General features: G+C 44.3%; 1 protein-coding gene and 1 long non-coding RNA gene across 2 annotated transcripts in view; both read right to left on the bottom strand.

The window, feature by feature from the left end:
* Positions 1 to 21,601, bottom strand: part of LOC123482293 — a 21,885-nt gene extending 284 nt beyond the window's left edge. The window contains exons 1-2 of the long non-coding RNA XR_006657655.1: positions 21,520 to 21,601; positions 1 to 600 (exon numbers count right to left, since the gene is read on the bottom strand). The exon at positions 1 to 600 is cut by the window's left edge and continues 284 nt beyond it. This is a non-coding gene — a long non-coding RNA (uncharacterized LOC123482293). The remainder of the gene's footprint in view (positions 601 to 21,519) is intronic.
* A 33,472-nt stretch (positions 21,602 to 55,073) lies between these two features.
* Positions 55,074 to 194,590, bottom strand: LOC121544773 (5-hydroxytryptamine receptor 4). Its single transcript, XM_041854912.2, has 6 exons — positions 194,353 to 194,590; positions 126,687 to 126,774; positions 102,987 to 103,100; positions 95,960 to 96,160; positions 71,340 to 71,493; positions 55,074 to 55,652 (listed from the first exon to the last, which is right to left on the bottom strand). The coding sequence occupies exons 2-6, from the start codon at positions 126,749 to 126,751 to the stop codon at positions 55,074 to 55,076; spliced, it is 1,113 nt and encodes a 370-aa protein (XP_041710846.2). The 5' UTR covers positions 126,752 to 126,774; positions 194,353 to 194,590.
* Between the last annotated feature and the right edge of the window lie 68,847 nt (positions 194,591 to 263,437).

Consider the following 263,437-nt stretch of genomic DNA (forward strand, 5'->3'; position numbering starts at 1 on the left):
GGGAGAGATAAGAAACCTGAATTTTAATAAAATGAGAACATTTCAAGTTCATACTTAATTCTAAATGAAGGGGTTATGAGCCCTCTGTGCCTGTGTAAAATTGCACCTCCTTAGATCAATACAGCTTATTGAAATGTTTATATTGGTGACAGATAACACTAAGCATTACTGGAACATCCGTTAACTAACGGAGCTAGCTATAGTGGATCAAAAAGATTTTGAGTGTATTTCTTCCTTTTCTAAGCAAAGGAAATATGGAAATACATATCTTAAAACAAAGTTAATATCAAATAGCTTTGGCAACATTCTTCACCTTTAAGTATTCCACAGTCCATAATCAGATCCCGCTACTAAGAATTAAGTCCAGAGATGTTGTCGGTTTGGCTGTCTCTCAGTGGGAGAGGCCGCTTTAGAATGACCCCCTCTAGGGCTGGTTCTGGTTCTGACCCAGTCCCTGTCTTAGACTGCACAGGGTAGTGTCTGTCTGTCTGACTGTGTCTGTCTGTGGTTGTCAGAAGCAGGACTCCGGCGACTGTGTCCTCTCTTTGCAACGACTGCTTTTCCTTTTCAATATGGTTTCCATTGTGCAGGGCAGCATACCTGAAATTATACAAACACAGAATGTAACATTAGGTTCAAAGTGACATTGGCTAATCATTCAATGTACTTCATTATCTGAGATGCATCAATACTCTTTGATGACTAACTCCTAAAACAGACAGTTCACAGAATACAGAATGAACAGAACAATAGATTTTACACAGGATTCACTGTTTTGTTGAACTTGTAGCCTACCCTGAAAATGAGAGAGGTATTGTTTAGTAACTTAAAACCACATGAAGCGAGCAGCACTCATGCCTGGTTCAAGCAGTATGGTTAATGTGAAGCTCTGGGATTACAGTACATTGGGTTTGGCACTGCGGAGGGGAGCCTGACCTTCTCTTTTCTGGGGTTGTTGGCTGCAATACAGGAGTGGAACTACAGTAAAACCTTAACTGGTTCACTCTAAGGGTCATGGTCAACCAGAATTAGTGATAAACCTCTAATGTTGTCAGAGTGCGTTAAATGACCATATTCAGATCCACTATAGAAATATAGAAATTTACCCCAGCAATCATCCAATCCAACATAGAAACGTGGGATAGAAAGCTGAGTCAAGCCAGAGCCAAGTCTACAAGAGTCCTACTACCCTCCTTTTCACCATCTGGCATCATGACAACCTGAAGATACATCATATAGGCAGACATTTTGCCTTTAATGGATGACTGAAATGGTGTCATGTTGATGATTTGAGATGATACAGAATGGTGAGTGAAAACCATTCAGCTGCACATTTTAGTCGCATGTCATAATTTTACTTTCACAAGTTTAGGGCCACAGATGTTTTCTTAATAGTTATTTTTCCTGACACAGTAAAACATTACTTTGTTAAGGCTCAGATGAGTAAGCAATATGATCAACTGTTTCTTCAATTTCTGTGATGCTTTGCACTGATCATCTCCCCACAAAGGACATACAATCAGAAGTTAGTATGAACTCCCAATAAAGTACAAAACAGTCACATTGACTGTAATGTGATCATTAATTCACTCCAAACATAAAACATACTTTAGAGGGAAATTGAGACATATGAATATGGTAAAAATCTTTGCATAAAATAATCATACTAACTAAATCCCACTTGTAAGAAAGCAATTAATCAAACAGGTGACAAAGAAATACCATTTGGAAACCGTATAATGAGTGATTTCTCTGGAGTAAATTGCTTACATTGAAGTGAATCAAACATTTCACTGTCATATTCATTGTCTCTGTGAGGTGCAAGCCATCCTAAAACCATTAAGATCTGTTTTCATAAACAACCAAACCAAAGGCAATTCCTGCTTAGAAATTGGCTGTGAAAAGAACTCAAAACTGTCTAATGTTCCGGGATTTAAGGTTTCCAATGGAGCAGAACCCCAAATTGCTACCACATTGCAGTGTTTAACCCAACAATGTCCTGCTTGTGTTGGTACAGCTGATATAGTGGTACCAACTACCCATAGAGAGGACCACAGACTGAAAGGAAGATGGTGACACTGCTCCTAATGGATAAAATGCTCTGGAAACACATGACTTAGGTATAGTGCACTATGTAATTACAGTGATCGAGGGGCAGATGAGTCCATCTCCTCTCTTTTTCTGTGTCCCTATATAAGTTCCTGAGCTCTGTACTAAGGGATGGCAGGAACACATAGGCCAGAGCCCCCTCTTGACTGGTATTTCCACCACCCACTCTCTGCTGCCCACTCTCTGACTCTCATCCTGACTTTATTAACGCTTAACCGCTGACATGTTAATGGGGGGTGGTGTTCCACTAAGTTTACATATGGAATTGTTTTAAGATGGTCATAACAAGGATTATATACCCCTTAAGGTATCAAAAAATATATAAAAACATTATTTGATTAAACATTGAATTTGGCATTACTGCTATTAGCCCATAGAAACGCAAGATTAACAGATTCACTAAATGGAACAACAGATAGTCCCCCAAAAAATCAATATAGTTTGTTCTGAAGTGTCTGTTCTATATCTGAGAGATATAAGAAAGATAGGAAACTATATATTTTTTTCTCCATATATACTTCCATAATTTTTTTTTACTGGTACATGGGACCTTGTGACAAGTCTTGTGAGGCTTGTGGGCGTCCTAGAGCAAACCAGCCGACATGTACTGTACATGTTCGTAACAGACTCACCTTTCATTGAGTGGTCATATTAGTCCCGTGACGCTTGTGGGCGTCGTAGAGCAAAAACGGGGAACACCATCATGTTCATGAGAGTCTTTTCTTTCCACAGAGGGGTTTGTAGGCCAAACCGCTTGGACGCTTTAGACGTTTTCGTGAGAAGACAGATTGTCGGGATGTCTCATGGTCTGACAAACACTGCTGTAGTTTGGCCACCTTTCACCGCAGATACGGAAGAGGGATATCGGCGGATGCAGTGGATTGAGATGCAGCCGGACTTCGATGGGGATTTTTTTATAATGTTAATTAGATTTCCGCGGGCCGTGGAAATTGTAGGAGAAAGTTTAAGCTAGAGATATCCTTTTTGTTGCATGGGCTGCATCTCAATCCACTGCATCCGCCGATATCACTCTTCCGTATCTGCGGTGAAAGGTGGCCGAACTACAGCAGTGTTTGTCAGACCATGAGACATCCCGACAATCGGTCTTCTCACGAAAACGTCTGTAGCATCTGAATGGCAGGCCAAACTGTTCAGTTCGAAAGGTTTGCCTACAAAACTAATATGACCACTCTGTGGAAAGATGAGACTCTCACGAACACGATGGTGTTCTCCGATTTGCTCTTTGACCCCCACGGGACTCGTCTGAAGTTGGTACCGTCGATGTGCCAACTTCTGTTTGTAGGAGGAAACCTGGCACCATCCCTACAGTGAAGCATGGTCATGGCAGCATCATGCTGTGGGGAGGTTTTTCAGTGGCAGGGACTGGGAGACTAGTCAGGATCGAGGCAAAGATAAACGGAGCAAAGTACAGAGAGATCCTTGATGAAAACCTGTTCCAGAGTGCTCAGGACCTCAGACTGGGGCGTAGGTTCACCTTTCAACAGGACAACGACCCTAAGTACACAGCCAAGACAACGCAGGAGTGGCTTCGGGACAAGTCTCTGAATGTCCTTAAGTGGCCCAGCCAGAGCCCGGACTTGAACCCGATCTAACATCTCTGTTGAGACCTGAAATAACTGTGCAGCAACGCTCCCCAACCAACCTGACAGAGCTTGAGAGGATCTGCAGAGAAGAATGGGAGAAACTCCCCAAATACAGGTGTGCCAAGCTTGTAGCGTCATACCCAAGAAGTCTCAATGCTGTAATTGCTGCCAAAGGTGCTTCAACAAAGTACTGAGTAAAGGGTCTGAATACTTATGTAAATGTGATTATTTTAGATTATTTTTAGTAATACATTTGTAAAAATTTATAAAAACCTATTATTGCTTTCTCATTATGGGGTATTGTGTGTAGATTGATGAAGGAAAAAAAACAATTTAATCAATTTTAGAATAGGCTGTAACGTAACAAAATATGGAAAAAGTCAAGGGGTCTGAATACTTTCCGAAGGCACTGTAAATACGGACTCGCGGGTCAAAGATTCTTTGCGATTGCATAGACTTGGGCTCTACGTTTTCGATTGACAGTGTATATTTGTTTGTTAGTTAGTTAGCTAGCTTTACAAACAAGTTAAAACTGTACACCTCTGAGAACAAGCCATCTCGACCAGTTTACATCTAATTATGCTAGTTAACTAGCTAAATCAAGGGCAAGGGGGTGTGAGGGAAACATCTGCGTGAGCTCAGCCATCCACACAGACACGTGTGCAATTATTGACTGGGAACATTTTCACGCTGTGAAAAAGTTTACAACATGACGTCACAATCACAACACAATCAGAATGATTAGGAACTATTTCACACTGGGAAAGGGATGGCATCAGGACACAGCAGGAGGGGCCTCCCTTCATTACACTGGGGCTCATGTTCCACCTGTCTTTCTCCAGAAGAGGGAGAGGCACGGCAGCAGGGGGGCCACGGGCAGGGGGCCCCAGATTTGACTTGAAGTCTTTATTTGAACGATGCCAGCCTGATTAAGTGAGCTATTGTCTCTCTGAGGATGTAGGCTGAATGAAGGGTACTGCTCCACATCCACTACACACTCTTGTTTCTAGTATTTATTTATGCAAAGTCGCATTAACATAAGAATCTCATTTACATAAGAATCTTATTAATATATACATTTATTTTTGAAGGGAGCCTTAAATGAGACATGGCACCATAGATAATGCTCATATGTTAGTCTGGATATAGACATGGAGCTCCATCATTCAGAATGCCCATATGCTAGTCTGGATATAGACATGGAGCTCCATCATTCAGAATGGCCATATGCTAGTCTGGATATAGACATGGAGCTCCATCATTCAGAATGGCCATATGTTAGTCTGGATATAGACATGGAGCTCCATCATTCAGAATGCCCATATGCTAGTCTGGATATAGACATGGAGCCCCATCATACAGAATGCCCATATGCTAGTCTGGATATAGACATGGAGCTCCAAACAGGGCTCAGTGCAAGTCTGGCAGGACCACAGAGAGGGGTCCAGAATACGGACAGTTTCCTGGCTGGCTAGACACACACACACACACACACACACACACACACACACACACACACACACCGCCTACAATCAGGGCAGGGGATAGACAGGCACCAAATTCCAGCAGGCAGCTGTGGGTGTCCAGGCTAGCTAACACACAGGGGAGCCAGCTGTGGTAGTTGGAGGAACGTTGTGTCTGTTTCAAGTTTGATAATAACATCAACATGCTGAAACTCCAAATGGAACAAAGATGGAACCATTGAGTGACGGTTGCCATTGCAGTGGTAGAGCATTCCTGACCTGATTGTTTCTTTGACTGGAATGAGGAGCCAACATGGAGAGAACAAAAATAAGAAAAGTACAGAGGAGAAGTCTGTGTTCACCTTACAATTCAGATGGCCTGTTTGTGTGTGTGTGTGTGTGTGTGTGTGCAGTATGTGTGTGTTTGACAGAGAGAGAGAGAGTGTTGAGGCATGAGAATAAGACAGAGTAAACATTTGTGTGTGAACATGTTTTTAAAAGTGTGTTGTGGAGGGGAGTGTGCTGTAAATGTACAAGTCTGATGCCTTTTTGCCTTCACATAAACCAGATAAAAATCTTGCTATACATTTTCAGAGGACGGCCCCAATGCCTGAAGTTCTATGGCCAAAGTTTAGGTGAAGACCGCACTAAAGGGGGTCCTATCCCCTCCTTCAAATGGGAGCATTTTCTTTGAGAACATCCCCATCATCACAGTCTGTGAGCCTCACAGCCAGAGCAGCCAGGGGAATACAGTAGGGTGAAGAGCATTGACTCAGGTGAGACCAGACTGCTGTCTCATGAATAATTGTAGCTAGCCGGTGGCAGACAACATCCCAAGATTACATTACATATTTCAATGGGCGGAAAAGTTAGGAAACACAACATGAAAAAATACCAGCTAGTGTTTACCTGCTCATCGCCAACAGGAGAGCATTAGCGTTTATGACTCAGGACAGAGCGCTGCACCACACAAGTGATGGTTAGAGGTGTGGTGTTTCATTGACTAATTCATACAAAAGTTACTTTTAAAACTCTACACATATCTTAGATATTGGTATAGAAACCCCATTCACATTTCATATTGAAGACACAATCGTTGCGTTTATGATAATGTAAACATTATACTACATTACTATGACAAAAGAGCGACACCACACAAATGGAAGGAGTAACTCTAAAATGAACGGACTCTCCAGGAAACCTGCAGCTGGACTGTGTCCAACATAGCCCAGAGTGCTATATTTTCTATCTAGACAAAAATGAATTTCTTACAGTCCATTTGAAGAGGAAAACCCTCATATTTATGTGATGTCCTGACAGTGTAAAACAAACATCTTTAAATCATATGTTCAGAGTTAATCAAAAAAATTCAACTCATATTTAAGGTGGAAGCACTGACACACACAGAGAGAGAGAGAGAGAGAAAGAGAGAGAGAGAGAGAGAGAGAGAGAGAGAGAGAGAGAGAGAGAGAGAGAGAGAGAGAGAGAGAGAGAGAGAGAGAGAGATCCCTTTCCTCTGAATTACGTGGTAGAGATTGTCCTCATCAGCTCTACAATGAGACCATCAGACAGGCTATTAACTGATTGGTTGGTGCTCTTTTCTGTAACTAGGGGAGCATGTGTTGAATGTCAACTTTTAAATTAAATGTCACAGGTGCATTCATGTTGCCTATACAGTGCATTCATAAAGTATTCAGACCTCTTCCCTTTTTCCACATTTTGTTACGTTACAGCCTTATTCTAAAATGTATTAAATAAAAACTATTCCTCATCAATCTACACACAATACCCCATGATGACAAAGCGAAAACAGGTTTTTAAAATGTTTGCAAATGTATTAAAAATAAAAAACTGAAATACCTTATTTACATAAATAAAATAAAATAAAATTGTATTTGCCACATGCGCCGAATACAACAGGTGTAGACATTACCGTGAAATGCTTACTTACAGCCCTTAACCAACAATGCATTTATTTTTTAATAAAAAAGTACAATAAAACAACAACAACAAAAAGTGTTGAGAAAAAAAGAGCAAAAGTAAAATAAAATAACAGTAGGGAGGCTATATATACAGGGGGGGTACCGGTGCAGAGTCAATGTGCGGGGGCACTGGCTAGTTGAGGTAGTTGAGGTAATATGTACATGTGGGTAGAGTTAAAGTGACTATGCATAAATAATTAACAGAGTAGCAGCAGCGTAAAAAGATGGTGGGGGTGGGGGTGGGGGGGCAGTGCAAGTAGTCCGGGTAGCCATGATTAGCTGTTCATGAGTCTTATGGCTTGGGGGTAGAAGCTGTTGAGAAGTCTTTTGGACCTAGACTTGGCGCTCCGGTACCGCTTGCCGTGCGGTAGCAGAGAGAACAGTCTATGACTAGGGTGGCTGGAGTCTTTGACAATTTCGAGGGCCTTCCTCTGACACCGCCTGGTATAGTGGTCCTGGATGGCAGGAAGCTTGGCCCCAGTGATGTACTGGGCCATACGCACTACCCTCTGTAGTGCCTTGCGATCGGAGGCCGAGAAGTTGCCATACCAGGCGGTGATGCAACCAGTCAGGATGCTCTCGATGGTGCAGCTGTATAACTTTTTGAGGATCTGAGGACCCATGCCAAATCTTTTCAGTCTCCTGAGGGAGAATAGGCTTTGTCGTGCCCTCTTCATGACTGTCTTGGTGTGTTTGGACCATGATAGTTTGTTAGTGATGTGGACACCAAGGAACTTGAAGCTCTCAACCTGTTCCACTACAGCCCCGTAGATGAGAATGGGGGCGTGCTCAGGCCTTTTTTTCGTGTAGTCCACAATCATCTCCTTTCTCTTGGTCACGTTGAGGGAGAGGTTGTTATCCTGGCACCACACGGCCAGGTCTCTGACCTCCTCCCAATAGGCTGTCTCATTGTTGTTGGGGATCAGGCCTACCACTGTTGTGTCTTCTGCAAACTTAATGATGGTGTTGGAGTTGTGCCTGGCCATGCAGTCATGGGTGAAAAGGGAGTACAGGAGGGGACTGAGCACGCACCCCTGAGGGGCCCCCGTGTTGAGGATCAGCGTGGCAGATGTGTTGTTACCTACCCTTACCACCTGGGGGTGGCCCGTCAGGAAGTCCAGGATCCAGTCTAGAGTTTCTGGGATAATGGTGTTGATGTGAGCCATGACCAGCCTTTCAAAGTACTTCATGGCTACAGACGTCAGTGCTACGGGTCGTAGTCATTTAGGCAGGTTATCTTAGTGTCCTTGGGCACAGGGACTATGGTGGTCTGCTTGAAACATGTTGGTATTACAGACTCAGTCAGGGACATGTTGACACTTGCCAGTTGGTCAGCACATGCTCGGAGTACACGTCCTGGTAATCCGTCTGGCCCTGCGGCCTTGTGAATGTTGACCTGCTTAAAAGTCTTACTCACATCGGCTACGGAGAGCGTGATCACATAGTCATCCGGAACAGCTGGTGCTCTCATGCATGCTTCAGTGTTGCTTGCCTCGAAGCGAGCATAGATGTGGTTTAGCTCGTCTGGTAGGCTTGTGTCACTGGGCAGCTCGCGGCTGTGCTTCCCTTTGTAGTCTGTAATAGTTTTCAAGCCCTGCCACATCCGACGAGCGTCTGAGCCGGTGTTGTACGATTCAATCTTAGTCCTGTATTGACTCTTTGCCTGTTTGATGGTTCGTCGGAGGGCATAGCGGGATTTCTTATAAACGTCCGGGTTAGAGTCCCGCTCCTTGAAAGCGGCAGCTCTACCCTTTAGCTCAGTGTTGATGTTGCCTGTAATCCATGGCTTCTGGTTGGGTTATGTACATACGGTCACTGTGGGGACGACGTCATCGATGCACTTATTGATGAAGCCAGTGACTGATGTGGCGTACTCCTCAATGCTATCTGAAGAATCCCGGAACTTGTTCCAGTCTGTGATAGCAAAACAGTCCTCTAGCTTAGCATCTGCATCATCTGACCACTTTTTTATTAACTGAGTCACTGGTGCTTCCTACTTTAGTTTTTGCTTATAATCAGGAATCAGGAGGATAGAGTTATGGTCAGATTTGCCAAATGGAGGGAGAGGGAGAGCTTCGTATGCGTCTCTGTGTGTGGAGTAAAGATGGTCTAGAGTTTTTTTTCTCCTCTGGTTGCACATTTAACATGCTGGTATAAATTAGGTAGAACGGATTTAATGCCAGCATTTGTTTGTGGTGGTAAATAGAGAGCTATGAAAAATATAGATGAATACTCTCTTGGTAAATAGTGTGGTCTACAGCTTATCATAAGATACTCTACCTCAGGCGAGCAAAACCTTGAGACTTCCTTAGTATTTGATTTTGTGCACCAGCTGTTGTTTACAAATATACACAGACCACCACCCCTTATCTTACCGGAGTCAGCCGTTCTATCCTGCCGATGTAGCGTATATCCCATCAGCTGTATGTTGTCCATGTCGTCGTTCAACCACAACTCGGTGAAACATAAGATATTACAGTTTTTAATGTCCCGTTGGTAGGATAACCGTAATATTAGGTCATCTAATTTATTTTCAAATGATTGAACATTGGCTAATAGGATTGATGGAAGAGGCAGTTTACTCGCTCGCCGTCGGATCCTTACAAGGCACCCCGACCTACGTCCACGATACCTCTGTCTCTTTCTCCTGCGAATGACAGGGATTTGGGCCTTGTCATAAGATACTCTACCTCAGGCGAGCAAAACCTTGAGATATCCTTCACGTCCGACTCGTTGAAGAAAAAATCTTTGTCCAATACGAGGTGAGTAATCGCTGTCCTGATATCCAGAAGCTCTTTTTGGTTATAAGAGACGATGGCAGAAACATTATGTACAGAATAAATTACAAATAACGCGAAAAAACACACATAATAGTACAATTGGTTAGAGGGCTGTAAAACGGCAGCCATCTTCTCCGGCACCATCATAGACCTATATCGACATAACCTGAAAGGCCGCCCAGCAGGGAAGATGCCACTGCTCCAAAACCGCCATAAAAAAGCCAGACTACGGTTTGCAACTGCACATGGGGACAAAGATCTTACTTTTTGGAGAAATGTCCTCTGGTCTGATGAAACAAAAATAGAACTGTTTGGCCATAATGACTATCATTATGTTTGGAGGAAAAAGGGGGACCCTTTGTTCAGACCCTTTGCTATGAGACCAGAAATTGAGCTCAGGTGCATACTGTTTCCATTGATTATCCTTGAGATGTTCCTACAACTTGATTGGAGTCCACCTGTGGTAAATTCAATTGATTGGACATGATTTGGAAAGGCACACACTTGTCTATATAAGGTCCCACAGTTGACAGTGCATGTCAGAGCAAAAACCAAGCCATGAGGTCGAAGGAATTGTCCGTAGAGCTCCGAGACAGGATTGTGTCGAGGCACAGATCTGGGGAAGGGTACCAAAACATTTCTGCAGCACTGAAGGACCCCAAGAACACAGTCGCCTCCATCATTCTTAAATGGAAGAAGTTTGGAACCACCAAGACGCAATCGGAGGAGAAGGGCCTTTGTCAGGGAGGTGACCAAGAACCCAAAGATCACTCTGAGCTCCAGAGTTCCTCTGTGGAGATGGGAGAACCTTCCAGAAGGACAACCATCTCTGATGCACTCCACCAATCAGGTCTTTATGTTAGAGTGGCCAGACGGAAGCCACTCCTCAGTAAAAGACACATGACAGCCCGCTTGGAGTTTGCCAAAATGGACAACAACCTCTCCCTCAACGTGACCAAGACAAAGGAGATGATTGTGGACTACTGGAAAAAAAAGAGGACTGAGCACGTCCCCATTCTCATCGACGGGGCTGTAGTGGAACAGGTTGAGAGCTTCAAGTTCCTTGGTGTCCACATCACCAACGAACTATCATGGTCCAAACACACCAAGACAGTCGTGAAGAGGGCACGACAAAGCCTATTCCCCCTCAGGAGACTGAAAATATTTGGCATGGGTCCTCAGATCCTCAAAAAATTATACAGCTGCACCATCGAGAGCATCCTGACTGGTTGCATCACCGCCTGGTATGGCAACTGCTTGGCCTCCGACCGCAAGGCACTACAGAGGGTAGTGCGTACGGCCCAGTACATCACTGGGGCCAAGCTTCCTGCCATCCAGGACCTCTATACCAGGCGGTGTCAGAGGAAGGCCCTCAAAATGTTCAAAGACTCCAGCCACCCTAGTCATAGACTGTTCTCTCTGCTACCGCACGGCAAGCGGTACCGGAGTGCCAAGTCTAGGTCCAAAAGACTTCTCAACAGCTTCTACCCCCAAGCCATAAGACTCCTGAACAGCTAATCATGGCTACCCGGACTATTTGCACTGCCCCCCCACCCCATCCTTTTTACGCTGCTGCTACTCTGTTAATTAGTTATGCATAGTCACTTTAACTCTACCCACATGTACATACTACCTCAACTACCTCAACTAGCCGGTGCCCCCACACATTGACTCTGCAACGGTACCCCCCTGTATATATAGCCTCCCTACTGTTACTTTATTTTACTTCTGCTCTTTTTTTTCTCAACACTTTTTTTGTTGTTGTTTTATTTTTACTTTTTTTGTTAAAAATAAATGCACTGTTGGTTAAGGGCAGTAAGTAAGCATTTCACTGTAATGTCTGCACCTGTTGTATTCGGCGCATGTGACCAATAAAATTTGATTTGATTTGATTTGATTTGATTTGATAAAGGGTCTGAATTATTATTATTAATGAAATTATGTAAATGTGATATTTCAGATTTTTATTAGTAATACATTTGCAAACATTTCTAAAAACCTGTTTTTGCTTTGTCATTATGGAGTATTGTGTGTAGATTGATGAGGGGGAAAAACAGTGTAATCCATTTTAGAATAAGGCTGTAACGTAACAGTATGTGGAAAAAGTCAAGGGGTCTGAATACTTTCCGAATGCACTGTATGGTGCCTATATGGTCTTTCTTATAGTTCGTGTGGGTTGCCACAGGTGGGAGGATGGGTGATATTTTCCACATTTTGTCAAATACATTTTTTGTCATAATTCAGAATATAAAAGTGTGTACGTGGAAATGTACAGTCTAGCAAATATGACAAGTAGGCTAACGTACTTACTCTGCTGTGGACATAAGTGTCATCGTGCAGTGAAAAGGTGAAAGTAAATACAGTCATTTCATTCAATTATAAAATAACAGTTGAGAAGTGCTACTTAGAGTCCAGCACAAAGACAGGCACATCTTTCAGAACCCATATAATTGCAGACAGAGCAAAAGGAATGCTAAAGGTACTTTAGGTGAAATGTTGAAAACCAGCAGCACCTAGTACTTTAGTCCTCTTATGTAATAATTGCTCTTACATAACCCTAATACAGCTAATAATAGATATGGAATTCGCTTTCCATACTTTAAAACCTGATCTAAAAAAAAAATGAGACGTGCACGTCTCAATAAATCCACTCGTAAAATGTGTTTGTTTTGTATATCAGATTTTAACATTACCAACGTCTTGTAAACTATCTTGTAAACCTACAGTACAGCGAATTACAGTTAGTAACCTTGTATCTATGTGACTTTAAACATCAGATTACCTGTAACATGTGACCCAACGATAGCTATTAGGCTATTTTTCATGTGAAAGGCATTCATTTATCACTCTGGCTTAAAAGGGCACATGCTATTCATAAACTGACATAATTAACCACTTACCCTATTCACTACGACCTGAAAAACATACCAAAGGTCAAAGTGCAGACGTCTGCTTGCCTGCTTGCCTGCTTGCGTGAGTGGATCATGGAGCTGGTATTTCAGTACATATGGCAGTACCATTCAAAGAGCTATGACAACCATCATGCTTATAGCTCTGTAAATGGCGCTGCAATCTGCACCATGCAGTCTTCCTGTCTTTTGGCAGGCAAAAATCAGTCAAACAATGCCAAAAAAAGGTTAAGCAATCACATTATCATGATCAGTCAAGTATCACATTGCTGCTGTCAGTATGCAGAAAATTAACACACACAAAAATACATTTACATCATTTAGCAGACGCTCTTATCCAGAGCAACTTACAGTTAGTGAGTAAATACATTTGTAATTTTTTTTATACTGGCCCCCCGTGGGAATCAAACCCACAACCCTGGCGTTGCAAGCACCATGCTCTACCAACTGAGCTACACAGAAAAGTATTTCAAGCCAGTATCCAAGAAGAAGAAGAAGAAGAAACAAGTGAATGTGAGAACAGTTTAGTGGTGGGTGGAAAAAGTCTGCAGATACTCTTCTTGTAAGTTGTCTGTCCCTCCCTTTTTTTAAACTGTCCCTATAGTACAGTGCCTTGCAAAAGTATTCATCCCCCTTGGCGTTTTTCCTATTTTGTTGCATTACAACCTATAATTTAAATTGATTTTTAATTGGATTTCATGTAATATACATACACAAAATAGTCAAAATTGTTGAAGTGAAATGAAAAAAATTACTTGTTTCAAAAAATTCTAACAAATAAATGAGGAAAAGTGGTGCGTGCATATGTATTCACCCCCTTTGCTATGAAGACCCTAAATAAGATCTGGTGCAACCAATTACCTTCAGAAGTCACATGATTAGTTAAATAAAATCCACCTGTGTGCAATCTAAGTGTCACATGATCTGTCATATGATCTCAGTATATATACACCTGCTCTGAAAGGCCCCAGAGTCTGCAACACCACTAAGCAAGGGGCACCACCAAGCAAGCGGCACCATGAAGACCAAGGAGCTCTCCAAACAGGCCAGGGACAAAGTTGTGGAGAAGTACAGATCAGGGTTGGGTTATAAAAAAATATCAGAAACTTTGAACATCCCACGGAGGACCATTAAATCCATTATTTAAAAATGGAAAGAATATGGCACCACAACAAACCTGCCAAGAGAGGGCCGCCCACCAAAACTCCTGGACCAGGCAAGGAGGGCAATTACTTGCATAATACCACAATCACTGATCTTATGCTTATTTCAGAAGAAGTCCTGTAATTACATGCATGAATTTTCAAAAGTCAAAAGTGAACTTGAGTGTAACAAAGTGAGAAAGTAATAAAAACTAATTCTCCATGGTCTTTTTCAGGGTCATATTAGTGTATTAGGATGTGGATATGTGTGGTTGTAAGGTATTTTTGATGTATTTCTGGATTGAATGGCATCCTATGGGAAAGTGGCATAACATTATATGCCTATAAAGTATCTAAATATGTGAAATATGGACCAAAAACTGTCTTGGGATATCAAACAACAGTATAGGTACAGTGAGGGAAAAAAGTATTTGATTCCCTGCTGATTTTGTACGTTTGCCCACGGATGGTGGTAGGTTTATTTGAACAGTGAGAGACAGAATAACAACAACAAAATCCAGAAAAACGCATGTCAAAAATGTTATAAATTGATTTCCATTTTAATGAGGGAAATAAGTATTTGACCCCACTGCAAAACATGACTTAGTACTTGGTGGCAAAACCCTTGTTGGCAATCACAGAGGTCAGACATTTATTGTAATTGGCCACCAGGTTTCCATACATCTCAGGAGGGATTTTGTCCCACTCCAAGTCATTAAGGTTTCGAGACTGACGTTTGGCAACTTGAACCTTCAGCTCCGTCCACCGATTTTCTATGGGATTAAGGTCTGGAGACTGGCTAGGCCACTCCAGGACCTTAATGTGCTTCTTCTTGAGCCACTCCTTTGTTGCTTTGACTGTGTGTTTTGGGTCATTGTCATGCTGGAATACCCATCCACAAACCATTTTCATTGCCCTGGCTAAGGGAAGGAGGTTCTCACCCAAGATTTGACGGTACATGGCCCCGTCCATCGTCCCTTTGATGCGGTGAAGTTGTCCTGTCCCCTTAGCAGAAAAACACCCCCAAAGCATAATGTTTCCACCTCCATGTTTGACGGTGGGGATGGTGTTCTTGGGGTCATAGGCAGCATTCCTCCTCCACCAAACACGGCGAGTTGAGTTCATGCCAAAGAGCTCCATTTTGGTCTAATCTGACCACAACACTTTCACCCAGATCTCCTCTGAATCATTCAGATGTTCATTGGCAAACTTCAGACGGCCCTGTATATGTGCTTTCTTGAGCAGGGGGACCTTGCGGGCGCTGCAGGATTTCAGTCCTTCACAGCGTACTGTGTTACCAATTGTTTTCTTGGTGACTATGGTCCCAGCTGCCTTGAGATCATTGACAAGATCCTCCCGTGTAGTTCTGGGCTGATTCCTCACCGTTCTCATGATCATTGCAACTCCACGAGGTGAGATCTTGCATGGAGCCCCAGGCCGAGGGAGATAGACAGTTATTTTGTGTTTCTTCCATTTGCGAATAATCGCACCAACTGTTGTCACCTTCTCACCAAACTGCTTGCCGATGGTCTTGTAGCCCATTCCAGCAATGTGTAGGTCTACAATCTTGTCCCTGACATCCTTGGAGAGCTCTTTGGTCTTGGCCATGGTGGAGAGTTTGGAATCTGATTGATTGATTGCTTCTGTGGACAGGTGTGTTTTATACAGGTAACAAACTGAGATTAGGAGCACTCCCTTTAAGAGTGTGCTCCTAATCTCAGCTCGTTACCTGTATAAAAGACATCTGGGAGCCAGAAATCTTTCTGATTGAGAGGGGGTCAAATACTTATTTCCCTCATTAAAATGGAAATCAATTTATAACATTTTTGACATGCGTTTTTCTGGATTTTGTTGTTGTTATTCTGTCTCTCAATGTTCAAATAAACCTACCATTAAAATTATAGACTGATCATTTCTTTGTCAGTGGGCAAACGTACAAAATCAGCAGGGGATCAAATACTTTTTTCCCTCACTGTAAGTGTGAAAATCGGGGATATCCTAATTTAAGTCGTGGGGATGCTCCTTGCTGAAACACAAACTCCAGATTGTGGTTTTAAGTAAATTAAATGGGGTTTATGCACCCAATATTTCTTGACAAACCCTACTTAATCAAATAACTGTTTTCCAAAAATCTATACAGTAGGTGTATAGTAATAAATGGTCCTAGTAATAAATTAAAGTCACCAGCACAGCACGCCCATTGACAATACATTACAATTAGCTTATTATCATTACCGAAATTAAGGTTCACATTCCCAAAAAAAAACTGCAAATGAAGTGGTAATGATACATTTATGTTTTGGTAATGAGAGGTTAGTTCAATCTGCAAATAATAGGAGACAGCCATTATGAATCAGCAAACATTACCCTATGCTGCCCTATATACATAGACATGGAATCACTGGTCACTTTAATAATGTTCACATACTGGTTTACTCATTTCATATGTATATACAGTGGGGGAAAAAGTATTTAGTCAGCCACCAATTGTGCAAGTTCTCCCACTTAAAAAGATGAGAGAGGCCTGTAATTTTCATCATAGGTACACGTCAACTATGACAGACAAATTTAGATTTTTTTTCTCCAGATTTTTTAAGAATTTATTTGCAAATTATGGTGGAAAATAAGTATTTGGTCACCTACATTCAAGCAAGATTTCTGGCTCTCACAGACCTGTAACTTCTTCTTTAAGAGGCTCCTCTGTCCTCCACTCGTTACCTGTATTAATGGCACCTGTTTGAACTTGTTATCAGTATAAAAGACACCTGTCCACAACCTCAAACAGTCACACTCCAAACTCCACTATGGCCAAGACCAAAGAGCTGTCAAAGGACACCAGAAACAAAATTGTAGACCTGCACCAGGCTGGGAAGACTGAATCTGCAATAGGTAAGCAGCTTGGTTTGAAGAAATCCAGGCTCTGTCGTAGCCGGCCGCGACCGGGAGACCCATGGGGCGGCGCACAATTGGCCCAGCGTCGTCCAGGGTAGGGGAGGGAATGGCCGGCAGGGGATGTAGCTCAGTTGGTAGAGCATGGCGTTTGCAACGCCAGGGTTGTGGGTTCGATAAAATAATGTATGCGCTAACTGTAAGTCGCTCTGGATAAGAGCGTCTGCTAAATGACTAAAATGTAAATGTAATGTAAATGAAAAAATCAACCGTGGGAGCAATTACAAGGAAATGGAAGACATACAAGACCACTGATAATCTCCCTTGATCTGGGGCTCCACGCAAGATCTCACCCCGTGGGGTCAAAATGATCACAAGAACGGTGAGCAAAAATCCCAGAACCACACGGGGGGACCTAGTGAATTACCTGCAGAGAGCTGGGACCAAAGTAACAAAGCCTACCATCAGTAACACACTACGCCGCCAGGGACTCAAATCCTGCAGTGCCAGACGTATCCCCCTGCTTAAGCCAGTACATGTCCAGGCCCATCTGAAGTTTGCTAGAGTGCATTTGGATGATCCAGAAGAGGATTGGGAGAATGTCAGATGAAACCAAAATAGAACTTTTTGGTAAAAACTCAACTCGTCGTGTTTGGAGGACAAAGAATGCTGAGTTGCATCCAAAGAACACCATACCTACTGTGAAGCATGGGGGTGGAAACATCATGCTTTGGGGCTGTTTTTCTGCAAAGGGACCAGGACGACTGATCCGTGTAAAGGAAAGAATGAATGGGGCCATGTATCGTGATATTTTGAGTGAAAACCTCCTTCCATCAGCAAGGGCATTGAAGATTAAACGTGGCTGGGTCTTTCAGCATGACAATGATCCCAAACACACCGCCCGGGCAACGAAGGAGTGGCTTCGTAAGAAGCATTTCAAGGTCCTGAAGTGGCCTAGCCAGTCTCCAGATCTCAACCCCATAGAAAATCTTTGGAGGGAGTTGAAAGTCCGTGTTGCCCAGCGACAACCCCAAAACATCACTGCTTTGTGTTTTGGTAAAGAGGAGATCTGTATGGAGGAATGGGCCAAAATACCAACAACAGTGTGTGAAAACCTTGTGAAGACTTACAGAAAACGTTTGACCTGTGCCATTGCCAACAAAGGGTATATAACAAAGTATTGAGAAACTTTTGTTATTGACCAAATACTTATTTTCCACCATAATTTGCAAATAAATTCATAAAAAATCCTACAATGTGATTTTCTGGATTTTCTTTTCTCATTTTGTCTGTCATAGTTGACGTGTACCTATGATGAACATTACAGGCCTCTCTCATCTTTTTAAGTGGGAGAACTTGCACAATTGGTGGCTGACTAAATACTTTTTTCCCCCACTGTACCACAGGAGGTTGGTGGAACCTTAATTGGGGAGAACAGGCTCGTGGTAATGGCTGGAGCGGAATCGGTGGAATGGTATCAAATACATCAAACACATGGTTTCCATGTGTTTGATGCCATTCCGTTTGCGCCGTTCCAGCTATTATTATGAGCAATCCTCCCCTCAGCAGCATCCACTGGTATATACCGTATTCTACTGTATTTTAGTCAATGCCACTCCGACATTGCTCGTCCTAATATTTATATATTTCTTAATTCCATTATTTTACTTTTAGATTGGTGTGTATTGTTGTGAATTGTTAGATACTGCACTGTTGGAGCTAGGAACACAAGCATTTCGCTACACCCGCAATAACATCTGCTAAATATGTGTATGTGACCAATAAAATTTGATTTTATTTGAAAAATTGACCACATCACTAAAGCCCATTCATGCCTCCATGTTGGTAAGGTATTTGGTATGTTGGTCAGCTTTTTAGCCATTTCGGTAATGAGAAGGTAAAGGGGGTGTTTGAGAATAAGAACCGCATTCTGAAGGCATATAAGCAAATAAATTAACTTAACTTGTGCTCATCTTTTGGGATACCCCTCTAGATTATGCATCATGGGTGAATAAAACTATTTAAAAACTGATCTGAGTTTTTTTATTGAAATAAGTTCGTTCTTCTAAAGTAAAATTGTATGAAATGACCAGAGAATTTAACTACAGACCCAGGTTCAATCCAAGGCTGTGTCACAGCCGGCCGTGACCGGGAGACCCATGAGGCGGTGCATAATTGGCCCAGCTTCGTCCGGGTTAGGGGAGGGTTTGGCCAACAAGGACAGCCGGCTGGGATGTCCTTGTCCAATCGTGCTCTAGCGACTCCTTGTGGGTGCCTGCAAGCTGACTTCAGTCGCCAGTTGTACGGTGTTTCCTCCGACACATTGGTGCGGCTGGCTTCCGGGTTAAGCAAGCAGTGCGGCTTGGCATTGTCGTGTTTCGGAGGACGCATGACTCTCGACCTTCGCCTCTCCCGAGTCCGTACGGGAGTTGCAGCGATGGGACAAGACACTAACTACCAATTGGATATCACGAAAAAGGGGTAAAAGTACAAAATATATATATATATTACTTTCCATGCAAAGTAATATGTTACTTTTGTTCAATGTAATATATTAATTAACTAATCCCAACACTGCTTGTACTGAGGGACCATTAATATATAGTTTATATTACAATCTAATCAAGCAGATAGCTCCCATTGGATATACAGTGGGGAAAAAAGGATTTAGTCAGCCACCAATTGTGCAAGTTCTCCCACTTAAAAAGATGAGAGGCCTGTAATATTCATCATAGGTACACGTCAACTATGACAGACAAATTGAGGAAAAAAAATCTAGAAAATCACATTGTAGGATTTTTTATGAATTTATTTGCAAATTATGGTGGAAAATAAGTATTTGGTCACCTACAAACAAGCAAGATTTCTGGCTCTCACCGACCTGCAACTTCTTCTTTAAGAGGCTCCTCTGTCCTCCACTCGTTACCTGTATTAATGGCACCTGTTTGAACTTGTTATCAGTATAAAAGACACCTGTCCACAACCTCAAACAGTCACACTCCAAACTCCACTATGGCCAAGACCAAAGAGCTGTCAAAGGACACCAGAAACAAAATTTTAGACCTGCACCAGGCTGGGAAGACTGAATCAGCAATAGGTAAGCAGCTTGGTTTGAAGAAATCAACTGTGGGAGCAATTATTAGGAAATGGAAGACATACAAGACCACTGATAATCTCCCTCGATCTGGGGCTCCACGCAAGATCACACCCCGTGGGGTCAAAATGATCACAAGAACGGTGAGCAAAAATCCCAGAACCACACGGGGGGACCTAGTGAATGACCTGCAGAGAGCTGGGACCAAAGTAACAAAGCCTACCATCAGTAACACACTACGCCGCCAGGGACTCAAATCCTGCAGTGCAAGACGTGTCCCCCTGCTTAAGCCAGTACATGTCCAGGCCCGTCTGAAGTTTGCTAGAGTGCATTTGGATGATCCAGAAGAGGATTGGGAGAATGTCATATGGTCAGATGAAACCAAAATATAACTTTTTTGGTAAAAAAATACTTGTCGTGTTTGGAGGACAAAGAATGCTGAGTTGCATCCAAAGAACACCATACCTACTGTGAAGCATGGGGGTGGAAACATCATGATTTGGGGCTGTTTTTCTGCAAAGGGACCAGGACGACTGATCCGTGTAAAGGAAAGAATGAATGGGGCCATGTATCGTGAGATTTTGAGTGAAAGCCTCCTTCCATCAGCAAGGGCATTGAAGATGAAACGTGGCTGGGTCTTTCAGCATGACAATGATCCCAAACACACCGCCCGGGCAACGAAGGAGTGGCTTCGTAAGAAGCATTTCAAGGTCATGGAGTGGCCTAGCCAGTCTCCAGATCTCAACCCCATAGAAAATCGTTGGAGGGAGTTGAAAGTCCGTGTTGCCCAGCGACAGCCCCAAAACATCACTGCTCTAGAGGAGATCTGCATGGAGGAATGGGCCAAAATACCAGCAACAGTGTGTGAAAACCTTGTGAAGACCTACAGAAAACTTTTGACCTGTGTCATTGCCAACAAAGGGTATATAACAAAGTATTGAGAAACTTTTGTTATTGACCAAATACTTATTTTCCACCATAATTTGTAAATAAATTCATAAAAAATCCTACAATGTGATTTTCAGGATTTTTTTTCTCATTTTGTCTGTCATAGTTGACGTGTACTTATGATGAAAATTACAGGCCTCTCTCATCTTTTTAAGTGGGATAACTTGCAGAATTGGTGGCTGACTAAATACTTTTTCCCCCCACTGTATCAGAGGCCAGAATTAGATTAACAGGCAAAAAGAGATTAGCAACAGTCAGGCCTATTCAGCTACTCAATAGGCTCAACAGACAATCTGGCTGACTGGCCGGTAATGGGAGATCTTTCAAGATCTCTCAAGATATGGAGAGGAGCACATGCATGCACACACACACACACACAGACACACACACACACAGAGAAAATACAGAATACAGAAAACGATAATTTCTTAGTATGTGCAATTGAACATAAAACCATGCAATTGAACATTAAATAGATGCACATCATCACACACTCTTCACATCAAACATCATGCATGTAACCTGAACTTGCGTGTCAGAGAGATTGACAGAGGACACAGAGCAGGTTGAGGGGGTAAGGGGGTGTGAAATAGACTCACTTGAGAGGTTGTCAAGCAGCACTAGACAGGAACAGGCCTAGTGTTGCAGAACCAGAGCAAGAGTTTGGAGGCAGAGGAGCAGCCACTGGAGGAGGCACAGGGTAGCAGGAGAAGGGGGCAGAAGAGGTCCAGACAGAGGGAGAGAGGCGAGAGGAAGAAAGAGCGGAGGGAGGGAGGGAGGGAGGGAGGGGAAAATAACATAAGGAAGAGGTGGAGAAAGGCAGAGGAGAAGAAAAGGGGAGAGAGAGAGAAAGAGAGAGAGAGTGGGGAAAAATCTGGTTAATCCACACCCAAGTGACTCATTCAGCAGTTACTAACACACAGCTAGTGTACATACAACCAGGTACTGTAGGAGACAGCTCTGCAAGCAGGTCACTAAGCTAACATATGGAATTGTTTTAAGATTGTCATACCATGGATCATTTAGCTATTTGATTTTGAATTTTAGGACCCCTGTAGGTATCCACATTTTTCTAAAATTAATTATTTGATCAAATATAGAATTTGGCTTTTACTACTATAGCCTATAGAAACACAATGAATAACACATCCATAAATGGCAACCGGTACCAGATTACCTTCAGACGAGTCCTGTGACACTTGTGGGGGTTGTAGAGCAAAACTGAGAAAAAATGTGTGTTTGTGAGAATCTCCCCTTTCCATTGTGGGGTCATAGTTTGTAGCCAAACCGTTTGGACGCTACAGATAGAAGTTGGCACATCGGAACTTGTGGACACCAAGGAACTTGAAACTCTCGACCCCTCCACTACAGCCCCGTCGATGTGAATGGGGGCGTGTTCGGCCCTCCCTGTCCTGTAGTCCACGATCATCTCCTTTGTCTTGCTCACGTTGAGGGAGAGGTTGTTGTCCTGGCACCACATTGCCAGGTCTCTGACCCCCTCCCTATAGGCTGTCTCATCGTTGTCGGTGATCAGGCCTACCACCGTTGTGTCGTCAGCAACTTAATGATGGTGTTGAAGTCATGCTTGGCCACACAGTCGTAGTCATAGATTGTTCTCTCTGCTACCGCACGGCAAGCGGTACCAGAGCGCCAAGTCTACGTCCAAAAGGCTTCTTAACAGCTTCTATCCCCAAGCCATAAGACTCCTTAACAGTTAATCATGGCTACTATTTGCATTGTCCCCCCCACCCCACCCCATATTTTATGCTGCTGCTACTCTGTTTATTATATATGCATAGTCACTTTAACTCTACCCACATGTACATATTACCTAAATTACCTCGACCCACCGGTGCCCCCGCACATTGTCTCTGTACCGGTACCCCCTGTATATAGCCTCCCTACTGTTATTTTATTTTCCTGCTGCTCTTTAATTATTTGCTATTTTCATTTTTTACTTATCTATTTTATACTTAACACTTTCTTTTTTTTCTTCTTAAAAACGGCATTGTTGTTTAAGGGCTTGTAAGCATTTCACTGTAAGATCTACACCTGTTGTATTCGGCGCATGTGGCAAATCCAATTTGATTTGATTCAATTCCAGCATGGTGGAAGTGTCGACCCACTGTTCACACGTCTTGGAATACCTGATGGTCAAATGCCGACCCTTCTACCTCCCGAGGGAGTTTTCAGCTGTTATCGTGACTGCTGTATACATACCACCTCAGGACAATAAAAATAACAAGCTGGCGCTTAACGAACTGTACAAGACTTTAAATAGGCAGGAAACCCTTCACCCAGAGGCTGGCTTTCTGGTTGCCGGCAATTTTATTTCGGCGCCACTAAGACACATGATGCCCAACATCCATCAAACATGTGTCCAACGCCAGTAGGGGCGATAAAGTCCTAAACCAATGCTATTCTACCCACAAGCAAGCATACAAGGCCCTCCCTCGTCCGCTATTTGACAAATCAGAAGCTGAAACAGGAAGTACCCGCGATTCACTCCGTTGAGAAATGGTCACCAGAATCAGAGGGTATGCTACAGGACTGCTTTGCTAACGCTGATTGGAATATGTTTTGAGACTCCGCCGATAACATTGACGAGCTAACCAGCTCCGTCACCGGCTTTATTAGAAGATGCATCGGCGACGTTGTGCCCACGGTGAGGGTTCACGGCTTCCCCAATCAAAAGCCCTGCATTAACACAGAGGTTGGCGCTAAACTACAGGGCTACCGCACACAGAGATATCGTAGACAACCCTGATGCTTTGGCCGAAGACAGGAATAAGTACAACGACATGGAGCCGGGTGTGAGGGCAGTCACCGACCCAGAGGACTGGGTGATATCGCTCTTAGAGGCCAACGTGAGAAGACATGTCCCAGTCTGTAATCCCCACGTTTTAAGATGACCACAATAATTCCTGTTCCTAAGAACTCTAATGCTTCATGCCACAATGATTACCGTTATGCAGCACTCACTTCTTTAATCATGAAGTGCTTTGAGAGGCTGGTTATGGCACACATGAAAGCCACCATCCCAGCCACCCTAGAACCACTCCAATTTGCATACCGCCCCAACAGATCCATAGACGATGCAATCTCAATTGCTCTCCACACTGCCCTCACCCATCTAGATAAGAGGAATACCTATGTGAGAATGCTGTTCATTGACGACAGCTCAGCGTTCAACACCATTATCCCCTCCAAGCTTGTCACCAAGCTTAGGACTCTAGGTCTGAACACATTTACATTTTAGTCATTTAGCAGACGCTCTTTTCCAGAGCGACTTACAGTTAGTGAATACATGTTTTTTTATTTTATTGTTTTTTTATACTGGCCCCCCGTGGGAATCGAACCCACAACCCTGGCGTTGCAAACGCCATGCTCTATCAACTGAGCTGCATCCCTGCCGGCCATTCCCTCCCCTACCCTGGACGACGCTGGGCCAATTGTGCGCCGCCCATGAGTCTCCCGGTCGCGGCCGGTTGCGACAGAGCCTGGATTCGAACCAGGATCTCTAGTGGCACAGTTAGCACTGGGATGCAGTGCCTTAGACCACTGCGCCACTGCAACTGGATCCTGGACTTCCTGACGGGCTGACTCCAGGTAGTGAGGGTAGGCAACATCACCTCCACCACGCTGACCCTTAACACAGGGGCCCCACAGGGGTGCGTGCTTAGTCACTGTGTGGCCAAGCATGACTCCAACACCATTATCAAGTTTGCTGATGACACGACGGCGGTAGGCCTGATCACCAGCGACGATCAGTCAGCCTACAGGGAGGAGAACAGTGACCTGGCAGTGTGGTGCTAGAGCAACAACCGCTCCCTCAACGTCAGCAAGACCAAGGAGCTGATTGTGGACTACAGGAAACGGGGGGGGCGAGCACACCCCAATCCACATGGACGGGGCGGCAGTGGAGAAGGTAGACAGCTTCAAGTTCCTCGGTGTCCAAATCACAAAAGACTTAAAATGGTCCAAACGCGCACAGTCACGAAGAAGGCGCGACAGTGCCTCTTCCCCCTCAGGAGGCTGAAAAAGTATGGCATGGGCCCTCAAATCCTGAAAAGGTTCTACAGCTGTACCATTGAGAGCATATTAACTGGCTGCATCACTGCCTGGTATGGAAATAGCACCGCCCTCGATCACATGGTGCTACAGAGGGTTGTGCGGACAGCCCAGTACATCACTGGGGCCGAGCTGTCTGCCATCTAGGACTTCTATATCAGGAGGTGTGAAAAGAAGGCCCGGAAAATCGTCAGACCCCAACCACCCAAGCCATAGACTATTTTCTCTGCTGCCACACGGCAATAAGTGCATCAAGTCTGACACCAACAGGCTCTTTAACAGCTTCAATCCCCAAGCAATACGACTGATAAATAGCTTTAAAAATTGCTACACGGACTGATTTTACCTTTACCTCTTTATTGACCTTTTATTTCAATATTTGCAGTCTCTATGCACACTCTACACACACTGTCACTCCAACACACACACAAACACTCACTCCATCATTTTCTCACTCACACATAATATGCACATACATTTATACTGACTTTACACACCCGCACACTCACTCACATGCAAGCTGCTGCTACTCTGTTTATCTTATATCCTGTTGCCTAGTCCCCTTATCCCTATACATACAGTATCTACCTCCATCACTGAGTTTAAATATTTATTGTATATAGTATGCTTACTTACTTAGTGTATTTGATGTTTCCTATTCTAATTTCTCGTGTGTTTTTTTCTAGTAATATATTGTTATTGATTATTGCATTGTTGGGTTTTGAGTTTGCAAGAAAGACATTTCACTGTACTTGTGTATGTGACATTAAAACTTGAAACTAACACCAGCCACACTACACAATAAAGGCTTAACATTTTGGAAACTGACATAACTTTGTCTGAGCCTACGACTGCACGTAGTGGTACTTAATCGGCAGACCGAGACCCTGTCACACTGAACGAGCCAAGACGTCCGACAATCGTTTACGACCTGGACATTTTTTCTGGGACAGCAACAACGTGGCATAAGACGGCTAAAATCGTACAGTCTGTGCGGGCCTTTAGCGGTATCGCGGTTGGTTCTGGCATGGATTTTGACAATGGAAGCGCAGCCTATCCAGTCTTGACGCGCAGTACCCATATGCACATGGAACAAGAGAGATGTGCTTTTTGTGCCAGTCAACCTTGTATATAGCAAAATTGTTTCATTTGATAAAAAATCAAGTCCATAGTAGGCTACCCTTACCATACTCTAACGAAAGCTGGTTCAACAGCAATGCATCTGGTGACTTTCCTATCCTGGCCATGCATTAGCCAAGTAGCCTATCCATAAAAGGCTTCTAAATGTTCTACTCTACTTTTGCCTTCATGCTTTTGCATTATTCACAATTCACATAGGCCCTGCAGTGCATACTCCATTAGGCTTGTATCCATCCCCATTTCCAAAGACTGCCTCTTGGCCTGTTACCAAAGTCGAGCCCCTCAAAACATATTTTAAAAATGCAGTCCTATAACGGTAGGCCTAGGCTATATCTTGCTTATTGAGAATGTGCCTCACATATATAATACAATTTAGTATTTTTTATTTGAGGATAAGTGTGATGCGAAAAGACCTATACTTGTTGGCATGTTGATGTTTATTGTCATGAGTCTTGTCCTGAAGGCAGAACTGAGCAATTTCCCCTTAGATAGGCCAGCTGCGAAGTCAAAATTGGCTATATTGTAAAAATTCATGAAAACAAATATTTGCTTTTTGGTCTTACTTTAAGGTTAGGCATTAGGGTTAGCTGTGTGGTAAAGGGTTAAGGTTAGGGTTAGGTTTAAAATCAGATTTTATGACTTTGTGGCTGTGCCAGCTAGTGACCACTCTGCAGAGCTGCATCCAGAACAAGATTCATGATGAAAAACGCTAACCTGCTACTCGTTAAAACCAATTACAACAATGTTGACTGTCAACACTCCAAACATATTGAGCAAACACTGGATGTTAATTTTTTTACTGTTGCTATCACACGTTACTGTAGCCTATACTATTTAATAAACTGTAGTATCAATCTACAATGGACTAGGATGAGAATATTCTGTGGTCTCAGCCAAATTGGAGTTGATGACAATGCAAAGACCGTCATTAACCTACAAAACTTGAGACAAACACATGCAGTATTAAGCCATGGAAGGCCTTGATTAACCAGTGGTCAAGCCCTCATCACACCTACAACTTGTTTATTAATCAAAACACAGGCCTTTCGCGCCACCGCCAGCTATTGTGCTCATAATTCCGTCTGTTAAAATAGCAAAGATATTTCTGACACACCCCCAGACCTATAGCACTACCACCAGCGCTTAGATTTACAATTGCGTTAGGTTTGTTAAAATAGAGCCTTACGGTCTAAAGAACATTACGAGCATGACCTCTTTCGATATGTGCCTTTCCCAGTCAATAACATGGCTGAGTCCTCAGATAACCTTACATACATTGATTAATGTGCCTCAATCATGATATGGTAATTGATGAAGGTCCCCGGATAAACGTACATACGTACAGTATTGATTGATGTTATGGTAAAAAGGAATGAGGTTTATTATAACTCTTGATGCAGAAATCGCACTGAGAAATCCAGATGCTTTAAACATTATCTTTAGCCCATAAATGCATTTACAAAATCAGAAAATGTGTAGAGTAGTATAGTTTGTGATCATTATGTAATGTCTTTCTATGCGGTTCTGGTGTCAGCTGACAATGTCATACTCCTGTCAAGGTATTTACCGCTGCCACGGCCACTTCCGGTTTCTTTCTGTTTATTTTCTGCAGACAAAACAAAGCAGACAGACTCCCCACGCTGTCCAGATACTGTCTGGTCCAGACCTGACACATACTGTACGTGTGGCATTGTTTCAAAGCCATTCTACCAGAACCAAACATCCAGGTCCAGAGTATAGGAAGTCCAGTGAGTGTCATGAGCACTCTCTCTCCCTGGTAGCAACATTAATTGCATTCAATTATCTTCCACTCTGCTCACCTCCCTCTCTCTACTCAGCCTAACTAGCTCCACCTGCCCTGCTCTGCTCTTGTTACCTGGCCAGCTGCACTGCATTTCCCACTCACCATCCTCACCTTGCCTCACTCTGTTCTAATTACTCTGCCAGCTGAACTGCATTTCCCCACTACCTCTCCCAGTATATCAAGCCCTGGTTTTCAGCCAAGCCCTGTCAGATCGTCTTCAAACCCGGACCAGTAACCTGCCTGTCTGCGCTCTGACTCCTGTTCGTGATACCGATCCTTTCTTGACTGCCTCCTTGTTCTACTGCCCCGTCTATCCCAACCTGCCTTCTGGACCTCGACTACTCTCCGATCTTCAGCCCCTCCGGTAACTCGTTTCTGCCTTCTGTCTCTCACCACGATATTTGCCCAGCCCTGATCTGTACTTCTGCCTGCCATTCATATTGCTGTTGTGTGTGTGTGTTCCCCCAGGTCTCCGACCACCAGATGAGCGTGCCCAGACGTTTCACCACCCTCAGCCCGATACGCCGCTCCATCACTGGGGAACACACACACTAAGCACTTGGACTGGACACCCCCGGACATTTGGTGACCCCCGGAGCACAGGTACCCACAGGAGGACCCTGAAAGACCCCTGACACCCCTGGGACTCCTCTTCCCGCCTGTAACCTTGAATAAAGAACTCTGAATTTGAACTTGCGCTCTTGGGTCCTCTTCTGTTCGTGACAGAACGATCTGACCATCATGGACCCAGCGCACTCCCTGACCACGATGGAGGAAGAGCCAGAGAGGACTGCCCTACAGCGACTGGAACGCTCTGAGGGGAGACATAAATCGGATGGCTGGCGACATCGCTTCCCTTCTCCAGCTATTCAACCAGCAGCAACAACAGTTCCAACTGCAGCAACAACAGCTAGCCCAAGCCCTGCAACTACTCTCAAGCCCGGCTACTCCACCTGCACCCCCTGGTCCTTTTGTTCCTGTACCACCGATACTCCTTCATCCCTCCGCTGGAGGTCCCAATGCTGCAGGCCCGGCAGTGCTGCCACCAGATCCCCACGCTCCTGAACCAAGGATTGGGAACCCGGAACGTTTTGATGGCAACCAGAAGCAAGTAAGACCATTCTTGAGCAGCTGCCGAATCCAGTTTGCACTACAGCCCAGGACTTTCTCAACAGAGGGAGCCAAGGTGGGGTATGTCATCACACATCTCACCGGTCGAGCTCGGTTGTGGGGAACGGCGAATTCGACCGGCAAACCCCCAGCCTGTGCCTCCTTCAGTGCCTTTGAGGAGGAGATGTTAAAGGTCTTTGACCTAGGCTCGCCAACAGCCGAAGCGCCACAAGCTCTGCTCACCATCCGTCAGGGCAATCGGACAGTGGCAGACTTCTCCATTGACTTTCGTACCCTGGCCAGTCAAAGCTCGTTTAACCCAGAGGCACTGGTGCAAGCCTTCCTCCATAGCCTGGCGGACTATATCAAGGACGAGCTTGTTTCCCATGACCCGCCCTCAACGCTTGATGCCGCCATTGACCTTGCCGTTCGCATTGACCGCCGTATACAGACCCGGAGGAGGGAGAAGGGCCGTCTCAGTCAACCTGCCATCCGTACTCGGGTCGATACCGCTTCTGTCCAGCCCCTGCCTGTCAAGTCCCATAGCCAACTCAATCAGCCTGAGCCCATGGAGATTGGCCGTGCCTCTCTGACTCCCGAGGAGCGTCGGCGCCGTCTAAGCTCCAACCTTTGCCTCTACTGTGGTGGCGAGAATCACCGTGTCGCTACTTGTCCGGCAAAAGCCGCAGCTCACCAGGTGTAGGGGAGATCCGGGTGAGCTCAACAAGCCTTCAGTCTCCCCTCCATCCGAAAGACCCTGCTTCATCTCCGCCTTCAGCTTTCTGACAAGACTCATACATTGGCCGCCCTTGTGGATTCCGGAGCCGAAGCAAACATCATGGACCCTGAGCTTGCACAGCAACTGGGCGTGAACCATCATCAACTGACACAACCCATTCCTGCACGAGCCCTGGATGGGCATCATCTTGGCACTGTCACTCATATCTCCGCCCCTGTGACAATCCTGCTGTCAGGAAACCACCAGGAGTCCATCCAGTTTCACCTCCTACACTCACCTGGCCAACCACTCATTCTTGGATACCCGTGGCTCCGTCAGCACAACCCCCACATCGACTGGGAGACAGGAACAGTCCGTGAGTGGGGAAGGAGTTGTCACCAGACCTGTTTAAGGGGGCCACCCTGCCCGTTCACCGGGAAGGATCTAGCGCTACCTCCGACATATCCAATGTTCCGGCCTGTTACCACAGCCTGAAAGAGGTGTTCAACAAGTCCAAGGCGACATCTCTACCCCCCACACAGACCCTATGACTGCGCGATTGATCTCCTGCCTGGCACAGCACCTCCCAAGGGTCGTCTGTATTCACTGTCAGCCCCGGAAAGAAAGGCCATGGAGGACTACATTAATGACTCTCTTGCCTCCGGGATAATTAGACCGTCGTCTTCCCCGCAGGAGCGGGGATTCTTCTTTGTCGGCAAGAAGGACGGTTCTCTTCGTCCATGCATAGATTACCGGGGTCTGAACGACATCACGGTTAAGAATCGCTACCCACTGCCCTTACTTTCGTCTGCCTTCGAACTGCTGCAGGGAGCCACTGTATTCACTAAGCTGGACCTTCGCAATGCCTACCATCTGGTGCGGATGAGGGAGGGAGACGAATGGAAGACAGCGTTCAACACACCAACCGGCCACTATGAATATCTCGTCATGCCCTTCGGCCTCACCAATGCCCCAGCAGTTTTTCAAGCCCTAGTGAATGATATCCTCAGGGACATGCTAAATACGTTCGTATTTGTGTACCTTGACGATATTTTAATATTCTCAAAGACTCTGTCAGAACACACGCACCACGTCCGGTTGGTCCTGCGCCGCCTGCTGGAGAACTCTCTTTTCGTGAAGGCAGAGAAGTGCGAGTTCCATGCCAAGACCGTTTCATTCCTGGGGTATGTGGTGACCGAGGGCAGCATTCAGATGGATCTCACGAAGGTGTCGGCTGTCACTTCCTGGCCAGTTCCTGAGTCTCGGAAGAAGTTGCAACAGTTCCTGGGCTTTGCCAACTTTTATAGGAGATTCATCAGAAACTATAGCACAGTGGCTGCACCCCTCACGGCGCTAACCAGCACTAAACAACCGTACCAATGGACATCAGCTGCTGATAAGGCCTTCAATATCCTCAAGACATGTTTCACTTCTGCTCCCATCCTCCAGATGCCAGATGCAGCAAGGCAGTTTGTGGTGGAGGTAGATGCTTCGGACGTGGGAGTGGGTGCAGTGCTTTCTCAAAGAGCAGCTGAGGATGGCAAGATGCACCCCTGTGCCTTCTACTCCCGTCGGCTAACCCCTGCCGAATGCAACTACGACATTGGGAACCGCGAGCTGTTGGCTGTCAAGCTCGCCCTTGAAGAATGGCGGCACTGGTTAGAGGGGTCAAAGGAACCATTCGTAGTGTGGACAGACCACAAGAACCTGGAGTATATCCAAACAGCCAGGAGGCTGAACTCCCCGTCAACAGCGGTGGTCTCTGTTCTTTACGCGCTTCAATTTCACGCTCTCCTACCGCCCGGGATCTCGCAACATCAAACCTGATGCTCTTTCCCGGATGTTTCAGAAGGACGAGACCACCGCCATGACAGCTCCCATTCTTCCCAGCCACTTGGTCGTAGCGGCCCTCACCTGGGAGATCGAGAAGCAGGTCATGGAGGCTCTTCGGGACCAGCCAGGTCCAAGCACCAGCGCCCCCAACCGTCTGTTTGTTCCAGCAAATCTCAGGTCACCTGTGATTCAGTGGGGGCACGAATCCCGTCTGGCCTGTCATCCCGGCATCACTCGCACCCTTCATCTGGTCCGCCAGCGGTTCTGGTGGCGGGGGATGAGACGGGATGTCCGAGAATTCATCCGAGCTTGTCCCACTTGTAACCGAAACAAGACTCCCAACCAGCCTCCTGCTGGGTTGCTGCAACCCCTACTCATACCCAAGAGGCCCTGGTCCCACGTTTCACTGGACTTTGTTACGGGCCTTCCGCCCTCTGACGGACACACAGTCATCCTTACCATTGTTGACCGCTTTAGTAAGATGACCCACTTCGTGCCCCCTTCCCAAACTACCCTCTGCTAAAGAGACCTCCCAGGTGGTCCTGGAACATGTGTTTCGTATCCATGGCCTACCCCAGGATATAGTGTCAGACCGGGGCCCGCAATTCTCAGCAACCTTTTGGAAGGAGTTCTGTCATCTCCTTGGGGCCACCGCCAGCCTATCGTCTGGATTCCACCCGCAGTCAAACGGCCAGACTGAACGCATGAACCAGGAGCTGGAGAAGGCACTGAGGTGTGTGGCTTCCCAAAATCCCCCGGGCCTGGGCTCAACACCTGCTCTGGGTGGAATATGCCCATAATTCACTCACCAGTTCCTCCACCGGGCTCTCCCCCTTTCAGTGTGTCTACGGGTATCAACCTCCACTGTTTGCCAGCCAGGAGGCGGATGCCACCTGTCCGTCTGCTCTTGCGTATGCCCGCCGCTGCCGCCGCACTCTGGGCCCAGGCTCGCACTGTGCTCCTGAAGTCTGGAACCAGCTACGCCGTCGGTGCCAACCGACGGAGGACCCCAGCACCTACTTACCGGGTTGGTCAGAAGGTCTGGCTGTCTGCCCGGGATCTGCCGCTGCGGGTTGTATCACGAAAGCTGGCCCCTCGCTTCATTGGTCCTTTTCCTGTGCAGAAAGTCATCAGTCCAACGGCGGTCCGACTTCAGTTGCCCGCTTCCATGCGGGTCCACCCCACCTTCCACGTCTCCAAGGTCAAGCCGGTCCATGAAAGTCCCCTGGTCCCTGCAGCTCCGGCGCCACCTCCTCCGCGCCTCGTAGATGGCGGTCCTGTCTTCACCGTCCGGCGGCTGCTCCGCTCTAGGCGAAGGGGTAGGGGTCTCCAGTACCTCGTTGATTGGGAGGGATATGGTCCAGAGGAGAGGACCTGGATCCCGGCCAGGAGGATAGTGGACCGGACCCTTATCACTGACTTCCACCGACTACATCCTGATCAGCCTGCAATCCGTAGGGGCCGTCCAAGAGGGGTTCCTAGCCGTCCGGCCCGCCCTGCTCCTGTCTCAGTGCCTGTCCTGTCTCCCCGACCGTGACCCTCCAGCTCCTTCTGAGGATGAGGAGATTCACTCGGACCGCTCGGAGGAGTTCTGACCCGCCGCCTGCTCCCCTCCACCCTCCCGGCATGATGTTGTTCTTGGGACTTCTGGGGCCGTCCCTTGGAGGGGGGTCCTGTCATGAGCACTCTCTCTCCCTGGTAGCAACATTAATTGCATTCAATTATCTTCCACTCTGCTCACCTCCCTCTCTCTACTCAGCCTAACTAGCTCCACCTGCCCTGCTCTGCTCTTGTTACCTGGCCAGCTGCACTGCATTTCCCACTCACCATCCTCACCTTGCCTCACTCTGTTCTAATTACTCTGCCAGCTGAACTGCATTTCCCCACTACCTCTCCCAGTATATCAAGCCCTGGTTTTCAGCCAAGCCCTGTCAGATCGTCTTCAAACCCGGACCAGTAACCTGCCTGTCTGCGCTCTGACTCCTGTTCGTGATACCGATCCTTTCTTGACTGCCTCCTTGTTCTACTGCCCCGTCTATCCCAACCTGCCTTCTGGACCTCGACTACTCTCCGATCTTCAGCCCCTCCGGTAACTCGTTTCTGCCTTCTGTCTCTCACCACGATATTTGCCCAGCCCTGATCTGTACTTCTGCCTGCCATTCATATTGCTGTTGTGTGTGTGTGTTCCCCCAGGTCTCCGACCACCAGATGAGCGTGCCCAGACGTTTCACCACCCTCAGCCCGATACGCCGCTCCATCACTGGGGAACACACACACTAAGCACTTGGACTGGACACCCCCGGACATTTGGTGACCCCCGGAGCACAGGTACCCACAGGAGGACCCTGAAAGACCCCTGACACCCCTGGGACTCCTCTTCCCGCCTGTAACCTTGAATAAAGAACTCTGAATTTGAACTTGCGCTCTTGGGTCCTCTTCTGTTCGTGACAGTGAGTATAGGAAGTGTATTACAAATTGCATACAATATGCTGCTCAGTGTCGTATGTGCTACCTGATTGAGCCGTTAAGCAATCTGTGAAATTGAGGTCAAATACCCGGGGGGGACACTGCATCTGGTAAAGACTTCTGACTTCTTATCCAGAGATATATTATATCCAATATACCGTAGCTTATACGTTGGGGGAAACAGTAGATCAAATATCTGTTTAAAATATGTCTATGTTATTTGATAGTCCAAGGGCATTTGATCATTCTGAACAGAGTGGGCTTAAAACCCCACCACAGTGAAACTGATCTGCAATGTCACACGGTGCTCACTAGCAGCGCCCGTGTCTGTGAGACTGTATATGTTTTCTTAGCATCGCTACACACTCCCCCTGCCAGAATAACGCTAAGCTCAGGGGTGAGCTTTCATCGCTGTAGCAGTGTAGATTGTGAAGAAGCTAGATGTAGGCCCAGACTGGGCTTTGCTGGCTTTGCTCTCTCAATTGCCCCATATAACCCTTCCCTATTAACCCTGGAGCTGATGCATAAAACTGCTGTTGGTTCAAGACGTGGCACACATATAAATAAAGGAGCAGGTCAAAGAGGAGGCCTTCTTGTTCGAGGTAAGACACCGTGTGTGAGTGTAGACTGAATAATGCAACAAAACTGTTGTTCCAGGTCTGAAAAACAGCAACCCTTTCGGTTGTATATATTTATAATAGCCTAAACGTGTGCAGATGTATATATATTTTTATATAATTATGTACCTACGTCCTTAGAGCTTTGAAGAATGTGTAGTGGTCAACAGTAAGAGGCAAGGGCAACTGACAGTATGTCAGTACATCTTTGAAACATATAGTCTTTTAAAGTGTGAAAAAAGTACAATTTTAATCTCTCAGAGCTGTCCCTGTGATGAATGTCTAATATGTTTACACAATCACAAAATCCCTCCGACAACTCTCTTTAGAAGTGGATTTTGTAATATTGTAATGGTGGAAATTGTAAGTAGCAAAACGTCATAAAATGATTGAGTTTCCCTATTAAGTCAAAGCTTAACTTAAAATATAAATCATAATAGATGTAATTTATGGCACACTGAGGGGAGCCAGGGAGTGTGAACCAACACAAACAGTGGCTGCTAGCGCCTCAGACATGATGACTGTCTGGCCTGGCCTCTGTCTCCACACTCACTTGACATAACTTAGAAATATGGCTCCTCGGAGAACAACATGACTACTAGGCCTACGAGGTGAGGACGTGGTAAGTTAAAGGCTCAGTAGACTGGAGAAAATCTTATGAATGTTATTAGTTGTGCTTGGGAAGTAATAAAATGACAATATATCACATACAACAGTCTGATACTATCAATGGCCTTAGGGTTCTGTATTTTCCCATTTAAACCATAACAGGCTATTATGCTCATACATTGTAGATTATCAGATTGCAGATATCAGCATTTATACTGAACAATTGTTTTCTTGCAATACAATGCATTTTGTAACGTAGTTTTATGATTTCATTGCCAGAAATCTAATACGCATGTAATGTTGCTGTAGATTTGAAATTGGGGTTAACACAATAGGTCAGCTGAATAACTGTGTGTGCGGGTGCAATTTCATCTGCTTTTACTCAGGAGTCAAAAAGGCATACGCGTGTCTCCACTACTCTGAAGGTCAAGGCTTCACATCCCTGTATTTCCCTATTTGCTTACATACAATTGGCAGGAACTACATCAGGTGTGACTGCTTGAATAGAAAGAAGGGAAGAATTAAAGGAAGCTGTGTGATCTTGTGGTTAGAGTTAGGAGTCAGGTGAGGTTGGAGCATGCTGAGAGAGAAAGACGACTGAGGAGAGATGTGCCCCGTTCGTTCTGTGATAGATAAGAATCTGACCCCTGCATCTGGGTACATGTCAGCTCCTGTGAGCATCTCACCAACCAGTGTTTAACCCCATGTGTCCCAGAAGAGAGAAACTGATGATTCTTGAACAGGTCATGAAAAATTTGACCATTTGGCATTTATTGCTGTCAAATAATTAACTTTTTCTCTAAATTACTCATAATTACTCCAATTTACTCTGCATAATTGGGTTATTCCGCGAAGAGTGTGTTTGCATCCCTTTGATATTTTAAGTACAAATTGTGCACCAATATTGAATTTTAAAAGCCTGTTATATTAAATGAAGTGCCCTTTAATTTAGACAAATGTACTGTAGAATTCAATCAATCAGATTTTTTAAATGAATAAAGTGCTTTCTAAAGAGCCAGAATTCTGTCCCTAGATCAACCCTGTTCCACATCTACAGTGGAAGTCGGAAGTTTACATACACCTTAGCTAAATACATTTAAACTCAGTTTTTCACAATTCCTGACATTTAATCCTAGTAAAAATTCCCTGTCTTAGGTCAGTTAGGATCACCACTTTATTTTAAGAATGTGAAATGTCAGAATAATAGTAGAGAGAATGATTTATTTCAGCTTTTATTTATTTAATCACATTCCCAGTGGGTCAAAAGTTTACATACACTCAATTAGTATTTGGTAGCATTGCCTTTAAATTGTTTAACTTCGGTCAAACGTTTCAGGCAGCCTTCCACAAGCTTCCCACAATAAATTGGGTGAATTTTGGCCCATTCCTCCTGACAGAGCTGGTGTAACTGAGTCAGGTTTGTAGGCCTCCTTGCTCGCACACGCTTTTTCAGTTCTGCCACAAATGTTCTATAGGATTGAGGTCAGGGCTTTGTGATGGCCACTGCAATACCTTGACTTTGTTTTCCTTAAACCATTTTGCCACAACTTTGGAAGTATGCTTGGGGTCATTCTCCATTTGGAAGACCCATTTGCGATCAAGCTTTAACGTCCTGACTGATGTCTTGAGATGTTGCTTCAATATATCCACATAATGTTCCTTCCTCATGATGCCATCTATTGTGTGAAGTGCACCAGTCTCTCCTGAAGCAAAGCACCCACACAGCATGATGCTGCCACCCCTGTGCTTCACGGTTGGGATGGTGTTCTTCGGCTTGCAAGCAACCCCCTTTTTCCTCACAACATAATGATAGTCATTATGGCCAAACAGTTCTATTTTTGTTTCATCAGACCAGAGGACATTTCTCCAAAAAGTACGATCTTTGTCCCCATGTGCAGTTGTAAACCGTAGTCTGGCTTTTTTATGGCGGTTTTGGAGCAGTGGCTTCTTCCTTGCTGAGCGGCCTTTCACGTTATGTCGATATAGGACTCGTTTTACTGTGGCTATAGATACTTTTGTACCTGTTTCCTCCAGCATCTTCACAAGGTCCTTTGCTGTTGTTCTGGGATTGAATTGCACTTCTCGCACCAAAGAACGTTCATCTCTAGGAGACAGAATGCGTCTCCTTCCTGAGCAGTATGACGGCTGCGTGGTCCCATGGTGTTTATACCTGTGTACTATTGTTTGTACAGATGAACGTGGTACCTTCAGGCATTTGGAAATTGCTCCCAAGGATGAACCAGACTTGTGGAGGTCTACCATTTTTTTTCTGATGACTCCAACCTAAGTGTATGTAAACTTCCGACTTCAACTGTAGGTACGGTTTCAAAATTCCAGGGGCCTCATTTATCAATCATGCGTAGGCACAAATCTGTGCGTAAACCATGTGTGGGATCATTTCCATGCAAAGTGTGAGATTTATCAACATGAACATTTGCTTGAGAGTGTGCCTAAATTTAACCACACAGTCATGAGCATGCATATGCACAGTGCCAAGTGGTGGAATATGGGAACTTATTGTCAAGCTTAGAATGGGGAAAATATATGTTGAAAATGTGTGAAATTGTGAGAGTAATAATTAAATCATTTTTCGATTTAATTGTATTTCCATTGTGAATTCATGCATATCTTGATAGCCTATGTATCATTTGACCACATCAATGCATTTGTTACGATAATAACCCATATAAAGTACAGTAATCTGTTAATTTAGAGGCACGTGTGAAATTGAAACTCTTGTAGAGATAATGGGAAATCGAATGAGAGATGGCTTATCTTGCTCTGTTGGAAGCTGCATTTCGCAGAGAGCGCATTTTTAGACACAGTTGGGACTTTTTTTGCAGAAAGTACAGATTGGCTCATCAGATATAAGTTCCCAAAAACAATCTTATAGGATCTTTGCGACAATTTAAGACCTACTTTAGAAAGGCAAAAACATGCCTTTCCGATGTGCTATACACCCTCTGGTTTTTGGGTACTTTTCAGTTGGAGCTTGCCGATCGGCATCTCACATCCCTCGATGAGCCAATGTTTTGGATGCAATCATCAGCAAAACGAACTGTAACATAAAATTTCCATACACCATTACACAACAGGTTGAAGTCAAGAAGGATTTATTTGCCGTCAATGGGTTCCCAAATACGAACGGAGCAATAGACGGCACCCACATCGCCATAAAAGCACCATCCCAAAACGACTTCAACTATGTGAACAGAAAACTCTTATTGTGCAGGTGATAGGTTGTGTGATGCGCAAAAAACGCTGCTGATTAAGGTGGCCAGGTGGCCAGGTGGAATGCACGACTCGTTCATTCTGCAGAACAGCAATATTGGCCTGTATGCCTACATGAAGGACCTGTTGAGGATGGACGGCGTATTAGTGAGTGTTGCCTACTCATTTGAAGTATTTTTGCCATTGCTAAAGCAACTTGAATTGTCCTAATGGTCATGTCTTTGTAGCTTTGTTTTTATTTTTACTGGTCAAATCACAACTGAGTGAGCCAAATAAAACCTTTTGGTTTTACTCAATCTCTGACACTAGCGCCTCTATTTCAGTCTCATAAACGTTTTCCGTTGTATTTCATTGTATGGCATGGTATATTTCCCACGGGCTTTAAATATATGATTTTGACCATATGTGGTTAAAAAGGGGCGTTTCGAAATGCTAGTTGCCAAGGTCGTGCATGAGCACTAAAGCTGAAAACAATGGAATTTATTGAAAGTTTCCGGAATTTTGCAACCCTACTTCTAGGAAGATTTCAACCCACTTAATCAAGAACATTTCCAAGTTTCACCAATATTGCAAAGCCCTAGTTATTTTGGTGCTTTGACAAAGTCATTTCTGAAGATTATTTATTTCATTTGGTTAGTGTTCATTTATGTCTGTCCCTCATTTTAAGGTCAACTCTGTTTCTGTATGTCAACTGAACTCTCGTTTTAAAATGGTGAAACTATTCCTTTTAAAATGTTTTTTTTTTTCTCAAAAGAAACGTTGAACATAGTTTAAAAGCAGGTGAGCTGGTTCTACTCTTATTGGCCATTTCCTGGTGTTTTGTGGTTGAAAACTGAGTGGGTCGAGCATAACACGTCAACCTTGTTACCCATAGATAGACAGGCTAGAAATGTTTCATCAATTTCTTATTTTTTTGTGAAGCTTGCGTTCAATTGCCACTCCCTATTGCACACAACAAGCTTGCATTCCCCCTGTCACGAGGGGATTTATGGTTGATTTAAGATGAAATCGTCAACCCTGTTACGGTCAACCCTGTTACTTTATTTGGCACTTAATAGGCACTTACTATAGTAATTTTTTGAGATGGCAAAACTTTTTGCTCTTTATGACAGAATGTAAAAATTTGGTGAAATCAAAAGTTACGTACTTCCAAGTTAAACTTCTCAAAAGGCACCGAATTGGTGGAACAACCCAATTACCTGCAAGAAGGTAATTATGAGTTAATGTGTTTATTTTTCAATTAGTTTGTTCCCATTTGGAATTCACCACTTAGTAATGTAATCTTTTTGTTGTGTTTACCGCTGAACTTCAGTTAAGTCTATAATTGTGGACTGTGCTGTGCTCACTCATGCTGTTATATTCCAGTTTACTGCATACAGTACCAGAGGTAATCATCTAGAACAAAATACTGAACTTGACCAACAATATGACCTTTCTTCCCATTAGGTGTGGTAATTAGTGTTATTACAGAAGCGGTGGCGGCGCAACCAGCAGCAAATTCAACCAATTTGTATAAATTGTGCAACAACGTTCAGTGTTCCTACAGTATCCCTACCTGGAACCCTGCCTAGTATACAACTAGAACCTGGATCTTGCCCCCTTGACATTACTTGATGAATTCCAAGCAAGACTTTAACATTGTTACCCATCTGTTTTATTTTTATTAACATCTGGGTGAAGGTGTTTGGGGAGTTATCAGGAATCAGTTGCAATGTGTCCAAACCTGGCTGCCAAGATGGATCAAAGTTATATAGTTGCCATGGCGCCCTAGTAGAAGCCTAAGCACAGAGCTCCTGTAAATGTGTACATATTTTTAGGTGTTTAAAAAAAAGAATCTCAGCTCTTTGTTTTTGATAACATAGAGTTTTTATTGCATATATCTGCTGTTTTTGAGACACTGATTTGCAGATTGACTGACAGGTTAACACTTATTGGCTTGGCTTGGCTAGCAAGCTTTTGTTTGAAAAATGCATCTGGACACAATACCATCTTCTTTGTTTCATCTGGCTGCCAATTCCTGATCTTTTGAGAACATCATTTGAGGAGTTGCCTGAAGTGTAAGAGGAATGGGAGATGGAGGAATACAGCAGTGCTGAAGCAGAGGGCTCATAGAGAGGACGACTGGCTACGATTCTGAATTTTGTGTGGTGAGCTTTCTGGCGCCCATAGCTGCTGAGGCATCACCCAAGAGGGTGATACACAGAGTGGAAGAGGAGAAGTCCAGTGGCTATAAGACTCAGGCTGGTTCCCAGACTTGCCCTATACAAGTTCATCAGCAGACTCCATCATCATCATCTACCATCCTCTGTCTAGCTCCCTTTGCTCAAGCCATGAATTGACCCTCTCCATTTTAGGAGGATGTAGCTTTCAAAGACTTGGCCTCTATTGGTTGACCTGTCATGATTTATTGCTTGTTTAGTTTTTTTTATCTTGAAGCGCTTTGAGATTCTATGAAAAGCACTATAGATTTAATAAATAATAATTATTATTATTATTATTCATTATTATTATTATTAACAATGCATCCTTCACTCTAGTCACAGATTAGTGTGAAGGATGCATTGATAGAGTCTGTCTGGGAGCAGGGCCCCACTGATTGAAGAATGAAGACAGGAGGAGATTATAAATAGGGCCTGTGTTTTAATCTCATTCTGCTGTGTTAGATAATCACTGATTAGCCTGGGTTCTTTCCACTTAACTCATTCTCCCAGGTCTATAGCTGACTCGCCACAGCTGCCCCGACCGACAGACATTCCAGCATAATTCACTCCTCTGTTTATCAACTAGATTAACATGCTGACAGCTCCACCATTTGGAAACAGTTCCAGAATTTATGTTCACCAAGAGTTTCCAAGTGCCGCAGGAGAAGACAAAGATTTTTTTGCGGGGACATTGTGTAGATTATTTCATGGTAATTTATACTTTTCAATCTGGAGATACTTTCAACATGTTCTGTTTACAGAACAGACTCCTGTGGTGAAGGAGAATGTTGTTAAACTACAAACGTATATGCTTTCAATTAAGGTCTGTTAGCACAGACAGCCTCTCAACCCTTTCAAAAAGAGCACTCTTTACTGCGGCCCCCAAGTTGGTAAAATATATATTAGCATTATAAAACATTAAACACTTAACTTAGAAATTCAATACTACTACTTGAATGTGACATTAACATACATGTAGCCATAACCAAGTTTTCTGAAATAACTGCATACAAAAACACACACATTTACACACTTTAGACCTTTCCACTCGTACCCGTATACAGGTTGAAAATGGCAGATTTGGGCACTGATAAACGCCTAAATTGGAACACAGTGGCTGTACAATAACATGCTATACATGACGTCAGACCTCTGGCTCTGCACTTCACAACACTGTATGGGTTTTGATTTACAGCCATTCTGAACTTGAGCACCTCGCGTAACAAGATGTTTCCCTCCCGCTAATTGGACAACTTTAGCAAATGTTTGTTGTCTGAGTGAGGGAAATACTGTAAATTAAGAAGACTCTTTCTATTTTGAAAGATGAGCCATTGAGGATTATAATAAATACCACTTTGATGTCATACAAGCAAGCCAAACACCCTTTAGTCCAAATGTGCACTTTACATTTCCATATCATAAAACTCATGTCATATACAGTGTCAACGTTTATGATCACTATGTTTGATTTACAGTTACAAGATGACATGGCGTCAAACCCTGGGTTGTTCTGAACAGAATGAGCCTGTTTGTCTATTTTGAAGAAGATTTGCTGCGGCACACACACCTGAATGCACTCATGACTCCTTTCTATGCGCGCCAAGATTAGTTTACCTGAATTGCATTGTGAAAGCCTTACACTGTAATATCGTATTTTATAACTTAGCTGGTCATGTTGGCAATAGAACAAGCTTTCAAATGAAGCCCACCTGACCCAGATTGCGATATATAATGGAGTGTTTTTGGATTGCATAAACAACAGTAATTGTTGCAGGGATGCAGGGTTGGGTTCCAAACAAAACAACTACAAGTGTGCTTGCTCTAGTTCCCAAGGGGCACAGACAGGAGAGCTAAAACAACACAACTTATAGTTGAAGACTCTTCTTTGAGTCATAAAAGTGCATTGATATTACTTAGGAACTGAGCACGCTTTAGAGAGGTGTGTGGCCACTTGGAGACACAAGTTAGTCCTCTCACTCAAACCCTTGTAATTTTTTTGTCTTATGTTGCACCTACCCCACATTTTCCAGGAATATTGTTATTACGTTGCTGAATTTATCCAGAGTGTTTTCAGATTACGTTATCAAAAATGCGGCAAAAGGTACCAGAGGTGGCACCACAGGTCCCAGAGTGGAGTGGCCCCCAAAAATATCTGGGGCCACTAGTTTTTCCTGATCTGGTAACCTAATTTGTTAAAACTCCGGACCTTATACAGTATGACGTCATTAATCTGATTCTCTTGTAAAAAGGTTTAATATGGGCTATGATTGGACCAGAGTGTTTCCAATCAGGTTACTTGATGTTAAAAAAGGGGGGTTTCATATACACAGACACAGAGAAAGCAACATGATTGGAAAATAAAACTCACAGGGCTGAGCTTACTTTATGCAGGTTTTCATCATATAGTCCTGCCCTATGCAACTGCAGGCCTAATAAAAAATGAACTCACAGTCTATGCCAGCTATTGTGCTTATTGAAAAAGTCTAGGTAGCCTAGTTAGCCCAAGTTTGAATATAAATATAATATTTTATCATACCACAAAAATTACCGAAATTACAGGCTAAGAATGGACAGAGAGATAGGCCTATGTGTTCATCTTATCGTATTTCTCCAATACCAAATCAGTGTGTCTTGTTTGCAATGAAACTGTCCCTGTTTGAAGTAATTAAATCAGAGATGTCATTAGGAATCTGAACATGGTACATTCAAAAGTTAGGCCTACCTTACCACCCCAGACAGAGTAGGCCTACTGACGCAGAAAAATGTAGGCTTTAATTTAAGAGTCTATTAACATAATAAAAAAAATCCCCATCAAAATCCTTCAGTTTAAGCTAGAGATAAAACCAATCCACCGCATCTGCCTACAGTGTCTTCAGAAAGTATTCACACCCCTTGACTTTTTCCACATTTTGTTATGTTACAGCCTGAATTTAAAATGGATTAAATTGAAATTTTTTGTTACTGGCTTACACACAATATCCAATAATGTCAAAGTGGAATTATGTTTTTCGAATTCTCTACAAATTAATAGAAAATTTAAAGTTGAAATGTCTTGAGTCAATAAGTATTTAACCCCTTTGTTATGGCAAGCCTAAATAGGTTCAGGAGTAAAGAATTGGCCTAACAAGTCACATAATAAGTTGCATGGACTAACTCTGTGTGCAATAATAGTTTTTAACACATTTTTTTTATGACTACCTCATCTCTGTACCCCACACATACAATTATATGTAATGTGGAGATTTTCCAACTCAGTTGCCGGAGAGGAGGGAAACCACTCAGGGATTTCACCATGAGGCCAATAATGACTTTAAAATAGTTATAGAGTTTAATGGTTATGATAGGAGAAAACTGAGGATGGATCAACAACATTGTAGTTACTCCACAATACTAATCTAAATGACAGAGTGAAAAGAAGGAAGCCTGTACAGAATATACAATTATCCAAAACATGCATCCTGTTTGCAACATGGCACTAAAGTAATGTAATACTACAAAAAATGTGGCAAAGCAATTCACTTTATGTGCTGAATACAAAGTGTTATGTTTGGGGCAAATCCAACACAACACATTACTGAGTACCATTCTCCATATTTCCAAGCATAGTGGTGGCTGCATTGTGTTATGGGTACGCTTGTAATTGTTAAGGACTGGGGAGTTTTTCAAGATAAAAAAGAAACAGAATGGAGCTAAGCACAGGCAAAATCCTAGAGGAAAACCTGGTTCAGTCTGATTTCCACCAGACACTGGGAGATGAATGCACCTTTCAGCAGGAAAATAACTTAAAATACAAGGCCAAATCTACATTGGAGTTGCTTACCAAGAAGGCAGTGAATGTTCCTGAGTGTCCGAGTTACAGTTTTGACTGATTTAAAATATATGGAAAGACATGAAAATAGTTGTCTAGCAATGATCAACAACCAACTGACCGAGCTTGAAGAATTCTAAAAATAATATATCGGCAAATATTTTACAATCCAGGTGTGCAAAGCTCTTAGATACTTACCCAGACAGACTCACAGCTGTAATCGCTGCCAAATGTGATTCTAACATGTGAATACTAGATATTGTTGTATATAATTTTCAATACATTTGCTACAATTTCTAAAAACATGTTTTCACTTTGACATTGACTGTTGGAAAAGCTGGTTGAGAGAATGCCAAGAGTGTGCAAAGCTGTCATCAAGGCAAAGGGTGGCTATTTGAATAATCTCAAATTTTAGTTTAACACTTTTTTGTTTACTACATGATTCCATATGTGTTATTTAATCGTTTTGATGTCTTCACAATTATTCTACAATGTAATAATTGTAAAAATAAAGAAAAGCACTTGAATGAGTAGGTGTGTCCAAAAGTTTGACCTGGTGCTGTATGTAATCCATTTTGAATTACGGCTGTAACAACAACATATGGAATAATTCAGGGGGTATGAATACTTTCTGAAGGCACTGTATGTCGGCCTTCCGCATCTGCGGGGGAAGGTGGCAGAGCTACAGCGGTGTTTGTCAGACCATGAGACATCCCAGAAATCGGTCTTCTCACGAAAACGTCTGTAGCATCCAAAATGAATACAACCACTCTATTGAAAGGGGGGACTCTTACGGACACGATGGTGTTGTCCGTTTTGCTCTATGACCCCCACAAGTGACACGTCCGAAGTCGGTAATGTTGATGTGCCAATGTCTGTCTGTAGCGTCCAAACCGTTTGGGCTACAAACTATTATGACCCCACTGTGGAAAGGGGAGACTCTCGCGAACATGATGGTGATCTCAGTTTTGCCCGTCTGAAGGTAACCCATACAAATGAATGGAAGTATGGAGGTAAAGTAGTTTTGTGCATACAAAAATACAGGGTTAAATAGTCCAAAAAACGACAATATTTTATGAGCATTCATATATCTCCTAGATATAGGACAGACACTTCATTACCTTATTGTAACGATCCCGGCAGTCTGAGTCAGGTCCTGTCTGTGGACTAGTTTTTTCTGCTCGGGATCTCCAGTTTCCCGAGGGTTCTGGAACGCTCCGGGGAGCTCTCTTGATTTCCGCACCTGCATCCCATCAGCAATCTGCACACCTGGTCCTGATCATCACCCTTCTTAGGCTCTGGCCTAACATCCATTCCCTGCCGGATCGTTAGCCATGAACAGTAGGTTTACCAGAGTATCAGTCTTAGAGCTTCTAGCGTTAGTTTTGTTGTTTTGCACCTTGTTGGTTTGTTGTTTACTTACCTCCGTTTTGTTCCATCTGCAGTCACTCGTCCGGAACCTTCATCCAACCTCTGCCTGGTGGTCGGCGGCTGCCGAGCCATGATTGGATCAACCACTGCACCCCCAACAACTAATCAACGCCGCCCGCTCTGTTCCCTGGATTATTCAGCATCACTCTTGAATTTGTAAATAAACACTCACCTTCGTTTCAACTTACCTTGTCCTGGTCTGCTTCTGGGTTCTGGCTTTGTAACTCGTGACAGAACGATCCGGCCAGTCATGAACCCAGCGGACCTGGACTCTGTTCGCCATGCCATTACCCATCAGGAGAAGATGTTGGGCCATCATAGCACGGAGCTACAGGAGATCGCGTTGGCAGTTCGGAACCTTTCTACCGGTCTGACGGAGGTCCAGAACCAGCGCAAGTTTCCGGTGGAGGATCCACTACCGGTTTCACCCATCTCGCCTGCCGCGTCTGAAGCGGTGTCCTTCCCGTGAGCCCAAGGTTCCGACGCCGGATAAATATGAGGGGGAGCTGGGAAGATGCCGTTCTTTCCTTATGCAGTGTGGGTTAGTGTTCGATCTACAGCCCTACTCTTATGCCACAGACAAGGCTAGGATAGCCTTTGTGATTGAGTTGCTGCGTGGTCGAGCGCTGGAGTGGGCTTCAGCCGTTTGGGAACGACAAGACCCCTGCATGGCTTCATACCAGGGGTTCACGGCCGAGATGAGGAAGCTCTTCGACCATTCCGTCCGAGGGAGGGACGCAGCTAGGCGCCTGTTTTCGCTCCACCAAGGAACTCGCAGCGTGGCCGACTTCGTGATCGAGTTCAAGACGTTGGCTGTGGAGAGTGGGTGGAATGAGGAGTCTCTGCAAGCGGCCTTTTACCAGGGTCTGTCGGAGCAGCTCAAGGATGAGCTGATCTCCTATCCGGAGCCTAGTGACCTGGACAGCTTGGTAGCCTTGTCTATTCGGGTGGATAATCGAGTCCGAGAGCGAAGGAGGGAGAAGCAATGGGGTCCGTCCAGTCGATCAGCTTCTCAGTTCCCAGTCGGGTCGGGTGGTGGACCAGAACACGTCGATCATTCTCCACCACAAAGGATTAGTGGAGAGGTCCTCTCTCCCGATTCTGAACCCATGCAAGTGGGGCGGCACGGGTTAACCAAGGAGGAGCGTCAACATAGACGTAAGACCAACTGCTGCCTCTACTGTGGTAGCTCGGGACATTACATCTCCACTTGTTCCCGGCGGTCGTCAAACTGCCCGGCTCGCTAAAGTTGGGAGGACTTTTAGCGAGCCAGTTTCAACCTCTCAGTACCTCTGTCAGACCCCGTTTCCCGGCTACCCTTGTGAACAGGAATCAGAGCTTAGCGATTAACGCTTTTATCGATTCAGGTGCCGATGGAAGCTTTCTTGATGCCGAGTTGGTGGAACAGCTGGGGCTTTCCAAGGAGCAATTGCCGGAAGCCATTGAAGCGACCACTCTGAACGGCAGTAGTCTGGCACGTATCACGATGAGGACTGAACCGGTTAAGATGCTGTTGTCGGGGAATCATTCGGAGATGATTTCATTCTTCATTCTGCCGTCTTCCCATGTTCCTCTGGTCCTTGGATACCCCTGGCTGAAGGAACACAATCCCACGTTCGATTGGGTGACGGGCAAGGTAACGAGTTGGAGCCTTGATTGTCATGCTAACTGTCTCAAGACTGCCTGTCCCCATTCGGTTCCCAGTCAGGTGATTGAGGCTAAACCCCCAGATTTGTCCCTGGTTCCCGAGACATATCACGATTTGGGGGAAGTGTTCAGTAAGCAGAAGGCTCTGTCACTCCCTCCCCACCGACCATATGATTGTGCCATCAACCTGTTCCCTGGAGCTGTCTACCCCAAGGGAAGGTTATACAGTATCTCCCGCCCTGAACGTGAGGCTTTGGAGACCTACATCAAGGAGTCCCTAGCTGCTGGTCTCGTTCGTCCTCGTCATCACCCCTGGGGGCAGGATTCTTCTTTGTGGGTAAGAAGGATGGCTCTCTTCGACCGTGTATTGATTATCGGGGGTTGAATGACATCACGGTCAAGAACAAGTATCCCCTGCCCTTGATGAGTTCTGCCTTCGACTCCTTACAGGGTGCTACGGTGTTCACCAAGCTAGACCTACGCAATGCGTATCACATGGTCCGGATCAGAGAGGGAGACGAGTGGTTGACGGGTTTCAATACACCGATGGGTCACTTCGAGTATCAGGTGATGCCGTTTGGACTGACCAATGCTCCAGCGGTATTCCAGAGTATGGTGAACGACGTCCTGAGAGATATGATCGGTCTCTTTGTGTTTGTTTACCTGGATGACATTCTGATCTTCTCGAAGGAACCTTCCGACCACGTCCAGCATGTCCGGCAGGTTCTGCAGCGATTGTTGGAGAATCGCCTGTTCGTGAAGGCCGAGAAGTGCGAGTTTCACGCCCACACGACATCCTTTCTCGGGTACATCATCTCCAGGGGAGAGATTAGGATGGACCAGGAGAAGGTTAGAGCGGTTCTGGAATGGGCCCAGCCCGGTACGAGATTGCAGCTCCAGAGATTTTTGGGGTTTGCGAATTTCTACCGCAGATTCATCCGGGATTACAGCCGTGTGGCCGCTCCGTTAACTGCCTTGACTTCCAGTATCAGGAGCTTCAAGTGGAATCCGGAGGCGGATCGAGCGTTTCTGGATTTGAAGAGGCGATTCACCAACGCACCGATTCTCTCTCAACCGGACACGGCCCGTCAGTTCGCTCGTTGAAGTGGACGCGTCTGATGTGGGAGTTGGCGCCATCCTGTCGCAGCGATGCTCCACGGACAGTAAACTCCATCCCTGCGCCTACTACTCCGTCGCCTTTCGCCTGCGGAGAGGAATTACGATGTGGGTAACCGGGAGCTTCTCGCGGTGAAACTTGCCTTGGAGGAGTGGCGCCACTGGTTGGAGGGGGCGGAGCAACCGTTTATTGTCTGGACTGACCACAAGAATCTTGCTTACGTGCAATCGGGTTAGACGTCTCAACTCCCGTCAGGCCAGGTGGTCGTTGTTTTTCGGACGATTCAATTTTTTCCCTGACGTTCCGACCTGGATCTAAGAACGGCAAGGCGGACGCCTTGTCTCGGATGTTCTCCAAGACGGAGGAGGGTGGGTCCAAGACCGAGACAATTCTCCCCGGAACTGCGTCGTGGGAGCTGTTAGGTGGAAGATTGAGGAGGAGGTGATGGCGGCTCTTCGGACGCAGCCCGGTCCCGGTAACGGTCCACCCGGGTCGGTTGTTTGTGCCTGAGTCGGTTCGCCCTGCGGTCCTCAAATGGTCCCACGCCAGCAAGATGGCTTGTCACCCTGGCGTGGCTCGGACGATGGCGTTTCTTCGCAGACGTTTTTGGTGGCCTGCCATGGCCGAGATACTCGGGGTTATGTTGCTGCCTGTCCAGTGTGTGCGCAGAATAAGGGTACCAATCGGCCCAGCTCTGGACTACTTCACCCCCTTCCTATTCCCCGGCGACCATGGTCGCATCTGGCCCTGGACTTTGTCACTGGGTTGCCCGCTTCTGAGGGGAACACGGTCGTTCTGACTATCGTGGACAGATTCAGCAAGTTCGCCCACTTTGTGCCAATTGCCAAGCTTCCCTCTGCCTCGGAGACGTCCGAGATCCTGGTTAGGGAGGTTTTCAGGGTCCACGGGTTGCCCAGTGATATCGTTTCCGACCGTGGCCCTCAGTTTACCTCTGCTGTCTGGAAGTCCTTCTGTTTGGCCATTGGAGCTACAGTCAGTCTCACATCTGGTTTTCACCCCCAAGCTAATGGTCAGGCGGAGAGAGCCAACCAGAAGATGGAATCCACGCTACGCTGCCTGGCCTCTTCCAACCCCACCTCCTGGGTCTCTCAGTTGCCTTGGGTTGAGTATGCCCACAATACTCTCCCTACATCTGCCACTGGGATGTCTCCCTTCCAGTGCCTGTATGGCTATCAACCTCCCTTGTTCCCTTCTCAGGAGAAGGAGCTCTCAGTGCCTTCTGTTCAGGCCCATATTCGTCGTTGCCACCGGACCTGGCATCGGGCCAGAAAGGCACTCCTTAGAGTTTCGGACCGGTATCAGCTCCAGGCGAATCGTCGCCGGATCCCCGCTCCCACCTACACCATCGGAGATAGGGTCTGGTTGGCCACATGGGATCTTCCTTTACGGACTGAGTCTAGGAAGTTGTTACCGAAGTTCATTGGTCCGTTTGTGGTGGAGAAGGTGATCAACCCGGTGGCAGTTCGACTCAAACTCCCGAGGACGCTCAGAGTCCATCCCACCTTTCATGTCTCCTGCCTCAAGCCTGTTTTCCTCAGTCCTCTGTTGCCTCCTCCGCCTCCTCCTCCTCCTCCTCGGATGATCGGAGGTGGTCCTGCCTACACGGTGCGACGCATCATGGATTCCAGACGGCGGGGCCGGGGTTTCCAGTATCTCGTGGACTGGGAGGGGTATGGTCCTGAAGAGAGGAGTTGGATTCCGCGGCGACAGATCCTAGATGCTGACCTCATCCGTGACTTCTACCGCCTCCATCCTGGCGCTCCGGGGAGTCCGCCCGGTGGCGTTCGGCCGGAGGGGGGTACTGTAACGATCCCGGCAGTCTGAGTCAGGTCCTGTCTGTGGACTAGTTTTTTCTGCTCGGGATCTCCAGTTTCCCGAGGGTTCTGGAAACGCTCCGGGGAGCTCTCTTGATTTCCGCACCTGCATCCCATCAGCAATCTGCACACCTGGTCCTGATCATCACCCTTCTTAGGCTCTGGCCTAACATCCATTCCCTGCCGGATCGTTAGCCATGAACAGTAGGTTTACCAGAGTATCAGTCTTAGAGCTTCTAGCGTTAGTTTTGTTGTTTTGCACCTTGTTGGTTTGTTGTTTACTTACCTCCGTTTTGTTCCATCTGCAGTCACTCGTCCGGAACCTTCATCCAACCTCTGCCTGGTGGTCGGCGGCTGCCGAGCCATGATTGGATCAACCACTGCACCCCCAACAACTAATCAACGCCGCCCGCTCTGTTCCCTGGATTATTCAGCATCACTCTTGAATTTGTAAATAAACACTCACCTTCGTTTCAACTTACCTTGTCCTGGTCTGCTTCTGGGTTCTGGCTTTGTAACTCGTGACACTTATTCCTTATGATTTATTTTTTGCCTGTCCTTTTTGCCATTTCTGAATGTGTTATTCAATGCGTTTCTATGGGCTATAGTAGGAAAGGACAAATTCAATATTATATCAAATAAGTTGTAAATATTTTTTTTTATACCTATATTATTCCAAATCAAATAGCTAAATGATCCATGGTATGACCATCTTAAACATGTTCCATATGTTAGCTTAGTTAGCTTAACCCCCATCTGGGTTTAAACATATTTTATTGTACAGAAAGTGAATAGCTTAATCAATTGATAGTGACAGAATTAGATTACTTCCCAAGCAAAGTACATTTTTTGTCTCCTCGGCTATAGAATGTCAAAGAAACGAAACAATAATATTCCCATATGCATCGGAGTCACGTCTTTCCCTGGGATTTTACAGCTTGTTTCTAACAAAGCATCACGGACCAAAGCATTGTTATAGATCACTTGATATAATCGGACCCATTTTATTTTCTTCTAAATCTTAAGCTAACAAGACCTGTGCTTTTTGCAAGTTTCTTTAATAAAAGGTAGGCCTATGGCATACCCTCTCATACCCCCTCATTTCCAGTCTTGGTTTTAACGTAACAGCCCTTCACTGACACGGAGGCAGGCTATTTAAAGAGTGCATGGTGGGTAGAGGAATTTACCTACAAATCTATGGATATAGCAGCCTATAGCCTAATTTCGTCTGTCAAACAGGTAGACCTACCTCTTATTTCTTAAATAGGAAGAAATAGGCTCCAACACAAAGCCCTATTGTTGTTAGTAAAGTCTAATTAAAATGAAGATGGTTGAAATGAATTATGCCAACTCGAATTTGCCTACTTTCAGCACCATGAGCTGTCCATTTCCGAATTATTGTGCCGCGGCTGCTGCTTGAAGTTTCAGCAACACAATGTAAGTTACTCGACTCGGGCTTATTGTGGGTTCCCGAGTGGCGCAGCGGTCTAAGGCACTGCATCGTCACTACAGACTCCCTGGTTCGATTCCAGGCTGTATCACAACCGGCTGTGATTGGGAGTCCCATAGGGCGGCGCACAATTGGCCCAGTGTCGTCCGGGTTTGGCCGGTGTAGGCCGTCCATTGTAAATAAGAATTTGTTCTTGCCTAGTTAAATAAAGGAAAAATAAAAAAGTTGTGAGGTCAATAACTCTAATAAATACATCATGGCCAAGAAATATATTGTTTTTAATCCAATCTCTTATAGTAGTAGCAAGCTATCAAAGTTGACCTCCGATCCTCCTTCTCGTCTTTGCGCTCTGCTTCTCAAACTGAACAGAACATAAGCTATAAGCTAGTTGGCGCGCAAGTGCATTTTTGTGAGATTTTCGTTCGGAAGAAGCCTTTGACTCTCCTCCTTAACTGCCACCGTAGGCCTACACAGCACAGCCATTGGTTAGGCAGCACACACAAACATTTTTGATCAGCAAGAGCAGAGCAGGCTGGGGCTCAGGGTTGGAATGTCCATTGCAATGTAATGCAGCCTAGTTGTATTTACACCATCCCAGAAGCTATCTTAGAAATATAACTTTGCTCTGTGCTTCTCCGAGCATGCACTTCATAGCCTATATGCTATGGATAATTTGATTGAGACCACACTAAATAGCCTATAGGCCCACTTAATATTGAGTGCCCAGCAGAGAATCAGAGATGAGGGGTGGCATCGGACACACATCGATGTATACCGTAGTCTTATAAGCAACTAATTCTAAAACACTGAGACATATTAACATTTCATCAATTACAAATTACATTACCCTCCCCTGGACTAGATTTAAAAATACTAAACCCTCCCCTTGACTGAAATTGAAAAAGCATGACCCTCCCCCATTTTCCTCCAGGTAACCATTCTGTAAATTTCGATCCATCCCTAAACTAAATCAAAAGTGGTTTGGCGCTGCCACACCTGATTGAAAAGTGCTGTGGCAAATGCCGCCTTGCCACACGTTTTCCGGTGACCCTGAAAAGTACAGTAAATGTAAAATGCACATAAAATCAACAGTGTAATATTTGGATTCAATTGTGTCATGTGAACTGTTGTGTCCTCACCTTTGGTCTAATAGTTTTCCCATAATCTCCAAACTGTTCCCTTTCAATTACTACAATGTTTATGCATATGAATGTCAGATTCCTTCTGTAAGAAACATTTCACTTTAGCCCTATCATATAAGCCAATTCCCACGAATGTAAAGGGTTAATACATGTCACAGATTTATGTTTTCTTATTTGTTAATGTTCAGCACTTTTGCTAATTCAAATAGTTGGTGTCACAGGGCCCAGTACTATGCTCTGTTTCTTAACATTTCTATTCTAGTGTTATTGCTATGGAAACTAAAGGGTTGTCAGTAGTGAATGTTTTTCAAACACGCAACCTTAAACACGCAACCTTCCTGTAGAAAAATACTTGGTATTTGTGTTTAGTCTAGATTCCAGTGTAAACTGTATTTTACAACAGGACAAAAGAGAACGATTTGAATTCTTAACTGACCACATCAGAGGTCCATTCGCCTGAGAGATGGAAGCTGCTACAGGATGACGACACAGACGTATTTGTATTTGAACTCTGCATCTGTGTCTCCTGTCACTAACAAACCATGCATAAAGCACAGTTATTACAAAACCATGCCATGCTAACTGGCTGCCACTATGAATAATTAAAACAATTAATCCCCCATCTATTAAACATAATTGTGATGCCTTTGTAGAATGCACAAAGTTTTATTATTTCATTTAGGGCCATGACAATGTAGTTGGAAATATTAAGGAAGCAGTTTTTCTTCATTATGCCAGTTAAAATATCTACTCTGTATCTTTTTCCTGTTGATGTAATACAAGCTTTCTCAGCTATGGTAATAACATTGATATAACTGTAGCAACAAAATAAACAAATCAAATGTGAAAAGTTGGGAACATTAGTTTGTATGCAGTAACGTCTGCATTGGTACATTGTGTAATTAGATTCTCTTGTTTTGTAAGATTTCTGTCTGGGAAAAGCAGTTATGGACTAAATGATCAAGTCAAAATTGATTTTGTCACATGCGTCGAATACAACAGGCGTAGACCTTACCATGAAATGCTTACTTACAAGGCCTTAACCAACAATGGCTATGGCTATGGTTATGGCCATCATTTACCTGTCTAATGACCTAGAGTAGAGTACTGATCTAGGAGAGGAGAGCTGGGCATCAGTGATTCATTGGTAGTAATATTATACACATGAATCATGATGCCTTATTTTCTTGACTCTCCCAATCATTCTTCACCAGCAACACAAGTAGATAGAGATTCCCTTAAGAGAGAGCGCTTCAATGGAGAGGTGGAATGTAGCCAACTTGACTGTATCCTCATAAGGACTAGCTGCTTGTCTGAGATATGGGCTAGCTGGCACTTAGCAGGGACTGCTGGTCATAGGGTAAAGGAAGTAATAAAATAGACATCCTGACATGCAATGGTTTAGTAGTGACCCTCTGCATTATCGCCATGTACTGCAACATCTATCAGGCCAAATCTCTAGAAGAAGCCAAGGGGATAAATAAAAATGTTTCCCATTATAGTCTGAGAATTCTGAAATTAGACAGTTGGGTGGATGAATGACTGAAATGTAATAACACAGGAGCTTGATGTCCTACTAAAGCAACATGACAGTGCCTGACTGTATGTCTCTAACTCACCAAGTCTCACGGGAAAGCAAACAGTCTATTGTAGAGTATAATCTGTGTAAAGTAATAAAGTCATATGTCACTCAGGTCCTGGAACATGGTGGGAATGTTATGGCAGCTGCATGGTGGTCATGTAGGCTACAGTTCATCCACATGGACTTGATCCATGTCTCCCCTGCCTAAGACCCCATTCCTTTCCATTGGAAACAATATATTAATAATAAAATCTCAAGCTGAGGCAAACATCATCTGAAGAGTATATGTGGGCTGTGGAGAGTTAGAGAGTGTCTCTCAGGTACGTAGGTAAGGAGGGCACTTACTTGAGCACATGCGTGGAGCCGTTGATCTGTGTGGCCGAGCAGGGGGGCCCCGGTCCCAGTATGGATTGCCGCCTGACGCTGTAACGCTTTCTCCCACAGCAGAGGATGATGAGGAAGGCACGGCGGAAGGACTTGTTCAAGAAGGCATAGAGAATGGGATTGAGCATGGAGTTAATGTAGCCCAGCCACAGGAACGCTGCCCACAGCTGGTCGGGCACTGTATAGCTTATGAAGGGGTCCACCACGTTTGTGATGAAGAAGGGGGCCCAGCACAGGCAGAAACAGCCCATGATGATGCACAGAGTCTTGGCCGCCTTGGTCTCCGTCCGCATGCGGTGGTTGCGCTGGTGGTCGGCGCTGTCTGCCGAGGCGGCCGCGCCCCCAGCCCGCTGCAGCACACTGATTTGGCGTGCGTGCGCCCGTGCAGTCACATAGATACGCTGGTAGGCCAGTACCATCAGAATCAGCGGGATGTAGAAGGCCACCACGGAACACGTCAGAGCGTAGGGCTTGTTGACCATGAAGACACACGATGTCGAGTTGGCTGCATCACCGCTGAACTTCCGTTCCTCTATCTACCAAGGGGTTGGGATATGGTAACACCACACATATACCATACACACATACATACATACATACATACATACATTAGTTAATGTGACAGTTCATGGAACTTTAGTTCCACGAACACAGTACAGTAATAATTCTGAGAATAGGTCTATTACATGACAAGTTGATATGGATGAGGACCTTTCCATGAAAAAAATTGGCAATTAATTACTTCCATGGTAAGAGGATGAGCTTGTCAGGGTAGTCCACCATTTACAATGGAGTCCTGTAGGCTACTGATGATTAAGTAGATTTTCTAAACAATGAAACTTAAGGAGGAGTGCAATGATGAACAGTGCACAAACCAAACTCCAATCAATGCTATTTCCTGAGCAGACTGACTAGGTCCAGACTGGGAAAGAAGAGGTTCTCTGAACTGATCATTCCTCACTGTCCTCTATTAGCACCCTGACAGAACCTCAGGCCACTTTCACATCACATCTGTGCCTACTGCCTACGTATCCAAAGCCTATTGAGCTCTGTCAGGAGAAAATAAATAACATTACGATCGATGGATATTCGTGATGCATATCTTTCTTTTTAATCAACAGGAACTACATTTTTTCATTGGGGAGGCAGCTTTGACTGGGCTAGCGTCCTACCCACTGGGCACACACTGGTTGAATCAACATTGTTTCCACATAATTTCAAAGACATTACGTTGAACCAACGTGGAATAGACGTTGAATTGACGTCTGTGCCCAGTGGTTAGCGTATTTGCTAGTCCTGGCTCAGGAGCCAATATTAAATTAATTAATATTGGTCTATCTGTTAAAACTTGTAATATTCATCAGTATGCAGACGCCACTGTTATGTATGTCATTGCTCCAACTGTTGACCAGCTGCAATCTGAACTTGTTGCCTTACATGAAGCCCTGGTTGGTTTAAAACTTGTACTTAGTGCGGGCAAGACTAAATACATGTTGTTCTCTAATTCTTGCAAAATGTTTCAGATGGACTACATATTTATTCATTGGATGGTTCTCCCATCAATTGGGTTCTCACCTATAAATATCTGGGCATTTGGATTGACAAAGATCTGATACACTGCATCCTGTATCAAAGGGTTGGCTGGCCCTCATTGAAGTCCTGTATTCCCTTTTTGTCTACAAAGCTCTACTACACAAGCTTCCAACTTACTTATCTTTGTTGCTAAAGTATAAAAGAAAAAGCTACCAAACCAGCTCGCAGGGTTGGTTAACTCTTGAGTTCCCTCTCGACCAATTTAGGTAAATCCTCCTTTAGATTAATGCCCCCCATTTAGTGCCCCAAAATGTTGGTAATCAGGGCACCATTTGCTTCGTGTCCTCAACTTCTTTAACAGCTTGTTGTTTATTTGTGGTTCAAAATAGACATGCATTAGTATATCTACTGGGCCCTCTCGTTGGATGAAGCTTTGGCAGAGTTACTAACGACTGAGCCTGAAGATGTGTTTCTGCTTGACCCACTGATTAGTTGAGTATCATTTCTAGGTATATAGTTGTGGTCACTTGCAATGTGTAGACCTATATACACTGTGTACAAAACATTAGGAACACCTTCCTAATATTGAGTTGCATCCCCTTTTGCCTTCAGAACAGCCTCAATCCGTCGGGGCATGGACTCTAAAAGGTGTCGGAAGCGTTCCACAGGGATGCTGGCCCATCTTGATGCCAATGCTTCTCACATTTGTGTGTCAAGTTGATTGGATGTCCTTTGGGTGGTGGACCATTCTTGATAAACACGGAAAACTGTTGAACGTGAAAAACCCAGCAGCGTTGCAGTTCTTGACACACTCAAACCGGTGCGCCTGGCACCTACTACCATATCCTGTTCAAAGGCACTTAAAGGGGAAGTTCACCCAAAAACACTTCTGGGCCCTTTATAACACTTTCCTAGTCGTTTGTCAGTACCCCAGACAGTTTTTTGGTCCATTGCGTGAGTATTTAGATGTAGGTAACAAGCTGATTCTACTCCCGCCTTCCCCATTGAAACCCCATGCAACGTCAAAGTCCATCATAAATACCTCCCAAACACACGGCTCTGGCCTCCCATGACCGCAATAGTCCTTGTAATGACTTTCTTGGCACAATTTTTCAGCGAACTTATTTCGGTAGGCACATTTTTACCAATGTATTTTATTATTTTCTTATTGAAATCCAGAAAGTAGATTAATGCGCCCCGCGAGTCGGAACCCGGGACTTCCGAGGTGGGCGTGGTTGAAGCATGTAAACAATAATTTTCTGTTCTCACTCCCTCCCAGTATTTGCTGCCCTCGTGAAATTTTATTAGAGTAAAGAATGTCAGATCGAGAACTAAGAGGAACTTGGAGACCTGCCTTATTTTCAGAATGGTACTGTTGTGCCATATCAATTTGTGTAGGAGTATACTGAGGCTGAGTTGTTCCATTTGCGGGCTGACCGAGAAAAAGGAGCTAGAAGAGACAGGAGCGAGCAAATGTCAAGGAATAACAGGCTCTTCCCAGAACGCACGTTGACTGATGTGGCAGTTGCGGGAGATGCCTACCTTTACCAACAGTCAGGGAATGTCTCGGCTGTCCAGAATGCGACCATCTTATTCCGATAACGGAGGAGATAGAACATCAGACTGAAGATGCAGCAGAAGATGCGTAACTAAACACTCCGATTTCTTGTCTATCATCAATAGTGTATTGGAGACTTTCTTCAGAATGCCCAGGATCGACTGGAAATGACGTGCCACACCTGTCCAAATGGCAAGCTCTCTGAAGCGTAAATGTTTTGGCTAATATTACTTACAGGATATTTATATTACTCTCTAAGATTAAAATAAATAGCCTACCTAATGACACCCTTCCAACGGTATTTTCGTTAATCCTGCCTATAATGTAACTGGCTACTGTAGTCCCCTTCAAGTTTGTCTGACAATGATGACATGCTGGCTAGGTAAACAGTGTCTAGAATGAGTGGATAAGTGCCATAGAAACAGAATGTATGTGACACGCACTTCACAATTTGGGTCTACATAAACAATAATTGATATTAACAAACAGTATAAGAAGTATAAAGTCAATTGTTGTAGTAGAGAAGAACATGTTGCTTGCAGCTGCCAGTTTATCTTTTATACCAATAATCTCCTAATTAGCCTGTAAACCCACACACAAGAGGAAGAAAAACAGCCTCACTTGACCACTAACACCGTTTGAACAATGAGTTGGCTATACAGTCTTCAAGTATACAAGACCAAGAGAGTCATCAAGTCAATAGTATTGCGGAAGGTAGCCTTTCGGTTAAAGTTTAAGGCCAGTAACCGAAACGTTGCTGGTTTGAATCCCCGAGCCGACAAGGTGAAAAATCTGTCTATGTGCCCATGAGCAAGGCACTTAATCCTAACTGCTCCTGTTAGTCGCTCTGGAATATGCTTAATGATCCCTGAGCCTGTTATATTTTATGTGGCCTAGGCCTATTTATTTTCTTGATTGTTGTATATAACATTGTCATGCATATATTTTCTGTCTCTCTTGACTATACAGACTGGTCTCTTATCGGATTACCCTGGAGTGGATGCTGAGGGGAGAACATCTAGGTGGAGGCCAACGACGGGTACTCCCAGCCTTTGTGGTGGCAACAATTACATCTAACTACTCTGACCCCAACAGCAGCTACATTAGATTCCAGGAAGTTAAGCATATAATAACATTTTCAAGAAATAATAGTGTAGTTAAAATCATTTTTAATAAACAATTTAATGTTATTATAAAACATATAAAACAACAATTACACAGTATGCAATTGAGATCGTTCCACAGAATCCTACTCATTACTCCATGTGCTGGCTCACGCCTGGGAGTCAGCCATTGTCTTGAATGGATCAAAAACTTCACCCTGTGCAAAACACACCTACCCGGGCACCCGGGACAGATCAATCGAATCCCCTCATTGAATAATAATAAATAACAATATGCCATTTAGCAGACACTTTTATCCAAAGCGACTTACAGTCATGCGTGCATACATTTTTTTGTGTATTGGTGGTGCCGGGTATCGAACCCACTACCTTGGCGTTACAAGCGCCGTGCTCTACCAGCTGAGCTACAGAGGACCACATAGAACGGGTGTTCCCATTCAAGACAATGATGGCATAACGGGTGGACTGCCGGCCATTGCGAGCGTACCCATAGGAGCAAAATAGTAAGTAAAAGTAAAAGCAGGAACTGTACCCTTCAATCTGTGCTGTGATTTGTTGAATCAACTCAACAAATTAATTACAAAAAATACATTCCATTGCATGAACACTCACTACAGAGTTCCAAACTGCCGCTAGAAGCAACGTCAGCACAAGAACTGTTCGTCGGGAGCTTTATGAAATGGTTTTCCATGGCCGAGCAGCCGCACACAAGCCTAAGATCACCATGCGCAATGCCAAGAGTCGGCTGGAGTGGTGTAAAGCTTGCCGCCATTGGACTCTGGAGCAGTGGAAACACGTTCTCTGGAGTGATGAATCACGCTTCACCATCTGGCAGTCCGACGGACAAATCTGGGTTTGGCAGCTGCCAGAAGAACGCTACCTGCCTCAATGCATAGTGCCAACTGTAAAGTTTGGTGGATGAGGAATAATGGTCTGGGGCAGTTTTTTATGGTTGGGGCTAAGCCCCTTAGTTCCAGTGAAGGGAAATCTTAATGCTACAGCATACAATGACATTCTAGACGATTCTGTGCTTCCAACTTTGTGGCATCAGTTTTGTGCAGGCCCTTTCCTGTTTCAGCATGACAATGCCCTGTGCACAAAACGAGGTCCATACATAAATGGTTTGTCGAAATCGGTGTAGAATAACTTGACTGGTCTGCACAGAGCCCTAAACTCAACCCCATCGAACACCTTTGGGATGAATTGGAATGCCGACTGCGAGCCAGGCCTAATCGCCAAACATCAGTGCCCGACCTCACTAATCCTCTTGTGGCTGAATGGAAGCAAGTCCCCGCAGCAATGTTCCAACATCTAGTGGAAAGTCTTCCCAGAAGAGTGGAGGCTGTTATAGCAGCAAAGGGGGGACCAACTCCATATAAATGCCTATGTTTTTTAAATGAGATGTTTGACGAGCAGGTGTCCACATACTTTTGGTCATGTAGTGTAGCAGTCACACTGCACGCAGCCACCAATGATTGCATGACATGTTATTGATGGCGTTCCACAACATCACACTGCCATCATTAGGCAAGCTAAAGTTAGTTGCAAAGTTAGGCTGAAAAGTTTTGCCACCAGCTCCTCCTTGGTTGGTTTTTCAACCGGGGCGATGTTAGGAGATAGGTCTGGTGTCAACTTTGAAGTCTTGGTCTTTTTACATGATCTGTTTATCTTCCCGCCGCTTGACAGTCTGCTGGACCAATCAGGTTCTAAAGTTGAATGTCAGACACTCTTCTCTACCCAGTCCTTGGCCTGTTTGGAATACTCCATACAGCTTCTCGGATCTCCTGAAAAATGTGTAACAGAATAACAAAACAAAAAAATTAAAATAGTCCTAATTAGTCTTACCTTGCGTCCTCCTGAAAAATGAGGAACATTTGCCCCCCCTTTGAAAAGGCTGTGAAAAGGATACAAAGATAGAAGATGTGAGAAAGTAAACAAAGATAAAATCCAAGACACTATGGTTCATTGTCCTATCCTCATGTCTGGTCCACCACCCCTCTCCTTCTTCCATTCCCTCCCAGGCAGGTATAAACAGAACAAGTGATTGATGATGTTGGCTGGTTTAAAACAGAATCAGTCATTACATGTCAATTCAGGGCATGAGCTGATATTCAAAATGTTTTAATTGAAATAATGTAAAGGCTGGGCTAGTTTGTTGTCATTACAACTCATGCACCAGCTAGGGCCATAGCCATATATTTATCTATATGGCTCTGGCTAGGGCTGTGTCCTACTCATGGACCTTAACTAGGGCAAGTGATTTTATGCAATCAATAACGTTAGCACTACAGAAAACTATGATTCCTAGTAGAGAAGAATATACAATTTCTTATCAGTAATGTTATAATGAAAAAGGAAATTGCATCACAAAGCAAAGCAAGCAAAACAGTCAGTAGGACAGGATAAGGTTAATGTTACAGTAGTAGCTAAGCTAAAAACACCATGAACTAGTTAAAGGAATGGCAAACAAATAATGTAATAAATTACTTTGTAGTGACTAGCTACAGGTGTTAGCAACTTAGCTAGCTAGCAACATACCTTGAATAGTTGGAGCTTTCCAGTCCATGGTGGAAAGATCGTGGGAACATAACCCGGTTTCAACCGGTCCCCATTGTAGTCAGTGACCACAAAGTGATCACTGTACACGGTCAACCGCAGCTGGTGAATGACTTTAGGCGTCGTATCGTCACCATAAGCAGGATGACAGATGGCCTGCAGCCATAACATGCCTGACACAAAACTCCATCGTGGTCAGGAAAAGAGTGGAAATGTGTAGTGTATTTGTATCGGACTGGAACATTACTGCACTTCATTTTGGCCAACATCGCTCAGCTACTCAACTACTAATGTTATTCGCCGTGCCTTACTTTATTTAAGCGATTACTAACCGCTAGCTCCAATCTCTTTGTTTACTTTCATTCATTCTGATTTCCTTTCTTGAAGACCAAGTAAAACGCTCATTCGTCCCGCGTCTTGTAGATATCCATCTTTGCGCACGAAGTATGTCTTTGTTTTTTTATATGTTTTACATTAAACAACACATGTAATTGGCAATTCAATGCTGACACCAATTGTTGTTTATGTAACAATAAATACAGTTTTTAATGCATTTCAGGTCATTTCGGGAATTCGCATTTCATATAAAAATACAGAAATCTAAATACTCAAACAATGGACCTAAAAACTGTCTGGGATACAGCCAGGCAAGTGTTATAACGGGCCCAGAAGTGTTTTTGGGTGAACTTCCCTTTAAATCTTTTGTCTTGCCCATCCACCCTCTGAATGGCACACATTCACAATCCATGTCTAAATTGTCTGAAGGCTTAAAAATCCTTCTTTAACCAGTCTCCTCCCCTTCATCTACATTGATTGAAGTGGATTTAACAGATGACATCAATAAGGGATCATAGCGTTCACCTGGATTCATCGCTTTCATGGAAAGAGCAGGTGTTCCTAATGTTTTGAACACTCAGTACATATACACTACCGTTCAAAATGTTGGGGTCACTTAGAAATGTCATTTTTTTCGAAAGAAATGCTTTTTTTTTACCATTAAAATAACATCAAATTGATCAGAAATACAGTGTAGACATTGTTAATATTGTAAATGGCTATTGTAGCTGGAAACGGCTGATTTGTAATGGAATATCTAAAGAAGCAATAAAACTGGCCTTCTTGAGACTAGTTGAGTATCTGGAGCATCAGCAATTGTGGGTTCGATTACAGGCTCAAAATGGCCAGAAACAAATAACTTTCTTCTGAAACTCATCAGTCTATTCTTGTTCTGAGAAATGAAGGCAATTCCATGCAAGAAATTGCCAAGAAGCTGAAGATCTCATACAACGCTGTATACTACTCCCTTCTCAGAACAGCACAAACTGGCTCTAACCAGAATAGCAAGAGGAGTGGGAGGCTCCGGTGCACAACTGAGTAAGAGGACAAATACATTAGAGTGTCTAGTTTGAGAAACCGACGCCTCACAGGTCCTCAACTGGCAGCTTCATTAAATAGTACCCGCAAAACTCCAGTCTCAACCTCAACAGTGAAGAGGCGACTCTGGGATGCTGACCTAGGCAGAGTTGCAAATAGAGATTTGGGATGAGTCGGACCACAGAGTGAAGGAAAAGCAGCCAACAAGTGCTCAGCCCATGTGGAAACTCCTTCAAGACTGTTGGAATAGCATTCCAGGTGAAGCTGGTTGAGAGAATGCCAAGAGTGAGCAAAGCTGTCAACCAAGGCAAAGGGTGGCTACTTTGAAGAATCTCAAATATAAAATATATTTTGATTTGTTGAACACTTTTTTGGTTACTACATGATTCCATATGTGTTATTTCATAGTTTTGATGTCTTCACTATTATTCAAAAATTTAGAAAATAGTACAAATTAAGAAAAACCCTTGAATGAGAAGGTGTTCTAAAACTTTTGAACGGTAGTTGTCACGGTTTCGGCCGAGGCTGCCTCTCTTCCTTGCTCGGGCAGGCTTCGGCGTTCGTCGTCTCCGGAATACTAGCTGCCACCGTTGCATGTTTCTATGTTCGTTTGCTTTTGTCTGATTGTTGTTACACCTGTTATCGTTTAGTGTAATTAGTGTCCTATAAGTTCTCGTTGTGTTTGTCAATTGTTGTGTGTGATTGTTTTCTCTGTCGTGCGTTGCTGGACGTAATTATTGTATTGCTCGGTTGAGCTGTTCTCCACTGTGTTGGAGCGTTTTGGCGCACCTGTGTAGTGCGCCCGTTTTGTTTCTCGCCTGCGTGCGGAGTTTCGCCTTCGGGCTAGTTGGTGCGTTTCCCTTGTGATTTTCACTAAAGTCTTTGGACTGTGCTTCTGCGTCCTGCGCCTGATTCCACCACCACACCCACCTACAGTCACACTGACAGAATCACACACCAGCTCGAATGGAATCAGCAGGAGCCGCATCAGCACAGGAGAATGACCAGATCCTGCGGATGGGGGCCGCCCTGCAGGAGGTGATCACCACCATCCGAGGCTGGGAGACCCGAGGGACACCTCCACCGCCATCTTCCCTGCCCTCACCATCGGCAAGTCAGCCCATTCCCGCTCCGGAACCCAGAGGAGTTCGACTCTCGCTCCCGAGGGCCTACGATGGGACCGCTGCCGGGTGTCAGGGATTCCTTCTCCAGGTGGAGCTTTACCTGGCCACCGTGCACCCGGCGCCCTCGGGACACGAGAGCGTGTCCGCCCTGATCTCCTGCCTTTCCAGCAAGGCGTTGGAATGGGCCAACGCGGAGTGGAGGAGAATAGACGCTAACACCATTACGTACGCGAGTTCTCCCGCCGCTTCAGGGCGGTGTTTGACCATCCCCCGAGGGAGCGGCGGGGAGCGTCTGTTCTGCCTTCGGCAGGGGAAGAGGAGTGCCCAGGAGTTCGCCTTAGAATTCCGTGACTCTAGCGGCGGATGCAGGGTGGAATGAGCGGGCCCTCACCGATCACTACCGATGTAGTCTCGTGAGGACGTCCGTAGGGAGCTGGCCTGTAGGGACACCAGTCTCTCGTTCGACCAGTTGGTCGACATGTCCATCAGGCTGGATACCCTGCTAGCTACCCGCGGACGTCCCCGAGGGGGTCCGTCCATTTCATCCTCCAGCGCCTCCGAGCCGTGCCCCATGGAGCTCGGGGGCGTTGGCGCTAGAGAGAGGAGGGGTCGGCTTACGAGGGGGTCCATCTCCTGCACCAACTGTGGTCGGGGAGGACACACCGCGGCTAGGGTGCTGGGGATGGCCTCCTAGGGGAGAAGACGACAGGTCCCGCACTGGGAGTCCTTCCAGGTGAGTAGGCGCCCCACTCACCCAGAGCTCTCTGTTGCACACTTCTGTATACCTGTGCGTTTTCCACAGGTAGCACCTCATTCCCAGCATAAGGCGCTGGTAGATTCAGGCGCGGCTGGGAATTTTGTTGATAAGAAATTTTGTTTAGCCTTAGGGATTCCCCTTCTCCCTGTTGACGTCCCTTCCCGTTCATGCCCTAGATAGCCGTCCGTTGGGTGCGGGCTTGATCAGGAGGTCACGGCGCCACTTAGGATGTGTGCGCAGGGGGGTCATCAGGAGATGATCCAGCTATTTCTGATTGACTCGCCTGCGTATCCGGTGGTGCTGGGCATGCCCTGGTTGAGTACCCATAACCCATCTATTTCGTGGCAGGAGAGGGCTCTGATGGAGTGGTCTGCCCAGTGTGTGAGTCGATGTTTAGGCGTTTCCGTAGGGGCTACCTCGGTGGAGAGTCCAAACCAGGTGCCCGCATTGCACGTTCCCCCTGAGTATGGGGATTTGGCTATTGTGTTCAGTAAGTCGAGGGCGACGCAGTTGCCTCCCCATAGGCAGGGAGATTGTGCGATAGACCTCCAGGCAGGAGCTGCGCTCCCACGGAGCCATGTGTATCCTCTGTCTCAGTAGGAGAAGAGAGCTATGGGGACTTACATAGACAAATCTCTGAGACAAGGATACATACGGCCCTCCACTTCCCCTGCGTCCTCGAGTTTCTTTTTTGTGAAGAAAAAGGATGGTGGGTTACGCCCGTGCATTGATTACCGTGGTCTCAATCAGATCACGGTGAAGTACAGTTATCCACTCCCGCTGATTGCGACCATGACGGAGTCATTGCACGGGGCGCGTTTCTTCACTAAATTAGATCTCAGGAGCGCGTACAATTTGGTGCGCATTAGGGAGGGCGATGAATGGAAGACAGCCTTTAGTACCACCTCGGGCCATTACGAGTATCTTGTCATGCCATACGGGTTGATGAACGCTCCTTCAGTTTTCCAATCATTCGTGGATGAGATCTTCAGGGACATGCAGGGGCAGGGGGTGGTCGTGTACATAGATGACATTCTCGTGTACTCGCCTACCCGAGTCGAGCATGTGGCCCTGGTGCGCCGAGTGTTGCGGAGGCTGTTGGAGCACGACCTGTATGTCAAGGCAGAGAAGTGTCTGTTTTTCCAGGAGTCAGTCTCCTTTTTGGGGGTATCAGTTGTCTGCGTCAGGGGTGAAGATGGAGGTAGACCGGGTGTCAGCCGTGCGTAATTGGCAAACGCCAACCACTGTGAAGGAGGTGCAGCAGTTTTTGGGGTTTGCGAATTACTACCGGAGGTTTATTCGGGGTTTTGGACAGGTGGCAGCTCCCATAACGTCTCTTTTGAAGGGGGGTCCGGTGTGTCTGCAGTGGTCAGCCGAGGCGGACATGGCGTTTGGGAGGCTGAAGGACCTGTTTACCTCGGCCCCGGTGCTGGCGCATCCGGATCCCTCTTTACCATTTCAGGTAGAGGTGGACGCGTCAGAGGCCGGTATAGGGGCCGTGCTTTCGCAACGGTCCGGTGCGCCACCTAAACTCCGCCCCTGTGCTTTTTATTCCAAGAAGCTCAGTCCGGCGGAGCGAAATTATGACGTAGGGGACAGGGAGCTGTTAGCCGTGGTACAGGCCCTAAAGGTGTGGAGGCACTGGCTTCAGGGGGCTCAACATCCTTTCCTCATTTTGACGGACCACCGTAACCTGGAGTACATCCGGGCAGCGAGGAGGCTGAACCCTCGCCAGGCGAGGTGGAATATGTTTTTGACCCGGTTCACATTTAAGATCACGTACATCCCTGGGTCACAGAACGGTAAGGCAGATGCACTGTCTCGGCGGTATGACACGGAGGAGAGGTCCGTGGAGCCCACGCCCATACTGCCGGAGTCGTGTCTGGTGGCACCGGTAGTGTGGGAGGTCGATGCTGAACTCGAGCGGGCGTTACGCACCGACCCTAGTCCACCTCAATGCCCGGAGGGTCGGAAGTACGTTCCGCTCGAGGTTCGGGATCGATTGATCTATTGGGCTCACATGTCACCCTCCTCTGGACACCCTGGTATCGGCCGGACAGTGCACTGTCTTAGTGCCAAGTACTGGTGGCCCACGTTGGCGAGGGATGTGAGGGTTTATGTTTCCTCCTGCTCGGTGTGCGCCCAGTGTAAGGCGCCTAGACATCTGCCTAGGGGTAAGTTACTACCCCTGCCCGTTCCACAACGACCATGGTCTCACCTCTCGGTGGATTTCCTCACTGACCTTCCTCCTTCACAGGGGAATACCACTATACTGGTCGTTGTGGACCGGTTTTCTAAGGCCTGTCGTTTGCTCCCTATGCCGGGCCTTCCTACTGCCCTGCAAACGGCCGAAGTACTATTCACCCATGTGTTCCGGCACTACAGGGTACCCGAGGATATCGTGTCTGATCGAGGTCCCCAATTTACCTCCAGAGTCTGGAGAGCTTTTATGGAGCGGTTGGGGGTCTCGGTGAGCCTCACCTCGGGTTACCACCCGGAGAGTAATGGGCAGGTGGAACGTGTGAACCAGGATGTGGGTAGGTTTCTCAGAACATACTGCCAGGACCGGCCGGAGGAGTGGGCAAGGTCGTTCCTGGGCCGAAATGGCCCAGAATTCCCTACGCCATTCCTCCACTAACCTAACCCCTTTTCAATGTGTGTTAGGTTACCAGCCGGTTCTGGCACCTTGGCAGCAGAGCCAGATCGAGGCTCCTGCGGTGGATGAGTGGGTGCGGCGCTCGGAGGAGACATGGAACGCTGCACACGTCCACCACGTTATTACGCCCTCCGTCGTAATAAGGCGAGCGCCGATCTCCACCGCAGTGAGGGACCGGTGTACGCACCTGGTGATCGAGTCTGGCTCTCTACCAGAAACCTACCCCTCCGCCTGCCCTGCCGGAAACTGGGTCGGCGGTTTGTAGGGCCATTTAAAGTCCTGAGAAGATTGAACGAGGTGTGTTACAAATTACAACTGCCTGTTGAGTATAAAAGTATTAACCCCTCGTTCCATGTGTCTCTTCTCAGGCCGGTGGTAGCTGGCCCACTCCAAGAAAGTGAGATCTTGGAGACTCCTCCGCCCCCATTGGACATCGAGGGGGCACCGGCGTACTCCGTGCGGTCCATCTTGGATTCGAGACGTCGGATGGGGGTCTCCAATATCTAGTGGAGTGGGAGGGGTACGGCCCGGAGGAACGGTGCTGGGTGCCGAGGAGAGACATTTTAGACCCGTCTCTCCTGACGGAATTCCATCGTGGGCACCCGACGCACCCTGCTCCGCGTCCTCCTGGTCGTCCCCGAGGCCGGAGTCGGCGCACGTCTGGAGCCGCGTCAAGGGGGTACTGTCACGGTTTCGGCCGAGGCTGCCTCTCTTCCTTGCTCGGGCAGGCTTCGGCGTTCGTCGTCTCCGAATACTAGCTGCCACCGTTGCATGTTTCTATGTTCGTTTGCTTTTGTCTGATTGTTGTTACACCTGTTATCGTTTAGTGTAATTAGTGTTCTATAAGTTCTCGTTGTGTTTGTCAATTGTTGTGTGTGATTGTTTTCTCTGTCGTGCGTTGCTGGACGTAATTATTGTATTGCTCGGTTGAGCTGTTCTCCACTGTGTTGGAGCGTTTTGGCGCACCTGTGTAGTGCGCCCGTTTTGTTTCTCGCCTGCGTGCGGAGTTTCGCCTTCGGGCTAGTTGGTGCGTTTCCCTTGTGATTTTCACTAAAGTCTTTGGACTGTGCTTCTGCGTCCTGCGCCTGATTCCACCACCACACCCACCTACAGCCACACTGACAGTAGTGTGTATATATATATATATATATATATATATACATACTCAACAATGGATCAAATAAGCTGATTAGTAAACAAAACTTTATGAGATAATATTACTACTGGAGTGAAATCTGAGTTCATGCCTGAATAGTTTTATTAGAACGAGAGATACATGTCCTCCGTTAAAACAAATCTAAAGTATTTCCAGAGAAACATATATAAGCATAGCACTCCCTAGGCCTGTTCATTAGGCCTGTTCATGACTATAATCAGTTACCGACTCTCTACCCATGCTTTTCATTACATCAGTCTTTCCCCCGGTCCATTTGTTTTGGGTTGGTACATGGTAGCATTGGGTCTGACATTTTAATGCAGACTACCTGCTGTTTCTTTGTAGCATTATTATCACACAGTATCATTCAGCCAATGTCTTTCATTGAGCTTTCACTTACAGCCATTGTTTTATTATGAGCAGCAGCGGGAGATTGGACGAGATCTGCGTTCAGATTGGACAACATGCTTATTACGTACTCAGTATCATATCGTAGACACAGACTAAGCCCGCTCTGGAGGGATGTGATAGCCTGAAACAACTTACACATATCCTACATCACATTGACCAGATATACACTAAAAGCCTTTTGGTTGTGTGGAGGTGTTTCTTTGTCTCATTGACATTATATGGAATTAGTTATGTTATACAGTGAGGGAAAAAAGTATTTGATCCCCTGCTGATTTTGTACGTTTGCCCACTGACAAAGACATGATCAGTCTATAATTGTAATGGTAGGTTTATTTGAACAGTGGGAGACAGAATAACAACAAAAAAATCCAGAAAAACGCATGTCAAAAATGTTATAAATTGATTTGCATTTTAATGAGGGAAATAAGTATTTGACCCCTCTGCAAAACATGACTTAGTACTTGGTGGCAAAACACTTGTTGGCAATCACAGAAGTCAGACGTTTCTTGTAGTTGGCCACCAGGTTTGCACACATCTCAGGAGGGATTTTGTCCCACTCCTCTTTGCAGATCTTCTCCAAGTCATTAAGGTTTCGAGGCTGACATTTGGCAACTCGAACCTTCAGCTCCCTCCACAGATTTACTATGGGATTAAGGTCTGGAGACTGGCTAGGCCACTCCAGGACCTTAATGTTCTCCTTCTTGAGCCACTCCTTTGTTGCCTTGGCCGTGTGTTTTGGGTCATTGTCATGCTGGAATAACCATCCACGACCCATTTTCAATGCCCTGGCTGAGGGAAGGAGGTTCTCACCCAAGATTTGACGGTACATGGCCCTGTCCATCGTCCCTTTGATGTGGTGAAGTTGTCCTGTTCCCTTAGCTTAAAAACACCCCAAAGCATAATGTTTCCACCTCCATGTTTGACGGTGGGGATGGTATTCTTGGGGTCATACGCAGAATTCCTCCTCCTCCAAACACGGTGAGTTGAGTTGATGCCAAAGAGCTCCATTTTGGTCTCATCTGACCACAACACTTTCACCCAGCTCTCCTCTGAATCATTCAGATGTTCATTGGCAAACTTCAGACGGCATGTATATGTGCTTTCTTGAGCAGGGGGACCTTGCGGGCGCTGCAGGATTTCAGTCCTTCACGGCGTAATGTGTTACCAATTGTTTTCTTGGTGACTATGGTCCCAGCTGCCTTGAGATCATTGACAAGATCCTCCCGTGTAGTTCTGGGCAGATTCCTCACCGTTCTCATGATCATTGCAACTCCACGAGGTGAGATCTTGCATGGAGCCCCAGGCTGAGGGAGATTGACAGTTATTTTGTGTTTCTTCCATTTGCGAATAATCGCACCAACTGTTGTCACCTTCTCACCAAGCTGCTTGGTGATGGTCTTGTAGCCCATTCCAGCCTTGTGTAGGTCTACAATCTTGTCCCTGACATCCTTGGAGAGCTCATTGGTCTTGACCATGGTGGAGAGTTTGGAATCTGATTGATTGATTGCTTCTGTGGACAGGTGTCTTTTATACAAGTAACAAACTGAGATTAGGAGCACTCCCTTTAAGAGTGTGCTCCTAATCTCAGCTCGTTACCTGTATAAAAGACACCTGGGAGCCAGAAATCTTTCTGATTGAGAGGGGGTCAAATACTTATTTCCCTCATTAAAATGCTAATCAATTTATAACATTTTTGACATGTGTTTTTCTGGATTTTTGTGTTGTTATTCTGTCTCTCACTGTTCAAATAAACCTACCATTAAATTTATAGACTGATCATTTCTTTGTCAGTGGGCAAACGTACAAAATCAGCAGGGGATCAAATACTTTTTTCCCTCACTGTAGCTAGCACATAAAAAAAAACACTTAATGTGGTTTCACATAAAGTTCCATTTGATCCTGTTTCACAGCATGGTTTATCAAAAATCTGCAGTGTATATACACATTGATACAGACACATTAGTTATTACTCACCAAATGGTCTATTCCGATACTGTTCCATCCTAGCATTATGGGTAGGAAGGATATAAAGGTGGGGATTACCCAGCATCCTCCTAACATAAGAGCCACTCTCAGTGGTGTCATCTTATTCCTGTAGACCAGCGGCTGGCAGCAGATGGCATAGTACCTGTTGTAAGAAAGATGGGATAGAGGGAACTACAGTATATATGATTACATTCAATTCAAGCTTTTATTTCATTAGACAAAATGCTGGTCAACAAGTGTACCTTGCATGTGAAATGACACCTTGTGGAAAAACACATTATCCTTGCGTTAAAGACAGATAAAATATATACTTGTGATCTCAAAAGTTTTGATGATGCTTTCTAAAGCTGTCTTTTTCTCATGTTAAGAGCATACTGTACCTGAGAGTTTTGCTATATCTCTGATATTTTAGACATCAATGCTCTCTACCTCTCTGCTGGGAAAGTGCTATTAGAGGGAAAGTGCTATGATCATTAAATTATTTGCAACAAGCAATTGGATTCTGAAATCCCTGAAATGTCTTCAGCCACAAATTGCTACTTGGCCTGGCTGAACCCACTGTCTGTAGAGTTTGAGAGGTTAACCCTACCTGATGTCCCAGAGACCTCAAATGTTGACTTCCTTTTTCTCTTTAAGGGACTTCAGGTTACAACATGACCACACAGCAACCAGGTCGAAGCTCTCAGATGTGATTGCTTTATGATTGGTTTTTAACTGATCGTTGACATTTGACAGTTCAATTCATTACTATTCCACTAAATAGAAAAAAACACAGAGATTGATCATTCCTTGCATATGTTGGCACTATTTCACTGTAATATTTTCCCCACTGGATGGGGTTTATCTCAAACATCACATTAATTCTCAACCGGGTCACAGGGGTGGCCACCTGGTGGGTAGGCTTGTGGATGAGCAGCTTGTCACGTAGACTTTGATGTAGGCTCCAGAGTGGTAAACCTCTCCCTCTCTGACTAGCTAGTCTGGGTACCAGTCTCTTTAGCTAATGTTCCACTCCTTGCCACTCCTGTCATTTGCCAAAGAGAATGATTTACGGTGCAGTTGCTGATTGGTAGTTGGAAACATGACAACGTAATGGAACATGGGGTGCACACAATATTATAATTTTAAGAATAACAACAAACAATACCATTACGACCTGGTGTGGTCATTCCTTTGTGAGAAGGTTCTCCCATCTCCACAGAGAAACTCTGGAGCTCTGTCAGAGTGACCATTGGGTTCTTGGTCACCTCCCTGACCAAGGCCATTCTCCCCCAATTGCTCAGTTTGGCCGGGCGGCCAGCTCTAGGAAGAGTCTTGGTGGTTTCAACCTTCTTCCATTTAAGAATGATGGAGGCCACTGTGTTCTTGGGGACCTTCAATGCTGCAGAAATGTTTTGGTTACTCTTTCCCAGATCTGTGACTCGACACAATTCTGTCTCGGAGCTCTATGGACAATTCCTTCAACCTCAAAGGTTGGTTTTGCTCTGACATGAACTGCCAACTGTGGGACCTTATATAGACAGGTGTGTGCCTTTCCAAATCATGTCCAATCAATTGAATTTACCACAGGTGGACTCCAATCAAGTTGTAGAAACATCTGAAGGATGATCAATGGAAACAGGATGCATCTGAGCTCAATTTCGAGTCTAATAGCAAAGGGTCTGAATACTTATGCAAATAAGGTATTTCTGTTTTTTATGTTTAATATATCTGCAGAAATATCTAAAAACTAGTTTTTGCCTTGTCATTGTGGGGTTTTGTGTGTAGATTGCTGAGGTTGATTAATTATTTAATCCATTTTAGAATAAGGCTGTAACGTAACAAAATGTGGAAAAAGTCAAGGGGTCTGAATATTTTCCGAAGGCACTTTAGCTAGGTGGGACAACCACATATCACAGTCATAGTAAGTACATTTCTCCTCAATAACGTAGCTATCAGCTAAGTCAGAGATAGTAAAAAATAAAATAAAAAGTGTCAGTGTTAGTTAATGAAAGGCATTCTATTTTTTCTTTTTCGGGGGGAGGGGAGGGTGAGAAGGTGGGGTGAGGGGGCGTGTTGTGGGATTATTTAAGATACTCTTTGAAGAGGTAGGGTTTCAGATGTTTTCAGAAGATGGGCAGGGAGTCTGCTGTCCTAACTTCAGGGGGAAGCTGGTTCCACCATTTGGGTGCAAGGGCAGAGAAGAGTTTGGACTGGGCTGAGCGGGAGCTGCCCTCCCATAGGGGTGGCAGGGCCAAAAGACCAGAGGTGGCAGAACAGAGTGCTCGGGTTGGGGTGTATGGTTTGAGCAAAGCCTGAACGTAGGGAGGGGCAGTTCGTAGGCAAGTACCATGGTCTTGTAGTGGAGGAGAGCTTCAATTGGAAGCCAGTGGAGTGTGCAGAGCATTCTGCATTCTGGATAAGTTGCATGGGTTTGATGGCAAAAGCGGGGAGCCCAGCCAACACCGAGTTGCAGTAGTACAGACGGGAGATGTGGATTAGGACCAGTGCCGCTACCTGTGTGAGGTAGGGTCGTACTCTACGGATGTTGTAGAGCATGAACCTGCAGGAGTGAGTCACTGCTTTGATGTTTGCAGAGAACGACAGGGTGTTGTCCAGGATCACGCCAATTTTCTTTGCACTCTGAGAGGGGGACACCGTGGAATTGTCAACCGTGATGGAGAGGTCTTTGAGCGGGCAGGCCTTCCCCGGGAGGAAGAACAGCTCTGTCATGTCGAGGTTGAGCTTGAGGTGGTGGGCTGACATCCAAGCTGAGATATCTGCCAGGCATGCAGAGATGCGTGTCGCCACCTGGGTGTCAGAAGGGGGGAAGGAGAAAAGTAGTTGAGTGTCATCTGCATAGCAATGATAGGACAGGCCATGTGAGGATATGACGGCGCTGAGTGACTTGGTGTATAGAGAGAAGTTGAGAGGGCCTAGAACTGAGCCCTGGTGGACACCAGTTGTGAGAGTACGTGGAGCAGACACAGATCCTCTCCACGTCACCTGGTAGGAGCGGCCTGCCAGGTAGGATGCAATCCAAGAGCGTGCAGAGCCTGAGACTCCCAGCCCTGAGAGGGTGGAGAGGAGGATCTGATGGTTCACAGTGTCAAAGGCAGTGGATAGATCTAGGAGGATGAGAACAGAGGATAGAGATTTAGCTTTGGCAGTGTGGAGAGCCTCCATGACACAGAGAAGAGCAGTCTCGGTTGAGTGACCCGTCTTGAAGCCTGACGGGTTAGGGTCAAGAAGATCATTCTGAGAGAGATAGCGAGAGAGTTGGTCAGAGACAGCACACTCAAGTGTTTTGGAAAGAAAAGAAAGAAGTGATACCAGTCTGTAGTCCCCTGTCTTCTGAGCTGAATATTCTGAGGCCACAGGCTCCCCACAGTCAATCAGTTCTTCCATCCCTGTGCAGTATTCAGTCTCTGGCCAAAAACCATCGCTGTAGTTGTTCACCCCTCGGCTTGGTGTGACATTCCTGGCATGTGTTCATCACATTTTGTCCTAGCAAAACTGGGGCCTACTGTAAGGGATCACAATACACAGGTCTTTCTGTCTCACTGTGCCACAGCACTGCCCGCTGCAGCCCATTGCAGCCTGACACATCTTCAAGGCACTACTATATTTACTCTCACTCTCACTGTTGATTTGACTCTGTCACCCTGAGGCTGTTTTCATGACTCAGAGGGATGTTAGTGAGGTCATTTCATATTTCATTGCAGGTGAACTGAACTGGAGTCACCAACTGTTAACAACATAAATGAGCAGACCACCTGATTAGTCGGTCCGATGCAAAAAGCTGACACATCTGAAAGAAAATAGTCCCAGGCCGGTTTTCCCGGAGTTCTATGCAGCAGTTTTGTACTCACAAACTAGGATGCTTTTTATGTGCCTGCCTGTGTCTCTTGAGTAATGAGTTCAATATGGCTCTGAAACAGCATGACTGTATTAATAAAATGTTTGTGAGTCTAGGTTAGATGCATGAGAGAGCATGGCTGTATGTGTGCACTGTGCTGCTTATCGTCTCAGCTAGCCAAAACCTGGCCTGTGTGTCAGAGTGCCAGTGGCACAGCAGCAGTGTGGATTGTTGACAGCAGGCCAGCCTTCTACATCTGTTCACCTGGCTTATTGAGCTCACTTTGGCAACCAATAGCTACTTATAGGACATATAATGGAAAACAGATGGGACCAACAAACCAGGCACTTACACTTTAATTACATGTGATCCATGTGATCAAGTTTGCTGCTGTAAGTAGTCAAGGTTGGAGTTTAATTTAAGAGACAGGAATGAACAGTAAAAAATGAAATAAAAAATCCTCACTCTTCGGATGGCTGCGTTTAATGACGGAGAAATGAAAAGTGTGACCAATCTGCATGTGAAATTAGGGAGCAAAACATCCTTCACTTCTCCCCTTCATCCTAAATGCATGTTTTCAATGTTTGAGTGATCCATCATTAATTTCAAATCTTCCTTCAGGTCTTATGCTTGGATGGAATAGGGCATTATAGGAAGTTGTGTAAAACAAAATTCCAAGCTCTGCTGGCACCGCACAAATGTATACTGAACAAAAACATAAACACAATATGCAACAATTTCAAAGATTTTACTGAGTTACAGTTCATATGAGGAAATCTGTCAATTTAAATAAATAAATTAGGCCCTAATCTATGGATTTCACATGACTGGGAATACAGATATGCATCTGTTGGTCACAGATACCTTAAAAAAATGGGCCTCACAATGAGCCTCAGGATCTCATCACTGTGTTTTTGTGCATTCAAATTGCCATCGATAAAATGCAATTGTGTTCATTGTCCGTAGCTTATACATTACCCCACCGCCACCTTGGGGCACTCTGTTCACAACGTTGACATCAGCAAAACGCTCGCCCACATGACGCCATACACATGGTCTGCGGTTGTGAGGCCGGTTGGACGTACTGCCAAATTCTCTAAAATGACATTGGAGGCGGCTTATGGTAGAGAAATGAACATTCAATTCTCTGGCAACAGCTCTGGTGGACATTCCTACAGTCAGCATGCCAATTGCACGCTCCGTCAAAACTTGAGACATCTGTGGCATTGTGTTGTAACAAAACTGCACATTTAGAGTGGCCTTTTATTGCTCCCAGCACAAGGTGCATCTGTGTAATGATCATGCTGTTTAATCAGCTTCTTGATATGTCACACCTGTCAGATGGATAACTTATCTTGGCAAAGGAGAAATGCTCACTAACAGGGATGTAAACAAATTTGTGCCAAAACATTTAGAGAAATACCCTTTTTGTGCGTATGGAAGATTTCTGGGATCTTTTATTTCAGCTCATGAAACATGGGACCAACACTTTACATGTTGTGTTTATATTTTTGTTCAGTATATGTTGTGGAGAAATTAACCTGAAGGCAAATGAAAAGCAGACATCTGTGCTGTACGAGCAGAGACCAAAGCGCTAGCTACGAACATTTTATTTCAACCCTCTTCTATGAAAGAGAAACAGATTGTCCATTCAGGCTCTCTTGCCTTTTTTAAATACACCACCCTTAGTAAAACATAATGTATCTCATGTAGCCTTTCTATTTTGCTGATCTGATATATATTTACTGCTTAGAAGACCGCTGCATTAAAAAACACAGCAGTCTTTCTAGTGTTCACTGTAGCAATTTTTTGTCCTTTTCATTTGTATTCACTCACTGACTGTCTACAAATGAATGGCTGTATATCCTGAAGCTTTTCAGTTTTTCTCTTTGTCAATATCAAGGACTTACTGTCACAGTGAACTGAAGATCTCTGGAAAAAATGTATGATACCAGAAAGACTACATAAAAAAATACTCAAATTCTTATTCTTCTCAAAGCAATTGTTCTATAAAGAGTATGGCTGTCTGAGCATGTGCAAACACGGATGACTACTAGTATACAGTGGAGCACAGAGAGTTGGGGTGCGTGACCTGATAACATTCATCCACTATTCATGTACTGTACTACAAGACCCTAAATAATTTGGTGTCTCATTGAAATTCCTATGAAGAAAAAAAAGGCAGAAAAAATTACTTGAAAAGGCCAATTAGAGAACAACAAAATGACTCTCGCCTACAGCGCATGTAAACACACTACGCTCTCTAAATCAGTTTAATCGAAGAATAGAATTTGAACATTTAAGGCTTGAGGGGCAGATTGGAAATATGAGAGGAGAGAGAGCCGTTTGGACTCAGGTCAGTCCATGTTTTACACCCTTTTAAAGGAAATGACATCGCTAATATTGTTTTATGCGATAACTAAGTGACTGCCCAAAGAACTGCCAGGCGAGAGACCATTTCTGTTGCATTTTTCTTACTCGTAAAGACTTACAATGGCAAATGGGTTGTGAAATGGCCAAAATGAGTCTGTTTCTCTTTTCCGGCAAGATTCATGATTGTCTGAACTGGCTGGTAGCAGTCCTAGCTTACTGGAACCTCCCCTGGAGCTTGCAGCTTGACGCACACTAGAGTTGTGCAATATAGAAGAGAGCTTACTTCACTTCACTGAGCATTGAGGGATGAAACGATGAATAAATGGAACCGCCATACGTCACATCATTCATTCTCAAATAATGAAATCCGCCGTTCACCTTAAACACATTTCCTTTTCGTGTACACTCTTCTCTCCATGGAAAGGTGTGTGTGCTCTCAATAAAACAACTATAGAATATAGCCAGCAAAATTCCATCTGCCATTAACATTAATTGAAGAGCTATCAGTGGGTTAAACTTAACAGCCATCTCTTCTCTGGGGAGAGGTGGAGAGAGAGAGAGAGAGAGAGAGAGAGAGAGAGAGAGAGAGAGAGAGAGAGAGAGAGAGAGAGAGAGAGAGAGAGAGAGAGAGAGAGAGAGAGAGAGAGATTTTTCATGCAAAATGCTTTCTCTATCTCTCTCTCTTTCTCTCTCACTCTCTCTTCTCTCTCTGTCCTACTGTCTGACCCTTTGACCCCGGTAAGATCCATCCTAGAAACCAGGAACATTACCAGAGTATCACCTAAGATTTCTATTAAGTTATAGTTAGGTTTTATATAACATTAGGATGAAACATCCCAAAAACATTCAAAGAACGTTTTTGATAACAAAATGCTTTATTATTTTCAGAATTTTTAATATTTAAATTTAAATATCCTTGGAATGTTCTCCTAATGTTCACTAAAATGTAGTGCACAACATCTGTAACAACCACCACAGAACATTTCCCAAAAATGTTCTCATTAGATTTCCAGGTAATATATTAACACAATGTACCAGTAATGTTCTTAGAACATATTGCTGTAAAAAAAAATGAGGGAGCCTTAGAAGTGGTTCTGAGGAAATATTACATGAACGTTCTGCTACTGTTGATGGATATGTTATTCAAAACACCCATAACAAACAGGAACAATTCCTACAATGGTCTCATAAAGTTAAAGTGTGACATTATGGCATGATGGTTCCAATAACGTTCCGTGAACATACTTCAGCAATAAAATATTGCCGCAATAGAAGTTGATCTAAAAAAACATTCCTGGCATATTCAGCTAATGTTGATTGCGATTTTACTACTAACACCTATAACAACAAACAAGAAACATTCCTGCGAGACTCTAAATATGAAGTAATTCTGTAAGGTATGATCCAGAATTGTTCTAAAAACATACTTCAACGATAATGAAAGTAGTTCCCAAAACATTGCTCCATGTTCTGCTAATATTAAGACGTGTAATACAGAGCATTAGCAAAGTATTCCCAAAACATTGCTCCAACGTCATGCTAATATTAACAGAGCATTTGCAAAGTAGTTCCCAAAACATTGCTCCCATGTTCTGCTAATATTGATGTGTAATACAGACCATTCGCAAAGTAGTCAGACCCCTTCACTTTTTGCGAATTTTTTACGTTACAGCCTTATTCTAACATTTATTAAATAAATGTTTTCCTCATCAATCTACACACAATACCCCAAATGACAAAGCGAAAACAGGTTTTTATAAGTTTTTGCAATTGTATTAAAAATAAAAAAACAGAAATACCTTATTTACATAAGTATTCAGACACTTTGCTATGAGACTCGAAATGGAGCTCAGGTGCATCCTGTTTCCATTGGTCATCCTTGAGATGTTTCTACAACTTGACTGGAGTCCACCTGTGGTAAATTCAATTGATTGGACATGATTTGGAAAGGCACACACCTGTCTATACAAGGTCCCATAGGTGGCAGTTCATGTCAGAGCAAAAACCAAGCCATGAGGTCGAAGGAATTGTCTGTAGAGCACAGAGACAGGATTGTGTCGAGGCACAGATCTGGAGAAGGGTACCAAAACATTTCTGCAGCATTGAAGGTCCCCAAAAATACAGTGGCCTCCGTTACTCTTAAATGTAAGAAGTTTGACACCACCTAGACTTTTCCTAGAGCTGGCCGCCCGGCAAAACTGAGCAATCAGGGGAGAAGGGCCTTGGTCAGGGAGGTGACCAAGAACCCGATGGTCACTCTGACAGAGCTCCAGAGTTCCTCTGTGGAGCTGGGAGAAACTTCCAGAAGAACAACCATCTCTGCAGCACTCCACCAATCAGGCCTTTATGGTAGAGTGGCCAGACGGAAGCCACTCCTCAGTAAAAGGCACATGACAGCCCGCTTGGAGTTTGCCAAAAGGCATGTAAAGGACTCTCAGACCATGAGAAACAATATTCTCTGGTCTGATGAAACCAAGATTGAACTCTTTGGCCTGAATGCCAAGCATCACGTCTGGAGGAAACCGGGCACCACTCATCACCTGGCCAATACCATCCCTACGGTGAAGCATGGTGGTGGCAGCATCATGCTGTGGGGATGTTTTTCAGTGGCAGGGTCTGGGAGACTAACGTGAATGGAGAAAAGTACAGAGAGATCATTGATGAAAACCTGCTCTAGAGCACTCAGGATCTCAGACTGGTGCAAAAGTTCACCTTCCAAAAGGACAATGACCCTAAGCACACAGTCCTTGATTGGCCCAGCCAGAGCCCGGACTTGAACCCAATTAAACATCTCTGGAGAGACCTGAAAATAGCTGTGCAGCGACGTTCCCCATCCAACCTGACAGAGCTTAAGAGGATCTGCAGAGAAGAATGGGAGAAACTCCCCAAATACACGTGTGCCAAGCTTGTAGCGTCATACCCAAGAAGACTCGAGGCTGTAATCACTGCCAAAGGTGCTTCAACAAAGTACTGAGAGATCCTTGATGAAAACCTGCTCCAGAGCACTCAGGATCTCAGACTGGGGAAACAGTTAACCTTCCAACAGGACAATGAATCTCAGCACACAGCCAAGACAACGCAGGAGTGGCTTTGGGACAAGTCTCTTAATGTCCTTGAGTGGCCCAGCCAGAGCCCGGACTTGAACCCGATTGAACATCTCTGGGGAGACCTGAAAATAGCTGTGCAACGACGCTCCCCATCCAACCTGACAGAGCTTGAGAGGATCTGCAGAGAAGAATGGGAGAAACTCCCCAAATACAGGTGTGCCAAGCTTGTAGCGTCATACCCAAGAAGACTCGAGGCTGTAATCGCTGCCAAAGGTGCTTCAACAAAGTACTGAGTAAAGGGTCTGAATACTTATGTAAATGTGATATTTCCGTTTTTTATATACATTTGCAAAAATTTCTAAAATCTGTTTTTCCTTTGTCATTATGGGGTATTTTGTGTAGATTGCTGAGGGGGGGACGGGGACGGGACAATTTAATCAATTTCAGAATCAGGCTGTAACGTAACAATATGTGGAAAAAGTTAAGGGCTCTCAATACTTTCCGAATGCACTATTATATGAAGTTGCAAAACTTTTAATTAAATGGCTACCAAACATAGCTATAACATTTTTAAAGAATGGTAATCAAGTAGATTTGAACCTGCGATCTGCCATCTTCAAGCCCTGTAGAGGATTTAGTCTGCTGCACCAACAGGATCCTAATGTTTCTAGTAGTTTTCCCTTTGTACTGCAATCCTTACATTTTTATCCAAACTATGGGTATGATATGTCTTAGTAAATATGCATATCTATGTACACCTCACCTCAATCTGCCAGGCAATCATTTAAATAAAATCAAAGTTTATTCGTCGTGTACACAGATTTGCAGGTACAGCAAAATGCTTGTGTTTCTAGCTCCAACATTGCAGTAACATCTAGCAATACAAAACAATACATACATAATCCAAAAGTGAAAAGAAATGAAGAAATATCAGAATGAGCAAAGTCAGAGTCCAGAATATAAATATATATTTATACAGTGCCTTCAGAAAGTATTCACACCCCTTGACTTTTTCCACATTTTGTTGTGTTACAGCCTGAATTGAAAATTGATTAGATTGAGATTTTTTGTCACTGGCCTACACACAATACCCCACAATGTCAAAGTGGAATAATGTTTTAGGACATTTTAACACATATATTAAAAATGAAAAGCTGAAATGTCTTGAGTCAATAATTTTTTAACTCCTGTCACGCCCTGGCTCTGGGACTCTGTTATGTTGAGCCAGGGTGTGTTGTTTCTATGTGTTTTGTGTGCTAGGGTTATTATCTAGTTCATTTGTTTCTATGTTGGCCGGTGTGGTTCTCAATCAGAGGCAACGTGTATCAGCTGTTGCTTGTTGTCTCTGATTGGGACCATACTTAGGCAGCCTGTTTTCCACAGTGTGTGGTGGGATCTTGTTCCGTATGGTTTGTATTGTAACCAAGGACTTCACGTTTCGTATCGTTTGTTGTTTTGTTTCGTGTGGTGAATTAATAAATAAAGTATGTTCACTTATCACGCTGCGCATTGGTCCACTTCCTCTGACGATCATGACAGAAGATCCCACCATAACTGGACCAAGCAGCGTGTCCAGGAGCCAACGCCAGAGGTGACTCTGATGAATATCAACCTCGACTGGGTCAAGCAGCGTGAGGAGGAGCGAGGCTGGACTTTGGAGCAGAGGAGCGAGAGTCTGGCGAGAGCCATGGAGGCCTGGCCCACGGGGAGGAGAGACGCCCAGAATTTTTTCAGGGGGGGCTCACGCCGTGGACGACGGGGCAGCAGGAGGCCGGGATAGAGTAGTTCAGCGGGTTGGCAAAGGAGGCCGCCAGGTTACGGGAGTCACTGGTCACCAGGGGGAAGGAGAATGTAGAGGCACGGCGAGAGGTACAGGGGTGTGTTGCCAGTCTGGTCCGGCCCGTTCCTGATCCCCGCGTAGGGGCCAGTGGTGTGTGTCCCCAGTACGGTCCGGCTTGTTCCTGTCCCTCGCACCGAGCCTGTGGTGCGCGTAGCAAGCCCGGTCCGGCATGTTCCTGCCCCTCGCACCAAGCCTGTGGTGCACGTCGTCAGCCCAGTCCGGCCTGTTCCTGCTCCCCGCACCAAGCCTGTGGTGCGCGTCGTCAGCCCGGTCCGGCCTGTTCCTGCTCCCCGCACCAAGCCAGTGGTGCGCTTCGTCAGCCCGGTTCGGCCCGTCCCTGCTCCCCGCACCAAGCCGATGGTGCGCGTCGTCAGCCCGGTTTGGCCCGTCCCTGCTCCCCGCACCAAGCCTGTGGTGCGCGTCGTCAGCCTGGTCCGGCCTGTTCCTGCTCCCCGCACCAAGACAGTGGTGCGCTTCGTCAGCCCGGGTTCGGCCCGTCCCTGCTCCCCGCACCAAGCCAATGGTGCGGCGTCGTCAGTCCAGCACAGCCCGTGCCTGTTCCACCGGCACCGGTCAGCTGCTCCACTCCGAGCTAGAGCAATCCGCTCCACCAGTGTTCAGTCCAGCTCCGGCCAGCAGGGCCAGACCGGACCAGGGCGCTTTGGGGGGTTTGTGGGAGGGTGGGGGTCAAGCCCGGAGCCGGAACTGCCTCCGGGGAGGAATGCCCACCCGGCCCTCCCCTGTTCGGTTTATGTTTGGCGCGGTCGCAGTCCGCGCCTTTGGGGGTACTGTCACGCCCTGGCTCTGGGACTCTGTTATGTTGAGCCAGGGTGTGTTGTTTCTATGTGTTTTGTGTGCTAGGGTTATTATCTAGTTCATTTGTTTCTATGTTGGCCGGTGTGGTTCTCAATCAGAGGCAACGTGTATCAGCTGTTGCTTGTTGTCTCTGATTGGGACCATACTTAGGCAGCCTGTTTTCCACAGTGTGTGGTGGGATCTTGTTCCGTATGGTTTGTATTGTAACCAAGGACTTCACGTTTCGTATCGTTTGTTGTTTTGTTTCGTGTGGTGAATTAATAAATAAAGTATGTTCACTTATCACGCTGCGCATTGGTCCACTTCCTCTGACGATCATGACAGAAGATCCCACCATAACTGGACCAAGCAGCGTGTCCAGGAGCCAACGCCAGAGGTGACTCTGATGAATATCAACCTCGACTGGGTCAAGCAGCGTGAGGAGGAGCGAGGCTGGACTTTGGAGCAGAGGAGCGAGAGTCTGGCGAGAGCCATGGAGGCCTGGCCCACGGGGAGGAGAGACGCCCAGAATTTTCTCAGGGGGGGGGGCTCACGCCGTGGACGACGGGGCAGCAGGAGGCCGGGATAGAGTAGTTCAGCGGGTTGGCAAAGGAGGCCGCCAGGTTACGGGAGTCACTGGTCACCAGGGGGAAGGAGAATGTAGAGGCACGGCGAGAGGTACAGGGGTGTGTTGCCAGTCTGGTCCGGCCCGTTCCTGATCCCCGCGTAGGGCCAGTGGTGTGTGTCCCCAGTACGGTCCGGCTTGTTCCTGTCCCTCGCACCGAGCCTGTGGTGCGCGTAGCAAGCCCGGTCCGGCATGTTCCTGCCCCTCGCACCAAGCCTGTGGTGCGCGTCGTCAGCCCAGTCCGGCCTGTTCCTGCTCCCCGCACCAAGCCTGTGGTGCGCGTCGTCAGCCCGGTCCGGCCTGTTCCTGCTCCCCGCACCAAGCCAGTGGTGCGCTTCGTCAGCCCGGTTCGGCCCATCCCTGCTCCCCGCACCAAGCCGATGGTGCGCGTCGTCAGCCCGGTTTGGCCCGTCCCTGCTCCCCGCACCAAGCCTGTGGTGCGCGTCGTCAGCCTGGTCCGGCCTGTTCCTGCTCCCCGCACCAAGACAGTGGTGCGCTTCGTCAGCCCGGTTCGGCCCGTCCCTGCTCCCCGCACCAAGCCAATGGTGCGCGTCGTCAGTCCAGCACAGCCCGTGCCTGTTCCACCGGCACCGGTCAGCTGCTCCACTCCGGAGCTAGAGCAATCCGCTCCACCAGTGTTCAGTCCAGCTCCGGCCAGCAGGGCCAGACCGGACCAGGGGCGCTTTGGGGGGTTTGTTGGAGGGTGGGGGTCAAGCCCGGAGCCCGGAGGAATGCCCACCCGGCCCTCCCCTGTTCGGTTTATGTTTGGCGCGGTCGCAGTCCGCGCCTTTGGGGGGGGGGGTACTGTCACGCCCTGGCTCTGGGACTCTGTTATGTTGAGCCAGGGTGTGTTGTTTCTATGTGTTTTGTGTGCTAGGGTTATTATCTAGTTCATTTGTTTCTATGTTGGCCGGTGTGGTTCTCAATCAGAGGCAACGTGTATCAGCTGTTGCTTGTTGTCTCTGATTGGGACCATACTTAGGCAGCCTGTTTTCCACAGTGTGTGGTGGGATCTTGTTCCGTATGGTTTGTATTGTAACCAAGGACTTCACGTTTCGTATCGTTTGTTGTTTTGTTTCGTGTGGTGAATTAATAAATAAAGTATGTTCACTTATCACGCTGCGCATTGGTCCACTTCCTCCGACGATAGTGACAACTCCTTTGTTATGGCAATCCTAAATATGTTCAGGAGTACAAATGTGCTTATCAAGTTGCATGGACTCACTCTGTGTGCAATAATAGTATTAAACATGACTACCTCATCTCTATACCCCACACATACAATTATCTGTAAGGTCCGTCAGTCGAGCAGTGAATTTCAAAAACGGATTCAACCACAAAGACCTGAGGTTTTCCAATGCCTCGCAAAGAAGGGCACCAATGGTAGATAAAAAAAAAATACAAAATAAAGCAGACATTGAATATCCCTTTGAGCATGGTGAAGTTATTAATTACACTTTGGATGGTGTATCAATACACCCAGTCACTTCAAAGATACAGGCTTCTGTCCTAACTCAGTTGCCGGAGAGGAAGGAAGCCACTCAGGGATTTCACCATCAGGCCAATGGTGACTTTAAAACAATTACAGAGTCTACTGGCTGTGATAGGAGAAAACTGAGGATGGATCAACAACATTGTACTTACTCCACAATACTAACCTAATTGACAGAGTGAAAAGAAGGAAGCCTGTACATGATAAAAATATTCCAAAACATGCATCCTGTTTGCAATATGCCAATAAAGTAAAACTGCAAAACATGTGACGAAGAAATTAACTTTATGTCCTGAATACAAAGCGTTATGTTTGTGGCAAATCCAACACAACACATCACTGAGTACCACTCTTCATATTTTCAAGCATGGTGGTGGCTGCATCATGTTATGGGTATGCTTGTCATAGGCAAGGACTAGTGAGTTTTCTATGATAAAAAAGAAACTGAAGCTAAGCACAGGCAAAATCCAAGAAGAAATCCTGGTTTCAGCAGGACAATAACCTCAAACACAAGGCCAAATATACACTGGACTTGCTTACCAAGAAGACGGTGAATGTTCCTGAGTGGCCTAGTTACAGTTTTGACTTAAATCGGCTTGGAAGTCTATGGCAAAACTTGAAAATGGCGGTCTAGCAATGATCAACAACCAACTTGACAGAGATTGAATCATTTATTTAAGAATAATGTGCAAGTATTGTACATTTGTGCAAAGCTTACCCAGAAAGACACGTATCTAATCAATAATAATAATAATAATATGCCATTTAGCAGACGCTTTTATCCAAAGCGACTTACAGTCATGCGTGCATACATTTCAAGATATATTTGTTTTTTCTAAGGTTCAGGGCAGGGTACTGGGCGGAGGCCGACTAGTGATGACTTTAACAGTCTGAAGGCCTGGAGATAGAAGCTGTTTATTAGTCTTTCAGTCCCAGGTTTGATGCACCTTTACTGTCTCTGCCTTGTAGATGTTTGTACAATAAATGTCTAATAAATTGTAATGTTATTCAAAATGTCTGCCATATGTGTTTCTACATGGATTGTTGTACAACTAACTTCCTCAACAGTAAAATAACACTAACACATGAAAGAAACCTTCATGGACTGTTCAAACGTTTTATAATTCTGGGAACATAGGAATAACATTCTTGCTACATCAAAGGAATGTTTTGTGCACCCTGATACAAACATTTTCTGAATGTCAGAACAACTGGGCAGTTTTAGTGTTAAGGGAACCTATCTCTTTTCATATCCCCACAATATTCCCATAACCTAAAAAATGTATTAGGAACTTTTAAAGACCATAAAACATTTGTTCTGGGAATGCTTTTGCAACATTATGCAAATGTTTTTTCAACCTAATAGAAACATTGTAATCATCAGCACAACTGGACAGTTTTTGTGTTTTGGCAACATATCTATTGTCATGTCCCCACAATGTTACCACAAGCTAAAGAAATCATTTCAAATCAAATTTAATTCAACACAAGCTTCGTAAACAACTGGTGTAGACTAACAGTGAAATGCTTACCTACGGGCCTTTCCCAACAATGCAGAGAGAAAGAAAATAGAGAAATAATAGAAAAGTAAAACACGTAATAATAAAAGTAATAATAAATACACAATGAGTAAATATAACTTGCCTATATACACGGGGTACGAGTACCTAGTAGATGTGCAGAGGTACGAGGTAGTTGAGGTACAGTAGATATGTACATAAAGTGACAGATAATAAACAGTAGCAGCAGCATAAGTGATGAGTAAAAAAGTTAGTGCAAAAAGGGTCAACGCAGATAGTCCAGGTAGCTATTTGGTTAACTATTTAACTAACTATGTAGTAGTCTTATGGCTTGGGGGTACAAGCTCTTCAGGAACCTTTTGGTCCCAGACTTGGCGCTCTGGTACTGCTTGCCGTGCGGTAGCAGAGAGAACAGTCTATGACTTGGGTGGCTAAAGTCTTTGACAATTTTGAGTGCCTTCATCTGACACCGCCTGGTATAGAGGTCCTGGATGGCAGAGAGCTTGGCCCCAGTGATGTACTGGGCCGTATGTACTACCCTCTGTAGCGCCTTGCGGTCAGATGCCAAGCAATTGCCATACCATGTGGTGATGCAGCAAGTGATGCTTCGTTTTCTGTAGTCTACGACCAGCTCCTTTGTCTTGCTCACATTGAGGGAGAGGTTGTTGTCCATACACCACACTGCAAGGTCTCTGACCTCGTCCCTATAGGCTGTCTCATCGTTGTCGGTGATCAGGCCTACCACTATCGCGTCATCGGCAAACTTGATGATGGTGTTGGAGTCTTGCATGACCACGCAGTCGTGGATGAAAAGGTACAAGAGGGGACTAAGCACGCACCCCTGAGGGTCCCCCATGTTGAGGGTGAGTGTGGCGGGTGTGATGTTGCCTACCCTCACCACCTGTGGGTGGCTCGTCAGGAATTTCAGGATACAGTTGCAGAGGGTCCTTAGCATAGTGATGAGCTTGGAGGGCACTATGGTGTTGAAAACTGAACTGTAGTCAATGAACAGCATTCTCACGTAGGTGTTCCTTTTGTCCAGGTGGAAAAGGGCAGTGTGGAGTGCAATAGTGAATGCGTAATCTGTGGATCTGTTGGGGCAGGTATGCGAATTGGAGTGGGTCCAGGGCGTATGAGATGATGGTGTTGAGTTGAGCCATGACCAGCCTTTCAGTTCATGGCTACAGATGTGAGTGCTACGGGGCGATAGTCATTTAGACAGGTTACCTTGGCGTTCTTGGGCACAGGGACTATGGTGGTCTGCTTGAAACATGTAGATATTACAGACTGGGTCAGGGAGAGGTTGAAAATGTCAGTGAAGACACTTGCCTGATGGTCAGCACATGCTCTGAGTATGCGTCCTGGTAATCCGTCTGGCCCTGAGGCCTTGTGAATGTTAACCTGTTTAAAGGTCTTACTCACATCGGCTATGGAGAGTGTGATCTGGAACAGCTGGTGCTCTTATTCATGGTTCAATGTTGCTTGCCTCAAAGCAGGCGTGGAAGGCATTTAGCTCGTCTGGTAGGCTCGCGTCACTGGGCACTTGTGGCTGGGTTTCCTTTTGTAATCTCTGATAGTTTGCATGCCCTGCCACATCCAATGAGCACCAAAGCCGGTGTAGTAGGATTCGATCTTAGTCCTCTATTGACGCTTTGCCTGTTTGATGGTTAGTTGGAGGGCGTAGCAGGATTTCTTATAAGCCTGCACATTAGTATCCCACTCCTGGAATGCGCAGTTCTAGCCTTTAGCTCAGTGCGGATGTTGCCTGTAATCTATAGCTTCTGGTTGTCTTCGATGCACTTATTTATGAAGCCGGTGACTGATGTGGTAAACTCCTCAATGTCATCAGATGAATCCCGGAACATATTTGTCTTGTACCTCAGCATCCGCTTCATCGGACCACTTCCATATGTAAAAATGTATGCACACATGACTGTAAGTCGCTTTGGATAAAAGCGTCTGCTAAATGGCATATTATTATTATTATTATTATATTATTATTATTATTATTATTATTATTATTATATTATTATTATTATTATTATATTGAGCGCGTCACTGGTACTTCCTGTTTGAGTTTATGCTTGTAAGCAGGAATCAGAAGGATAGAGTTATGGTCAGATTTGCCAAATGGAGGGTGAGGGAGAGCTTTGTATGCGCCTCTGTGTGTGGAGTAAAGGTGATCTAGAGTTTTTTTTTTCTCTAGTTGCACAGGTGACATGCTGGTAGAAATGAGGTATAACGGATTTCAGTTTTCCTGCATTAAAATCACCGGCCACTAGGTGTGCCGCCTCTGGATTAGCATTTTCTTGTTTGCTTTTGGGCCTATACAGCTCGTTGAGTGCGGTTTTAGTGCCAACATCAGTTTGTGGTGATAAATAGACAGCTACGATAAATAGTATGGTCTACAGCTTATCATGAGTTATTCTAACTCAGGCAAGCAGAACCTCAAGAATTCCTTAATATTAGAGATCGCGCACCAGCTGTTGTTAACAAAGAGACACATCCCTCCCGCCTCGGGGGCTTACCGGACGCAGCCATTATGTCCTGCCGATGCACAGAAAACCCAGATAATTGTATATTATCCATGTCCTTGTTCAGTCATGACTCCGAGAAGTATAGTATATTACAGTTCTTAATGTCCCATTGATAGAAGAGTCTCGAACGGAGCTCATCCAGCTTATTCTCCAGTGATTGCACATTTGCCAAAAGAATGGAGGGTCTATCCACTCACCGACGTAGTATCGTCAGGTATCCCGCACGCCAGCCTCTATATCGCCACCTCTTCCTTCTCCGTATGTAGGGGATTTGGGCCTGGTCCGGGATGAGCAATAAGTTGTTCGCTGCCGACTCATTGAAGTACAAATCCTCATCCAAATTGAGGTTATTGATTGCTGTTCTGATGTTCAGAAGCTCTTTTTGGTCATAGGAAATGATGGCGGAAACATTTTGTAAAAAAAAAAGTTTCGATCAGCGCAGAAAAACACACCAAATAGCACAATTGGTCAGGAGCCCGCAAAACGGCTGCTATTAACTCCAGTGCCATTGGACAGTTTTTGTGTTTTTGGAACATATACAGTGCCTTCAGAAAGTATTCATACCTCTTGACTTAATCCACATTTTGTTACGTTACATCCTTATTCTAAAATGGATTAAATCGTTTTTTCCCCCCTCATCAATTGCACACAATACCACATAATGACAAAGCAAAAACAGGTTTTTAGAAATTAAAAACCCCCCCGCAAATATCACATTTACATAAGTATTCAGACCCATTATTCAGTATTTTGCTGAAGCACCTTTGGCAGCGATTACAGCCTTGAGTCTTCTTGGGTATGAGGCTACAAGCTTGGCACACCTGTATTTGGGGAGTTTTTCCCATTCTTCTCTGCAGATCCTCTCAAGCTCTGTCTGGTTGCACAGCTATTTTCAGGCCTCTTCAGAGATGTTCGATTGTTTTCAAGTCCGGGCTCTGGCTGGGCCACTCAAGGACATTCAGAGACTTGAGTGCTCTGGAGCAGGTTTTCATCAAGGATCTCTCTGTACTTTGCTCCGTTCATCTTTCCCTCGATCCTGACTAGTCTCCCAATCCCTGCCGCTGAAAAACATTCCCACAGCATGATGCTGCCACCACCATGCTTCACCATAGGGATGGTGCCAGGTGTGTTCCAGATGTGACGCTTGGCATTCAGGCCAAAGAGTTCAATCTTGGTTTCATAAGACCAGAGAGTCTTGTTTCTCATGGTCTGAGTCCTTTAGGTGCCTTTTGGCAAACTCCAAGCGGGCTGTCATGTGCCTTTTACTTAGGAATGGCTTCCGTCTGGTCACTCTATAATAAAGGCCTGATTGGTGGAGTGCTGCAGAGATGGTTGTCCTTCTGGAAGGTTCTCCCATCTTCATAGAGTTCACAGAGGCACTATAGAGCTGTCAGAGTGACCATCAGGTTCTTGGTCACCTCCCTGACCAACAGGATGCACCTGAGCTCAATTTCAAGTCTCATAGCAAAGGGTCTGAATACAGTATTTTATTTTTAATACATTTGCAAACAATTCTAAAAACCTGTTTTCACTTTTTCATCATGGGGTATTGTGTGATGATTGATTAGATTTTGTATTTATTTAAACCATTTTAGAATAAGGCTGTAACATAACAAAATGTGGAAAAGGTCAAGGGGTCTGAATACTTTCCGAATGCACAGTTTTTTGTGATGTCCCCACAATTAGGGTGACCACATGTTCCCGGATTGTACAGGTTTGTCCCGCATTTAGGCCCTATGTCTTGCGTCCCCAACCAAACAATCAGGTCCCGCATTTTATCAACAAACACCACAAAAAAATTGTTTTAAAGTACATTTGTCCCATATTTCAGTCATATTTTCCAACCTGTCTCTTGTAGTCACGTTGCGCTTATGAAAATATATATGTCATAAGGATGTGGTAGCCTAAGCCCACTTCTCCAATTATTGTTGAGATCTGATATTCTGCGCAGCGCAAGACAAGACGTAGGTCAATGTCATAGGCCTATTGTCAACTAATCATATTTCTCAAATCCTTTCGTGCAAAATTCCAGCTAAACTTGCAGTGGACAGTTAGGCTTACTACTTACAAAAAGAGTGCTTCTGATGAAGAGCTACAAAAGTAAGTAGCCGTATTAGTCTTAAAGATATAAGGTAACTTCGTCAAACTTGTAAGGCTCTCCATGCTCATTAGTTGCTCATTCAACATATTTGCTGCTACTTCACTCAATCCCATTTTAAAAGTCTACCTTCCTAACTGTTTTACATTCCCTGAGACCAACCAGAAATGTTTCCTTGGCCAAATATTCCCAGATTTTGTGGTTTCTTGTTTCTGCATTACCAAATGTTGCACAGGCAAAGGAGTAGGGTAGGTGCACTTCAATTGCTTATTTGGTGCGCAGACTGCAGAGGTGCAGTGCTGCCAGAGTGACACACTCTGTCACTTCTCAAAATGGTGCTAGTTTAGTTAAGTATAGAACTAAGCTGAATCAATGTCTTGGAAGATTACATAATGATTAATTAGTATTCTACATAACCAAATATAATAGCATACAGTGGGGAAAACAAGTATTTAGTCAGCCACCAATTGTGCAAGTTCTCCCACTTAAAAAGATGAGAGAGGCCTGTAATTTTCATCATAGGTACACGTCAACTATGACAGACAAATTGAGGAAAAAAAATCCAGAAAATCACTTTGTAGGATTTTTAATGAATTGATTTGCAAATTATGGTGGAAAATAAGTATTTGGTCACCTACAAACAAGCATGATTTCTGGCTCTCACAGACCTGTAACTTCTTCTTTAAGAGGCTCCTCTGTCCTCCACTCGTTACCTGTATTAATGGCACCTGTTTGAACTTGTTATCAGTATAAAAGACACCTGTCCACAACCTCAAACAGTCACACTCCAAACTCCACTATGGCCAAGACCAAAGAGCTGTCAAAGGACACCAGAAACAAAATTGTAGACCTGCACCAGGCTGGGAAGACTGAATCTGCAATAGGTAAGCAGCTTGGTTTGAAGAAATCAACTGTGGGAGCAATTATTAGGAAATGGAAGACATACAAGACCACTGATAATCTCCCTCGATCTGGGGCTCCACGCAAGATCTCACCCCGTGGGGTCAAAATGATCACAAGAACGGTGAGCAAAAATACCAGAACCACACGGGGGGACCTAGTGAATGACCTGCAGAGAGCTGGGACCAAAGTAACAAAGCCTACCATCAGTAACACACTATGCCGCCAGGGACTCAAATCCTGCAGTGCCAGACGTGTCCCCCTGCTTAAGCCAGTACATGTCCAGGCCCGTCTGAAGTTTGCTAGAGTGCATTTGGATGATCCAGAAGAGGACTGGGAGAATGTCATATGGTCAGATGAAACCAAAATAGAACTTTTTGGTAAAAACTCAACTCGTTGTGTTTGGAGGACAAAGAATGCTGAGTTGCATCCAAAGAACACCATACCTACTGTGAAGCATGGGGGTGGAAACATCATTCTTTGGGGATGTTTTTCTGCAAAGGGACCAGGACGACTGATCCGTGTAAAGGAAAGAATGAATGGGGCCATGTATCGTGAGATTTTGAGTGAAAACCTCCTTCCATCAGCAAGGGCATTGAAGATGAAACATGGCTGGGTCTTTCAGCATGACAATGATCCCAAACACACCGCCCGGGCAACGAAGGAGTGGCTTCGTAAGAAGCATTTCAAGGTCCTGGAGTGGCCTAGCCAGTCTCCAGATCTCAACCCCATAGAAAATCTTTGGAGGGAGTTGAAAGTCCGTGTTGCCCAGCGACAGCCCCAAAACATCACTGCTCTAGAGGAGATCTGCATGGAGGAATGGGCCAACATACCAGAAACATTCTGTGAAAACCTTGTGAAAACATTTGACCTGTGTCATTGCCAACAAAGGGTATATAACAAAGTATTGAGAAACTTTTGTTATTGACCAAATACTTATTTTCCACCATAATTTGCAAATAAATTCATAAAAAATCCTACAATGTGATTTTCTGGATTTTTTTTTCTCATTTTGTCTGTCATAGTTGACGTGTACCTATGACGAAAATTACAGGCCTCTCTCATCTTTTTAAGTGGGAGAACTTGCACAATTGGTGGCTGACTAAATACTTTTTTCCCCCACTGTATATAAAGTTACTGTTGCACCAAAAACACCACCTAATTTCTTATGAGATTTTAGGATGGTTAGCTGAATAGTACCAAAAATATATAATGCTTCCAGAACTCAACAGCGCACGTCACTAGGCATAATGTGCTTTAATTGAAACAGAATACAGGAAGGCTATGTAGTTTGTTAACACCATCTGCTCTAATTTGCTCACGAAACAGTAATTCAAGAAGATCTAAATGCAAATTCCCATGAAACTGATTGAGATCAAATGATGCAGATGCAGTTTTGACATTTTGCTGGTAAAGCCTCGAAGAATTATCATTCACGATTGACAGTGACGATGCCATGGCCTATTTTGAGATTAGGTATGCTTAACTTGGTGTTTGAGGGTATTAAAAATTTATAATAATCTTGAGACAATATGTGTGGACATAGGCAGATGTTGCAATTAGAGGATGCATTTTATGGATATTCTATAATGATATTTAATAGGCTACATCTGTCGATACAAATGTTAAGAAATTGGGACGTCATTAATAAAATTATTACTCTGTAGACTACACAGTCCCATGAATATCCCGCAAAATCATCCTGTTGTCCCGCATTTGGGTATGTTAAATGTGATCACCCTACCTACAATGCTCCCACCTGAATGTTCCCACAACCTAATGAAACGTGTTCTGGGAACGTTCTGGAAACATCAAATGAATAAAAATAAAATCAACATGTACTTTTACATGATATCCAATTGGTAGTCTTGTCCCATTGCTGCAACTCCTGTACGGACTCAGAAGAGAGCCATGCATCCTCCAAAACACGACCCTGCCAAGCCGCACTGCTTCTTGACACTCTGCTCGCTTAACCCGGAAGCCAGCCGCACCAATGTGTCGGAGGAAACACTATACAACTGGTGACTGAAGTCAGCTTGCAGGCGCCCAGCCCGCCACAAAGAGTCGCTGGAAATGCCGGCCGGCCAAACCCTACCCTAACGACGCTGGGCCAATTGTGCGCTGCCTCATGAGTCTCCCGGTCACGGCCGGCTGTGACACAGCCTGGGATCGAACCCAGATCCGCAGTGACGCCTCAAGCACTGCGATGCAGTGCCTTAGACCGCTGCGCCACTCAGGAGGCCATCAGGTGAATGTTTTATACAAACATTGTATAATCATCTGCACAATTGGATAGTTTTTGTGTTATGAAAACATTTGCTGAATGTTCTGGGAACTTTCTCAGAACCAATTTTAGTTTGCTGGGATTATTATTGTAACGTTGCTTCCATAATAATAACTGCAGGGGATGGAGTGACGCAAGCCTATCTATCTCTGCACTCAGCTGTCCTAAGCCTGACCCCTCTGTTGATTAATACGCTAATGCTGGGCTCAAACATAGAAAGCAGTTTGAATTAACTAGCTACTATGCAATACTGTAGAAATAAGGATCATATTGTTGTGTATGGTTAGTCTCCTGAGTAGCTGTGTCTATATGTCTTTCCTTGTCACTTAATGTAAGAGCCCCTCCAGCAACCACACTGACATTTTATCCACCATATAATGTAAACCCTTGATTTCCTCAGCAGCTTTTTAGAACTCATATTAATGCATTCATATATTGCATATTTTGCCTGTAATTCTTTAAAAGCATGTTCTCTTCATTTCGCATTCGCTTTCATCATCAGACTCGTGAATCGTGTTAATGTGGTAAATTAGGTTGATAAATAAAGTGGATCGTAACTTTAGAGGAAATTGAATCTAAATCATTTATGGCCGGCACATTGTGTCTCTCCACACTGTAGCCAGCCAGTTACTATGAATGGCTAATAGTGCTGTTTACTCACTCTGGACAAGCTTTGCTCTCTATCCAATGCATAGTGCCAACTTGACTGGAGAACTTGACTGGCCTGCACAGAGCCCTGACCTCAACCCCATCGAACACCTTTGGGATGAATTGAACCGCTGACTGCGAGCCAGGCCTAATCACCCAACATCAGTGCCCAACCTCACTAATGCTCTTGTGACTGAATGGAAGCAAGTCCCCGCAGCAATGTTCCAACATCTAGTGGAAAGCCTTCTCAGAAGAGTGGAAGCTGTTATAGCAGCAAAGGGGGGACCAACTCCATATTAATGCCCATGATTTTGGATTGAGATTTTTGACGAGCAGGTGTCCACATATCTTTGGTCATATAGTGTATGTAAGCCCAGCATATCAGACTTATCACACTATCATACAACTGTTTAAATATCTCATACAGTAGTCCTCAATATCTTGATGAAGTCAATTACAGGAAGTGCCATAAGTAAGTCAGTTCATAAAATAGGATGGTAAAATGTGTTGATGGTTTGATACTGTTAGTACGATACTAAATACTATATCTACTGACTTCATGTTGACTTGGAAGCATCTTTCCAAGCCAGGTGTTGAGCAGTGGTGCTTACCTGTCCAAAGCTATGCAACATAGGTGTAATATGGAGGCTGTTGTCAACAGTACATCTAGAGATGTCCGGACCAGGCAGAAGGTTTCTCCATAAATCCAGTTCTGGTGGATCAGTTCGATGGCACCAAACGGCATCACCAGCACTGACACCATCAGGTCTGCAAAGGCCAGCGATACTATGAAGTAGTTGGTCTTGATTTTCCTGGGAGAGAATCGAGTGAGAGGTATCTTATTGGCTATATGTCTAAAGATGATTCCCATTGTTTACTTGAAGCAGCATAGGTGTATCATATGGTAGAGTGTATGATAAAGGTATGCTGTGGACAAATAATAAATAATTCAGAACACACTGAAAAGAACAGAACAGACTGTCTACTAGGGGTAGATGCATATAAACATACAATTGTATAGGCTTTTGTATGTGAGTATGTACTGAGGTATGCACTAAACTATTTCATTGTTTGAATTGTCTGTTACACATGACAACACATTTGCCATATTAATATGCTTTCACTATAAATATTTTTAATCTCCACCTTGCAGTAAATATTGGTAATAACTGAATGAGATTGAGAGAGAGAGACACATAAGGAGAGTGAGAGAGAGAGCAAGAGAAGCCCTTACAAAAAAAACATGAAAAAATAACTTGCGAAAGTTAGATTTTCACAGTTTTCTTACCTATGACAATTTTTATTTTCACATGTGATTATTTTCACGTGAACTTGCAATTCCACATGTGAACGTTTTCTTACATGTGAAACTGCAAAATAGATTTTCAGTTTCATATGTGGAATTGTAAGTTCACATGTGAAAAACAATCACATGTAAAAATATAATTTGCAGTTTCGTATGTGAATAACTTTCACATGTGAAAATGCAATTCCACTTTTGAAAGTGAGATTATCACGTGGAGTTTTCTTCAATGTGAACCTGAACATTTTGTTTTCACATGTGATTGATTTTCACGTGAACTTGCAATTCCACGGAAACTGCATATCCGATTTTCACATGAAAACATTTTAGTTTTCTCACGTGAAATGGTGGAGTTAACTTGTGAACTCTAAATTGAATACATGTGAAAATATGGTTTCAAGTGTGAAATTTAAGTTCAACATGTAAAAACATGTGAAAATGCAAATTTGACGTGTGTTTTTGTAAGGGAAACATAAGGTGTGAGAGACTTAAGGAGAGAGTGAAAGAGATTACATGAGAGAGAGAGAGAGAGAGAGAGAGAGAGAGAGAGAGAGAGAGAGAGAGAGAGAGAGAGAGAGAGAGAGAGAGAGAGAGAGAGAGAGAGAGAGAGAGAGAGAGAGAATGAATCAGAGATGTGATCAGCCACTGGTGTGGTGGCATCTCTCTTCTCAGTCTGTTTGAGAAAGACCAGGGCCAAGGGCACTCCATTAATGACAAATAAAACTCTGGGTGAGGCAACCGCTCAGAGCCCGCTCGGCTAAAAATAGCTGCCTGAGAACGGCTAACGGCTGTCAAATCACGTTGTCATTTAACCAGAACATGCCATAAATGCTGTTTACCAGCTATCTGTTATCAACATGCTTTCATGCAGTGCAGAAATACTGTCTTTCATTCAAATCTGAATGTACTATCTAAAGAATGTAAGATCATATTTGCAGTGATGCAAATGAATTGAATAAATAAGATACTGGATTTTTTTACATAAAAATCGATATCATCTTATCGCCACTGGGTTCACCACTGAACTGAAGCCTAATTACAATTTTTTTCGATTGCTAACAAGCATTGTTCAATACTGCGGATACATGTACAAAACTCTAAATACAGTTATCACAACAACACTCTATGTGGCAACCTGTGGATCATTTGTCATTGCTTTGACACAAAATGCATTCAATGACAACATCTTTCAAATTACATAAATACTTGTCTCACAAAAACACATTTACCAACAAAACTCTATGTATCTACAGACCATTTTGCAAATGTTAAGATACCCTTATAAAAACTGTTAAACTCAAGTTCAAAAGCTACTGAAAATTGAATTAGACTGCAATTTTTTACATTGCTACAGTAAAAGCAAAATATAAATTCTAAAATAAAAATAATTAATTATTTAATTATTCACAGCTGATTTTCATTCTACATTACGTAACTGAAGACCTACCCAGGTGTTTTCTATTTTTATGTCATTACCATCTCTACAAAAGCAGACATCTTTGGAATATATTTTACATAAACATGGACCCAGCCAGAGATCGTGTAGTGGCTTACAGAGGTGGAAGAGTTGCCGGGAGAGGCAGAGGATTACGTATCCGTGGTGGAAGACGACTGAGGGGAAGACCCAGAGTTGTAGTGTCAGATGAGATTAGGGCTACAATCATTGATCATGTTGTCAATCATGGTCTATCAATGAGAGATGCTGGTCTCAGAGTGCAGCCAAATTGGCAACGCTCAACTGTGTCATCTATTATAAGAACCTTCCAGCAAACTAACAGGTAAGATATGCATTCTAACTGTACTGAATATTACTGTAGAGTAGTAAATCGACCAAAAGCTCTCCGAACCACTTGAGTGTAATTTTATTTATGTTTTAGGACCCAACGGTTACAAATGGAGGGGGGAGAGGTAGGATTTTCTCTGCTTAGCAGGAAGCTGTAATTGTTGACATGGTCATTAGCAACAATGCCATAAAACTCTGAGAAATTCAAGAGAGAGTGTTGGCAGACAATAATACATTTCAAAATGTTGAAAGTGTAAGCACGACAGCCATTGCTAGAGTCTTGACAAAGCATCATATCAGCATGATCAGCACTGTTCCCTTTGAGAGGAACTCTGATCGTGTCAAGGAACTCCGGTACCAATATGTCCAGGTAAGATGTCTATATCCTGTAATACAGTACTGTTTTTACTGTAAACAAAACCTACCAGAGCGCTGCACATTCAGCAGTGATTTCAGTTACAGTATACTGTAATGTAAACTACTGTTATAGAATAACTGTTATGTTGCCCTGTGGATTTACAATATTTTAGAGTGTCATGGAGCTTGAAGCCAGGCCAACACCCCACATGTTCGTCTTTGTGGATGAGGCTGGTTTTAACATGGCCAAAACACACCGACATGGAAGGAATGTGATTGGGAAAAGAGCAACAGTGAATGTCCCGGGGCAGAGGGGTTCCAACATCATAATGTGTGCTGCAATATCCTCTGAAGGATTGCTGTTACATAAACCACTAATTGGGCCATACAACACAGAGCGCCTCATTTCATTCATGGATGACCTCTATGGAAGGCTTTTGCCAGGTGAAGAAAGAGGGCAAGTCAGAAGAAATATGGAAACCTGGGTGATTGTATGGGACAATGTGGCATTTTACCACTCCCATACAGTCACAGTGGTTTGCAGCCCATCCCAGGATGGTGTCACTTTTCCTCCCCCCTTACTCTCCCTTCCTCAACCCCATAGAATAATTATTTTCCTCATGGAGGTGGAAAGTTTATGACCACCATCCACATGATCAAATGTCACTCTTGGATGCAATGAATGCAGAATGCCTGGATATCTCTGCAGAAGATTGCCAGGGATGGATCAGGCATGCAAAGAGATTCTTTCCCAGGTGTATTGCGCGAGAGGCCATACGGTGTGATGTGGATGAGAACTTGTGGCCCAATGCAGCAGACAGGGTTGACTAGCATTGTTATATATCTGTTTCATTTGGACAATATGCTATGCATATTCATAGTGTGTATACACTTATTGTTTGTTTAACAGTACTGGAATTATTTATTTTTGTGTATTTTGGAATTGCAAAAAGCAAAATACATATTTCAGCCTTTCTGCTTTATTTCTTTACACATCTTGCAGGACATTCTATACAGTACAGGTTTGCCACTCTTCTTTTGTAAAAATGACTGTTGGTTCATTAAAAAAAATATGATATTAAAGACAAATTGACACATTTTCAAGTGGTAGCTGTTTTTAGAGTTTTGTAGGTCATGATACTATGAATGACAACGTGTGCATGTCCTGAGAGACTGTTAGCTTTCATTTGGTAGAAAGATTTGCTTTTGAGACATGGATGTGCATTGCCAAGTTGCATGTTGTTTTGATAACTGTATTTAGTGTTTTGCACATGTATCCGCAGTATTGAACAATGCTTGTTAGCAATAAAAAAAAAACGGTAAAAGGCCTAAAATCAGCAAATCAGCTTTGATGTCACAATTGGGACAGGAGACATACAGTGAGGGAAAAAAGTATTTGATCCCCTGCTGATTTTGTACGTTTGCACACTGACAAAGATATGATCAGTCTATAATTTTAATGGTAGGTTTATTTGAACAGTGAGAGACAGAATAACAACAACAAAATCCAGAAAAACGCATGTCAAAAATTTTTGAAATTGATTTGCATTTTAATGAGGGAAATAAGTATTTGACCCCCTCTTAATCAGAAAGACTTCTGGCTCCCATGTGTCTTTAATACTGGTAACGTGCTGAGATTAGGAGCACACTCTTAAAGGGAGTGCTCCTAATCTCAGTTTGTTACCTGTATAAAAGACACCAGTCCACAGAAGCAATCAATCAATCAGATTCCAAACTCTCCACCATGGCCAAGACCAAAGAGCTCTCCAAGGATGTCAGGGACAAGATTGTAGACCTACACAAGGCTGGAATGGGCTACAAGACCATCGCCAAGCAGCTTGGTGAGAAGGTGACAACAGTTGGTGTGATTATTCACAAATGGAAGAAACACAAAAGAACTGTCAATCTGGGGCTCCATGCATGATCTCACCTCGTGGAGTTGCAATGATCATGAGAACAGTGAGGAATCAGCCCAGAACTACATGGGAGGATCTTGTCAATGATCTCAAGGCAGCTGGGACCATAGTCACCAAGAAAACAATTGGTAACACACTACGCCATGAAGGACTGAAATCCTGCAGTGCCCGCAAGGTCCCACTGCTCAAGAAAGCAGGCCCGTCTGAAGTTTGCCAATGAACATCTGAATGATTCAGAGGAGAACTGGGTGAAAGTGTTGTGGTCAGATGAGACCAAAATTGAGCTCTTTGGCATCAACTCAACTCACTGTGTTTGGAGGAGGAGGAATGCTGCCTATGACCCCAAGAACACCATCCCCACCGTCAAACATGGAGGTGGAAACATTATGCTTTGGGGGTGTTTTTCTGCTAAGAGGACAGGACAACTTCACCGCATCAAAGGGACGATGGACGGGGCCATGTACCATCAAATCTTGGGTGAGAACCTCCTTCCCTCAGCCAGGGCATTGAAAATGGGTCGTGGATGGGTATTCCAGCATGACAATGACCCAAAACACACGGCCAAGGCAATAAAGGAGTGGCTCAAGAAGAAGCACATTAAGGTCCTGGAGTGGCCTAGCCAGTCTCCAGACCTTAATCCCATAGAAAATCTGTGGAGGGAGCTGAAGGTTTGAGTTGCCAAACATCAGGCTCGAAACCTTAATGACTTGGAGAAGATCTGCAAAGAGGAGCGGGACAAAATCCTTCCTGAGATGTGTGCAAACCTGGTGGCCAACTACAAGAAACGTCTGACCTCTGTGATTGCCAACAAGGGTATTGCCACCAAGTACTAAGTCATGTTTTGCAGAGGGGTCAAATACTTATTTCCCTCATTAAAATGCAAATCAATTTATAACATTTTTGACATGCAGTTTTCTGGATTTTTTTGTTGTTATTCTGTCTCTCACTGTTCAAATAAACCTACCATTAAAATTATAGACTGATCATGTCTTTGTCAGTGGGCAAACGTACAAAATCAGCAGGGGATCAAATACTTTTACCCTCATTGTAAAAAGACCCCAGTAAAAACAGAGAGAGAGAGAGAGAGAGAGAGAGAGAGAGAGAGAGAGAGAGAGAGAGAGAGAGAGAGAGAGAGAGAGAGAGAGAGAGAGAGAGAGAGAGAGAGAGAGAGAGAGAGAGAGAGAGAGAGAGAGAGAGAGAGAGAGAGAGACGATGATGATTTGAATTAGCGCAATGTGTCAATGTCAATAAGGCCATCTCCAGTTTTCCATTTTGGTAATCAACTTGCAGAAGTTGACCAAATATAAGGCTGGCTCTGTGGCTCTGTTGCTTTGCCTCCAGCTGCACAATGTCTCCCATTATGGCTAAGCCGTCTTATGACAGCTCTCATTTTATGGATGGCTGGAACAGGTGTGCTATTACAGGGTAAATTGGTGATTGTGGATGAATTCTTCAGGGTATGGGGAATGGGCTATGGTAGAGGTACTGCTTCACGTCACTATTAATCTGAGCTGCAGGGAAGTCATGGTGGGTAGAAAGGAGCAGTGTAATTGGCATAGTAGGTTTAGCAACCATCCTGAATTTAAAAGTATACATCTAGTTTTTCAAAGTATTTGTAATCTGATTACAATATTTTTTGCTGACATGTGATTTGTTTTTGGGGCTGAACATTTGGATGAATAGGGATTTGAAGTTAACACTACCTAGAAACCCTCCTGGTGCTGTCATTTCCTGAGTGTGTGTGTGTGTGTGTGTGTGTGTGTGTGTGTGTGTGTGTGTGTGTGTGTGTGTGTGTGTGTGTGTGTGTGTGTGTGTGTGCGCACGTGTGTGTGCGTGCGTGCATGATTGTGTAAACAGTGAAAAATACTATTGTATCTTCCCATCAGGAGTGCTGAGAGATGATACTATCCCTAGGTTATCAGATAGCCTTTCACATGCCATGCTAGTAACTCAACCACCAAGGGACTGGGATCACAATAGACCACTCAGTAGGAGGCGCTCTTTTAATTGACAAAATAATTACTGCATAATACTCTCAGAGCAGGATCATTCAAATCAGGGCTGACTTAGGCTGTGTTAGTGCAACCAGGTGATAAGATGCTAAACAGAAGAAAGAGTACATTTGCGAGAGAGAGAGAGAGAGAGAGAGAGAGAGAGAGAGAGAGAGAGAGAGAGAGAGAGAGAGAGAGAGAGAGAGAGAGAGAGAGAGAGAGAGAGAGAGAGAGAGAGAGAGAAACAGAGACAGACAGACAGAGGGCAGAACGTAAGGATAGACTAACCTGAGCTGGCGGTCCTTGCAGACAGCTGTCATGACCAGGAGGTTCCCCAGGACGCTCATGAGCATCACCAGGGAAAGGAAGCAGATGAGAGCAATCCTCTTCGGCATGCTGTTGCTGTGGTTACGACAAGAGAGAGGACAACCACTCAGTGAACATATCAATAACAAGCCATGAAGTAATAACTGATTGGAAAGTTATTTCCATGTAATAACCTTCCCTGTCTGAGTATACCTAAATGTCAACTGGACAAATTAGTCTGGTGAAAGAACACATTCCGAATTATTAAAACATCACTGATATTATAGTCACCTGTTAAGAGAAAAAGTTTGTTTTACCACTTTCATTTATACAGTGAGTTGAAGGAACATATTTGTTCAGAATTGCAGTCTACTGTTAATGATCCAACTAAATGTTACATGATGATTGGAGAAACTAAAATTGGTTCTGTCCCCTTGGTAACATGAATTTGTATGCAGGCATTGTCCAGACAACACTGCCAAAATCCTGGCTAATGTGTCGTGTGTGATATTTAAAGGTAAGTATCTGTCACAACAATTATTTAAAGTCCTTAAAATGATTTGTATGGTTGTGAATGTTTGATATATTTAATACATTACTGTAATCCCCTGATACTTGTAGTTTTCACACTCCAGGTTATACAGTCAGCCTAAAGTATCCACACAATAAGTCACTACTACAGTTGTTGCCCCTGGGAGTTTATACAGAAAATAATAGAATACATTTATCAACCCAGCTATACTACAAACTTTATATTTTCATTGTATGTCTCAGATCAGACTTTTTTGCTGCCTTCGCTATGTTACTTTATTTGACCTGAAGTTACCTCAAGTCTAAAATCTAGAGCTACCTCACTTAAAGATCCAATGCAGCCGTTTTTATCTCAATATTAAATAGTTTCTGGGTAACGATAAAGTACCTTACTGTGATTGTTTTCAATTAAAATGGTCAAAAAGAAACAAAAATACCTTCTTAGCAAAGAACAATTTCTCAAGCAAGAAATGTTCTAGGACTGTCTGGGAGTGGTCTGAGTGGGGAGGGGAAAACTGAAAACTAGCTGTTATTGGCAGAGAGGTTTGAAACTCTCTTTCTTATTGGTCGATTAACTAATATACCACCTGGTGATGTCACTAGGCAGGCCAAAACTCAATCTCACCAAAACAGGCGGAAATTCCAAGCGGTCTTTTCAAACAGCTCTTACATTAAACGGGCATTTTCACAATTTTCACAATTTCACAGTATTATTCCAGTCTCATAGTGTGGAAATATATATAAAACACAGAAAAATCTAGTTTTTGCTTGCACTGGGCCTATAAGAATTTGACTATGACCAAATACTTAATGTAGCTACTTCCCAAATAGGTATGCTCACAGCATCCCAGCAAGTTTAAAAGGAAATGTAATTTCTCAAAGATGAAACATTCCTTTGATGTCAGCTCCTACAGGTATGTTCTAATCAGAAACACTGTGAGTTCTGACAGTTACTCAGCATCCACCTCCTCTAGCAATTAGAGATGGAGAAAGATGCCAACTCAACATGTAACACATTTATTGTCATCTAGGATTTGTTGTAAAAATGTATTCGACCTCTCCCTGACGACAATTCACTTTCATGTACTGTAGTCATTTAAATTGTTTTTATTACATTTAGTTGACATTGAGAGCAGACAAATAATACTGCCTTTCTTGTGATAGCTTTGTCATCTACAGTGAGGGAAAAAAGTATTTGATCCCCTGCTGATTTTGTACGTTTGCCCACTGACAAAGAAATTATCAGTCTATAATTTTAATGGTAGGTTTATTTGAACAGTGAGAGACAGAATAACAACAAAAAGATCCAGAAAAACGCATGTCAAAAATGTTAGAAATTGATTTGCATTTTAATGAGGGAAATAAGTGTTTGACCCCCTCTCAATCAGAAAGATTTCTGGCTCCCAGGTGTCTTTATACAGGTAACGAGCTGAGATTAGGAGCACACTCTTAAAAGGAGTGCTCCTAATCTCAGTTTGTTACCTGTATAAAAGACACCAGTCCACAGAAGCAATCAATCAATCAGATTCCAAACTCGCCACCATGGCCAAGACCAAAGAGCTCTCCAAGGATGTCAGGGACAAGATTGTAGACCTACACAAGGCTGGAATGGGCTACAAGACCATCGCATAGCAGCTTGGTGAGAAGGTGACAACAGTTGGTGCGATTATTCGCAATCGGAAGAAACACAAAATACCTTTCAATCTCCCTCGGCCTGGGGCTCCATGCAAGATCTCACCTCGTGGAGTTGCAATGATCATGATAACGGTAAGGAATCAGCCCAGAACTACACAGGAGGATCTTGTCAATGATCTCAAGGCAGCTGGGACCATAGTCACCAAGAAAACAATTGGTAACACACTACGCCGTGAAGGACTGAAATCCTGCAGCTCCCGCAAGGTCCCCCTGCTCAAGAAAGCACATATACATGCCCGTCTGAAGTTTGCCAATGAACATCTGAATGATTCAGAGGAGAACTGGGTGAAAATGTTGTGGTCAGATGAGACCAAAATCGAGCTCTTTGGCATCAACTCAACTCGCCGTGTTTGGAGGAGGAGGAATGCTGCCTATGACCCCAAGAACACCATCCCCACCGTCAAACATGGAGGTGGAAACATTATGCTTTGGGGGTGTTTTTCTGCTAAGGGGACAGGACAACTACACCGCATCAAAGGGACAATGGACGGGGCCATGTACCGTCAAATCTTGGGTGAGAACCTCCTTCCCCCAGCCAAGGCATTGAAAATGGGTCGTGGATGGGTATTCCAGCATGACAATGACCCAAAACACACGGCCAAGGCAACAAAGGAGTGGCCTAGCCAGTCTCCAGACCTTAATCCCATAGAAAATCTGTGGAGGGAGCTGAAGGTTTGAGTTGCCAAACGTCAGCCTCGAAACCTTAATGACTTGGAGAAGATCTGCAAAGAGGAGTGGGACAAAATCCCTCCTGAGATGTGTGCAAACCTGGTGGCCAACTACAAGAAACATCTGACCTTTGTGATTGCCAACAAGGGTTTTGCCACCAAGTACTAAGTCATGTTTTGCAGAGGGGTCAAATACTTATTTCCCTCATTAAAATGCAAATCAATTTATAACATTTTTGACATGCGTTTTTCTGGATTTTTTTTTTGTTATTCTGTCTCTCACTGTTCAAATAAACCTACCATTAAAAATATAGACTGATCATTTCTTTGTCAGTGGGCAAACGTACAAAATCAGCAGGAGATCAAATACTTTTTTCCCTCACTGTATCAACTTCTAACAATACAAGTATTGTTTAGTAAGTGTTTGATTTCAAGTTTAAATGTAGTTCAGATATTCTAACTGCAATTTATATGATGCCATGAATGAAGTCCCATTGTAAAGAAGTCCAACTCAAACTCCCTCATATTTACCATGATGCATCTCCATGTGTGTGATGACATCTGAAACATTTGACCCTTAGCCGTACAATTGAGCTATCAATAACAGGCAATCAGTGAGCAACAGGCTCAATCAACGCTCCAACTCCAAGACAGATGACCTAAGGCTCAGTGAACACACCAGCCCAGTAGTTTCATCTGCTACATGGCTACAATTACAAAACCTGTCACAATCAACCGCAATATGGTACTTTGCATATTTATTTATTATAATCACACCTAAGCCAGAGGTGTTACTAATATTCATGACACGATGATTCAGTTTATATTGGGGAATGCTGTCCCTTTCACAGGCCTATCAAACCACAAATAGCCCCTTGGCCGTGCTGGAGTCCTCCATGCAAATGGTTTATTATAAACGATAGCTATCTAGACATGAACATTTTATTAGTGGTCCCTCTCAGCAGGAGTGTCCTAGCAACCTATTTTGTACTCCAAAGTGTCTGTCTGTCTGCTCCAAATATTCAATCGCTCATCACTACAATCAACAGTGTCAAAATGTGGTCAGAACCACAAAAACAGACTATGCAGAGTGACATGGAGAAAATTGAGTGCAGTATGTTCTCCTCAATAAGCTTAAAAGCTGTAAAGTAAAGTGCATTTAAGCAGAGAGTGGTGTATAATAACTGAAATATAACTGAAGTGAATAAATCAAAGCATTAGGGTAAGTGCTTATTTCAACATGAACCAAGCAGAAAGACTGCTAGACAAACTATCAGAAGGTATCAGTACCCTGTTTACTCATACCGAGAGATTTCTCAACATGTCAGGAATAATGTATGTCAACGCTAGCTATAAACCAAGCTATATTCCTCTAAAACATGTTTTGTTCATTTTCAGGAGTTTTGTTATCTGGGTGGTCACAGACATTGACAAACAAAAACACATAAAATAGTAATCTTGCATTTACAATAGAGTCATGTATTTATAGCTATAGTCAATAGTTGGACTCAATCCTATATTTATTGTAACACAGAATTTGTTGTTTAGAAAGTCAGTTGAAAGTTGAAAGTGTACCTTGGCTGTGATTTTAATTGAAGTGGCCCCAGGCAGCCTATGTTATTTTAGTCCCAATGATTATTTGATTTTCAAAAAGGGCCTTTCTATGAGACTACTGCTACTTATATTTGCCTCTTATGGCACATTTATGTTCACGCATTGAAGTAATGGAGAATGCTTCAGACAAGTGTTAATCCTATTGTTATCTTTACCTCTTGTGAAACAGATTTTTCAGGCAAAAATCGTTTAGGAGGGGAGAAAACAATGAATGCATGAAATATAATCTGGTTGAAAAGTGTAAAGCACACCAGAGCAAATGTATCAAAATGCATGGTTCTGACTTTGGAGAGGTATATTGCTATGCAGTTTTCTAGATGAAAATATTAAACCTCTGGCTCATGAAAAAAACAAAGGTTAAGAATTTAAATGAGAGATTCAGTCAAAACATTTGATAGAAAAAAAGCTTATAGACAGAGGTTACTATAGGTCAGCAGAAAGCTTTTAATAAGAGTTTATTGCAACTTCCTGTTTATTTGCTTAGTGTTATGATTGCAAATGTCAAGTTTGCAAGATACACTTTATTTCTTTATATCATCACTTCATACAGATGAAAAAGAGAGTTATATCTAGGTCTAGGAACTGATAAAACAGTCCAATAACATCACTGCTTGTTCAGATTTCAAGCCCTGGCAGCCAAATGGGAATATTCAAAAATACAGTATAAGATATGACTTGAGATACTTGAAATTAGCCCTCAAAGTTAAAAGATAGATTGACATCTTGCATCAATTACTAGAAGTGATCCAATTCATGTCAGTCTCTGTTATTATGGATGTTTAAATGTTCTGGACAGGACGTTAGTCTACATTCCAAATGTGACCCTATTCCCTACATAGTGCACTACTTTTGACCATTTGGGACGCATTGAAATTTGATTCATATTTCTTCATACAGATGCAACAAAAGGGCAGGACACAGGACAAGACGTTGGCATACAATTATAAATAATTTTCCACTCTGTTAGTCCTGTTTTCTCTAAAGACAGTTGACAAAGAGTCTATTCAGGCTCACAGGGCTTCTGGCCCACCATACGGCCACATAAAATGGCATAGCAGACATGTGACAAGGATGTTTTTCTATCTGCAAAGTGTGGCAGGCATGGTGGTTAAAACTAATGAACTGTGACTGAGATAATCAACCTCTTGTACTTCATCACGCCAGACACTAAAACTAGCTACATATGTAGGATCTTAATTTGATCCAGTTTGCTACAGCAGGAAAACAATCCTGCAGTAACAGGAAATGTGAATTATTATGTGGATTATAATTCATGAAACATTTTTGTAGGGGTTGATACATTTTTCGTTAGGGTAATCAAGGAAATTAATAACTTTAGAAGCCTTTTTAAACCTTGAATACACTAAAAGTTTGCATTTCATGCTGTGCAGGAAAATTCTCAGCAACAAAAGAGCTGTAGCTGTCTCACAGACAGACTGGACAGAGTCTGTCAAACTAGATCTGATCCCTACTTTCTGTGAGGAGAATGTGACTGACTATGCAATTAGATATTTGTTGTGACGAGAGCACTTCAGCAATTCTGTCTAGAGGGAAACATCTGTATCCTGTAATATATATCTATATATATGTCATCTGTATCTGTATAATACAAATTACAAAAAATGCTAATGCTTTTGAAAGATTTAAATGTTAATGTTGAGCATAATAATTAGAGGAACAGAATTCGTAAGAAAATACTCTCATTATGACACATCCTAGAGTCAACCATAATTCTGACAGTTTACACATAAACACTCACATAAACACTTCCATCATTCAGTTAAACTAAATAGGCTAGGTCAATTGAGCTGACCTCCACCAATCATATACAACCTATTCTTGTTAATACATTTATTTCCTTGCAATTATCAATCATTTATTTGCCTTATCCTGTTTATGGAATAGCATGTAATAGAAAGGAAATCTGCAAATGGCTTGCACCTGGGGTGGGATTTGATTGCTCCTCATTTAAACTGTCTGTGAATGTGACTTCCTTCACTCCCAGTGGACAAAGAGCTCCTTTAGGGTGAAACTGAATTAGCGCTAAAGCTGAAAAGATGATTGACATGCTTTTTAATCAGAAAAGCCTTCAATTTTCTGTCTTGTATTGTTTTGTTCTTTTTTTCAGATAGAATTACCAACTGAATTCAGACTATGCCACGCTATTCCATTTCACACCAACCTTATACTCACTGCACACAGTTAATTTGTTCACATTAGATACATGCATACTTCACATTGATGATGTTTTGCCAAACGTATCAGCACTGTATCAAAATACACATCACCTCTACTGTAATCAATATAAATGATGATGGTGATGATGATTGACAATGATGATGATGACCATTCCTCAGCGATATCATCCAGTTTCATGAGTAGCAGCAGTGAAAGCAGCAGCATGCAATAGAGCAGGGCTTTACAATGGCATAATGGACAGAGGTAATATGGCAGTAACAGCGCAGTGTGTAGACAGTGTCAGTGATACATTCTTTTATCCCTTCTATGCTTGACATTCTTGTGAAATCACATCTATGATCACCACTGTCAAAGACCAGTATGAATTGCCTTTCAACACTGCTTGTTTGATATTGTGAATCATGAAGACTTTGGCTACACTCTTAGAAAGAAAAGCTTCATAATTTGTCCCCAAAGGAGAACCCTTTTTGGTTCCAGGTAGAACCCTTTTGTGGTGAAAAAGGTTCTACTTAGAACATTTTAGTGGTGAAAGGGTTCCACGTAGAACCTCATATTAGTGAAAGGGTTCCAGTTATTTTCAGAGGGTTCTCCTATGGGGACAATTGAAGAACCCTTCATGGTTCAAGGTAGCGCCTTCTTTTCTAAGAGTGTACTTTATTAACTGAACAATGCAAGAAAGACCTCACCAATCCAATGCTGCACCTGCACCTGTCTTTTTACAGGTATTATCCACATACATTCTGCCTCTATTCCTGGGCTATCTGGCACCCAGTCTGCAGCTCAACATCATGAACCAGACATACAGTTGAAGTCGGAAGTTTACAAATACTTAGGTTGGAGTCATTAAAACTCGTTTTTCAACCACTCCACAAACTTCTTGTTAACAAACTATAGTTTTGGCAAGTCGGTTAGGACATCTACTTTGTGCATGACACAAGTCATTTTTCCAACAATTGTTCACAGACAGATTATTTCACTTATAATTCACTGTATCACAATTCCAGTGGGTCAGAAGTTTAAATACACTAAGTTGACTGTGCCTTTAAACAGCTTGGAAAATGTCATGGCTTTAGAAGCTTCTGATAGGCTAATTGACATCATTTGAGTCAATTGGAGGTGTACCTGTGGATGTATTTCAAGGCCTACCTTCAAACTCAGTGCCTCTTTGCTTGACATCATGGGAAAATCAAAAGAAATCAGCCAAGACCTCAGAAAAAATTTGTAGACCTCCACAAGTCTGGTTCATCCTTGGGAGCAGTTTCCAAACGCCTGAAGGTACCACGTTCATCTGTACAAACAATAGTACGCAAGTATAAACACCATGGGACCACGCAGCTGTCATCCCGCTCAGGAAGGAGACGCGTTCTGTCTCTTAGATATGAACGTACTTTGGTGCGAAAAGTGCAAATCAATCCCAGAACAACAGCAAAGGACCTTGTGAAGATGCTGGAGGAAACAGGTACAAAAGTATCTATATCCACATTAAAACAAGTCCTATATCGACATAACCTGAAAGGTCGCTCAGCAAGGAAGAAGCCACTGCTCCAAAACTGCCATAAAAAAGCCAGACTACGGTTTGCAACTGTACATAGGGACAAAAATCGTACTTTTTGGAGAAATGTCCTCTGGTCTGATGAAACAAAAATAGAACTGTTTGGCCATAATGACCATCATTATGTTTGGAGGAAAAAGGGGGTGACTTGCAAGCCGAAGAACACCATCCCAACCGTGAAGCACGGGGGTGGCAGCATCATGCTGTGTGGGTGCTTTGCTGCAGGAGGGACTGGTGCACTCACAAAATAGATGGCATCATGAGGAAGGAAAATTATGTGGATATATCTCAAGACATCAGTCAGGAAGTTAAAGCTTGGTCGCAAATGTGTCTTCCAAATGGACAATGACCCCTAGCATACTTCCAAAGTTGTGGCAAAATGGCTTAAGGACAACAACGTCAATGTATTGGAGTGGCCATCACAAAGCCCTGACCTCAATCCTATAGAAAATTTGTGGGCAGAACTGAAAAAGCGTGTGCGAGCAAGGAGGCCTACAAACCTGACTCAGTTACACCAGCTCTGTCAGGAGGAATGGGCCTAAATTCACCCAACTTATTGTGGGAAGCTTGTGGAAGGCTACCCAAAATGTTTGACCCAAATTAAACAATTTAAAGGCAATGCTACCAAATACTAATTGAGTGTATATAAACTTCTAACCCACGCGTGTTGAGGGTCAAACATTTTGGGTAGCCTTCCACAAGCTTCACACAATAAGTTGGGTGAATGTTGGCCCATTCCTCCTGACAGAGCTGGTGTAACTGAGTCAGGTTTGTAGGCCTCCTTGCTCGCACACGCTTTTTCAGTTCTGAACCTGAACATTTTATTTTCACATGTGATTGATTTTCACACTGCCCTCTCCAACCTGGACAAGAGGAAGACCTATGTGAGAATGCTGTTCATCGACTAAAGTTCAGCGTTCAACACCCTCCAAGCTCATCACTAAACACCTCCCTCTGCAACTGGATCCTGGAAAGGCCGCACCAAGTGTTGAGGGTAAGCAACATCACATCACCCACGCTGACCCTCAACACGCGTGCTTAGTCCCGTCCTATACTCACTATTAAGTTTGCTGACGACACAACGCTGGTAGGCCTGATCACTGACGACGATGAGACAGCCTATAGGGAGAAGGTCAGTGACCTGGCAGTGTGGTGCCAGGACAACAACCTCTCCCTCAACATCAGCAAGACAAAGGAGCTGATCGTGGACTACAGGAAACGGAGGGCCAAGCATGCCCACATCCACATCTAGTGGAGCGGTCGAGAGCTTCAAGTTCCTCGTGTCCACATAACTAAGGAATTAACATGGTCCACACACACCGACACAGTTGTGAAGAAGTCACGACAATGCCTCTTTCCCCTCATGAGGCTGAAAAGATTTGGCATGGGCCCTCAGATCCTCAAAAAGTTCTACAGCTGCACCATTGAGAGCATCTTGACTGGCTGCATCACCACTTGGTCTGGCAACTGCTCGGCGTCCGACCGTAAGGAGCTACAGAGGTTAGTGCATACGGCCCAGTACATCACTGGGGCCGAGCTCCTTGCCATCCAGGACCTCTATACCAGGCGGTGTCAGAGGAAGGCCCTAAAAATGGTCAAAGACTCCAGCCACCCAAGTCATAGCCTGTTCTCTCTGCTACCGCACGCCAAGCGGTACCGATGCACCAAGTCTGGAACCAACAGGACCCTGAACATATTCTACCCCCAAGCCATAAGTTAACCAAATAGCTAAATAGTTAACCAAATAGCTACCCGGACTATCTGCATTGACCCACATACGCTGCTGCTACTATTTATAACTAAAACAATAAAGCTGCATACTATTAAAAATATATACATTTTAGGAAAGGAGTTTCATGCTTGAAGAAGCGTTTTTTTGTTAGGTTTGATAATGTGCACTTGCTCATTAGTTAGCTATCTTGCTAACTGAGCCAGGCAGTCACACACACTTCATATAAAACGAATGGGGATGATAAGTGCAGCACAATGCACACAACACTAAATGCTTTACCAAGTTATCTATCTAACAAGATGATGAAGAAATGATTTAATCCATTCTCCATTATCCCATACTGCCAGTGCCAGCTCGTTTGGTAGCTGTTAGCTAAACGGTTAGCTTCACCAGTTAGCAAAACATTGCTAGCTAGCTACTCCACTGACTCTCGGCACCTAACAGGCAGCTGCTTCTTTAAAAAATCGAATCCATTGTGATTTTATTATATTGTTGCTAGTTATCTAGTTGTGGCCATCTGGCTAGTATCGACAAGGGCTTACTACACATTCTAGCTAGCTAGCAACAACATTCGAGCAGCTTGCAAGTTAGCTAATATTAGCTATCTAGCTACAAAGTTAGAAGCAGGCACAAGCCAAACAAAGTTTAAGAAAGCACTGCTACTGCCACCCTGTGCTCTGGACTATTTTAACGAGACTGACGGTGGATGATCTGTTCTATGTGAACAACAAAAAATGTATTGCAGACACTCTGGGCAGAGCTGCTAAATCTGAATCCTAAATCCTTGGTGTGTCTGAGGCTTAATGAACATAGTAACTTGGTTGCAGTTTCTGTGCCAACATGGTGACATTTTTAATACATATTTAATACTGGTCATCAGAATGTGTTGTTAGGTGTCAGTGATATGACCACAACTTGATTCATGTTTGAAGTGTGGTTTTATGATTAATTACTAAAAGGCCATTGTTTAAAGACCCTAAAAAGCTATTGTTTACCTTTTATATTTCTAAATAGATAATGTACAGTATATTTGTTCGGCCCGCAGCCCACCACTCAGATTAAATTTTGGCCCATCAAGCGCAAAAGTTTGAGCAGCCCTGATTCAAACATAAAATGAGCATGGCGTTGCATTATTTATATAACTAATAAACATGGACGTCATACTATTATTTGGCAGCAGTCCAGTACAACGCAAGCATGTGCCTTTGGTGATACTTTTCTTTTTACCTATCATTCCAGCACATGAGAAACTCTCTCTCTGTCACATTGCAGGAGTTATTGACTCTGAACTGGGGCTTTGTTTACATAGAGCTGTGTTGGACCTCTATACACCGTCATTCAGATGACCCACACATGAACTCCCACTCCAATGTCAATAGAGGTAGGAGACAGAGCAAGCTCACTGCATTCAACAGCTCAATCAATCCATTGGCTGGATCTTAGTAATAAAATATGATACAACAGGATGAGAATAAATAAGCATTCAGTTCTTAGTTTCATCACTGTTGAGGAAATGAAAGACTGGGTTTACTGATGTCCTGTGTTTGTATCTTTCACAATCATTGTCTCATATACTGTACGTACAGTGTGGATACTCCTACCCGGAAAGCACCAGACAAAATAAACTACCATAAACTGTTATGACCCTGTGCAGCTTACTCAACAATTACACAAGAACAACAGAAAGGCTACACTCTTAGAAAAAAGGGTTCAAAAAGTGTTCTTCGGCTGTCCCCATAGCAGAACTCTTTTGGGTTCCATGTAGAACCCTCTGTATAAAAGGTTCTACATGAAACTCGAAAGGGTTCTACCTAGAACCAAAAGGGTTCTACCTGGAGCCAAAAAGGGTTCTTCAAAGGGTTATCCTATGGGAACAGTCAAAGAACCCTTTTAGGTACAAGACAGCACCTTTTTTTCTAAGAGTGTACCTATAGAATTACTGGAAAACAGCTTGAGTAGTACTTATGTACAGATGTCGGATCTTAATATTACCCATTTCATTGCAGTAGGAAAATAATCCTGCAGCAAGAGGATTTAAATAAATATTTTAAATGAATAATCGCCGCCAGGGGGCAACTGAAAGCGGTGGTTGTAGGCTATACAATGCAGTACCGTACCTAGGGGTCTATGGTTTGGGGAAAGCTCTGCAAACCAACTGACCTCATACCATCAAGTATCATCAAGTATTCTCACGGCTTGCTAGAGCATTGTGAACTGCTGTAGCGCAGTGGTCTGAGCATCATGCTTCAGCTTTGAGCATCATGAGTTCGCACCCAGTGCTGGGTAATAATTTTGACTTTGTATGTTGGTGTAGCATACTGTTATTATTTAACCAATCCTAAGGCTGCTGCCTACCTGCCTCCAAAGGCACCTACCTTAGTAGGTAGCACTTTTCCAGTAGGTTACTGCCATTTGGGACGGAATTCAAAGGCATCATCAAGTGATAACTCATTCACATTCTGCGAAAGATATAGCCACATTGTAGCAACTGTAGCGGCGTGAGCAATTAGTGCTAGCAATTCAGTGAACAACTATCCCAAAATGGAAATATCTGACACGAATAACAGGTAAACAAGTAACAGAATCGATCTCCTCAGTACCTAAATGATGAATGAAGTTGACACCAACCAGAATAATTATCCTACGGTTTAGGGTCCTCCTTTGCATGTAGCTTGGTCTGTTGCTCCATCGTTGTGGACATGACAGGTAAGCTTGCATGCATGATATCATACAGGCTACGATTATTTTAGACAGCTAAATAAGCTATTTTACTGACTGTTTAAGAATGATTAATAGCCAGAATAGTGGTGTTTCATTGTGAAGCTAACATTGCATTAGAGCTGCTGTATTTTTCTAATGAGTAGGCTTGCACTGTGATTAATTCAGACAAATATCACACCCGTCCATACTATTAAATCACATGTTCAAGATAACATGGTTTTATATTCGTTGATAACTAATATTGAAAGGTGATATGATGCAATCTACTCTAACTAGATTAGAATGCCTAGGCTACTTCTTCCTAATGTAAGCTAAATGCAAATACTTGCATGTGATAAAGGATAACATGTAAAATATAATGATATGCACTAAATGCATATCAAACAGGAATATATATATATATACAGTGGGGAAAAAAAGTATTTAGTCAGCCACCAATTGTGCATGTTCTCCCACTTAAAGAGATGAGAGAGGCCTGTAATTTTCATCATAGGTACACGTCAACTATGACAGACAAAATGAGAAAAAAAAATCCAGAAAATCACATTGTAGGATATTTAATGAATTTATTTGCAAATTATGGTGGAAAATAAGTATTTGGTCAATAACAAAAGTTTCTCAACACTTTGTTATAAACCCTTTGTTGGCAATGACACAGGTCAAACGTTTTCTGTAAGTCTTCACAAGGTTTTCACACACTGTTGCTGGTATTTTGGCCCATTCCTCCATGCAGATCTCCTCTAGAGCAGTGATGTTTTGGGGCTGTCGCTGGGCAACACAGACTTTCAACTCCCTCCAAAGATTTTCTATGGGGTTGAGATCTGGAGACTGGCTAGGCCACTCCAGGACCTTGAAATGCTTCTTACAAAGCCACTCCTTCGTTGCCCAGGCGGTGTGTTTGGGATCATTGTCATGCTGAAAGACCCAGCCACGTTTCATCTTCAATGCCCTTGCTGATGGAAGGAGGTTTTCACTCAAAATCTCACGATACATGGCCCCATTCATTCTTTCCTTTACATAGATCAGTCGTCCTGGTCCCTTTGCAGAAAAACAGCCCCAAAGCATGATGTTTCCACCCCCATGCTTCACAGTAGGTATGGTGTTCTTTGGATGCAACTCAGCATTCTTTGTCCTCCAAACACGACGAGTTGAGTTTTTACCAAAAAGTTATATTTTGGTTTCATCTGACCATATGACATTCTCCCAATCCTCTTCTGGATCATCCAAATGCACTTCAGACGGGCCTGGACATGTACTGGCTTAAACAGGGGGACACGTCTGGCACTGCAGGATTTGAGTCCCTGGCGGCGTAGTGTGTTACTGATGGTAGGCTTTGTTACTTTGGTCCCAGCTCTCTGCAGATCATTCACTAGGTCCCCCCGTGTGGTTCTGGGATTTTTGCTCACCGTTCTTGTGATCATTTTGACCCCACGGGGTGAGATCTTGCGTGGAGCCCCAGATCGAGGGAGATTATCAGTGGTCTTGTATGTCTTCCATTTCCTAATAATTGCTCCCACAGTTGATTTCTTCAAACCAAGCTGCTTACCTATTGCAGATTCAGTCTTCCCAGCCTGGTGCAGGTCTACAATTTTGTTTCTGGTGTCCTTTGACAGCTCTTTGGTCTTGGCCATAGTGGAGTTTGGAGTGTGACTGTTTGAGGTTGTGGACAGGTGTCTTTTATACTGATAACAAGTTCAAACAGGTGCCATTAATACAGGTAACGAGTGGAGGACAGAGGAGCCTCTTAAAGAAGAAGTTACAGGTCTGTGAGAGCCAGAAATCTTGCTTGTTTGTACGTGACCAAATACTTATTTTCCACCATAATTTGCAAATAAATTCATAAAAAATCCTACAATGTGATTTTCTTGATTTTTTTCCTCAATTTGTCTGTCATAGTTGATTTGTACCTATGATGAAAATTTCTGGCCTCTCTCATCTTTTTAAGTGGGAGAACTTGCACAATTGGTGGCTGACTAAATACTTTTTTCCCTCACTGTATATATATATATATATATATATATATATATACACACACTACCGTTCAAAAGTTTGGGGTCATATCTCAGACTGCCCATCTTAATCTTTTCTTTTTATTGGCCAGTCTGAGATATGGCTTTTTCTTTGCAACTCTGCCTAGAAGGTCAGCATCCCGGAGTCGCCTCTTCACTGTTGACGTTGAGACTGGTGTTTTGCGGGTGCTATTTAATGAAGCTGCCAGTTGAGGACCTGTGAGGCGCCTGTTTCTCAAACTAGACACTCTAATGTATTTGTCCTCTTGCTCAGTTGTGCACCGGGGCCTCCCACTCCTTTTCTATTCTGGTTAGAGCCAGTTTACGCTGTTCTGTGAAGGGAGTAGTACACAGCGTTGTGCGAGATCTTCAGCTTCTTGGAACAAGAATAGACTAACGAGTTTCAGAAGAAAGTTCTTTGTTTCTGGCCATTTTGAGCCTGTAATTGAACCCACAATTGCTGATGCTCCAGATACTTAACTAGTCTCAAGAAGGCCAGTTGTATTGCTTCTTTAATCAGCACAACAGTTTTCAGCTGTGCTAACATAATTGCAAAAGGGTTTTCTAATGATCAATTAGCCTTTTAAAATAATAAACTTGGATTAGCAAACACAACATGCCATTGGAACACAGGACTGATGGTTGCTGATAATGGGCCTCTGTACGTCTATTTAGATATTCCATAAAAAATCTGCCGTTTCCAGCTACAATAGCCATTTACAACATGAACAATGTCTACACTGTATATATCAATTTGATGTTATTTTAATTGCTTTTCTTTCGAAAACAAGGACATTTCTAAGTGACCCCAAACTTTTGAACGGTAGTGTATATTCAATTAAATTAATACAGCATTGTAATTGTATTGATGCCTTCTCTCTCCTTGCAGGGAATTAGACAGATGAACAGCAGTCACCAGATGCCAAAGCCTTAAAACCAGAAACATGTGGAGACATCAACACTTGTAATTTTGAATAAATGTTAAATTTTTTATTGGTTTTCCTGTATCTGTGCATGAGTCCTTAAAACACAGTCCATTGTACAAAATAAATTCCCAAGTAAGGGACATCTCAAGGAGATTAACCTCCAACATTCATAAGCTTGAGGTAAAATTTAGTAATGACAGCCACATATTTGTTTATACACAAGACAGGAGTTTACAGGTTTTTGTTCCAGCCCTTCACTAACACCTAATTCAACTAATTGTGGTCTAAATTGAAGACCTGAACACAGTGCAATCCCCTGGGACAGAAATCATATTTTAGAATGAGCTTTATAAATTACAATGTCCTGACAAATCTGCATGATAAACAATAACATGGGTGAATCTATTTCTATCTAACATTGTGATGTTGGCACACTCCTAAATAATATCCTGGGATATGGTAATTATCCTGGTGGCTGGGAGTTTCGCAACAAGTTATTTACATCTGCAGGGTGTCAGGGTGGGATGTCATTCAACCTGGAATAAGTAGAAACAAAGGGGGAGAAATTAACCTCACTGCTCAAATTTCAGTGCCGGTTGAAGTTGCTGAAGCCACAACTACCTTTATTAATGTACAATCATTTTGTTAACAGTTTGGCATATTTTTAGGCTTGATGAAGTTGTTTACAGTAAAGAGTAGAATAATTTAGCTCTACTTTTATCCAGTAACACCAACCCCGATGGTGCAACACAATAGGGGAAGGAAAAGTAGCAAGCTAAAGTTAGCTAACGTTAGCTAGGCAAACAGACACTGCATGCTAGCAAAACACTCTTCAACAGAATGCACAAATAACTTGGCTGGCTAGCAAGCCTAGATTGAAAAGAACACAGCTGGCTGCATTTCCTACGTTTTTCATCAGAAGTTGTTAAAATGTCTTACCTCTAAATGAGTCGGGCAGGACTGCTTTTCTCCTGCCAAGCCAATGCAATGGAGTGAAATGCGATCAGGTGCCAATTTAGTCCCTGAAAACAAATGGGAAAAAAATATTTTAAAACTCTCCAGGTCTTTACAATCGACACATTGCTGAATCTACGATTAGTTAGTTTAGTTGTTCATCTCTAAACAGCCGATAAGCAGGATGAGATCGCCTTCTGGCAAGCTATCGTGTCCGATGTGTTAGCTAGCTTTGCAATGGGCTGATAATCACCAGTTACTCAACATTTTAATTCACAATTCATATGAAAGTAATTTCTTGAAAATGTTAACATAATGTGGTGAGTAAATAAATGTTATACTTACATTTCGTGGATTTCTGGAAAATGTTATCCCAAGCGGGGACTTCTGTCTGCCATTAATTCCGATTTCTTAATTTTTTGCTGTGCTATGGTGTTATGGGATAGCCTCCCGGCGATGGATACATGGGATTGGGACATGCCAATTTTGACGTCCTGCCTGGAAATTCTACCTCAGGCAGCAACCTTATTATCGGCAGCTGGTCTTGTTAAACCATCAATACATGCTAAATTCACCCGCACAGCTGATCTTAACTGCAACCATTATTGGTCACCTCATTACCGCTCCCTGAAAGATGCTATGTTCGCCCTCTGGTTGGTGTTGTCATCGCAACAACTTAGTCCTTTTTGAACAGACTAAGGGTGATTTATCTATTTGACAAGCATTCCGTACTATATAAATAAAGTATTTCCTTGTTTACCACGGCAAATCTACAGTGGCAATTTACCCGACGCTTTGTATGAATGGAAACTAATGTTGGTGTAGCCTACTGACTGTTATTATTTTATTTGTTTCCTATTTATGTTATCCAAAAGTGTCTGGTATGGTCATTTCCTATCAAGATAGGGTTTAAAATAACCCTGGACTGTCCATATTTGAAACGTGTAACTACTTCAAGTCAATTGGGGGACTGAGTTGTTTGTGCCAGAAGTGCATGGGCCAGAATCGAACCCACACCAACACAGTAGGCCTATATGTGCGTGCTGATTGCAGCAGCCCTAACCAATAGACCACCCCAGGCCACAATTTAACTAAATGTTTAGTTCATTGGTAACCTTAGGATATACTAGACACTTGTATGGCGTAGCCTAGTGTAGACCAATATCTATATTGTGTTATTAAGCCATATAAAACGACGGTTGTTGATGTATATGGCTACATTTCAGATACAATTTTGTGCATTTCAATGTTGCAGTAATAGGACCTAGACCTAGCATTTGAGCGAGCGCAAGAGAACATAATTTTGATAGAAAGCCCTGATCCCAATACCGCCGCATGGAGAGAAAGAGAACTGCTCATTTTCAGCCACTCACGATGCTCATTTGATTTTCCTGATGCATCAGGAACATTCTCTGTGACAAAACAGTGATCAAGTTACGTTAAAATCCGTATGAACAATTCAGCAGTATGTGTGCCCTAACTTGAACAAAGACAATGAAGTAAATTAATTCAAATTATTTCTGAGGTACACGTAATGTCAGTGGAAATAATGAAAAAGCTGACAAAGCAAACATTGTGTCCTCCAGAAATAATCAAGACAGTTAGTATTAGCAGCACATACTACCAGGAGATAGAGATACTGTATCAGCAAGCAATTATCCACCCTAATCTTTCACTTTTATTACCTCACAAATAATCCCCCCTCCAAGTGCGGCAACCCAACCTGTTAAATCTCAATCATCTGCGCACATGGAAGTCACACTGGTGGTAAGACTGGCACTAGTGTGTGGCTCTATCCACAATATCATTGAAGTTAACTCAGAAATAAAGTAAGACTTTATCTCACAGCTGCAGTCCTGTGAGGCTGTATCAAAGATCTCTGGAATTAAATCCCTGCATGCAGCAGACCATGGCTTAACTTCATGGCTACCTAAAGTTAAGATCATGGCTCTTTATACTCGTACCCAGGTTGAACATTTTAGATTTGGGCGCTGATAAACGGCTATTTTGGAACACAGTGGCTGTACATTAACATGCTATACATGCCGTGAGAATCTGGCTCTGAGCTTCACAGCGCTGTATTGGTTTTGAGTGACAGCCTTTCTGAACTTGGGCAACCCTCCTGCTAATTGGGAAACCTTAGCAAAAAAAATTTGTGAACTGAGGGATGGAAATGCTGTAAACTGAATGCACTCATGACTCCTTTTTATGTGCACCAAAATTACGATCTGTTTCCCTGAATTGCATTGTGAAAGCCTAACACTGTAATATCATATTTTATAACTTAACTAGTCATGTTGGCAATCGAATAAGGTTTCAAATGATGCCCACCTGACCCATATTGCCATTTATATTGGGCCGTTTTTGGATTGTGTAAACAACAACAGTAATTGTTTGATGGCGGGGATGCAGGGCTGTGTTCCAAACAAAACAACTACAAGTGTGCTTGCTCAAGTTCCTCAACGGCACAGCTAAGAGATCAAAAAGCATATTATAGTTGAAGAATTCTTTGAGTCATAAAAGTGCATTGAAATGAATTAGGAACTGTGCACACTTTGGAGAGGTGTGTGGCCACTTGGCCACTCTCTCACTCAAACCCTTTTTTGTCTTATGTGCACCTACCCCACATTTTCCAGGAATATTCTTATCATGTTATTGAATGTATCCAGAGTATTTTAAGATTTCGTTATCAACAAATGCGGTGAAAAGTACAGTAAATGTAAAATGCACACAAATTCAACAGTGTAATGTTTGGATTCAGCCTTGTGTCAGGTGAACTGTTGTGTCCTCAACCTTTGGTCTAATAATATTCCCATAATCTCCATAATCTCCTAAATTTTCCCTTTCAATTGCAACCATGGTTATGTATATGCTTTTCATATGTCTTCTGTAAGAAACATTTCAATTTAGCCCTATCCATATAGGACATTCCCACGAGTGTAAAGGATTAATTGTGACAGGAATGATTCTGAATTTCAGCAAAGTCGTCAGTCAGAGTTCAAACTTTTTGTCCTTCCAAATGTCTTAGGTGGGTGCAATTTTTTATTTATAACCTGTCACCGAAAAAGTGAGTCACTCTCTGTAAAAAAAAAAGGAGTAGAAAAGGATTGAAGTTATATGTGGTGTGCTCTGATATCACTGACAGATGTGATAAATCACACTACAAGACATTAATACAAATATGTCCGAACAATGTCTAATGGAAAACTCAGCCTTTCTTTGCCTCTGCCTTTTCTCTGCTGCTTCAGCTGATAATTTTTTGCTAGCCCATCCCTGGGGGTTTTATCAATGGAGATTTTGACAGCTTTGTTAGGCGCATTACTATAGCGATTCAGCACCACAGGCTGGACCCATGCCTGGATGTTTCGTTGTTCTTGTTGTTCTTCTTCTTCTTTTTCATTCTGCAATAGGTTTCAATCGAGGTCAGCTTATCAGGACCACATAAACATGAGCTGAATGAATACACTCATTGTCTATGAAAGTAGTCTCTAGATCTTTACTCCAAACACCAACAATCTGTCACGCCCTGGCTCTGGGGACTCTTTAATGTTGAGCCAGGGTGTTAGTTTCTATGTTTAGTTTTCTAGGTTTATGTTCTAGATCGTGTGGATCTATGTTGGCCAGGGTGGTTCCCAATCAGAGGCAGCTGATTCTCGTTGTCTCTGATTGGGAACCATACTTAGGCAGCCTGTTTGGCACAGTTAATTGTGGGATCTTGTTCTGTATAGGTTTGTGGTGTTTAACCTTTAGACTTCACGTACCGTTTTGTTGTTTTGTTGTTATTGTTAAAGTACTCATTAAAAGATGTACGCCTATCACGCTGCGCCTTGGTCCGGTTCTTGTAACGAGCGTGACAGAAGATCCCACCAAAGAAGGACCAAGCAGCGTGTTCAGGAGCAAACACCGGGAAAGGAACTGGAGAAGTTGGCGATGTCCCAGGTGGGCGAATGGTGGTCTTGGGAGGACATGTTCACGGGCAAAGGGCCACGGGCAAAAGTTAAAGCCCTGGCGAGAGAGGAGGTACGGCGCCAACCGTGCCGTCGTCAGACAGGCGAGAGGCAACCCCAATAAAAAAATTGGGGGGGGGGCACACGGCATGGAAGACGGGGCTGCTGGAGGCAGCTACAGGGCGAGTTTGTGGACTAGTAGAGGAGGCCACCAGGTTACGGGGGCCATTGGTCATGAGGGGGAAGGAGAGTGTAGAGGCACGGTGAGAGGTACTGGGGTGTGTTACCAATCCGGTCCGGCCCGTTCCTGATCCCCGCACAAGGCCAGTGGTGTGTGTTCCCAGTATGGTCCGGCCTATTCCCTTCCCTCGCACCAAGTCTGTAGTGCGCGTCGCCAGCCCGGTCCGGCCCGTTCCTGCCCCTCGCACCAAGCCTGTGGTGCGGGTCGCCAGCCCGGCCAGGCCTGTTCCTGCTCCCCGCACCAAGCCTGTGGTGCGCGTCGCCAGCCCGGCCCGGCCTGTTTCTGCCCCTCGCACAAAGCCTGTGGTGCGCGTCGCCAGCCCGGTCCGGCCTGTTCCTGCTCCCCGCACCAAGCCAGTGGTGCGCGTCGCCAGCCCGGTCCGGCCTGTTCCTGCCCCTCGCACAAAGCCTGTGGTGCGCGTCGCCAGCCCGGTCCGGCCTGTTCCTGCTCCCCGCACCAAGCCAGTGGTGCGCGTCGCCAGCCCGGTCCGGCCTGTTCCTGCTCCCCGCACCAAGCCAGTGGTGCGCGTCGCCAGCCCGGTCCGGCCTGTTCCTGCCCCTCGCACCAAGCCTGTGGTGCGCGTCGCCAGCCCGGCCCGGCCTGTTCCTGATCCCCGCACCAAGCCTGTGGTGCGCGTCGCCAGCCCGGCCCGGCTGTTCCTGGCCCTCGCACCAAGCCTGTGGTGCGCGTCGCCAGCCCGGTCCGGCCTGTTCCTGCTCCCCGCACCAAGCCTGTGGTGCGCGTCGCCAGCCCGGCCTGTTCCTGCTCCCCGCACCAAGCCTGTGGTGCGCGTCGCCAGCCCGGTCCGGCCTGTTTCTGCTCCCCGCACCAAGCCAGTGGTGCGCGTCGCCAGCCCGGTCCGGCCTGTTCCTGCTCACCGCACCAAGCCTGTGGTGCGCGTCGCCAGCCCGGCCCGTTCCTGCTACCCGCACCAAGCCTGTGGTGCGCGTCGCCAGCCCGGCCCGGCTGTTCCTGGCCCTCGCACCAAGCCTGTGGTGCGCGTCGCCAGCCCGGTCCGGCCTGTTCCTTCTCCCCGCACCAAGCCAGTGGTGCGCGTCACCAGCCCGGTCCGGCCTGTTCCTGCTCCCCGCACCAAGCCTGTGGTGCGCGTCGCCAGCCCGGCCTGTTCCTGCTCCCCGCACCAAGCCTGTGGTGCGCGTCGCCAGCCCGGTCCGGCCTGTTCCTGCTCCCGCACCAAGCCAGTGGTGCGCGTCGCCAGCCCGGTCCGGCCTGTTTCTGCTCCCCGCACCAAGCCAGTGGTGCGCATCGCCAGCCCGGTCCGGCCCGTTCCTGCTCCCCGCACCAAGCCAGTGGTGCGCGTCGCCAGCCCGGCCCGGCCCGGCCCGTTCCTGCTCCCCGCACCAAGCCTGTGGTGCGCGTCGCCAGCCCGGTCCGACCTGTTCCTGCTCCCCGCACCAAGCCAGTGGTGCGCGTCGTCAGCCCAGTCCGGCCCGTTCCTGCTCCTCGCACCAAGCCAGTGGTGCGCGTCGCCAGCCCGGTCCGGCCTGTTCCTGCTCCCCGCACCAAGCCAGTGGTGAGCGTCGTCAGCCCGGACTGGCCTGTTCCTGCTCCCCGCACCAAGCCAGTGGTGCGCGTCGTCAGCCCGGTCCGGGCCGTTCCCGCTCCCCGCACCAAGCCAGTGGTGCGCGTCGTCAGTCCGGCACGGTCCGTGCCTGTTCCACCTGTGCCTGGTCCGGCACCAGTCAGCTGCTCCACGCCGGAGCCAGAGCAATCCGCTCCACCGGTGTTCAGTCCAGCTCCGGTCAGCAGGGCCAGACCACGAGGGCGAGAGAGAGAGGGGTGGTCACGCCCGGAGCCGGATCCGCCTCCGAGGCGGAATGCCCACCCGGCCCCTCCCCTGTGGTGTTTGGTTGGCACGGTCGCAGTCCGCGCCTTTGGGGGGGGGTACTGTCACGCCCTGGCTCTGGGGACTCTTTAATGTTGAGCCAGGGTGTTAGATTCTATGTTTAGTTTTCTAGGTTTATGTTCTAGATCGTGTGGATCTATGTTGGCCAGGGTGGTTCCCAATCAGAGGCAGCTGATTCTCGTTGTCTCTGATTGGGAACCATACTTAGGCAGCCTGTTTGGCACAGTTAATTGTGGGATCTTGTTCTGTATAGGTTTGTGTTGGTGAACCTGTAGACTTCACGTATCGTTTGTAGTTTTGTTATTTCTTTAAAGTACTCATTAAAAGATGTACGCATATCACGCTGCGCCTTGGTCCGGTTCCTATAACGATCGTGACACAATCACGTGTAGGCTACACTAGAAACACGTTATTAACGCATACTTCTGATACCAGCTATAAACCTATTATTTATAAGTCATGCAGTCAAAATTATATGACCAGGTCAAGAGGGTAATGGTTCTATTTGTAAGGAGTGCTCTTGTCATTAAAGCTCATGTTCTGTATGATGCTATTTCAAGGATATTTCTATAGAAACCTATCCTCCTGATAGGAAGCCTGTCACAGGATATCAAATGAGAGTACATTGAGAAGGTAAGCAGGAAGCAGGGAAAGATGATGCCAGGGGAGGAAGCCTCTGGTTCCTACAAAACTGACCACAGGCATCCGTCGTCGTGGACTCAGGGACATTAGCCTTCCGATATCACCACCATCCCTTACTCTACCATACGTATACTGTATGACACCTAGCCGCTATTACATGTGCCAACACTTCAATTAATGGAAGAATCATGAATCATATCCAATGTGCACATTTCACATTTTTCACATTGTAAATGTGTATCCTTTTCATTATGCTATCAAGGACTTTATCAGTATATCTATCAACTTGGCTCAGAAAAGAATTCCATTGATAATTCCATTCCATTGACTACCATATCCTTTTCAAGAGCACATGCGGTCATTGATGCAGTGTACTGTCCTTACCTCTCACTGCCGCTGATATCTACTTCCTCCATCACAGGCATCGGGCCCCCGGAACTTAGATTCATGTACCCATAAATGCAGAAACTCCCTACGAAACAAGGAGAAATAGAGGTTACTCAGATAGGGCAGTTAGGATTTATGGTGACTTTACAGAAATGCCCTGGAAATTACTCACTATACCTAATTTTGTAAGGCTGTCAACAGAAATGTATTGTTGAACAACTGCACAGATTTGGGGGGAAAGGATTTCAAAAGCAAAGCACGTATTTATCCTATGATTGAGAGGATTTAGGAGTCAGAGAAAAATAAAAGAGTATTCTCTAATCATAGAGCATTTTTTACCCAATAAATTACTGGGAGTTTATACATAGAGTGAGCAAACTCTCTTTGTTTGTTTTTATAGCTTACAGTTTATTCTCCGTTGGTCAGCACCTCTACACTAAGTGATGTTCTCTGGGTGTGCGCCAGCTCATGCTTTTTATTAATCATTGAGCATAACAGAAAATATGCCTCAAATTACTCTACATACCAATAACATATCCACTAAGAGGTTGTGAATTAAATCATTACATGCAACAACAACATTACACATAGAATATAGGATTGGATTTAATGACTGTAATTAAAATGAAGATGACATGTGAGCCATGTCTAAGTGCATGCAAGAATAGTGTAACTGATACGTATTATGCTTTCAGTTGCCATAGTCATATAGGCTATTGGTTGCATTACTGGTTGGGTCACATAATCCCATTTTGTTCAAGAAATTATTTGCGTTCACGTCTCCTTTTGGGATACATGAATACAAAAGGCTGCCACATGGTCTATGCAGCAGACCTGAAACACTCCCAGGCAGGAGGTAATGGTTAAAGCTGTGGAGATGACATTGGGGTTCTGACTGCTCAGATTATGTCAATTAAATGTGTAGTGTTTCACCTTTAGTGAGGTGAACAGCTTAATATGTATCTGTACCATCACTTGATATGTTTCCATGTATTCAAATTTCAGAAATGGCCTTTTGGGAAATGGACAAGGAAAATCTACAGATGTACCACATTTGTATTGACCGTGACTGCATCTGGCCACTTGGGCCTTGTCCTGTACAGTGTGCAATATTGTATGAATCTCTATGGACTTTGAATGTATTTTTATAATATGAACATCTTCATAATACAGGGTATTTAGAGTGCCTTAAGAAAGTATTCACACCCCTTGACTTTTTCCACGTTGTTGTGTTACAGCCTGAATTTAAAATGGAATAAATTGAGATTTTGTGTCACTTGCCTACACACAATACCCCATAATGTCAAAGGGGAATTATATTTTTAGAAATGTTTCCAAATCAATAAAAAATTAAAAGCTGAAATGTCTTGAGTCAATAAGTATTTAACCCATTTGTTATGGCAAGCCTAAATAAGTTCAGGAGTAAAAATGTGCTTAACAAGTCACATAATAAGTTGAATTGACTCACTCTTAGTGCAATAATAGTAATAAAAACATGTTTTTTGAAATCAAATCAAATCAAATCAAATTGTATTTGTCACATACACGTGTTTAGCACATGTTATAGCGGGTGTAGCGAAATGCTTGTGCTTCTAGCTCCGATAGTGCAGTAATATGGGTTACTGCACTATCGCTGTGCCACTAGAGATCCTGGTTCGAATCCAGGCTCTGTCGCAGCCGGCCGCGACCGGGAGACTCATGGGCGGCGCACAATTGGCCCAGCGTCGTCCAGGGTAGGGGAGGGAATGGCCGGCAGGGATGTAGCTCAGTTGATAGAGCATGGCGTTTGCAACGCCAGGGTTGTGGGTTCGATTCCCACGGGGGGCCAGTATAAAAAAATAAATATGTATTCACTAACTGTAAGTCGCTCTGGATAAGAGCGTCTGCTAAATGACTAAAATGTAAATGTAATGTAATATCTAACAAGTAATATCTAACAATTTCACAACATATACCTAATACACACAAAACTAGTAAGGAGTGGAATTTAAGAAAATATACATATATGGACAAGCAATGACAGAGCGGCATGGACTAAGATACAGTAGAATATTCTAGAATAGAATGCAGTATATACATATGAGATGAGTAGTGCAAGATATGTAAACATTATTAAAGTGACTGTAAACATTATTAAAGTGACTAGTGTTCCATTTCTTAAAGTGGCCAGTGATTTCAATAGGCGGCAGCAGCCTCTAATGTGCTAGTGATGGCTATTTAACTGTCTGATGGCCTTGAGATAGAAGCTGTTTTTCATTCTCTCGGTCCCAGCTTTAACTCATCTCTGTACCACAATACACCCAGTCACTGCAAATATACAGGCGTCCTTCCTAACTCAGTTGCGGGAGAAGAAGGAAACTGCTCAGGGATTTCACCATTAGGCTAATGGTGATGTTAAAACAGTTACAGAGTTTAATGGCTGTGATAGGAGAAACTGAGGATGGATCAACAACATTGTAGTTACTCCACAATACTAACCTAAATTACAGAGTGAAAAGAAGGAAGCCTGTACAGAATAAAAATATCCCAAAACATGTATCCTATTTGCAATAAGGCACTAAAGTAAAAATGTGGCAAAGAAATGAATTTTATGTCCTGACTACAAAGCATTATATTTGGGGCAAATCTAATACATTATTGAGTATCACTTTTAATATTTTCAAGCTTAGTGGTGGCTGCATTATGTTATGGGTATGCTTATCATCGGCAAGGACTAAAGAGTTTTATTTTAGTAAAGAGTTTTTTTTTTAGGATAAAAATAAATGGAATAGAGCTATGCTCAGGCAAAATCATAGAGGAAAACCTGGTTCAGTCTGCTTTCCAACAGACATTGGGAGACAAATTCACCTTTCAGCAGGACAATAACCTAAAACACAAGGCCAAATATACACTGGAGTTGCTTACCAAGAAGACATTGAATGTTCCTGACTGGCCTAATTACAATTTTGACTTAAATCAGCTTGAAAATCTATGGCAAGACTTGAAAATGGCTGTCTAGCAATGTTCAACAACCAACTTGACAGAGCTTGAAGAATTTTTAAAAGAATAATGTGCAAATATTGTACTATGCAGGGGTGGAAAGCTCTAGGAGACTTACCTAGAAAGACTCACAGCTGTAATCGCTGCCAAAGGTGGTTCTACAAAGTATTGACTCAGGGGTGTGAATACTTATGTACATATTTCTGTATTTCATTTTGAATACATTTGTACAAATAAAAATGTACTCCATTTTGAATTTAGGCTGTAAGACAACAAAATGTGGAATAAGTCAAGGGGTATGAATACTTTCTGAAGGCACTGTACATAATATGTCCTCAGAAGTATTATCTCCAGAGCAATAAGGTACTGTACTGTATGGGTGTGTAATTTATCTCAAGTTCATGTCATAATGGCAGTTTGATTTCTGAAAACATTATTCAAATATTATCTACAGATATGAATTATGCCATAGTTTACATTCTGGCTGTTCGGTGCTATTGCAGTTTGTATAGTAAATTATTTAAAACTTTTCATGAACTTTGGTAGTGCTCAGATTATCATCACCAATTGATGAAATGGTTGTGAGCAAAATGAGGATGCACCCATGCCAACAGGACATTGGACTCAGTGAATCCGAGGGATAGTAATCCTGCTATGGTATGTGCAATTCATTGTAATTACCTACAAGAGGTAGATTTATGAGATTAAATTAAGTACACTGCTCAAAAAAATTAAGGGAACACTAAAATAACACATCCTAGATCTGAATGAATGAAATAATCTTATTAAATACTTTTTTATTTACATAGTTGAATGTGCTGACAACAAAATCACACAAATATTATCAATGGAAATCAAATGTATCAACCCATGGAGGTCTGGATTTGGAGTCACCCTCAAAATTAAAGTGGAAAACCACACTACAGGCTAATCCAACTTTGATGTAATGTCCTTAAAACAAGTCAAAATGAGGCTCAGTAGTGTGTGTGGCCTCCACGTGCCTGTATGACCTCCCTACAACGCCTGGGCATGCTCCTGATGAGGTGGCAGATGGTCTCCTGAGGGATCTCCTCCCAGACCTGGACTAAAGCATCCGCCAACTCCTGGACAGTCTGTGGTGCAACGTGGCGTTGGTGGATGGAGCGAGACATGATGTCCCAGATGTGCTCAATTGGATTCAGGTCTGGGGAATGGGCGGGCCAGTCCATAGCATCAATGCCTTCCTCTTGCAGGAACTGCTGACACACTCCAGCCACATGAGGTCTAGCATTGTCTTGCATTAGGAGGAACCCAGGGCCAACCGCACCAGCATAGGGTCTCACAAGGGGTCTGAGGATCTCATCTCGGTACCTAATGGCAGTCAGGCTACCTCTGGCGAGGACATGGAGGGCTGTGCGGCCCCCCAAAGAAATGCCACCCCACACCATGACTGACCCACCGCCAAACCGGTCATGCTGGAGGATGTTGCAGGCAGCAGAACGTTCTCCACGGCATCTCCAGACTCTGTCACGTCTGTCACATGTGCTCAGTGTAAACCTGCTTTCATCTGTGAAGAGCACAGGGCGCCAGTGGCGAATTTTGCTATTTGCTAATTTGCTAATCTTGGTGTTCTCTGGCAAATGCCAAACGTCCTGCACGGTGTTGGGCTGTAAGCACAGCCCCCACCTGTGGACGTCGGGCCCTCATACCACCCTCATGGAGTCTGTTTCTGACCGTTTGAGCAGACACATGCACATTTGTGGCCTGCTGGAGGTCATTTTGCAGGGCTCTGGCAGTGCTCCTCCTTGCACAAAGGCGGAGGTAGGGTTGTTGCCCTCCTACGGCCTCCTCCACGTCTCCTGATGTACTGGCCTGTCCCCTGGTAGCGCCTCCATGCTCTGGACACTACGCTGACAGACACAGCAAACCTTCTTGCCACAGCTCGCATTGATGTGCCATCCTGGATGAGCTGCACTATCTGAGCCACTTGTGTGGGTTGTAGACTCCGTCTCATGCTACCACTAGAGTGAAAGCCCCGCCTGCATTCAAAAGTGACCAAAACATCAGCCAGGAAGCATAGGAACTGAGAAGTGGTCTGTGGTTACCACCTGCAAAACCAGTCCTTTATTGGGGGTGTCTTGCTAATTGCCTATAATTTCCACCTGTTGTCTATTCCATTTGCACAACAGCATGTGAAATGTATTGGACAGTTTCATTTCACAGAAGTGTGATTGACTTGGAGTTACATTGTGTTGTTTAAGTGTTCCCTTAATTTTTTTGAGCAGTGTATAATTCACTTTTCTCTCATTCTGCCATTGGTGTTGCATTGCTATGACTAAGCCACTGTGTCCTGTGTTAGCTGAATCATTCAAATGAATAACCTTGTAATACTGTTAACAAATGCACTCACCCTGTAATATTAAGATTTCTTCTCATCCATATGGAAACTATTTTGACTGTTTATGTATGAAGCACTGATGTAAAGTCTGATTAGAACTGACAACCGATGACACATTTACACCCTGAGCGCTTATCTGATTCATTCTCCTTTGAGTCCCGAAGCAGCGGGCAGGTCTTGAAGAAGGGCTGTCCTGGATGCAACGCATTCATAACTAACCCATTCTGGTATATTTGCCACTCTATTACTGTATGTGTTATTTGGTTTAGAATTAAACATTTTGTGGCAGTCAGCAAGAAACGTCTGGCTCCACACACAAACGCATCAGTTAGCATTACTGGGCCTTCGCCTTTCAGCACGAAAATGGAAATCTCTGATGTGCTTACACCTGGGAAAGAGATTGAGCGTGGAAGCAATATTTACAAGGAAACATTGATGCTAATGGCTTTCTCAAAGGGACGGCATGGGACAGTATTGGGAAGGAGAGTTTCTTAGTAATGGCTGGAATGGAATTAATGGAATGGTATCAAACACATCAAACACATGGTTTCCATGTATTTGATACCATTGCATTCACTCCATTCCAGCCATTATGATGAACTGTCCTCCTCTCAACAGCCTCCAGTGGAAGGTATTGCCTCAATCACTGCTCTTGGTGGAGAGAGTATTCCAGTCGTAACTGTCCAGCATGACTCCATGCCCTCCAGATGGGGTGTAATTCTTACAGGTGTTCTCTCTCCAGACACATGGAGGACACAGACAGACAAACTACACATATCAACTATACACACAAATACAGTGGGGAGAACAAGTATTTGATACACTGCCGATTTTGCAGGTTTTCCTACTTACAAAGCATGTAGAGGTCTGTAATTTCAATCATAGGTACACTTCAACTGTGAGAGACATAATAATAAAAAAAAATACAGAACATCACATTGTATGATTTTTAAGTAATTAATTTGCATTTTATTGCATGACATAAGTATTTGATACATCAGAAAAGCAGAACTTAATATTTGGTACAGAAACCTTTGTTTGCAATTACAGAGATCATACGTTTCCTGTAGGTCTTGACCAGGTTTGCACACACTGCAGCAGGGATTTTGGCCCACTCCTCCATACAGACCTTCTCCAGATCCTTCAGGTTTCGGGGCTGTCGCTGGGCAATACGGACTTTCAGCTCCCTCCAAAGATTTTCTATTGGGTTCAGGTCTGGAGAATGGCTAGGCCACTCCAGGACCTTGAGATGCTTCTTACGGAGCCACTCCTCAGTTGCCCTGGCTGTGTGTTTCGGGTCGTTGTCATGCTGGAAGACCCAGCCACGACCCATCTTCAATGCTCTTACTGAGGGAAGGAGGTTGTTGGCCAAGATCTCGCGATACATGGCCCCATCCATCCTCCCCTCAATACGGTGCAGTCGTCCTGTCCCCTTTGCAGAAAAGCATCCCCAAAGAATGATGTTTCCACCTCCATGCTTCACGGTTGGGATGGTGTTCTTGGGGTTGTACTCATCCTTCTTCTTCCTCCAAACACGGCGAGTGGAGTTTAGACCAAAAAGCTATATTTTTGTCTCATCAGACCACATGACCTTCTCCCATTCCTCCTCTGGATCATCAAGATGGTCATTCGCAAACTTCAAACGGGTCTGGACATGCGCTGGCTTGAGCAGGGGGACCTTGCGTGCGCTGCAGGATTTTAATAAATGACGGCATAGTGTATTACTAACGGTTTTCTTTGAGACTGGGGTCCCAGCTCTCTTCAGGTCATTGACCAGGTCCTGCCATGTAGTTCTGGGCTGATCCCTCACCTTCCTCATGATCATTGATGCCCCACGAGGTGAGATCTTGCATGGAACCCCAGACCGAGGGTGATTGACCGTCATCTTGAACTTCTTCCATTTTCTAATAATTGCGCCAACAGTTGTTGCCTTCTCACCAAGCTGCTTGCCTATTGTCCTGCAGCCCATCACAGCCTTTTGCAGGTCTACAATTTTATCCCTGATGTCCTTACACAGCTCTCTGGTCTTGGCCATTGTGGAGAGGTTGGAGTCTGTTTGATTGAGTGTGTGGACAGGTGTCTTTTATACAGGTAACGAGTTCATACAGGTAATGAGTGGAGAACAGGAGGGCTTCTTAAAGAAAAACTAACAGGTCTGTGAGAGCCAGAATTCTTACTGGTTGGTAGGTGATCAAATACTTATGTCATGCAATAAAATGCAAATTAATTACTTAAAATCATACAATGTGATTTTCTGGATTTTTGTTTTAGATTCCGTCTCTCACAGTTTAAGTGTACCTATGATAAAAATTACAGACCTCTACATGCTTTGTAAGTAGGAAAACCTGCAAAATCGGCAGTGTATCAAATACTTGTTCTCCCCACTGTACATGCTGTGCACACACATGTTGCACACGTACACACACACACACACACACACATACAACACACACACACACACAATGGCACACCACACAGGTGCTCCATTCACAAGAACGGTCGTCACAGAACCAGCTCAATACATTAGATGCACACCGATACACAACAGTCAGCATACTGAAACTGATTAATCACTGCAGCACTGTTAAACCAGCAAAAATATACCAACACTGCTGCTAGTTTGGCTGACTGTTTGCATGGAGTCTGGACTGTATCAATTATGGAAAAGAAAAGGTAGACCAGACAGGGTTTGTCTACAGTTGCATCACATACCAGTCTACCCTTGTTTTCATTAATGTGCTTGCTGAAAGCAAGACCACTCTAGCGCTCTTATTATGTTTCTATTTGTCACGCCCTGACTCAGGGGACGTTTATTTGTTGAGTCAGGGTGTGCATATTCCGTGTTATGTTAAGTTTTCTATGTTTAGTGTCTAGATCGTGTAGATCTATGTTGGCCAGGGTGGTTCCCAATCAGAGGCAGCTGTAGCTCGTTGTCTCTGATTGGGGACCATACTTAGGCAGCCGTTTGGCACCAGTCTGTGTGGGATCTTGTTCTGTATAGGTTTGTTTGGTGTAACCTTAAGACTTCACGTTTCGTTTGTTTGTTGTTTTGTCGTGTGTTCAGTACTTTAATAAAATGTACGCTTATCACGCTGCGCCTTGGTTCAACCAATCCTTAAACAACCGTGACACTATTTATTTAAACTGCTTAAGCTATCAACAATAAACATTGTTTAGACTGCCCCAACTTAGATTGCTTGAGAAAATCTTTTTGATACTATTTATACTTGTTGTACTACAACAACTTTTAAATGAGCTCCCAATGCATTTCAATGGTAATAAAAGTATAGTAAAAAGCATGAGCTGGCGCACACCCAGAGAACATTATTTAGTGTAGAGGTGCTGACTAACGGAGGATAAACTGTAAGCTATAAAAACAAATAAAGAGAGTCGCACACTCTATGTATAAACTCCCAGTCATTTATTGGGTAAGAAACCACCAACGTTTTCGGCATCACTGTGCCTTCTTCGGGGTAATGTCATGAATGCTTGAACCTGATTATGTAGACAAACAGTGCAATAAGTGCAACCAATGACAATAGTGAGGGGTGTGTCGTAATTGCTAGGTTACTCAGAATGAATTGAGCTAAACTGTTAAAAGACAATAGCCCACAGCATTTTGAATATATTATGTCATTGTTATCATCAGCTTTAGCATAACATTAGCAACATTAAATGTTTTTGTTACATATAATCTTTTGGTTCAACCATAATGCATAATATGCATCATCAACAGGGGGAACATATTGGGTGTATGCTGATAAGCTGTAGAAAGAATACATTCATTTTCAAGACCTGTTCACAGAAAATATAATTGGTCATAAGAAGGGCCTGAGATTAAAGTCAATATTCAGACCACAAGGGTCAATGTTTTTAAATAGGATATCCAGTAGCCCTCCCTCTGTAGTACTAGGATCTCGATGTTACCTCCTCTCCTTGGTAGAGTAACATGCTCAATGCCTGTGTATTTGGGGGAGGAGATGGGATGGTTAGTTTCAACAAAGTGGGCTGCTACTGGATAGTCTGTGTTCTTACACCTGATTGAGCTGCGGTGTTCAGCTATGCGTTGTTTTAATTGTCTTTTCGTTTGTCCTTTCCCACATGTACAGGTGATGAGATAGATTACTCCCTTTGTCTTGCATGAGATGATACCCCTAACATGTATTTTTCGACCTGTATGTGGGTGTCTGAAGAAGGATGTTTTTGTAGTGCTATTGCACTGTGCGCATGAGCCACATTTGCAGTTCCAATTTGGAATAGGTGTCAAGAGTGTCTGAGTGGGCTCTGGGGGCAGGTCAGATCTCACTAAGCTATCCCCAATATTGCGACCATACTTATATACCACCAGTGGGGGCTCCTTGAAGAGATGTGCAATTAGTTTTGTCTGATTGCAGAATATGCCAGTGCTTTTTCAGGATTGCTTTCATTTTCTCCGAACACTTGGTGTACTTAGTGCAAAACACTGTAGCGTTGTTTTTCTTCTTTGGTTTAGTTTTTAGCAATTCCTCTCTTGGTTTTTGAGATATTTTCATCATTGCAGCATTGAGAGTTTTGTCCTTGTAGCCTCTCATTTTGAATGTATCTGCCATTTTCTTAGCATTGCTGTCAAAATCTGACTGGTGGCCACAGATTCGTTTAACCCTGCATAACTGGTTATATGGTAGACAATATTTGAGGGGACAGGGATGCATACTATCCGCACGTAGCAGGGTATTGCGGTGTGTGGGCTTTGCGTGTAAGTCTGTATGTAATGCATCATTATCTTTGGTGATCCATAAGTCCAGGTAGGTTATTTTTTTCTCATCAGTCTGCATTGTGAATTTGAGATATTCAGAGCTCTCGTTTAATAGAGTTTGGAATTAATTTAGTTCCTGCTGACTTCCTTCCCAGAGCACAGACATCACATAGATATCTCTTCCATAGGAGGATTTTAGAAAGTGCCATAGACTTGAATGGTAAAAAACTTTGAAATGCTACTCCTCTTGAACCGTTTGAGCTATCAACACCAAACCAAATTGAAATGTGCAGACTGACCCAACATTTAAAATTAGCATAGATTAACATAGGTTTGAATGAGAACCATAGGAATATAGTGGTAGCTATTCAAAAAGGTCCTGCCCCTTGGCCAATTAAGCTACAATGTAAGGGTTGGGGTGAGGTGTGACCCAGGTGCAGTGCAGGATATACAGTAGGCAGTAGGCAGAGATGGTGAAACAAGGATCTTTACTGGTGGTCCCGAAGCCAAAATACAAAATAACGGACTTATCACGATAAAAGAAAGGCGGAGCAAATAAGTCTCCAAAAACCGGCTGACAGCCAAAATACGAAATACTACCTAAGACTGAAACAAATAATGAAACAGGGAGAACACTTCTCAAGTACCTGTACATACAGTGGGGAGAACAAGTATTTGATACACTGCCGATTTTGCAGGTTTTCCTACTTACAAAGCATGTAGAGGTCTGTAATTTTTATCATAGGTACACTTCAACTGTGAGAGACGGAATCTAAAACAAAAATCCAGAAAATCACATTGTATGATTTTTAAGTAATTAATTTGCATTTTATTGCATGACATAAGTATTTGATACATCAGAAAAGCTGAACATAATATTTGGTACAGAAACCTTTGTTTGTAATTACAGAGATCATACGTTTCCTGTAGGTCTTGACCAGGTTTGCACACACTGCAGCAGGGATTTTGGCCCACTCCTCCATACAGACCTTCTCCAGATCCTTCAGGTTTCGGGGCTGTCGCTGGGCAATACGGACTTTCAGCTCCCTCCAATGATTTTCTATTGGGTTCAGGTCTGGAGACTGGCTAGGCCACTCCAGGACCTTGAGATGCTTCTTACGGAGCCACTCCTTAGTTGCCCTGGCTGTGTGTTTCGGGTCGTTGTCATGCTGGAAGACCCAGCCACGACCCATCTTCAATGCTCTTACTGAGGGAAGGAGGTTGTTGGCCAAGATCTCGCGATACATGGCCCCATCCATCCTCCCCTCAATACGGTGCAGTCGTCCTGTCCCCTTTGCAGAAAAGCATCCCCAAAGAATGATGTTTCCACCTCCATGCTTCATGGTTGGGATGGTGTTCTTGGGGTTGTACTCATCCTTCTTCTTCCTCCAAACACGGCGAGTGGAGTTTAGACCAAAAGCTCTATTTTTGTCTCATCAGACCACATGACCTTCTCCCATTCCTCCTCTGGATCATCCAGATGGTCATTGGCAAACTTCAGACGGGCCTGGACATGCGCTGGCTTGAGCAGGGGGACCTTGCGTGCGCTGCAGGATTTTTAATCCATGACGGCGTAGTGTGTTACTAACGGTTTTCTTTGAGACTGTGGTCCCAGCTCTCTTCAGATCATTGACCAGGTCCTGCCGTGTAGTTCTGGGCTGATCCCTCACCTTCCTCATGATCATTGATGCCCCACGAGGTGAGATTTTGCATGGAGCCCCAGACCGAGGGTGATTGACCGTCATCTTGAACTTCTTCAATTTTCTAATAATTGCGCCAACAGTTGTTGCCTTTTCACCAAGCTGCTTGCATATTGTCCTGTAGCCCATCCCAGCCTTGTGCAGGTCTACAATTTTATCCCTGATGTCCTTAAACAGCTCTCTGGTCTTGGCCATTGTGGAGAGGTTGGAGTCTATTTGATTGAGTGTGTGGACAGGTGTCTTTTATACAGGTAATGAGTTCAAACAGGTGCAGTTAATACAGGTAATGAGTGGAGAACAGGAGGGCTTCTTAAAGAAAAACTAACAGGTCTGTGAGAGTCGGAATTCTTACTGGTTGGTAGGTGATCAAATATTTATGTCCTGCAATAAAATGCAAATTAATTACTTAAAAATCATACAATGTGATTTTCTGGATTTTTTTTGATTCCGTCTCTCACAGTTGAAGTGTACCTATGATAAAAATTACAGACCTCTACATGCTTTGTAAGTAGGAAAACCTGCAAAATCGGCAGTGTATCAAATACTTGTTCTCCCCACTGTAGATCTCCGATCAGACACAGAGTAATACTGCTGGACAGAGAAACTAGCAGAGAAAACTGAGCAAGGGAACACAGGGAAGTGAGGGCCTAAATAAACAGGTGAACCGATAGACACAGGTGACACCAATAGGATGATGATTAGTCCCGACTGTGAGTGAGGAGGTGCCTAAGGTTGTCAGAGGATGACACCTAGTGGGTCGCTCCAGAACTGCGACCCCCACCTGTAACACTACAAGACCAACTTTAAAATGTTCAGGCTATTCTAACTCCAAATTCTCTAAAACCTTTATAAACTATAAACATATTTAAATGAGCATACATTAGCATAATGTATTCAATGCCAACCATAACAACACAGTGGTAGACATTTCAAATGCTATTGCTCTTTAACCATTTCAGCTACAAACATTAAAACAACTTTAACATTTTCAAAATGTTATAAACTATACCAATTAAAATGTGCACAAATGTGCATATATTAACCCATCAACCCATCAACAGTTCAAGCTAAAGACGCCAAACCAACTTTCACATGTTCAGGCTATCCTATCAATCAATCAATCAATCAATATTTCCATCTACCTACCGTTTCAACTATAACCAGTCACTACCATTACTACTGCAGTCACTACTACTACTATAACTTCTTTCACAACCATAAATACCTTAAGACAAGCTAACAAGCACACACATTTTCTTTAGGGAATGTACTTTTTCTTTTTCTTTTTCTATTTCTTTTTTCTTTTTTGTTTTAGGGGGTAGATCAGCTTTAATATTGCAGATAGATTGTAACTTCCATCAATGTAATTGTCTGCATCACTTCCAATCCCCCATATGTGTTTTTTTTTCTTGCAAATATATGTGTATATATATATATATATACATATACATACATACACATACATATACACATACATACATATAAATACATATACATACATACATACATATATACATATCCTTTTTTTAAATATATTTCCCTTTATTACTTTCCAATCCCACTACCCCTCCCCAAAATGGAATAAACTAGTGAACAACAACGCTTAGGCCTCTACTTTCAGCTTATACATACTATATACCTTTAGGGAATGTACAGTGAGAGAAAAAAGTATTTGATCCCCTGCTGATTTTGTACGTTTGCCCACTGACAAAGAAATGATCAGTCTATAATTTTAATGGTGGGTTTATTTTAACAGTGAGAGACAGAATAACAACAACAAAAATCCAGAAAAAACGCATGTCAACAATGTTATAAATTGATTTGCATTTTAATGAGGGAAATAAGTATTTGACCCCCTCTCAATCAGAAAGATTTCTGGCTCCCAGGTGTCTTTTATACAGGTAAGAAATTGAGATTAGGAGCACACTCTTAAAGGGAATGCTCCTAATCTCAGTTTGTTACCTGTATAAAAGACACCTGTCCACAGAAGCAATAGATCAATCAGATTCCAAACTCTCCACCATGGCCAAGACCAAAGAGCTCTCCAAGGATGTCAGGGACAAGATTGTAGACCTACAAGACCATCGCCAAGCAGCTTGGTGAGAAGGTGACAACAGTTGGTGCGATTATTCGCAAATGGAAGAAACACAAAAGAACTGTCAATCTCCCTCAGCCTGGGGCTCCATGCAAGATCTCACCTCGTGGAGTTGCAATGATCATGAGAACGGTGAGGAATCAGCCCAGAACTACACGGGAGGATCTTGTCAATGATCTCAAGGCAGCTGGGACCATAGTCACCAAGAAAACAATTGGTAACACACTACACCGTGAAGGACTGAAATCCTGCAGCGCCTGCAAGGTCTCCCTGCTCAAGAAAGCACATATACAGGGCTGTCTGAAGTTTGCCAATGAACATCTGAATGATTCAGAGGAGAACTGGGTGAAAGTGTTGTGGTCAGATGAGACCAAAATCGAGCTCTTTGGCATCAACTCAACTCGCCGTGTTTGGAGGAGGAGGAATGATGCCTATGACCCCAAGAACACCATCCCCACCATCAAACATGGAGGTGGAAACATTATGCTTTGGGGGTGTTTTTCTGCTAAGGTGACAGGACAACTTCACCGCATCAAAGGGACGATGGACGGGGCCATGTACCGTCAAATCTTGGGTGACAACCTCCTTCCCTCAGCCAGGGCATTGAAAATGGGTCGTGGATGGCTATTCCAGCATGACAATGACCCAAAACACACGGCCAAGGCAACAAAGGAGTGGCTCAAGAAGAAGCACATTAAGGTCCTGGAGTGGCCTAGCCAGTCTCCAGATCTTAATCCCATAGAAAATCTGTGGAGGGAGCTGAAGGTTCGAGTTGCCAAACGTCAGCCTCAAAAAAATCCCTCCTGAGATGTGTGCAAACCTGGTGGCCAACTACAAGAAACGTCTGACCTCTGTGATTGCCAACAAGGGTTTTGCCACCAAGTACTAAGTCATGTTTTGCAGAGGGGTCAAATACTTATTTCCCTCATTAAAATGCAAATCAATTAATAACATTTTTGACATGCATTTTTCTGGATATTTTTTTTGTTATTCTGTCTCTGTTCAAATAAACCTACCATTAAAATTATAGACTGATCATGTCTTTGTCAGTGGGCAAACGTACAAAATCAGCAGGGGATCAAATACCTTTTTCCCTCACTGTACTTTTCTAGTTAAACACACATTTTATCACTTTCAAGAGCATTTTTGAAATATATTTTTTCAATTTCGAGTAGAAAAGATCTGTATGAGCCTGATTTATTTTACGTGCTTTGAGATCCAGTGATGTGATAATGTGTTTGGAGAATTTCTTTCTTCCCTGTTCTTCACTATAACAAACACATTTGGAATAAATTGGACAGCGTTAGCATGCAGCATTCTTTGACTTCATTACCCATCTGTCTGGATAACTGTCAAATGTGTTTGCTTACGTAGTGTGCCCAAGCTACGTGTTGTTGCTTAAATTAATCTATCAAGAACTGACAATGTATAGCCATTTCATATGTGAAAGGTACGGTAGAATTGGAACTTCTGAGAGGTGAGGTCAGGGGTGTCAAACTGCTTAATTACGTATCTTATAATATGCCCGTAAACAGATATCAAAAACCTTGTGAGGAACAGAGAGAAATTTCTTTCATTTTAAGATGAAGACCAATTAAATACTGACACCCTTTCATCTAAATCACCCATTCCCTTTTATAATTACACATTTCAAACTAAGCAATGTGTTTTGTAGATTATCTCATTTTACTCCTCCATCACACCTTATATTCAGTCTTTGAAAAGTACCACAATAACTTAAATATGAAGCATGCATTTCACTTTTTAACTGTATTCAATTTGCCACTTAAAAACAATATCTCATTGTTCGTCTCTTCTGAGATAAACTGAGTTCAACTCCTACCTCAGTTAGCTGATGCTGGAATCGAGATGGAGCTCCAGCCACCTTGCCATCTGACTCAGGTTTCCCCTAGCTGTGGCCCTGTGGTTCAGAGCTCTAATCCCCCTCCGTAATCAGGATGTTCTAGGGCCAGGTAACCTGACCTCTGACTTCTCACCAGCCTCACACTTGCCATATTTTTCCACATCATTTGGCTGCTTCCTGTTCCTGAACTTAGCTTTGACCCAGACAGCTTATCCTCAGGTCCTCTAGCTGGTCTCTGATTTCAAGTGTCCCCTTTACTCACTTTCTATATTCATTTAATCACTATTAACAATTTTCCGATATTCAGAAAAAATGTTGCTTACCATGGTATAATGATATTTTATATATTCATCCTCAACAACATGAAGATCCTTTGCTTCCAACTTTTCCCTTATCTAACTCTGTGCCCTACAGATGCCTTGCCAGGCACAGAGGGACCCATGTGTGTCAGGTATAAGCCAGCCTGTTACTGTTTACTGGGAGATGCCGCATACCAAAAAAGCAGCATAATTTCAAGGGAGCTTCCTCATTATACTGAAAACGACACACACTTTCCCACTCCTCGATAGATTTGGGTTAATGATGGTCTTGGGGCTCCTCGTACTCTAACTTGTGCTCTTCCTGTCTCATATTTACTGAGTTCCCCTGCCTGGCACCAACGCCCTCAGCTCTGCTCTGGCATGTGGACGCAGCCAAGTATTAAGAGCAATTTGCCAAACCGTTAATAATGTATATCATGTGGATACAGTGTGCACCCATGCATCCAGAATGTCTCTTTATCCCCCAAAACAGAGTTCCCAACAGAGTAAATATCTTAATCACATGTTTCTCAAAATATAGAACAACTAATTCAATTTCATTAGAAGAGTGTCATTATTGATTATGGAGTCAGTAGGCTAACCAACAATCCAGTCATGTCATCTGGGAGAGATTACAGGGAGAAGTTTCTGCTGTGACTATACCTAAAAATCGATAATACAAGACATTAGATTATATTTTATAGACACTTGCACCCCAAATGTGAATAAGAAGAGCGGTTCAGGGCATCGAATTGACTGCAGGTGATTTTATGAAGCAGAAATAAGCTAAACTTAGTGGCACTCAAAATATGCCTGAGTAGATATTAAGTACAACCTCTACTGTGATTGATGTCAAACTATTCAATAAAGCAAACACTCAGATTTGAAGTGATCATCAAATGTTCAGTATAGCAATAAACTGTAGTAGTGTGTTTCAACAGTAATACCTAGAGCTGATATTAGTTGAGAAGGACTCATCTGTTAATAGAAAACCAGCTGCAGGAGTAGGACCAATAAAAACACTGGACTTTCGAGAAGTGCCTTGAGAGGAATAAACTCATTGTAGGGCTCAATATTCTGACTCAGAGCCTTTGAAATTTAATGGCCAAATATATAAAAGTCAAACTGCACCCCTGGTATCCAAAGAAAGGATGGATTAAGACGACCCAAAAGGTCGCTGGTTCAAATTCCCGAGCTGGCAAGGTAGAAAAATCTGCCATTCTGTCCTTGAGCAAGGCAGTTCACCCCAAACAACAACTGCACCCTGGGCGCTGATGACATGGATGTCGATTAAGGCAGCCACCCGCACCTCTCTGATTCAGAGGGGTTGAGTTAAATGCGGAAGACATATTTCGGTTGAATGCATCCAGTTATGCAACTGACTAGATATCCCCTTTCCCAAATGTTGGAGGGATTGTGGTGATGTAAGAACTTAGTATTTACCTAATCAAATCAAATCAAATTGTATTTGTCACATGCGCCAAATACAACATGTGTAGACCTTACAGTGAAGCGCTTACTTACAAGCCCTTAACCAACAATGCAGTTTTAAGAAAAATAAGTGTTAAGTAAAAAAAAAAGATACGTGTGCAGGGGCACAGGTTAGTTGAGGTAATTGAGGTAATATGTACATGTGTGTAGAGGTAAAGTGCCTATGCATAGATAATAAACAGAGAGTAGCAGCAGCGTAAAAAGAGGGGGGGTGCAAATAGTCTGGGTAGCCATTGAGACCGTGGTAATGTCATGTTCCAAAAGAAGTTATGATTACAGCCTAAGGTATGCGCATTACCATGACTGAAAAGCCACACATTCAAGACAGAAGTAGAATTATACACACCCTAAAGTGAAACTCCCTCATCACTATAGTAATAGTCTATAGCAGGGGTATTCAACTCTTACCCTACGAGGTCCAGAGCCTGCTGGTTTTCTGTTCTACCTGATAATTAATTGCACACACCAGGGGTGGTTAATTGACTACAAAACAAACATTTTGCAATGGCCATCTCAGTCTCCGGACTTGAATCCAATTGAAAACCTGTGGTTTGAATTGAAGAGGGCAGTCCATAAGCCCAGACGAAGGATAACAAGGCTCTGGAAAGATTCTGTATGGAGGAATGTGTTCTCCAATCTCATTTATAAATTTTTTAAAGACTCAGTGCCATTATCCTTGAAAGGTGAGGTATTGAATAATATTGAAAATAATTTTGACCCCTATGTTTTTGAGAGAAAAAAAGTATTACTTGTTAAACAAAATCTATTGTATTAGTGTAAAATAAGGTAATTTCCCCATAGAATATAGCTCAGTATTTGAATTATTTATTTGATACAGTCATTTTTGCTCATCTTTATCAAGGGTGTCAGTAATTTCGGACCCAAGTGTATAGTTAGGTGTGCATTCAGGCCTCCCATCTGGAATGCAGTATCTTTATGGGTAATTATAAAATCCCTCTAGGTCTTGCTCATGTCTACATTTTAATACCTCTTCAGACATAAATAGTAATAAGCTCAGTCATGTTCCCGGTAGATGGTATTCCTATAACCGTTTGAGTGGTGTTGACTTGCACTCTCACTAAGATCATACAATTGTGTAAATCCCAGAAATCCTACTAATATGGCATACGATATCATTATAATGTGGTCTTACAGTAACACGTTAACAAGAGCACAGTGGCGACATCACAGACCTGCTTCAGATAATACAGAGGAGGTAGAATGCCGTGTAAAGAAACTTCCATTGAACCACAAGCTGACTCCTTCACCTCAGTACAATACAACCTCCTGTCTCACACTGATTAGAATGGATGCCATATTTTTACAACCTAACACCTGCTACAATTTTACGATTCATTAACAACAGTCTGGGTTCTCTCGTCTGTATTCAAGACCTCTGCGCAAAGTCCAAGGTCTCCCAGAATTTATATCATTTTCTATTCAGTATGACTGTTCTATGGGCTATAGAGTGGCCATGCTCCAATTCCTTCAAAGCATGCCAATCACTGTTGTGCTCCCTGACGGCACTGAGTTCTGAATGAAGCAATCTGAGGCACAGTCAACAAAAAAACTATAAACATCCCTGAAGGGTTAAGCATATTTAATAAATGATGTATGCTGTCAGAGCATCTTAAGATGCTTTATGGCCCGTTACATCAGTATAGCCATTTGGAAGTGGCAGACATAGAGGTGCCCCTACTCTAACTGATATGCTATTACTGGGCCATATTCACAAGTATAATGACAACCATTGTGCTGATTAGCGACTGTGAAAAAGTAACAAATATGACTTTTAAGGTCCATTAAGACACTTAACAATTACATGGTCCTTTATTTAAAGTTTTTTTTTTTAAAGCGAAAAGGGTAACAACAAGTTCATAGAATTCATATTCAATATTCAGGATCAGGCCTTACTAGTCCTTAAGTTATCAGTTTGGCATAGAAATGTTGGCAGGTTTTGTGAAATTCCTTGATCCTGTGACACATACAGTTATGTAGCCTACACTAACAATCAAATGAATAAAACTCTCAATAATGAAACCTAACTATATACAACACAGAGGAATATAATAAAGCAATAGGGTGCAAAGATGAATGAGTCAGTTTATTGGTGCCATAATCCTGGTACCCTTTTGCAAGCAATACAAGTGTGGCATGACTCTGTGGCTGGCTTGTAGACCTGATTAAAGACAACTGACTAAAACGGGAGATGTGACTGTCTGTCCAAATGCCATGTAGTGTGCAGTTATAAATTCACTACTTAAAATCCCAAGATTAGATCTAATTCCTTTGGTAAGAGTTGGAAACTTGGAACAACGAACCAATGAAAAGTGAAAAACGCTCTGGCCCGTTGGTCTGTGCCAGCTGGTTTAACATGGAATAGCAGGAACTGGAACGATAATAGCTTGTGAAAATAAAATAAATAAATCTGTGTTTATACTGGTGTTGAATATGAACATTTAATTGATTGAGGACAGTTCATTTACTGGGGTGGGGAGGGTTTGTCAAACTATTTTTTTTGCTTTGGGGAGGGTTGTATGTGTTTTTTTATTGGGTACAGGGGAGGGTAGTGCGTTTTTTCCCTGAATTACATTCACCATTTTGCAGGTTTTATTATATAATGTATTGCACATAGCCAAATGTCCTCATCTGCTTGCATGCGCCTCCCTTATCAAGGTGTTATGGTTAGGTAGGTAGCCTGGTGGGTAGGAGCGTTGGGCCAGTAACAGAAAGGTTCGTAGATTGAATCCCTGAGCCGATAAGGTAAAAAACAAATGTTGTTCTGCCCCTGAGCAAGGCAGTTAACCCCCAACAACTGCTCCCGGGTGCAGATTATGTTTATTAAGGCAGACCCCACACATCTCTGATTCAGAGGGTTTGGGTTAAATGCAGAAGATGCATTCAGTTGTACAATTGACTAGGTTTTGGTACTTCCTGGTCAAAATAGTCCACAGGACCACAGGTCAATATAGTCTACCAGTCAACTGTCTATCCTGCCCTCTATCCATAGTAACAATAGCGGTAGGTGGATCGTTTGTCCAGATCTGCAATAGGATAACTAGCAATAATATCACACACAAAATCATTTAAATCTGCACCAATTTTCAATATAAATCAACAAGATAGAAGAATAGTTGACAGGCCATGTACATCATTGCGCATGAAAGAGCACTTAAGGTAGTCTTATTCTATTTTATGGGCACAAGCGGTTTTTCCATCACCTGCAGTGGGAGAGTAGCCTAAGCACATTTGAGATCACAGAGCACATATTGGCTATATCAATATCATCGCAGTCAACATCTATATCCATTTACATTTAAGTAATTTAGCAGACACTCTAATCCAGAGTGACTCACATACATTTTTGTACTTGTTTGTACTGGTCCCCCATAGGAATCAAACTCACAACCCTGGCATTGCAAGTGCCATGCTCTACCAAATGAGGAAATGTTATGGCATTGGCTCCATTGGTTTTGTTGGTAGGCCTCTCTGATAGGCCTACATTATGCTCAAATCAACAACGTTGATTCAAACAGTGTGCCCAGTGAGCAGTTAATGTGCGTCGGAAGTTGCACAGAATGGAAGTTTCCACTCACAAGACCTGAAATTTGCTCAGTGCCCAAACATTTTTAAGGGAACATTAGTCAGGAGCTGGTGAGACAACTCTGTATCAGTGTTGCACTGATCACTTTGAAAACAAGGAGCACTCTTCACAATATTAACCCATTTACATCATTTTACTATATTTAGTACAATTTCAAAATGCGCCACAGAACAAATTCTGTTTGGCGTAAATGCATGATATTTTGTGTGTCAATATAGTTAGTACAAGTGTCAAGACACGCCATATTGAAATTGTAAGATTGTCTATCATACTTCCAGTGTCAATCAAAGTTGGGATTTTTGGAGAAAATAAAAAGAAATAAAAAGAAAACGTTATAATGACTTCAGCATGTGTACTTTGAAATACATTTCAGAATTAAATTGTTTAAAAGCATATAGTATTGTTAGACCTGTTGTAAGCCAAAATATGCCAAATATATGATTCAACTTGTTTGTGATCTACTGCCGTTTCTGTATCATACTATGATAGTCTTTAGACACATGGGGTTAGTGTTTGTTTACACATTTCATGAATCAAGTCATTTTTGGTATATAGATTGTCCGGACCAATATATACTGTATATAAAAACAATATCTAAAGAAATACACACACACTCTCTTTCACACACACACATGAAGTATAAGTGTTACAGTGGGACTAATTTTTCAGACTATCCCCATGCACCCCACACTGCCCATGCGCTGATCATGCATCCTGTGATTGGTTAGATGCTCCTAGCCCAGCACTGGCCAGTAGGGTCCATTGCATACTCTCTCAAGCATATACGTATTAGCCGGGCCTAAACTGTATTCTTTTCAGTGTCAGAGCATGGGTGGACATATGTGCATGGGATGTGTGATTACAAGTTCCTGTATGTGTTAACTCTTTGGCTGCTTTATCCCCCTCTAACCGGGGCAGTGTCAGTGGGTCACAAACCAGTAGAATACGTAGAGCTGGGTCGCTCTTTTTCAATAAGCAAATTCAATGGAGACTGGAGAGTGATTCATTTTACAGTGTTTTCTCTCTTTCTCAGTTATTAAACATGTTCAAATCTTTTAATAATTGTCTCGACCAATATATATAAAAACAATATCTAAAGAAATCCACACACACTCACTCACACTCCTAGAGTATATTATACAGCATACACAAATGTTTTGTTCATATCACAATTTATGCATTCAAAAAGTGATTAAATTCATAGTATGAACAACCTACACTTATTAACACATACCACAGCAAAGGGTAACAAGATAACAATTCTACAGTTCCTACAAACTTAACATTGAATCAAAGAAACCAGTTAGGACATCAGACTAAACAAGATTAGCTTAAAATACCTGTATTTGTAAATAAATTCAAAACAGTTGTGATTTCCCACCAGGTGTTGCTTGTGTGTGTGTGCGCTCATGGGTGTAAACACGTGTGCTTGTGAGAGAGGGAGAATGCTTTAGCATGCCTCACACTCCATTGACTTGGATTTGCTTATTTACATTTTAGTCATTTAGCAGAGGCTCTTATCCAGAGCGACTTACAGTTAGTTAGTGCATCATTATTTTTTTCATACAGGCCCCCCGTGGGAATCGAACCCACAACCCTGGCGTTGCAAGCACAATGCTCTACCAACTGAGCTACACGGGACTACCGTTATATAATATACTCTATGTGTGTGTGTGATAGAGAGTGTGTGGATTTCTTTACATATCGTTTATACACTCACTGCACAAAACATTAGGAACAGCTTCTTAATATTAAGTTGCCCTCAGAAAAGCCTCAACTCGTCGGGCATGAACTCTACAAGGTGTCGAAAGCGTTCCGAAAGGATGCTGTTCCCATGTTGACTGCAATGCTTCCCACATTTGAGTCAAGTTGGCTGGATGTCCATTCGGTGGTGGACCATTCTTGATACACACAGGAAACTGTTGAGTGTGAAAAACCAAGCAGCGTTGCAGTTCTTGACACACTCAAACCGGTGCACCTGACACCTACTACCATACTCCGTTCAAAGGCACTTAAATATTTTATCTTGCCCATTCACCCTCACACATACACAATCCATGTCTCAATTGTCTCAAGGCTTGAAAATCTTTCTTTACCCTGTCTCCTCCCCTTCATCTACACTGATTGAAGTGGATTTAACAAGTGACATCAATAAGGGATCATAGCTTTCACCTGGATTCACCTGGTCAGTCTATGTCATGGAAAGATGTTTTGTACACTCAGCGTATATACTGTAAATATGTATATATATATATATATACAGTGGGGAGAACAAGTATTTGATACACTGCCGATTTTGCAGGTTTTCCTACTTACAAAGCATGTAGAGGTCTGTCATTTTTATCATAGGTACACTTCAACTGTGAGAGACGGAATCTAAAACAAAAATCCAGAAAATCACATTGTATGATTTTTAAGTAATTAATTTGCATTTTATTGCATGACATAAGTATTTGATACATCAGAAAAGCAGAACTTAATATTTGGTACAGAAACCTTTGTTTGCAATTACAGAGATCATACGTTTCCTGTAGGTCTTGACCAGGTTTGCACACACTGCAGCAGGGATTTTGGCCCACTCCTCCATACAGACCTTCTCCAGATCCTTCAGGTTTCGGGGGCTGTCGCTGGGCAATACGGACTTTCAGCTCCCTCCAAAGATTTTCTATTGGGTTCAGGTCTGGAGACTGGCTAGGCCACTCCAAGACCTTGAGATGCTTCTTACGGAGCCACTCCTTAGTTGCCCTGGCTGTGTGTTTCAGGTCGTTGTCATGCTGGAAGACCCAGCCACGACCCATCTTCAATGCTCTTACTGAGGGAAGGAGGTTGTTGGCCAAGATCTCGCGATACATGGCCCCATCCATCCTCCCCTCAATACGGTGCAGTCATCCTGTCCCCTTTGCAGAAAAGGATCCCCAAATAATGATGTTTCCACCTCCATGCTTCACGATTGGGATGGTGTTCTTGGGGTTGTACTCACCCTTCTTCTTCCTCCAAACACGGCGAGTGGAGTTTAGACCAAAAAGCTCTATTTTTGTCTCATCAGACCACTAACAGGTCTGTGAGAGCCGGAATTCTTACTGGTTGGTAGGTGATCAAATACTTATGTCATGCAATAAAATGCAAATTAATTACTTAAAAATCATACAATGTGATTTTCTGGATTTTTGTTTTAGATTCCGTCTCTCACAGTTGAAGTGTACCTATGATAAAAATTACAGACCTCTACATGCTTTGTAAGTAGGAAAACCTGCAAAATCGGCAGTGTATCAAATACTTGTTCTCCCCACTGTATATATATAAATACACAGTTGAAGTCAGAAGTTGACATACACTTAGTTGACTGTGCCTTTAAACAGCTTGGAAAATTCCAGAAAATGATGTCATGGCTTTAGATGTCATAGCTTCTGATAGGCTAATTGACATCATTTGAGTCAATTGGAGGTGTACCTGTGGATGTATTTCAAGGCCTACCTTCAAACTCAGTGCCTCTTTGCTTGACATCATGGGAAAATCAAAAGAAATCAGCCAAGACCTCAGAAAAAACATTGTAGACCTCCACAAGTCTGGTTCATCCTTGGGAGCAATTTCCAAACGCCTGACGGTACCACGTTCATCTGTACAAACAATAGTACGCAAGTATAAATACCATGGGACCACGCAGCCGTCATACCGCTCAGGAAGGAGATGCGTTCTGTCTCCTAGAGATGAACGTACTTTGGTGCGAAAAGTGCAAATAATTCCCAGAACAACAGCAAAGGACCTTGTGAAGATGCTGGAGGAAACAGGTACAAAAGTATCTATATCCACAGTAAAACGACTCCTATATCGACATAACCTGAAAGGTCGCTCAGCAAGGAAGAAGCCACTGTTCCAAAACCGCCATAAAAAAGCCAGACTATGGTTTGCAACTGCACATGGGGACAAAGATCTTACTTTTTTGGAGAAATGTCCTCTGGTCTGAGGAAACAAAAATAGAACTGTTTGGCCATAATGACCATCGTTTTGTTTGGAGGAAAAAGTGTGAGGCTTGCGAGCCGAAGAACACTATCCCAACCGTGAAGCACGGGGTGGCAGCATCATGCTGTGGGGGTGCTTTGCTGCAGGAGGGACTGGTGCACTTCACAAAATAAATGGCATCATGAGGAAGGAAAATTATGTGGATATATTGAAGCAACATCTCAAGACATCAGTCAGGAAGTTAAAGCTTGGTCGCAAATGGGTCTTCCAAATGGACAATGACCCCAAGCATACTTGCAAAGTTGTGGCAAAATGGCTTAAAGACAACAAAGTCTAGGTATTGGAGTGGCTATCACAAAGCCTTAACCTCAATCCTATAGAACATTTCTGGGCAGAACTGAAAAAGCGTGTGCGAGCAAGGAAGCCTACAAACCTGACTCAGTTACACCAGCTCTGTCAGGAGGAATGGGCCAAAATTCACCCAACTTATTGTGGGAAGCTTGTGGAAGGCTACCCAAAACATTTGACCCAAGTTAAACAATTTAAAGGCAATGCTACCAAATAATAATTGAGTGTATGTAAACTTCTGACCCACTGGGAATGTGATGAAATAAATGAAAGCTGAAATAAATCATTCTCTCTACTATTATTCTGACATTTCACATTCTTAAAATAAAGTGGTGATCCTAACTGACCCAAGACAATGCATTTTTACAAGGATTAAATGTCAGGAATTGTGAAAAACTGAGTTTAGATGTATTTGGCTAAGATGTATGTAAACTTCCGACTTCAACTGTATATACAGTGGCTTGCGAAAGTATTCACCCCCCTTGGCATTTTTCCTATTTTGTTGCCTTACAACCTGGAAATAAAATTGATTTTTTGGGGTTTGTATCATTTGATTTACACAACATGCCTACCACCTTGAAGATTCAAATATGTTTTATTGTGAAACAAACAAGAAATAAGACAAAAAAACAGAGCGTGCACAACTATTCACCCCCCCAAATTCAATACTTTGTAGAGACACCTTTTGCAGCAATTACAGCTGCAAGTCTCTTGGGGTATGTCTCTATAAGCTTGGCACATCTAGCCACTGGGACTTTTGCCCATTCTTCAAGGCAAAACTGCTCCAGCTCCTTCACGTTGGATGGGTTCCGCTGGTGTACAGCAATCTTTAAGTCATACCACATATTCTAAATAGAATTGAGGTCTGGGCCTTGACTAGGCCATTCCAAGACATTTAAATGTTTCCCCTTAAACCACTCGAGTGTTGCTTTAGCAGTATGCTTAGGGTCATTGTCCTGCTGGAAGGTGAACCTCCGTCCCAGTCTCAAATCTCTGGAAGACTGAAACAGGTTTCCCTCAAGAATTTCCCTGTATTTAGCGCCATCCATAATTCCTTCAATTCTGACCAGTTTCCCAGTCCCTGCCAATGAAAAACATCCCCACAGCATGATGCTGCCACCACCATGCTTCATTATGGGGATGATGTTCTTGGGGTGATGAGAGGTGTTGGGTTTGCGCCAGACATAGCGTTTTCCTTGATGGCCAAAAAGCTCAATTTTAGTCTCACCTAACCAGAGTACCTTCTTCCATATGTTTGGGGAGTCTCCAACATGCCTTTTGGTGAACACCAAACGTGTTTGCTTATTTTTTTCTTTAAGCAATGGCTTTTTTCTGGCCACTCTTCCATAAAGCCCAGCTCTGTGGAGTGTATGGCTTAAAGTGGTCCTATGGACAGATACTCCAATCTCCACTGTGGAGCTTTGCAGCTCCTTCAATGTTATCTTTGGTCTCTTTTTTGCCCTCCTTGCCTGGTCCGTGAGTTTTGGTGGGTAGCCCTCTCTTGGCAGGTTTGTTGTGGTGCCATATTCTTTCAATTTTTTTAAATAATCGATTTAATGGTGCTCCGTGGGATGTTCAAAGTTTCTGATATTTTTTTATAACCCAACCCTGATCTGTACTTCTACACAACTTTGTCCCTGACCTGTTTGGAGAGCTCCTTGGTCTTCATGGTGCCGCTTGCTTGGTGGTGCCCCTTGCTTAGTGGTGTTGCAGACTCTGGGGCCTTTCAGAACAGGTGTATATATACTGAGATCATGTGACAGATCATGTGACACTTAGATTGCACACAGGTGGACTTTATTTAATTAATTATGTGACTTCTGAAGGTAATTGGTTGCACCAGATCTTATTTAGGGGCTTCATAGCAAAGGGGGTGAATACATATGCACGCACCACTTTTCCTTTTTAATTTTTTGTAATTTAATTTTTTGAAACAAGTTATTTTTTTCATTCCACTTCACCAATTTGGACTATTTTGTGTATGTCCATTACATGAAATCCAAATTAAAATCCATTTAAATTACAGGTTGTAATGCAACAAAATAGGAAAAACGCCAAGGGGGTTGAATACTTTTGCAAGGCACTGTATATACAGCACCAGTCAAACGTTTAGACACACCTACTCATTCAAGGGTTTTTCAGTTTGTTTTACTATTTTCTTTAATAATAGTGAAGACATCAAAACTACGAAATAACACATATGGAATCATGTAGTAACCAAAAATGTGTTAAACAAACCAAAATATATGTTATATTTGAGATTCTTCAAATAGCCACCCTTTGCCTTGATGGCAGCTTTTCACACACACACACACACACACACACACACACACACACACACACACACATATATATATATATATATATATATATATATAGCAACAATGATTAAGATCTAAACATGTTTAAGATCTGAGAAAGAGAGAAAACTTTGTAAAATGGCTCTCTCTCCAGTCTCCATTGACTTGCATTGGATTTGCTTATACTGCATATACTCTAGGGGTATGTGTGTGAGAGAGAGTGTATTTATTTAGATATTGTTTTCATATATTGGTCCGGACAATCTATATACCAAAAATTATTAAGATCTGGTCATTTGAACATGTATTCACATGACTTCATTCATGAAATGTGGAAAAAACAGTAACCCCATGTGTCCAAAGACTAAATATAGTACAATATCAAAAACTCACATTGTAGAAAAACGCTTTGGCCGATTGTAAAACCTTCTTCAGATTTGTCCATCAGCAAGGTCAGAGAACAAGTGTAGCAAATAAAATTATTAATTTCCGTTATGAACATGAATGGGTTAAAAATAATACTAATAGAGAGAAATAGTAATGGCATCTTTCTGTAGGCACTAACTTCGCCATGGTTCGTTGGACAAAGACTATGGAGAAAATGAATGGCATTTTTGGAAAAAAAATAGAAAATAAGGTCTGTGCTAAACACAGGCTTAGGAGATCTTATACGTTTTGTTCTATGAGATAATCTTCCTCAGCTAACGTCACTTTTTGTGAATTTCTATGAATTTATGTAATATAAAAAAACACAAAGCACATAAAGGCTTCATTATTCATAAAGGTTATGTTAACTGACTGCTATTATCTCATAGAACAAAATGTATAAGATCTCCTAAGCCTGTGTCCCAAAACCCCATTCTATCCCCATTCATTTTCCCTATAGGGATGGCAGAACGAACCAGAGGTAACTCATTTCCAGTTTTTAGGACTACAAGCTGGCATACTTTTATGTCACGCAGTATCCAGCTGAATTAATAATGAATGTTTATTTTCTGAAAAAGATTTTCCCAAGAAACACTAACATTATTTGGTATTTCCGCAGAACTCACCAAAATAAAGTGCATTACTATTTTATTTTAATTCTGCACACTAAACAATAGCTTTTCATCAGACACATCTATCAACATCATATCTGAAGATTAACTTTTACGATAGTTAAATAAATAACTGCAAATAACTGACCTCCATCAAACTCTTTATGGGAGTTGACATTGGTCATGTGTCATCCTGAATAAGACTAAATTGAATTTTCTCTCGAAATAAAGTCCCATTACCTTTGTAAAGTAGGCTACAGTGCATATTTGTGATATTACCCAATGCAACTCACAGGAGAGAATGAAATTGAGTTGAACAGTCCAGGGAGGATATAGCTATGTGTATTTTCAGAGGTCATGGCGTTGAGGACAGAGTGGCAGGCATCTCATCCTGGCATAATAAAGTGCTTCTCCACCACTGCCAGTATAAACTACCATGATTTCTCACTTGCTTTGCATTAAGGGTAAACACAGCTCACAGTTTGCTGTCTGGGTTTCATGGACTTGTGTCTAAGTGTTAGACCGGGGCTTTTTTAGATTTTGTAAGGCCAAGGAATCCTGCCTCCACTCTGCTCTGTTCCGCGCCTCCTGTGCAAACTTATACAAACCATCCCGTTGAGCAGAGCAGAAAGGAAAAAGTTGCGATGGATTACAGAAAGAAGTACTCTGCCTCTATCTGCTGTGCTGTATGAAACCCAGCCTTCCGCCCAGAGGCAGGTTCTCAATAAGCAAGATATAGCCTAGGACTACCGTTGATATGGCGTTATAGGACAGATTTGTTTTTTATTAGCCTATGTTTGGAGAAACGCGCCTTTGGTAACCCTGACAAGAGGCACTCTTTGGAAATGGGGATGGATACAAGCCAAATGGAGTATGCACTGCAGGTAGACATATGTGAATTGTGAATAATGCAAAAGCATGTCGGCAAAAGACACAAGTAGACCATTTAGAAACCTTTTGGCCAGGATAAGGAAGACACCAGGTGCATTACTGTTGAACCAGCTTTCATTATAGTAGGGTAAGGGTAGCCTACTAAGGACTAAGGAAAACAAGCTATTGTTACAGGAAAATAACTTAAATGTTTCTAAATACAAGTGTCACCAGATTATCACGTCTCATTTCATGATGGGCATATGGCCTACATGGAGGGATTTTTACACACATCAAAAAGTATAACAGGAGCTGACTAACATAATGTACAATAGCCTAAATAGATAAAAAGGGGATGTTCTCTCACTGTTTTGCTGCTGCCAAACTTGATCTTCAAATAAAGCTTTGGTGATTAAGAATTATTTAAAAGTGTTCACACGAGCCAAACCTTTTATCTATAGTCTTGACTACTTGGCAAATGCATTGGGCATGTTTCAAAGTTTCTATTAAAATTACTGTATTCCTATTAACAACTGTCTGGTGTATAACGATATAATACTTTAGTCATACTCAGATACAACTTTTCTTTAAAGGCTTGACAATACTATTAAATTGCTGATGTTCGACAGTGAATAAATGATTACTTATTGTAGAGCAACTTTATTCGACTCAAATCAACTGTGCCTGGGGAACATTAACAACAAAACAGGAAAGATCTGCAACTGGATAAGAGCCATTTGTTTGGAAGAATACATCACTGAGGCTAAGTTTTAAGTTTAAGTTGCCATTACTTGACGTCATCCATCCAATATTAGAGCAGGTGCTGTAGCAACAAAGCTGATCAATAAAGGCAATGATGTGTATAACAAAAATCAGATAAGCCGCTCCTTAAAACGTTCCTATCCCTGTGGCAAAGTATTTAGAACTAGCTCAAGTGCTCCCATTGGCACGTGTCTCTCTTAAGAATTTCACAAAATTTACATTTTCATTTCGGACGGCAGACAAATTGATCTGCCGTATAGCATAAGGAATGCTTTAACATTCCAGATGAACCTATAAACTGGAGATTTGTTCAGTCAAGTCTAGCTCAGACAGAGAACAATCAATCTCAAGAGGGGAGAGAGAGTTACCCGAGTTTATACAGGGCCAGGCTCTGGGGAATACATGTGGAAGCACAAGTACTTGAGTTTGTTTTCTATCTACTGGTTGTCTGAGACTGACAGCAGCGCGACTTTCTGCGTATTTGCCCTGTTATTTTCTTCTCTCCCAGTCGGTCCAAGGAACTGATTACCACTGCTGCTGCTCTGCTCTGGTCTGCTCCGCTCTCACTGCTGGAAGTTTAGGTTCCCAAATTTCTCTGTGGTGTAAACAATCCCTAGTGGATTTTTAACAGGGACTCTTGTTTCACTGACTAAATTCCGGAGTTCATTACACCCACGTATTCAAATCCACCCCAAGAGCACTTACCCATCCATAGAGAAATCAATATCATAATCTGTTTTTTCCACATTTGTTGTCATTGATTTCCATTAGTCACACGTTGCAAAAGAAACAGTCCTGTTTCTCTTGGACTAAACTCTAGGGGATAGATAAACAGTCTAGCCGCTACCAAATATGTCCACCATGCCAAATGTAAAAAACAAAATACATTATTTTCAGAAACACATTATTTTCCAGAGATCTGAAAAAGTGTGGAGCAAGTTCTTAGAAAACAAAGAACCAAGAAAACAATTTTTCCTCATCACACTCTATTCTGTGGCTATTGTAACTCAAACGACAAATGACACCTGCTCACTCAGGTTTGCTGTGATGGTTACAGTTTTTTTCAATCACTTTGGTGCAAGTAAGTATGTGGTACATTTTCACAACTCTCAGCACAAATATCTAAACAGATCCTCAAAATGGCTCATGTTTCAAAACTCCAAGCAGATTTTTTATTTACTGAGTACAACAAACACATTCACAGTCACTTGTGAACTGTACCAAATCACTCTTTCAATTTGGATACATATTCAATCTAAGTAGGCTGCTTTTCAAAATGCGATATTCACTTTACTTTTGATATGATTTTTGTTAACAGGAGACAATTGACTATCACTTAATCAAACTGCTCAACTGTACAGTATATAACGTATATATGTACTGTATATAGTTTGATAACTGCTGAAAATGTTACATTTCTATATTTTTATATCAATTTATGTTGGAAGGAAAACCTAATTATATATGGATGTGGCTGTAAATACTACATCATCAATCTCCTTCAGTCAGTGTGCCTCAATATATTCCACTCATTATCTGAATTTCAAACTGATGAATTTCAAGCAGCGAGACAGTACTGTATCAGTTGACAAGTCACATAGAAAAGGTGATCTTATACAATGTTGCATGGGGCAGAAATGGCATACAACACTGTGCTACGTTTTTACAGTAGCCAACTGCTTTACAATATCCATAGATTTGTCCGGTGCTGGCGCTAGAGAAAGAAGGAGAGAGAACCCGAGGGGGGCCGTCCCCTGCACCAGCTGTGGCCGTGGAGGACACACTGCGGCTAGGTGTTAGGGAGGGTCTTCAAGGAATCGAGGCAACAGGTTGCGCACTGGGGAGTCATTTCAGGTGAGTAGGCGCCCCACTCACCCAGAGCTCTCTGTTGTTCACTTGTGTATACCTGTGGTATTTCCTCAGGTTGCATCTCATTCCCAGCATAAGGCGCTAGTCGATTCAGGCGCAGCTGGGAATTTTATTGATCGGAAATTTTGCTCTAAGTTAGGGATTCCCCTCCTGCCCGTTGATGCACCCTTTCCTGTCCATGCCCTAGATAGCCGCCCGTTGGGATCGGGGTTGATTAGGGAGGTCACAGCACCACTAAAGATGAAGACGCAGGGGGGTCATGAGGAGATTATTCAGTTGTACCTCATTGACTCTCCTGCGTATCCCGTGGTGCTGGGGCTTCCTTGGTTAATCACCCATGACCCCACCATTTCGTGGCAACAGAGGGCTCTCAAGGAATGGTCTGGCCAGTGTGTTGGGCGATGTTTAGGTGTTTCCGTTGGGGCGACCACGGTGGAGAGTCCGAACCAAGTGCCCGCAATGCACATTCCCCCTGAGTATGAGGATTTGGCACTCGTGTTCAGCAAGACGAGGGCGACGCGACTGCCACCTCATAGACAGGGAGATTGTGCGATAAACCTCCAGACAGGTGCGGCACTTCCGCGGAGCCATGTGTATCCTCTGTCTCAAGAGAAGACGGCGGCTATGGAAACCTACATAGCTGAGTCCCTGAGACAGGGATACATACGGCCCTCCACTTCCCCTTCGTCCTCGAGTTTCTTTTTTGTGAAGAAGAAGGATGGAGGTTTGTGCCCGTGTATTGATTATCGTAGTCTCAATCAGATCACTGTGAAATACAGTTACCCTCTACCTCTGATTGCGAGTATGACTGAATCATTACGCGGAGCGCGTTTCTTCACAAAACTGGATCTCAGGAGCACTTATAACTTGGTGCGCATTAGGGAGGGAGATGAATGGAAGACAGCATTTAGTACCACCTCAGGTCATTATGAGTATCTTGTCATGCCATACGGGTTAATGAATGCTCCTTCAGTCTTCCAATCATTTGTAGACGAGATCTTCCGGGACCTGCATGGGCTGGGAGTGGTAGTGTACATTGACGACATCCTAGTGTACTCTGCCACACGAGCCGAGCATGTAGCCCTGGTGCGCCGAGTGTTGGGTAGTGTGTTGGAGCATGACTTGTATGTCAAGGCAGAGAAATGTCTGTTTTTCCAGGAGTCCATCTCCTTCTTGGGTCATCGGTTGTCCGCGTCAGGGGTGAAGATGGAGATTGACCGGGTGTCAGCCGTGCGTAACTGGCAAACCCCAACCACTGTTAAAGAGGTGCAGCAGTTTTTGGGTTTTGCCAATTACTACCGGAGGTTTATCCGGGGTTTTGGACAGGTGGCAGCTCCCATTACGTCCCTGCTGAAGGGGGGCCCGGTGCGTTTGCAGTGGTCGGCTGAAGCGGACAGGGCGTTTCGTAAACTTAAGGACCTGTTCACTTCGGCTCCGGTGCTGGCGCACCCGGACCCCACTTTAGCGTTCCAGGTAGAGGTGGACGCGTCAGAGGCCGGTATTGGGGCAGTACTGTCTCAACGCTCAGGCACGCCACCTAAGCTCCGTCCCTGCGCTTTTTATTCTAAGAAGCTCAGCCCGGCGGAGCGTAATTATGACGTAGGGGACAGGGAGCTGTTAGCCGTGGTTCAAGTCCTCAAGGTGTGGAGGCATTGGCTTGAGGGGGCTCAACACCCTTTTCTCATTCTGACCGACCATCGTAACCTGGAGTACATCCGGGCAGCTAGGAGATTAAACCCTCGTCAGGCTAGGTGGAACATGTTCCTGACCCGGTTCGTTTTTAAGATCACGTACATCCCAGGGTCCCAGAACGGTAAGGCAGAAGCCCTGTCCCGGCGGTATGACACAGAGGAGAGGTCCATTGAGCCCACGCCCATACTGCCGGAGTCTTGTCTGGTGGCACGGGCGTCTTGTCTGGTGGTATGGGAGGTCGATGCGGAAATTGAGCGGGTGTTACGCACCGACCCTACTCCCCCAGAGTGTCCAGTGGGTCGGACGTACGTGCTGCTCAAGGTCCGTGATCGGCTCATTTATTGGGCTCATACGTCACCCTCCTCTGGACATCCAGGTATTGGCCGGAGAGTGCACTGCCTTAGTGTTAAATACTGGTGGCCAACTTTGGCTAAGGACGTGAGGGTTTATGTCTCCTCCTGCTCGGTGTGCGCTCAGTGTAAGGCACCTAGACACCTGCCCAGGGGGAAGTTACAACCCCTGCCCGTTCCAAAACGGCCGTGGTCTCACCTCTCGGTGGACTTTGTCACGGACCTTCCCCCCTCCCAGGGGAATACCACTATTCTGGTCATTGTGGATCGGTTCTCTGAGGCCTGTCGTCTCATTCCTATGCCGGGTCTCCCTACTGCCCTACAGACCGCTGAGGCTTTGTTCACCCACGTCTTCCGGCACTACGGGGTTCCCGAGGATATAGTGTCTGATCGGGGTCCCCAGTTCACCTCTAGAGTCTGGAGGGCGTTCATGGAACGCTTGGGGGTCTCGGTTAGCCTTTCCTCGGGTTACCACCCGGAGAGTAATGGGCAGGTGGAAAGAGTAAACCAGGATGTGGGTAGGTTTCTGAGATCCTATTGCCAGGGCCGGCCGGAGGAGTGGTCGGGGTATATCCCCTGGGCAGAGATGGCTCAGAACTCTCTCCGCCACTCCTCTACTAACCTGACCCCTTTTCAGTGTGTGTTAGGTTATCAGCCGGTTCTGGCACCATGGCATCAGAGCCAGATCGAGGCTCTTGCGGTGGATGAGTGGTTTCGGCGCTCGGAGGAGACGTGGAACGCTGCCCACGTCCATCTGCAGCGGGCCATCCGCAGGCAGAAGGCGAGCGCCGACCTCCACCGCAGTGAGGGGCCAGTCTACGCCCCTGGAGATCGAGTCTGGCTCTCGACTCGAAACCTGCCCCTTCGCCTGCCCTGCCGGAAGCTTGGCCGGCGGTTTGTGGGGCCATTTAAAGTCCTGAGGAGATTGAATGAGGTGTGTTACAGGTTGCAATTGCCCAATGACTATCATATTAACCCCTCATTCCATGTGTCTCTCCTCAGGCCGATGGTAGCTGGTCCACTCCAGGAGAATGAGATAAGAGAGACCCCTCCGCCCCCACTGGACATCGAGGGGCTCCGGCGTACTCAGTCCGGTCCATCGTGGATTCGAGACGTCGGATGGGGGTCTACAATATCTCGTGGAGTGGGAGGGAGTACGGTCCGGAGGAACGGTGCTGGGTGCCTAGGAGGGACATTCTAGATCCATCCCTCCTGACTGAGTTCCATCGTAGTCATCCTACGCGCCCTGCTCCACGTCCTCCTGGCCGTCCCCGAGGCCGGGGTCAGCGCACGGCTGGGGCCGCGCGTCAAGGGGGGGGTACTGTCACGGTTTCCGCCGAGGCTGCTCCTCCTCCTTGTTCGGGCAGGCTTCGGCGTTCGTCATCCCCGGAGTACTAGCTGCTACCGTTTGATGTTATCTGTGTTTGTTTGGTTTTGTCTGATTAGTGCACCTGTTCTATATCACGTATTGATTATGTCACATATACGTTTCCTTTGGTTTTGTTTGTAGTTGTGTGTTGTTGTCCGCCTGTCCGTTGGTGCTGTGTATTTTGCTCTCGTATATTTAGAGTACGGACGCACTATTTGCGTAATCTCTTGTATTTTGTGTATTTACGCACAGTATGCGTAATCGCTCGCCTCCGTTGTTGTTGAGGCCCGTTATTTTGTATTGTCGTGTTTCTGACAAGTAAAGTCTGTTGGACTAAGCTTCTGTGTCCTGCGCCTGACTCCAACACCACATCCACATCAGCCCTTGACAATTTTAGCCAAAAACCTGGTTGCCTCTGCCAGGAGGCTGACACTTGCCCGGAAATCTGAGAATTTTCCTGCATAGGTTATCTAAGCCAGGGTTCCCAAACTCTGTCCTAGGGTTATGTTTTTTGCCCTAGCACTACACAGCTGATTCAAATAACCAACTCATCATCAAGCTTTGATTATCTGAATCAGCTGTGTAGTGACAGGGCAATATACACTACCAGTCAAAAGTTTGGACACACCTACCCATTCAAGGGTTTTTCTTTATTTTTACTATTTTCGACATTGTAGAATAATAGTGAAGACATCAAAACTATGAAATAACACATATGGAATCCTGTACTAACAAAAAAAGTGTTAAACAAATCAAAATACATTTTATATTTGAGATTCTTCAAAATAGCCACCCTTTGCATTCTCTCAACCAGCTTCATGAGGTAGTCACATGGAATTTACATTTTAGCCATTTAGCAGACGCTCTTATCCAGAGCGACTTACAGGAGCAATAAGGGTTAAGTGCCTTGTGCACCTTGTTAAAAGTTAATTTGTGGAATTTATTTCCTTCTTAATGCGTTTGAGCCAATCAGTTGTGTTGTGACAAGGTAGGGGGGGTATACAGAAGATAGCCCTATTTGGTAAAAGACCAAGTCCATATTATGGCAAGAACAGCTCAAACAAGCAAAGAGAAACGACAGTCCATCATTACTTTAAGACATGAAGGTCAGTCAATACGTAACATTTCAAGAACTTTGAAAGTTTCTTCAAGTGCAGTCGCAAAAACCATCAAGCGCTATGATGAAATTGGCTTTCATGAGGACCGTCACAGGAAAGGAAGACCCAGAGTTACCTCTGCTGCACAGTGTTGCCAACTCCTCAGTAAGGAAAGTAGCTATTGGCTGTCCTAAAAGTCGCTAGAAGTCTCTAAATGACGTCATCACCTAATTTGCGTAATTGGCCATGTGCATGTAATTGTGATGGACGCTGTAGGAGAGAGGAATAACATCATGGGAGAGACAAAAAGGGAGTAAAAAACACCCTACATTTACATCCCACCCTGAATGTAAGCCAGGGCGGGATCAGCCAGCGGCGGCTTCCAGCATGCACGATTCATTTGCAGTCTGGACGCGGAGGGGTGAACATCTCCTGCTTTGACTGCAGCTGGGAGGGACTGCTGCGCGAGGACTGGGCCGCCTGTGAGTGCTTTGGGACGGGGGTAAAAAAGCACCCGCTGCTCGTTGAGAAGCGTAAGAACGATACGTGCTTTCACGTCAGAGTCTCCAAAAGTCTCCAATAACACCAGAAAAAGTCGCTAGAGTTGTCGCTCGTCGCTTTTTTGAAAAGATATCGCTAGAAGGGACGCTAAGTTGGCAACACTGCTGCTGCAGAGGATAAATTCACTAGAGTTGTATCTGTATCTCAGATTGCAGCCCAAATAAATGCTTCATAGAGTTCAAGTAACAGACACATCTCTAAATCAACTGTTTAGAGGAGACTGCGTTAATCAGGCCTTCATGGTCGAATTGCTGCAAAGAAACCACAACTAAAGGAAACCAATTAGAAGAAGAGACTTGCTTGGGCCAAGAAACACGAGCAATGGACATTAGACCGGTGGAAATCTGTCCTTTGGTCTGATGAGTCCAAATTTGAGATTTTTGGTTCCAACCGCTGTGTCTTTATGAGCCGCAGAGTAGGTGAACGGATGATCTCCGCATGTGTGTTCCCATCATGAAGCATGGAGGAGGAGGTGTGATGGTGTGGCGGTGCTTTGCTGGTGACACTGTCTGTGATTTATTTAGAATTCAAGGCACGCTTAACCAGCATGGCTACCACAGCATTCTGCAGCGATATGCCATCCCGTCTGGTTTGCGCTTAGTGGGACTAACATTCTTCTTTCAACAGGACAATGACCCAAAACACACCTCCAGGCTGTGTAAGGGCTATTTTACCAAGAAGGAGAGTTATGGAGTACTGCATCAGATGATCTGTCCTCCACAATCACCCGACCTCAACCCAATTGAGATGGTTTGGGATGAGTTGGACAGCAGTGTGAAGGAAAAGCAGCGAACAATTGCTCAGCATATGTGGGAACTCCTTCAAGACTGTTGGAGAAGCAATCCTCATGATGCTGGTTGAGAGAATGCCAAGAGTGTTCAAAGCTGTCATCAAGGCAAACGGTGGCTACTTTGAAGAATCTAAAATCTAAAATATGTTTTGATTTGTTTAAACATTTTTGGGTTACTACATGATTCCATATGTGTTATTTCATAGTTTTGATGTCTTCACTATTATTCTACAATGTAGTCCAAACTTTTGACTGGTACTGTATATACAGCGCCTTCGGAGGTATTCAGACCCCTTGACTTTTTCCACATGTTTCAACCTTATTCTAAAATGGATTAAGTAAATAAAAAATCCTCAGCAATCTACACACAATGCCACCTAATGACAAAGTGAAAACAGGTTTTTAGAAATGTTTGCTAATTTATAAAAAAATAAAAAACAGAAATACCTTATTTGCATATGTATTCAGACCCTTCGCTATGAGACTCGAAATTGAGCTCAGGTGCATCCTGTTTCCATTGATCATCCTTTTCTACAACTTGATTGGAGTCCACCTGTGGTAAATTCAATTGATTGGACATGATTTGGAAAGACATACAGCTGTCTATATAAGGTCCCACAGTTGACAGTGCATGTCAGAGCAAAAACCAAGCCATGAGGTCAAAGGAATTGTCCGTAGAGGTCCGAGACAGGATTGTGTCGAGGCACAGATCTGGGGAAGGGTACCAAAAAATGTCTGCAGCATTGAAGGTCCCCAAGAACACAGTGGCCTTCATCATTCCTAAATGGAAGAAATTTGGGACCACCATGACTCTTCCTAGAGCTGGCCGCCCGGCCAAACTGAGCAATCGGGGGAGAAGGGCCTTGGTCTGGGAGGTGACCAAGAACCCAATGGTCACTCTGACAGAGCTCTAGAGTTCCTCTGTGGAGATGGGAGAACTTTCCAGAAGGACAACCATGTCTGCAGCACTCCACCAATCAGGTCTTTATGGCAGAGTGGCAAGACGGAAGCCACTCCTCAGTAAAAGGCACATGACAGCCCGCTTGGAGTTTGCCAAAAGGCACCTAAAGACTCTCAGACCATGAGAAACAAGACTCTCTGGTCTGATGAAACCAAGATTGAACTCTTTGGCCTGAATGCCAAGAGTCACGTCTGGAGGAAACCTGGCACCATCCCTACAGTGAAGCATGGTGGTGGCAGCATCATGCTGTGGGGATGTTTTTCAGCGGCAGGAACTGGGAGACTAGTCAGGATCGAGGCAAAGATGAATGGAGGAAAGTACAGAGAGATTCTTGATGACCTGCTCCAGAGCGCTCAGGACCTCAGACTGGGGGCGAAGGTTAACCTTCAAACAGGACAACGACCCTAAACACAGCCAAGACAACGCTGAAGTGGCTTCGGGACAAGTCTCTGAATGTCCTTGAGTGGCCCAGCCAGAGCCTGGACTTGAAACCGATCGAACATCTCTGGAGAGACCTGACAGAGCTTGAGAGGATCTGCAGAGAGGAATGGGAGAACTCCCCAAATACAGGTGTGCCAAGCTTGTAGCGTCATACTCAAGAAGACTCAAGGCTGAAATCGCTGCCAAAAGTGCTTCAACAAAGTACTGAGTAAAGGGTCTGAATACTTATGTAAATGTGATGTTTCAGTTTTTAATTATTAATACATTTGCAAACATTTCTAAAAACCTGTTTTTGCATTGTCATTATGGGGTACTATGTGTAGATGAGGGAAAAAAAACAATTTAATCAATTTTAGAATAAGCCTGTAATGTAACAAAATGTGGAAGGGGTCTGAATACTTTCCGAATGCACTGTATTGTACACAATAAAGAAAATAAATTACGGGTCAACATCTAAATATTGCTCCCAGCATTGATCAAAGCTCAGAATGCTTATATGTTTTATCTGGCTGAGTTCTAATCGTGCCTGCCTCTTTGCGAACGAGTGGAATCATGAACAGTGGTTTGTTGTGTTATATTCGCCTGCGTCCCACGGATTTGCCTCCCGTATTTGCCATTTTAGCAGCACATTCACCACTCTCTCAAACGACTAACTCCGCCCTCTCACGGCACAGGCAGAGGGCGACGTGAAACTAACTACCCCAGCTCGCAGTCGGCTCAATAGGCAACTAGTCTAGATACGCTGCTCACAGTGTGTTTGCGAGATGTTGAACAAAATGCAATTTTAAAACAGTCCCGCAACTCCTGCCGTGTCTACAGACATCCCCCAAACAAACAAAAATTGACTCTCGGAGAATGAATGCACAACTGGTAAATAGTCGCTTATAGATATGTCAGTCAGGTGGCTATCTGCCGGCAGAGACTTCAATTGCAGAAATGTTGAAGGGCTCGCCAGCTAGAAGGATGAAGTAGGAAGCTAAAGTTAAACAAAGCCTACCTCAGCAGGAGCAAAATATACACGACTAAAATCTCATAATAACTTTGCTTTACAGATAGTAGGCTACTGAGACAGACAGTGATGTGGTGCTCAGTGGTGAGGCTGAGACAGGCTGCAATGCATGCAGGAGGAAGCAGAGGAGACAGAGAGCGAGAGAGCGGAAGCAAGTGGAGAGAGAGGTTAGTACAGTGGTTCCCAAACTTGGGGTCAGGGGTTCCATTTGGGATCCCTGTCACGGTTTCGGCCGAGGCTGCTCCTCCTCCTTCCTCGGGCAGGCTTCGGCGGTCGTCGTCCCCGGAGTACTAGCTACCACCGTTGTATGTTATCGATGTTTGTTTGGTTTTGTCTTCGTTGTACACCTGTTCCCTGTTAGTGTTAATTATGTATCCTATAAGTTTATCGTTTGTTAGTTGTGTGTTTTGTGTATTGTTCCGCCTGTCTGTTAGTGCTGTCCTTTTGCCTATTGCTTGTTTAGGACCGTCGCACTGTTTTCGTGCGCATTCAGTATTTTGGTGTTTTACGCACTGTTGCATAATCGTTCGCCTCCGGGTTTGTTTAGGCCCGTTTTGTTTATTTTGTCGTCTAGTAAAGTCTGGTTAGACGAAGCTTCTGTGTCCTGCGCTTGATTCCTACACCACATCCACATCAGCTTCCTGACAGAATTACACACCTTCTAATGGAGTCAGCAGGAGCAGCAGCAGCGCCCAAGTCTTTGGAGGAGCGCGTCCGCGGGCAGGACGACAGGACCCATTAACTCGGGACCACCCTGCAGGACGTGATAAACACTCTACACCGATGGGAGACCAGAGGGGTACCCACACCTCCACCTACCTTACCACCACCGACGGTCAGCCCTCCCATCCAAGCTCCGGAATCCAGTGGGATTCGGCTCTCGCTCCCGAGGGCGCATGCCGGCACAGCTGTCAGGGGTTCCTCCTGCAGGTGGAGCTCTACCTGGCCACCGTACACCCGGCGCCCTCGGGACACGAGAGCGTTTCCGCCCTCATCTCCTGTCTCACCGGCAAGGCGTTGGAGTGGGCCAACGCCAAATGGAGGGGGATAGACTGTCACAGTTCCCTCAGCCAGAACCCAAAAGCAGACCAGGACAAGGAGAGTTGAACGAAAGTGAGGGTTTATTCGGATACAAACAAAAGGTGCAGTATAATCCAGGGACAGAGCGGGCGGCGTGGTTGAGTAGTTGGGGGTGCAGTACTGGGTCCAGTGATGGCTCGGCAGCCGCCGACCATCAGGCAGAGGTGGGGTGAAGGTTCCGGACGTGTGACTGCAGGTGGAACAAAAACGGAGGTAAGAACACAAAAACTCAACAAAGTACAAAATAACAAAACTCACGCTAGAACGCTCTAACTGATACACAGAACACCTACTGTTCATGGCTAACGATCCGGCAGGAACTGGATGTTGGGCCAGAGCCTAAGAAAGGTGCTGATTAGGCCCAGGTGTGCAGATTGCTAATGGGAAGCAGGTGCGGAAACCAGAGCGCTCCCCGGAGCGTTCCCGAACCCTCGGGAAACTGGAGATTACGACCAGGACCCGACTCAGACAGCCGGGATCGTTACAGTACCCCCCCTCCGACGAACGCCACCGGGCGGACTCCCGGAGCGCCAGGATGGAGGCGGTAAAAGTCCCTGATGAGATCCGCATCTAGGACCTGTCGCCGCGGAATCCAACTCCTCTCTTCAGGACCATACCCCTCCCAGTCCACGAGATACTGGAAACCCCGGCCCCGCCGTCTGGAATCCATAATGCGACGCACCGTGTAGGCAGGACCACCTCCGATCATCCGAGGAGGAGGAGGAGGAGGCGGAGGAGGCAACAGAGGACTGAGGAAGACAGGCTTGAGGCAGGAGACATGAAAGGTGGGATGGACTCTGAGCGTCCTCGGTAGTTTGAGTCGCACTGCCACTGGATTGATCACCTTCTCCACCACAAACGGACCAATAAACTTCGGTAACAACTTCCTAGACTCAGTCCGTAACGGAAGATCCCGTGTGGCCAACCAAACCCTATCTCCGATGGTATAGGTGGGAGCGGGGATCCGGCGACGATTCGCCTGGAGCTGATACCGGTCCGAACCTCTAAGGAGTGCCTTTCTGGCCCGATGCCAGGTCCGGTGGCAACGCCGAATATGGGCCTGAACCGAAGGCACTGAGAGCTCCTTCTCCTGAGAAGGGAACAGGGGAGGTTGGTAGCCATACAGGCACTGGAAGGGAGACATCCCAGTGGCAGATGTAGGGAGAGTATTGTGGGCATACTCAACCCAAGGCAACTGAGAGGCCCAGGAGGTGGGGTTGGAAGAGACCAGACAGCGTAGCGTGGATTCCATCCTCTGGTTGGCTCTCTCCGCCTGGCCATTGGATTGGGGGTGAAAACCAGATGTGAGACTGACTGTAGCTCCAATGGCCAAACAGAAGGACTTCCAGACAGCAGAGGTAAACTGAGGGCCACGGTCGGAAACGATATCACTGGGCAAACCGTGGACCCTGAAAACCTCCCTAACCAGGATCTCGGACGTCTCCGAGGCAGAGGGAAGCTTGGCAATAGGCACAAAGTGGGCGAACTTGCTGAATCTGTCCACGATAGTCAGAACGACCGTGTTCCCCTCAGAAGCGGGCAACCCCGTGACGAAGTCCAGGGGCCAGATGCGACCATGGACGCCGGGGGAATAGGAAGGGGGTGAAGTAGTCCAGAGCTGGGCCGATTGGTACTCTTATTCTGCGCACACACTGGACAGGCAGCAACAAAACCCCGAGTATCCTCGGCCATGGCAGGCCACCAAAAACGTCTGCGAAGAAACGCCATAGTCCGAGCCACGCCGGGGTGACAAGCCATCTTGCTGGCGTGGGACCATTTGAGGACAGCAGGACGAACCGACTCAGGCACAAACAACCGACCGGGTGGACCGTTACCGGGACCGGGCTGAGTCCGAAGGGCCGCCAGCACCTCCTCCTCAATCTTCCACATCACTGCTCCCACGACGCAGTTCCGGGGGAGAATAGTCTCGGTCTTGGACCCACTCTCCTCCGTCTTGGAGAACATCCGGGACAAGGCGTCCGCCTTGCCGTTCTTAGATCCAGGTCGGAACGTCAGGGCAAACTTGAATCGTCCGAAAAACAACGCCCACCTGGCCTGACGGGAGTTGAGACGTTTAGCGATTGCACGTAAGCAAGATTCTTGTGGTCAGTCCAGACAATAAACGGTTGCTCCGCCCCCTCCAACCAGTGGCGCCACTCCTCCAAGGCAAGTTTCACCGCGAGAAGCTCCCGGTTACCCACATCGTAATTCCTCTCTGCAGGCGAAAGGCGACGAGAGTAGTAGGCGCAGGGATGGAGTTTACTGTCCGTGGAGCATCGCTGCGACAGGATGGCGCCAACTCCCACATCAGACGCGTCCACTTCAACGGCGAACTGACGGGCCGTGTCCGGTTGAGAGAGAATCGGTGCGTTGGTGAATCGCCTCTTCAAATCCAGAAACGCTCGATCCGCCTCCGGATTCCACTTGAAGGTCCTGATACTGGAAGTCAAGGCAGTTAACGGAGCGGCCACACGGCTGTAATCCCGGATGAATCTGCGGTAGAAATTCGCAAACCCCAAAAATCTCTGGAGTTGCAATCTCGTACCGGGCTGGACCCATTCCAGAACCGCTCTAACCTTCTCCTGATCCATCCTAATCTCACCCCTGGAGATGATGTACCCGAGAAAGGATGTAGTGTGGGCGTGAAACTCGCACTTCTCGGCCTTCACGAACAGGCGATTCTCCAACAATCGCTGCAGAACCTGCCGGACATGCTGGACGTGGTCGGAAGGTTCCTTCGAGAAGATCAGAATGTCATCCAGGTAAACAAACACGAAGAGACCGATCATATCTCTCAGGACGTCGTTCACCATACTCTGGAATACCGCTGGAGCATTGGTCAGTCCAAACGGCATCACCTGATACTCGAAGTGACCCATCGGTGTATTGAAACCCGTCAACCACTCGTCCCCCTCTCTGATCCGGACCAGGTGATACGCATTGCGTAGGTCTAGCTTGGTGAACACCGTAGCACCCTGTAAGGAGTCGAAGGCAGAACTCATCAAGGGCAGGGGATACTTGTTCTTGACCGTGATGTCATTCAACCCCCGATAATCAATACACGGTCGAAGAGAGCCATCCTTCTTTCCCACAAAGAAGAATCCTGCCCCCCAGGGGTGATGACGAGGGACGAACGAGACCAGCAGCTAGGGACTCCTTGATGTAGGTCTCCAACGCCTCACGTTCAGGTCGGGAGATACTGTATAACCTTCCCTTGGGGTAGACAGCTCCAGGAACCAGGTTGATGGCACAATCATATGGTCGGTGGGGAGGAAGTGACAGAGCCTTCTGCTTACTGAAAACTTCCCCCAAATCGTGATATGTCTCGGGAACCAGGGACAAATCTGGGGGTTTAGCCTCAATCACCTGACTGGGAACCGAATGGGGGCAGGCAGTCTTGAGACAGTTAGCATGACAATCAAGGCTCCAACTCGTTACCTTGCCCGTCGCCCAATCGAACGTGGGATTGTGTTCCTTCAGCCAGGGGTATCCAAGGACCAGAGGAACATGGGAAGACGGCAGAATGAAAAATGAAATCATCTCCGAATGATTCCCCGACAACCGCATCTTAACCGGTTCAGTCCTCATCGTGATACGTGCCAGACTACTGCCGTTCAGAGTGGTCGCTTCAATGGCTTCCGGCAATTGCTCCTTGGAAAGCCCCAGCTGTTCCACCAACTCGGCATCAAGAAAGCTTCCATCGGCACCTGAATCGATAAAAGCGTTAAGCGCTAAGCTCTGATTCCTGTTCACAAGGGTAGCCGGGAAGCGGGGTCTGACAGAGGTACTGAGAGGTTGAAACTGGCTCGCTAAAAGTCCTCCCAACTTTAGCGAGCCGGGCAGTTTGACGACCGCTGGGAACAAGTGGAGATGTAATGTCCCGAGCGACCACAGTAGAGGCAGCAGTTGGTCTTACGTCTATGTTGACGCTCCTCCTTGGTTAACCCGTGCCGCCCCACTTGCATGGGTTCAGAATCGGGAGAGAGGTCCTCTCCACTAATCCTTAGTGGTGGAGAATGATCGACGTGTTCTGGTCCACCACCCGATCCGACTGGGAACTGAGAAGCTGATCGATTGGACGGACCCCATTGCTTCTCCCTCCTTCGCTCTCGGACTCGATTATCCACCCGAATAGACAAGGCTACCAAGCTGTCCAGGTCACTAGGCTCCGGATAGGAGATCAACTCATCCTTGAGCTGCTCCGACAGGCCCTGGTAAAAGGCCGCTTGCAAAGACTCCTCGTTCCAACCACTCTCCACAGCCAACGTCTTGAACTCGATCACGAAGTCGGCCACGCTGCGAGTTCCTTGGTGAAGAGAAAACAGACGCCTAGCTGCGTCCCTCCCTCGGACGGAATGGTCGAAGAGCTTCCTCATCTCGGCCGTGAACCCCTGGTATGAAGCCATGCAGGGATCCTGTCGTTCCCAAACGGCTGAAGCCCACTCCAGCGCTCGACCACGCAGCAACTCAATCAAAAAGGCTATCCTAGCCTTGTCAGTGGCATAAGAGTAGGGCTGTAGATCGAACACTAATCCACACTGCATAAGGAAGGAACGGCATCTTCCCAGCTCCCCTCATACTTATCCGGCGTCGGAACCTTGGGCTCACGGAGGGACACAACTTCAGAAGCGGCAGGCGAGATGGGTGAAACCGGTAGTGAGTCCTCCACCGGACACTGGCGTTGGTTCTGGACCTCCATCAGGCCGGTAGAAAGGTTCCGAACTGACAACGCGATCTCCTGTAGTACCGTGCTATGATGGCCCAACATCTTCTCCTGCTGGGTAATGGCATGGCGAACGGAGTCCAGGTCCGCTGGGTTCATAATTGGCCGGATCGTTCTGTCACAGTTCCCTCAGCCAGAACCCAAAAGCAGACCAGGACAAGGAGAGTTGAACGAAAGTGAGGGTTTATTCGGATACAAACAAAAGGTGCAGTATAATCCAGGGACAGAGCGGGCGGCGTGGTTGAGTAGTTGGGGGTGCAGTACTGGGTCCAGTGATGGCTCGGCAGCCGCCGACCATCAGGCAGAGGTGGGGTGAAGGTTCCGGACGTGTGACTGCAGGTGGAACAAAAACGGAGGTAAGAACACAAAAAACTCAACAAAGTACAAAATAACAAAACTCACGCTAGAACGCTCTAACTGATACACAGAACACCTACTGTTCATGGCTAACGATCCGGCAGGAACTGGATGTTGGGCCAGAGCCTAAGAAAGGTGCTGATTAGGCCCAGGTGTGCAGATTGCTAATGGGAAGCAGGTGCGGAAACCAGAGCGCTCCCCGGAGCGTTCCCGAACCCTCGGGAAACTGGAGATTACGACCAGGACCCGACTCAGACAGCCGGGATCGTTACATAGACGCCGCCACCATCACCTATGCGGAGTTCTCCCGCCGCTTCAGGGCCGTGTTCGACCATCCACCTGAGGGGAAAGCGGCGGGGGAGCGTCTATTCTACCTCCGTCAGGGGAAGAGGAGCGCACAGGAGTTCGCCCTGGAATTCCGGACTCTAGCGGCAGATGCAGTGTGGAATGAACGGGCCCTCATCGACCACTTTCGATGCAGTCTACGGGAGGACGTCCGCCGAGAGTTGGCCTGCAGGGACACCAACCTCACGTTCGACCAGTTGGTGGACATGTCCATCCGTCTTGACACCCTGCTGGCCACCCGTGGACGTCCCGAGTGGGGGCCGTCCATTCCATCCTCCAGCACCTCCGAGCCGAGCCCTATGGAGCTCGGGGGTGCTGGCGCTAGAGAGAGGAGGAGAAGGAGCCCGAGGGGGGCCGTCCCCTGCACCAACTGTGGCTGTGGAGGGCACACTGCGGCTAGGTGCTGGGGAGGGTCTCCAGGGGGACGGGACAACAGGCCACGCACAGGGGAGCCCTTCCAGGTGAGTAGGCGCCCCACTTACCCAGAGCTCTCTGTTGTGCACTTCTGTATACCTGTAAGATTTCCACAGGTTGCACCTCATTCCCAGCATAAGGCGCTAGTATATTCAGGCGCAGCTGGGAATTTTGTTGATCGGAAATTTTGTTTAGAGTTAGGGATTCCCCTCCTTCCTGTTGAAGCTCCATTTCCCGTTCATGCACTAGATAGCCGTCCGTTGGGATCGGGGTTGATTAGGGAGGTCACAGCGCCACTTAGGATGTGTACGCAGGGGGGTCATGAGGAAACTATTCAGCTATATCTGATCGACTCTCCTGCGTATCCGGTGGTGCTGGGAATTCCCTGGTTGAGTACCCATAATCCTTCCATTTCGTGGCAACAGAGGGCTCTCAAGGAGTGGTCTGCCCAGTGTGAGGGGCAATGTCTAGGTGTTTCCGTGGGGGCGACCTCGGTGGAGAGTCCAAACCAGGTGCCCGCAATGCACATTCCCCCTGAGTATGAGGATTTGGCACTTGTGTTCAGTAAATCGAGGGCGACGCAGTTGCCTCCTCATAGACAGGGGGATTGTGCGATAGACCTCCAGGCAGGAGCAGCGCTTCCGCGGAGCCACGTGTATCCTCTGTCTCAAGAGGAGAAGAGGGCTATGGAGACTTACATAGCCGAATCTCTGAGACAAGGATACATACGGCCCTCCACTTCCCCTGCGTCCTCTGGCTTCTTTTTTGTGAAGAAAAAGATGGAGGGTTGCGCCCGTGCATTGATTACCGTAGTCTCAATCAGATCACTGTGAAATACAGTTATCCACTCCCTCTGATTGCGACTATGACGGAGTCATTGCACGGAGCGCGTTTCTTCACAAAACTGGATCTCAGGAGCGCATATAACTTGGTGCGCATTAGGGAGGGCGATGAATGGAAGACAGCATTTAGTACCAACTCGGGTCATTACGAGTCTCTCGTCATGCCATACGGGTTGATGAATGCTCCTTCAGTCTTCCAATCCTTCGTGGATGAGATCTTCCGGGACATGCAGGGGCAAGGTGTGGTCGTGTACATTGATGACATTCTGGTGTACTCTTCTACCCGAGCCGAGCATGTAGCCCTGGTGCGCCGAGTGTTGAGGAGGCTGTTGGAGCACGACCTGTATGTCAAGGCAGAGAAATGTCTGTTTTTCCAGGAGTCGGTCTCCTTTTTGGGTTATCGGTTGGCCGCGTCAGGGGTGAAGATGGAGGTGGACCGTGTGTCAGCCGTGCGTAATTGGCAAACCCCAACCACGGTTAAAGAGGTGCAGCAGTTTTTGGGGTTTGCAAATTACTACCGGAGGTTTATCCGGGGTTTTGGACAGGTGGCAGCTCCCATAACGTCCCTTTTGAAGGGGGGTCCGGTGCGTTTGCAGTGGTCAGCCGAGGCGGACAGGGCTTTTGGGAGACTGAAGGACCTGTTTACGTCGGCTCCGGTGCTGGCGCATCCGGATCCCGCTTTACCATTTCAGGTAGAGGTGAACGCGTCAGAGGCCGGTATTGGGGCCGTACTATCGCAACGGTCCGGCACGCCACCTAAACTCCGCCCCTGTGCTTTTTACTCTAAGAAGCTCAGCCCGGCGGAGCGAAATTATGACGTAGGGGACAGGGAGCTGTTAGCCGTGGAACAGGCCCTAAAGGTGTGGAGGCATTGGCTTGAGGGGGCTCAACACTCCTTTTCTCATTTTGACTGACCACCATAACCTGGAGTACATCCAGGCAGCTAGGAGATTGAACCCTCGTCAGGCGCGGTGGAACATGTTTCTAGCCTGGTTCGTATTTAAAATCACGTACATCCCTGAGTCCCAGAACGGTAAGGCAGACGCCCTGTCCCGGCGGTATGACACAGAGGAGAGGTCCGTTGAGCCCACTCCTATACTGCCGGAGTCGTGTCTGGTGGCACCGGTAGTGTGGGAGGTCGATGCGGAAATCGAGCGGGCGTTGCGTACCGACCCTAGCCCTCCACAGTGTCCTGTGGGTCGGACGTACGTTCCGCTCGAGGTTCGGGATCGACTGTTTTACTGGGCTCACACGTCACCCTCCTCTGGACATCCTGGTATTGGCCGGACAGTGCACTGTCTTAGCGCTAAGTACTGGTGGCCAACGTTAGCCAGGGATGTGAGGGTTTATGTCTCCTCTTGCTCGGTGTGCGCCCAGTGTAAGGCGCCTAGACACCTGCCCAGGGGAAAGTTACAACCCCTGCCCGTTCCACAACGACCCTGGTCTCACCTCTCGGTGGATTTCGTCACAAACCTTCCCCCCTCGCAGGGGAGTACCACTATACTGGTCGTTGTGGATCGGTTCTCTAAGGCCTGTCGTCTCCTCCCCATGCCGGGTCTCCCTACTGCCCTACAGACCGCTGAGGCACTATTCACCCATGTCTTTCGGCACTACGGGGTACCCGAGGATATAGTGTCTGATCGAGGTCCCCAGTTCACCTCCAGAGTCTGGAGGGCGTTCATGGAGCGCTTGGGGGTCTCGGTGAGCCTTACCTCGGGTTACCACCTGGAGAGCAATGGGCAGGTAGAACGTGTGAACCAGGATGTGGGTAGGTTTCTGAGATCGTATTGCCAGAGCCGGCCGGAGGAGTGGGCGAGGTATGTCCCCTGGGCAGAGATGGCCCAGAACTCTCTCCGCCACTCCTCCACCAACCTAACCCCTTTCCAATGTGTGTTAGGGTACCAGCCGGTTCTGGCACCGTGGCATCAGAGCCAGATCGAGGCCCCTGCTGTGGATGAGTAGGTGCGGCGCTCGGAGGAGACGTGGAACGCTGCACACGTCCAGCTGCAGCGGGACATCCGTCGACAAAAGGCGAGCGCCGATCTCCACCGCAGTGAGGGGCCGGTGTACGCACCTGGAGATCGAGTCTGGCTCTCGACCAGAAACCTACCCCTCCGCCTGCCCTGCCGGAAGCTGGGTCGGCGGTTTGTGGGGCCTTTTAAAGTCCTGAGGAGACTGAACGAGGTGTGTTACAGGTTACAACTGCCTATTGATTATAACATTAACCCCTCGTTCCATGTGTCTCTTCTCAGGCCGGTGGTAGCTGGTCCACTCCAGGACTGTGAGATTGGAGAGACTCCTCCGCCCCCACTGGACATCGAGGGGGCTCCGGCGTACACAGTTCGGTCCATCTTGGATTCGAGACGTCGGATGGGGGGTCTCCAATATCTCGTGGAGTGGGAGGGGTACGACCCGGAGGAACGGTGCTGGGTGCCGAGGAGGGACATCTTAGACCCGTCGCTCCTGACTGAGTTCCACCGTGGTCATCTCACGCGCCCTGCTCCGCGTCCTCCTGGTCGTCCCCGAGGCCGGGGTCGGCGCACAGCTGGAGCCGCGCGTCAAGGGGGGGGTACTGTCACGGTTTCGGCCGAGGCTGCTCCTCCTCCTTGCTCGGGCAGGCTTCGGCGGTCGTCGTCCCCGGAGTACTAGCTACCACCGTTGTATGTTATCGATGTTTGTTTGGTTTTGTCTTCGCTGTACACCTGTTCCCTGTTAGTGTTAATTATGTATCCTATAAGTTTCTCGTTTGTTAGTCGTGTGTTGTGTGTATTGTTCCGCCTGTCTGTTAGTGCTGTCCTTTTGCCTATTGCTTGTTTAGGACCGTCGCACTGTTTTCGTGCGCATTCAGTATTTTGGTGTTTTACGCACTGTTGCGTAATCGTTCGCCTCCGGGTTTGTTTAGGCCCGTTTTGTTTATTTTGTCGTCTAGTAAAGTCTGGTTAGACGAAGCTTCTGTGTCCTGCGCTTGATTCCAACACCACATCCACATCAGCTTCCTGACAATCCCCTGAGAAATACTGTACTAATCTTATCAAACAAGTTAAACAAATTAAAATAAAATATTTTTCAATATGATCATCTCCACATGGCCTATCTTCCCAATAGGTCTACATTAAAATGCAATCAAAATGCAAACAATACAGTTCTAAAAATGTCATACGTTTTTTTTTATCGCTGTTGCTACATTAAAATTGTATAGCTAATAGGCTATGTGTTTTTTGTAGATCGACTGAGGTGAATTAACCTACAGCAGCCAAGGTGATAATGGCTGGGGTCATTTTGGCTTGTTTTTGCTGTTCACCAAATAGTAAATAACCCTTCCGGACCTCACTAAACCTCAAACCCTAGTTACGGCCCTGGTGCTACACAGTGTTTGTGGAGAGGAGTGGCTAGCCAGCTAACCATCAACAAAGCCAGAGAAAGGAGGACGAGAGGTGACGGCGAGGTGAGATTCCGAAGGCTGCGGACCTGACTGTCTCTCTGACTCTGACTGACCAGCTCCCTCCGAGACCATCAATGCTTCCTCCGCTCTCACTACCATTTGATCTGTTTCAACTCCCAGATTACCATCTTTTATTCAGCTCCCAACCTAACTGACTTGCAGATTTTTAAAATAGTTTTTTTGTTCAAATTACTTGTATGTGCGGTATGCTGCAATTCAGTTTTTAGCTGCCAAGTAGCCTGCATGTAGTAACACTTGAATACTAAACCACTACTACTACTGTATAAGGATAATGCAGCTGTAAGACTGACATATTTCTTAACATGCTCACAACCTAAAATTTGATATAAATTATGAAACAATTGTGCACGTCAAGTTATAGTCATGTACTGTATATAAAATTACTATACTTTCTATTCAGCACTTCCAAAGAAACGTTTTAAATGTGTATCTTTTACTTTTTGCTATTGGATTAAATGGTAGTTAAAATGACTAAATGCTGAGCCTATCATTATCTGATGTAGAGTTTTGAAAATATACCACTTGCATCTGAAAAATCTGCCAAGGTGATTGAAAAGAACTGTAAGTGACACAATGATGTTCATGTGTGATAAGCGTTACTTACATGTGTTATGTAGCACAGGATATTGTATGTCGACAAGGGCCTGAATTCATTATTTTATTTCAGGAAAATTATTTCCAACATTTACAGTAGAACTCCACTTTCTAGCATAGAATATTATATTATTATTTATATGTAAATGTAAATATTATGTTGATTCAGTGAGTGTGTGTTTATGTTTGTGCAAACAACTCTTAAAATGTGATTTTTGTAATACAGACAGTGGCTGTGGTGAATGACAATCTTGCTTGTCTGAGTGAAAAAATAAATCCTTGCCAAAAAACACAGAAACAGAAAACGTTTATCTCTTCAAACAGAAAAGCACAACACTGCTATAATGTCATGAAAAAATAATTCTCTATTTATTTCTCAGTGACTGATATTAACAAAAACGGTTACTCTACAGGGATGGACATGATATAACTTAATCAATTACTATAAACAACAAAATGAACCGTTACAGAGTGTCAGCGAAGAACAACTTTCCACTCTTGTGGTTTCCTAAAAAATGTTTTTGGGTCTCGGTCTTTTTACATTTACATTTACATCATTTAGCAGACGCTCTTATCCAGAGCGACGTACACATTTTTGACATTCTCTTCTCTATTAAATGAGCCACAACTAATGTATCATTTTAAAGCTGTTTTCACAAGCTTTATGGACTGTTTAAAATACAGTACCAGTCAAAGGTTTGGACACACCTACTCATTCAAGGGTTTTTCTTAATTTTTACTATTTTCTACATTGTAGAATAATATTGAGACATCAAAACTATGAAATAGCACATATGAAATCCTGTAGTAACCAAAAAAGTGTAAAACAAATCAAAATATATTTTATATTTGAGATTCTTCAAACGGCCACCCTTTGCCTTGATGACAGCTTTGCACACTCTTGGCATTCTCTCAACCAGCTTCACCTGGAATGCTTTTCCAACAGTCTTGAAGGAGTTCCCACATATGCTGAGCACTTGTTGGCTGCTTTTCCTTCACTCTGCGGTCCGACTCATCCCAAACTATCTCAATTGGGTTGAGGTCAGGGGATTGTGGAGAGCAGGTCATCTGATGCAGGACTCCATCACTCTCCTTCTTGGTAAAATAGCCCTTACACAGCCTGGAGGTGTGTTGGGTCATTGTCCTGTTGAAAAACAAATGATAGTCCCACTAAGCCCAAACCAGATGGGATGGCGTATTGCTGCAGAATGATGTGGTAGCCATGCTGGTTAAGTGTGCATTGAATTTTAAATAAATCACAGACAGTGTCACCAATAAAGCACCCCAACACCATAACACCTCCTCCTCCATGCTTTACGGTGGGAAATACACATGCGGAGATCATCCGTTCACCCACACCGCGTCTCACAAAGACAAGGCGGTTGGAACCAAAAATCTCAAATTTGGACTCATGTTTCTTGGCCCAAGCAGGTCTCTTCTTATTATTGGTGTCCTTTAGTAGTGGTTACTTTGCAGCAATTCAACCATGAAGGCCTGATTCACACAGTCCCCTCTGAACAGTTGATGTTGAGATGTGTCTGTGACTTGAAATAAATGAAGTATTTATTTGGGCTGCAATTTCTGAGGCTGGTAAATCTAATGAACGTATCCTCTGCAGCAGAGGTAACTCTGGGTCTTCCATTCCTGTGGCGGTCCTCATGAGAGCCAATTTCATCATAGAGTTTGATGGTTTTTGCGACTGCACTTGAAGAAACTTCAAAGTTCTTGAAATGTTACGTATTGACTGACCTTCATGTCTTAAAGTAATGATGGACTGTTGTTTCTCTTTGCTTGTTTGAGCTGTTCTTGCCATAATATGGACTTGGTCTTTTATCAAATAGGGCAATCTTCTGTATACCCCCCCTACCTTGTCACAACTCATCTGATTGGCTCAAACACATTAAGAAGGAAATAAATTCCACAGATGAACTTTTAACAAGGTGCACCTGTTAATTGAAATGCATTCCAGGTGACTACCGCATGAAGCTGGTTGAGAGAATGCCAAGAGTGTGCAAAGCTGTCATCAAGGCAAAGGGTGGCTATTTTGAAGAATCTCAAATATAACATATATTTTGATTTGTTTAACACTTTTTTGGTTAGTACAGGATTCCATATGTGTTATTTCGTAGTTTTGATGTCTTCACTATTATTTTACAATGTAAAACATTTTTAAAATAAAGAAAAACTCTTGAATGAGTACGCGTGTCCAAACTTTTGACTGGTAGTATATGTATGAAAAACGTTGTTTTTCAGTCTCTCATGTCTCTTATGATCAGTGTTCCAGTGACACAGTCAGTGCAGCCTCAATGCAGTAAATATAAGCAATAGTAGGAACACAAAGGACACACTTCATAGCAGCCCCTTGACTGCGCAAAGCACAAGCTCTCTACGGAGGTCTGATCAATAGGAGAAAATGGTGAGAAACTGCAGAGACAGGGAAATCTCTCACTGTTCTCTTGCTGTTCATTTCTGGGGTCAGCGCACGCTGTCTATAATTACCAACTGGGGTGAAAAAATGTTTTATATGCAGCTTTCACGTTCCACTCTTTTCACCAATAACACTATTTAGGTTCTCGATACATTGTGGAAAGAATGGCTATTCAGAAAGTCATCAGACAAGGCATTCTTATGACAAACTGAGTATCAGGACAGGAATCACATACTGTACTTCCTCAGCCACATCCATGTATTAATTTCTACAAAGTGGACATGTGGAGTAGTTTCTGTAAGTCCTCTACCTATCAAAAATACAGTACATTTGATGAAGTCTGATACTGTATGTTTCCACTGAGACCTGTAATTGAACAGAGAGTTATTCTCCTCTCTCCCCAGGTTAACTGATGGGACAGTGAGTCTGTGCCGTGCCGGGCCGTGAGACAGATAGAGGGCTTCAGAGTATATAGAACTTCTCCGGGAGTTCTGAGACAGGGCGTAAAGTGTACATAGGAATGGAAGCTGTCAGAGAGTTTGTTTTCACATCTAACCTTTAGCTCTTGGGTTTGCTCAGCTCCACAGAGTTCTAATGTGACGTGAAAGTGGAGTCTATTGATCCTCCAAAAAGGCCCTCTCCATGCCGTGCCATTCATCAGAACACATCCTCTATCTAGTATCTACCACACACCTCGCCTGGCACCGCCACTGCCTTATTGACTGGCTGCTGGATTGTTTCGTAAGCACACTTTGACCAGCCAGGCAGGCAGACAAGCAGGCAGGCAGGCAGGCAGGCAGCTCACATTGGAGCAGAGATTAATAGCCTTCGAGTCACCCCAGCTAATCATCAGAACACACTTGCTTTACCTTGCCTTTACTCCTGGCTCTCCACTGTATGAACCGTTTATCTCTGTCTTGCTGGGAGAATCAGCGAAAACAGAAATCACCACATGTAATATGTAACACCAGCTTCATCAGCAGCATGGATGCTGTAGATACTGATTAAGAATTCATAAACCAAGCCCAAAGATGTATTTTCGTTTGTCAAAGGTTTACCTCTTAGTATCCTGAAGCACAGAAGTGTAATACATTTTATTTGTTAAATCAGAGAGTGGAATTACTGCAAAGTGTAGCATAGCGAGTGATTTTTCATCGAAAATACAGTCATTACAGATACACATTGTAAGTGAACCGAAGTTAGTATTGTTACTGTTGTTTAACTACATTTATTTAGCCTTTATTTTAACAGGGAGTCATGCTGAGACCAGGGGTTGGAACCAAAATTATTTTTGTTCTGAACAGAACCATCATTTTTTTCGTTCCGTTCCACTGTTCCAACCAGCAAAACAAAGTTCTGAACATTTAGCTCGACATTAAATGACTTCACCAATCAGTGCAGAAAGAGCAGCTTGCTATGGAGCGGGGAAGATACAGTGGGGAAAAAAGTATTTAGTCAGCCACCAATTGTGCAAGTTCTCCCACTTAAAAAGATGAGAGAGGCCTGTAATTTTCATCATAGGTACACGTCAACTATGACAGACAAATTGAGATTTTTTTTCTTCAGAAAATCACATTGTAGGATTTTTAATGAATTTATTTGCAAATTATGGTGGAAAATAAGTATTTGGTCACCTACAAACAAGCAAGATTTCTGGCTCTCACAGACCTGTAACTTCTTCTTTAAGAGGCTCCTCTGTCCTCCACTCGTTACCTGTATTAATGGCACCTGTTTGAACTTGTTATCAGTATAAAAGACACCTGTCCACAACCTCAAACAGTCACACTCCAAACTCCACTATGGTCAAGACCAAAGAGCTGTCAAAGGACACCAGAAACAAAATTGTAGACCTGCACCAGGCTGGGAAGACTGAATCTGCAATAGGTAAGCAGCTTGGTTTGAAGAAATCAACTGTGGGAGCAATTATTAGGAAATGGAAGACATACAAGACCACTGATAATCTCCCTCGATCTGGGGCTCCACGCAAGATCTCACCCCGTGGGGTCAAAATGATCACAGGAACGGTGAGCAAAAATCCCAGAACCACACGGGGGGACCTAGTGAATGACCTGCAGAGAGCTGGGACCAAAGTAACAAAGCCTACCATCAGTAACACAACTACGCCGCCAGGGACTCAAATCCTGCAGTGCCAGACGTGTCCCCCTGCTTAAGCCAGTACATGTCCAGGCCCGTCTGAAGTTTGCTAGAGTGCATTTGGATGATCCAGAAGAGGATTGGGAGAATGTCATATGGTCAGATGAAACCAAAATAGAACTTTTAGGTAAAAACTAAACTCGTCATGTTTGGAGGACAAAGAATGCTGAGTTGCATCCAAAGAACACCATACCTACTGTGAAGCATGGGGGTGGAAACATCATGCTTTGGGGCTGTTTTTCTGCAAAGGGACCAGGACGACTGATCCGTGTAAAGGAAAGAATGAATGGGGCCATGTATCGTGAGATTTTGAGTGAAAACCTCCTTCCATCAGCAAGGGCATTGAAGATGAAACGTGGCTGGGTCTTTCAGCATGACAATGATCCCAAATACACCGCCCGGGCAACGAAGGAGTGGCATCGTAAGAAGCATTTCAAGGTCCTGGAGTGGCCTAGCCAGTCTCCAGATCTCAACCCCATAGAAAATCTTTGGAGGGAGTTGAAAGTCTGTGTTGCCCAGCGACAGCCCCAAAACATCACTGCTCTAGAGGAGATCTGCATGGAGGAATGGGCCAAAATACCAGCAACAGTGTGTGAAAACCTTGTGAAGACTTACAGAAAACGTTTGACCTGTGTCATTGCCAACAAAGGGTATATAACAAAGTATTGAGAAACTTTTGTTATTGACCAAATACTTATTTTCCACCATAATTTGCAAATAAATTCATTAAAAATCCTACAATGTGATTTTCTGGAGAAAAAAAAATCTCATTTTGTCTGTCATAGTTGACGTGTACCTATGATGAAAATTACAGGCCTCTCTCATCTTTTTCAGTGGGAGAACTTGCACAATTGGTGGTTGACTAAATACTTTTTTCCCACACTGTATTTAATCTGTATAGGATTGCAGGTGGGGAGAGAGCGAAAGAGGGTGGAGGAGGAGGCTTGGCTTGAAGCGCTGGGCATCTTGTTATGAAATGCATTATCTGAATTAGGCCCACAGAATTTTACCTAAGGAGGAGCGGCTTCTATGGAGGAGCTTTGAATGTCTTTGAACTTCCGAGAGTTGGCTTAACGTTGGACCAGAGCTAATGTTAGCTAGCTAGGACCAGTGCCGATTTTAGCATGTAAATATTGGTGGGGCAAAAAAATAAATAATGTGGGATGCATGCCAGCAAAGTCACTACACAACACAACACTAAACAATACATTAATTGCACTATAACGGTGACAAACGGTGCCCACAAACTGTTAGGGCCTACATAAAGCTGTCGCAACAGCAGAGTCCCAACAGCAGTCCCAACACCTTACCACTGCTACACCTGGCTATCAGCGGAGCCTTGTCTGGCAGCAAAACAGTTCATTCAGCCTCATTTACTGCCTTTAAAAAAACATAGCTGATATGGCTGACTTGCTTAAACAAATGTGGTTACTACTGACAATTGAGATGTACAAACTATGGCATAAAGTGATGACAAGCGGATAAGAGGCAATCTGTAATTTCGATTAAGACATTAATGAGAGTGCTAGGACGGGCGTAGTCAATATAACTATTTGTTCAGCACTTTTGAAATGTACAGCGACAGAATTCAGAACATGGGCCGTTCTTACAGTGACACCAAGTCAGAACCGTAGGATAAATAAAGGGGGCATATAAGCAGACAATGAAAGCTCTTACAATATTCAATGATTACATTTCTCTAAAACAGGTTATTGGCTACATGTGTATGACCAAGTCAGAACAGTAGGCAAAATTAAGAGGGGAAAATAGACCAAATTATTAGGGTGAGCAGCACATGGGCTACTAACAGTCAGCACTGAGACTGGACCACTCAGGAACACTCAACACCTCTTGGAAAGCCATTCTGGTATGTAATTGTCCCGCTGAAAAATAAATCCGAAATCTGAGGCGGGTTTTCCTCAAATTATTTACCCGGGCTTTGCTCTTTTCATGTTTATTTTGATCCTGATAAACTCCCCAGGCCCTGCCAGTGACAAGCATACCCGTAACATGATGCTGCCACCACAATACTTGACAATACAGAAGGTATGTTTTGGATTTGACCCAAACCTGTAGTTTTTAACTCACGGCAAAAAGTTCATTTATTTGCAATGTTGTCTTGCAGTTTTACACTGGGCAAAAAGGATCCATTTTAGGGGATATCTTTATATGATACGTTTTTGATATTCTAGAGAATACAGATATTTGGAGATTTGTGGATATGCACCATATCCTGACAAATTCTGAATCCAGATGTGTCTTTTAGACATTTTGATATTGGGATTACTCCGAATATCACACATGGACATTTCCGATGGCCGGATATGGAGTCATTCGATATCCTGAGATATGTGACATCTTATTTTCTCTCTTCATGTTGACAACTACTGACTGTGTTTTCTCAGCACATTGACGATAGGAAGCTATATTGAGTTCAGATATCCATCTCTTGGCTGAGGTCAGTATCAGGATCTTGATATGCATTTTGATATGCTAAATAAGGACAATTTCTGATGCTTATTTGAGTTTTGACGACATGCTCAATAATTGGACAAATATTAAATCCATATAATTCTTTCAGACACTATAATTTTTGTATTCCCTCTGGATAAAGGCGTGCACAAACCGCAAGCACTGTAACTGGTAGCCTAGCAACAAGAATTGCATATTTTCTGCTGCAGGGTTCCAACTGTCATTTTTGAATTTGGGCGCCTCAAACAAGTGTGTAAATGGTGTGGTCGAACTGACAACTGGAGAAACAAAGAAATTAGAAGCTGTTCAGAAAATATCTCAAAGAAGTTAAAGCTAAAGTGAGCAGGTAATTTGAGATATGTTTTATTTATCATAGTAACTAGAATCAAGACAGTTAGCTAGCTGGCCAGTAGCCAGTAGGACTAGGTACCTAGGCATGATGGGGGGGGGGGGGCATTGATGCGAGTAACCAGTCTTGTTCAGTATATTGCAATACATCCGGGTATCTCAAGTACACCGGTAAAACACTGGAGTTACAGTAATTAACATTTACCAACAGATGGCATCATTGTGCCATCTTCCACCCATAACATCTTCCCTTTTATAAAATAGGACAGGAGCTGTCAATTCACTAACAAAACAAACCTAGTAGTAATTTCCAACATGAACAGTTACTTTTTTTTGTGACTTGCTGGGGTTCCGTCTTTTGTCATGCGACCCCTATGACCATCAGAGTTCTGAGTAGATGCTGGCTCAGCAATCCGAAGGTCAACCCTGTTACGACGGTACAGTGATCCATTCACTTCGACCAAGTAGGAGCGTGGTGCCACTTTCTGTACACAGGATCAGAGTCTCCAGAGGCCCGTCCGGTCCCCTGGTAGTGGCTTCATTCGCACCGTTTCACCCACCCTGAGCTCAGGTAAGTCTTTTGCTGATTTGTCGTAGATGAACTTGGAGACCTGTCTTCTGTGACGTAGCTTCACCAGCACGTCTGTCACCACACATGGCTCCAGGAGAGTGCTTGCTACTGGCAGAGCTGCTTTTAAACGCCGTGCCATGAGGCGCTGGGCCGGGCTGCTATCCATGTCTTCTGTCGGGGTATTGCGCCACTGCAGGATTGCTTTCCAGGCATCTTTGCCCTCTCACAGAGCTTTTTTGCAGAGGTTCTTTGCGATTTTGACTGCTGACTCAGCCTTCCCATTAGCTTTTGGGTGTCGTGGTGATGAAGTGACGTGCTCGAATTCCCATTCTGCAGCAAATTTTCGGAACTCACATCCGGAGAATTGGGGTCCATTATCTGAAATTACCCTATCTGGCTGGCCATAGCGGGCAAACTGAGCCTTGCAGCGTTTGATCGTTGTCTCTGCTGAGAGGTCGGGAGGAGGTCAATCTCCCAGAAGTCTGAGTAATGATCAACTACCAGCAGAAAGTCTTTGCCACTGTGCTGGAAGAGATCTAGACTTACTATCTGCCAGGGGCGCATTGGTAGCTCTTGGGACATCATCGTCTCTCTCTGTTGCTCAATGGCATATTCATTGCAGATTGTGCATTTACTGACATAGTCTTTGATTTCACTCTGCATTCCTGGCCAATACAGTGTGTCACGTGCTTGTCTGTAACAGGCCTCACCTCCTATGTGACTTGAGTGCACGCGCGCCAACATCTCAGGGCGCAGAGACCGGGGAATAACGACTCTCTGACCCTTGAATATTACTCAGTTTTGAACACTGAGCTCTTCTTTGACTGGCCAATATTCTCTGATGGCTAAAGCAGTTTCTTCCTTGCAGTCGGGCCAGCCCATCAGAATCACAGACCTCAATGCCTGGAGTTGCTCGTCCCTGCCTGTGTGCTGTCTGATTTGTATAAGGCGCTGGTCCGTAACATTGAGATAGTCAGCCTGGTTGATGTGTTCAACATCCACTTGCTCTGTTTGTAAGCTGCACACTGCGTGTTGTTCATGCATGGAGCGTGTGTGAGTGCCTGATGCAGTAGCCCTGCTGAGCGTGTCACTCACATACATCTCTGGCCCTGGCTTATACACCACCTTGAGGTTGTAGTTTTGTAGGGCCAGTAGCATGCTCTGCAGTCGTTTCGGGGCATTCAGGAGAGGCTTGCTGAATATAGCAATAAGGGGCTTGTGATCTGTCTCTGCGGTAATATTTTCATGCCCGTACAGGTAGTGGTGGAAGCGTTGGCATGCAAACACAATGCTGAGGCACTCCTTCTCTATCTGGGCATAGTTCTGCTCTGTTGGAGTGAGTGCCCTAGAGGCGAATGCCACAGGCTGGCCCTCTTGCATGAGGCAACAGCCCAGTCCATACTGGCTTGAGTCACTCTGAATCGTGACAGGTTTTGACACATCGTAGTATCGCAGTACAGGTGTCTGGGTGACCAGTTGTTTTATTTCCCTCACCGCTGTGTCATGTTTTGGGAGCCAATGCCAGATGGTGTTCTTGTCCATGAGCCTCCTTAGTGGTTCACACACTTCAGAGAGCCGCGGTAGGAACTTGGCCAGGTAGGTGACGAATCCGACGAAGCGCTGCACTGCCTTCACATCAGATGGGTGGGGCATATCCAAGACAGCCTTCACTTTTTCTGGATCCGCCTTCAATCCGGTGGAGGACAAGATGTGGCCATGAAAGCGAACCTCTGGCACTTTAAACTGAAGCTTTTTTATGCTTAGCCTTAGCTTGACCTGTCTGCATCTGACCATCAGGGCCAGCAGCTTGGCGTCATGGTCACATTCTGCCTCCTCATCACTGTCCCCACAGCCCACTACGAGGATGTCATCTGCTATGGGTTCCACGCGCTGAGTCCCATCAACAGCTCGTGCTGTTTCCGCTGATACACCTCTGGAGCCACGGAGACACCAAACGGGAGCTTCAACCACCTCTTCCTGCCCCAGGGTGTCCAAAAGGTGGTCATGTAGCTGCTGGGCTCGTCAAGCTTGCACTGCAGGAAGGCATCTCTGGCGTCCACGAGCGTGAAGACTCTGGCCTTTGGGAGCTTGTAAAGAACATCCTCCAACGTGGGCATAATGTAATGTGAATGTCTCAGAGCCCGGTTGAGGTTTTTAGGATCCATGCATATCCGTAGCTTGTCTGGTTTCTTGACGATAACCATATTACTTATCCAGTCTGTAGGCTCGGTGACGGATATGATGTGGCCATCTGCTTCGTATTTGTCAAGCTGAGCCTTCGTAGCTGCTTTCATGGCCACTGGTACATTGCGGGTGCACACTGGACTGGCTGGATTGCTGCATCCAACTCAAAGTGGACTTCGCCGGGGAACTGACTCGACCGGTGCGTTGAAGACATCATGGTACTTGCTTAGGAGAGTCTCCTTGCTCAGGGGCCCAGCCTGGACTTTGTCTATAATGTTAAGATCAGCTGGGATGGTGAAGTTAATAAGCCCAAGGCGCTCGCATGTAGAACCTGACAGTAATGGCTGTTGACTAGCCTCAACTATTTCAAACTCAAGAGTGTGTTTCTGGCCACGTAAAACACACTCTGTCACAAACAGGCCTAAAGAGGTCATGAACTGGCCTGAATACAGTTTCAGCTTGGTGCTACTCTGTGTGAGTTTGTCTCTGGGCGCGAGCCTCCTTTTATCTTTAAGGCTCATAACGTTACATGTGGCCCCTGAATCTAGCTGGCATTGCTGTGGTTTATTATTAAGTAGCAGAGTGACAAACAATTTTTTTCCTTTTGCCCTTACTGCCCCTATGCACTCGCTAGCATATACATCCTCTGTGCTGTTGTTCCCTTCATCTGTGTTTATTTCAATGGAGTGCACTTTACCCTCCTTTCTCTTGCTTTTCATGCAGGCCCTTGCGATGTGATTAGCTGTACCACAGGATTTGCATATTTTTCCATAGGCTGGGCAGTGTTCATTTCCTCATCCATGAGAAATGCCACAATATCGGCATGCATTGGGGTTGTCTACTGCAGAGTTGTCTGTAGTATTAGCATTAGCTGTGGCAAAAGGGAATTTCTTTACTGTCTGCCTGAATGTAGCATTGACATTGTCCATATGTTGCCTTTCTAGCTCCATGGACTTTATCCGTATATCCGTAAGCTCTGCTGCACGGCATGTCTCCACTGCCAAGACCAGTGTCAGGTCACGTTCTCTCAGCAAACGTCTGCGGGTCTCTGATCAGTTCATCTCTTAAAGCACCATAGTCACATGTAACTGCCTTTTCCCTTAGCTTAGTGACAAAGCTGTCAATGGACTCCCCGTCCTCCTGTTTGCAACAACCGAAAACATAACTTCCCGAAGTCCCGTTGCTAGTGCATAGTCCTCCCATTCACCTCTAAACGTATCCCAGTTTGTGCTCCAATCTCCGCTGAGCTTCATAACGGCGGGAGGGGAAATGTTCGCTGCCATGTCTAAACGGTGCTAACAACACTGAAGCTAACTAGCAAACTCAATCTAGCTAAGGACAATTCCGGAGAAGTTTTACTCAACTAAGCTTTTTTTTTTTTTTTTAAACCAGAACAGGTGACTCTAATTTGCGGAAAGCATGGTTAGTTATCCGACTCTGACACCATGTTTGAATGTTAAATGACGAGGCAGAGGCATTGATGCGAGTAACCAGTCTTGTTCAATATATTGCAATACATCCGGGTATCTCAAGTACACCGGTAAAACACTGGAGTTGCAGTAATTAACATTTACCAACAGATGGCATCATTGTACCATCTTCCACCCATAACACTAACTTGTTATGTTAGCCTAGGTAACAAATAACGAAAATTGCCTTCCCCTCAGGGAAAAACATTTTTACCCCCTATCAAGCCTCAAGGTGACTGCTAACATTTTACAACGTTTAGCCGTATTTTGTATTACTGGTTAATATAAGCTAGCTAGCTAGCAACTTGGCTAGCTAGTTAGTTCCAGCCAGTTAGTTTTCTCATCATGAATGAAGCAGGTAGAGTAGCTACCTTGTGGTATGTTTATGTCTAATGACAATATTTTCTTGCAATATCGATACAATTTTGATTCATGATTTATGCATTGACAGTTTGGAGTGGATCACAGACCAACACTCGACCACCACATTTGGTTTGGACTGCAAGGGACAGCCGCTGAGGACCCAATTTGCACCCATCGCATCGTCTATGATAACAAACATGGCAGGCAGGGGTATTGAGGGGGTGCAACTTGAATTTTCTGTTAAATAAATAAAATACATTTTTTCGCAAAGATTGGCCTATGTTTGCATCTTTCCAGAAAACATGTGATGTGATTGGAGCTCTGGATTTGCTATGCTGCATTTTCTTAAACATAAATAGCAGAGATGTGCTTTGGAAATAGCAACTTGGAATAAATATGACGATGTTTGCCTTTCCGTGCCTTGTATAGCCTACTGCTGAATATGGTGCAAATGTATGCTGATGTGAAGAAGCACAATGATTTTCAACACCTGATTTTCAACACCTGAACAGGTAAAATAATTTGGGTGCTGGACATTTCATGAATCGGAAAAAGCCCTTTTTCGATCAGACGAGGATGAAACATTCAAATATCTATGATTCACATATCATGCAAGGATATCTATTGAAATTATGCATTTTTGGAGAAATACGGATACATAAATGATCAGGTAATGACTACAGATATGATACATTTTTGAAAATAGGCATGAGTATAGAGGCTTACCCTTTCCAGAGTTAAAATATTCTAGAAGTATGTAAACGGGTGCACGCGCATCAGGTGCTTGTCTTGAACGTATCTCAAGATATCTACCTGGACTCATACGATAGCTGGGAGATTTCGGAGGTCCGGATTGGATGCATGTAGAAACTGTCCCATTACGGAGAATATCCTAGCTCCGTATATGAAATTAAGGACATTCATATCTGGAGCTTGTCTACTCCTTATAATGAATACAATTTCAGATATATGGAAATACATAGATAAGATATGCCCTGATATTTTACCTTTATTTAACTAGGCAAGTCAGTTAAGAACAAATTCTTATTTACAATGACGGCCTACACGGCCGGTTGTGATACAGCCTGGAATCGGACCGCTGCGCCACTCGGGAGACCATTTTCACCCAGTGTTACTCAACGGCCTTGTTGCAAACAGAATGTATGATTCAGAGTGTATTTTTTTAACACAGGCGTACTTCATTTGACTTTGTTATACAGGCCAGTAATGTGGAATGAATGCAATATTGTTGATCCTCTGTATTTTCAAGTGTTGTGGTGGCAGCATCATGTTATGGGTATGCTTGTTACCGGCATGGACTGGGGAGTATGTAAGGATCAAAATAAATATGAAAGGAGCAAAGCCAGGTAAAAGGTTATAGGAAAACCTGCCATAGTCTTCTGAAAACCTAACCCCGGGAAAGAGTTGTATTCTTCAGTGAGACAATTACAAATGTTGTTATGCCAAAGTCAAACCAAACTGGCTTTCCAAGAGGTGTTGAGTGTTCCTAAATGGTCTAGTCTCAGTCTGTCCTTAAATCTACTTAAAAATCTATGACAAGGTTTGACTTGCTGTCCATCAATGATTCCCAACCAAACTGACTGAGCTTGAGCAATTTTTGCCAAAACAATGGATATGTTGCCCTAAGAGTTAAGAGTTGTGCAAGGTTAGTAGAATCTTATTCAACATGATTCACAGCTGTAATGCATACCAAAGGTGCTTCATCCAAGTATTAAACCTGCAATATGCTTCTCGTTCTTAAGTTCCGTTTTTGCGTCTTTTACTTTTGGTTTTGTACACAAGCTTCAAACAGCTGAAAATACAATATTTTTAGTTATGGAAAAGATAATTCACAGCGGTTTAGATGGTACAATGATTCTTTACACTATAATTGCTTGTTTTGTCACATAAACTAAAATTAGGTGAACTATTCGAATTTTAGCAACCAGGAAATTGCGGAGCGATTTCTGCATAGTGCACCTTTAAATGTTCAATAATTTTTCCTTCACTTTGAAAATATGGAGTAGGTTGGGTAGATCGGTAGGTAAAAAATATAATTTAATACTTTTTTTTAATTACGTTTTAAGGCCACAAAATGTGAAAACTGTGAAAGGGGTGTGTAGACTTTCACTTTCACTTGCGACTACTTAGATTAAATATGCATCCAAATTGAAAGAGTGACTTGGTGCTGTGAACAAATTACTTTGTGAATGTATTTGTTGTACTCAGTCAATTGTTAGAATTTTGAAACATGAGTCATTTTCATGATCTATTTAGATTTTTGTGCTTAGACTTGTGAAAACGTACCACATTCTTGATTGAAAAAAACTGTAACACCATCTTTACTGCATTTTATTATTTGATTCTACAAAACGTTATGCTGTTTTCAAATGAAACAAAATACATTGCTTTTGTTAAAGCTTTTGGAATTGATTTGTATACTAAAAGAAGGTGTATGGAAAAAGTGTAATTATATTATAATTCGGATTTTATTAGAGACAGGTGAGGTAAGGCACGGCTGGAGTAGCTTTGATCGAGGTGCATTGGTTAACCTTGATTGCTCCATCAAATAGCCTGTATGGCTAGCTTACATAATGTGCCAGTGTACATTTGTCATTGTAAATGTCAGATGTAACTTCACTGCAGTGTTCATATGCATACATAGAAAACCACACTAATAACAATTGGTTATTATATATTACTGTAGGCAAAATGTGGGCAAATGTGTGTAGTTCTTTTGATATTAACTTTCATACTTTGAAACAATGTGAAGTGTGACTATTCTAATTATTGATTTTAAGTAGGCTAGCTATAAGCATGCAGTGCTGTTTTAGTATTTTTCTATGTAGATAGTTTCCAATATTCCTAGTATACATTTGGTCTGGGGTTGTAATAACTATGATACAAGTGATGGTCTAATGTAAACAACAATCCATAATCCATTAATATTATTTTGGGTATCCACTAACACATTTTGTCAGTGCTGGAGGCCATCTCCAATATACAGTCACAACATGTGAATGAAAAGCTGGGGCAATAGCACAGCATGATTCCTAAACAAATCAATAAGTGGATTTACAACTACAAGATAATGGCCTTTTCTTCATTAGTGTCAAAGTTAGGGACAACATCACATATAGTGAGTGTCAGTGTCCTGTCCTCCCTCGTATAGAATTAACTTCCATAATAATTTTTATGTAAGTGTCAATTATAAACACTTTATACAACACAAATATGACAAATTGCACATAAGGGCTAGATTATTATATACAATAATAATCATACAGCACACTTACCATTTCCTTGTGGAGACGCCGGGTCCCAAAACCATTTTACAAATCTATATCCCCCTTGAGAAAAATCACATTTTCGACTTGTATCAAAACACAGTTAAGAAGTGATTATTGATTTTTTTGCGACTGCAATTTAAGAGCTGTTCCCTGCGGACATTAACAAAGCGAAATCGTTTTCCATGTATCCTGAGTGCAGTCGGAAGTATGAGCGCAAATGTAAAAGGCTGGGCGGATTCGTACGCGTTGGTCACCACCGCGCGCTGTTCTGTGGTTGAAGTGCTTGGAAAGCGAGCCCTAGGTATTCCCAGCAAATTGCACCTTCAAGCCCCTCCTCTTTCGCGTGGTCTCTAGTTATGTGGTAAAATAAGCTCCGTTTAAAATCGGTTTCATTGTCGCTTCAAAATTGTTTGATGCATGTAGGCTTGGTGATAAGTGAAATTCATTGTGAATTGAATTGCTTGAACATGTGGACTTGCAAGACAGATTCCACTAGTGTAAATTGCTTTGTCATACCACTTTTTTCTGATAATTCTTTATCTTGTATTTTTTCAATTAAAATATGTTACTGTACAGTCTACTACTAATCACTGTGATATGGACTGTTGGCAAAGCAACCCTTATGTAATATTTGACAAGATGTATTCTCGAAATGGAAAAGCCCTGGGTAAAATATTGTTAGGGGTTGCAGCCAAACTGTGAAACATATTGTTATTCTTAGATTATTATGGTTTTATAACTCAAGCATAGATTGGTCACTTTTTTTCTAATTTGGCACAAGGAAACTAGAGGCCATGAGTAACTTGGTCAAAAAGAATGGCAGAGATTGGCCTATAGGTGGCGCTGTTATAAGCAGTCTCACTTAAACCCTCATATCTGCCACCCCATTTGACCTAGAGACTTGACACTTTGTGTGTAGGTGTCTTTCCTCATGCTGAACAAATTTGCCTTAAGGACCCATAAGGTCTGTCAGGATAGTATTTAGTATTTTATTAGGATCCCCATTAGCTGTTTCTGAAGTAGCAGCTACTCTTCCTGGGGTCCACACAAAACACAAAAACGACATAATACAGAACTTCAAAAGACAATAACAGCTCAAGGACTGTACTACACAATTTATAGGAGGAGGAGGATAGATTTTCCTCCATATTGGACATTTTGGGAAACCTTTGAAAAACGTCTCATGAATCATAAATTCAAATAATACCAAAACATTGCTAAGGGATTGGTTAAGAGATGGCTGAGTTTGTCACGAATTCAGCCGAGGCTGCCCCTCCTCCTTGCACGGGCAGGTTTCGGCGTTCGTCGTCACCGGCTTACTAGCCACTACCGCTCCATTTATCATCACTCCATTTGTCTTGTCATGTCTTCTCAATCACACACACCTGGTACTCATTTCCTCATTAGTCTGTGTGTAAGTGTTTGTTCATTGTGAGAGTGAGTAGCTCAGTTGAGATACTCTTTCCTTGTATGTAGCCAAGGGGGATTTTCCCCTTGTGCTAGTTTCGTTTTGACGCTTGCTGCGCTTTATTCATGTACACTGAATAAACTCTGGATTTCGGTGTTTTACCTCCTGCGCCTGACTCTGTCATTCACACCTCATCACAGATTTATTGATAAATCAGGAAATCAGATTTTACTTGTCCATTTCAATCTTTTGTAAATCCACTAAACAATGGCTTATTCACTTTAGACTTTTTAGGGTCATCAAAGACATTACCATGATGAACCATGTTAAGTTTGGCAATGATATCTTTAAAAAATAAGGAAACTATTAACAATTCACCTTTTTGACTATGTAATGCTAATGCTTAAAATAATCCAAAAAAATCTTCTCATGGACTAAAAGTCAGATTCACCCCATATTAGGTCACTAGACTCATCAAAATAGTCTCTAAAGAGTTTGAGAAAATAACTTTTATGCATTTAAAGATGGCCACACTATACCAGTAGATGCATATGCTAAAATATGCTAAAAAATACTTTAAAACTCTTCTTCTCATGAACTATAGGACCAAATGACACTAATTGGTATATGGTACAAGTCACCAAATGGTCCAGGGTACATGTCTTAACTTAGTTTGAGAAAAGCTAAGGGATTGGTCAAAAGATGGCTTAGTTATTGACAATTAAAAAATCTGATTTTAAATGTCAATTAAAAACACTGTAAATCTACTCCATAGTGGCCAATCAACTTGAAACTTGCCATCACTATCATGGACGTCCCTAAGATGACCCACACTGCATTTGGTATTAATGTCTAAAAAAACAAGGAAACTATTAACAACTCATTATTTGCATATGTAACGCTAATGCACAAAATCATCTGCAATCATCTAGTCCTTATGAACCACATGTCAGATTCAATCCAGATTTAGTATATACAGTAGACTCATTTCACCAGTATTGAAAGGTTTTGAGAAAAAAATGTTGTTTAATTCAAATATGGCTTCACTGTACCTCCTGAGTGGCGCAGTGGTCTAAGGCACTGCATCGCAGTGCTAACTGTGCTACTAGAGATCCTGGTTCGAATCCAGGCTCTGTCGCAGCCGGCCGCGACCGGGAGACTCATGGGCGGCGCACAATTGGCCCAGCGTCGTCCAGGGTAGGGGAGGGAATGGCCGGCAGGGATGTAGCTCAGTTGATAGAGCATGGCGTTTGCAACGCCAGGGTTGTGGGTTCGTTTCCCATGGGGGGCCAGTATAAAAATAAAAAAAAATGTATTCACTAACTGTAAGTCGCTCTGGATAAGAGCGTCTGCTAAATGACTAAAATGTAAATGTAAAATGTCTATAGATGCACATTATCAATAATGCTTCTTCTCATGAACCATATGTCAGATTTACTCCATATTTGGTATAGACTCAATTAATTAGCTTCTAAGAAGAATGCTTAGTTGCTGCATTCAAAGTCGGCCATGCTACCAACCTAAAGCACTAGACTAAACTTAACTTGCATCATCCTTGTGGTATTGAGAGATAAACATGGTAATGCTTTCACTGCACATAAAGGAAGATAGTTCCTACATGATAGAGTGATGATTTGTTGCTTGCTTGGTTATCCAACTTGTGTCCTTTCTGTCATCCCATGAACCCCGCTCATTGCTGCTCGCTGCTATATCTTTACCTTCGTTTTGGTTTCCTTGTTTGCACTTTGGCTCATGACTGAAAAGCCTTGCTACCAATGATTCAAAGTAAAAACATCAACAATTAGTGTTGCATGTATGGATCAAAATGAGAAAATAATATAAAATACATGGAGTGAGGCACATGTTGTGATCAGTGTGAGCTGAAATGAGTTTTCAACCAGTAATTACAAAAGCTTAGTCATTAACTTACATTGCGTCAGTATATTGAAATCATACACATCTTGGTACAATAGCCTAATTACTACTTTAGTCATTATGAAATCATGCACCCATCTTCTTGAAGTGTTGAAAGCGTGTCTCTATACGACTCTCACAGGCAATTACTTTACAGGCAATTGTAATACAGATACAGTTCCTGATTCCACAATTAGTGTAAATATTTAGAATGATGTACATTTTGTGAAATGAAGAGGGCCCTCCTGACGTGGCCATTAAGGAGAAATCAGATCACAGGAAGTTAAGTTATCCCTGCATCTGTTTCAGGATGACACACACAGGCTGCGTCCCAATTAAATGGCACCGGATTCCCTTTATTGTTTACTACTTTGACCAGGGCCCTCTAAGGCAGCGGATCCCAACCGGGGATACTTCAGGGGTACTCCAGGCAGAGCAAAATTCAGTTGGAGGTACTGCAACCGAAAAGGGTTGGGAACCACTGCACTAGGGAATAGGGTCCCATTTGGGACGCAGACAGAGAGAGTATTCTGTGGAGGCCATCAAGCAGCAATATAGTGTTTTTCATTCCCCGTCTAATGATCTTGCATCATGCCCTGAATTTGTCCTCCCTCTCCACTAAGAATGCATTGACATGGAGGTGAACTCAGTAGCAGTCTCAGAGAGGTCTTGTTTGTCTCATAATTGCCAATCAGTCTGAGAAGTCTGTCACTGTTCAGGTTCCAGCGCAGTTTGTGACAAGGCCATTGTGCTGTTTCCAGCATCCCACCACCATCTCCAGCCTCTGTGGAAATTTGAAGGAGCTTCTTAAGTAAACCAAACAGGAAGATTAAAACAGTCTGAACGTCTTCTTCAAGTCACCATATTGCTCGTTTTCCTGGGTCTTGGTGGTCCAGTGAGATGGTTCTCATGATTTGGTGGCATGGCTGAAATGGCTCTCTCTCACACCTTGTACTTCTTTCCTATTTCTCCAAATACCTCTCTTTCTCTCATTCCTCTTCTCTCCCTGTCCCCTTTCTCACCTCCTTTCCGTCCCTCACACAGGGGAACACATGCTCATTCGCACAACGTCAGCGAGAACTTATTTGTCTGGTTTTCTACCTCAAGAGCATGCAGAGAGTTGCTCACAGCAAATCAGACAATCCTCTGTCCCTGTGCATTCTCATTCTCACTCCAGCAGCAGTGGTGACAGTGAAGAGAGAATATTCACCCTCAGGATTCTCAGATTACCAGTCCATACTTTACCTTTAGTGTTGGGGCTATGAAAGGTTGTCACGCCCTGACTCAGAGGACGCTTATAGGTTGAGTCAGGGTGTGTATATTCCTTGTTGTGATTTTCTATGTTGTATTTTCTATGTTTAGATCTAGTATGTCTAGATCTATGTTGGCCGGTGTGGTTCCCAATCAGAGGCAGCTGTCGCTCGTTGTCTCTGATTGGGGACCATACTTAGGCAGCCTATTGGCACTAGTGGGTTGTGGGATCTTGTTCCGTGTGAGGTATGCTGTTTGTGTACCTTGACTTCACGTTTCGTTTCATTTGTTGTTTTGTCGTTGTTTATTAAGTTTAAAATAAACATGTTTGCATATCAAGCTGCGCCTTGGTCTGACCCATCTATGAACGAACGTGACAGAAGATCCCACCAAACGAGGACCAAGCAGCGTGCCCAGGAAGAGCGAATAGCCATGTCACGGGTGGGCAAATGGTGGTCATGGGAGGAGATATTTGCGGGGAAAGGGCCATGGGCGAAGGTAGATGCCCAGGCAGGAGAGGTGAAACGGCGCCAAACGTGCCGACGACGGAGACCCGAGAGGCAACCCCAAGAACATTTTGGGGGGGGGCACACAGGGTGGATGACGAGGCTACAGGAGGCTAAAAGGGAGAAGGAAAGTGTAGAGGCATGGCGAGAGGAGCTGGTTAGGCAGCAGAAGGAGCGGGGGTTAATAAAGGAACCCAGTCACGCTCCTCGCACCAAGCAAGTGGTGCGTGTCGCCAGTCCGGTCCGGCCCGTTCCTGCTCCCCGCACTAAGCCAGTGGTGCGCGTCGCCAGCCCGGCCCGGCCTGTTCCTGCCCGTCGCACCAAGCCAGTGGTGCGCGTCGCCAGCCCGGTCCAGCCTGTTCCTGCGCCTCACACCAAGCTAGTGGTGCGCGTCGCCAGCCCGGCCCAGCCTGTTCCTGCCCCTCGCACCAAGCCAGTGGTGCGCGTCGCCAGCCCGGCCCAGCCTGTTCCTGCGCCTCACACCAAGCTAGTGGTGCGCGTCGCCAGCCCGGCCTGTTCCTGCCCCTCGCACCAAGATAGTGGTGCGCGTCGCCAGTCTGGCCTGGCCCGTTCCTGCTCCTCGCACCAAGCTAGTGGTGCGCGTCGCCAGCCCGGTCCGGCCTGTTCCTGCCCCTCGCACCAAGCTAGTGGTGCACGTCGCCAGCCCGGCCCGGCCTGTTCCTGTCCCTAGCACCATGCCAGTGTTGCGCGTCGCCGGCCCGGCCTGTTCCTGCCCCTCGCACCAAGCTAGTGGTGCGCGTCACCAGCCCGGCCCGTTCCTGCTCCTCGCACCAAGCCAGTGGTGCGCGTCGCCAGCCCGGTCCGGCCTGTTCCTGCCCCTCGCACCAAGCTAGTGGTGCACGTCGCCAGCCCGGCCCGGCTTGTTCCTGACCCTCGCACCAAGCCAGTGGTGCGCGTCGCCAGCCCGGTCCAGCCTGTTCCTGTCCCTCGCACCAAGCCAGTGGTGCGCGTCGCCAGCCCGCCCTGACCTGTTCCTGCCCCTCGCACCAAGCCAGTGGTGCACGTCGCCAGCCCGGTCCGGCCTGTTCCTGTCCCTCGCACCAAGCCAGTGGTGCGCGTCGCCAGCCCGGTCCAGCCTGTTCCTGTCCCTCGTACCAAGACAGTGGTGCGCGTCGCCGGCCCGGCCTGTTCCTGCCCCTCGCACCAAGCCAGTGGTGCGCGTCGCCAGCCCGGTCCGACCTGTTCCTGACCCTCGCACCATGCCAGTGGAGCGCGTCGCCAGCCCGGCCCGGCCTGTTCCTGCCCCTCGCACTAAGCCAGTGGTGCGCGTCGCCAGCCCGGTCCAGCCTGTTCCTGCGCCTCACACCAAGCTAGTGGTGCGCGTCGCCAGCCCGGCCCGGCCTGTTCCTGCCCCTCGCACCAAGCCAGTGGTGCGCGTCGCCAGCCCGGCCCAGCCTGTTCCTGCGCCTCACACCAAGCTAGTGGTGCGCGTCGCCAGCCCGGCCCGGCCTGTTCCTGCCCCTCGCACCAAGATAGTGGTGCGCGTCGCCAGTCCGGCCCGGCCCGTTCCTGCTCCTCACACCAAGCCAGTGGTGCGCGTCGCCAGCCCGGCCCGGCCTGTTCCTGCCCCTCGCACCAAGCTAGTGGTGCACGTCGCCAGCCCGGCCCGGCCTGTTCCTGCCCCTAGCACCAAGCCAGTGTTGCGCGTCGCCGGCCCGGCCTGTTCCTGCCCCTCGCACCAAGCTAGTGGTGCGCGTCACCAGCCCGGCCCGTTCCTGCTCCTCGCACCAAGGCAGTGGTGCGCGTCGCCAGCCCGGTCCGGCCTGTTCCTGCCCCTCGCACCAAGCTAGTGGTGCACGTCGCCAGCCCGGCCCGGCTTGTTCCTGACCCTCGCACCAAGCCAGTGGTGCGCGTCACCAGCCCGGTCCAGCCTGTTCCTGTCCCTCGCACCAAGCCAGTGGTGCGCGTCGCCAGCCCGCCCTGACCTGTTCCTGCCCCTCGCACCAAGCCAGTGGTGCACGTCGCCAGCCCGGTCCGGCCTGTTCCTGTTCCTCGCACCAAGCCAGTGGTGCGCGTCGCCAGCCCGGTCCGGCCTGTTCCTGTTCCTCGCACCAAGCCAGTGGTGCGCGTCGCCAGCCCGGTCCAGCCTGTTCCTGTCCCTCGTACCAAGCCAGTGGTGCGCGTCGCCAGCCCGGTCCAGCCTGTTCCTGTCCCTCGTACCAAGCCAGTGGTGCGCGTCGCCAGCCCGGCCCGGCCTGTTCCTGCCCCTCGCACCAAGCCAGTGGTGCGCGTCGCCAGCCCGGTCCGGCCTGCAGTCCGCTCCACCCGGGTCCAGTCCAGCTCCGGTCAGCGGCTCCACTCCGGAGCCAGAGCAGTCCGCTCCACCGGGGTCTTGTCCAGATCCGGTCAGCGGTTCCACTCCGGAGCCAGAGCAGTCCGCTCCACCGGTGCTTAGTCCAGCTCCGGTCTGCGGCTCCAGTCCGGAGCCTGAGCAGTCCGCTCCACCGGTGCCCGGTCCAGCTCCGGTCAGCGGCTCCAGTCCAGACCCAAACGTCAGCCCCTCTCCAGGTTCGGGGTCTCCCACACCAGGGTCCCGACAGGGCTTGGAGTATAGTGGGAGGAAGGAGAGGGGAAGCAGCGCGCCGAGGTCCAGACCAGACCAGGGGCGCAACAGGGAGGTGGAGAATAGGTTGTTGTCACGCCTGGAGCCGGATCCGCCTCCGAGGCGGAATGCCCACCCGGCCCCTACCCTGTTAAGTAAAGGTTGTGCGGTCGGAGTCCGCACCTTTGGGGGGTACTGTCACGCCTACCTATGTTGAGGGATCTTGTTTCTGTTCAGGCTTGTTGCTGTTAGCCTTTAGAACTTCACGTTCTGTTGGATTTTGTTATTTTGTCTTGTGTTTCTTAAAATAAACGACTATGTACGCATACCACGCTGCACCTTGGTCCGATCCTTTATACAACGAACGTGACATTGTAATACAACAAAATAGGAAAAACGCCAAGGGGGATGAATACTTTTGCAAGGCACTGTAGTGGACTATCCTGGTTTATTTAATAAATAAAATGGGATTAATATCAAATAGATCTGGTCTGAATATGTGGTTATAGAGCCTATATATAATCCCTTTTAATGTACTCGTAATTTTGTTAATATAATGTGCTCAGAAGGACATGTATTTAAGTTCTGGACACTTGTCTGTAGCCTGCAGCTATGACTATGATATTTGGTTACACATAAAAAATATCCTGTATACTATGAGAAAACAACCTTAGTCAGCTACTGTCCTGTATCTTAGTCGTGTTAGTCATCGCTTAATTTCCACTTGACCCTCATTTCGAGTGGATTTACAGTAGTAATAAATCCATCTGTTTCAGCCCATGTGGCTGGCTGGCCAGACTGTACTGTGTACCCTCCATACATCCCCCAACAGACTGGCAGAGGGCTGTATAAAGCCGTACAGTATATAGACTATATATAGGCTGGAGGATGGCTGAGCTGTAGCTCAGAGCTCTATGAGTGGCCTGTAATTTGTCAGAAAATGACAAAAGTTCCCCTGCCTCAGGTCTGCAGTCAGAGCACTGCTAGCAAGGCTGAGGAGAGGGTCATATACAAGCTGCAGGCTACAGCACAGAGCCTGGTCAGGCTGGGCCGTCAGACTCAGAACCACTTCTCCAGACCTGGCTGGCTGGAACACACACTTCCCTCCAATCTTTCCAGGCCATTGAGTGGAGCGAGATACCCTTTTTTATCCACACCTGGCAGAAGTGAACTCAATGTGAAAAATACAAGGTTGGCAGCAGTGAGAGTGCCATGTGATTCTTGCTGAACCGTAGGGGTTTATTGCAGTGAGAGGTTTCAGCTAAGGATAGCCTAGCTGCAATATATTGATGATATATTGTAGGCTGTAATGACTTTGCCAACAGAGCTAACTTTACTTTTTATGCTTGTTTTGCTTTATGGGCGTTGTTGCACAATGGTTTAGTAAGGGCCCAATAAACATACGGTATGCACTGGTATCTGCCTTCCTCAGAGCTGTGTTCAAGAGGTTACCACTCATATTTATAGCCCTATTAATATTTAAGCAAAGGAGGTAACAAATATTAGCTACAAAGTCAAGCAGAAACATGCCACAACATGAATGTGCTGTTGTTAAACAATGGACCATTAGTAACATATACCAACTTGGACCTTTCTGACTTCTGATTGATTGTTAGCCCTACTAAATGTGCTTAATGGAGCAAATGATAGGAATTAACATAAAATATAATAGAAAATCAAATGTATTTCATTGTACCACAATTGGTAATAAATATTATACTAATTATATCAATTCATTTGTGAATGTAGATATAGAATCTTTGTGCATTTTTCAAGTCCACATAAATAATGCTAATAGGGTACAATATAGAATGTTATCATCTTGAATTTTTAACTCAACACTGTATGCTGGAAACACTCTGTTTGTTATTTTTTACTAAAACATAACCATTCTTCGTTAAATACAAATACCGAACTTGTTTTTACATGGATTCCGCGACGCGGTTAGCTCTTAACAGCTAGGACCGCTATTTCTTGTCCTGGAATCCCGCTTAACTGACAGGTTTAACACTCCGCGTTCCAATGCGGCAATTGTTTGCTTGTCGAGGATTATAGGTATAAGGTGGCTTCCTTGATCACGCAGATCGCCAGCCTACATAAGAAACTGGGGGAAACGCAGAGTGGAGTGTTTACCTTTTCTATGCTGGTGGCTGGACCAGCATAGAAAATAAATCTCCCGAGTGGCGCAGTGGTCTAAGGCACTGCATCGCAGTGCTAGCTGTGCCACTAGAGATCCTGGTTCAAATCCAGGCTCTGTCGTAGCCGGCCGCGACCGGGAGACCCATGGGGCGGTGCACAATTGGCCCAGCGTCGTCCAGTGTATGGGGAGGGAACGGCCGGCAGGGATGTAGCTCAGTTGGTAGAGCATGGCGTTTGCAACGCCAGAGTTGTGGGTTCGATTCCCATGGGGGGCCAGTATAAGAAAAAACGATATATGCACTCACTAACTGTAAGTCGCTCTGGATAAGAGCGTCTGCTAAATGACTAAAATGCCAAATGGACGGCGTTCGCACCTGTTGGATGCATCTCCGCCTTGTCGTTATCCGACTGGCCGGTGTTGCCCGGCGTTCGTTCGCCAGGGGAGCCATCTCCTGCCTATCCTCCCCAATGTGATAGCAGAGTCAAAGGAGCACAGCAAGACGAGCATGGCAATCAACGATGGTCGCATGTCATGAGCTGTGGAAGTCAAAGACAGCGGCCTCCCGCAAAGCAGTCTACACTCCAAACGAAAGGCCCGGAGCAGACACAAACAATGAATAGTTTCGCCGCCCTGGAGCCTAATTTTCCTGCACCTTTATCGCTGGGGGTACCTGTGTCTGTGGCCGCTGTGCCTACTACTCCTTCCCCTATGATGTCGACGTCGGCAACCTTCCGTCCCTGCTCTGGATCGAGCGGGGCTTATCCATCTGTCAGTTGCCTGCCTCCTGCCTCTCGCCCGTCCTTAAAGGGTTCTCCGAATCCTGTGAAGCATGGGAGTGGGCGGATTTCTTCGTCCTTCTCGCCAGCTGTGATTTTGGGCAGATCCATGGTAAGAAATGTGACTGTTCCTTGTGCAAAAACAATGTCCTATCCCGGAGCTCGAGTAAATTACATTACTAAGCTGCTCCTGAATGTACTACATCAGGACATGGAAATCGATTCTATCGTAGTCCATGTGGGTTTTAATTACGTTATGAAGGGCAGCTCTGAAGAGTTGAAACTGGATTTTAAAGAGCTGATTGACTCTCTGCTAGAACTTATAAAATAACCATCATATCTGGCCCTGTGACCTCTCTTAATCGTGGCATTGAACGCTTTAGCCAGGTTCTTTCTCTTCACAACTGGCTACGTGATTATTGCAGCTCAATGGTGTAACTTTTGTTGACAATTTCAATACCTTTTGGAAACAAAACATGTTTTATGAGGATGGGATCCACCCAAATTATTTGGGTTCCTGGATCCTTTCACAGCATATAAGGCTGCGTTGAGGCAATTACTTATCAATGACCCAAGCACAGCTCAGTTAATCCCTATCATTGTATCGCTGAGTTGTCATAATGCTTTAGCAAATGTACATTATTCCATGGGCGTTGGTAGACACAATGTAAGTAACCTAATGTATGTCCCTCTAACTGCCATGAATGCCTCTGCTGATCCTACAGCTATTGTAAGTAGCAATCATGTACCTATGAACCAGATTTATGCTGTTAGCACTGAGGCGGTGTGCCTTAGTAGGAAGTCCACTGTTTGCAGCTCACCCTGCACTAACATAAATACCATGTGAATATCTACTTCTGCTAAGCATCCCAGAAAAGTGCACAAAATAGCCCACATTAACATATGTAGCTTAATAAACAAGATTCATGACATTAATAACTTGCTACTAACAGATGCCCTTCATATTCTGACTATCTGAAACTCACTTAGATAATACCTTTGATGATACAGTGGTAGTGTCACGTCTCCACCCATTGCTCCCCTCCGGCGCTCTGATTCGCCGGTCTACTGAGCCATCGGTCTGAGCGCACCACCTTGGCAAACGCAGGAATGGAAACCCAACGTACCCTAATCACCTCCAGCGCACCTGCACCTAATCATCTCATCACCACCACTATATAGCCCTGGACTATTAGTTCATTGTTGTGTGTAATTGTTAGCGTCATGTCGTTTACTCTCTCTTTGTTATTCTCTTTCTCATTATTAAGTAAACCTTTACCTTGTTAATTCCTGTGTCTGCGTCCTGCCTCTTCGTATACTCAGTACTCGTCACAGAATTACACACCACTCACGAAAATGGATGCAGCAGGAGTTTCCCAGTGCCTCGGCCAGCATCAGCAGCAGCTTGCCCAGTTGAACACCACCATGCAGGAAGTGCTCCAAACTCTGCATAATCTGCCCAGCGCTCCGGTTCCACCTCAGGGAGCGGTGAGTGCACCCAATCCACCTGTTCCCATGCTATCACCCACTTCTGAGGGAACCCTCACCCTACCGGAGCGCTATGACGGTAAAACTACTAAATGTATTGGCTTCCTGCTACAGGTTTCACTTTATCTGGCGCTTCAGTCTGGGGCATATCCATCTGACCAAGCCAGGATAGCGCTGGTGATTTCGCTACTTAAAGGAAAGGCGCTGGATTGGGCCACGGCAGTCTGGGAAGAAGGGGAGGCAGTGGCGCTTCCCTACTCCACCTTCCTCGCTCGTTTCAGGGCAGTGTTTGATCATCCCACGGAGGGAAAGGACGGGGGTGAGCGTCTCCTCCAGCTACAACAGAGAGAGGAACCCGCGTCCGAGTACACTCTGAGGTTTCGCACGGTGGCGGCATCTTCTGGCTGGAATGAGCGTGCTCTGCGCACAGCCTTCAGGAGAGGCTTACGGGAGGACATTAAGACAGAACTTGCATGTCGGGACGACAAGATGGACCTTGATACCCTCATCACCACGTCCATCCGTCTTGGCGACATGTTGAGAGCGAGACGGTGCTCCCAACACCTCCTGGAGCCTCGACGCTCACCTGATCTGAGCTATGGAAGCTGTCCTGCCTCTGAGTCCTCACCCATGGAGGTGGGCAGCACCCCCTACACCATCACAGACCACAGATCTCCTGGCAGCTCCCTATCTAGGCAGTATGACTCCCGTATCCGCTCCGTGAGTGTTTTTATTTCCCATAACGGTGACTGGTTATTCGTTCCCTTCCATTTCTACTGCAATGATAGATTCCGGATCAGCGGGGAACTGAATGGGGGTTGCCCACCGTGCAACTGCCATCTCCGCTACACATCACCTCGCTGGACAATAAACCCCTTGGATCAGGCACCATTACACACATCACTCTCCCCATCACCATCACCATTCCCACACTACCGGAGCACCACAAGGAGCTGTCTTTCCACATCGTCACGTCACCCTTTCACCGGATCGTCTTGGGATTGCAATGGTTCAGACTACACAACCCCACCATCAATTGGATCACCAAGAGGATAACAGCATGGTCCACCTCATGCCGGATGACCTGCCTGCCGGTGGTTTGTTGTTCAACGTCAGTGGAGAGTCCGGAGTCCGCCCTCCAGCCCAACATTCCACGTGAGTACGCAGATCTCTCCGATGTCTTCTCTTCATCAAAGGCTATGTGTCTCCTTCCTCACAGGCCCTGGGACTGCGCCATTGACCTGCTGGAGGGACAACACCCCCCGAAGAGTCACATTTACCCCCTTTCCATGGCGGAGACTGAGGCCATGGAGAAGTATGTGGCGGAGACCCTGAAACAGGGGTTCATCAGACGCTCTACCTCTCCTGCCTCCGCCAGCTTCTTCTTCGTGGCCAAATAAGATGGAGAACTGAGACCATGCACTGACTACAGGGGGCTGAACGCAGTCACCACCAAGTACCGGTACCCCCTCCCTCTGGTTCCGTTGGCCATCGAGCAGCTTCGAGGGGCCCGGTACTTTACCAAGTTGGACCTGAGGAGTGCCTACAACCTGATCCGAATCCGGGAAGGAGCCGAGTGGAAGACGGCATTCAGCACTACCTCAGGCCACTATGAATACTTCGTCATGCCCTACGGCCTCGCCAACGCACCGTCTATTTTCCAGTCCTTCGTCAATGACGTGTTCTGAGACATACTGAGTAGACAGGTGGTGGTGTACATCGACGATATCCTGATCTACTCGGCTACATTCGAGGAGCACGTCAGGGACGTCTGAGCTGTCCTACTCCGCCTCCGGGAACACAGCCTGTTGGTGAAGGGGGAGAAATGTGAATTCCAACAACATGCCATCTCCTTCCTCGGATACAGGATCAGTCCTCAGGGTGTGTTCATGGAAAGAGTGAAGACGGACGCCGTCAGGTCATGGCCAGTTCCCACCACCATCAAGGGCCTACAGAGCTTCCTGGGCTTCGCCAATTTCTACCGATGTTTCATCAGGTCCTTCAGCTCCATAGCCGCCCCGTTCACCTCTCTCCTTAAGGGTGGGCCTCGGAAGCTGGCCTGGAACCCTGAGGCTGACGCTGCCTTCAAGAGGCTGAAGGAGAGGTTAATCACAGCATCCATCCTAAAACACCCAGATCCATCTCGTCCTTTCATCCTGGAGGTGGACACATCGGGGGAGGGCGTGGGTGTGGTCCTCTCCCAGCGGCACGGTAAGCCAGAGAAAAGGTATCCCTGTGCCTGTTTCTCTAAAAAGCTTACCCCCGCAGAGAGGAACTATGGAGTTGGAGACAGGGAGCTGTTGACGGTGGTCCTCGCTCTGGAGGAATGGAGACACTGGCTGGAGGGCGCAGTCCATCCATTCCGGATTCTTACTGACCACCGGAATTTGGAGCACATACAGGCAGCGAAACGGATGAACTCTCGTCAAGCCAGGTGGGCCCAATTTCTTACTCGCTTTCAATTCATTCTGTCCTATCGCCCAGGATCCCAGAATGTGAGAGCCGACGCACTCTCCAGGATGCACCATACCGGAGAGAGGAAGGATCTGGGGGGTCCTATCCTGCCCTCATCATTCATCATTGCACCTGTCATTTGGGATGTGGACGAAGACATCCGCCTGGCGGCTTAGGAGGACCCAGCGCCTGCCAACACCCCTCCGAGGCGTGTGTATGTACTCACCAGTGTCCGTGACCGCCTGCTGATCTGGGCGCACACCACACTTACGGCAGGGTACTCTTTTATTTCGCGCACCATGCATTCTCTAGCACAAAAATACTGGTGGCCCACCTTGGCTTCTGATGTCTCCCGTGATGTCAACTCCTGTTCCGTATGTGCCCAAACGAAGACACCTCAGAACGCCCCGGCAGGCAAACTAGTTCCTCTACCAGTGCCTCAGCGACCTTGGTCACATCTGTCCATAGACTTTGTCACCGACCTCCCACGTTCTGACGGCATCACCACAGTCATGGTGGTCATAGATCGGTTCTCAAAATCATGCAGTTTTTTGCCACTAATTGGTCTTCCTTCTTCTCTCCAGGTCGCTGAGGTCCTGTTCCAACAGGTCTTCCGGCAGTATGGACTTCCGGAGGACATCGTCTCGGACTGTGGCCCCCAATTCACCTCCCGAGTGTGGAAAGCTTTCCTGGAGAAGATCGGGGCCACGGCCAGCCTCTATTCTGGGTATAGGCCTCAGTCAAATGGGCAGGTGGAGTGCATGAACCAGGAGCTAGGGAGGTTTCTTCGTTGCCACTGTCAGGACCGACAGGGTGTGTGGGCAAGGTTTCTTCCCTAGGCAGAATATGCCCAGAACTCCCTCGTTCACTCCTCCACGGGGCTCACTCCCTTCCAAAGCGTCCTGGGGTACCAGCCGGCCCTGGCCCTGGCCCCAGACCGATGCGCCCGCTGTCGACGAGTGGTTCCGCAAGGCCGGACAGGTCTGGGATGCCGCCCATGTCCGTCTCCAGAGGGCCATTCGTCGGCAAAAGGACCAAGCTGACCGCCACCGCAGTGAGGCTCCGGTATTCCAGCCTGGTGCTCTCGTCTGGCTGTCCACTCGAAACCTCCCTCTCCGCCTGCCCTGCAAGAAACTGAGCCCCCGTTTTGTGGGGCCGTTTAAGGTCCTCCGGCGGATTAATGAGGTGTCGCACCGGCTGCTCCTTCCCCCTCACTACCGTGTCTCATCTACTTTTTGTGTCTCTCCTCAGGCCGGTGGTTCCTGGTCCTCTGGCGGATGCCGTCCCCCGGGGTACGCCCCCTCCGCCCCTGGACATTGACGGGAGTCCGGCATATGCTGTGAGGGATCTGCTGGACTCAAGGTTCCGTGGGGGACGGCTACGTTACCTGGTGGACTGGGAGGGGTATGGCCTTGAGGAGAGGAGCTGGGTTCCAGCTGGGAACATTCTGGACCTCAACCTAATTTGGGGCCGCCGCCGCCCTGACCAGCCCGCTCCTCATCCTTGGGGTCGTTCTTCAGGATGGTGATGTCCAGCGGCGGGAGCCGTGCGTCCAGGGGTGGTACTGTCATGTCTCCTCCCGTTGCTCCTCTCCGGCGGTCTACTGAGCCACCGGTCTGAGTGCACCACCTCGGCAAACACAGGAATGGAAACCCAACGCACCCTAATCACCTCCAGCGCACCTGCACCTCATCATCTCATCACCACCACTATATAGCCCTGGACTGTTAGTTCATTGTTGTGTGTAATTGTTAGCGTCATGTCGTTTACTCTCTCTTTGTTATTCTCTTTCTCATTACTAAGTAAACCTTTACCTTGTTAATTCCTGTGTCTGTGTCCTGCCTCTTCGTATATTCAGTACTGTTAAATCATGTTAAATACTGTTGAAGTAATATGGCTACAGGTTCATCTACCTCACCTAAAGCCCATTCTTGTGGGAAGCTGCTATAGACCACCAAGTGCTAACAGTCAGTATCTGGATAACATGTGTGAAATGCTTGATAATGTATGTGATATCAACAGAAAGGTATATTTTCTGGGTGATTTAAATATTGACTGGCTTTCATGAAGCTGCCACTCAAGAAAAAGCTTCAAACTGTAACCAGTCAACCTACCAGGGTAGTTACAAACAGCACAGGAATGAAGTCATCAACATTTATTGATCACATCTTTAATAATGCTGCAGAAATGATAAAAACTGTTAAATCCAAGTGGATTGATGAGGAATTAAAAAATGTTATGTTTGAGAGGGATAAGGCAAAAGGAATGGCAAATAAGTCTGGATGCACAACCAAATGGAAAATATACTGCAAATTGAGAAATCATGTGACTAAACTGAAAAAAAGAAGAAGAAACTACACTATGAAACAAAGATAAATGACAAAGAATGATATTAAAAAGCTTTGGAGCACCTTCAATTACATTTTGGGAAGAAAGGCAAACTCAGCTCCATCATTCATTGAATCAGATGGCTCATTCATCACTAAACCGACTGATATTGCCAACTACTTAAATTATTTTTTCATTGGCAAGATTAGCAAACTTAGGCATGACATGCCAGCAACAAACGCTGACACTAGACATCTAAGTTTAACCTGACCAAATTATGAAAGACAAGCATTGTAATTTTGAATTCCGTAAAGTGAGTGTGGAAGAGGGGAAAAAATTATTGTTGTCTATCAACAATGACAAGTCACCGGATAGGGTAATAGCGGACGATATTGCCACTCCTATTTGCCATTTCTTCAATTTAAGCCTACTAGAAATTGTGTGCCCTCAGGCCTGGAGGGAAGCAAAAGTCATTCCTCTACCTAAAGAATAATAAAGCCCCCTTTACTGGCTCAAATAGCCGACCAATCAGCCTGTTACCAACCCTTAGTAAAGTTTTGAAAAAAATGGTGTTTGACCAGAAACAATGCTATTTTGCAGACTTTCTGCACACTTATAGGGAAGGACATTCAACAAGCACAGCACTTACACAAATGACTGATGATTGGCTGAGAGAAAGTAATGATAAAAAAATTGTGGGGCTGTTTTGTTAGACTTCAGTGCGGCTTTTGACATTATCGATCATAGTCTGCTGCTGGAAAAATTTATGTGTTATGGTTTTACATCCCCTGCTATGTTGTGGATAAAGAGTTACCTGTCTAACAGAACACAGAGGGTGTTCTTTAATGGAAGCCTCTCCAACATAATCCAGGTAGAATCAGGAATTCCCCAGGGCAGCTGTCTAGGCCCCTTACTTTTTTCAATCATTACTAACGACATGCCACTGGCTTTGAGTAAACCCAGTGTGTCTATGTCTGCGAATGACTCAACACTATACACATCAGCTACTACAGCAACTGAAATGACTGCAACACTTAACAAAGAGCTGCAGTTAGTTTCAGAATGGGTGGCAAGGAATAAGTTAGTCCTAAATATTTCAAAATCTAAAAGCATTGTATTTGGGACAAATCATTCACTAAACCCTAAACCTCAACTAAATTTTGCAATAAATAATGTGGAAATTGAGCAAGTTGAGGTGACTAAACTGCTTGGAGTAACCCTGGATTGTAAACTGTCATGGTCAAAAAATATTGATACAACAGTAGCTAAGATGGGGAGAGGTCTGTCCATAATAAAGCGCAGCTCTACCTTCTTAACAGCACTTTCAACAAGGCAGGTCCTACAGGCTCTAGTTTTGTCACACCTGGACTACTGTTCAGTCGTGTGGTAAGGTGCCACAGAGGGACTTAATGAAATTTTCAATTGGCTCAGAACAGGACAGCACGGCTGGCTCTTGGATGTCAACAGAGAGCTAACATTAATAATATGCATGTCAATCTCTCCTGGCTCAAAGTGGAGGAGAGATTGACTTCATCACTACTTGTATTTGTGAGAGGTATTGACATGTTGAAAGCACCGAGCTGTCTGTTTAAACGACTAGCACATAGCTCGGACACCCATGCATACCCCACAAGACATGCCACCAGAGGTCTCTTCACAGTCCCCAAGTCTAGAGCAGACTATGGAACTCTATTCCACATCAGGTAGCTGATGCAAGCAGTAGAATCAGATTTAAAAAACAGATAAAAATGCACCTAATGGAAAACCGGGGACTGTGAAGCATCACAAACATAGGCACAGACACATGCATAAACACACATGATAACATACGCACTATACACACACGTACACATGGATTTTGTGCTGTAGATATGTGGTAGTGGAGTAGGGGCCTGAGGGCATACACTTAGTGTGTTGTGAAATCGGTTATGAATGTATTGTAATGTTTTTGAAATTGTGTAACTGCCTTAACTTTGCCCGACCCCATGAAAAGTAGCTGCTGCCTTGGCAGCTAATGGGGATCCATAATAAATACAAATACAAATACAAACTCATAACCCCATACGATTTAATGGTATGGTTCAAAGAAGCAGCCTATTCTACTGTATGCAAACCTAAGAAGAGGAGACTTGTGAGGAGACTTCCTTCTTCCTCTTTGTAACTGAATAGAATACAACAGAGGAGGATGGAAATGTGCATTACCACATTCAGAGGAGTACAGTAATCCTACACAGGTCCTATTCTATCACACTCTTGGCATTCTCTCAACCAGCTTCACCTGGAATGCTTTTCCAACAGTCTTGAAGGAGTTCCCACATATGTTGAGCACTTGTTGGCTGCTTTTCCTTTACTCTGGGTCCAACTAATCCCAAACCATCTCAATTGGGTTGAGGTCGGGTGATTGTGGAGGCCAGGTCATCTGATGCAGCACTCCATCCTTCTTGGTCAAATAGCCCTTACACAGCCTGGAGGAGTGTTGGGTCAATGTCCTGTAGAAAAACAAATGATAGTCCCACTATGCCCAAACCAGATGGGATAGCGTATTGCTGCAGAATGCTGTGGTAGCCATGCTGGTTAAGTGTTCTTTGAATTCTAAATAAATCACAGACAGTGTCACCAGCAAAGCACCCCCACACCATAATGCCTCCTCCTCTATGCTTTACAGTGGGAAATACACTTGTGGAGATCATCCGTTCACCCACACCGCGTCTCACAAAGACACGGCGGTTGGAACCAAAAAATCTCCAATTTGGACTACAGACCAAAGGACACATTTCCACTGGTCTAATGTCCTTTGCTCGTGTTTCTTGGCCCAAACAAGTCTCTTCTTATTATTGGTGTCCTTTAGTAGTGGTTTCTTTGCAGCAATTCGACCATGAAGGCCTGATTCACACAGTCTCCTCTGAACAGTTGATGTTGAGATGTGTCTGTTACTTGAACTCTGTGAAGCATTTATTTGGGCTGCAATTTCTGAGGCTGGTAATTCTAATGAACTTGTCCTCTGCAGCAGAGGTAACTCTGGGTCTTCCATTCCTGTGGCGGTCCTCATGAGAGCCAGTTTCATCATAGTGCTTGATGGTTTTTGCGACTGCACTTGAAGAAACTTTCAAAGTTCTTGAAATGTTCCATATTGACTGACCTTCATGTCTTAAGGTAATGATGGACTGTTGTTTCTCTTTGCCTGTTTGAGCTGTTCTTGCCATAGTATGGACTTGGTCTTTTACCAAATAGGGCTATCTTCTGTATACCCCCCCCCCTACCTTGTCACAACACAACTGATTGGCTCAAACACATTAAGAAGGAAATACATTCCACAAATTAACTTTTAAGAAGGCATACCTGTTAATTGAAATGCATTCCAGGTGACTACCTCATGAAGCTGGTTGAGAGAATGCCAAGAGTGTGCAAAGCTGTCATCAAGGCAAAGGGTGGCTATTTTAAGAATCTCAAATACAAAATATATTTTGATTTGTTTAACACTTGTTTGGTTACTACATGATTCCATATGTGTTATTGCATAGGTTTGATGTCTTTACTATTATTCAACAATGTAAAAAATAGTGGAAAAAAAAAAAAAAACTTGAATGAGTAGGTGTGTCCAAACTTTTGACTGGTAGTGTACATCCATAATTTCAAAGCTCACTAAATTGAATCACATATACAGTAATTGTAAACCCCATTTCATAGAGAATGTTACAAACGGGAGGGTACACTGAGTATACCAAACAAAAGGAACACCTTCCTAATATTGAGTAGGACCCCCACCATTTTGCCTTCAGAGCAGCCTTAATTCATCGGGGCATGGACTCTACAAGGTGTCAAAAGCGTTTCAAAGGGATGCTGGCCCATGTTGACTCCAATGCTTCAAACAGTTGTGTAAAATTGGCTGGATGTCCTTTGGGTGGTGGACCATTCTTGATACACACTGGAAACTTTTGAGCATGAAAAACCCAGCGGTGTTGCAGTTCTTGACACAAACCGGTGCACCTGGAACCTACTACCGTATCCCATTCAAAGGCACTTAAATATTTTGTCTTGCCCATTCACCCTCTGAATGGCACACATACACAATCCATGTCTCAATTGTGTCAAGGCTTATAAATCCTTCTTTAACCTATCTCCCCTTCATCTACACTGATTGAAGTGGATTTAACAAGTGACATCAATAAGGGATCATAGCTTTCACCTGGATTCACCTGGTCAGTCTATGTCATGGAAAGAGTTCTTAATGTTTTGTATACTCAGTGTATGTAGTAACTTACTTTGATGATTGGGTCAAAATCATAGACATTATAACCAGTAGATAGTGATAGCACCCTCCGTCATCCACGTATTGCTATGGAAAACTGCAGATGGCACATAAAGAATTTGAATTTGAAGCACTATTTAATTTAATTTAATATCTCGATTTGTAGCAAACTTTTAAATAATTCACAGTGGGGTTCGAACTTGATCATAATAAACACATTTTAAAGCCCAAATCACATTTATTTGGCCGTTCTGCCGATTGTAATTTTCATAGGCTTTCTAGGGCAGACCAGGGCTTTTGGCACCACTAGTAGCTGACCAGCCTAGCTCATGACTTCATGCTCCAGACCGGACACTGGAGGCCTGGTCAAAATTGGCATTCGTCAATTGGTCGGCTAAATTCAATGTACTTGTCTTTAACTGCCATTTCCCGATAGTCAGACTCTTCCCACATCCCAACACATTTTCTCAGCTTCAGAAGCATTTACATTCATCAAAGTTTGTTTGGTTATCCTTAGATTTATTCTCCAGACTTAATCAGAGGGAATTGTCTCCAAAGCCCCATATACTACCCACCACTGTGACCTGTACGCTCTTGTTGGCTGGTCCTCACTACATATTCGTCGCCAAACCCACTGGCTCCAGGTCATCTATAAATAACTGCTAGGCAAATCCCCGCCTTATCTTAGCTCATTGGTCACCATAGCAACACCCACCCGTAGTATGCGCTCCAGCAGGTATATCTCACTGGTCATCCCCAAAGCCAACACCTCCTTTGGCCGCCATTCCTTCCAGTTCTCTGCTGCCAATGACTGGAACAAATTGCAAAAATCTCTGAAGCTGGAGACACTTATCTCCCTCACTAACTTTAAGCATCAGTTGTCAGAGCACCTTACCGATCACTGCACCTGTACACAGCCCATCTGAAATTAGCCCGCCCAACTACCTCATCCCTATATTGTTATTTATTTTGCTCATTTGTACCCCAGTATCTCTATTTGCACATCATCTCTTGCACATCTATCATTTCAGTGTTAATACTAATTGTAATTATTTTGCACTATAGCCTATTTATTGCCTTACCTCCATAACTTGCTACATTTGCACACACTGTATATATATTTATTTCTGTTGTATTTTTGACTTTGTTTTGTTTTACCCCATATGTAACTCTGTGTTGTTGTTTTTATCGCACTGCTTTGCTTTATCTTGGCCAGGTCGCAGTTGTAAAGATTGAATCGTACTACACTGGCTCTGACGCTCGTCGGATGTGGCAGGGCTTGAAAATTATTACAGACTACAAAGGGAAGCACAGCCGCGAGCTGCCCAGTGACACAAGCCTACCAGACGAGCTAAACCACTTCTATGCTCGATTCGAGGCAAGCAACACTGAAGCATGCATGAGAGCACCAGCTGTTCCGGATGACTATGTGATCACGCGCTCCTTAGCCGATGTGAGTAAGACTTTTAAGCAGGTCAACATTCACAAGGCTGCAGGGCCAGACGGATTACCAGGACGTGTACTCCGAGCATGTGCTGACCAACTGGCAAGTGTCTTCACTGACATTTTCAACATGTCCCTGACTGAGTCTGTAATACCAACATGTTTCAAGCAGACCACCATAGTCCCCGTGCCCAAGGACTCTAAGATAACCTGCCTAAATGACTACCGACCCGTAGCACTGACGTCTGTAGCCATGAAGTGCTTTGAAAGGCTGGTCATGGCTCACATCAACACCATTATCCCAGAAACCCTAGACCCACTCCAATTTGCATACTGCCCCAACAGATCCACAGATGATGCAATCTCTATTGCACTCCACACTGCCCTTTCCCACCTGGACAAGAGGAACACCTACGTGAGAATGCTATTCATTGACTACAGCTCAGCATTCAACACCATAGTGCCCTCTAAGCTCATCACTAAGCTAAGGATCCTGGGACTAAACACCTCCCTCCTGGGACTAAACACTTCCTGACGGGCCGACCCCAGGTGGTAAGGGTAGGTAACAACACATCTGCCACACTGATCCTCAACACGGGGGCCCCTCAGGGGTGCGTGCTCAGTCCCCTCCTGTACTCTCTGTTCACCCATGACTGCATGGCCAGGCACGACTCCAACACCATCATTAAGTTTGCCGACGACACAACAGTGGTAGGCCTGATCACCGACAACGATGAGACAGCCTATAGGGAGGAGGTCAGAGATCTGGCCGTGTGGTGCCAGGACAACAACCTCTCCCTCAACGTGACCAAGACAAAGGAGATGATTGTGGACTACAGGGAAAAAAAGAGGACTGAGCACGCCCCCCATTCTCATCGACGGGGCTGTAGTGGAACAGGTTGAGAGCTTCAAGTTCCTTGGTGTCCACATCACCAACGAACTATCATGGTCCAAACACACCAAGACAGTCGTGAAGAGGGCACGACAAAGCCTATTCCCCCTCAGGAGACTAAAAAGATTTGGCATGGGTCCTCAGATCCTCAAAAAAATTCTACAGCTGCACCATCGAGAGCATCCTGACTGGTTGCATCACCGCCTGGTATGGCAACTGCTTGGCCTCCGACCGCAAGGCACTACAGAGGGTAGTGCGTACGGCCCAGTACATCACTGGGGCAAAGCTTCCTGCCATCCAGGACCTCTATACCAGGCGGTGTCAGAGGAAGGCCCTCAAAATTGTCAAAGACTCCAGCCACCCTAGTCATAGACTGTTCTCTCTGCTACCGCACGGCAAGCGGTACCGGAGTGCCAAGTCTAGGTCCAAAGACTTCTCAACAGCTTCTACCCCCAAGCCATAAGACTCCTGAACAGCTAATCATGGCTACCCGGACTATTTGCACTGCCCCCCCACCCCATCCTTTTTACGCTGCTGCTACTCTGTTAAGTATTTATGCATAGTCACTTTAACTCTACCCACATGTACATATTACCTCAACTACCTCAACTAGCCGGTGCCCCCGCACATTGACTCTGCAACGGTACCCCCCTGTATATATAGCCTCCCTACTGTCACTTTATTTTACTTCTGCTCTTTTTTTTCTCAACACTTTTTTTGTTTAAAATAAATGCACTGTTGGTTAAGGGCTGTAAGTAAGCATTTCACTGTAATGTCTGCACCTGTTGTATTCGGCGCATGTGACCAATAAAATTTGATTTGATTTGAAATGAGAACTTGTTCTCAACTGGCTTACCTGGTTAAATAAAGGTGAAATAAAAAAAATAAAAAAATATGCTGTACATTTCATCATAGGCCTGTAATTTTCATCATAGGTACACGTCAACTATGACAGACAAAATGAGATTTTTTTTCTCCAGAAAATCACATTGTAGGATTTTTAATGAATTTATTTGCAAATTATGGTGGAAAATAAGTATTTGGTCAATAACAAAAGTTTCTCAATACTTTGTTATATACCCTTTGTTGGCAATGACACAGGTCAAACGTTTTCTGTAAGTCTTCACAAGGTTTTCACACACTGTTGCTGGTATTTTGTCCCATTCCTCCATGCAGATCTCCTCTAGAGCAGTGATGTTTTGGGGCTGTCGCTGGGCAACACAGACTTTCAACTCCCTCCAAAGATTTTCTATGGGGTTGAGATCTGGAGACTGGCTAGGCCACTCCAGGACCTTGAAATGCTTCTTACGAAGCCACTCCTTCGTTGCCCGGGCGGTGTGTTTGGGATCATTGTCATGCTGAAAGACCCAGCCACGTTTCATCTTCAATGCCCTTGCTGATGGAAGGAGGTTTTCACTCAAAATCTCACGATAAATGGCCCCATTCATTCTTTCCTTTACACGGATCAGTCGTCCTGGTCCCTTTGCAGGAAAAACAGCCCCAAAGCATGATGTTTCCACCCCCATGCTTCACAGTAGGTATGGTGTTCTTTGGATGCAACTCAGCATTCTTTGTCCTCCAAACACGACGAGTTGAGTTTTTACCAAAAAGTTATATTTTGGTTTCATCTGACCATATGACATTCTCCCAATCCTCTTCTGGATCATCCAAATGCACTCTAGCAAACTTCAGACGGGCCTGGACATGTACTGGCTTAAGCAGGGGGATACGTCTGGCTCTGCAGGATTTGAGTCCCTGGCGGCGTAGTGTGTTACTGATGGTAGGCTTTGTTACTTTGGTCCCAGCTCTCTGCAGGTCCTTCACTAGGTCCCCCCGTGTAGTTCTGGGATTTTTGCTCACCGTTCTTGTGATCATTTTGACCCCACGGGGTGAGATCTTGCGTGGAGCCCCAGATCGAGGGAGATTATCAGTGGTCTTGTATGTCTTCCATTTCCTAATAATTGCTCCCACAGTTGATTTCTTCAAACCAAGCTGCTTACCTATTGCAGATTCAGTCTTCCCAGCCTGGTGCAGGTCTACAATTTTGTTTCTGGTGTCCTTTGACAGCTCTTTGGTCTTGGCCATAGTGGAGTTTGGAGTGTGACTGTTTGAGGTTGTGGACAGGTGTCTTTTATACTGATAACAAATTCAAACAGGTGCCATTAATACAGGTAACGAGTGGAGGACAGAGGAGCCTCTTAAATAAGAAGTTACAGGTCTGTGAGAGCCAGAAATCTTGCTTGTTTGTAGGTGACCAAATACTTATTTTCCACCATAATTTGCAAATAAATTCATTAAAAATCCTACAATGTGATTTTCTGGAGAAAAAAAATCTCAATTTGTCTGTCATAGTTGACGTGTACCTATGATGAAAATTACAGGCCTCTCTCATCTTTTTAAGTGGGAGAACTTGCACAATTGGTGGCTGACTAAATACTTTTTTCCCCCACTGTATATCTTTACTATTTTACAGATAGAAATATGAAAAAGTATTTATCCATAATCCGGTGTGATTAAGTCCGGTCCTGGAGTGTCTTAACAAAATTAAATTTAAATATCTAGGCTGACCTCATCCAATGTCCAGAAAAATGGATTTGCAGTAGATGTAAATATGTGCATATTCTCTCTCTGTCTGGCATGATGGCCATGGTGCTGCACCCCACAGACTGGTACATCAAGTCAACCCACACACATTAAAACGAACAGAAAAACATCAATAGAATGGCAAAAAACACACTGCCCAACCACGCAGACACAAAATATTGTAAAATGTTCTGTTCTGCTAATTGTCATGCAGAACAATCATTATGAAATCTATGCATCGCCTTGTATGAGTATAGTTATGTGTACTACCGAGCAGTCTTCCTATAGTGATCACATCTGTGCAGGGCGATTGGCTCACTATGAGTGGTTAATTATTATAACTGCATTCAAGTGGAGTGTACTGCATTATAAAGTTTGGGATTAATAAGAGAAGAAGCAATTCATCTCATTAAGGAGAATTGTAGCATAACTTAGATGAATAAGGTCTAACGCCATGGCAGGACTAACCATGCAGGAGGGCTAACAGTAACATAGTGTCATTGTTCAGCCGTGGGTAGTGATAAATAACGATGCTGACTCAACAAAAGCAGGTGACGCACTGGGTCCTGACTGCGGGTCTGGCACACTCTCAACTTCAATACACTACTACAGCCACAGTACCAGAGGACTTCATGTGCTTTTAAATGAAGAAAAATGGACGCCGCAGAGAAAACATACAAGACAAGGTACAGGAGGGTATTTGAGAACACTTTTGTAGGACAATGTTAGACCTCTAGTCAATCAAGGAAGTGATGCCAGAGAAATATGCTCTCTCACAGCTCCTCTGTCACTCAGGCACCATTGATTTAGTGGAGTGACATCGCTGTAGTACACTGATTCATCACCTGAAACAACCTGATGGATGCCTGAATAAGGGACAATACCAGCTATGTGCGTCTCTAAATGATGTTCGACTCTACATCGATGAAGCAAAATGCACCATTGGGGCTACCTATGTATGCAGCACAAATGCGTGTTGGAGTTATTATCAATGACCTTAGTAAATATTGAAATTAATGTTTGAGAATGGAGTCTTCTGGGTAATGGCAATGTGCTAAGAAGTCGCAATCGTAGAATGTTTGAGAAAAAAAGGAGCGAGAGAGGATGGAGATTTTTCTTCTCCGTTTAACCAAAACACACTGTACAAGAGCACAGCTGAAGAAGTCAATACATCCCTCATAACATCTAGTCCACAGGTGTCAAACTCATTCCATGGAAGGATGGTTTTTGATATTTCCTTTAAATTTGTGTCCAATTAAGACATAGACAACCAGGTGAGGGGAGTTCCTAACTAATCATCGACTTTAATTGATCAATCAAGTACAAGGGAGGAGTGAAAACCCGCAGACACTCGGCCCTCCATGGAATGAGTTTGACACCTGTGGTACAGTCTATTTACATGCTGTGTTTCACTCACAATGACGGAAAATAAAAAGATGCTTCCTTTGTTGTTGGAGAGGAAATAGTAGTGTAATAAAGTGGATTCTCTAAGAGATTGCTTATAACAATTAATAATGTCATCATTGTTGTATAGCTTTGTAACCTTTTTACCACTCCTGTTCCTGGAGCTAAACAGGTTCCTATTTACATATAACCTTTATTTAATGGAGGATTATCTGTAAAAGCGAATTTATGCCTCTTGTCTAACCTGTTCCCCTTGTATGAACAATATCCAGCTCTGTAGTCGCTTGCTTGTATATTCCACCCATCACATGCCCGGTTTGTATATTGAATTATACTACGGCTCACTGCCACACAGTTAATAGCATAATTAACTCCAACCTGATTATGTCAGAGGAGGTTACAAAGTTGTTTTAGGGGGTGATTAAACGTTACTATATTTAGAGTCCAAAATGAATAAATGGACTAATGGCAAATGTGAACAGTTGTCCAATCAATGATGTGCATTGGCCTTTGTGCCATAGCCTCTTAATGAGTACTTACTTTCTGTATTATAATGTATGTGTGTAGGGTACCAGTATCAATAGATGTGTTGTTACAGTGTGTGGCGTCTCTAGTGTGGAGAGGGGTTCTGCAGGCTAACTGTAAACAGGCTGACAGGAGTGATCATGCCCTACCGGTCTCAAACTGCAGGGGAGGAGAGGCAGCCCATCAGACAGGGAGGGAGGGAGGGCGGGCAGCTCAGATACTTGGCCCAAGCAACTGCTGCCCAGACACCAGGCCTAAGCCCAGGATCCTGTTGACCCACTGCAATCATGCAGAAAATGAGAAAGGACTGATAGTTACTGAAAACCTACAGGAATGTATCTATTTATTTGTATTGACAAAGTGCCGACGATGGTGGGAGAAGGGTTTTAAAGGACTGCGGGCTGCTATGTCAACAGTGTCCGATGATTGATTTCAGCTCCGGTATAGGGAATCAGGGTGTCTGAAAACTACCCAATTTGTCTTCTTCTGATGATAGATTCCACTCCGTGCCTTGGCGTGAAGAGAGAACAGAATACATGACTCCCAGACATACTCTATCTAACCCAAGGGTGTATTATCCCCGTTATTCATTCAGTAATCCACCTCTCAACTCTCTCCACCCACACTTATCTTAGTGCTCCATGCCATAATGTAGGAAACCGTCAGTGCTTACCTTGTATGGAATGTGGACGGATGCTGCTCACCAAATGGCCAACAAATCTTTCCATTAACTTCACTGTACAAAGGCTCCTTTTCTTACTCCGCTTTGACTTTTTAAAACTCCTCCATGCAATTTCGACCACATTCACCGCCACCATTTCAAGTGGATAGGGTTTCAACCATTATACCCCTCACTTATACTTTCTCTTGTTTTTCCAGTTATACAAATATGTTTGCACTTAGAGGCAATCATTTTCTATAAACTGCATGAGGAAAATATTGGAGTGTGACAAGGACCAGAAGTTCACATGCATCTGATATTCACCTTCAAGTTGATTGAGTATTGGCAAAAGAGATTTCCGTTCACTTCAATGTCTTGTTATAGTAGTCTCTCAAATCTGGTTTCACTTACATTACATTTTAGTCATTTAGCAGACACTCTTATCCAGAGCGACTAACAGTTAGTGAATACATATATATTTTTTATTTTATACTGGCCCCCCGTGGGAATCAAAACCACAACCCTGGCGTTGCAAACGCCATGCTCTATCAACTGAGCTACATCCCTGCCGGCCATTCCCACCCCTACCCTGGACGACGCTGGGCCAATTGTGCGCCGCTCATGAGTCTCCAGGTCGCGGCCGGCTGCAACAGAGCCTGGATTCGAACCAGGATCTCTAGTGGCACAGTTAGCACTGCAAAGCAGTGCCTTAGACCACTGCGCCACTCAGGAGCTACACTTGCTGCACTGCCGAAGTTCTCATTTTCCCCAAAAAATATAAACTTTTTTTTAATTCTTGAATTCTTTGTAAACTCGATCTGTGCATTGTAGGTGGTTGAATGATTACATTTGAAACGTGACATTTATAACTTTGCCATTTTAAGAAAGATGATTGAGAACATTGGTGACTCAGAGTAGTGTTGCTTCCTCATCAATCCCTCCTCATTTCTCCTCCCCCACTTTCCACTTTTAGCTTGGCAACATAATATTTAGGCGCTTTGTTATACTTTAAAAACAAGTCAAATGTATTTCTCAATAGAATGTTAATGCTAAATCCATGGGAAATAACCAGTTTTCTTGCCACCATGAGGGACCATAGAGATAAATGACAGTCATGCATTCTACCTGTGTTTATTTATCTTTTCCCATTTCCAACTCCCTTGCAAATGCATTTCCAGTTTCACCGAAGCATACTAGGTACAGCACCTTGCTCCAGGCCAAACAACAACGTAGGTCGACTTTACAGCTCAGACGCACAGCCCCCAAGCACTGGTCACATCCCCACCAGTACAACCCTTAAACCACAGCTTCTATCACTACCTGCCTAGCCCAAATGGAAACCCTAATGTATTATGGGCCCACAAGGCATTTCTATTCCTAGTTCATTCAGCCAAAGGTCACTGACGCATGGCTACTATATGTACATGCCAGTCAGCCGCAAATGTCTGCATGTTGTAGTTTAGTCAATGTGAAAAGAGCACGGTGCAAATGCTTCCGCCCCCCAGAGAGCCTGATATGATGCCAGTCAATGTCAATGTCAACCACAATGTCACAATGTCAACCACATTCAATTTGATCTATACTACTGTGAATAGTCATTGGTTATTGGGTTATTCAACATGACAGGAACATGACAGCAGAGATCTCAGAATCAGGGAAGTTAAAGTATTCTCCCTCTCTCCAGCACTGACTCAATTCCTCCACAGCCTTTTGGCTTGAGAGTGTGGATCCATCTCCTTCATCCAGGCGAGATGAACTCTGTCAGGCAGCCTGGTCCTTAGATGTGACATTTACCAGAGAGAGATTCCCAGGACACTCTCCATCAGAGGACGACATCAGAGGAGATTGCAGGGGGGACTGGAGAGATGAGACGGCATAAATGCCAAAGGTCCAACATCAAAGTCGTGCTCTAGACTGAATTCTGACTATCAGTTCTTAGGAGATGGAGGACTTTTAGTCTTTCAGATAGGATTGGATTGCAATTCAGACAAGCTCAAATGTAGGGAATCTCACTCATGCATGCATGGGTGTGCATGAACACACACACACACACACACACACACACACACACACACACACTGTCTAAAATTCCAAATCTTTTGTTATCCTAGAACAGAAAAAGACAGACACAATACTGTCTGTGATGCACTGTGACTTTGAATAGGAGCTCTCATGAATTTACATGGCATCATGCAGAGCGGTAGAAAGAAAAACATCATTTGATTGCTCTGAGAACAATATGGCAGTGCCAGTTGGTTGGGGGGAACTTGGCAGGGCCGTCCCATCACACTCATGTCTTAGACCTTTACACTGCCTGCAATAGCAAGAGTGCTAATGGGATGGAAGAGACAGTTAATATGCCAGCGGCTAAACAAGCATTTCTCTGGCTTTTCATTACTGTTTAGCATAGTAAGCATTTGCAGCACTCCTCCTTGTCCCCTCTGAGCTTGGTTTAAATTAATCCCAATGTACTCTTCAACAACATGTATTCATGAATTTATTTTCTCATACTTTATCAATGTATATCTTGAATTCCCTTCACTGAGTTTGAATGTTTGACCCCACTGCTCTTTGGTCACTTCTCCACTAGATAAAGAGGCTATATTTCAATAGCCCACGGCCTTGTAAAGGTGTACAGTACACATTCTACTGTGTTCTAAAGACAACCAAATGATGTATCTCTGTGTTGTCACAACGCACTCCCCAGCTAGCAGGCAGAGTATGGTGGAATTTAACTTGAGATGAATTCTTAATGTGGGGGATTCTAGATTTATTTAAAAACATTGCACACTTTGGTGTTAGCAATAAACTGCCCGCATTATTGCATTGTCTGGCACTAAAGGCATGCAGCTCTGATATGCAGCAATGTGGTCATAGGCAATTAGGGAGAAACTTTAATTATGCAACAGAAGGTGCAGCAGCCGGGGTACATAACAAAACCCCCAGCAGTTAACTTGTGAACTTCTCAAAAATACTGTAGCAAGGGGAAAATACACTTTTACCAAAATATAAAGTTATCCAACTTAAGCCATTATTTGTGAAAATCTGTGACAGACCAGGAGGAGAGACCTGCAGGGACCTGGGAGGGCCCATTACATGTTTAGAAGTTAATGAGTCAAATCTGGTGGAGTCAGGAAGCAAACAAGTTCATGCATCACGTCACTGTATTCCAGTAAAGCCAAACGTACTATACGTAAACCTTCAGAGAACCGCCGTGTATTTGTTTGTCCCAGCTCATTGCTGAACCATGGAGCAAGCAGCAGCTCTCGTATTTAGTTGTTGTTCTTAGCCCAGGAAGAGTGCACCTACTGTATACAAAGTGGTCTTACTGTGGAGCAAACGTAACAGAGGGCAATGGAGGAGAGCAAACTGTCAGGTCGGCCTACACATTGAAATACTGGAGCAGAAAATATTTTTGGTATGCCATATTGTTCTGGCAATTCTCACATAGGAACCTAATTGTTAAGAAAGATGTTTAACATGCATTTTACATTTGTATCACAAAATGTTTTTGAAAATCATGATGAAATTGGCCATTTTAAGCCCCTTTTAGACCTATCTGTGAAGACAACAGCTTGATGTCATTATACTCCTTATAGTGTTCTCTCAAATATGGAGTATGTATAGACTCTGAAATACACTATTTCACATTAATTTATTAAACATATAAATATTAATATTAATATCTCAAAACAACCTTTTACTTTTATAACATCCAGCTCATTGTCTGTTTCAGAGACAAAGCCTGATAGCCAGAGGAGGATGAGATCTTGAGATTGCACTATCAATGAAAATCAATGAAAATGCTACATCAGGCTTGGTTAACATCACAGTGTAGACTGCTGCTGCACGGTCACCAAGTCCAGCTGTCCTTACCTACCTCACCACGTCCACTTCGATCAGCACATCACATCCTCTCAGCTGCCCCAACATGATGGCAGATTGACGGCTGTCTGAGGATGACGCAGGGAGAGACACATTTCACTCTGAGAAGCCTCGGGCACTCGTCTCCTGTCTGTCTGACGCAGCAGATCGGTCAGCCCTGGGCCATAGAGGAGGCAGAAATCAACAGTACTTTCCTCCTACCCTCGGGGTAGAAACTGGCCACTGGATGACCCTCAGGGCCTGGGGAATCCACCCTGAGATCAGAGGAAGGAACGGTCAGTCAAACAGCAGACCCCTTACTTATTAGAGAGACTGGGTCTGGGACTGGGTCTGGGACTGGGTCTGGGACTGGGACTGGGACTGGGACTGGGTCTGGGACTGGGTCTGGGACTGGGTCTGGGCTGCAGCTGCGGCTGGGGTGGTATTGGACTAGAAGGCTGGTTAATTCATAGACCACACTGTCCTGTCCTGTTCTCTTCTGGTCATTCATTTTGTCCTTCTGTCCTGCCTCTCAACATACATAACCGCATTTTAGAGAGGAGAAAAACAGATTTAACTGAGAATTTAATAATACCAGGGCTGGAAGACGTTTTTGGCAGTGAAAGTTCCACTACAGCTGGGTGGGAAAGTTTCAATGAACTCACTGACATACAAACAGACACAGACACAGACAGACAGGCAGGCAGACAGGTAGACAGGCAGACAGACAGGCCGAGCCAGGTGCAACATAGGATGTATGGTAATTGCATAGGGTCCATGTTTTGCACCCATCTACAGGTTGTGAAAAAAAAAAATACAATCAACAATCACTAGTTAGAAGTATTTAATACATGGTAAATTCTTGTTTCAAACAGGTGGGCAGTGGAAAGAATGTATACCTGTATAATTTTTTATCAGATATCAAAAATACTTTACCCTGTTAGACGTGCTCAATCATCTTTTCATTCATATCAGCTTTGCATTGTGTTGAAAGCCTATTCATTGTCAGATGTCTTTCAACTAAGCCTTGGATGCTGAATGTGACACAGTATAGCTGACATCAGATGAGATCAAATTAACTGTGTATGGTTGTAGAATTTGATGCCCACCCAAACATCCAAACAGAACGGTTAAAAAATTACACATTATTTGAAGTGGCAGATTTTCCATGAGCGTATATAACCCATTTTGAGAGCAAAAAATGGATCCATCCACTAAGCCTTTATCTCTTTGCACTGATGGTTAGTGTTTTTTCTATTAGATGAGTAATCAGACTGATTATTAACTATGGTAGATAAGACTTGAGCACAAACTGCCAATAAATGGGTGGTTTGATGCTTGCAAAACCTCTCCTCTCAGATACGTAGCTATGTCTGAGGCAGCTGAAAACTGTGGGGTGAAGGTTCTCAATACATTTATACACTATATATACAAAAGTATGTGGACACCCCTTGAAATTAGTGGATTCGGCCACACCCGTTGCTGACAGGTGTATCAAATCGAGCACACAGCCATGCAATCTCCATAGACAAACATTGGCGGTAGAATGGCCTCACTGAAGAGCTCAGTGACTTTCAACGTGGCTCTGTCATAGGATGCCACCTTTCCAACAAGACAGTTTGTCATATTTTCTGCCCTGATAGAGCTGCCCCGGTCAACTGTAAGTGCTGTTACTGTGAAGTGGAAACGTCTAGGAGCAATAACGGCTCAGCCGTAAAGTGGTAGGCCACCCAAGCTCACAGAACAGTTCCAAGATAGTTCCAAGATGGCGTAGCAGTGCGGTCGTGTACTCTTGTGTTTCCGTGTAAATAGCCAGTTTTTTGTCATTTTTTTTTGTATTTTGTTGTATATATTCCCCTATCACACTTTTCATCATTCTACTAAATATACTTTCCTGCAACCCGCCTCACTCAATGTGGAACGGATTCTATTATTTACTTACCTTTATCTAGAATCTCCAGTTGAAACTAGATAGCCAGCTAACTAGCTACTTGCTATTAGCCACCGTTAGCGGTTTTCAACCAGAACATCAGATTTTCTGCCGGAATAACTGAATCACTGGACCTTAACACCGGATCGCAACCAGCTAGCCGCAACCGAATGGATGTTGCTGTTGGCTAATCACCACTGCCACCGAAGCAAGCACCAGTTAGCCTTGAGCTAGCCTCGAGCCAGGCCCATATCCCGGCTATCTACCTCTCTGTCTACCAGACGGGAGTAGCCAGCTAACTAGCTAAATTGCTATTAGCCACTGTTAGCGGGTTTCTTTCACCATTGTCCGTGGCCTGCACTACCTACCAGCCAGCTCTAGCCTGGACTACTATCGGCCAGTATGCACAGCGCGTTATCAACCCAGAACATATCGGATTTTCTGCCGGAATCACTGAATCACTGGACCTTTAACACCGGATCATCGCAACTAGCTAGCTGCAACCGAATGGATGTTGTGGTTGGCTAATCAGCCTTGAGCTAGCCTCGAGTCAGGCCCATCTCCCGGCTATCTACCTCTCTGTCAACCGGACGGGACCTCCTAGTGTCGACACGGAGCCCCGCCGATCCATCACGACTGGTCTGCCGACGTAATCATCTGTGGTTTCAACAGGCTTCCTGTTGCGACGACCACGAAGATCCATCTGCTAGCCACGGCCCACTAGCACACGCAATTCAACAGCCGTGCTTCCTGATCGCCTGTGCTGTAGTACCAATTCGAACTGCTCTCGGACTCACATTGCTGTTCACTGGACCTTATGATCACTCAGCTGCACAGCTGATGCCTGCTGGACTGTTCCTTTACACGGTACCCTGTCCTGTTTTATCTGTTTAGCCTCAGCCCAAACGTTCATCGCCATTACCAGTTGTTGTCTTAGCTCTCTCGAATAACACCTGTGATTGCTTTATGCCTCTCTCCCATGTCAATATGCCTTGCCTATTGCTGTTCCAGTTAGTTCTTATTATACAATTTCACTGTAGAGCCCCAAGTCCCTCTCAAACTACCTCAAATAGCTCCTTTGTTCCACCCCCCATACACGCGGAGACTGGCTCAATCGGTGCCTTCAGTGATGCTATCTCTTTCATTGCTACCCAACGCTTAGGTTTAACTCCACTGTACTCATATCCTTCCATATCCTTGTCTGTACATAATTTATTCTCTGTACCCAACGCACTAGAAGACCAGTTCTTAAAGCCTTTAGCCGTATCCTTATTCTAGTCCTCCTCTGTTCCTCTGGTGATGTAGAGGTTAACCCAGGCCCTGCAGCCCCCAGTATCACTCCTACTCCCCAGGCGCTATCATTTGTTGATTTCTGTAACCGTAAAAGCCTTGGCTTTTTGCATGTTAACATCAGAAGCCTACTTCCTAAGTTTGAGTTATTCACTGCATTAGCACACTCCGCCAACCCTGATGTTCTAGCAGTGTCTGAATCCTGGCTTAGGAAGGCCACCAAAAGTTCAGAAATGTCCATCCCCAACTACAACATTTTCCATCTAGATAGAACTGCCAAAGGGGGTGGAGTTGAAATATACTGTAGAGATAGCCTGCAGAGCTCTATCATACTATCCAGGTCTGTGCCCAAACAGTTTGAGCTCCTACTTCTAAAAATCCACCTTTCCAGAAATAAGTCTCTCACTGTTGCCGCTTGCTACAGACCCCCCTCAGCCCCCAGCTGTGCCCTGGACACCATATGTGAATTGATTAACCCCCATCTATCCTCAGAGTTCGTACTTCTTGGTGACCTAAACTGGGATATGCTTAACACCCCGGCCATCCTACAATCCAAACTAGATGCCCTCAATCTCACACAAATGATCAAGGAACCTACCAGGTACAACCCTAAATCCGTAAACATGGGCACCCTTATAGATATCATCCTTACTAACTTACCCTCTAAATACACCTCCGCTGACTTCAACCAGGATCTCAGCGATCACTGCCTTATTGCCTGCGTCCGTAACGGGTCCGCGGTCAAACGACCACCCCTCATCACTGTCAAATGCTCCTTAAAACACTTTAGCAAGCAGGCCTTCCTAATTGACCTGGCCCAGGTATCCTGGATGGATATAGATCTCATTCCGTCAGTAGAGGATGCCTGGTTGTTCTTTAAAAGTGCTTTCCTCTCAATCTTAAATAAGCATGCCCCATTCAAAAAATTCAGAACTAAGAACAGATATAGCCCCTGGTTCTCCTCAGACTTGACTGCCCTTGACCAGCACAAAAACATCCTGTGGCGTACTGCATTAGCATCGAATAGCCCCCGCGAAATGCAACTTTTCAGGGAAGTTAGGAACCAATATACAGTTGAAGTCAGAAGTTTACATTCACTTAGGTTGGAGTCATTAAAACTCGTTTTTCAACCATTCCAAACATTTCTTGTTAACAAACCATAGTTTTGGCAAGTCGGTTAGGACATATACTTTGTGCATGAAACAAGTAATTTTTCCAACAATTGTTTACAGACAGATTATTTCACTTATAATTCACTGTATCACAATTCCAGTGGTTCAGAAGTTTACATACACTAAGTTCACTGTGCCTTTAAACAGCTTGGAGAATTCCAGAAAATGATGTCATGGCTGTAGAAGCTTCTGATAGGCTAATTGACATCATTTGAGTCAATTGGAGGTGCACCTGTGGATGTATTTCAAGGCCTACCTTCAAACTCAGTGCCTCTTTGCTTGACATCATGGGAAATCAAAAGAAATCTGCCAAGACCTCAGAAAAATAAATTGTAGACCTCCAAAAGTCTGGTTCATCCTTTGGAGCAATTAGCAAACGCCTCAAGGTACCACGTTCATCTGTACAACCAATAGTACGCAAGTATAAACACCATGGGACCACGCAGCCGTCATACCGCTCAGGAAGGAGACGTGTTCTGTCTCCTAAAGATTAACGTATTTTGGTGCGAAAAGTGCAAATCAATCCCAGAACAACAGCAAATGACCTTGTGAAGATGCTGGAGGAAAAAATGAAGATCCACAGTAAAACAAGTCTTATATTGACATATCCCGAATGCCACTGCTCCAAAACCGCTATAAAAAGCCAGACAACGGTTTGCAACTGCACATGGGGACAAAGATCGTATTTTTAGGAGAAATGTCCTCTGGTCTGATGAAACAAAAATAGAACTGTTTGCCCATAATGACCATCGTTATGTTTGGAGGAAAAAGGGGGGACTTGCAAGCCGAAGAACACCATCCCAACCGTGAAGCACGGGGGTGGCAGCATCATGCTGTGGGGGTGCTTTGCTGCAGGAGGTACTGGTGCACTTCACAAAATAGATGGCATCATGAGGAAGGAAAATTATGTGGATATATTGAAGCAACATCTCAAGACATCAGTCAGGAAGTTAAAGCTTGGTCGCAAATGGGTCTTCCAAATGGACAATGACCCCAAGCATACTTCCAAAATTGTGGCAAAATGGCGTAAGGACAACAAAGTCAAGGTATTGGAGTGGCCATCACAAAGCCCTGACCTCAATCCTATAGAAAATGTGTGGGTAGAACTGAAAAAGTGTGTGCGATCAAGGAGGCCTACAAACCTGACTCAGTTACACCAGCTCTGTCAGAAGGAATGGGCCAAAATTCACCCAACTTATTGTGGGAAGCTTGTGGAAGGCTACCTGAAACGTTTGACCCAAGTTAAACAATTTAAAAGGCAATGCTACCAAATACTAATTGAGTGTATGTAAACTTCTGACCCCTTGGGAATGTGATGAAATAAATGAAAGCTGAAATAAATCATTTTCTCTACTATTATTCTGACATTTCACATTCTTAAAATAAAGTCGCGATCCTAACTGACCTACAACAGTGAATTTTTACTAGGATTAAATGTCAGGAATTGTGAAAATCTGAGTTTAAATTTATTTGGCTAAGGTGTATACAAACTTCCGACTTCAACTGTACACAAGCAGTTAGGAAAGCAAAGGCTAGCTTTTTCAAACAGAAATTTGCATTCTGTAGCACCTACTCCAAAAAGTTTTGGGACACTGTAAAGTCCATGGAGAATATGAGCACCTCCTCCCAGCTGCCCACTGCACTGAGGCTAGGAAACACTTTCACCACCGATAAATCTACAATAATCGAGAATTTCAAAAAGCATTTTGCTACGGCTGGCCAAGCTTTCCACCTGGCTACCATTACCCCGGCCACCAGCTCTGCACCCTCCGCTGCAACTTGCCCATGCCCCGCCCCCGCTTCTCCTTCACATAAATTCAGACAGCTGATGTTCTGAAAGAGCTGCAAAATCAGGACTCCTACAAATCATCTGGGCTAGACAATCTGGACCCTTTCTTTCAAAAAATTAGCAGCCGAAATTGTCGCAACCCCTATTACTAGCCTGTTCAACCTCTCTTTCGTAACGTCTGAGATCCCCAGAGATTGCAAAGCTGCCGCGGTCATCCCCCTCTAGATCCAAACTGTTACAGACCTATATCCATCCTGCCCTGCCTTTCGAAAGTGTTTGAAAGCCAAGTTAACAAACAGATCACCGACCATTTCGAATCCCGTACCTTCCCCGCTATGCAATCCGGTTTCCAAGCTGGTCATGGGTGCACCTCAGCCACGCTCAAGGTCCTAAACTATATTATAACGGCGATTGATAATAGATAGTACTGTGCAGCCGTCTTCATCGACCTGGCCAAGGCGTTTGACTCTGTCAACCACTGCATTCTTATTGGCAGACTAAATAGCCTTGGTTTCTCAAATGACTGCCTCGCCTGGTTCACCAACTACTTCTCAGATAGAGTTCAATGTGTCAAATCGGAGGGCCTCTTGTTTGGACCTCTGGCAGTCTCTATGGGGGTGCCACAGGGTTCAATTCTCGGGCCGACTCTTTTCTCTGTGTATATCAATGATGTCGCTCTTGCTGCTGGTGACTCTCAGATCTACCTCTACGCAGACGACACCATTTTGTATACATCTGGCCCTTCATTGGACACTGTGTTAACAAACCTCCAAACGAGCTTCAATGCCATACAACACTCTTTCCGTAGCCTCCAACTGCTCTTAAACACTAGTAAAAGTAAATGCATGCTCTTCAATCGAACGCTGCTGGCACCCGCCCACCCGACTAGAATCACTACTCTCTGTGGGTCTGACCTAGAGTATGTGGACAACTACCAATACCTATGCGTCTGGTTAGACTGTAAACTATCCTTCCAGACTCACATTAAGCATCTCCAATCCAAAGTTAAACCTAGAATTGGCTTCCTATTTCGCAACAAAGCCTCCTTCACTCATACTGCCAAACATGCCCTCGTTAAACTGACTATCCTACCAATCCTTGACTTTGGCGATGTCATTTACAAAATAGCCTCCAACACTCTACTCAGCAAATTGGATGTAGTCTATCACAGTGCCATCCGTTTTGTCACAAAAGTCCCATATACCACCCACCACTGTGACCTGTACGCTCTTGTTGGCTGGTCCTCACTACATATTTCGTCACCAAACCCACTGGCTCCAGGTCATCTATAAATCACTGCTATGCAAATCCCCGCCTTATCTTAGCTCATTGGTCACCATAGCAACACACACCCGTAGTATACGCTCCAGCAGGTATATCTCACTGGTCATCCCCAAAGCCAACACCTCCTTTGGCCGCCATTCCTTCCAGTTCTCTGCTGCCAATGACTGGAACGAACTGCTTATCTCCCTCACTAACTTTAAGCATCAGTTGTCAGAGCACCTTACCGATCACTGCACCTGTACACAGCCCATCTGAAATTAGCCCACCCAACTACCTCATCCCCATATTGTTATTTATTTTGCTCATTTGCACCCCAGTATCTCTATTTGCACATAATCTCTTGCACATCTATCATTCCAGTGTTAATACTAAATTATTTTGCACTATGGCATATGTATTGCCTTACCTCCATAACTTGCTACATTTGCACGCACTGTAAATATATTTTCTGTTGTATTTTTGACTTTATGTTTTGTTTACCCCCTATGTAACTCTGTGTTGTTGTTTTTTATCACACTGCTTTGCTTTATCTTGGCCAAGTCGCAGTTGTAAATTCTCAACTGGCTTACCTGGTTAAATAAAGGTTAAATAAAAAATAAATAAATTCAAAAACAGGACCGCCGAGTGCTGAAGTGCGAAGTGCGTAAAAATGGTCTGTCCTTGGTTGCAACACTCACTACTGAGTTCCAAACTTTCTCTGGAAGCAACATCTGCACAAGAACTGTTCGTCGGGAGCTTCATGAAAAGGGTTTCAATGGCCAAGCAGCGTCGGCCTAAGATCACCATGCGCAGTGGCATAAAGCTCGCCGCCATTGGACTCTGGAGCAGTGGAAACGCGTTCTCTGGAGTGATGAATCATGCTTCACCATCTGGCAGTTCGACGGACGAATCTGGGTTTGGCGAATGCCAGGAGAACGCTACCTGCCCGAATGCATAGTGCCAACTGTAAAGTTTGGTGGAGGAGGAATAATGGTCTGGGGCTGTTTTTCATGGTTCGGGCTAGGCCCCTTAGTTCCAGTGAAGGGAAATCTAGACGATTCTGTGCTTCCAACATTGTGGTAACAATTTGCGGAAGGCCCTTTCCTGTTTCAGCATGACAATGCCCCCGTACACAAAGCGAGGTCCATACACAAATGGTTTGTCGAGATCGGTGTGGAAGAACTTGACTGGCCTGCACAGAGCCCTGACCTCAACCCCATCGAACACCTTTGGGATGAATTGGAACGCCGACTGCGATCTAGGCCTAGTCGCCCAACATCAGTGCCCGACCTCACTAATGCTAATGTGGCTGAATGGAAGCAAGTCCCTGCAGCAATGTTCCAACATCTGGTGGAAAGCCTTCCCAGAAGAGTGGAGGCCATTATAGCAGCAACTCCATATTAATGCCCATTATTTTGGAATGAGATGTTTGACGAGCAGGTGTACACATACTTTTGGTCATGTAGTGTAGATAGTTCTACTCAATGCAAGACATACAACATAGAAAGAAAGAGAATAAATAGAGAGAGAGAGAGAGAGAGAGAGAGAGAGAGAGAGAGAGAGAGAGAGAGAGAGGGATTAGAAATATAAAGCTTGCAAGCGAAACTAGTGAGCTAGCAAAAGAGAGAACCACCCTCTCCTGCTGTTGTGAGGCCAGAGACATGTTGTTCTATGAGCAGGCTGACAGCAGGGACTGGCCAGGGTCAGCTTTAAACCTCCAAAGAGACAGGGAAAGGTCAGTGGCCACCCTCTGTCTCTGGCTTGTGGCTGTTTGGTGTTCTGTGGCTGTTTGGTGTGTCATCATGGCATGGAGCATGGAGCGATCCATGCACACACACACACAAACATGCATGCGTGCACACACATGCACGCGCACACACACACAAACTGGTTCTAATTAAACAGAACTGCAAGAGCGGAGGTCCCTGAACCCCTACTGAGGCTTTTTAGCAGGAGCTTAGCCATGACCTGACCATTCATAGGGTAACTGCTTCAAACTCAATCTGACTCAGCTTCCTTATGCTCTTTGGCTCTACAGCACATGGTATGGAAAAGGCCACTGGTTACGGGATAATGAGAATGAGAGTGCAGTTGGGTGAATCTCATGTTTTAACTGTTTGTGCTCCTGAGCTGAAGGAAATGGCTGAATTGAGAAATTCATTCTTACCGGTTTTGGGGTAGATATTATATTTTGTTTTTATGAAAAGGAATCCCTTTGCCTTGTAAGCAGTTCAAATGTTTGTTTTTTAAGTATTTCCAAGTACAAGATTAACCTGACAAAGCTTAATCTGAGAATGCAGGATTGAATCCAGAGTTTCATCTCTTTCATAATCCTTATATGGCAGCTTTATGGCAGGGGCGAGTTTTCCCAGCACCATTAAATAACATGGAATGCTCTCTGTGTGGAGCAATATCTCTCTTTACCATTGGGTAACATTCATTATTTTGGCTACAATGTTCTATTATTAGCCATGCTCAGAAAACAGAATTGGTTTTGAGAAAAAGTGATAATTTGACATCCATCCAAAAACCAGAAGTTATTTTTTTAAATGTTGGGTCCCACTTTTAAACTAATCATGTGTGATATTTGACCAAAAACAATTATACATGAAAGAACAAAACACATCCCACTGGGTTATTTTAAGGTAATGTGTTGACAAACGTTCTAAAGGTCAGAAAGTTTATGTAACTCATAATTCATTCCAGTTGGTAAACTACACTTTCTTAGGACCTTTCAGAATAATAAATCCACCAAGTTTAATTCAGCATGATGATAGATGAATCCAGTGTAATATTAATGTCCCCAGCAGAGCAGATTGATGATTATGGCCCTTGATGATCTCATCTTACACCTCAAAGATCTACTCCAAAGCATCACAAACCCCAAAAGCTATTAGAATTATGATGCCTCTACAGGTGACAGGCAAATGTCTCCACATAAACCATAACATGTAATAATAATGCTAATTTAGGCATCACTAAATAAGCGTCAACAACTTTTTGTGATTGTGTGATTACACAACTTGATTGTGTGATGATAGTAAGAAAAAAACTGGTAAAGACTCATATCTATATAGAGGTTAACTTTGCCTTTCACATTGTCACTGTCATTTACCGACATTTCTTTAAGGTTCCCCCATTGTTGTAACTCAACATTGACTGTGTTTGCCATGTATTCCCCATCTTTGGGCTGCATGCAGTATGAGAGGAAATATACTGAATTTGGCTCTGCAATTGAAATGCAAGCTGAATAACCCAGCTTGATAGCACATAATAACCAGCACATACAGTAGCTCTAAGAGGTTATAGTGTGAACCATTCAAGCAGCTGTTGTGAATGCCAGTCATACAAATAATGTGGCTATTCAAGTGTAAATGTATTTCTCATGGAAAATAGTGAGAAAATATTAGTTGCAGTTGTGGCACATCCAGGCTATTCACTTTTGACATTGGCAAAACATCTGCAAAACCAACACCATTTCAGAGGATGATGTGCTCGCCTCGCTGTCCTATACATCACGATGATACCAATTGTACACTTGACGTCAGACTGCATTGACACATTACCATTGATTATCCTCATACTTCCCAGTCACATTGTGTAAGCGACCTACATAGAGTACTGTAGCTGTGTCCCCTGGCACATGGACTGTACAGTACACTGACTGAAGACTGGACGTTTCAAATTTTATTAGTTGTATGTTGAGGAAACACATGTTATACACTGTCCAATGAAATGCTAACTTGCAGGTTCCCTCTTGACAATGCAACAACAATAAGAAATCATAAATGAGAAGAATTTATAATAATAATAATAATAATAATATTAAAGTAAATGCATCAGTGGAATATAATACATTTTAGCATGCTGTAAGTATAATACAGGAAGGTACAATTTATAGTACAATATTTACACATGTATCAGGGAAGGGGGCAAGTGTTTAAATTGTGCAGTATTAGCAATTGTAAATAAGAGTCAGTTAGCAGCAGTTGTGATGTGTGTGTAGCATGAATGTGTGTGTGTGTGTGTGAGTGAGGGAGTGAGTGAGTGAGTGAGTGAGTGAGTGAGTGAGTGAGTGAGTGAGTGAGTGAGTGAGTGAGTGAGTGAGTGAGTGAGTGAGTGAGTGAGTGAGTGATTACAAAAGAAGACATCTACAGTTACAGTAACCTCGACATGTGGCCATGAATGTCTTACTCATTTTAAGGTTGAATAAATACTGTTACATTAGTTTGTAAGCTAGCCTCAACTTTAATATTTTCAAAAGTAATATTGAATTATGTTTGGTTGACCACGCAACCAAATATCAACATTTAAAAGAGATGAAACTATCCAAGCATTAGATACATCTGAGCCACTGGATTAATCCTATTCTGTTACTTTTGGTTTAGTTGGAGATGTGAATCCAACATATCATTTGTTAACTTGTCGACAAGATAACAGGCTATTTACTGTATTGCAAAAGTGAAATTGAATTGTGTTTGGTTGTCAAAGCAACCACATATCAACATTTGAAGGAGATGTATATTTTGTGCCACTGACTTAGTTTGGCTTTAATTCCAGTTTAACTATAAATTAATAATTGATATGTTGGATTCATGTCTCCATCTCAACCAAAAATCTAAGTTAAGGAATAGGACTAAATCAAATTAAACTTTATTTAAAGTGCATTTAAAGTGCATTTGAAATCAAACCAAAGCTTGAAATCCTAGGCCTATATGTATTGTCTATTTTTAGTTGAACCCTGGGTTGAATTTAAAACTTCGCAAATGCTATATAGGCATAAAAAGTATATTTGTTGGTATATGACTTTCATTTGCTTTGTTAAACCTAACCTTTCGAATGACTTCAATAGCAACAGTGAATCTATTGAGTTACTAAGAGATCGCTCAATAATCATTCTCACGATAGCACATTGGTGGCAGTCAGTGACAAATATCTAAGCTAAGCAGGGCTGGGCTTAGTTAAAACCCTGGATAGGAGACCAAATGGATAGCTGTAGATAGATTAACTTTTCAGTAGGAGGTGCTGCCCAGCCCATTGTTTTATTTTCTTATAGTAAATATAACATTGAAGATCTGACGTTATTTCAAAGGTACAAACTCAACATATTTTATAGAAGGTTTGTCTATGTTGAAAATTGGTTACCATGGTGACATAATCCGGTGGTTGAAATTCCACCCTCAAAACAACAGTTCACGTTGATGACTTTTTTCAAATCCAATGTATTTTCCACATAGATTCCATGTAACAATGCATTGACAAATTATGTCGTAACAACGTTGATTCAATCGGTTTGTGCCCAGTGGGTGGTGAAGTAAGGGACAATCAGAAGAGGCTGATAAAGGCTCTCTGGATACATCCTCGAGGCTCACAAAGGACTGAGGTGATTGAGCTGACATGCTCGACGGCAGAGGCTTTTAACAATGCAGCCTGAGCCTTGACTTCAATGGGCTCTCCTACAGCCTGCTGGCTATTCTTGCTATAAATCATCGCATAAATCACACTAGCTGTGTATCGTTAATAAAACAAATAATATGCAACATGTTTATATGACATACTAATACTACATAGTGAATTCAATGAGTCGTCTATTCTATATGTACTGTATATTCTGCTGACTTTCTCAACTGCTTAATAATGCTGTAGAATAAGATGAATTACTGTGAACCCCAGTGAAATGTACATTAACTTGGTTTTACCACCTGGGATGCATTTGTCACCCTTCTGTAGGGTCTCTCTACACACGCACGCACGCAGGCAGGCACGCACACACACACACACACACACGCACACACACAGCCAGGCGAATCTCCTGGCCCTCACAGCAGGCAAATTAACAGCCAGTCCTGTGTAAGTAAAGGACTTTGCTGCTTGCCCCAGAGGACCCCTTGTTGAGTGTGTTGTGGCAGGCAGGAATAATCGAAGGTGCTTTCCCCCATATGTGCACTATCACCATGAGTCACAAAGCTGAAATCTACTAATTTGCATCTGCTGGAGCAGACCAGGAAGCCGACCAGAGATTATTTATCTCTCTCGCTCTTTTTCACAGGGACATGAGACTGTCCACAGCCATAATGTACCTTGTTCATTATCTCAATTCATAGGAGAATAGTTTGCGAATGTGTTGCATTTCTTGGTTTGTTAGCCAAATTGTTAAATCTGTATTTAAAGCTACAATATGTAACTTTTTGAGAAATGTGAGTTATAGATCTGTCATTCTCATTGAAAGCAAGTCTAAGAAATGGTAGATCTGTTATGTGTGCGGTATTTCTATGCTTCCCATTCTTAAGTTTCGTTCTGCATCTTTTACTTTAGGTTTTGTACACCAGCTTCAAACAGCAAAAAATATAATATTTTGGGTTACTAAAAATACTATTCTAATTTTAGCAACCAGGAAATGGCAGCGGGATTCCTGCATATTGTACCTTTGATGGACTGATACCAAATAAATTAGGTTTATCAGGGAATTCCACCCCTAAATAGTCTGATAGGGGGGATTTGGTTTGAAAAGTTGAACTGGGTAGGAAATAGCAATGTGATCCGGAAGCTAAGTCCACCTGACGGTACCGATCCACCAAGTCTGGAACCAACAGGACTCTGAACAGCTTGCACCCCCAAGCCATAAGATTGCTAAACTGTTAGTTAAATAGTTAACCAAATAGCTACCCGGACTATCTGCATTGACCCTTTTTGCACAAACTTTTTTGACTCATCACATATGCTGCTGCTACTGTTTACTATCTGTCACTTTGTTCCTAGCGATATGTACATATCTACCTCAATGACCTCCTACACCTGCACATCGACTCGATACTGGGACCCCTTCTGTATAGCTGTATATCGTGACTCATTGTGTATCTATTATTACGTGTTTTACTTTCTATAATTTTTCTATTTTCTTTCTCTCTGCATTGTAGTAAGCATTTCACTGTTAGTCCACACCTATTGTTTATGAAGCATGAGATGAATAACATTTGATTTGATTTCTGCTTCTACAGAACCCTGATATCACCAGCTCCTTGAGCAAGGTAATAATTCACAATCAAATGACTGAGGTTTGCCAAATGCCAGGGCTAATTTCCACCCCCATGTTTTTCTTCTCTGAGTCAAGCTCTCATAGTCATGGCAACAGCTCAAACCGTCAACAGCGAAAACAGTATGATGTGAGATAACCCTAATTTCAGGGTTATCTATGAGTTTCTTGTGTTAGAAAAAAATTGTGTCGTGTAGAGCCAATAAACATATATCTCTATAAAGGCAATTGGAGATCAGAAGGAAAATAGAAAATAAACAAATCATGGAACCTGGTTCAGGAGAATTGCATTGATGATAACCATAGAGGTGATTCATAGGCCCCTTATTGGCTGTGGATTTAGGGTGCTTTTATTTCTACTCTAGCTAGCTATATACATGTGATATATTAAAAGGCCCATGAGGCGAAGGGGTTAGTCACAATTCATGCTCACAAACTGCACTTTCATAATATAACTTGGTTTTCCTTGGCCTCCCGCTGAAACGGTAAAACATGTTCCCATTCAATTTTTTTCAGGGGGAGTAGGCCCATTGTGCTTTTCTCTGATGTACTAAAGGTGAGGAATGAAACCAACCTTGGAGAGTTCGAAGACGGATTACTCAGATTTGCCTCACGAGCATGAAAGAAGTGATATCACTTTTCCGTTCGTCCTGTGGGAAGAAGAAGGTGTAGATTTCAGTGTGTGGGATCTTCCGTCTCCAAGAAAAATTCATTTGAGGGAATATAATCTCATTCTTTCAAAACAAAGTAATTACTATTTGACAAACATCTGTCAAGGCATGTTATTTTGTCTAAAATGTCAATGAACATCATTAATATCCCGGATACTGTAATGGCAAAGGCAGACGTGGTTGTAAGTGTGAAAAGTTGCATAACATTTACTACATTCATTGATTATACCCAAGTCATTACCTCTTGCCCAATAACTTCCACTCAGGCGTGACAGAGGATAATCTCTATCTCAGTCTAGGGATTGGGAGGAATGGAAACTGTTGGACGATTATTGGTCAACAGGTCCGAACCTCACCAAAAAAGGAGGTTGTTGTCCGGTCCAGTGTGAGGGAGTTAGCTGTGTTGTGCTGACGACCATGCTATGTGAGATGGGGGATATGGGGGGAGTGAGTTTACAGAGTCTCTGCGGAATGGGAGGGATGAACAGCAGAGGCGAGCTGAGGTCAGATGCCTCTGTTTTAGTCAAGCAGTTGATTTCAATCACCTCTGAGAATTCAGTCAGTTTCTATATTCAGGTGTTCTAAGGTCAGGTGTTTTCCTTCCTGTGAACTGATGTCATGTCAGTTAAAATGAAGGGAGCGAGAGGAGAGAGAGAAAGAGAGAGAGAGAATGTGTGTGAGAGAGAGAGAGAGAGAGAGAAAGTGTGAGCGAGAGCGAGAGAGAGAGAAAGTGTGAGAGAGCAAGAGAGAGAGAGAGAGAGAGAGACAGAGAGAGAGAGAGAGAGAGAAACAGAAAAACAGAAGGAAAAAAACTTGTTTGAAAAACAGACAATTGATTTCACTGAACTAAACAAAAAAAATAATTTTCTCAATGATAGAAAGATGACTCACTAGTCAGAGATGTAGCTGAGGAGGGATATTGCTAATTTCACATTGTCACTGGATAGACATGGGTGGAGGACAGGATTATTAAGACAGGGTTTGGGCCAGGTGTCCCTGCACTTGATAATACTGCTCCTGTGAGTCATATCCTTCAGGAAGATAGTCAGAGGACATTAACCTTTACGTCACTCGTTAAAAAAGTAACTCTGTATGTCACATAGGACTGACTGTGTCACAAATGGACATACTTACCAAGCACTTACATACACTAGCAGGGTGCTCTACCTCTGAAATGGATATAGGCGACATGACAGTTGAGGAAAAAAGGAACAGTATGCTACCTCACTACCCTCCTGATGTGATCAAAACAACAACAACAAAGCAGACAGCAATTACCTGTCTGAAATCAGATACATTTACCCAAGACCCACGCTGACAAGTGAAATGACACTGACATCAAACGTGTAATCAAAGTTCATCTCACCTAGGTGCAGCACAGAATTAACAGTACCCGCAGAGTTCAGAATTAACTATTTGACTCAGTTAGACACAGCTAAAGTTAAACAACATGTCAGAACTGTGAAATGTAACGTAATGGCGCTTTATCTGACCACCCTTAGAATATAAAAGTGCAATTCTGTGTGTGGTTTTTAGAATGATGATTCATGATAAGTATGAAAAATGTATGCACTCACTAACTGTAAGTCGCTCTGGATAAGAGCGTCTGCTAAATGACTAAAATGTCAAATGTAAATGTAATGACCTTGAACTGGTCACATGATGGGATCACTAACTGAAAAGGAATTGCAGACATGAAACAGAAATAAATAGAGATCCCAGACGTGAACACTCATTATTAGCAATTCAGAGAATGCTTTTAAGCGTTTTTACAGAGACTCTATTTGCTAATTAAGGGTTCGGATCCTCTGTGTTAGAAACTATCAATGGTCTTATATAACCTGGAGTGGGTGGTCCATTCTGAGTCACACAGTAGGCTTACTGTGAAAACATCATATAAGGACAAATTGTCTCGTTAAAACAAGTCGTTTTCTGGTATTTAATAGCCTTGTCTTTAAATTGTGTTTAAAAAGTGTTTGGTGAGTGTTTTGACAGCTAAAGCCTGGTTTCTCTGGATCCAAAACAGATGTATTATTGCGGGTTGGAATGTGAGTTTTGTCATCTGATTATCTCTGCTTCACCGAGTTCACTTTCTCATGGCAAAATATATCATTTGGTTATTTTTGGATCAAAGCCAAACCTTTGCATATGGGCACTTCACAGATAGATCTCCGCCCTCCCCCCACACCAAATATAGGCTTGACAAATCAACAGAAAGTCAGTTGGAGGGTAATTTATCTATTGTGTTATTTCTAATAGGAACACATGGGTACAAAGGTTATTGACTTCTAATTGATCCTGTAACAGTGATGTTAGTATACAGATGAAGGCCCCTGCAGACTGATGGATCTACTTACAGTGTGCTCACCGCAGATTACATTTGGCAGTAGTTCATTTGAAGCATCTGCGTCTCGGTTCATCCCCCTCCGCACCTTACTTCACAATGTTTGATAATGATTGAGCTGAACAAATACACAAATAAATCCTGAACAGAATGTCCTTGTAAAACAGACTTGCAAACGGTTATGCTCTTTTTTTTACATTGACATATTTGTATCAGCTACTTCAGGTTCAACAGTTGTCTTTTGTACTTCCCGGATAGGTATAATATACGAGTACCAGTAAATGGTTGACGACTAGGCAAGTATGCATTGTAAAGCACAGCTGTCAATCATCGTTTGTCACAGTGTTGATAATGGGTAAAAAACATTGAAAGCTCCTGAGACACTGACCAGACCCCACTGAAGACTTGCCCATGTTGGATGAATGTCAATGACTTTTCCGGGAAGAAATGTGATGAGCGTTAGAAAGTTGGAAGACGGCCGTGCTCATAAAATCTATTTCTCATTCTGATTCGAGATCGGGATGTCTGCTACTCTGCTTCTTCAACTTGTTGGAGCTGACCAAGCAGAAGACCTGATCTTATGGAAAAGGAGGACATGACTCTAACTGAATTAGGACATCTGATCTGAGGAGCTACTGGGTACTTCTCGGTACTGGTAGGGAGGGAGCTTCTGTCCTTTTTATCACCACTAATGGTCATGGCTAGAAGGGAGACTTTTTGTAGCAGGTTAGGAGAATTAGGTTATGAAAAGAGTTTGGGTTAGAGTTTGACAAAAGCTGGATCCCTTCTAGCCATGACACACTACTAGGCCATCATCTCTATCTCTCCCTCCTCTGCAGCTGTTGCATTCCTCCCCTAGCCAACAGCATGCCAGCTGGATCACCCTCCAGTCCCAGAGAGCAGGCAGCGCCCTGCCCGGCTATTGGCCATATTTCTCCTCTTGGAGGAAGGGCGGTGCTGGGGGGTGACGGGCTGGATGGAGGGAGCGCAGGGCTGGGCTGTGGGTAGTGTTGCTGGAGGGAGGGTTGGGCTGAAGAGTGCCTCAGATGTGCCCTGTAGAAGAGTCTGGAGGGCCAGGGAGCGAAAACTGCCTCTCCCCAGCAGACAGCGGGGGACAGAAGGAGAGGGGAGCCACATAGTGACCCCACACTGGCACAGGACAGGAACACTTTCGCCTACACTGGTTCATCTGTTGACTGAGACCGCAGCAACAGCATCGGCATCAGTCACAGATATCTACCAACCAAGGCATCTGGTCTGAATACCCCTCAAAGACTTAACAGGGTGTAGATGTAATGTAGCACAGAAAGATGTAAGCAACTTCAGCCTATTAATAACAATATAATACTGTATAATAATACTGTATATGTGTGCGCGCATACATTGTTTACGTATGGGTGGTCCCAGGAATCGAACCCACTATCCTGTTGTTGCAAGGGCCATGCTCAACTTCAGTGTTGACAGGGGTGCGTTTAGTTTAGTAACAGCAACTGGTGATAATGAGGGTGTGTACTGCCAATGAAGGCTAAAGAAGCAACGGTAATAAAGTGGCAAGTAGACTTTCTCCTTTGATGAGTTTATTACAGAGACAAAAGGGAGGGTGACAGGATGACAGTGGGGTTCATTTGGTGCCGTAGTCAATAGAAGCACATCTAGCCTCGGTAGACTCGGCAGACAAGTCAAATAAGAACCATCTGTAAGCTATTATGGCAAATGCCTGCTCTGTTAATGCTGCCCCTGCTGTGAGAGAAATCACTGCGACCACAGTAGCGCTGCCGCTGAGTGGTGGGCCCGGTGCAACGTATTTTTTGACCATACATAGTATCCCTACAGCATACTTTATTGAGATGCATGATCTTGGTATGCTGAGAATGTACATTGTCGCCCATGGTTACAATAAGGAGCAAGCCAAGGACTTTTAACAGAAAATCTCTTAACATTTCATGGAGAAAACAAAAAGAAAATCCTACCTTATCTTCTGACCGGACAGTTTCTTGGAACCATGACTCACTACAAAATTGGTGGTTTTGACCGTCTGTGAATGACAGTGCTTTGATTTGGATTTTGCAGTCATCTGTGCCATGCCCAATCACACGGTGGTGTTCAGTTAAACAGAATTGCTGATTTCTCTTGTCCATAGATTTTGTCGTAGTAATAAGGGAAAAGGAACCAGATATTGTGTGGTCAGACTAAAGACTGAGTTACACCTCAGTCTCACCTCAAGGATGGACATCACAGCTTCTTTTCACACAGTCACGGACAGACCCAGGAGAGGAAAGATCACGGTCATATTCATTAGAGCACACCGTAGCGAAATGTTTCTTATTGGACAAGTTCAGGTGATCCCTTCCTGTTTCAGTCCATTTCTTCCATTTGGTGCCTAAATAATATGACCCAGAACAGAGCTCTGTGGACAGAGCAGCTCATGACCACTAATCAATTACAATTACACATCATTATAGGGCTCAGTCCCACAGCACCTGTAGGGGAAAATCAATGCTGAGTCCTCTCTGCTGACACTGACACATTAGTCCAGGCTCCCTAATCGGCACAAATAACCTTCCTCAACATCCTCCTCAAAGAGAGGAGAAGGGGAGGAGTGGGGGGGTCATTGTCTGCCAGGAGTCAGATGAGACTGATGTCCCAGACACCACCACAGGGAGGAGAGGAGAGGAGAGGGGAGAGGGACATTAGCCTGTCCTCTGTCATGCCTGCATGAACTCGCTGCTGCTGCTGATGTCATTGAGAAGTTAATTGCCTGGAAGACAGAAATAGTGGTTGGCAGTGCCAAAAGATGAGAAGGGGATAAAATGCTCCTTGACAGCAAACATAAGGTCCTGGTTTCTCTATCTGAACTGACATGATGAAATATAGAAATGTTCCTTCACAGTTTTAGGATCTTGAAAACCAATGCCCTATTGGAAGACAATTGCTTTGCTTCATCCATCAATTTTCCTAATGGAAAACCAAGCATAAGACTGTGAATCATACAATTGATGGGTTCAATTGTGTGTAATATTTTTGTCTGGGTGTCCATGCCAACATCTGCAGTAAATGGGACAACATACCCGTTTTGTAATGATGTGGAGACAGTCATTCCTTCTTCACTCAATGAACCCAGGTCCACTATCATTCTTCAGATGAAACACATCTCTGGTGGAAGAATGGCTGACAGCTTGAAGTACAAGAAAATACATGTATGTGATAAGAATGTGATGAAAGCCTCAATACCTTTTTATCAGAACTATTTGTGCCCTAGGAAAAGGATACCCACATTAAGCTTCAGCTTTATTTCTCAATAGAATGCAATAAACTATTCTACAGTACACTGTCCTATACCTATAGCGTTCATTTCAGGACTTGGCCGATTTCATGCATGTAATTTAATATTGTTTGGGAGAAAAAACATTATGTGAAATTAAGTAAACAAATGCCCTCAGAAAAGTATCCACTGGTGCTTGTGGGCCTCTCTTTCCATTTTCACATAACTTTCGACTGATTATTTGAGCATTTATTTTACCAACATTGGAGTCCATAGTTCAATGTACTTATTGACCATATTTACATGCACACCAATATCCAGTTATTGTTTGGGAGTATTCTGTTTTTGAGTTGAGGCATATAAACATCATATCCAGTTTACAATAACCCGAAAAAACTTGAACCCTGTTATGAGAAACCCTGATAAGATGCCTGGGATATGCTGATCTAAGATGGGATACTGTGGCATGTAAGCATCTTATTCTGTTTACTGTTCTTCTTGCGGTCTGCACAGGTTGAGTTCCACATATCATGGGTGTTGTGTGATGATGTTTTCATCTGATTGTCAAACAAATCACTTCAAAAAGTAGGCTACCTGCGCAGTTCGATCCACCATAATAATGTTTTACTATAATTTACTATTGGCTACTTGCACCTCTAATTTAGACAAGTTTATGATTATAATTTCCGACATTTGGCAGGCCATATCATAATTTCCGACATTTGGTAGGCCATTTGTTTGTCAAATATAGTTTGATACGTGCAGCTTCTCTCTCTCTTCTGTCATAACTTGTTGGCCCAGAAGACTAAATAAAGAAGTGGTCACCAGAATAATGTCTTACGTCGATAGAATTAATGCATTAGTAATCTAGTTAACACCGGTAAAGTTGTCTGTTTCGTTTAGTTACGGGAAGAAAACGCAATAACTCCAAAACAGTGGAAAGATTGGTCCTGTGCAACATTTTCAAATGTCATCAGTTTGACCGGTTTTAAGGAAATTAAAAGCTGAGAAAACGACGAAACATGTTTATGATAAGACTTCAGTTCGTCTTGGCTGCATATTTTATGTGGTTGAAATACTGTCTGCTTGTATAACAGTGTCAAAGATAATACATTACACGGTCATTCACATTTTCTCAAGAGATGCTGAAAGAAATAAATCATATTTCTCCACTCCTGTTCCCTAGACAAAATTAACATTTGTTGTATAATTTATCTGCAAGAAATGCATAATTCTGCAGGAGTTAATATTATATTATGCTACATGTGAGAGGTCAGCATCCATATTTCAGTTACTATTCCATTTAACCCATATACTTAAATTAGGAATATTTTGTTTATTCATGGGTACAGGGATACTCATGAGTGGGATATCAAAGATGCATGTAAACAGCTTATCCCCAATAAGACCTTAAGTGGGATATAATGGCATATTATTATTATTATTATATATATTTCGGAATACTGTGCGCATGTAAAGGTGGTCACTGATATTTATTAAAGATCCTCATGGATATGCTTCCCTCTTGTGGTGAGAATTGGTAGCTCATTCACCACGAGAGTGGTGTGACCATAATAAGTATAAAGGTATGTCGCCATGCCCTTGAGTAAAGATTAGGAAGAACCTACACCCACACACCGAGTCATTCATTCATGTCTCGGTTACATCATGCCAGCACACATTAACGTTTAACAGTAAACATGTTTGTAATATTTACCTGTGAATTGTTGGCGCTGCTCACATAATCTATGTCTCACTGTTGTAACATTTGTTTGTGTTCGGGAAAGGTCTTCCCGTGCATTCATTGTGCCAGGGCGTCCTATACGGTTATTTATTTTATTTAACCTTTATTTTGATAGGGAGTCATGCTGAGACCAAACCCAGCTATAACACGGTTCCCTTGGAAGTTGTGGGAACGTAAATGTGTGCTTTCCCATTGGTTGTGGTAACGAAGCAATACATTTCCTGGCCGGTAAAACTTAACATTTTTTAAACATACCAAGAACAGAAGTGAAATGTTCGCCTGTTCTGGTCGGGTGAGCTAGTGCCATGGCTCTCAAAGTGGGGGTCGCAAGAAGGTTTTGCGGGATTGCGAGGTGATAGGCCTAGTTTGGGTGGGTTAATACAGGTGTGCCAAGCTTGTAGCGTCATACCCAAGAAGACTTGAGGCTGTAATCGCTGCCAAAGGTGCTTCAACAAAGTGCTGAGTAAAGGGTCTGATTACAGCCTCAAGTCTTCTTGGGTATGACACTACAAGCTTGGCACACATGTATTTGGGGAATTTCCCCCATTCATCTCTGTAGATCCTCTCCTCTGTCAGCTTGGATGGGGAGTGTTGCTGCAAAGCTATTTTCAGGTCTCTCCAGGGATGTTCGATCGGGTTCAAGTCCGGGCTATGGCTGGGCCACTTAAGGACATTCAAAGACTTGTCCCGAAGCTACTCCTCGTTGTCTTGGCTTTGTGCTTAGGGTCGTTGTCCTGTTGGAAGGTGTACCTTCGACCCTGTCTGAGGTCCTGAGTGCTCTGGAGCAGGTTTTCATCAAGGATCTCTCTGTACTTTGCTCCGTTCATCTTACCCTCGATCCTGACTAGTCTCCCAGTCCCTGCCACTGAAAAACATCCCCACAGCATAATGCTGCCACCACCATGCTTCACCGTAGGGATGGTGCCAGGTTTCCTCCAGACGTGACGCTTGGCATTCAAGCCAAAGAGGCCTTTTGGCAAACTCCAAGCGGGCTGTCATGTGCCTTTTACTGAGGAGTGTCTTCCGTCTGGCCACTCTACAATAAAGGCCTGATTGGTGGAGTAAAGGCCTGATTGGAAGTTTCTCCCATCTCCACAGAGGAACTCTGGAGCTCTGTGAGAGTGACCATCGGGTTCTTGGTCACCTCCCTGACCAAGGCCCTTCTCCCCAGATTGCTCAGTTTGGCCAGGCGGCCAGATCTAGGAAGAGTCTTGGTGGTTCCAAACTTCTTCCATTTAAGAATGATGGAGGCCACTGTGTTCTTGGGAACCTTCAATGCTGCAGAAATGTTTTGGTACCCTTCCTCAGATCTGTCTCTCGACACAATCCTGTCTTGCAGCTCTATGGACAATTCCTTCGACCTCATGGCTTAGTTTTGCTCTGACATGCACTGTCAACTGTGGGACGTTATATAAAAATATAATGTCCAATCAATTGAATTTACCACAGGTGGACTCCAATCAAGTTGTAGAAACATCTCAAAGATGATCAATGGAAACAGGATGCACCTGAGCTCAATTTCAAGTCTTTTTCACCTTTATTTAATCAGGTAAGCCAGTTGCGAACAAGTTCTCATTTACAACTGCGACCTGGCCAAGATAAAGCAAAGCAGTGCGATAAAAACAACAACACAGAGTTACATATGGGGTAAACAAAACAAAAAGTCAAAAATACAACAGAAAATATATATACAGTGTGTGCGAATGTAGTAAATTATGGAGGTAAGGCAATAAATAGGCCATAGTGCAAAATAGTTACAATTTCGTATTAACACTGGAATGATAGATGTGCAAAATATGATGTGCAAATAGAGATACTGGGGTGCAAATTAGCAAAATAAATAACAATATGGGGATGAGGTAGTTGGATGGGCTAATTACACATGGGCTGTGTACAGGTGCAGTGATCGGTAAGCTGCTCTGACAACTGACGCCTAAAGTTAGTGAGGGAGATAAGAGTCTCCAGCTTCAGAGATTTTTGCAGTTCGTTCCAGTCATTGGCAGCAGAGAACTGGAAGGAATGGCGGCCAAAGGAGGTGTTGGCTTTGGGGATGACCAGTAAGATATACCTGCTGGGTGGGTGTTGCTATGGTGACCAATGAGCTAAGATAAGGCGGGGATTTGCCTAGCAGTGATTTATAGATGGCCTGGAGCCAGTGGGTTTGGCGATGAATATGTAGTGAGGACCAGCCAACAAGAGCGTACAGGTCACAGTGGTGGGTAGTATATGGGGCTTTGGTGACAAAACGGATGGCACTGTGATAGACTACATCCAATTTGCTGAGTAGAGTGTTGGAGGCTATTTTGTAAATGACGTCGCCGATGTCAAGGATCGGTAGGATAGTCAGTTTTACATTTTACATTTACATTTTAGTCATTTAGCAGACACTCTTATCCAGAGCGACTTACAGTTAGTGAGTGCATACATTTTTCATACATATGAAATGTATTTATTTGTAGAAAAAAATAAGTCTCAAATATAATATGAATTCCGAAAGCATTCAGACCCCCTGCCCCTCCTCCACATCCTGCCACGCCACAGCCCCACTCCAAAATGGATCAAATACATATTTTTCTCTTCAATCTACACACAACACCCCGCAATGGAAAAGCGAAAACAGGCATTCAGAAATGTCTGCCAACCTATAAAATATAAAAATAAAAACAGGAACACCCCATTTACATAAGTTTTCAGACCCCTTGCTATGAGACTCGAAACCGAGCTCAGGTACATCCTGTTTCCATTGATCATCCTTGAGATGTTTCTATAACTTGACTGGAGTCCACCTGTGGTACATTCAATTTATTGGACATGATTTGGAAAGGCACACGAGGGCATGTTTGACAGCATGAGTGAAGGAGGCTTTGTTGCGAAATAGGAAGCCGATTCTGGATTTAACTTTGGATTGGAGATGCTTAATGTGAGTCTGGAAGGAGAGTTTACAGTCTAACCAGACACCTAGGTATTTGTAGTTGTCCACATACTCTAGGTCAGACCCATCGAGAGTAGTGGTTCTAGTCGGGTGGCGGGTGCCAGCAGCGTTCGATTGAAGAGCTTGCATTTAGTTTTACTTGTGTTTAAGAGCAGTTGGAGGCTACGGAAAGAGTGTTGTATGGCATTGAAGCTCGTTTGGAGGTTTGTTAACACAGTATCCAATGAAGGGCCAGATGTATACAAAATGGCGTCGTCTGCGTAGAGGTGGATCTGAGAATCACCAGCAGCAAGAGTGACATCATTGATGTACACAGAGAAAAAGAGTCAGCCCAAGAATTGAACCCTGTGGCACCCCCATAGAGACTGCCATAGGTCCAGACAACAGGCCCTCCGATTTGACACATTGAACTCTATCTGAGAAGTAGTTGGTCAACCAGGCGAGGCAGTCATTTGAGAAACCAAGGCTATTTAGTCTGCCAATAAGAATGCGGTGATTGACAGAGTCGAAAGCCTTGGCCAAGTTGATGAAGACGGCTGCACAGTACTGTCTATTATCGATCATGGTTATAATATCGTTTAGGACGTTGAGCGTGGCTGAGGTGCACCCATGACCAGCTCAGAAACCGGATTGCAGAGCGGAGAAGGTACGGTGGGATTCGAAATGGTCGGGGATCTGTTTGTTGACTTGGCTTTCAAAAACTTTCGAAAGGCAGGGCAGGATGGATATAGGTCTGTAAAAGTTTGAATCTAGAGTGTCACCCCCTTTGAAGAGGGGGATGACCGCGGCAGCTTTCCAATCTCTAGGGATCTCAGACGTTACGAAAGAGAGGTTGAACAGGCTAGTAATAGGGGTTGCAACAATTTCGGCAGCTAATTTTAGAAAGAAAGGGTCCAGATTGTCTAGCCCAGATGATTTGTAGGGTCCAGATTTTGCAGCTCTTTCAGAACATCAGCTGTCTGAATTTGTGTGAAGGAGAAGCAGGGGGGGACATTGGCAAGTTGCAGCGGAGGGTGCAGAGCTGGTGACCGGGGTAGTGGTAGCCAGGTGGAAAGCATGGCCAGCCATAGCAAAATGCTTGTTGAAATTCTGGATTATTGTAGATTTATCGGTGGTGATAGTGTTTCCTAGCCTCAGTGCAGTGGGCAGCTGGGAGGAGGTGCTCTTATTCTCCATGGACTTTACAGTGTCCCAAAACGTTTTGGAGTTAGTGCTACAGGATGCAAATTTCTGTTTGAAAAAGCTATCCTTTGCTTTCCTAACTGCTTGTGTATATTGGTTCCTAACTTCCCTGAAAAGTTGCATATGGCGGGGGCTATTCGATGCTAATGCAGTACGCCACAGGATGTTTTTGTGCTGGTAAAGGACAGTCAAGTCTGAGGAGAACCAGGGGCTATATCTGTTCTTAGTTCTGAATTTTTTGAATGGGGCATGCTTATTTAAGATTGAGTGAAAGCACTTTTAAAGAACATCCAGGCATCCTCTACTGACGGAATGAGATCGATATCCATCCAGGATACCTGGGCCAGGTCAATTAGGAAGGCCTGCTCGCTAAAGTGTTTTAGGGAGCGTTTGACAGTGATGAGGGGTGGTCGTTTGATCGCGGACCCGTTACGGATGCAGGTAATAAGGCAGTGATTGCTGAGATGAAGACAGCAGAGGTGTATTTAGAGGGTAAATTAGTCAGGATGATATCTATAAGGGTGCCCATGTTTACGGATTTAGGGTTGTACCTGGTAGGTTCCTTGATCATTTGTGTGAGATTGAGGGCATCTAGTTTGGATTGTAGGATGGCCGGGGTGTCCCAGTTTAGGTCACCAAGCAGTACGAACTCTGAGGATAGATGGGGGGCAATCAATTCACATATGGTGTCCAGGGCACAGCTGGGGGCTGAGGGGGGTCTGTAGCAAGCGGCAACAGTGAGAGACTTATTTCTGGAAAGGTGGATTTTTAGAAGTAGGAGCTCAAACTGTTTGGGCACAGACCTGGATAGTATGATAGAGCTCTCTACAGTAGATTCAAACTCCACCCCCTTTGGCAGTTCTATCTAGACGGAAAAATTTTGTAGTTGGGGATGGACATTTCTGAATTTTTGGTGGCCTTCCTAAGTCAGGATTCTCATAGCAAAGGGTCTGAATATGTACAGTGAGGGGAAAAAAAGTATTTGATCCCTGCTGATTTTGTACCTTTGCCCATTGACAAAGAAATGATCAGTCTATAATTTTAATGGTAGGTTTATTTGAACAGTGAGAGACAGAATAACAACAAAAAAATTCAGAAAAACGCATGTCAAAAATGTTATAAATTTATTTGCATTTTAATGAGGGAAATAAGTATTTGACCCCCTTTCAATCAGAAAGATTTCTGGCTCCCAGGTGTTTTTTATAGAGGTAACGAGCTGAGATTAGGAGCACACTCTTACAGGGAGTGCTCCTAATCTCAGTTTGTTACCTGTATAAAAGACACTTGTCCACAGAAGCAATCAATCAATCAGATTCCAAACTCTCCACCATGGCCAAGACCAAAGAGCTCTCCAAGGATGTCAGGGACAAGATTGTAGACCTACACAAGGCTGGAATGGGCTACAAGACCATCGCCAAGCAGCTTGGTGAGAAGGTGACAACAGTTGGTGCAATTATTCGCAAATGGAAGAAACACAAAAGAACTGTCAATCTCCCTCGGTCTGGGGCTCCATGCAAGATCTCACCTCGTGGAGTTGCAATGATCATGAGAACGGTGAGGAATCAGCCCAGAACTACACGGGAGGATCTTGTCAATGATCTCAAGGCAGCTGGGACCATAGTCACCAAGAAAACAATTGGTAACACACTACGCCGTGAAGGACTGAAATCCTGCAGCGCCCGCAAGGTCCCCTTGCTCAAGAAAGCACATATACAGGCCCGTCTGAAGTTTGCCAATGAACATCTGAATGATTCAGAGGAGAGCTGGGTGAAAGTGTTGTGGTCAGATGAGACCAAAATGGAGCTCTTTGGCATCAACTCAACTCGCCATGTTTGGAGGAGGAGGAATGCTGCCTATGACCCCAAGAACACCATCCCCACCGTCAAACATGGAGGTGGAAACATTATGCTTTGGGGATGTTTTTCTGCTAAGGGGACAGGACAACTTCACTGCATCAAAGGGACGATGGACGGGGCCATGTACCGTCAAATCTTTGGTGAGAACCTCCTTCACTCAGCCAGGGCATTGAAAATGGATCGTGGATGGGTATTCCAGCATGACAATGACCCAAAACACACGGCCAAGGCAACAAAGGAGTTGCTCAAGAAGAAGCATATTAAGGTCCTGGAGTGGCCTAGCCAGTCTCCAGACCTTAATCCCATAGAAAATCTGTGGAGGGAGCTGAATGTTTGAGTTGCCAAATGTCAGCCTCGAAACCTTAATGACTTGGAGAAGATCAGCAAAGAGGAGTGGAACAAAATCCATCCTGAGATGTGTGCAAACCTGGTGGCCAACTACAAGAAACGTCTGACCTCTGTGATTGCCAACAAGGGTTTTGCCACCAAGTACTAAGTCATGTTTTGCAGAGGGGTCAAATACTTATTTCCCTCATTAAAATGCAAATCAATATATAACATTTTTGACATGCGTTTTTCTGGATTTTTTGTTGTTATACTGTCTCTCACTATTCAAATAAACCTACCATTAAAATTATAGACGGATCATGTCTTTGTCAGTGGGCAAACGTACAATATCAGCAGGGGATCACATACTTTTTTCCCTCACTGTATGTAAAATATTTTTCAAAGAATCTGTTTTTGCTTTGCAATTATGGGGTATTGTGTGTAGATTGACGATGAAAAATTTTATTTAATCCATTTTAGAATAAGGTTGTAACGTAACAAAATGTGGACAAAGTCAAGGGGTCTGAGTACTTTCCGAATGCACTGTATGTAAGGATTTCCACTCACCTTGAAACTCTTATATGCTGACTTGGCCGCACGCGCCATCGGGAGCATTTTGATTTTGTACACCCACACCAGACGCGATCAGGACACGCAGGTTGAAATATCAAAACGAACTCTGAACAAACTATATTAATTTGGGGACAGGTTGAAAAGCATTAAACATTTATGGCAATTTAGCTAGCTAGCTTGCTGTTACTAGCTAATTTGTCCTGGGATATAAACATTGGGTTGTTATTTTACCTGAAATGCACAAGGCCCTCTACACCGACAATTCATCCAAAGATAAAAGGGTCAACCGAGTTTGTTTCTAGTAATCTCTCCTCCTTCAGGCTTCTTCTTCTTCTTTGGCCTTTATATGGTGGCAGGCAACCAACTTTAATGTGCATTACCACCCCCAACTGGACTGTGTGGACCTCAGTTGATCTTTCAATCACCCACGTGGGTATATGCTCCTAAAAACCAATGAGGAGATGGGAGAGGTGGGACTTGCAGCGCGTCAAGCGTCACAAATAGAACCTAGTTCTATTTCAATGCCTGGCTACGCTTACGCTCGTTGACGCGCCCAAGCTGTGTCAGTGCAATGATTGAATAACATCTATGCCTACATTTATTTTTCAACGCACGCACATGCGACACGAGCGGTGTGGTCAGCATGTTACAGACTTATGTGGAAACCAACATGAATCTCTATGTATGGATAAATGTAAAAATCAAAGTTCCAAATTTGCACTTCAATGTCCACTGAAAAATAACCGAACCTAAGTCAGAGTAGTGTGTTGAAAAGTAATGCAAAAAATGACTCGCAACAAACTGTTGAAGAGGGAAAAGAAAAGTAAAGTATAGTTCGGTACACTAGAGTACAGTAGAGTATAGTACAGTATAATATATTGTATTGTACCCTACTTTACTCTGATGCACTCTACTGAACTAAACTGTACTGTACCGTACTGTACTCTACTGTGCTCTACTGTACTGAACTGTGCCGTACTGTACCGTGCTGTTCAAACTTGTGAAACATAGCCTAGACGTTTATGATTCCTTCAGATTTGGTCTGGTCTGGATCGACCAAATTTGTACTGGTTTGGAGGCGGAGCTCATTAGAATAATGCCCAACATTTACATTTTGGTCATTCAGCAGATGCTTTTGTCCAGAGTGACTTACAGTCAGTGCATTCAACTAAGGTAGATAAACAACAACATATCACAGTCATAGAAAGAAAAAAAAAATTATGTAACCATTACTGAGAATATTATTATAGTTGCTTCATTCTATAGCTAGAGGACTCCTGATTAGGGCGGTGGTGGTCATGACATTTTGTCAGCCGGTGATTGTCAAGTAAATAACTGCCGGTCTCACGGTAATTGACTATTAATTAACATAAACAAATGTAGAATCTCCTGGCTTCCACGCATAGCCTACAAGCCACTGATGCAGACCTTTGGAACATCTACATTTTAAAAAGTCTAATAAATCCATTTAATATAGCCTACACCATCACAATATATCCATTATTTATTTTAGACAGGTCTAAAGAAACATAATATGAAGAAAATGTTGTCTATTTCAGAAGAACAGAATAGCATACTCTGAGTTGTCCTTATGTTAGGTCCTGATCTGACTATGCCATATGGCTGTGGGCTACACTAGTTCATTTAGCAGAAAAGATTTGCTTAGAATTCCATGGCATTATTTTATAGTATGAAGAGTACCATTGAACATAGCTGAATAAAATAGAAAGGATATTTTCTCCAAACGATTTCTGAGGGAGTGCAAAACATGAAGCTATTCTGTATTGAGCAGTTAACAAGAAACAGGTCCTCCTATATGCTTAATTTAGAGTTATTTATGCAACTTCAGTTGTGATACAAACGTTGGGCTTTATGTTTGGATTTTCTATACATTCTAAGGCTGCATGATGCGACTCTAATAATGATTTGAAAAAAGTTGCATGAAAGGCATGAGTTCTGCTTTGTTTCTTGCACAGGCTGCACACACTTCATCAGTCTCTCATTCACAATTTGCCTTGAATTTCCCGGGGGTGTAATGCCCCCTAAAATAATCCATGCCTTTTGCAGCCAGTGGCCGTTGTGCCCTTGGGCTGAATATAATAATTATAATTCCCTTCTCCCGGCTGCGTGCTCCGAAGCGCCTCTCACTCACATGGCTTTCTCAGATATCTCAATTCTCATTAGCCAATGCCCGTCACGTGATCAGGTCCTTCTCATAGACATCTCAGCTCCGAAGTAGGCTACAAGTGAAGCCAGACACATCGGGGACACAACTGCACGCATCCTTCTTATCGAATTCCGAGGCGCATGTTAGAACTGTCCACATTAAAACATTTTGTCAGCCAACAAGATAAGTAGGCCTAACGAACAGAAAAAGCACTAGCCTATGTCAATCTACTATCCCCCATAGTACAAAAGTTGACCTATTCTATTGGTCAACTTGTCCTTCTGTGCGAGAAAGAAATATTCCAAACATAGTCTGGGACAGTTGTGGGATGCGATAGATCCCAAATTAATACAACGAGTCACATCAAAAAACTATTTTAAAGCAATGAGGCTGATGCAACAGATCAGAACGTTTATCTTAAAATGTTGATAAACTATTAGGCTATTTCTTCACATTACAAGCGAAGCAATATGCACATGGCATTTGGCTATCAGCGCGAATGTTCCAAAATGCAATCAATTAGCGGGAAAAAACCATTCTCAAAAGTGACCGCAAATGCAATTATGCATGCAATCCTTTATTATAAAGGTGCATTTTTATGGTGAAAATGATCTTCCCCTAACTTGAAACTCACACGCCGCCTATGAATGCCAGTTAGGCTCTACACCCGTTGTAAAGAGGATTCATGTGCTTCATTTAAAGAAGTTATTTCGCCACTTTAGTTGTGATACAAACCTTATCAAAACATATAGGCCTATGGGCTAGGCTACATGAGGTGTGCGACTATGATTTGAAAAAAGTCACAAAAAAAAGGCATGCACTGTTTCTTGCCGTACTGTACACAAGCTGGGCATCATTCACAAGTGATAATATATCATTCACAAGTGAAAGGCTAATATTGTCACCCATCAGACTATTCTTAATTTAATCTTGTTTTTACATATACTAAATAATACATGTGAGAAATTTGTTTTGATTTAGAATGGACCATTATCATGCACCTGTCTCGGAACAGGGGCATTGGGAAAAAATACATGTAATCTATGCACTTAAATAGCGAATGGGGGGCCCTTTTCCTGTGGTTCATTTTCATGCCAGCCAAGTAGGCGATACTCCTGCTGTAAAGCGAAGCAATGTGCTTAATGTCAGGAAAGTTGAGAAATAAATATAGTAAGCCTAGCCTATAGAAAGCTGATGGGATCATCCTCTTTTTAATAGAGGCCATCAAAACTCTATTTTCTCACGCAATTGCATAGCCAATAGAAATGTTGCACAACATGAGCTCATGGGCTCTCATGAAGTGTTTGATTTGATTTTCAAACACATTTGAATTGATTTCAGAGTAATTAGAGGGAGAATAGAGTGCTGACTACCAGGCAGTTAGCAAGTTTGGTAGGCTACTAATGACCATCAGCAGCATCAGAGCTCGGAGAAGCCTAGTTACCGTGACTAAATGGTCACGTGGAATTTGACTGAGGTCATGACTCGTGACTACAGGTGTGGCGGTAATACGGTCACCGTAACAGCCCTACTCCTGATATCTCCAGGAGTGATGAGTATCATTTTTTGTCTTTATCTGTTGTGGTCTAGTACGGTCTTTTTGCTAGCTAGGGCCATGTACTTTAAGTACTGCCTGTCTTCTGGTTATAGGTAACAATCCTTCATATGAACTGCCTACATTATTACGCATCTTATTAGTTAATTGTGGAAATAAATTAAGATATGCAAGATTTTTTCATATACAATGCATTCGGAAAGTATGCAGACCCCTTTACTTTTTCTAAATTTTGTTACGTTACAGACTTATTCTAAAATTGCTTCGATAAATTTTTTCCCTCATTAATCTACACACAATACCCCATAATGACAAAGCGAAAACAGGTTTTTAGAAATGTTTTCAAATGTATTACAAATAAAAAAACAGAAATACCTTATTTACATAAGTATTCAGACCCTTTGCTATGAGACTCGAAATTGAGCTCAGCTGTATCCTGTTTCCATTGATCATCCTTGAGATGTTTCTACAACTTGGTTGGAGTCCACCTGTGTTAAATTCAATTGATTGGACATGATTTGGAAAGGCACACATCTGTCTATATAAGGTCCCACAGTTGACAGTGCATGTCAGAGAAAAAACCAAGCCATGAGGTCGAAGGAATTGTCCGTAGAGCTCCGAGACAGGATCGTGTCAAGGCACAGATCTGGGGAAGGGTACCAATAAACTTCTGCAGCATTGAAGGTCCCCAAGAACACAGTGGCCTCCATCATTCTTAAATGGAAGAAGTTTGGAACCACCAAGACTCTTCCTAGAGCTGGCCACCCGGCCAAACTGAGCTATCGGGGGAGAAGGGACATGATCAGGGAGGTGACCAAGAACCCAATGGTCACTCTGAAAGAGCTCGAGAGTTCCTCTGTGGAGATGGGAGAACCTTCCAGAAGGACAACCATCTCTGCAGCACTCCACCAATCAGGCCTTTATGGTAGAGTGGCCAGACGGAAGCCACTCCTCAGTAAAAGGTACATGGCTTGGAGTTTGCTAAAAGGCAACTAAAGACTCTCAGACCATAAGAAACAAGATTCTCTAGTCTGATGAAACCAAGATTCTTTGGTCTGAATGCCAAGCGTCACGTCAGGAGGAAACCTGGCACCATCCCTACGGTGAAGAATGGTGGTGACCCATGAGGCGGCGCACAATTGGCCCAGCGTTGTCCAGGGTAGGGGAGGGAATGGCCGGCAGGGATGTAGCTCAGTTGGTAGAGCGTGGTGTTTGCAACGCCAGGGTTGTGGGTTCGATTCCCACGGGGGGCCAGTATGAAAAAATTATAATAATAATAATAATGTATGCACTCAGTAACTGTAAGTCGCTCTGGATAAGAGCGTCTGCTAAATGACTAAAATGTAAATGTAAAATGTGGTGGCACCAACATGCTGTGAGGATGTTTTTCAGCGGCAGGGACTGGGAGACTAGTCAGGATCGAGGGAAAGATGAACAAGAGCAAAGTACAGAGAGAACCTTGATGAAAACCTGTTCCAGAGCGCTCAGGACATCAGACTGGGGCGTAGGTTCACCTTTCAACAGGACAACGACCCTAAGTACACAGCCAAGACAACGCAGGAGTGGCTTCGGGACAAGTCTCTGAATGTCCTTAAGTGGACCAGCCAGAGCCCGGACTTGAATCCGTTCGAACATCTCTGGAGAGACCTGAAAATAGCTGTGCAGCGACGCTCCCCATCCAACCTGACAGTGTTTGAGAGGATCTGCAGAGAAGAATGGGAGAAACTCCTAAAATACAGGTGTGCCAAGCTTGTAGCGTCATACCCAAGAAGACTTGAGGCTGTAATCATTGCCAAAGATGCTTCAACACCATACTGAGTAAAGGGTCTGAATACTTACTGTATGTAAATGTGATATTTCTTTATATGTTTTATATATACATTTGCAAAATTTCTACAACCTGTTTTTGCTTTGTCATTATGGGTATTGTGTGTAGATTGATGAGGGAATTATAAAAATAAAAATCCATTTTAGAATAAGGCTGTAACGTGACAAAATTTGGAAAAAGTCAAGGGGTCTGAATACTTTCCGAATGCACTGTATATATATATATATATATATATACAGTACCAGTCAAAAGTTTGGACACACCTACTCATTCAAGGGTTTTTCTTTATCTATCCTATTTTCTACATTGTAGAATAATAGTGAAGACATCAAAACTATGAAATAACACATATAGAATCACGTAGTAACTAAAAAAGTGTTAAACAAATCTAAATCTATTTTAGATTCATAAAAGTAGCCACCCCTTTGCCTTGATGACAGCTTTGCACACTCTTGGCATTCTCTCAACCAGCTTCATGAGGAATGCTTTTCCAACAGTCTTGAAGGCGTTCCCACATATGCTGAGCACTTGTTGGCTGCTTTTCCTTCGCTCTGCGGCACTCCATCACCCTCCTTCTTGGTCAAATAGCCCTTACACAGCCTGGAGGTGTGTTGGGTCATTGTCCTGTTGAAAAACAAATGATAGTCCCACTAAGCGCAAACCAGATGGGATGGCGTATCGCTGCAGAATGCTGTGGTAGACATGCTGGTTAAGTGTGCCTTGAATTCTAAATAAATCACTGACAGTGTCACCAGCAAACCACCCCCACAACATCACACCTCTATATCTATATGTACTGTTATCCCCTCTATTTCCTTTGTTAATATGAACTATTTTGACCTAAATTGCTTTTGTTTTAAATATGAGTATTGAATTGCAAGGCCTCTAAAGGCACATTTAAAAATGTCCAATACAATAAGGGGATCTGCTGTACCTATGTTATGTCGTAAAAAGTAAGTTAGAAATTATTTTGTCCTGGTTAAAAACAAGTTTTCATCCAATAGGCTTTGATTACATTTCCAATTTCCTTACCCAACTGGAAATTCTGTAAGAGTAATGTACAGTGAGGGAAAAAAGTATTTGATCCCCTTCTGATTTTGTACGTTTGCCCACTGACAAAGACATGATCAGTCTATAATTTTAATGGTAGGTTTATTTGAATAGTGAAAGACAGAATAACAACAAAAAAATCCAGAAAAACGCATGTCAAAATTTTTATATATTGATTTGCATTTTAATGAGGGAAATAAATATTTGACCCCTCTGCAAAACATGACTTAGTACTTGGTGGCAAAACCCTTGTTGGCAATCACAGAGGTCAGATGTTTCTTGTAGTTGGCAACCAGGTTTGCACACATCTCAGGAGGGATTTTGTTCCACTCCTCTTTGCTGATCTTCTCCAAGTCATTAAGATTTCGAGGCTGACGTTTGGCAACTCTAACCTTTAGCTCCCTCCACAGATTTTCTATGGGATTAAGGTCTGGAGACTGGCTAGGCCACTCCAGGACCTTAATATGTTTCTTCTTGAGCCACTCCTTTGTTGCCTTGGCTGTGTGTTTTGGATCACTGTCATGCTGGAATACCCATCCACGATCCATTTTCAATGCCCTGGCTGAGGGAAGGAGGTTCTCACCCAAGATTTGACGGTACATGGCCCCGTCCATCGTCCCTTTTATGCGGTGAAGTTGTCCTGTCCCCTTAGCAGAAAAACACCCCCAAAGAAT

This window comes from Coregonus clupeaformis, chromosome 3 (genome assembly GCF_020615455.1).
Source record: "Coregonus clupeaformis isolate EN_2021a chromosome 3, ASM2061545v1, whole genome shotgun sequence".
In the NCBI taxonomy this organism is placed as follows: Eukaryota; Metazoa; Chordata; class Actinopteri; order Salmoniformes; family Salmonidae; genus Coregonus; species Coregonus clupeaformis.

Bases quoted from the DNA above. Each gene is read 5' to 3' on its own strand.
- LOC121544773 (XM_041854912.2), bottom strand. From the start codon at position 126,751: ATGAATCTAAGTTCCGGGGGCCCGATGCCTGTGATGGAGGAAGTAGAT. The intron at 103,101-126,686 runs GTAAGGACAGTA...TCGTAACCACAG, and splicing joins GATATCAGCGGCAGTGAGAG to CAACAGCATGCCGAAGAGGA. The intron at 55,653-71,339 runs GTGAGTAATAAC...ACCCCTTGGTAG, and splicing joins GTATCGGAATAGACCATTTG to ATAGAGGAACGGAAGTTCAG.